At 36.4% G+C, this 288,358-nt stretch overlaps 4 protein-coding genes across 15 annotated transcripts in view; 3 read left to right on the top strand and 1 right to left on the bottom strand.

The window, feature by feature from the left end:
• The window catches only part of KRIT1 (KRIT1 ankyrin repeat containing), a 37,341-nt gene extending 36,623 nt beyond the window's left edge, over window positions 1-718 (top strand). For both annotated transcript variants that reach the window (XM_046670105.1, XM_046670106.1), the window contains exon 17: window positions 1-718. This exon is cut by the window's left edge and continues 562 nt beyond it. The gene's annotated coding sequence lies outside the window, so the exon portion shown is untranslated.
• A 26,925-nt stretch (window positions 719-27,643) lies between these two features.
• LRRD1 (leucine rich repeats and death domain containing 1) lies at window positions 27,644-53,294 on the top strand. Its single transcript, XM_046669109.1, has 5 exons — window positions 27,644-29,590; window positions 33,836-34,034; window positions 50,138-50,299; window positions 52,412-52,529; window positions 53,108-53,294. Exons 1-5 carry the CDS (start codon window positions 27,644-27,646, stop codon window positions 53,292-53,294), a joined length of 2,613 nt encoding a protein of 870 aa, XP_046525065.1.
• A 33,423-nt stretch (window positions 53,295-86,717) lies between these two features.
• Window positions 86,718-104,523, top strand: LOC124243532 (lanosterol 14-alpha demethylase). Its single transcript, XM_046669149.1, has 10 exons — window positions 86,718-87,258; window positions 89,239-89,337; window positions 90,644-90,820; window positions 92,016-92,142; window positions 93,982-94,156; window positions 96,003-96,122; window positions 96,535-96,730; window positions 98,477-98,572; window positions 99,148-99,316; window positions 104,251-104,523. The coding sequence occupies exons 1-10, from the start codon at window positions 87,085-87,087 to the stop codon at window positions 104,427-104,429; spliced, it is 1,512 nt and encodes a 503-aa protein (XP_046525105.1). The 5' UTR covers window positions 86,718-87,084; the 3' UTR covers window positions 104,430-104,523.
• Window positions 104,524-107,411: 2,888 nt separating this feature from the next.
• On the bottom strand, window positions 107,412-267,229 carry AKAP9 (A-kinase anchoring protein 9). Of its 11 annotated transcripts, XM_046669144.1 has the most exons (52): window positions 266,974-267,228; window positions 239,258-239,515; window positions 236,445-236,489; window positions 230,627-230,680; window positions 230,134-230,301; window positions 228,992-229,147; window positions 227,939-228,136; window positions 219,542-221,929; window positions 215,978-216,191; window positions 214,001-214,080; window positions 211,612-211,750; window positions 210,792-210,877; window positions 203,857-203,971; window positions 203,198-203,396; window positions 197,918-198,014; window positions 196,587-196,679; window positions 183,909-184,268; window positions 181,826-182,050; window positions 180,551-180,691; window positions 179,958-180,061; window positions 177,295-177,500; window positions 165,297-165,529; window positions 150,816-150,978; window positions 149,784-149,996; window positions 148,535-148,573; window positions 146,894-147,126; window positions 145,267-145,386; window positions 142,258-142,434; window positions 141,509-141,613; window positions 136,986-137,138; window positions 136,443-136,622; window positions 134,742-135,815; window positions 133,452-133,592; window positions 132,771-132,941; window positions 132,444-132,662; window positions 131,953-132,016; window positions 131,742-131,863; window positions 130,987-131,178; window positions 130,534-130,722; window positions 122,755-122,887; window positions 121,763-121,982; window positions 120,635-120,785; window positions 118,854-119,522; window positions 118,415-118,623; window positions 117,993-118,098; window positions 115,698-115,880; window positions 114,515-114,712; window positions 113,371-113,603; window positions 111,343-111,428; window positions 110,004-110,154; window positions 109,309-109,448; window positions 107,412-107,955 (listed from the first exon to the last, which is right to left on the bottom strand). In XM_046669144.1, the coding sequence occupies exons 1-52, from the start codon at window positions 267,019-267,021 to the stop codon at window positions 107,921-107,923; spliced, it is 11,676 nt and encodes a 3,891-aa protein (XP_046525100.1). In that variant the 5' UTR covers window positions 267,022-267,228; the 3' UTR covers window positions 107,412-107,920. The 11 variants fall into 11 exon arrangements, with proteins under 11 accessions (XP_046525100.1, XP_046525093.1, XP_046525095.1 ...); XM_046669137.1 differs by having other exon boundaries at window positions 132,444-132,941; XM_046669139.1 differs by having other exon boundaries at window positions 110,028-110,154; window positions 132,444-132,941.
• Window positions 267,230-288,358: the final 21,129 nt, after the last annotated feature.

Here is a 288,358-nt window from a genome sequence, read left to right as displayed (position 1 = left end):
TTAGTTAAAATGTATATCTGGTATAAGCCAGTATTTCTCAAAGTGTAGTTTTTGAACCCCCTGTATCATAATTACCTGGGTGCTTCTTAAAAACAAGGATTTCAGAGACTCATTCTAGACAAGTTCATTCACTCTCTGAAAGTAGCAAGGCCTGGGAATCTTCTAAAGTTTTGTTTTGTTTTCTGTTGAAATAATTCCAGACCCAATAGTGAATTTGGATTCTTAAAATTAAGTAAATTACACAAAACTGTGTGGCACACAAACGCGTACATACATAGACACACAGATTAAGTGACAATCTCTGGATATTAGTAGTTGCATTTATTAAGTTTTTATGAGTTGGCTTAATAATTTATTTATATTACCTTTACATTGTAGGAAGTAGATCACTAAATATTTGGTGGTTTCATTTAGGGGAGTACTGGTAGCATATATGAGGAGCTAACCTGCTTAATCTGCTATTTAATAAACTTAGAAATTAATCTTTCCAAGCTGATAGATTGATGTGTTCTAAGTAAATTCAGAGATACAATAGTCATATTTAAAGTTATCCTACAGATTGCAGGTAATTTTTATATATCATCATCTACACGTTAACTTCTGCTTATTTTTAATGGTGCTCTGCCTGAGCCTTATTAAAATTAAGATTATGTGATTAAGTAAGTTTGATGAGAAAGCCTGATTTATCTTTAATTCTGTGCTAAACGCTTTTTTTTTTTTTTTTTGCTGAGGAAGATTCGCCCTGAGCTAACATCTGTGCCAGTCTCCCTCTGTTTTGTATGTGGGTCACCACGACAGCATGGCTGCCAACAAACAGTGTACGTCCATGCCCGGGATCTGAACCTGGGCCACTGAAATGGAGCACACTGAACTTAACCACTAGACCATGGGGCCAGCCCCCTGTGCTAGACACTTTTGGTTCTATGTAGAGAATGTACTGTTCAGTTTCATCCATTCCAATGGCCTCAGCTGTTTCCAAATACCCTGTTGACTTCCAAACCTAAAACTTCATCTTCAACCTCTCTTCTGAAGTCTAGATCTCACTTTCCAATTTCCTGCTATTTCAGCTCCACAGTGGCCTACACAAGGAACTTCAGTTTCATTATAGCTGGAAACAGAATTTGTTTTGTCTCCTTGTTTTGTTCTTCCCTTATACTTGTGTTCTCTGTTTGGTTAATAACATCATCAAATTGCATCCAGTTGCTTGGCCCGGGATTCTTGGAGTGGTCTTTAACTTCTCCCTCTTTAATCACCCTACTCATGCCATTCGTGGAGTTCTGGCAAATGTCTGTGAGTCCTGTCCCATTCCCTTCCTCCCTGTTTGCACTGTAGCCACCCTAGTTCAAGTCCTCACCATCGATTCCCGGTCTTGTTGGAGCTGCTTCCCCTGGCCTCCCTGACTCAGGCTCTGCTCCCTGCCCACCTACCTGCCACACTGGTGCCACGTTAGCCTTTCTCATAGATCTCATTATTTTGTTACCTCGGAAAACCTCCTCGCTACATGTAGAATTTAATTCCAGTTCCTTAGTATTGAATACAGGGCCCTTAATACTCTTTCACTAACCTGCCTACCCCGATCAATGTCTAACCACTTCTCTCACCCTGATCCTGTGCTCCAAGCCCATGTTTCCTAACCCTAGCTCTGCAGTCACACAGGGAATTTTAATACTACATGACTCAATAATTTTAGGGTGGGGCCCAAATGTTCCTGTTTTTAAAGTATCTCATGATTTTCTTGTACAGCTTAGGGTTAGAACTGCTGTTATAACCACATGTAACTAGGAGATAGCTGAATGCTTTTCCTTTCACAGAGGGAGGTGAGGATGCAGTGCCACTACATTGGCCAACTCCCTGCTCTGTGGAATACAGTGTACCCACTTGGAGTTGTGCAGTATGGCAGCCCTGTAGACAAGAGAAGAGGAGACTGTTAGAGTAGTGTGCCTATTAAAAGCTTAAAAATGTAGGGCATTAAAACGTCAATTTTCAAAATTAGTATTAAAAGAATAGTTTATCATCATCTGTCATACCATAACAAACCAGAAATAAACAATAGGGGGGAAATGCAAACAGCTTTTACTGAGTGCCTAGGATTAGTCAGGCATTATATGGGCACTGGGGATAAAAGAATGTAATCATTTTCTTTTTCATCATTTCAATAAATTTGAGTGATTTTTATGTGCCAGGTATCCAGTGGTAAGAAAAACAAAGTCAGGGAGCAGAGTTTAATGAGGGAGATAATAAAACTCATGGAAATATATAAGCTCTTTAATAAGTGTGATGAAAGAAAAATAAAATGTACTATCTAAGCATAAAGAGGAAAACTTGATGGAGAGGCTTCTCAGAGCAATTGCTGCTTGAGCTGGCATCAGGGATAAGCAGAATGAATGACGTGAAGATAGCTGAGGGCGAAATGAGGTGAGATATTTTGACCTCTAGGATAGTCCTGGGAAGTTACAATTTTCTCATTTTTAGCTAAGAAGTGAATGCAAACAATTTTTTATCCAAATCACAACAAAGGAATTTCCATTGTATAAATAAAACTAGAACAGCTAACACTGCACATGATAATGGTATTAGAGAAAAACGTACTGAAGAACCACATCTTGTAAGATTGAAAGTTGCCAAAATTGACCCTAGAAAAATTAGACTCGATAGAAATATTTAACAAAGTAAAACTGCGCACAGTTCTAACCCGGAGTTAATAGAATTGCATCAATAAAACTTAGATTTTAATTTGATCCTGAGAAACTCAGCGGTAAGAACAGTAATTGGAAGAATTTGATATATGCAAAGGACTGATTGATGAATCCATTCCTTGCTTTATAATTATATAGAAAAAACTTCCAATGAAAATAATTTCAGTAAAATGAAAGTGGAAAAAATATCAATTGTTTTTGCTATGCTGTGTAGAAAACTAATCAAGAAACTAAATTGGTTTGAGTACATGCAAAAAATATTTTCTCAACAGAAATCCATCTGTGGTGCTATGACTCTTATTTAACATTTGTATTCCTGAGTTCAGAATGCCTCTAGGGTCATATCTGGCACCCTAAAGCAAAAGAGGGGTAAGCGCTCGGGGTTTCTTAGAGGCCAGAGTGCTTGAGACGAGTATCTTTCAGACATCTTAGGGTGGAGATGAGAAAAGTAATTTCAACACATTGTGCTGATTTCTATGCTAGAAGGAAGCGCTGTTCAGGATTCATTGGAAGGGCACCAAGGATGGGTGGGAAATTAGGGACTTACTTCCCCAATAGTTAATACTTAAAATGGTGCTTACTATATGCTTGGCGTTGTTTGAAGCACTTTTGGATAGATTAGTTCCTTTAATTCTCACAACAATCACTCTGAAGCAGATACTATTATTCCTATTTTGCAGACGAAGAAACAGAGTTAAGTAGCTGGCCAAAGAGAACACTAGCTAATAAGTGGTGGAACTCAGATTCATATCCAGGCAGTCTGGCTCCAGAGTATAAGTGACTCAGAAACCTGATGTATGGTTGTAATAAAACATAACAAGATACTTGTTTTCTATCTTTTAAAAAGCTTAGAAGTCAGACTTCCTAACAGTGATGTAAATGTTTTTATTTCCCTATTTTGTATAACTTTGAATGCAATTGTATGTGGAGAGGTGGTGTTACTTGTCTAAGGTCAAAAAGCAGTAAGTGGTCGAGTCAGAATTCAAAATCTGGCAGTCCAGCTTCTGAATTCAGTCAGTCAGGTAAAGAAGAGGTAGCTGGAGAGGGTTTTTTTCTTTAAAAGAAGGACCAAATCTTGAAGGATGTTCCAATGTTGTGTTCCCTGCTAGTGAGGAGCCATTGGAGCCTTTGGGACTTGACTAGCTCAGATTTGTGTGTTGAGAGATCACCCTGGGTCAGGGTACAGAAGGGCTCAAAGGAGTCTGAGCGAGAAGATACAAGGCCATGGGAAGAAATGGATTACTGTTTTGACAGAACCCAGTGACCTTTTGAATATGAGAAATAGGAAGAGATATGTGTCACAAATAATTCCCCTCTCTCTGTCATGGGCAATGGGAAAATGGTACCATATACTGCCTAGGATAGGGAATGGAGGAGGAGGATTTGAAGAAATGTGTTGAGTTACTGGTTCCTAAGGGACATGCAGGTGGAAACGTCCCAGCCCTGAAACTCAGAAAGCTCTGCAGGAGATAGCAATTAAAACTCCAGGAACAGATTGACAGCCACTCAGGAAGATAGCAGAGTGAGAAGCAAGCCAAAGAATGCCAACATTTGAGAAATGGGTAAAGGTAGACCAATCCACAAATCATCTTGTTAGGCCAGCGGATGTCAGTATGGGAAAGAAATGGCTTGGTACTATCGTGCATACCGTGTATTCAGTAAATTTCATATGGTAAATATGAATTAGTAAAAGAATCCTTAATAGTAGTAAATAGTAAAAGAATCCTTAATATCACTAGAGAAAACCACTATTTTAGTGGCAGAGATCACATTCATTTATGGCTATTTTTAAAATAGATATCATGAGAGATAGATATTTAAAATGCTTTAAATGTACACAATAAAAAGGAAAGAAAAGAATCAGGGAATTTAGAGCAACTGTAATTCATACATGGCTAATAGGAATGCAAAATGGCACAACCATTTTGGAAAACAGTTTGGTAGTTTCTTGTAAGTTAAGTATACACCTACTGTGGGATCCAGTCATTCCATTCCTAGGTATTTATCCAAGAAGCAAAAACAAGTTTACACAAAAATCTGTATGCAAATGTTTATAGGATGCATTTTCGATTTTTTCATAATTCATAATGAAATGTAACTACTCATAACTGCCTGAAACTGTAAGTACCCCAAATATCCTTCACTGGGTGAGTGAATAAACAAACTCAGATACATCTATACAATGGAATACTACTTGGTGACAAAAAAGAATAAACTATTGATGAGCAATGTGGATGAATTTCAAATGCATTATGTTAACTGAAAGAAGCCAGACTCAAAAAATCACACACTATAGCATTCCATTTAGATGACATTCCGGAAAAGGCAAAACTATAGGGTCAGAAAGCAAATAGTGGTTAGCAGAGGTTAAGGATGGGGGTATGGAATGTGGGGATGTAAAGGGCAACATGAAGGAATTTGAGGAAGTAAAAACTGTTCTGTATCCTGATGGTGATTTGTAAGTATTCCATGTATTTGTCAAATCTCACAAAAGTACATCAAAAAGATTTTAGGGCCAGCCCTGGTGGCCTATTTGTTAAGTTCAGCACACTATGTTTTGGCAGCCTGGGTTTGGTTCCTAGGTGTGGACCTACAGCACTCTGTTAGCAGCCATGCTGTGCTGACGGCCCACATACTAAAAAATAGAGGAAGATTGGCATGGATGTTAGCTCAGGACAAATCTTCCTCAACAAAATAAAGAGAGAGACCTTACTGTACCTAAGTTTTTAAAATATAAGAATCACAACTTGCTATTCCTGTTGAAACTTTGCCAAAAATAAAGATTTAATAGAAATATGTCAGTACCCAAATTCCAGTGGTGGGTGGTCAAAGAAGATTAATAGATTTTGTGTTTGGAAATGTAGACAACTTTAAAAAATAGGGAAACGTATCTTTGCTGACAAAAATGCAAAACAACCTTATTAGTTAAGATTATATGAAATAATAAACCTCAATTAGATTAATAAAAATCAATGATGGCAAAGGACTGAGACAACATCTGGGAATATATTTTGGGTGGTACTGAAAATTGGTTTAATCTTCTGGTAAAGCAGTCTGGAAAACGGTTACTCCCCTTGATCTGATGATCCCACATTGAGAACAGTACAGGAATGAGCACACTGCCCCCACTTTCTCATTTGCATTGCTTTACTGGTGCCATTTCCCCTACTTGCTTAGGGAGTAAACTGTGTGTGCTGCAATTCAACAGGGGGAAAATTAATAGTTTTTTAACATTACTATAAAAATGGAACAAAATTGTACAGTTAAAAAATAATTTATACCCAAGGCAATTGTTCTTAAAACAAGTCTGCCCCAGAGCATACCACATGCTTTAGTTGTTACAGAATCGTGTGATGATGCCGTCACCTCAATCACATAAGCAAATAACACAAGTATAATCCCAAACCAGTAATCAGCAAGTCATTTGTTGATTATGTGACGTTTTAATAATGTGCCTTCCCGGTTATATTTTACAGATGCTGATAATACCTGATAATACTTTTTGTTTGTATTTACTGAATATCTGCCAGTAGGGCAATGAAAAGGAAAGAACCTAAATGATGTTATCTACAGACAGAAAAATGGATAATTTTCACTTAAGTCAAATGTGTGCCATTTTTCCTTTCTGGATAGTTTGCTTTCAGTTAATATTGAATTTAATTTTATAAACATAATGACTAGGAAGAAGAAAAGCCAGTCTGGATTTTTAATTTAGTTCAGCCATTTCACTCACAAATAACTATATGTAGTTAAAAGTTGGATTTTAATTAATTTTGCCTGAACTTTGGCTTATTTGTCATTTACTATTTTAAAATATATGGATGTTCACACAGCACATATTATTTTATGTTGTATAAAGTTTAAAAGCAAGATTTTACTAAGCATTATAAAGTTAACAGTTTCCCCTGTTTCTTAGTCATAATGGGTCATTGAAATGAATAGTAAAATATATCATTTCACATTTGCATTATTGTATAAATGATGCAGAAATAGAAAATTTCCAAGGTGGATTAAATAAACACTATTATCTATTATAGAGTTACCATGACAAAATGTCTTTGAAACTTATTTTCAAGTTATGAATAAAATTTGAGACAATTCTTAGGTAAAGATAATCCCAATCTCCTTTCTAATGTGGAATTTAAATCACAATTCAGAAACTTAGTATTTAAAATCCCTAAAAGAAGGGGGGGGGGGGGACAAGAAAACTACTTGTATTCTGAAGACCAAAGGTACTATAAATTGCCATATTAAAATTAACAAGCTTTGTTCACCTCTATTTTATGCTGAGTAGAGAAAGTAAGTATATAAAGCAGCAGCTTTTAATGGCTTTGGTTAAGAAAACAAAAAACAAAACAGAAAAACAGACTTCTGGAACACCAGCAAATTATGTTTATTGCCAACAATATGATATTGACATAAAAACAGATACATAGATCAATGGAATAGAACATACAGCCCCAGAAATAAACCCATGCATATATGGTCAATTAATTTATGACAAAGGATCCAAGAATATACAATCAGGAAAGAATAGTCTCTTCAATAAATGGTGTTGGGAAAACTGGACAGCTACATGCAAAAGAATGAAACTGGACCACTATCTAACACCATACTCAAAAATCAACTCAACATGGATTAAACACTTGAGCATAAGACTTGAAACCATAAAACTACTAGATGAAAACATAGGGGTGAGCTCCCTGACATCAGCCTTGGTGATGATTTTGTGGGGAGGGGCAGCTCTCTGCAGGAATACCTTCTCTCTCCAAGTTACCCCACAGCCCATGGAAAAGCTCTACAAAGAGGAGGCTAAGCTATTACAGGGGTGTCTGCATCAAGCCAGCACCTCAGGAGAGCATATAGTGAGGGCAGAGTGAAAATGCCCCTGGGATTGGGCACGTGAAGAAAGTACCCCTACCCCCATAGGTACTCCAGCTCAGCCAGTTGGCCAGAGCACCCAAGCATACGTTAGAAAAACAGCAGCTGGCAATAGCAGATGGGCTGTGCCAGCATGAATTCCCAAGCCCAGGCACAGATGCCAGGGATCACAGTGGGCTCAGAATACACAGCTCCTGACCCCTTTCCCCCAGTGGTAGGTGGAATCTATGACCAGATACTATCACTATGCAAAAGCACAAATCCATGTCATCAAACAGTATGAAGAAATATATTAATACTCTAGACTAGAAGGAAAATAAGCACCCAGAAATCAATCCTGAAGGCACATAAATTTACATTTTAAATGACAGAGCATTCACAATAGCTATCATAAAATAACAAGTTAAAAGAAAATTCAGACAGTTCAATGAAATCAGGAACAAAATTAATGAACAGAAGGAATTCTTCACAAAAGAGATTGAAACTATAAAGAAAAACCAATCAGAAATGTTGGAGATGAAAAACACAATAGTTGAGATAAAGAAAAATCTGGACTCCCTGAATAACACAGCTGATATTATGGAGGAATGAATCAGCAGTCTGGAGGACAGAAATATAGAAATGCTTCAGATGGAGGAGGAGAGAGAACTAAGACTGAAAAGAAATGAAGAAATTCTCTGAGAAATATCTGACTCAATTCGGAAATGCAATGTAAGCATTATAGGTATTCCAGAGGGAGAAGAATGGGAGAATGGAGCAGAAAGCTTGTTCAAAGAAATAATAGCTGAGAACTTCCCAAACCTGGGAAGGAGCTAGAAATACAAGAAAGAAGCTGATAGAACTCCTATTCATATCAATGTAAAAAAGACCTTCTCCAACGCATATATAGTAGTAAAACTGGCAAAAGTCAATGACAAAGAAAAAATATTAAGAGCAGCAAGGCAGAAGAAAATAACTTACAGAGGAACCCCTATCAGGCTTTCAGGAGATTTCTCAGCAGAAACCTTACAGGCTAGGAGAGATTGGAATGATATATTCAAAATTCTGAGAGACAAAAACTTTCATCCAAAAATACTCTATCCAGCGAAAACATCCTTCAGATATGATGGGAAAATAAAAGGTTTCCCAGATACACAAAAGCCCAGGGAGTTCACTGCCGCAAAACTCCTCTACAAGATATGATCAAGAAGGCCCTCATACCTGAAAAAAAAGAAAGAGTTTACAAAGCCTTGAGCAAGGAGATAAATAGGCAGACAAAATCAGAAAATTGCAGTTCTCTATCAGAACAGCTTAGCAAACAATTATAACATTAAAGATAAAGGGAAGGGAAACATCAAAAATAGCTATAATCTTATTTTAACTACAAACTCACAACACAAGATGGAATAAGTTGTGACAACAATACCTAAGAAGGGGAAGAGGAAAGGGATGGAATCAGGTTTAGATAAGGAAATAAGAGGCTATCAGAAAACGGACTATCTCATCTCTGAGATTTTTTTATACAAACCTCATGATAACCACAAAACAAATAATTAGAACAGAGACACAAATGATGAACAAAGAGAAAATTGAGAAAACCATCATAGAGATATACCAAATTGAACTGGTAGTTCAAAATACATGGGAAAAGAAACAAGGGAAATACAGAACAGCCAAAAATGAGTGATGAAATGGCAGCATTAATCCCTCATATATCAATAATCACCCTAAATGTAAATGAATTTTCCAATCAAAAGATACAGAGTGGCAGGATAGATTTAAAAATAAGACACAATAATTACTGCCTCTAAGAAACAGATCTCAGCTCTAAAGACAAATACAAACTCAGAATGAAGGGATGGAAGACAATACTTCAAGCTAATGGCAAACAAAAGAAAGCAAGTGTTGCCATGCTTATATCAGAAAAAGTAGACTTCAAGATAAAACAAGCAATGAGGGGCCAGCCTGGTGGCGCAGCGGTTAAGTTCGCACGTTCCGCTTCTCAGCGGACCGGGGTTCACCAGTTCGGATCCCGGGTACGGACATGGCACCACTTGGCAAAAGCCATGCTGTGGTAGGCATCCCAAGTATAAAGTAGAGGAAGATGGGCATGGATGTTAGCTCAGGGCCAGTCTTCCTCAGCAAAAAGAGGAGGATTGGCAGTAGTTAGCTCAGGGCTAATCTTCCTCAAAACAAAAAGAAAAACAAAACAGGCAATGAGAGACAAAGAGGGGCAGTATGTAATGATAAAACGGACATGCCACCAAGAAGACATAACACATAAATATATACGCACCCAACACAGGAGCACCAAAGTACATAAAGCAACTACTAACAAACCTAAAAAGAGCTATTACAACAACACAATAATAGTAGGGGACCTTAACATCCCACTTACATCAATGGGTAGATCATCCAGACAGAAAGTCAACAAGGAAAAGTAGATTTAAATGAAAACCTAGACCACATGGACTTAATAGATATATAAAGAACACTCCATCCAGAAACAACAGAATATACATTCTTCAAAGTGCACGTGGAACGTTCTCAAGGATAGACCATATGTTGGGAAACAAGGCAAGCCTCAGTAAATTTAAGAAGATTGAAATCATATCAAGCATCTTTTCTGACCATAATGCTATGAAACTAAAAATCAACTACAACAAAAAAGCTGAGAAAGTGACAAATATGTGGCAACTAAACAGCATGCTACTGAACAACCAATGGATCATTGAAGAAATTAAAGGAGAAAAAAAAAAATCTGGAGACAAATGAAAATGCAAATACACCATACCAACTCATGGGATGCAGCAAAAGCGATCCTAAGAGAGAAATTCATAGCAATACAGGCCCAACTTAACAAACAAGAAAAATCTCAAATAAGCAATCTTAAACTCCACCTAACAGAATTACAAAAAGAACAAATAAAGCCCAAAGTCTGTAGAAGGAGGGAAATAATAAAAATTAGAGCAGAAACAAATGAAATTGAAAACAAACAAAACAGTAGAAAGGATAAGTGAAACTAAGAGCTGGTTCATTGAGACGATAAACAAAATTGACAAGTTCTTATCCAGGCTCACTAAGATAAAAAGAGAGAAGGGTCACATAAATGAAATCAGAAATGAAAGAGGAGAAATTACAACAGATACCAAAAAAGTGCAAAAGATTATAAGAGAATACTATGAAAAACTATATGGCAACAAATTGGACAATCTAGCAGAAATGGATAAATTCTCAGACTCATACAACCTCCCAAAACTGAATCAAGAAGAAATAGAGAATCTGGATAACTCTCCAGAAAAATAAAAGTCCAGGACCAGATGGCTTCTCTGGAGAATTCTACCAAATATTCAAAGAAGATTTAATACCTATCCTTCTCAAACTATTCTAAAAAGTTGAAGAAGAAACATTTCCTGACACATTTTATGTGGCCAAAATTACTCTGACCCCAAAGCCAGACAAGGACAACACAAAGAAGGAAAATTACAGGCCTTGCTGTAATTAAATATCACTGATGAAAATAGATGCAAAAGTCCTCAAGAAAATATTGGGAAACCAAATACAGCAATACATTAAAAGGATCATTCACCATGATCAAGTGGGATTTATACCAGGGACCAGTGATGGTTCAACATCCATAAATCAATCAATTTTATACACCATGTTAACAAAATGAGGGATAAAAACATGATCCTCTCAATAGATGCAGAGAAAGCATTTGACAAGATCCAACATCCATTTATGATAAAAACTCTCAATAAAATGGGTATAGAAGGAAAGTACCTCAACATAAGAAAAGCCATATATGACAAACCCACATCATACTCAATAGGGAAAAAGTGAAAGCCATCCCTCTGAGAAGAGGAAGAAGACAAAGGTGCCCCCTCTTGCCTCTCTTACTCAACATAGTACTGGAGGTTTTGGTTAGAGCAGTTAGGCAAGAAAAAGAATTTAAATGAATCCAAATAAGCAATGAAGAAGTGAGACTCTCACTGTTTGCAGATGATATCATTTTATATACAGAAAATTCTAAAGAATCCATCAGAAAACTATTAGAAATAATCAACAACTACAGCAAAGTTGCAGAGTACAAAATCAGCTTACAAAAATCAGTTGCATTTAAATACTCTAATAACGAACTGACAGAGAACTCAAGAATACAATCCCATTTACAACCGCAACAAAAAGAATAAAACATCTAGGAATAAACTTAACTAAGGAGGTGAAAGACCTATGCAATGAAAACTATAAGACAATATTGAAAGAAATTGATGATGACATAAAGAAATGGAAAGACATTCCATGTACACAGATTGGAAGAATAAATATAGTTAAAATGTCCTCCCTAAAGCAATCTGTAGATTCAACGCCATCCCAATCAGAATCCCAATGACGTTCTTTATGGAAATAGAACAAAGAATCCTAAAATTCATAGGGGGCAACAAAAGACCCCGAATAGCTAAAGGAATCCTGAGAAAAAAGAATGAAGCTAGAAGCAACACAATCCGGACTTCAAAACATACTACAAAGCTATAGTAATCAAAACGGCATGGTACTGGTACAAAAACAAGCACAGATCAATGGAACAGAATTGAAAGCCCAGAAATCTAACCACACATATACGGACAGCTAATCTTTGACAAAGGAGCTGAGAACATACAATGGAGAAAGCAAAGTCTCTTCAGTAAGTGATGTTGGGAAAACTGGACAGCCACATGCAAAAGAATGAAAGTAGACCATTATCTTACACCATGCACAAAAATTACCTCAAAATGGCTTAAAGACTTGAAGTTAAGACCTGAAACCATAAAACTCCTAGAAGAAAATAGAGGCAGTACACTCTTTGAAATCAGTCTTAGAAGGAGCTTTTCGAATACCATGTCTACTCAGACAAGGGAAACAAAAAAGAAAATATAAACAAATGGGACGTCATCAGACTAAAGAGCTTCTGCAGGGCAAAGGAAACCAGGAACAAAACAAAAAGACAACCCACCAACTGGGAGAAGATATTTGCAAATCATATATCCGACAGGGGTTAACCTCCAAAATATATAAAGAACTCACACAACTCAACAACAAAAAGCCAAACAACCCAATCAAGATTGGGCAGAGGATATGAACAGACATTTTTCCAAAGAAGATACGCAGATGGCCCATAGGCACATGAAAAGATGTTCAACATCACTAATCATCAGAGAAATGCAAATCAAAACTAACCTAAGATACCACCTTACTTTGCTTTGAACGGCTATAATCACCAAGACAAAAAATAGCAATTGTCAGAGAGGATGTGGAGAAAAGGGAACCCTCATACACTGCTGGTGGGAATGCAAACTGGTGCAGCCACTATGGAAAACAGTATGGAGATTTCTCAAAAAATTAAAAATAGAAATACCATATGAGCCAGCTGGTAGAAGCAACTGAACGCGACTATCTGGGAAGTCAACTTGGGTTGATTAGCGTGGTGGGAACCCCCCACGACCAGGGCGCAGGCCAGTGGCGCTCCATCCGGGCTGCTCCTTAGAATCAGACGCCCCGGCGCCCCAGACGACTCAAATCATAATCCCGATTTCCCTGGGAGATGCCAATGCGCAAGCCAAGGACCCAGAGGCGCGTTCTCTACCCCGGACGGCGGGGACGTGAATGGAGGCCCCAGCATCCCCCAAGGGGTTCCTGTGTGACGGGCCGCCAGCTCACAAACGCGAGGGGGCGCTGCCGAGCCGAGGCGAACAGCCATTCTGGCGCCGAACGGGGGTCGCGTCAGTGCCGGGCCCAGGCCCCCGCCGCCGCCGCCGCCAGCGCCGCTGGATGTTCCGCTGCGCGCGACCCCTACCCCGCATGTGACAGGAGTCATAGGCGCTGCGGGAGGCTCCAGGTGACTGGAAGAGCTGTGACTTACTTCCGCGACCCTCTAAGCCAAATCCAGGTTTTCTCCTCCCGTTTCCCCTCGACACCTGCAGCTCTGCATGTCTTCGGTCGTCTCCATGCCCCAGGGATGCCCACCTTTCCCAAGTGTGCATCCTGTCCCACTTTGCTTTAGCCTCTGTTCAGTGGCCTTTATTCCACACTCTAGAAAACAATTTGTTGATGCTGCACCGTATAAAAACCTCCTGTGGCTCCCTCAACGTCCACGTTTTTCAGATATGTAACGAATTACATTGGGTTGTTCAATTTTGCTAATATTTATGAAAACGAATTTGGGATCTATTTTTGCCTATCAAATTGGCGATGTTCGTTTTTAAATGAGACTCAGTGCTTGTGAGAATAAGAGAAGGAAGACTTTCTCCTATATATTTTTAAAATGTTATTTAGCTGTGTGTATCAGCCTTAAAAATGTTCACATGGGTGGCCAGGCGGGTGGCACAGCAGGTGAGTTCCCACATTCCGCTTCCGATTGGGGTTCACTGGTTCAGATCCCAGGTGCCCACATGGCACCGCTCAGAAAACCATGCTGTGGCAGGCGTCCTACATATAAAGTAGAGGTAGATGGGCACACATGTTAGCTCAGGGCCAGTCTTTCTCAGCAAAAAGAGGAGGACTGGCAGCAGGTGTTAGCTCAGGGCTGATCTTCCTCAAAAAAAAAAAATGTTCACATGGGAGTGTTAAATAATTGATGGCACATTTGTCAATGGAATATTTTGCAGGTATGAAAGAGAAACGTTTCAAATATTTTATTTCAAATCGCAACGTGTTAACCCCAATGTATATTCTGTGATGATGGAAATGTTCACTATCTGCACTGTTCTATAAGGTGTTTACCAGCCACGTGTGGTTATTGAGCACTTGAAATGTGGCTAGTGTCACTGAAGAGCTAAACTGTAATTTAATTTAATTTATATTGGAATAACCACATGTGGCTAGTAGCTACTGTATTGGACAATGATGCTACATAGTAAGGTCTTAATTTTGTAAAAAATCATATTCACCACTGGTTATCTCTAAGTGGTTATAGAGAACATCATAGTTGCTTTTCCAGCATCTGTTCTTACTTTGGGTTGCTCTGTCTTCTGAGATATATATATGTCCTCTGTGAGTTGCAGAAGGCAAATGCTACCCCTGGCTTTAGGGGTGAGTCATGTGGCTTCTAAAACAACAGCATAACTCTGGCTCCTGGCCACAGTCATTGGCTCAGAATTGGGCATGTGACCTAAGTTGGGCCAATGGAACAGGAGAGCTCATCTCTGACTCAGTTTCTCCTCCAATACCAGTCCAAGTTGGGTGCAGCATTCATGGTCAATCTGTAGATATCCACATACGGAGACCACAGCAGCCTTTGTTTAATAAGTTCTGCATCTTTTAAAAACAGCCCTTTTGAACCTCATACATTGCTGGTGAGTATGCGAAGTGGTGCAGCCACTATGGAAAACAGTATGGAGATTCCTCAAAAAACTAAAAATAGAACTACCATTCTACCCAGCTATCCTACTACTGGTATCTACCCAAACAACTCAAAATCAACAATCCAAAGTAACATATGCACCCCTATGTTCACTGCAGCACTGTTCACAATAGCCAAGGCATGGAAGCAATCCAAGCGCCCATCGACTGATGATTGGGTAAAGAAGATGTGATGTATATATAGACAGTGGAATACTGCTCAGCCGTAAAAAAAAAAAAAAAAAAAAGGCAAAATCATCCCATTTGCAACACATGGATGGACCTGGAGGGAATTATGCTAAGTGAAATAAGTCAGACTGAGAAAGACAAACACCAGATCATTTCACGTGTATGTGGAATATAAAGAAACACATGGACAAACACAACAGTTCAGTGGTTACAAGGGGAAAGGGGGTGGGGGGCGGGGGGTGGACACGGGGTGAAGGGGAGCACTTATGTGGTGACAGACAAGAAATAATGTACAACTGAAATCTCACAATGATGTAAACTATTATGAACTCAAAAAACCAGCCCTTCTTTTTACACAATGTAAATGTACCTAATGCTACTAACTGTACACTTAAAAATGGTTAAAATGATAATAAAAAAATAAAACAAAAGCAACTCTTTTGTAGAAAAACAACCAAACACCTGGGGACAAAACTACTATAAATTGTGGTGACCCATCGAGATCACAATCTTATATATGTCATGCTTACTAAAGTGCAAGGGCAAAAGCCACCTGAACAAGCTGTCCCCACAAAAGCCAGCTGCACAACCTGGGCTACTACAAAATGCCAAACTCTAAACTCTAAGACCATAAACCGTGAACCCTTGCCACCCCAGTCTTCATTTCTCCAGCTGTATTTATTTTTCACTGCTCAGCCAATGCACCAGATGTTGCAATTTGAGGAGTGGCCAAAGAATAACCCTTCTTTCCCCTTGTGAGTTCTTTATCATCAAATATAATCAGGCAGAAGGGGGTCAAAATGTCACATTTATTACTGACAGAGAAGTTTAGAGAAAGTGGCTTTCATCTGCAGCTAAGTGGACTTGTAATACTTCCCACTTGAATTCGACATTTTTACACTGTCGTCACACAGATGGACAACCTTGGCCCCGTCAACAGGCATGCGGCCCTCTGATTCTAGGGAAGACAGTTGACTAGAACACAAATCTTGCAGGCAGAAGGACCTAAAGGAGGCAGCTCAGAAGGAGCTGAGCTCATTGGTTGTCCAAGTCCTCTATCCTCTGTAGAGGAGATATTGCGGAGATGAGGCTCCAGGCCAAGGGCGTTAGACGAGTAGAGGTTCCTCCACACAGAAACATGAAGCCAGGAGAAGCATTACTTCCCCACGTGTTTCAGGAAGAAAAAGGAAACTTGGATAAACAAGTAACCATTAAATCAAATTAATATGAGATCAAAAAGCAAATTTTACAGAGCCTTCAGAGACTAGATTATCCCCGTAATGTATAAAACGCCTCAACAAATAGATAATTAGGATAAGTTACCCAGCTCATTTTATAAGGGTAGAATAACCTTGACAACAAAACTGGACAAGAACAGCACAGAAAAGGAAAATTATTAGAAAAAATTACTAATAACCTAGACACAAAAATTCTGAGTAAATGTTACATTTAATTCAGAAGTAAATTAAATATATATATATCATGAACAAATTTGATTTATCTAAGAAATGCCACATGTTCAATAAAGAAAATCTGTTAATGTAATATACCACACTAGCAGATTAAGGAAATAAGACAAAGATAGCTGCTATCATGCCTCGTATATCAATTGTACTGAAGGCCTTACCAAATGCAATAAGACAATAAAAATTAACAGGAGTCAGAGAGTTGGCTAAGAAGAAACAAAAAGTGCCAATATTTATAATATTGTCCTTATAGAAAATCTAGGAGAATGTATAAAGTTATTAGAACTAGTAAGAGAGCTCAGTCAGATTGCTGAATACAAGATCAACGTACAAAAATTAGTAGCGTTCCTAAATACCAGTATTTTTAAAACGCAAAAAAGACATAGAAAATAGAAAACAGATGTTCCCAATAGCAACAGAGATGTACCAAGTTATTAAATAGAAAGACTCAGTATCATAAATATATCACTGCTTTTCCAAAGTAATTTACAAATTTAATTCTTATTAAAATACCTTCAAGATATTTTATGGAATTTGATATACTGATCCTAAGATTGATCTGACTATGTAAAGAACTGAGAATAACTGCCACAGTTTTTTTTGTTTGTTTGTTTTAAAGATTTTATTTTTCCTTCTTCTCCCAAAGCCCCCCGGTTCATAGTTGTGTATTTTTAGCTGTGGGTCCTTCTAGTTGTGGCATGTGGGACGCCGCCTCAGCGTGGCCTGACGAGCGGTGCCATGTCCCTGCCGAAGATTCGAACCAGTGAAACCCTGGGCCGCCGCAGCAGAGCATGCGAACTTAACTACTTGGCCACGGGGCCGGCCCCACCGCCACAGTTTTAAAGACAAAGGATAAGACTTTCTCTACCGGATATCAAGATTTATTATACAGTCATAATCATTAACATATGGTATTGATGAAACTTAGATAAAAAGATAAAAGGAATACAATTTAAAGTCCAGAAACATTTCCACACATAAATGATGTATGATTGAGGCAGCATTAAAAATCAATGAAGAAAGGATTTTACCATTCAATAAATTGTTGGAGAAAATTGACTAGAAATAGAAGAAAAAATTAAATGACTTACAGCAAACGCAAAATAATTCCCATATGGATTAAAGAACTAATTTTGAAAGGCAAAGCATAGGATTTTTTAGAATTTGTGCTAGATATCTTCCATTTGTCCCTTTATATCAGTTAGTCTTTGCAACATAACAAACAATTAAGCTCACAATTCTGTGGGTTAGCCATTTGAGGTTGGCTCAGCTGGACAGTTCTTTTTTTTTAAGATTATGATAGTTTACAACCTTGTGAAATTTCAGTTGTACATTATTGTTAGTCATGTTGTAGGTACACCGCTTCACCCTTTGTGCCTCCCCCCACCCCGCTTTTCCCCACTGTAACCACTGATCAGTTCTCCTTGTCTATATGTTAACTTCCACCTATGAGTGGAGTCATACAGAGTTCGTCTTTCTCTGTCTGGCTTATTTCACTTAACATAATACCCTCAAGGTCCATCCATGTTGTTGTGAATGGGACAATTTTGTCCTTTTTTATGGCTGAGTAGTATTCCGTTGTATATATATACCATATCTTCTTTATCCAATCATCAGTTGCTGGGCACTTAGGTTGGTTCCACGACTTGGCTATTGTAAATAAAGCTTTGATGAACATAGGGGTGCCTGGGACTTTTGGAATTGTTGATTTCATGTTCTTAGGATAGACAGCCAGTAGTGGGATGGCTGGGTCATAAGGCATTTCTATTTTTAACTTTTTGAGAAATCTCCATACTGTTTTCCATAGTGGCTGCACCAGTTTGCATTCCCACCAACAGTGTATGAGGGTTCCTTTTTCTCCACAACCTCTCCAACATTTGCCACTCTTGGTTTTGGATATTTTTGTCATTCTAACAGGTGTAATGTGATATCTTAGTGTAGTTTTGATTTGCATTTCCCTGATGATTATGATGATGAGCATCTTTTCATGTGTCTATTGGCCATCCTTAAATCTTCTTTGGAGATATGTCTGTTCATGTCCCCTGCCCGTTTTTTGATCGGGTTGTTTGATTTTTTGTTGTTGAGCTGTGTGAATTCTTTATATATTATGGAGATTAACCCTTTGTCGGATAAATAACTTGTAAATATTTTTTCCCAATTAGTGGGCTGTTTTTTTGTTTCAATTCTCTTTTCCCTTGCCTTGAGGAAGCTCTTTAGTCTGATGAAGTCCCATTTGTTTATTCTTTCTATTGTTTCCCTCATCTGAGGAGTTATGGTGTCCGAAAAGATTCTTATGAAACTGATGTCAAAGAGTGTACTGCCTATATTCTCTTCTAGAAGACTTATTGTTTCAGGCCTAATCTTTAGGTCTTTGATCCATTTTGAGTTTATTTTTGTGAATGGTGAAAAAGAATGGTCAATTTTCGTTCTTTTACATGTGGCTGTCCAGCTTTCCCAGCACCACTTGTTGAAGAGACTTTCTTTTCTCCATTGTAGGCCCTCAGCTCCTCTGTCAAAGATTAGCTGTCCATAGATGTGTGGTTTTATTTCTGGGCTTTCAATTCTGTTCCATTGATCTGTGCACCTGTTTTTGTACCAGTACCATGCTGTTTTGATTACTGTAGCTTTGTAAGTATGTTTTGAAGTCAGGATTGTGATGCCTCCAGCTGTGTTCTTCTTTCTCAGGATTGCTTTAGCAATTTGGGGGGTTTGGTTGCCCTATATGAATTTTAGGATTCTTCGTTCAATTTCTGTAAAGAATGTCATTGGGATTCTGATTGGGATAGTGGTGAATCTGTAGATTGCTTTAGGTAGTATGGACATTTTAACTATGTTTATTCTTCCAATCCATGTGCAAGGAATGTCTTTCCATCTCTTTATGTCGTCATCAATTTCTTTCAAGAAAGTCTTGTAGTTTTTGTTGTATAGATCTTTCACTTCCTTGGTTAAATTTATCCCAAGGTATTTTATTCTTTTTGTTGCGATTGTGAATGGGATTGAGTTCTTGAGTTCTTTTTCTGTTAGTTCATTGTTACCATATAGAAATGCTACTGATTTATGTATGTTGATTTTATACCCTGCAACTTTGCTGTAGCTGTTGATTCTTTCTAATAGTTTTTCTATGGATTCTTTGGGGTTTTCTATATATAAGATCATGTCATCTGCAAACAGTGAGAGTTTTACTTCTTCATTGCCTATTTGGATTCCTTTTATTTCTTTTTCCTGCCAAATTGCTCTGGCCAACACCTCCAGTACTATGTTGAATAAGAGTGGTGAAAGTGGGCACCCTTGTCTTGTTCCTGTTCTCAGAGGGATGGCTTTCAGTTTTTGTCCATTGAGTATGATGTTGGCTGTGGGTTTGTCATATATGGCCTTTATTATGTTGAGGTACTTTCCTTCTATACCCATTTTATTGAGGGTTTTTATCATAAATGGATGTTGGATCTTGTCAAATGCTTTCTCTGCATCTATTGAGATGATCATGTGGTTTTTGTTTCTCATTTTGTTAATGTAGTGTATCACGTTGATTGACTTGCAGATGTTGAACCATCCCTGTGTCCCTGGTATAAATCCCACTTGATCATGGTGTATAATCTTTTTTGATATATTGCTGTATTTGGTTTGCCAGAATTTTGTTGAGGATTTTTGCATCCATGTTCATCAGTGATATTGGCCTGTAGTTTTCCTTGTTTGTGTTGTCCTTGTCAGGTTTGGGGATCAGGGTAATGTTGGCTTCATAGAATGTGTTAGGGAGTTCTTTTTTTTAAAAAAGATTTTTTTTGTTTGTCCTTTTTGTCCCAAAGTCCCCCAGTACATAGTTGTGTATTTTTTTAGTCGTGGGTCCTTCTAGTTGTGGCTTATAGGACGCAGCTTCAGCATGGCCTGACAAGTGGTGCCATGTCTGTGCCTAGGATCCGAAGTAGCGAAACCCTGGGCCGCCGAAGTGGAGCGGCTGAACTTAACCACTTGGCCACGGGGCGGCCCCTGGGCAATTCTTCCAATAGTCGTGGCTGGGCTCACCCATGCATCTGTGGTCAACTGCCAGTCAGCTAGGTCACTCTGCTTCTGAGTGTTGGCTGGCTGAAGGCTGGAGTAACTAGCCAAATGTCTGTCACCATCCATAGGCTAGCCCAGGCTTCTTCACATAGCATAGATGGTAGGAGTCTCAAAAACTGAGAAGACGGTTCTGTAAGCTCCAATGTCTAAGTGCCTTTCAAACCTCTGCTTGTGTCATGTTTGCTAGTGCCCCACTGGCCAAACGAAGTCACATGGCCAAGCTGGGATCAAGAGGTGAGGAAATAGACTATTTCTTGGAGCACATACAGAGATGGGAAAAATTTGTGGCCAGTTTTGTAATCTCCACCCTCTGATTCTGCTTTTTGCCCCAGGGGGCTGAACTGTATGGACTGCATCAAGTGTCTCTAATGCTTTCTGGCTTCCATGTGGGTTCAGGCAATGAGGAGCTGCAGCACAAGATGAGAGGAATGGAGGAGAGTGAGATTGGGAATTCATCCCCTTGGCTCTCTTGCTGCAGCACTGCAGTCTGCACTGACTGTTCCTCCATCCAAAGGTCCAGCTCCAGTCAGGTGGCCTTTGTCCACAGTACACTGTCTGGGTTCTCTCTCTCTCCTCTTCAGGTTTAGGAGTAACAATGAAGTTCACTATCACTAGCCGTAGGATACAACACTATCCTCTCTGGTTTCCTACACTCTACCCACACCTCTGTAAATAAGCTCCCTGTCCAACTCTCCTCAAATTACTCAATTGGACTGGATCATGACTTTCCTATGGGACCCTGACTGATACAGAAGTAAATACAGAAGAATTTCTTTAAAAAGGTACAGAAAGCAAAAACCATAAAATTAAAATAGGACAAAACATTGTAGAAAGAGAAAATTATAGACCCAAATACTGTGACTTAACCATAGTTAAAATTATAGTTAAAGCCATGAGCCATACATTTTGAGAAGCCTCAAGTGGAGATCATTTGGACACAGATTCTTTTAATTACCTTTAACACTAAGTTAAAGCAAAAGCCAAAGTGCATTGATCAAACCTCAGTCCAGACTGGTGTGGTAAAGTTTCTGTTGAAGTTAGATCTACGTGTGGATATAATATAATTTATTTAACGTCTCCTATTATAGACACTTATGTTATCTCCAACCTGTTACTATTACAAACAATGCCTTTTGTGTCCACTTAAGAATTCATTCTTTATCCTAATGCCATGAAAACATCCTCCTACATCATCTACTTGAAGCCTTACTGTTTTACTTTTCACATTTAAATCTATAGTCCACCTAAAATTGATTTTGTTTAAAGATTGGCACCTGAGCTAACAACTGTTGTCAATCTTCTTCTCTTTTTTTTTTTTGCTTTTTCTCCCCAAATCCCCCCAGTACATCATTGTATATTTTAGTTGTGGGTCCTTCTGGTTGTGCTATGTGGGATGCTGCCTCAGCATGGCCTGATGAGCAGTGCCATGTCCGCGCCCAGGATCTGAACCGGTGAAACCCTGGGCCGCCGAAGCGGAGCGTGTGAACTTAACCACTTGGCCACGGGGCTGGCCCCTAAAATTGATTTTTGTGGATGGCAAGATAGGGGTCAAATATCTTTTTCTTTCTATCAAAAGCCATCCTTTCCCCAATGCTCTTAGTGCTATGTTTGTTACAAATGATGTTCCATATATGCATAGGTTCCATCCTTTCAATTCCAACCTTTCTGTGATCTTTTGCTTTAGATTTATCTTTCATAAACGGCACTTAGGTTTTGTTTGTTTTTTCACAAATCTGACTTTTAATTGATTATTTAGTCCATTCACATTTATTTTAATTAGCAATATATTTGGACTTGTTTCTACTTCTTTAAAATTTTTCTCTGTCCAATCTCTCCTTTTTCTTTCTTTTATTGCTCTTTAAAAATCTGACTGAATTTTATTGTTCTTCTTTTTCTTTTGGGTTTTTACCCTAATATTAAGTTTTTCTCTCTATGATTCTGAGATTTGTTCCCTCTATTTTTCTTTTTTGAAGATTACACACTACATTTTATTTTACTTTATTATTATTAATTTTTTTTGGTGAGGAAGATTGGCCCTGAGCTAACATCTGTGCCAATCTTCCTCTACTTTTTGTATGTGGGATGCTGCCACAGCATGGCTTGATGAGTGGTGTGTGGGTCCATGCCCGGTATCCAAACCTGTGAACCCTGGACTGTTGAAGTGGAGCATGCGAACTTAACCACTACACCACAAGGCTGGCCCCCTATTCCCTCTATTTTTATTCTTTTAATAATAACTCTTAAACATTTATCAAATTTTATCAAGCATGCCTAAGACAGTCTCAAAGCTGAACAACTCATTTACCTCAGATAAAAAAGACTTTAGGACATTTTAGTTCAGGGTTTGTTTTTATTTTATTCTGCAATAATTTTAGATTTACAGTAAAGTTGCAATAATTGTAAAGAGTTCCCTTCTATTTTCATCCTGCTTCCTCAAATATCAACATTTTTTGTAATCATAGTATAATTAAAACAAAAATATTTACATTGGTGTAGCACCACTAACTGAACTACAGGCTGTTTGGAATTTACATTTTTACACTAACATCTTTTCTCTGCTCCAGGGTCTGTCAACTGAAACGAGCAGCTTCATGAGGCAAAGATAAAGTTTTAAAGAAAAGAGAGGCTTTATTAAAGGTTTGCAAACCAGGGAGGTACGCCTCAACTCGTAAGTTGGTAGATGAGTGGCCCTCCGTCTAGGGTGGCTGTGTTTATAAAGGCAGGAAACTGCAGGGTGTGTGAGGCAGGGGCTGAGTCCAGTTCTGATTGGTCCCCCTTTCCAGTCACAGTTTATCTAGTGCCCAGGGCTTTCCAAATGTTCCAACCATAGGGAAAAACTGCCACATTGTTCTCTGGCTGGCTGGTGACAGTCAAGGTTAAAATGCAATTTTCTATTTCTGTCCATAGTTCAGCCTTGAGTTGGTCATGGTACCTGTCACCTCGACTCTCACCTCGTTTCTCTTTCTTTCTGTCATTCTAGTCCAGGATCGCATATTAAATTTTGCTGTCATGTCTTCTTTTTTTTTTTTTTTTTTGAGGAAGATTAGCCCTGAGCTACCATGTGCCAATCGTCCTCTTTTTGCTGAGGAAGACTGGCCCTGAGCTAACATCTGTGCCCATCTTCCTCTACTTTATATGTGGGACGCCTACCACAGCATGGTGTGCCAAGCGGTGCCGTGTCCACACCCGGGATTCGAACTGGCAAACCCCGGGCCGGTGAGAAGCAGAACGTGGGAACTTAACCGCTGCGCAACCAGGCCGGCCCCTGTCATGTCTTCTTAATCTCCTTCAATCTGTGATGGTTTCTGAGTCTTTCCTCATCTTTTATGCCCTCAACCCTTTTGAAGAGTACTGGTCAGTTATTTTGCAGAATGTTGCTCAGTTTGGATTTGTCTGATGTTTTTTCCTGATTAGACTGAGGTTATGCATTTTTGGCAAGAATACCGCAGAAGTGATGTGCCCTTCTCAGTCCCCCGTATCTGGGCTACGTGATGTGCTGGTGATGTAGACGTCAATCACGTGGCAAAGCTGGAGTCCACTGGGCCTCTACTCTGCAGAGTTCCCATAAACCCCTGTCATTAATAAATATATTCGGGGAGATTCCTGACTCACATACTACTGCATAATATTCCAGTTCTGTCTTTTTTAATGCCATACATGAGACACTCTTATTGTTTTATACAGATCTACGTTTCTTTGAATTTGCATATGTCTACCATTTTACTTGCTGTCTGTTCCCTCTTGAATTTCAGGCCATCCTCTGGTATCTTTCTCCACTTCCTTAAAGTACATCTTTTAGAAGTTCCTTTAGAGCAAGTCTCTTGTTAGTAGAAGTTCTTAGTTTTGTTTACCTGTGTTTTTATTTTCCTTTTATTTTTGAATGATAATTTGGTTGGATATCCAATTCTAGGTTGATAGTGACCTTCTCTCAACGTTTTGAATAAGTTTTCCCACTAGCTTTCACTGTAGTTGCTAGGAAGTCCGTTCTTATCTTGTCATTCCTTTATAGGTGTTCCCTCCCTTCTCTCTGACAGCTTTCATGATATTTTCATTGTTTTTATTGTGCCGTAGTTTCAGGATGAAATTTCTTTGTATTTATTCTGCTTTGAATATGCTGTACATCATGATCTGTGGGTTCATATTTTTCATCAGTTCTGGAACATTCATAGTCATTATTTCTTTAAATATTGCCTTTGCTTCATTATCTCCACTTTCTCCTTCTGGAACTCTAATTAGATATATGATTCTCATTATATTTTTCATGTGTTCTTTATTTTTCCATCTCTTTATTAAATTTCTATATATCTTTCAGACATATTTTCCAGTTCACTAATTGTCTGCCTGTCCTAGCATCATTATTGAAAAGACCATCTTTTTTCCAATGCTCCAAAGTCCCATCTTTTTCACAAGTCAAGTATCCGTAAGTCATAATCAAATGTCTGTTTCTGGGTTTTCTATATATTCCACTGATGTATTTGTATATTTTTGTCCCAATACCATATCACCTTAATTACTGTAGCTTAATAATGTCTTGATATTTAACAAGCAAGTCCTCTCACCTGATTTTCCTTCTTTAAGAGTATCATGACTATTCTTGACCCTTTCTTTGTCCAAATACTTTTAAGAATCAGCTTGTCAAGTTCCATAAAAATAAAGTTAGGATTTTGATTAGAATTATATTGAATTTATAGACCGATCTGAAAAGAATACCACTTCATGCATTCAGGTCTTCTCCAATTTCTCTCATTACATTTTCTTCTTACACTAATTAGTATTTTTTCTGTAGAAGTCTTGCATATTTTTTGTTATATTTATTCATAGGTAGTTAATATTTCTTGATTGTAAATGATATCTCTTTGAACTTTCATTTTCTAACTCCTTTTTTTAAAATAAAAAAGGAAATTGACTTGTACGTTGACTTTGTATTTAGCAACATTACTTAATATTATTATTGATTCTAATAACTTATCTGTAGATGATCTTGGGTTTTTTACATACATAATTATATTATCTGTGACTAATGATAGTTTTATTTCTTCTTTTATAGTCTTTATGCCTTTTTTCTTGCCTTATGCCACTGGCTAAGATCTCCAGTACAATGTTGAACAGAAGTGATGATAGAAGGCAAGATTTTCTTGCTTCTAATATCAAAGGAAAGCTTTCACTGTTTCACCACTAGGTATGATATTTATTGTAGATATTTTATGAACATCTTTTAGCAGATTAAGGAAATTTCCATCTATTCATAATTTGCTAAAAGTTTTTTTTAAAATCATGAAAAATCTTGCAATTTATCAAGTGCTTCTGCATATACTGAAATGATGATATAGTTTTTTTCCCTTTAATCTCTTAATGTAGCAAATTACATTAATTTTCTTTTTTTAATTTTTCTTTTTTTTTTTAAAGATTGGCACCTGAGCTAACATCTGTTACCAATCTTCTTTGTGTTTTTCTTCTTCTTTTCCCCAAAGCCCCCAGTACATGGTTGTATATTTTAGTTGTAGGTCCTTCTGGTTGTGCTATGTGGAATGCCACCTCAGCATGACCTGATGAGCAGTGCCGTGTCTGCACCCAGGATCCAAACTGGCGAAATGCTGGGCTGTTGAAGCAGTGTGTGTGAACTTAATCACTTGGCCACAGGGCCAGCCCCTAATTTTCTAATGTTAAAATTCAACTTTGCATTTCTAGGACAAATGCAACTTAGCCACAAAATATTCTCCTTTTTTAATATTGCTGCATTTTATAATATTTAGAACAGTTTTATAATGTTTAGAATTTTTGCTTTTTTTTTTGATGAGGAAGATTGTCCCTGAGATAACATCTGTGCCAATCTTCCTCTATTTTGTATGTGGGACACCCCCACAGCATGACTTGATGAGTGGTGTGTAGGTCCATGCCCCGGATCCGAACCAGCAAACCCTGGGCCACTGAAACAGAGCACGTGAACTTAACTGCTATGCCACTGGGCCGGCGCCAGAATCTTTGCATTTTTGCCTTGAATAAAATTGGCTTGTAATTTTCTTTTTCATATTGTCCTCATTAGATGTTGACGTCAAAGTTAGTGCTAGGTCTCAAAAAACAAGTTAGAAAATGTTTCCTCTTTTTCTGTTGTCGTGGAGAGTTTGTGACATATTGAAATCATACCCACTTAATAGAAAGGATTTAATAGAGGCACTTATGTAGGCAAGTATTGGAGAACTGAAAAGGTAAAGAAGGAACTGCATTAACACAGAGATAGAAAATATAGGAAGTAGCCACCACCCCTGGGGATGAGAGGACAAAGGGAGGAGGTTGGATTATTGAAGGACTACAAACTTGGAGGAGGGACGTATGGAGTGGGGACCCAGACCTATGAGGAGGGGTGCTGTGCAATGGTGCAGGTACCCCAGGAGTCACAAGAAAGACTTAAGGTCAGGCTCTAGTCCTTGAAAAGGTTGTTTTACTTACAGGTTACTCTCACAGAAAGCATCCTCTTCTTTAAAATATTTTACTTCCACTTCTTAGAAAATTGTCATAATGTACTGAATTTATTGGGATAAGACACTTCAGTACCATGTGTAAATCTACAATGCCCACGATGCAAAAGGCACTCTCTGCATGTGGCATGGGAGGGCCGTTGGCTCTTCCCTTTCTGTCTTCCAAAAATTTGCTGAGTTCTTTCATTGCCTTATGTCTCATTTTTTTGATCTTCTTTATTCCTTTCTAAAATTCTAATGTGGTTTCAAAAATATTTTGTGATAAGTACATGCAATCAATAAACTATCCTTAATCACAATCATTTATAAAATTAGTTTATTAGTTATAAATGTATTGTTTTTATGTTTATTAAATTATTCATTATAGAATAAAAATTGTATTAAAATTCATTTGTAATTTTTACATTTTTATTACATCTCTGCTTTTAATATCAATATTTGTTTTGTAGATTCAAAGGAAAAAATTGTGTGAAAATTAAAATCAAGTTACAATCTTGTATTGGTATAAAACATATCAGCAAAGATGTCTGAAAAGGAGGATACTTCAGAAGAGCTGGAGGATATCACGAGTCAGTTTAGCAAAGAATCTAGATCCTGGTCAGTGGAGGAGCCTGGATTTACTAAAGAAACATCAAATTCGTTAACGGAAGCTTCTGACGGGAAACCTTCCAACCAGATTTGTGAAACACCTCCTAGGAAGGAAGCGCTGAGTATACATGATGATACATCAACGTCCTCCTCTGGAAGTAAGTCTAAGAGAAATGAAGAACAAAGGAAAACTCGTCAATTTTCTGAAACAATCCCTAGATATGACAGCTCACAGTCAAAAACTGAAATTTCACAAAGTCCATCATTATCAGTAACTGAGATGACTGCTGAATATCAGGCTTTCATTGACTCCCTATCTGATGAAACGTTAGGAAAAATTAGTCCACAAGTCTTTGAAGAAAATCAAAAAGGACTTGGCTCAGAGTCAGGTAATTTTACAGTTAACCTCAAGGCCAAGGGTTTACAAGAATTTCCTAAGGACATTTTAAAAACCAAATATGTAAAATATCTATATTTAGACAAGAACCAAATCAAAAGTTTTAAAGGGGCAGACTCAAATGATCTGCTAGGACTTGAAATTTTATCCTTGCAAGAAAATGGGATATCATCACTTCCATCTGAAATCCAATTGCTTCATAATTTAAGGATATTAAATGTCAGTCACAACCAAATATCTCATATACCTAAAGAAATATTACAGCTTGGGAATATCAGGCAACTCTTTTTAAATAATAATTATATTGAGAATTTTCCTTCTGACTTGGAAAGTCTTGGAAACGTGGAAATTTTAAGTTTGGCTAAAAATAAGTTAAGACATATACCAGATTCTCTGTCTAGTTTGAAAAACTTGAGTGTTCTCAATCTGGGGTACAATCAGTTAACGATATTTCCTAAAGCTCTGTGCTTCCTCCCAAAGTTAATTTCACTAAATCTTACTGGAAACCTGATAAGTAGCTTGCCAAAAGAAATTAGGGAGCTTAAAAATTTAGAAAAACTTTTACTGGATCACAATAAACTAACCTTTTTGGCTGTGGAAATATTTCAATTGCTCAAAATGAAAGAACTTCAATTGACTGACAATAAATTGGAAGTTATTTCACACAAAATTGAGAATTTTAGGGAACTTAGGATTCTAATACTTGATAAAAATGTATTGAAAGAATTACCAGAGAAAATTTCCCACTGTGTCATGTTGGAATGCCTTAGTCTTAGCGATAATAACTTAACAGAACTTCCTAAGAACATCCACAAGCTTAAAAATTTAAGAAAACTCCATGTAAACAGAAATAATAGAGTGAGAATACCTGATGACATCTCACATCTTAATAATATGGTCAGTCTAGAATTTTCAGGAAATATACTCACAGATGTTCCCATTGAAATAAAAAACTGCAGGAAAATAACTAAAGTTGAATTGAGTTATAATAAAATGATGTATTTTCCGGTAGGTTTGTGTGCTTTAGATTCTCTTCATTATTTAAGTTTTAATGGAAATTATATTTCAGAAATACCTGTGGATATATCTTTCAGTAAACAACTGCTTCATTTAGAGTTTAATGAAAACAAACTCCTCATATTTTCTGAACACTTGTGTTCTCTTATTAATCTTAAATACCTGGATCTTGGTAAAAACCATATAAGGAAAATTCCACCATCTATTTCCAATATGGTGTCACTCTGTGTTCTTATTTTATGCTGTAATAAGTTTGAAACTTTCCCTGTAGAAGCATGTACTTTAGAAAATTTGCAAGTACTTGATCTTTCAGAAAACCAAATACAGAAAATACCTTCAGAGATCTGTAACTTAAAAGGAATCCAGAAATTAAACATCTCAAGCAATCAGTTTATATATTTTCCTATTGAACTATGCCAACTTAAATCCCTGGAGGAGCTGAATATAAGTCAGACTAATGGGAGAAAGGTAAGAGGCTGATATTTTGGGCTTTGGGGGGAAAATGGGACTGGAGGGGATCAAAATCTAAGCTGCATTGTATATGTGTGGGTGTTTTAAATTTAGCTGAAATATTTTATTTTTTAGAGCATTGTCTTTTTTTTAATTGCAAATATTGCTTACAAATACACTTCTAAATACAAAAGATTTATAGGAAACTATTTCATTAAAATGAAATGCCAAGTAATTAAAGCTGACAATTTTATAGTTTTATTTTTATTTCAATTTAATTGTAAAAGGAGTTTTAAATTAGGGATGTATATAAACACATTATTGAAAATTTGGAAAATTGAGAAAAAAAGTTTAAAAAAATCATTCCACAAGAATACTATTGTAATATAACTACTGATATTATGTTGATACAACTTACTTTTAGTCTCTTTTTTCAATGTGTATATTTTATAAGTAATTATAAAAAGACTGTACAATTTTATTTCTTCTATTTTCATTTAATGTATCATAAGCATTTCCCCACGATAATCTTCCCAATAACTGTTGTAATCAATGCATGATTTATGTAACTAATCCTGTGATGTTAAGCATTTAAGAATGTTGTAATTTTTCATCATCATAAATAATGCTGTGACGAACTTCTTCATAAATACAGCCTTTTTCATATTTTACTAATTCCTTTGGGAATTTTCCCTAAAGAATTGCTGTATCAATGGCAGTAAACATTCTTCTAGGTTAGCCTTTCATTTTACCCAAATTCTAAGGGTGAATTTTATGAAAATGCTTTTAAAAAATCAAAACATTTCTATTAATAAAAAGTACACAGCTATTATCTGGCTATCTATAATTTGACCATCACAGTCAAATTAAAGTCCTTTGATAGAGGCTGGACTATTATCTAGAGCAAGATTTCCCAAAATCTGTATCTAAAAACACTAGTTCCGTGCGCTGCTCCTCAATAAGTAAATAAATGAATAAAGGGGAGGGGGGTTCCTGTGATCAAACAGCTTTGAGAAGCACTAATGTTATTATATTAAAAGCTCTGAAGAGTCCTGCACTAAAGAAACTCATTTGTCTCTATTTAACCCAAATTTCCCAAACTTATTTGACCTTTTTTAACCTAACACCTGCTATACAATACATTTCCAGAAAGGCTACTCCAGGGAATACTTGCTTAAGTAGATGCAATGAATAATGATGCTTGTGTTTTAAAAGTTATTCTTGTACTAAAAGAATATAGTACAAGTAAAGTACGATACACTTTTTAGTTCTGCCTTATAATCAACTAATTTCTTGGCTGATTTATAATCCTCCCACTTTCTCATCCTGTATCTAACTGTGGAAGTCTACAAAATTGTGTCCTTAATTTTCTCTTTTCTATTAATTCCTTCCTAGACCTCCCCACACCATGCACATGACCCTCAAATCTATACAACTGGAGCTGATTTCTCACCAGTGCTCTAGTCCCATAGTTCCCAATTTCCCTGGAAATTCCCTGTTCTTCTGCTCTGTTGTTTCAAACTCAACATAACTTCAAAATCAAATTCATCTTTCTTTCTAGTGTAACTCCCTTCAAAACTTCTCCATTTCTTTTCATCATGCCACTTTCTTCAGAACTGCAAATTTAGAAATCATGGAATCGTCTTTGATTGTTCCTTTCCGCTCACTACTTATATTGACTCTTATGCCAAAATTATCTCATTTTTCCTCTGACAAAGTTCTTGGCTCATCTCCCTGATTTTCCAGTGTCACTGTCTCCATCCCGGTCCATGATCATTGCTCACTTCATGCCTAGCCTACTCAAGGAGCCTCCTGACTACTCTCTCGGAGTCAGTCTCCTCCCTCTTATGAGAACTTGTCGAAACTGTCAGACTTCATCCCAGAGGACTGTTCTAAGCAATACAGATTGCATATTTATTGCCTCCTCACGGTGGGGGGTCGCCGAAGGCACCAGTGCACATCATTACCACCTTACATCATTTTCCATATGGAAACTTACAAGAACTCCTGTCAAAAAGAATATCCTATATGATTTGATAACCCCTTTGAGGTGGAGGTGAGATGCCCAAAGGATTAATTTATAGAACAGCAGATGGCCAGTAGACAGTCATCTGAAGAGGATGAGTCAGGTTAATCACAGGGCTTTTACTTTGCTACGTGAAGGATGCTCAACGGGAATCTCCCTCCATAGTAGCTTTATCATCACACAGTTTCTCAGGCACTTCTTCTAATAAATTTGAGCAAGTAGTTAAAGAATATTTATTTCAAAGAATGTCAAATTACGGACCTGCCCACCTGTCTTGATCTGACTCCTACTTCACAGGCCCAGCTCTGAAGTCTTGCCATAGGCCTGATTCCATGATCCTTCTTCAAACACATCTCTCTTTGCTTCCTATCCCCTCTCTTTACTGGTCAGCTTCTCACTGGCCACTTTTATGCGTATTTGTCTTGCCTTAAGTGTTCTGTAACTTCTATCCAATCCTATTCATTCTTAACAGGCCGTTTGAGTCTCACCTGCTACACGAAGCTTTCCTTTAGTTCTCTGATTTGTACTGATATACAGTCTCTAAACTTCCATATATCATTATTGTACTCTTTATTTTGGTACTGGATTGCCGATTGCTTAATGCTGTTTCCTGATTATTATGTGTGCATTTTGTTCCTTGAACTAAGTTTTAATTTCCTTGAAGTTAGAGACTATCTCTTATGCTTCTTTTATATCTGGAAGATCACTGAGCACAATATCCAGTATTCACCTTGTTGTTTGGTTATTTCTGAGGAGCCCATATTCACAATTCTTTCGTTCAGGGCTGGCCCAGTGGCACAGCAGTTAGGTTTGCATGTTCTGCTTCGGTTCGCCAGTTCGGATCCCAGGTGCGGACATGGCACCTCTTGGCAAGCCATGCTGTGGTAGGCGTCCCACATATAAACGAGAGGAAGATGGGCACGGATGTTAGCTCAGGGCCAGTCTTCCTCAGCGAAAAAAGGAGGATTGGCAGCAGATGTTAGCTCAGGGCTAATCTTCCTCAAAAAAGATATACATATAAAGTAAGAGCAAAAAAAAATTCTTTTGTTCACTCACAGAACTTCTTTTACTTCAAAAGCCACGCGTAATGGCCTTATTTTCTTTGAATATGCATTTCTTCTTCCCTTAGTAGAGTATCTTAATTCCTGTTATTTTGGAATATTTTTTATACAGGAATTTTTATTTGAGGCTACATTGCTAAACTGAGTGAGTCTACTCTAAAGGGTTTTACTGAGCATTTACTCAAAATGCATTATGCTTTCAATGTATACTCAAAAAGTACAAACATATATCATATCATTTAAAAATCCAAGGAAGGGGCTGGCCAGCAGTATAGTGGTTAAGTTCGCATGCTCCACTTCAGTGGCCTGGGGTTCACAGGTTTGGATCGTGGGCACGACCTACACACCACTCATCAAGGCATGCTGTGGAGGCGTCCCACAGACAAAATAGAGAAAGATTGGCACAAATGTTAGCTCAGTGACAATTTTCCTCAAGCAAAAAGAGGAAGATTGGCAACAGATGTTAGCCCAGGGACACACTTCCTTACTAAAAAAAATAAATAAAAATCTAAGGAAAACACACAAAGGACTAATAAAAAGCAATGTTGATAAGAATAGGAATAAAGAGATCAAATGTGGGACAGAATAGTGGGGAAAGACTTCAGGGAGGAGAAGAAACCAAAGCAGGTCAGATTCAGGGAGGGAAGAAAGAAATAAGGTGGCAATAAACACGGAGTGTTGGGAGAGTGAGGAAAATGGGTTAGCAAGCCACAGGATTGAGTTGTAGCATTGATCAGACTGGGGAGGTAGTTGGATGCTGCACAATATGTTGTGGGTTTTAGCAAGGAAGGGAGTCACAAAGAATTCGTGACATAGTGAAAATATCTCCTTTTTAAGACAAAAAAAAATCCCTCCTTCCATTTGGTTTTAGAAAAAGTTTTAGTCCCATAGAAATATTTATTAAAAATATAATTATTTAGGGGCTGGCCCGGTGGCCGAGTGGTTAAGTTCGCGCGCTCCGCTGCAGGCGGCCCAGTGTTTCGTTGGTTCGAATCCTGGGCGCGGACATGGCACTGCTCATCAGACCACGCTGAGGCAGCGTCCCACATGCCACAACTAGAAGGACCCACAACGAAGAATATACAACTATGTACTGGGGGGCTTTGGGGAGAAAAAGTAAAAAATAAAAAAAATCTTAAAAAATATATATATATAATTATTTAATCTTTTTCACAGCTAACAAGACTTCCAGAAGAGCTGTCTAATATGACTCAACTTAAAGGACTTGATATCTCAAATAATGCAGTCAGAGAGATTCCAAGAAATATAGGAGAATTGAGAAGTTTGGTTAGTTTAAATGCGTGCAACAATCAAATAAGTTATCTGCCGCCATCTTTTCTATATTTAAGTGATCTCCAGCAACTAGACTTGAGTGGTGAGTGTCAAGCATAATCAATAAGCATAATCAATAAGTAGAGTATTAGTGTCTATGTTGCAAATTTTGCTGAAAGGACAGAAAGGCAAACAGTCAGCATAATGTGTCAAGTGCCCATTGGCAGGAAATGGCCAGTGTAGGTACAGAAAGTGAGTGTGGAGCGTAAGGTCCAGCGCCTCCTCTGAAAGAGGTTATAATCCAGCTGGGGAACCTGAACATATTTTCATTTCTTTTCCACCTTCTCTGCTTATACCAAGTCATTCAGTATTTCTTCGCTTTCTGAACCCGACCTCATTCCTCCCTCTACACACACCTACCTACGCAACCTTAGTTAGCATTTTCTCTCTTTTCCCTTCTCTGCTGGCTTCCCTGACCCCACTCCTATGCTCTACAATACTCTAACACCTTACGGTCTTTTACAAAGCAAATCACTACAACAACAACAAAAGAAGTAGATCACTCATTCTAAAGATATCAGAAAAGATTTCCCAAAGCACAACAAACACTACAGTGGTATTTTTCTTAATAATTTTCATTATGAAATATTTCAAATTTACAGGATACAATTAACACCTATTTACCTACTCCCAGATATAAGGAATGTTAACATTTTGTGATATTTACTTGAGATATTTTTGACTGTTAAGAAATAAAATAATAGATGGGCCAGCCCCAGTGGCCTAGTGGTTAAGTTTGGTGTGCTCCACTTTGGCGGCAGAATTTGGTTTCTGGACGTGGACCCACACTGCTCGTTAGTGGGAATGCTGTGCTGGCAGCCCACATACTAAAAAAAATAGAGGAAGACTGGCATGGATGTTAGCTTAGGGTGAATCTTCCTCAGCAAAAAAAAAAAAAAAAAGAAAAGAAAAAAGAAAGAAAATAACAGAGCTGAAATTTCTTTTATACTTCTCCCCAAACTAGAAGTAACTACTGTACTGAAATTGGTGTATATCTTTTTTCCATCCATGTTTTCATACATATATACATATACTCACACGTACATACACATACATAACTCCCCATAAAGATGTAGTACTATTTTGAGTTTTTTAATTTTGTTAAATCTTATACTACATGGCATATAATTCACCATTCTGTAATTTGCTTTTTTCATTTGTCATATTTCTAAAATTAATCCATGCTAACTTATACATAGACCTCTTTCATTCATTTTAAATGCTGTATAATATTCACCGTTATAGTTAAACAATTAATCCAGTATCCTATTGATAGATAATTAGGTTGTTTCCAATTTGTTTACTACTATAAACGTCCTTATACAAGTTCCTGGTATATATCTGCTTGCTTCTTTAGTACATATAGCTATAAGTAGAATTGCTGGATCAGAAGGTATGTAGATCTTCAACATTACCAGATTTGGGCAAATTGATCTCCATAGTGGTTACACCAGCTAACCACAAGAACAGTTGAGTTTATGAAATTATATCTTTCAGCTGGAAGTAGCATTTATAACCAGAGCCCAGCACCTTCTTAAATTTAGAGAATTTCTAGGTTAAAAACAAAGTTCATCTTTCTCGTACAATGGTACCAGTAATATAATAAAACATACAGTAATGTGTCAATACTTAGATACCATGCAACTGGCATTTGTCTCCTAAATCCCCAGAACCCCCAGTAAGTTGTCTGTGCAGGCACACATCAGTCATTTCATTAATTTTGCAAAAAGTTGCAATAACTCAGCCCTGCAATTGAATTTTTTGGCCCCACTTTTGTGTTATTGCAATGTTTTACTATATTTTAGGCAGGTTATCTATTTTGTCCAAGTGTTGGACATACTCCACTCACTTACTATTTGTGCATGAAAGAAATGAAGGCTGGGTGCCGGGCCAGTGGCCCAGTGGTTAAGTCCACATGCTTGGTTTCAGTGGCCCAGGGTTTTGCCTTTTCGGATCCTGGGTGCAGACATGGCACCACTCATCAAGCCATGATGAGGTGGCGTCCCACATGCCACAACTAGAAGGACCCACAACTAAAAATACACAACTATGCACTGGGGGGCTTTGGGGAGAAAAAGGAAAAATAAAAACTTTAAAAAAAAAAAAAGGAAAAGAAATGAAGGCTGACCAGAGCCTCCTGCTCCACTGGAGAACACAACTACCAGTTGGAAGAATTGTTCTCTGGAACATGGCCTTCTAGTACAGAATCCAGACAGAATGGGAAGATCATAGACTTTTCTGCAAGCTTAGCCAGTACTCTGTTAGTCCTCATCAGAATTAGAAAAACATATCAGTCAGGATCCAATCAGGAAACAGAAACCACACCTTAGTTAAAGACGAAATATAATATTCTTAACTACATCACTGAAAGGGTAAAAAGAGAATTTTAAGGTTATCACAAAGGTAGCAATTGCAGGAAGCAATAAAATGAAGAACTTGGAATTATTAAAACCTAGAAACTTGGAGGGGAGGACATGCAGGGGTGAGACTTTAGAGTCTGAGGGTGGAGCACCGCTTGGCTGGTGCTGGTTGCTCTGAGCGTGGGGTTGGGGTGCGTTGTGAGATTAAGCTACTCCTGCAAGTGTTGGGAAAACTGCAAACTGCATTCAGCGGTTGCTGCGGGAAGGCACTGCTGCTGGTGGGGTAAAAGAGTGTTGCAGGGCGACACTCAAGGAAAAACAGTCAAGAAGCCCACAGAGACGGGTTCAGAGCTAAGAGACAATTGCTAAACAATAGGCATGCCCACAGTCACCAGCTTCACTGCCAGATTTGAAGTTAGAAGAGCTAATTCGAGTCTCGTCATTTAATCTGTTTCCTCCATTCATAAAATGAAGCTAACAGAGTTGAATATGCATGTCATAGATTTGGATTGTGGACTGAATGAGACTTTGAAAGCTGGTAGCACACTGTGATAGCATTATTCAAACAAAAGACGTTTATATGGTCTTGTGAATTAACCCCCTCTGGCACTAACTGTAGTGAATTTAGGAAGATAACTCCTCTAAACCTGTTTTTTTATCAGCAAGATAAGAAAGCTATAACTTCTGCTTGTTCATAGAGTTGTTGTGGGAATATAATTAGATAAAACTTATGAAAATATTTTGACAAATGTGAAGGATTATACCAGTGAAAGAGAGTTAGAGATTAATTCCTTTCTTTCCTCATGGCGTGGGCTTTGGAGTAGGACAGACCTTAGAACTCGCGCTCCATCATTCACTAGGAAGTTTTTTTTTATTAGTGTTAAGCTTCTGTTTCCTAATCTATAAGTGGAAATAATATCTCCTCTTTGGATTGTGAGGATTAAATGGTCAATCAGTAAGCAGAGAAACTGAAGTGGTGTAGGTTTTTAACAGCTGTTAGCACCTCTCCTCCATGGAACCAAAATACCAAATGAAAGGAAGGTAGGTTGACACGTAAGCTGCTTGTGGTTGTCCTCCGGGAGCAGGACAGTGCTCTTGCCTCTCAGTTCTCTGTACAGATCTGCATTGATAATGCCACTGTGCAGGATTTCATCATCTTTTACCTGTAAGACAACCAGTTATGCTGGTATAGTGGTATCTGCTGTTTACACCTGGCATCTGTTCCGATGGTCAGTGCCTGTGCTAAACCAGTTTTTAAATATGTTCATTATTACCACTGATTACATGGACTAATGTAACAGCCTCTGAAAGCATTCCCACCTATAGCCTTTCTCTCTTCCCTTTGTTATTGCCAGTATTTTAAAACATTTTTTGTTGAAGTATGGTAAACATACCAAAAAAGTACATATTGGGGCCAGCACAGTGGCACAGTTCTTAAGTTCTTGCACTCTGCTTCGGTAGCCCCGGGGTTTGCTGGTTCAGATTCCCAGCATGGACCTATGCACCACTTATCAAGCCACGCTGTGGCAGGCGTCCCACATATAAAGTAGAGGAAGATGAGCACAGATGTTAACTCAGGGCTAATCTTCCTCAAAAAAAAAGTACATATTGCCTCAAAAAAATTAAAATTAAAAATAGAACTACCAAATTTTCCAGTAATTCTGGGTATTTATCCAAAGGAAACGAAAATAGTAACTATAAAAGATACATGCACCCCCATCGCAGTATTATTTATCTGTGTCCATCCATTGATATTTGGTATATCACCTCCATAGAAATGTGGTATATATAGACAATGAAATATAACTCAGCGATAAAAAAGAAGGAAATCTTGTCATTTTCAACAACATGAATGGACCTTGAGGGCATTATGTCAAGTGAAATAAGTCAGAGAGAGAAAGGCAATATCATATTATCTCATTTATATGTGGAATCTAAAAAAAAACCCTGAACCCATAGATACACAGAACAGATTAGTGGTTGCCAGAGATGAGGGGTGGGGCGCTTGTGAAATAAGTGAAGGGGATCAAAAGATACAAACTTCCACTTACAAAATAAATAAGTGCAGGGCCAGCCCCGTGGCCAAGCGGTTAAGTTTGCATGCTCCGTTTTGGCAGCCCAGGGTTTCCCTGGTTTGGATCCTGGGCGCAGATGTGGCACCACTCATCAGGCCACGCTGAGATGGCATCTCACATAGCAGAGCCAGAAGGACCTGCAACTAGAATATACAACTATGTACTGGGGAGCTTTGGGGAGAAGAAGAGAAATAAATAAATAAGTAAATAAAAATAAAATAAAATAAATAAGTCCTGGGGATGTAATGTATAGCATGGTGACTATAGTTAATGACACTTTATTGTGTACTTGAAAGTTGCTAAGAGGATAGATCTTAAAAGTTCTCGTCACAAGAAAAAAAATTTGTAACTATATATGAGGATAGATGTTAAGATTTATTGTGATGATCATTTCACAATGTATACAAATATCAAATGATTACATTGTACACCTGAAACTAATATACGTTAATTATATCTCAATTTTTTAAAGACTACATATTGTAGGTATACATGTCAATAAATTTTCACACACTCAACAAACCCATATTTCAGCACCTGAATCAAGAAAAAAGACATTCCCAGAAACCCCTTCTTGCTCTCTTCCAGTCACTTCTCTCTTCTCTCAACTAAGGGTAACCACTATCATGATTTCCAATAGTGTGCCTCAAATGAAATCATAAAGTATACGCTCTTTTGTGTCTGGCTTCTTTCGGCATTGTGTTTGTGAAATTCATTCATACTCTCCTGTGCAGTTGTAGACCACTCCCTTTCAACGCTGTGTGTAGTCCATTCTGTGAATGTCCCGTCTTTATTTATTTTGCTGTTGTTGGACATTTGGTAGGAAAGCAATTGTTCTCTTGTGGTCAGATAACAAACTGTGTGTGATTTCAATCCTTTTAAATTTATTGGGACTAGCTTTATGGCTCAGCATATAGGCTGCCTTGAAAAATATACAATATACTCTTTAAAAAACTATTCTGCAAGTGTGGATACAGTGTTTTATGAGTATCATATCAGTCCAGGTGGTTGATAGTCTTGTTGGAATCTTCTGTCGTTACTGAGATATTGTTTTGTTATGTTAATTGCTTAGAGGGAAGTGTTTAAATCTACAACTAAAGTTGTGGAATTTTATATTTTTTGCTTTAATTGTCAAGTTTTTTCATGTTTTTTTAAGGGCTGTTATCAGAAAAACACATATATGATTATTATGACTTTCAATTCTAGTGAATTGATTTTTTTATCATATGAAATGCCCAAATGTTCCTCTTTATCTCTAGTAATAATCTTTATCTTGAAGGGTATTTTATCTAATATTAATATAGACTCCCCAGACTTCTTATGTTTACTGTTTGCATGGTATATCTTTAATATCAATTTGCTTTCAACATATCTGCTTCTTTATATTTATTTATTTATTTATTTTTTTGAGGAAGATTAGCCCTGAACTAACTACTGCCAATCCTCCTCTTTTTGCTGAGGAAAACTGGCCCTGAGCTAACAGCCATGCCCTTCTTCCTCTACTTTATACGTGGGACGTCTACCACAGCATGGCTTTTGCCAAGCTGTGCCATATCCTCACCCGGGATCCAAACCAGTGAACTCCGGTCCCTGAGAAGCACAATGTGCGAACTTAACTGCTGCGCCACCCAGACTGGGTCCCCTGGTTCTTTATATTTAAAGTACATCCCTCGTAGACAGCACCTATCTGTGTCTTTGTATTTAAAGCGCACCTCTTTTAGACAGCATACAGATGGGACTTGCTTTTTCATCCTTTATGACAATCTCTGCTTTTGAATTGGAGTGTTTAGTCAGTTAAAATTTAATGTAATTATTGGTATGCTTGAATTTAGATCAGCCACTTAACCCCTTATTTTCTGTTTCTACCCTCTGTTACTCCTTTTCTGTCTTCTTGTTGAATTGATTTTCTTTGGTTGCTTTCAAGATTTTCACTTTATGTTTAGTTTTCAGCAGTTTGACTATGCTGTACCTAGGTGTGTTTTTTTATTATAATTAAGGTGAAATTCACCACAACAAAGAATTAACAACTTTAATGTGAACAATTTGGTGACATTTAGCAGTTTAACAATGTAACACAATGTACCACTACTTTTGTCTAGTTCCAAACATTTCATCAACCCCAAGGGAAACCCTGTACCCATTAAACAGTTGCTCTCTGTTCTTCCTTTCCCTGGCAACCGCCAATCTGCATTGCATCTCTAAGGGAACTTGCCTGATTTTACGAATATTCCATGTAAATGGAATCATACAATATATGACTTTTTTGACTGGCTTCTTTCACTTATCAAAACGTTTTCAAGGTTCATCCACATTGTAGCTTGTATCAGTAGTTCATTCCTTTTATGACTGAATAATATACCATTGTATGTATATACTAAATTTGATTACCCATTCATCCTCTGTTGGACATTTGGACTGTTTTAACCTTTTGGGTATTGTGAATATTACTGCGATGAACATGTGTAAACATGTATTTATTTCAATACGTGTTTTCAATTCTTTTGGGTATATTCCTAGAGATGGAATTCCTGTCATATGATAATTCTATGTTTAACTTTTTAAGGAACTATCAAACCGCTTTCCAAAGAGGCAAAATCATTTTACACTTCCACCAGCAATGTACAAGGATTGCAATTTCTCCATCTTCGTCAATATCTGTTTACATTTTTTTGGATTATAGTTATGGTAGTGGATGTGAAGTGGTATCTCATTGTGGTTTTGATTTGCATTTCCCTAATGGCTAATGATATTGAGAACCTTTTTAGCTGCTTCTTGGCCATTTGTGTATCTTTCTTTGGAGGAATACCTATTCAAGTCTTTTGCCAATTTTTAAATTGTTTTTTTTATTGAATTGAAAGAATTCTTTATATATTCTGAATACTAGACCCTTATTAGATACGCTATTTACAATTATTTACTCCCATTCTATAGGTTGTCTTTTCATTTTCTTGATAATGTCCTTTGACATACAAAAGTTTTAAATTTTGAAGAAGTGCAATTATCTATTTTTCTCTTTTGTGGCTTGTGTTTTTGGTGTGTTGATGCAAATAATCCATAACCAATCTATAAATGAAAATTTGGGTGAGTTTATTCTGAGCCAAAACGTGAAGACCATAGCCCAGGGCCTTCCTTCCCAAAAGAAGGAAGGGCACCAAAGAAGTGGGGTGTACAGAGTGGTTATATACCCTCAAAGAGTATGTTTCACACATGATTGAAATGTCCTGTTTATAGTAGTCACGAGACTGCTCTGTCGGCACAGTGATTGATGGACACAGCAGGTAGTAGGTCTGCTGTCTTGGTGGACACAGCAGGGTGGCAGGTCTGTTGTCTCCAGCTGGGTGATCACAGGTGAGCGCAAAAATCAGTTCCCAGCCTAGGGAAAGATGCTTATCCTTAGGGAAATGCCAATGTTGGGGGAAGTTGCACCTTTATCTTAAGGGCATTTGTTCTTGCCATAGGAAATGCTTAAAGTGGATATATAATGCATGTTCAAGGGCCATGTCAGGCCCTTTTGGAAAAACAAAGTCAGGCTGAATTAGGTTTACATCAAATGGCTTCCTCGCATACTGCAATATATCCTATTGTTTGCCATTTCTATTTGTCAGTTGTCATATTTAAGGATCCGTTACCAAATCCAAGATCATTCAAATTTATGCCTATGTCTTCTTTTAAGAGATTTTGTAGTTTTATCTCATATTTAAATTGGTGACCCATTTTAAGTTAATTTTTATATATGATGTGAGGTAGGGGTCTACTTTCACTCTTTTGCATGTGAATTTCCAGTTGTTCTAGCATCATTTGTTGAAAAGATTATTATTTTCCCCTTTGAACGGTCTGAGCACCCTTGTTGAAAATTAATTGACCATAGGTATATGGATTTATTTCTGGAATCTCAATTCTATTCCACTGGTCTATGCTGTATATCAAACCTATGCCAGTCTCACCATTTTGATCATTGTAGCTTTGTAGTAATTTTTGAAACAAGAAAATATGAGTCTTCCAACTTTGTTTTTCTTTTTCAATATTGTTTTGGAAGTCTGGGCCCCCTTGCAATTCTATAAGAATTTAAGGATCTGGTTTTCCATTTCTGCAAAAACAGCCATTAGAATTATGATAAAGATTACATTGAATCTCTAAATTGTTTTGGGTAGTATTGCCAGAACAATATTGTTTTCCAATCCATGAACACAAGATGTCTTTCCATTTATTTATGTCTTTTAAATTTTTTTCAGGAGTGATTTATAGTTTTCAGTGTACAAGTCTTGAACTTCCTTGGTTAAGTTTATTCCTATATATTTTTTGATGCTATTGTAAATGGAATTGTTTTCTTAATTTCATTTTCAGATTGTTCATTGATGGTATATAGAAACACAAATAATTTTTGTGTGTTGGTCTTGTATCCTACAACTTTGCTGGATTTGATTATTAGCTCTACTAGTTTTTTGTTGATTCTTTGGGGTTTTCTATGTATAGGATTATGTCATCGGTGAATAGAGATAGTTTTACATCTTCTTTTCCACTCTGGATGCCTTTTATTTCTTTTTCTTATCTAATGGGATGGCCAGAACTACTAGCCTAATTTTGAATAGCAGTGGTAAAAGTGGGCATCTTTGTCTTAGGGGAGTATTAGGGAGAATTTTAGGGGGAAAGCTTTCAGTCTTTCACCTTTGAGTATGATGTTACCTGTGGGTTACTCATAAATGCCCTTTACCATGTTGAGGAAATTCCCTTCTATTTCTAGTTTGTTGAGTTTGGTTTTTTTTAATCATGAAAAGGTGTTGAATTTTGTCACATAGCTTTTCTGCATCAATTGAGATAATCAAAGTTCCCCTCCCCCTTTTTTTTCCTCTTAATGTCATATATTATATTAATTGATTTTCTTATACTAAACCACTCTTGCATTCCAACATAAATCCCACCTGGTCATGGTGTATAATCCTCTTAATATTTTGTTGGATTCGTTTTGCTAGTATTTTGCTGAGGATTTGTTCATAGAGGATATTGGTCTGTAGTTTTCTCTTGTAGTGTTTTTTTCTGGCTTTGGTATCAGGATAATGCTGGCCTCATAAAATGAGTTAAGAAGTGTTCCATCCTCTTCAATTTTTTGGAAAAGTTTGAGAAAGATTGGTATTAGTTCTTCTTTAAATGTTTAGTAGATATCACCAGTGAAGCCATCAGGTCCAGGGCTTTTCTTTGTGGGAGATATTTGATCACTGATTCAATCTCCTTACTAGTTATAGGTCTATTCAGGTTTTCTATTTCTCTGTGATTTAGTTTGGTAGGTTTTGTGTTTCTAGAAATTTGTCTGTTTCATCTAAGTTATCCACTATATGGGCATATTATCTTTTTATTTCTGTAGAATCAGTGGTAATGTTCCCATTTTCATTTTTGATTTTAGCAATTTGAGTCTTGTCTCTTTTTTTCATAGTCCATTTAGCTAGAGTCTTATCAGTTTTGTTGATCTTTTCAAAGAACCAACTTTTGGTTTTGTTATTCTATTGTTTTTCTATTCTCAATTTCATTTATATCTGCCCTATTCTTTATTATTTCCTCCTTCTGATAGCTTTAGCTTTAGTTTTCTTATCTTTTTCTAGTTCATTTATGTGTAAAGTTATTGATTTATTTCTTCTTTTTTAGTGTTGGTATTTCCGGCTATAAATTTCTTTCTAAGCACTGCTTTTGCTGCATCCATAATTGTGGTATATTGTGTTTTCCTTTTCATTCATCTCTTCACATTTTCTAATTTCCCTTTTAATTCCAAATTTGACATACTGGTTGTTTAGAAGTGTGTTGTTTAAATTTGTAAAGTTTCCAGTTTTCCTTCAGTTATTTTTGCTAGTTTTATTCCATTGTGGTCAGAGAAGACATATTGTATGATTTCAATCAATTTTACTATATTGAGACTTGTTTTGTGTCCTGATATATGGTCTATCCTGGAGAATGTTCCATGTGCACTTGAGAAGGATGCGTATTCTGCTATTGTTGGTTGAAATGTTCTATGTATGACTGTTAGGTCTAGTTGCTTTACAGTGTTGTTCAAATCCTCTATTTCCTTACTGACCTTTTGTCTGAATGTTCCATCCATTATTGAAAGTGAGGTATTGAAGTTCCCAACTATTATTGTAGAACTGCCTATTACTCCTTTTAGTTCTGTCAATATTTGCCTCATATGTTTTGGGGCTCTGTTGTTTGTTGTGTATGTTTATAATTGTTATATCTTCTTAATGTATGGATCCTTTTATCAATATATACTGTCCTCCTTGTTCTTTGTAACAGTTTTTGACTTAAAGACTATGTTGTCTGATATTAGTATAACCAACCCAGCTCCCTTTTGGTTAGTATTTGCATGGATATCTTTTTCCATCCTCCAATTCCTAGAGCCATTAAAGAAAAGAAAATACTACTTTCCCAGTCTTTCCAGCTCAGCTCTAAGCTGGGGCATTTCAATACTGAGCCAGGCCACCTACAGCTCTGCCTTAGTCTTCCTCTGCTGCTTGTGTGGAGCCCAGAGATCCACCACAGGTGCAAGCCTAGGATTCTCTCAGTTCTCTTCTGAGCATGCATCTAATCCTGGGCATGCCTGCTGTATTCCATTTTCCCCAGAATACACCCTGGCTCTTCTCAGCTCTTATTCTCCCAAGAAACTTACTCCTCAACTGCCTCCTTCCTGGGCTTTTGGATCTGTTTGCTGCTTGCCCTGTCTGCTGTCCCTTGCTCCAGCTGGGTATGAACAGTCTATGTCTTTAAATGTTATAACAACTGCCACTGGGAAAGCAGCTTCAACCTGAATGGGGGGAACAAAACAAAGGTCAGCATCTGTGTCAGTCCCTCAGGAAAACACCAGACAGGTCAAAATGCAAAACCACAGTATTTTAAGGACAAGCTTCATATTAGCTCTCTGGCACCAGCAAGTTGTACCAGAAATGTGGGCTGCCATGCCAGGAAATGGAGGATGGAAAAGAGATGAGTGGAAAAGCCACCATGCTCTCTTACCAAATTTCTGCTGCCTTTTTCTTCCAGTGAGCAGTATTCTGGTTATTGTAAGATTTGGATTGAATTCCAAAATTCTGAAAAAGCTGATTCTATCAGTCTTTTCTATCTTATGATTGTTTCAGTGGAGGGGCTGATTCTTCGAAAGCCCTACTGTGAATTTTCTGTGACATCCATCCTATGTGTGGTCTTTTGTGTATTTATACTGCTTGGATTTCACTGAGCTTCTTGTCTGTGTATTCATGTATTTTACCACTTTGGGAGATTTTTCAACCATTACTTCTTCAAATATGTTTTTCTGCCTTGTATTCTCTCTCTTCTCGGGAGACTTCAATTACCTTTTCATATTGTCCTACAAATCCCTAAAGGGGTGTGTGTGTGTGTGTGTGTGTGTGTGTGTGTGTGTGTATAAAGCTTTAGGGATCTTGTATTGATCTGTCTTCAAGTTCACTGACTTGTCTATCACCTCTATTCTGCTGTTAAGTTCATACAATTAATTTTTTATTTCAGTTATTGTATTTTTCAGTTCTAGAATTCCCATTTATTTCTTTTTTTTTTCCTAAGATTTTATTTTTTCCTTTTTCTCCCCAAAGCCCCCCGGTACATAGTTGTGTATTCTTCGTTGTGGGTTCTTCTAGTTGTGGCACGTGGGATGCCGCCTCAGCATGGCTTGATGAGCAGTGCCATGTCCGCGCCCAGGATGCGAACTAACGAAACACTGGGCCGCCTGCAGCGGAGCGCGCGAACTTAACTACTCGACCACGGGGCCAGCCCCATATTTCTTTTTATATAGTTTATATTTCTCCCCAAGATTTCCTATTTCTTCATCCGTTATGAGCATATCTTTCTTCATGTTCTTGAGCATAGTTATATTAGCTGCTTTAAAATTCTAGTATGTTACCTATAACATTTGAGTAATTTTTCTCTTGGCAGTGAGCAACATTTTGTTTTTTCTGTTTTGACTCCTGGATGTTTTGAATCTTTTATAATCTATTCTATTTCCCTCCAAAGAATGTTGATATTTGTTGTTGCTTCATCAGGCACTTAAATTGGCTAGACTAAAAATACAAACTCTTTTCTTGCGGTTGGCACCTCCTTATAGCACAGTTCAGTACTTTTAGCCATTAGCTGTTATATTAGTTACCTATCGTGTGATTAATTTCCACAAAATTTAGCTTCTTAAATAAACAAACATTTATTTCACACAGTTTCTGAGGGTCGGGAACCCAGGAGGGGTTTAGCTGATTTGTTCTATCTCAGAGTCTTGTATGAGCTGAAAGCCAACCTGTCAGCTGGGGCTGCAGTTAGGTTTGACTGCATCTGGAGGATTTACTTCAAAGCTCACTTATATGGCTGTTAGCAGCAGGCTATTGCCATATGAACCTGTTCATGACGTGGCAACTTGTTTTCCCCAGAGTTAGTGATGCCAGAGAGTGAGAGAGAGAATATACCCAAGACAGAGGCAGCAGTGTCTTTAAACTTAATCTTGTGATAATGAGGGAAGCTATATCTAGGGGCTGTGGGTATACGTGGAATCTTTGTACCTTCCACTAATTTTGCTGTGAACCTAAAAAACTTAAAAAAATCCAAAGCTACTAAAACAAAACAAATCTTAGAAGTGACATACCATCACTTCTCCTTTATTCTATTGATTATACAGACCAATCCTGGTATAATGTGGGAGAGGACTACACAAGGTGGTGAGTAACAGGAGGTGGGCATCATTGGGGACTGATAGATAGAGGAAATCTATTAAAGGAACTGAATTTGTAGTTAATGGCTTCCACACAAAGGAAACTGCAGGCCCAGATGACTTCATTGGTGAATAATATCAAGTATTTAAAGAAGAAACAATGCCAATTTAAAAAGTCCTCTTTCATAAGACTGAGGATAAAACACTTCTGGACTCATTCTATGAGGTCAGCATTACCTTGATAGTCTAATGAGACATAGACATTACTAGAAAAGACACAAATCAATATCCTGCATGAACATTGATGCAAAATTCCTTAACAAATTGAACCAAATCAAATCCAGCAATATAAAAAATGATAATATATCATGACCAACTGGGATTTATCCTGGAAATGCAAGTTTGGGTTAACATTAAAAAACTAACCAATGTAATTCACCATATGAATAGTTGGGAAAAAACCCATATGAACATCTTACTAGATGTATAAAAAGCAAAAAGCCTGTGACAAAGTACAGTGTCCATTCATAATTTTTAAAAAAAAACAACAACAACAAAAAGAAACCTGTCAGCAAACAAGGAATAGAGGGAACTTTCTCAACCTGATAAAAGGCATCTGCAAAACCCTACAGCTAATATCACGCTCAATGGTAAAGGATTAAAGTCTTTCCCACTGTGATCAGGAATAAAGCAAGGCTGTCCTTTCTCACTCTTTCTCTTCAAGATTGTACTGGAAGTCCTAAGTAGTACAACAAGGAAAGAAAAAGAAATTAAAAGTATTCAGATTGGAAAAGAAGAAGAAAAAAATTGTCTCTGATCACAGAGACAGATCGTCTAGGTAGAAAATCCCAGAGAACCTACTGGAACTAATAAGTGAGTTTAGCAAGGTTGCCATTTATGTGGTTAATATTGTATTTCTAGTAATTGTGTACTAGTAATGAATGATTGAGAATTGAATATTTTTAAAAGTAACACTTAAAGTAACACCAAAACCCAAAACAGGTATAAATCTAGCAAAGTATATGTAAGCTCTATATGCTGAAAATTACAAACATGGATAAAATGACGCAAATAAGACCTAAATAAGTGGAGAGATATATTGTGTTCATAAACTGGAAGACTGAATATTGTTAATATACCACTTCTCCCCAACTTATCTCTAAATTCAACTCAATTCAAATTTCAACTCAAGGTTCCTTTATTTATGGCTATAAATAATATAACTATAAATATATAAATATAAAGCGAATATATATATAAATATATAAAGGCAAACTTCAGGTCAGTTCCTCTCTAAATGATTACAAATTCTTACTTTGTCAGTTACCATGGTTTTACTTTTTATGTCAGGTTTTTAGTGGATTAAAGTAGTTTTGAAAAAATTATGTTTAGGGAAGTGGAGCTTAATCCCCACTCCTTGGGGGTAGACTAGACTTAGTAACTCAGTTCCAAATAGAAAGTATGGAAAGGAAAAAATCAAAGCATTATACTGGAGAAACCTGGCAGATACTATTTTAGCCAAGGGATCAAGTTTAACATCACTAGTGATGTGGGTATCGGTTACCCCTGATGTGAGGTGATAAGAACACTTCACCTCTGTGGTTTTCTTCCCAAAACCCCATAACCCTTGTCTAATCATGAAAAACGATATCAGATAAACTCAAATCAAGGAATATTCTACAAAATACTTAACCAGTACTACTCAAAACCATCAAGATCTTGGAGAGGATGTGGAGAGAAGGGAACCCTCATACACTGCTGGTGGGAGTGCAAACTGGTGCAGCCACTGTAGAAAACAGTGTGGAGTTTCCTCAGAAAATTAAGAATAGATCTACCATATAATCCGGATATTCCACTGCTGGGTATTTATCCAAAGAACTTGAAGACACAAATGCATAAAGATACAAGCATCCCTGTGTTCATCACAGCATTATTCACAATAACCAAGACTTGGAAGCAACCTAGATGCCCATCAAGGGACCAATGGATAAAGAACATGTGGTATATAGACACAATGGAATACTACTCAGCCATAAGAAATGATGAAATCTGGCCATTTGTGACAACATGGATGGCCCTTGAGGGTATTATGCTAAGTGAAATAAGTCAGAGAGAGAAAGTCACATGCTATATGATCTCACTCATAAGTAGAAGATAAAAACAACAAACAAACACGTAGCAACAGAGATTGGATTAGTGGTTACCAGAGGGGAAGGGGGAAGGGAGGAAGTGGAAAGGGGTGATTAGGCACAGTTTGTGGTGATGGATTGCAATTAGTCTTTGGGTGGTGAACATGATGTAATCTACACAGAATTCAAAATATATTACAATGTACACCTGAAAGTTATACAGTGTTATAAACCAGTGTTACTACAATTAAAAAATTCATTCATTAAAAAAAGTCAAGATCATGAAAAACAAGGAAAGACTAAGAAACTGTCATAGACCAGGGGAGACTAAGAAGACATAACTGGATGCAGTATGCTATCCTGGAATGAACTCTGGAACAGAGAAAGGACACATCGAAAAACTAACGAAATCCAAAAATGTCCAAAGTTTATTTAATAATAATGTACCGATGTTAGTTTCTCAGATTTGACAAATGTAATATGATAACCTGAGAGATAACATTAGGGGAAACTAAAACTGGATGAGGAGTATACAGGGACTCTCTACAGTTTCTGCAACTTTTCTGTAAATCTGAGATTATTCCAAATAAAAAGTTTATTTTAAAAATTGCCATCACACCTACTCTGTAAAAGTCCTTTCCTGTATTACAAGAGGAAGGCCTCCTATCTCATTTGCCATCCTCTATGAGAGAAAGGAACCACCACTCTGTTTCTGTACTTCTTCCTTTTCACTCCTAGCAAGTGGACAACAGTAAAAACTTATGATTTGCCTGCACTGTGAGGATCCTCTAGTACTTTGCCAGTGAGACACAGTAGATGCCCCGTACATAGTTGTCATTTGTCTCCATCGTTTTCTTTTACAGAAAGGTATAATTCAATTATACTTTTTTTTCTACTAGGAAATAATCTGACAGCTCTGCCTACTGGTATCTACAACCTTTTTTCACTAAAGGAGATAAATTTTGATGGTAACCCTTTGCTGAGACCTCCAATGGAAATCTGTAAAGGAAGACAATTGTACACTATTGCACGCTATCTACAGAGAGCAGATGAAAGAGATGGTAGGTGATGAGTGACTGATTGACTAGCTAGTGATTTACAACTACATGACAGACTATCACCTGTACATTAAATGATAGTTTGCTTTAATTAGAGGCTTTCAATCTGGGAGAGACATTAAAATATTTATCATCTTCCCTTTTCTGAAGGTTAGGAGTTTATTTCGTTGATTCAGATTATTTAATCTGTGTCCATACAAATTGAACCTTTGAAAACAGGCAAATCCAACTGGAGGGATGAATTGCTGCATACCTATTGTCCTCAATGCTCTTCATTAGGCTTTTCATCATGGTTATGGCCAGACTCAGAGAATCCACACACAGATGTTTTCATCAGTTTTGATATGTATCACCATATGTAGTTGTTCCAGAAGTCATATTTGGCTTTGAAGGAAGTCATGGATCCTTTCCATTGATGCCAGTCAGTTTTTGGCTCACTCTGATCACCTGTCTGCATCCTTGGACAGTCTTCATTCCTTCTGTCCTTAAGCACTCCGTTGGTTGTCCCTGATTATTTCAGAGAGCAGGTCCATTTTCTCCAAATGTCCTTCCACTGGACCAGATGGAGACTGGTTTCTCCAAGCCTGTGGGAGGGAAATTTCACTACCCAATTTTTTCCCCGGGACTGGGTTCTCAATAAGCTTTTTCCTGGGATTCTGATTTTGCCATTTGTTGTCAATCCTCAGAGTGGATCCAGATTTTGGTCCTCCAGTTTAATGCAGTATTTAAGAAGTATTAAATCAATTTAATAAGTATTTATCCAAATTTGGGGAAAAGGAATGCACAAATATGTCCCCTAAAATCTTTCTGTCATGTACCCTGTCCATGTAATAGAACTTACATCATTATAATCTCATAATCTAGGGAGATGGTCACTAATACAGCCCTCTGTAATCCATAATATTATACATCCATATGTGTGGCTACCATTCAGAATCTTTTGCAAGACTCGGGTCTCTTTGATGGAAGGAACCTGAGAGATAAAATTAAAAGTCACAGTAGCTGTTTTCTCTAACTTGCTATGCAAGTTGGTTCTGCTAATTATTATCATAAAAAAGAGATACTTTGTGATAATTTTGCTTCTATAAAATGAAGTTTTTAGGGGTTTCCAAGGATCCAGAAAGTATTCCTATTAGGTAACAGTACTTTAGAGAAAGCTGTAAAGTTACATGAGTGAACCTCCTTGCTAAAATTCAAGTTCCTCAGGAAGGAGGATTCATGTGGTTCTAGCCTCTATGGGGAAAGTATAATGAGCAATGGCAACAGATCAAAGTCAGCAAAAACAAGAGAACCCTAGCCATTTATCTCTTTGTGCAAAAGGGGTCTTCATACTGCAGGCTTGGCAACCAGAGAGAATAAAGAGGAAGTCATCATGGAAGATATATTTATTCTGCAATTAATGAAGAACATGGGGTCACTTTCTTAAAATTTTACTTAGGAGGTTGGATTTTTAGTTATGTCATCAGCATACAATCTAGCCTGAGGGATTAATGGTATGAATAAGGTAAAAAAAAAAAAAAAAAAAAAGAGAGAGAGAGAGAAAGCATAGAACACATTTGAGATGATTACAAAGGGGTGGGAGATCGCTAGTTCTTGGAAATTCCCAAAGTACCCTGGTCAACAAAAAAATGGATCTAGTTCAAATTAGCTAGAAGCTTTTATTTTAAACTAAAAACTTTCTACTTATATCTAAGCCAACAATCATTAAAGAGATTTGAACATAAAATATGCATATATTCACCATATTTATTGTAGGTATGAACTTGGTTTCTCAAGTTAAGGAAGCATATTGAAAAGCCAGAATTGACGGAAGGAGTTAAATTCGTTTCAAATCCTGAAAGAATTAAAGAAAGGGCTTAAAAATCACTTCAAAGTTGCTTATATAATGTCCTTAAATAGCCATTTTATGTTTTAGGGTTATTCAGATTTTAGAAGAACAGAACAAATGGCTCAAATTTCAGTTTGTATATTAGGTCTGCATTTTACTTTTCAATTTTACTTGACATATACATTTGATAGGAGCACAGAAGTAAGAAACCTAGATATAATATTAACTCAAAATAGAGAATGTTTTCAAAAGAGATGGCCTAAATTTTCATTTATGTTCAAATGTAGAGAAAATCTTAGAGAAGATCTTCAAGATAGTTGCCAAGAACATCACTGAAACAAATTTTGAATTTTTGTGTCAAAAATTAAATCTGGCAATCTCAGAAACTGATATGTCTACAAAGAGGTATGTATGAATGACAATATATGGTATAAGCTTGTTCTCATGTTCTGATTTATATCATATTGATATGTCGTTTGGAAACATTCACATTAACATAAACTCTAATTTGTTTTGAGGACAGACTGGTTGGCTTTAAATCCCAATTAGTTTTGTGACCTTGGATAAGTCCCTTAACTTTTTTGTGCCTCAGTTTCTTCACAGGTAAAATGGATATACTTACCTACGAGAGTTGTCATGAGATCAAGTTCTAAAGCATGCAGTACTATAGCAGTAATGTACTGGTTCATAGTAAATACTCTGCAATTGTTGTTTTGAGGTCTTGAGTAAATCTCTCTTAGAATTGAATAGTAAATGAATTGTTGATTTTCTACAAGGAAACAAGGGATGGCATGGTGCTAACATTCACTTTCTATGTGCCAAGCTCTGTGCTAAATTTTCACATGGATGATCTTCACCGATTAATTTAATCCTCACTTCAATCTGGTAAATAGGTTTGAAAACATTGATATACAATATTTAAGTAGTTTAAAACAATGTTCTTAACTGGTAACTAAAATTATTATTATTTTTCAATTTTTCAGCACTGTTTCATTAAGTGAGAGAGTCCACCAAGCACTCGATAGGTGGAAAATGGAAAGTAACGACTTGTCACTAACGACTGCTGCTTTAAGAGATCAACTAACTCGGGCGCTAACGATAATAGGAGCATATGAGATTATAGACAAAATAACAGCTTTAAAACTTTTTACATGTGCAATTAAATTCTGAACAGTGTATCCATAATAAAAACTGAAAACTTATGGTGCACTTACATAATTGAAACTGAAGATAAGAGAATTGCATGTCATGTCTCTTTTCATGTGTTCCTAAGAGTTGGTGACAATTCATGGCTACTACTCTATTGTTATCATAGTAAAATATTACAGACACTGTTTTGTGTATTTGTTCTCTTGCCTTGGAAATATGATAATGAGTTTTAAAAAGAAATAATTCCATTAAAAATTCTTTTTTATATAATGCTTTTATATAGCCCATATTTATAAGTAATAAGGTCATTAGTAACTTTCATTGGAGTTAGACAGCAGAGCAGTTTCTTTTTAGATGCTGGGTACTGTTTCTGCATTAGGAGTAGGACAGCTCTGTTAAACATAAACCAGGGCTGGGGTTAATAATCCTCTAGATGAGTGTCCAGACAGGACAAGTGGACTGGCCATCTATTGTCTTGCCTGTCATTTATGCCTCTTCCCTTCTTCTACTATCAGAAACCACCTTTCATATGGGGAACCTATTTCATGTATTTCAGATGGAGTTGGCGTCATATACAACCCTTCCCTGCAGCCACTAACACCAAGGTCTTCTACCCATGTAACAACAGTGATTGATTCAGGGAAAGCCATTTGACTCAAGCCAGGCTATTAAGAGTTTCTCTTGGACCTTTCTGCACAGCTGTCAGGGAAGATGCACTCTTTCTATTGGTAGGTTATGAGTCTTGGAGTCTTGGTCCATCATGCACAGCTTATGATAGTCTGTTTGAAAGCTGGATGGACAGAGATGGAATCCAGCTGTATTAGTCAGGATTCTCCAGAGGAACAGAACCAACAGGGTATATACAGATATATACGTAAGAGGAAATGTATTATAGTTACTGGCTCACATGGTTAAGGAGGCTGAGAAGTCCCATAATCTACCGTCTGCGAGCCAGAGAACCAGGAAAGCTGGTGGAATAATTCAGTCTGCAAGTCTTGAGAACCAGGCCCTCCGATGTCCAAAGACAGCAAAGATGAACGTCCTAGCTCAAGAAGAGAGAGAGAGAATTTGCTCTTTTTGTGCCTTTCTGGGCCACTTGGCCCCCAACAGACTGAGTGATGTCTGCTCAGATTGGTGAAGGTGAATCTCCTTACCCAGTCTACTGAATCAAATGCTAATCTCTTCCAGGAACACCCTCTCAGACACTACACATAGAAATAATGTTTTACCAGCTATCTGGGGCATCCCTTAGCCCAGTCAAGTTGACAGATAAAAGTAATCATCACAACAGCCATGTCTGAAACTAACAATCCTTCTGGACTCTTCACTTTTCACTTGCTTAACCTAGAGTGACCTGGGTTGCTATAACTTTGAATGTAGGTAGACCTAACACAAGTGGCTAAGAATATTCTAGACACAGTGTAGTTTTTGTTATTTTTAAGAATAATTTTCTGAGGCCAGCTCCAAGGCCGAGTGGTTAAGTTTGCACACTCTGCTTTGGCGGCCCAGGGTTTGACCAGTTCGGATCCTGGGCACAGACCTAGCACCGCTCATCAGGCCATGCTGAGGTGGCATCCCACATGCCACAACTAGAAGGACTCACAACTAAAAAATATACAACTATGTACTGGAGGGCTTTGGGGAGAAGAAGGAAAAATAAAATCTTTAAAAATAATAATAATAATTTTCTACCTGAAAGATACAGAAAACTTTGTGATGTGAGACCAAATTAAACAAAGGAATTGATTTTGCAGGTTGGATTTAAGTAGTGTATATTTTATTTGTTGTTGTTTTGAAAGTGCAGCGTAAAATATTGGTTCACAACTATAACACCTACATCTCAAATCCTTCTCTGTTCTTACACTTTTTCCAGTAGGGATAATAATACCTAAGGATTTATCTTGGCTTTATAACAGATATTGTTAATGTTCTCCACTGGAGGCAAGATACTTCCACAGAACATTAAACTGGAAAGGATCTTGGAAATTGTCTATCATTTTACGAATGAGAAAATTAAGACCTAGAACAATTAAGTGATATGAGTCAGCTTCTTTACTCTTCCTTCAGAGATAAAGATATAAAGACCAGAAAATTTTGTAGGTGAAACCTTGGTCTAAAGTCACAGAGAGAGAGAGAAAAAAAAAGAAGAAAGCTGAATCACATCAGAACAGTGAAAGAACTTTCATCATGCCCAGTCCTCAACATCTTTGCCAAATTGCTACAACAGCCTTTTAAACAAGTGTTTAAACAGATGGCAACAGATGTCAGCCAATCTTCTTCTTCTTTTTTTTTTTTACTTGAGGAAGATTAGTCCTGAGCTAACATCTGTGCCAATCTTCCTCTATTTTATATGTGGGCTGCCACCACAGCATGGCTGACAAGTGGTGTAGGTCCATGCCCAGAATCTGAACCCGTGAACCTGGGCCACCAAAATGGAGCATGCTGAACTCAACCACTAGGCCACAGGGCTGGCCCTACAAGAAATTTTTGATGGGAATTTTTCAAGATCTAGGCATCAATCTCTAAGATACTGATATGAACTACTAACTCAAGCTCATCAAAAATAGGAGAGGCAGAAGTCCAATTGCAAAGCAGGCAGATTCTGTTACGTATCAATGTAAACACAATTAGCTACAATGTTTAATATTGCTGCTATATTAGAGATTTAAATTTCAGCTGTCATAGCTTTTATATACTTGGTCTTGAATTATGTTTTGCTCTAACATATGCTTAATTTTTTCAAACCACTTTTATTCTTTCATTACTAATTTTATAAATATTATATAATATATGCATGGCATGATAATTAAAGAAATAACCATTATTTTCTAGATATTTTTGTAATTACATTGCAAATTTTACCTTTGCTCCAAGAATTGATTCTCAGGGAGAGGGAAGTGGATAGGATCTGATCTAAGTCTTACAGGAGATGTATGAAAATTAGCCAGGGGAGATAGGTACTCAGAGAAAAGGAAAATATGTTCCATGCAGAAAGAACAGTAAATGCAAAAGAGAGAGGTCAGAGTTCATAATATATATGAGGAGTTTTGAATAGCTTAGTTTGACTGGGAGAATACCAGGGGAAAGTATGTAATAACCTAGGCTATAAAAGAAATAATTAAAAAATTTTTATAAGGAGTTTGATATGGTTAGATCTGTGTTTTTAAGATAAATCTAGCAACAATGTACAGTGTGGTTTTGGTGAGTCTATAGAACAGGACACTTAACTGAACTTAAGCGCTATGCCATGGGGCTGGCTCCATAATTCCAGAATATTTTCATCTCTCCAAGAAGAAACCCCATATCCATTAGTGAAACCCCATACCCACTAGCAGTCACTCTCCATTTTCCCTTCCCCCACAGCCCCTGGCAACCACTAATCTGCTTTCTGCCTCTATGGATTTGCCTGCTCTGGATACTTCATATAAATGGAATCACACAATATGTGGCCCCTTGTTGGAGAATGTATCAGTATTCACTTCATTTTATGGCTGAATAATAGTCCAATGTATAGGTATACCACATTTTGTTTATCTATTTGTCAGTTGGAAATTTGGGTTGTTTCCACCTTTTAGTTGCTATGAACGTTCATGTACAAGTTTCTGTTTAAACATCTTTTAAAAAAGATTCTTTTGGGTATATAACTAGGAATGAAATTTCTGGGTCATATGGTAAGTCTATGTTTCACTTTTTGAGGAATCGTCAAACTGTTCTCCATAGTGGCTGAACAAATTTCTATTCCCATCAGTAATATATGAGGGTTTCAATCTCTCCAAATCCCCCCAACACTTGTTATTTTCACGAAAAACAATTAATTATATACATCCTAGTGTGAAGTGGTATCTCATTGTGGTTTTGATTTGCATTTGCCTCATAGCTAATGATGTTGAGCATCTTTTCATATGCTTACTGGACATTTGTATACCTTCTTTAGAGAATTATCTACTTAAATACTTTGCCTATTTTTTAACTGGGTTATTTGTCTTTTTTATTGAGCTGTAATAGCTCTTTTTATAGTCTTGGTACAAGTCCTTTATCAGATATATGATTTGCAGAAATTGTCTCCCATTCTGGAGGTTGCTTTTTCACTTCTTGATAGTGTCCTTTGAAGGAGAAAAGTTTTGAACTCCAGTTTATCTACTTTTTTGTTGCTTGTGCTTTAAGTGTTAGAAGAAAACATTTTCTAATCCAAGTTTATGAAGATTTACACCTATGTAAATCTATATTCATAGGATTTACATTTATGTAAATCTTTCTGCTCCCTCCAGTGGCTGTAAAGTTGCTGGTTCACTGTGAATGCTTGCAGTTAGTTTTCAGAGCTACTGCAGAGCGAGGCTGGGAGTAGAGTAAATTAAAACACTACTAAGCTAGCTGTTTTTATCAAGATAAGCTGTTTTTCTTGAATAAATGCTCCCTGGATTGCTGCAAGGCTTTGCTTAATTTTCAGAGTTCTGAAAAAGTTGATTCTGACAATTTTGGGGGGGGTCAGTTTTCGAGGGGAGAGTTGTAGGAACTCCTGACTGCCATTTCACTGACCTCACCCATTATGTTTAGTTTTATATCTACTATCTTGCTATATGTTTTCTATTTGTCTCACCTATTTTGTGTTCATTCTCATCTGCCTTCATTTGATTTAATCAATAACTTTAATCTCTTTTTCTTTCTACTAACTTGTTAGTTATATATTCTTTTGCTATTCTTTTGTAGGTTACTTTAGAGATTACAACATATATATAATATATTGTTACTTTTACCAATTTCCTTACAATGCCAGAATCTGAAACTCTTTAACGCACTTTCCTCCCCCTTCACCTGTTGTGTTATCATGAATTTTAATTCTATATTTAAAATTGACTAATTTTATTGTTTTGTATTATTGTTGTTTTTAAAATCAATATTTTTATATATACACCCCCCACCTTATTTCTCCTAGTGTTCTTCATTCCTTCCTGCATTTCTATCCTTCTGTCTAGAATAAGTTTCCTCCTGCCTAAAGAACTCTCTTTAATATTTATTTTAATCCAAGTTTTCTCATGATTAACTTTTTCAGTTATATTTGACTAAAAATAGCTTGGCCTTCATGAATTCATCTTAATAATGTTAGCACATTACTTCTTACATGCTTCTATGGAGACCACCTTGTTTTTCTCGGCTCTCCCAAAACTGAAACAGTTCAAGTCCCATCTCTCCTGAGAGGGATTTGTCAATATTTACAGCTCAGTTTGCTTGGTTATCTTGCAACCACAGCTCTCTGATGGGTTCAAAGGAAAGCTATAATTTTATAGATTTTTTTTCTTGGTGTTTAGATTTAAGATGGGGACAATGTTCTCATGTGGTTTTCCTCATGTTAAATAAAAGCAGAATTCCTAGTTTCTTTATGTATCATTCCTAGAATGCTTTTCCATCTTTTTGCTTAAAAAATTCTAATTACATTGGCTTTGGGCCAGTGCTTCCTGCAAATATCAAAAGGCAGGATGATTTAGCTGAAGTTTTCTCCCTTGGTTTTGAGGCCCTTAGTTTCATTTAAGTTACTTCTCAGTTTCCCATATAGTAGTGACTGCTTAATGTTCTAAATATATGCTATTAACAGAAAAATGTCTCCCACTTTAGGTGTATTCTGAGTAACTAAACCAATCCTACTTTGCCTTGTCTTGAGCAAATTATTTTTCTATAGTTTGTAACTGGAGCTTTGTCCACACCTTGCAACTTTGTGTCTCCTGTCAAATTTTTAATCTTTATTAATTTCTTTATTCTTGCTGGTAGTCTCTCAGAAAAGAATCTCGTCATGAAATTATGCTACACATTCTTGTCTCAACTATGGCAACATTCTTTCATGGTCCTTCATTTAACCTTTAACCCTAACCTAAACAACACAGAAGAGGTAATTAGGCCTCCTCAAAGTCAGTCCGGGACAATGCTTTCACCACAGTTACTACAACTTTTGACAGTAAGGCATGTATGTTTATTTCTAAGTATCCCCTTTTATAGAACACATATCCAAAAGCATAGTGGCTAGCGTGCATGTATCACCTTCCCAATTTCAAAGCTTTGCCTCTTACAGAAGTTAGAGTTTTCACTTCTTTTGAAATTTACCTGAACATTATCTTGCTCAGCGTGCTAATATTTTCAGGAACATTAGGGTTTTTCGTTTTTGTTTTTGGTAGACAACGGTAGCCATCATTAGTTGCAGGTGAGGGAGGGTTAGTTGCATTCCTCCACAATCTCACTCTACCAATGAAGCGAGTCTTGGACAATCCTTCCACAAATTTATGGAAACAAGCAGGTAAAAAAACAGTCAAGTTATCTATTCCCTAAGTGCAGTGAAGTCCCAGCTCTATCCTTTTTGATGTTCTAACCACACTTTCCAGGAAAGATACATTGGAGGCAAAGGTGACAATACTAAAGGCAAGACCCAGTTAACCTTATTGTCTATCTCAAACAACCAGAATCTTCCAAGTTCTTAGCTGGCCATGGGACAATTGAGAGATTGAGCCTGGAGAGTCATCACTAACAGAAGAGGCTACAAAGATGGATAGAATTTTTTTTATTGTGGTCAAATACACCTAACATGAAATTTACCATCTTAATCATTTCTAAGCGGCATTAAGTACTTTCACACTGTTGTGCAACCATCACCACCATCCATCTCCAGAACTTTTTCATCATCCCAAACTGAAACTCCAAACCCAGTAAACAGTAACTCTTCATTCTCCCTTCTCCTCAGCCCCTGGTAACCACCATTCTACCTTCTGTCTCTATGAATTTAACTATTCTAGGTACCACATAGAAGTGGAATCATGCAATATTTGTCCTTTTCTGTCTGGTTTATTTCACTTAGTGTAACGTCTTAATGTTCATCTATATTGTAGCATGTGTCAGACTTGCATTTATTTTTAAGCCTGGATAATATTCCACTGTGTGTATATACCACATTTGTTTATCCATTTGTTGATGGACACTTGGGTTGTTTCCAGTTTTGGGCAATTGTGAATAATGCTGCTATAAACATGGGCGTACAAATACCTGTTCAAGTCCCTACTTTCAGTTCCTTTGGATATATACCCAGAAGCGGAATTGCCAGATCATATGGCAGTTCTATTTTTAATTTTTTGAGGAGTCACCATACTGTTTTCCACAACGATTGCACCATTTTACATTCTCACGAGCAGTGCACAAGTTTTCTGATTTCTCCATGTCCTTGCAAGACTTATTATTTTTTGTATTTTTGATAATTGCTGTTCTAATGGATATGAAGTGGTCTTGATTTGAGGTCAAAGAGGTCTTGATTTGCATTCACCTAACGATTAGTGATGTTGAGCATCTTTTCATGTGCTTATTGGCTATTTGTAAATTTTCTTTGAAGAAGTGTCTGTTTAAGTCCTTTGCCTTTTTTTTGAGGAAAATTAGCCCTGAGCTAACATCCACCATCAATCCTCCTCTTTTTGCTGTGGAAAATTGGCCCTGAGCTAACATCTGTGCCCATCTTCCTCTATTATATGTGGGACACCTACCACAGCATGGCTTGATAAGTGGTGCGTAGGTCTGCACCCAGGATCCAAACCTGCCAACCCTGGACCGCCAAAGCAGAGCACGTGAACTTAACCTCTGCACCACTGGACCACTTTACCTATTTTTTAAATTAGGCTTTTGGACAGAATTTGTATATTCAAGACTATCTCTAAAATATTTTAGCCAGTCCATGTATATTGAATGCCGCTAATTTCTATAATTAAAAACCCATTTCCAACATATATTTTATTGCATTATATTTAAATGCTATAATTTTACCAATGAAAACACATTTCTAACATTCACTATGCAAATTAGCAAAGCCTCTGGTACCTAGTTTTTAGTAGCTGCCTCTGGCATATGGCCTTCCTGATTAAAATTCTAGCTCACCATCCTGAGAATTTAATTCTAGATTGTAGAAATTGCCCACACATATACTAACACATGATATCACACTGCTATGTTGAAATATTTTAAATTTAAATTACACACACCATAACAAAAGAATCTTTATCTGGTTCTGTATCTACGTCGCTGACCCTTCTCTTTCTCCCCTTCATCCACCATGCACAGTCACATTTGCTGTCTATTCTGTTTCTTGAACCAGCTAACTTGCCCCTTCCTAATCCAGGGTCTTTGGACCTGCTGTTCTTTCTGCCTAGAACACTCTTCCTTTTGATTTTCTCATGGATTTTTCCTTCTCACCATCCAGGTCTCAGCTTATATGTTACCTCCTTAAAGAAGCCTTCCCAGACTCCGAAATATAAAGTAGTTTCTTTCCCCCCAGTCTCTCTCAGTCATACTGCCCTGCTTATCTTAAACTTGTTTATGTGTTTATTAGCTCCATGAGAAGAGACTTTTTTATTCACAACTTTGTACCCATATGTAGGTGAATGCTTGACCTATGGTAGTTCAATAAATCTTTTTTTGATGATTCAAATGAATGAATGAATGAATGAATGAATGAATAACTAGAGTGTGATGTGTTAGGATAAGATAAAAAGAAAGCACCATGAGAACACAGAGCTGGAATACTTAAATCCTAATGCCAGGACAGGCTCCCTGGGGTAGGTGAGAATTGTTCTGTACAATTGTCCTGATAAGAAGTATGTTAGTCATCATGGGCTACCATGAAATGCCACAGATCGAGTGACTTAAATAACACAAATTTACTTCTTACAGTTCTGGAGGGTGGGAAGTCCAAGATCAAGGTGCCAGCTGATTTCATTCCGGGTGAGAGTGCTCTTCCTGCTTACAGACAGCCACCTCCCACTGTGTCCTCACATGACAGAGACAGCAAGCTCTACTTGTCTCTGTCCTCTTATAAGGACATCAGTCCTATTGTATTAGGGCCCCACCCTTGTGAACGCATTTAACCATTATCACATCCTCACAGGCCCTATCTCCAAATACAGTCCCATTAAGGTTAGAGTTTCAACATATGAATTTTGGGGGGATGTAAGCATTCAGTCCCTAACAACAAGCTATATAAAGAAGCGTGGGCATTGCTCGGAGACACTCCTCCACGGCTCTCTTATGTTCCTAAGAATTTCGCTAGGCATGCCAAGAATGAAGGCCCTGACTACCCTTTACCAGGGCCATTTCTCAGGGCTTTGTTTGCAGTAAACAATCTTGAGGGATAAGCTAATGCCTCTCAAGGACAGAGCAGGCTTGCTTACTACTGTAAAATGCTCAATGCTCCTCAGCCGTGACAAAAACCCACTGCATGTGAGGTATCCATTTGGGTTCATACTGCATTGCCTCACGAGACTTTGAGGGCAAAGAGAATCAATACAAACATACTAATGCTTATGCTGCTCACTGTACTGCTGTAAAATGCTTTGTCTCTGTTTTACGAGTCTCATCTTCTGCCAGTATCCATGAAAGAGATAGTAATGAGGTAACTTTTTAGCTTATGAATAGAGTAAAATCAAAGCCCAGATCCACCACATGTTTGAGGCTGGAGAAGAACTGCGAAAGTACAGAAATATGAAACAGTAAGATGAAAGAGGTTTATGAGGCAATGATAGGAGATGAGGTGGTAAGATAAGCATAGATCTGATCATGAATAGGGCCTTTTTGTGCTGAGCCAGAAATTTAAATCTTTGAATGTCAGTTGTATTTTATTTGGTAATAGATTATCTAATGCGAATAATGCTTCTATTTTAGAAACCATGTGCCAAAGTGGCAACAAGTGTGTCCTGGATCCAGGAAAACCTGGGTTTGAATCCCAGATCCTACATCTAATACAGGTGTGATGTTGACAAGTTACTTAACCTCTCTGAATCTCTGTTTCCCATCTCGTAATATGGGATATTTGAGGTTGAGTTCCCCTAGCAGCAGACCTTGAGAAAAGATTTTGGTGCATATGGTTTAATTGGTAGGTGATCCCAGGAATTACCAGTGGAGCAGCAGGGAAGTGAGACAAGAAAGGGAAGGAAGTTAAATCAGGGTGCACTAACGAGTGGCTTATAATTGTGGCCAACTACGGCTCAATCCCCAGGGGACCTCAGGTAGAGGGTGTGGAACATGTCTCAGAGTTGTTCAATCCAATGAGTGAGGAAGCTAGGGTATTTGTTCTTCAACTCCCTTTCCTCATGGCTGAGGGCTTCTTCTAAGGGTTCCATAGCACTTCTGGCCTGCCCCAGGCTAGCCAAGAGAAAGCTGTAAGGTACAGAGTTACAGGTATATACATTAGGACACCTCGACATGTACAGAAACATGTCTAGGAGATTTGAACGAGGCATCAAGAGCTACCTGTGGTAAGAATATTTTGTGGGGTTGTTGTGGGGATTAAAAAGAAAAAGGTTGTAGTCATTTTTAAATGGGGTCATGGTGTTTGTCTGAGACCCAAGATCTAGAATCCTGTTCTGTTACAGCCATCCTCTGATGAAGCAGAAAAGGCCCTATGTATGGAGGATGAGACTGACAAATAGAAATGGCAAGCAATAGGATATATTGCAGTATGCGAGGAAGCCATTTGATGTAAACCTAATTCGGCCTGACTTTGTTTTTCCAAAAGGGCCTGACATGGCCCTTGAACATGCATTATATATCCACTTTAAGCATTTCCTATGGCAAGAACAAATGCCCTTAAAATAAAGGTGCAACTTCCCCCAACATTGGCATTTCCTTAAGGATAAGCATCTTTCCCTAGGCTGGAAACTGATTTTTGCGCTCAACTGTGACCACCCAGCTGGAGACAACAGACCTGCCACCCTGCTGCCTCCACCAAGACAGCAGACCTACTACCTGCTGTGTCCATCAATCACTGTGCCGACAGAGCAGTCTCGTGACTATTATAAAAGGAATATTTCAATCATATGTGAAACATGCTCTTTGAGGGTATATAGCCACTCTGTACGCCCCACTTCTTTGGTGCCCTTCCTTCCTTCAGGAAGGAAGGCCCTGGGCTATGGTCCTCACATTTTGGCTCAGAATAAACTCACCCAAATTTTCATTTATAGATTGATTATGGATTATTTGCATCGACAAGACTAAAACTCTTGCTATTTCGTCAAAACTCTTTCAGTTGCAAAAGATAGAAGCCCTATCTAGTTAAGATAAAAGGACACTCTACTCATATAACTAAGGCCAGAGAAGACCTAGGTGAAACTAGCTTTAGAGTCAGCTGCGAAGAAGAAAATTTTAATAAAACAAAAAGCACGGCGTTGTGTTTGGGTTTTAGGGGCAAAACTGTTAGAAATCATTTTATTAAAATTTTACTATGGTAGGAAGAGAACAGTAGGATAGATAAAACTGCAGTTTTTAGTCTTTAAATCCACAATGTGCCTTTAAGAAAAGCCTAGGAAGCTGTCGAATAATTTACGTAAACAGATACAATTTAAAACCATCTCTAACTTTTACAGTAATTATTATTTTATGACATCTAATTTAGCTAAACAATTTTTCACAAACATTTGAAGCAATGAAATCAATTAAAGGTTTCACTTGTGTAACAGAAAAGTAAACTAGTAAACTAGTTTATTTGCACTAAGAAAATTTTTACCTTTCTTGATTGCAAGGAGCTTATGAAAAGTAAGTTATCATAACAAAAATGAATTTTCTTTGAGATTTTTTTTCTTTTGGTTTTCTATCTAGCTAACAAATTTCACTGTTAAGAAGCTAACTTCCATTCTTTGTTGTTTTTCTTTTTAAAGAAAGGATACTTTTTATTTTTATTTTTTTAAAGATTGGCCCTGAGCTAATATCTGTTACCAATCTTCTCCTCCTCCTCCTCCTCCTCCTCCTCCTCCTCCTCCTCCTCCAAGTCCCCCAGTATGTAGTTGTGTATTCTAGTTGCAGGTCCTTCTAGTTCTGCTATGTGGGACGCCGCCTCAGCATGGCTTGATGAGCAGTGCTAGGTCCACGCCCAGGATCTGAAACCCTGGGCCACCAAAGCAGAGTGCGTGAACTTAACCACTCAGCCACGGAGCTGGTCCCTAATTTCCATCCTTAAAGAGGAAGTTAATATTTTTAAAAATATTATTTTCCTAAAGAATGAGGGCTTTTCTGCTTTTATTTCACAACCACAGTCAGAAACTGAGCAGTATCAGGATTCTTTGCTTTTCTCTTGTCTCTGCTTTTGTCTGTTTTAGCCTCATTTTCTCTGGCTCTTTTACATGAGATGCCTGTTAGTAGCTCATAATAAATGAATAAAAAAAGAATTAATTTATTTCTCTGTATCTAGAAAAGGAGTCTGATTGTCTTGGTTTGTACTGTGAGCCCACATCTTGGACTGGTATATTTTAGTGGCTTACAACCAGAATAGGTAAGTAGCATCCTTTATCTCTAGCCTTATTTTCACAACTCTGATGATGAAGAAAGGCAAATTTAGGGAAAGCATATGAGCAAAAGGAAACAGTTCATCCTAAAGCCTAGAACATAGCATAGTCCATGCACTGACCTGAGGCAACATTAGGGCATATGTGGTAACTGCTACTGCTACCTCTTCAATAAACCTCATTTTCTTTTCCTTCTTGGCATCCTGCCAGACTACATTTCCCAGCTTCCTTTGTGGTTACATGAGACTCGTGTGATTGATTTCTCACCAGTGGAAAGCAGGCAAAAATGATGTAAGTTGCTTCCAGATCTAGCTCCTAAATAGACATTCCATGCCCCATCTGACTGGAGGTCCTGGGCAAGGCAGACCCACAGGATTAGGGAGCCTAGGGAAGACAGCCCCTCAAGTAGGCATTGCCACTTTGTTCTTGGAATAAGTGAGAAATAAACTCTTCTTAAGAGTCTGAGGTCTTGGTGGTGTTTGTTTATAGCAGTTACCCTACTCTAACCCATAGAAATGACATCTCCTAAGCAAGAGCAGATGCAGGAGCATCCTTGTGCCAAACTTATAGAAGAGAAACAGATTCATCAGGGTTCTGTGATTCAGTTATTGCCCTTACCCTTCCTTCATATTAGCATTCCTCCTTACTGGTGGAATAAAGGAAAAATTGGAATAACTGAGAGGAGGCTGGAAGTTTCTATAGAAGTCACCAACAGAAGAGTATTTGGTATATAGAATATGCTTAATAAATAGTGCTATTAATAAAGTTCCATTTAACATTTAAAACTTGTAAGCCTTGTTAATCTTTATGACTTTTATGACCCTCTAGTAGATCTCAACTGAATTTTCTAGAGTTTATCTTGGATTATTGTATGTATTATACATTCACTCTATTACATTTTAATTTGAAAATACAGTGAGACAACAGTAAACTACCCAACAGTGGTTAAATCTAGGGAGAATGAGATGATAGTTAATTTTTATTTTCTTTTTTTCTATTTTTTTCCCATGAGTATGTTTTACAAAAAAGAGCAAAGATGAAGTTACATAATCTTATTCTCCTGACACAGCCAATTTAATGTTTGCATGTTATCTTTATCTTGGAGTTCATAACTGTATGCATATAGTTTGTGTTATATACCAGCAGTGCAGTAAATATACTGGGCTTTGGAACCAAACAATTTTGCATCCCTACTTTGCCCCTAATTAGCTACTTGGTCTAGTGAAAGTTGTTTAATCTGTGTGTTGATTTCCCTTCTGATAAGAGAAAAATCCCTAACGCACCGTGCTGTGGTCAAGATATAATGTATATAATATATCTAATAATTGTTAAAAACCCAAATCAAAACAGAGACTAACACATAATATGTTTTTATAATTAGCAATTATTAATATCTATTAACAGTATTTTATCATATTTTATCCATTTTTCTATATGGTTTTCATAATTATATTTTGATGGCTATCTCATCTGTTGTTTATTATTCCATTGGGAACTTATAGTGATAAAGTAATCTGAAAATCTTGGGCATTTGGCATTTAGGTTGTTTCTAATACTTGGCTTTCACAGACATTGCTGCATTAAACATTTTTTCCCCCAAAGTTTTGTGGTAAAATACACATAAAAAAATTTACCATCTTAATTATTTTTAAGTATATAGTTCAGTGGTATTAAATATATTCATAATGTTGTGCAACCATCACTACCATCCATCTTCATAATTTTCATCTTGTAAAATTGAAACGCTATGCCTATTAAATAATAACTCCCCATGCCTCCTTCCCCCCAAGGCCCTGGCAACCACTATTCTACTTTCTGTCTCTACGATTTTGACTATTTTAAGTACTTCATATAAATGGAATCAAACAGTATTTGTCTTTTTGTGACTGGCTTACCTCACTTAGTATAATGCCTCAGGGTTCATCCATATTGTAGCATATATCAGCAATTCCTTCCTTTTTAAGACTGAATAATACTGCATTGTATGTATATACCACATTTGCCTTATCCGTTAATCCATTGATGGACATTTGGGTTGCTTCCATGTATTAGCTATTGCAAATAATGCCGGCATGAACATGGGTGTACAAATATCTCTTCAAGATCCTGCTTTCAATTCTTTTGAATATATATCCAGAAGCGGAATTGCTGGATGATATGGTAATTCTGTTTTTAATTTTTTGATGACCCATGCTACTGTTTTCCATATTGTCTGTAACATTTTACGTTGCCATGAACAGTGCGCAAGGGTTACAATTTCTCCACATCCTCACCAACACTTGCATTTTCTATTTTTTTTGATAGAAGCCATCCTAAAACTACTTGCAAGTGTATCTCCTCCTTATCCCTCCCTCACCAACTCCCCTCTGTGGATAGCCATACTTACTTGGTAATGATAGCCATGGTTAATGATAATGCTGGAAGCTTTGGTAGTGTATTGGTACAGAGTACAGTTATTTTATTTTCTTTCTTTTTCTTGCCTGATAGCTCTAGCTAGAACTTTCGGTTCTATGTTGAAGAGAAGTAACAAAAGTCGGCTTCCTTGTATTGTTCCTGATCTTAGAGGATAGGCTTTCATCTTCCACCATTGAGTGCAATGTTTACTGTGGGTTATTTCATATATGCTTTTTATAGTGTTGAGGTAGTTTCTTCCTATTTCTAGTTTGTTGATGCTTTTACTGTGAAAGCGTGTTGAATTTTGTCAAATGCTTTTTCCACAATAAGTGACATGACCATGTGGTTTTTTTCTTCATTTTGTTGATGAGGTCTATTATATTGATCTATTTTCATGTGCTGAACCATTCTTGCATTCCAGGGTAAAAACCACCTGGTCATTGTGTATAATCCTTTCAATATTTTGTTAGATTTGGTTTGCTAATATTTTGTTGAGGATTTTTGCATCAGTTTTCATAAGGGATATTGGTGTATTATTTTCTTGAATTATCTTTGTCTGGTTTTGGTATCACTGTAATGCTGGACTCATGAAGTGAGTTAGGAAGTGTTCCATCCTCTTCAATTTTTTTGGAAAACTTTAAGAAGGACTGGTATTAATTATTCTTTAAATATTTGGTAGAATCCACCAATGAAGTCAGCAGGTCCAGGGCTTTTATTTGTGGGAGATTTTTGACTATTGAACCAATCTCCTTACAAGTATTGTTCTGTTCGCACTTTCTATTTCTTTATGATTTAGTTTTATAGGATTTGTGTTTCTAGGATTTTGTTTATTTCATCTAGGTTATCCAATTTGTTGGCATAAAAATTGGTCATAATACTCTCTTATAATCCTTTTTTTTTTTTTTTTGCTGAGAAAGATTTTCCCTGAGCTAACATCTGTTGCCAATCTTCCTCTTTTTTTTTTTTTTGTTTGAGGTAGATTAGCCCTGAGCTAACATCTATGCCAATCTTCCTCTACTTTGTATAGGGGTCACTGCCATCATATGGCTGACAAATGGTGTAGGTCTGTGCCCAGGATCTGAACCTGTGAACCCAAGCCGCTGAAGTGGAATGTGCCGAACTTAACCACTATGCAACGAGGCTGGCCTCTCTTACAATCTTTTTTATTTCCATAGAATTGGTACTAACGTCCCATTTTCATTTCTTTTTTTGTGTTTGTGTGAGGAAGATTAGCCCTGAGCTAACTACTGCCAATCCTCCTCTTTTTGCTGAGGAAGACTGGCCCTGAGCTAACATCCATGCCCATCCTCCTCCATCTTATACGTGGGATGCCTACCACAGCATGGCTTTTGCCAGGCGGTGCCATGTCCACACCTGGGATCTGAACCTGTGAACCCTGGGCAGCGGAGGAGCAGAACGTGTGAACTTAACGGCTGAGCCACCAGGCCGGCCCCCCCCCCCCCCATTTTCATTTCTGATTTTGGTATGAGTCTTGTATCTTTTTGTCTTAGTCCAACTAACTAAAGGTTTGGCAATTTTGTTGATCTTTTCAAAGAACTAACTTTTGGTTTCATTAATTTTCTTTATTGTTTTCCTTTGTCTATTTCATCACCTCTGCTCTAATCTTTATTATTTCCTTCTTTGTGTCAGCTTTGGTTCTAGTTTGTTCTTTTTCTAGTTCCTAAGGTTGTAAAGTGAAATTGTTGATTTAAGTTCTTTCTTTTTTTTTTTTTGGTGTTTTTTGTTTTTTTTTCATAAGGAAGATTCACCCTGAGCTAAGACCCATGCCAATCTTCCTCTATGTTTTAGTATGTGGGCTGCCAGCACAGTATGACCACTAACAGAGCAGTGTGGGTCTGTGCCCAGGAATCGAACACAGGCCGCTAAAGCAGAGCGCACTGAACTTAACCTCTAGGCCACTGGAACTGGCCGTTTTCTTGTTGTTTAATATAAGCATTTACAGCTATAAATTTCCCCCTTAGCACTGCTTTTACTTAAGCAGTGCTGAGCACTGCTGTGTCCCTAAGTTTTGATATGTTATGTCTTCTTTTTTTTCTTCTTCTTCTCCTCAAAGCCCCACAGTGCATAGTTGTATATTCTAGTTGTAGGTCCTTCAGGTCGTGCCATGTGGGACGCTGCCTCAACATGGCTTGATGAATGGTGCCATGTCCGCGCCCAGGATCCGAAGTGGTGAAACCTGGGGCCACTGAAGCAGAGCATGCAAACTCAACCACTTGATTACAGGCCTGGTCCCTGATATGTCATGTCTTCATTTTCATTTTTCTCACTTGCCTTGTGATTTCTTCTTTGATCTGTTGGTTGTTCAAGAGTGTGTGGTTTAATTTCCACGAATTTGTGAATTTTCAGGATTTACTTTTGTTATTGATTTCTAACTTCACCCTGGTGTGGTTGGAGTGGATACTTTGTATGATCTCTTTTAAAATCTGCTGAGATTTAATCTGTAGCCTAACGTATGGCCTATCCTGGAAAATGTCCTATGTGCTTTTTAGAAGAGTGCATATGATGTTGTTGTTTGGTAGAGTTCTGTATATGTCTGTCAGATCTAGTTGATTTATTATGTTGTTTAAGTCCTCTCTTTCCTTACTTAGGTTCTTCTTTGTCTCATTACGTTTTTTAATTTAAAGTTTATTTTCTCTGATGTTAGTGTAGTCACCCCTGCTCTCTTTCGGGTACTATTTGCAAAGAATATCTTTCCCTAGCCTTTCACTTTCAATGTTTTTTTGAATCTAAAGTGAGTCTCTTATAGACAGCCTATGGTTGGATCATGTGTTTCTATCCATTCTGCCAAATTATGTCTTTTGATTAGATAGTATAATTCATTTACATTAAAGTAATTATTGATAAGGAGCTTACTTGTCTCATTTTGCAATTTGTCTTCTTTACATCTTACAGTGTTTTTCTCCCTCATTTCCTGTATTACAGTCTACTTTTGTGTTTAGCTGATTTTTTTGCAGCAAAATGTTTAAATTCCCTTCTTATTTCCTTTAGTGTATATTCCATAGCTATTTTCTTTGTGGTCACCATGGGGATTACATTTAACAAGCTAAAGTTACAACACTCTAATTTGAATTTATACCAGTCTAACTTCAATAACATACAAACCCTCTGCTCCTTTAGAGTTCTATTCTTACCTCTTTTGGTTGTCATGTCATAAAATTACATCTTTATAAAATTTGTGCTCCAGAATATAAATTAATAATTCTTTTAAATGCATTAGTCTCAAAAAAAGACAAAATCATCCCATTTGCAACAATATGGACCTTGAGGGCATCATGTTAAGCAAAATAAGCCAGACCAAGAGAGACAAACACCGAATGATTTCACTTATGTGTGGAAGATCGACAAAGAGAATAGGCTAGTGACTACCAGAGGGGAAGGGGGTTGGGGGTGGGCAAAAGGGGTTAAGGGGCACATATATATGGTGACTAATAAATAAAAAGGTACAACTGAAATTTCACAATGTTATAAACTATTATGACCTTAAGAAAATAATAATACTTTAAAAAATCAAAGTCGTGAAAAAAATAGGATCATATGCCATGATGAAGTGGGATTTATACCAGGGACACAGGGAAGGTTCAACATCTGCCAATTAATCAATGTGACACACCACATTAACAAAATGAGGAATAAAAATCACATGATTATCTCAATAGATGCAGAGAAAGCATTCAACAAGATCCAACATCCATTTATGATAAAAACTCTCAGTAAAATGGGTATAGAGGTAAAGTTCCTCAACATAATAAAGACCATATATAACAAACCCACAGCCAACATCATACTTAACAGTGAAAAACTGAAAGCCATCCCTCTGAGAACAGGAAAAAGACAAGGGTGCCCACTCTCATCACTCTTATTCAACACAGTACTGGAGGTTTTGGCCAGAGCAATTAGGCAAGAAAAGGAAATAAAAGATATCCAAATTGGAAAGGAAGAAGTGAAACTTTCTGTTTGCGGATAATGTGGTTCTATATATAGAAAACCCTAAAGAATCCATCAAAAAACTACTAGAAATAATCAACAACTACAGCCAAGTGGCAGGGTACAAAATCAGCTTACAAAAGTCAGTCGCATTTCTATACACTAATAACAAACTAGAAGAAAGAGAACTCAAGAATACAACCCAATTTACAATCACAACAAAAAGAATAAAATACCTAGGAATAAATTTAACCTAAGAGGTGAAAGACCTTGACAGTAAAACTATAAGACATTATTGAAAAAAATTGAAGAAGACATAAATAAATGGAAAGATATTCTGTGCTCATGGATTGGAAGAATAAACATAGTTAAAATGTCCTACTCCCTAAAGCAATCTACAGATTCAATGCAATCCCAATCAGAATCCCAATGGCATTCTTCATGGAAATACAACAAAGAATCCTAAAATTCATATGGAACAAGAAAAGACCACAAATAGCCAAAGCAATCCTGAGAAAAAAGAATGAAGCTGGAGGCATACAATCCCTGACTTCAATATATACTACAAAGGTATAGTAATCAAAACAGCATGGCACTGGTACAAAAGCAGAAACACACATTGATGGAACAAAATTGAAAGTCCAGAAATAAAACTCCACATTGATGGACAGCTAAACTTTGACAAAGGAGTCAAGAACATACAATGGAGACAAGAAAATCTCTTCAATAAATGGCTTGGGGAAAATTGGACAGTCACATGTAAAAGAATGAAAATAGGCCATTATCTTACACAATCCACAAAAACTAACTCAAAATAGATTAAAGACTTGAATGTAAGACCTGAAACCATAAAACTCCTAGAAGAAAATTTAGGCAAGACACTCTTTTACATGGGTCTTAGCAGCATCTTTTTGAATACCATGTCTAAGGCAAGGGAAACAAAAGAAAAAATAAACAAATGTGACTACATCAGACTAAAAAGCTTCTGCAAAGCAAAGGAAACCATGAACAAAATGAAAAGACAACCCAGCAATTGGGAGAAAACATTTGCAAATCACATGACAAGGGGTTAATTTCCAAAATATATAAAGAACTCATACAACTCAACAACAACAACAAAAAACAGAAACAACCCAATCAAAAAATGGGCAGAAGACACGAACAGACATTTTCCAAAGAAGATAAACAGATGTCCAACAGGCACATGAAAAGATGCTCAACATCATTAGCTATCAGGGAAATGCAAATCAAAACTACAATAAGATATCACCTTACACCTGTCAGAATGGCTATAATTAACAAGACCAAAAATAATAAATATTGGAGACGATGTGGAGAAAAGTGAACCCTCGAACACTGCTGGTAGGAATGCAAACTGGTGCAGCCACTATGGAAACAGTATGGAGATTTCTCAAAAAATTAAAAATAAGAATACCATATAATCCAGCTATCCCACTACTGGGTATTTATCCAAAGAACCTGAAAGCAACAATTCAAAGAGATTTATGCACCCCTATGTTCATTGCAGCATTATTCACAATAGCCAAGATGTAGAAGCAATTCAAGTGCCCATTAACTGATGAATAAATAAAGAAGATGTGGTATACATATACAATGGAATACTACCCAGCCATAAAAAAAGACAAAATAGTCCCATTTGCAACAACATGGGTGGACCTTGAGGGTATGATGTTAAGTGAAATAAGCCAGATGGATAAAGTCAAACACTGCATGTTTTCAGTCATATGTAGCAGATAAACACATGGATAAAGAGAACAAATTAGTGGTTACCAGAGAGGAAGGGGGCTGGGAGGTGGGTGAAAGGGGTAAAGGGGCATATATGCACAGTTACAGATAAAAGTTAGAGTATGCTGTTGAGCATGAAGCAGTCTATACGGAAACTGACAAATAATAATATCAACCTGAAATTACACAATGTTATAAACCATTATGACCTCAATAAAATAATTAAAAATAAATAAATAAATGCATTAGTCTCTTAAACTATGTAGAAAACAAAATGTGGAGTTATAAACCAAAGTTACCAAACTATTAGCCTTTAGACTAATAATTGTTTTCTAAAATGTATTAATCTCTTAAATCATGTAGAAAACAAAAAACGGAGTTACAAACTGTTGTTACAATAATACTAGCCTTTAAAATTGGCCATGAAGTTACCTTTATTGAGATCTTTATTTCTTCATATGGCTTCACATTTCTGTCTACGTCCTTTCATTTCACCCTGCAGGACTCCCTTGAGCATTTTTTTGCAGGGCAGGCCTAATGGTAATGAGCTCCTTTAGCTTTTGTTCATCTGGGAATTTTAATTTCTCTCTCATTTTTGAAGGATAATTTTGCCAGGATTCTTGTCTGACAGTTTTTTTTTTCTTTTAGCATCATGTATATGCAGGTTTTTTTCTTTTAGCACTTTGAATATGTCAGTCCACTGCCTTCTGGCCTCCAACCTTTCTCATGAGAAATCTTATAATCTTATTGAGGATCCCTTGTATGTGATGAGTCACTTCTCCCTTGTTGCCTTCAAGATTCTTTATGTTGGGCTTTCGAAAGTTTAACTATAATGTGTCTTGGTGTGGGTCTCTTTGGAGTTCATTGAGCTTCTTGGATGTTTATAATCATGTCTTTCATCAAATTTGGGAAGTTTTCAGCCATTATTTCTTCAAATATTCTTTCTGCCTTTTTCTCTCTCTCTTCTCCTTTTAACACTCCCATAATACTTACCTAATGTTTGTTCATTGATTGCTTCTTCTGCCTGCTCAGATTTGCCTTTGAATCTGTCTAGTGAATTTTTCATTTCAGTTATTGTACTTTTCAGCTCCAGAATTTCTTTTTGGTTTTCTTTTAGCTTTTCTATCTCTTTATTGATATTTCCATTTTGTTCATCCATCATTTCTTGACTATCTCCACATCTTCCTTCAGTTGAGGATTTTTAAGAGAGTTGTTTTAAAGTCTTTGTCTAGTAGATCTATTATCAAGCCTCTTTCAGAAACAGATTCTCTTGACTTATTTTTCCCTTTGAATGGGCCATACTTTCCTATTTCTTTATATGTCTTGTGATGTTTTTGTGGATAAATGGACATTTGGATCTAATAATGAGATAACTCTGGAAATCAGGTTTTCTGTTTTCTGTGTTTTGTTTCGATTGTTGTAGGCTGTCTCTGTGCTGAGGATCAGCCCGAGGTATAAACTTAAGGTCTTCTCAGGTCTTTTCTGAGTCTTTCTGTGGGAATGCATGCTTTCTAATTTTCCTCATATAAGCAGCTGTTTTTGAATGTCCTAGTCTTTAATGTTTAGCTCTCCAAAGAGGAAAATGAGAAAAATGAAGGGGGTTGGGGTGGTGGGGAAGGGCGCTAGCCCTTTAAATTCCCTGTAAGTCTTTTCAGTGAGACGGGGAGGGGCTTGCAACAATTGGGGGAGGTGCAACAACAATGGCCACCCAGCTTTTGCTTGCACGTCTGGGTTCAGAAGCAGCAGTCAGCAAGAGGAGCCCAGACCCTCCATATCTGGAGGATATGGTCTTTGTTGCCCACTCTGGCTGCTGCAGTTTGTGTGCAGGCTGCTTTAGGAACACATGCACAGCTGCCTGCCAGGGGGTTGGGGTGGGGGGATGGGTAGCTGCTACTGTGGTAAGAGCTGAAATGGACCGAAATCAACTGCAGTTTGCCACTGAAGCCTTCCCCTGGAAGTTGAATGCCTTTAGTAGACTCCACAGTTCCAAAATAGTTACATCAAACAGATTCTGCTAGTACAATTGTTGTTTGGATAGGGAGACAGATTCCTGGTGCTTCCTACTGCACCATCTAAATCCTCCTGCATTAAACATTTTTGTTTTCATTCATAATCACTTCCTAGCTAAAATGCAAGTAGTGAAATCAGTATGTATGAATAACTTAACTACCCTGCCTTCTACTGCTAGTCGTTTTATGTAAGGGTTGTACTCTTAGTGCTCCTGCATGACCACTCCTATCACCTTTGCTGCCTGGGCATGTATTTCTTGTGTGTGTATCTGGGTCCTCCTTCATGAAGTGGGAATGGAACTTTGGTTATAACTATAGTGAAACAAATCCTCAGAAAGGAGTTAAAATTGACACACTACCATCATGTCAATTTGAAGGTGGCAAGTTAAAACTGTTGTGTGGTAAAGTTTGATATTAAGAGGCAATAATGATAAAAGGATCAATCCATTAGGAAGACAATTATAAACATATAAGCATGACAGACCTCCAAAATTTATGAAGCAAAAACTCGCAGAATTGAAGGGACAATTTTAACAATCCAACAATAACAGGCTAATACTTCAATACCCCACTTTCAATAATTGATAGAACTAGACAGAATGCCAACAAAGAAAGAGCACTTGAACAACACTATAAACCAAACTAGACCTAACAAATTGCATAGAAGACTCCAACACACAACAGCAGAATATACATTCTTCTCAAGCACACACTGAACATTCATTCTCCAGGAGAGATCACCTAGATGCTAGGTCATAAAACAAGCATCAATTAATTGAAATGTGTTGAAATCATACAAAGTATGTTCTATAATCAAAATAGAGTGACATTAGAAATTAATAACAAAAAGAAATTTGAGAAATTCAACAAATATGTGGAAATTAAACAACACACTCTTAAATAATCAATGGCCAGAGAAGAAATCAAAAGGGAAATTGGAAATTATGTTGAGAAGAATGAAAATGAAGACACAACGTAGCAAAATCACTTAATTATGGGATGCAGTAAAACTTAGACAGAAATTTATAGCTGTAAATGTCTATATTAAAAAATAAAAGGGGTTGGCCCAGTGGCATAGTAGTTAAGTTTATGTGCTCCGCTTCAGCGGCCTGGGGTTTATGTGTTTGGATCCTGGGTGTGGACCTACACACTGCTCATTAAGCCATGCTGTGGCAGCTTCCCACATACAAAATGGAGGAAGATTGGCACAGTTGTCAGCTCAGGGACAATCTTCCTCAAGCAAAAAGAGGAAGATTGGCAATAGATGTTAGCTCAGGGACAATCTTCCTCACAAAAAAAGAAACAAAATAAAAAAATTAAAATAAAAAAATAGAAAGAGTTCTCAAATAAATAACCTAACATTCTACTTTGATGGAAAAAAAGACAAACAACACTGGGAAACAACAACACTGGAAAAAGAAGGGTAAACAAAATTGAAAGCATGGAAAAGGAAGGAAATGATAATGATTATGATGGAAATAAATAGATAATAAAGACACAATCAAGAAATTCAACAAAACCAATGACTGATCTTTGGAAAGATCAACAAAACGGGCAAACCCTTAGCTACACTATCTAAGACAAAAGAAGATCCAAATTGCTAAAATAAAGAACAAAAGAGAGGAAATTATTGACCTTACAGAAATAAAAGGATTATAAGAGAATACTATGAATAACTGTATAACAATAAATTTTATAACTTAGATATATGCTAGATTCCTAGGAAGACAACTGACTAAGAAAGAAATAGAACACCTGAATAGACCTATAAGAAGATATTGAAATAGTAATTAAAAATTACATACCCCCCAAAAAAATCCCAGACCCAGATGGCTTCACTGGTGAATTCTACATAAAATTTAAATAAGAATTAACACCAATTCTTCACAAACTCTTCCAAAATGCAGAAGATGGAATACTTCCCAATTCACTCTATGAGGCCAGTATTATCCCAATACCCAAACCAGGCCAAGAGATCACAAGAAAAGAAAACTGTAGATCAGTATCCCTTATGAACATTAATGCAAAATTCTCATTAAAATCCTAGCAAAGCAAATCCAGCAACATATAAAAAGGATTATATACCATGACCAGGTGTGATTTATTCCAGGAATGCAAGGTTGGTTCAACAAATGAAAATCAATCAATGTAATACGACATATTAATGACAAAAAGCACATGATCATCTCAATAGACACAGAAAAGGCATCTGACAAAACGTAATGCCTCTACAAGATAAAAACTCTCAACAAACTAGGACTAGAAAGGAACTAATTCAATCTGATAAAGGGCATCTACAAAAAACTCACAGCTAGCATCATACTTAGTGGTGAAATGTTTTCCTCCTAGGATCAGGAACAAGACAAAGATGTCTGCTCTCACAACTTCTATTTAACATTGTGCTGGAGCTTCAAGCCATGGTAATTAGGCAAGAAAAAGAAATAAAGGCATCATATTGGAAAGGAAGAAATAAAACTATATTTGCAGATGACATAATCTTGTATATAGAAAATCCTAATGAACCTATGAAAAAACTATTAGAACAAATAAATGAGTTCAGCAAGATAGCAGGATACAAGATCAATTTACAAAAATCAATTGTATTTCCATACAATTACAATGAACAATCTGAAAATGAAATTAAGAAAAGAATTCCATGCATAATAACATCAAAAAGAATAAAATACTTATGAATACATTTAACAAAAGAAGTAAAAGGCTTGGAAACAGAAGATTTTACATCATTGAAAGAAATTAAAGAAGGCTTAAATAAATGGAAAGACATGGAAAGTTCATGGATGTAAGACTTAATGTTGTTAAGATGGCCATACTCTCCAAACTGATCTATAGATCCAACGCAATCCCTACCAAAAGCCCAGCTGGCTTTTTGCAGAAATTGACAAGCTGATCCTAAAATTCATATAAAAATTCAAGGGACCCAGAATAGCCAAAACAATCTTCAAAATGAACAACCAAGTTGGAAGACTCATACTTCCCAATTTCAAACTTACTATAAAGGAACAGTAATCAGACAAAATTCACATGTTGAAGCCCTAACCCCTAATGTGACGGGATTGGAGATAGGGCCTGTGAGGAGGTGATAAAAGTTAAACAAGGTTGTAAGGAGGGGCCCTAATCCAATAGTGCCGGTGAACTTATAAGAAGATGAAGGGACACCAGAGCTCTCTCCACCGTGTGTGGACACAGTGAGAAGGCCACCATCTACCAGCCAGGAAGAGAGCTCTCACCAGGAAATGAATCAGCCAGCACCTTCATCTGGGAATTCCAGGCTCCAGAACTGTGAGAAAATTAATTTCTGTTGTTTAAGCTAAAAAAAGTTCTCATATTTTGAATTATTAGGTGGTTTAGAAAGAAACTGTTCCTGCTGCTGTATTTGTGCATTTCTAATGACAATCTTAGACCTGGTGTGATGCATTTTGGTAATATGGTCCTGGGGAGGTAAGCTGAATTCTGATGTGCTATTCCTGTGGGTGAGGGAAGGGCTCTTCTTAACACTAGGGAATAAACCGAAAAGTTTATTGTCAAATCACACAGAAAAGAAATTACAAGTCCATGACCTCTACCTGAAACCCTCAGAATAGATTATTTTTGCCAGCAGAGTTTTTTCACATCTTAAAAAGGAAAAACCTGCAGATTCTGCACATTTTTAACACCTTGAGCAGAATCTAGGATACCACTGCATTATCAAACAATATTTACAAAAACAAAAACAAAAACAAACAGTATTTCCAAAGTGAAACACGTGAGTACCCACATGAAGGGCCTGGGCCGTGCTTGCTCAGCAAAAGCCCTCAGGCCTATTGCAAACACGTATCCTTCTGACTCCCTTCTGGGCAGGCAGCCCAGCTACCAGAATTTGTAACCATCTGGGCCTGGCCAGCCCGGATCCTTGCCTATTCCACGAGAAGAACATCACGTCTTACAGGAACACAGAGCCCCTCCACGTGATCTACTGTTTCTGGGAACACTGGTCATACCAAGGACAGCCCTTTGGCAAGCATGCAGCCTTTGTTCCTCTGCCTACTTAAGCAAGCTTCTCTTAGGGGGCGGTTGCGGGTGCACACTTCTGACCAGCCAGTGGCCACTGGACACTCTCCCTGTAAGTAAATCCCAATAAACCTGTATGTCTCGTTTGCAGTCTCCAGGTCATTTCTTTGGTCTCTCGGCACGAAATCCTGCCGTCCTAGCCCAGGTGGGCTTTCAGCCTTACACTGCACTATGTGGGACAAAGAAGATTATAAATGTCCTCTAATTAGTACAGGTCAGGTTTTGACCCCAAATAAGTTTGCACCAAATTTCCAGATAAAAACTTTCAGTTTCAAGAGCTTTTTAAGTTTTCCTCTTTGTGGTTAAAGGGACTATAGATCTGTGGGACTGAAAGGCGGTTTAGAATAGAGGATGTCAACTCTTGTCTCTTAATAGAATTTTTTCTCTTGAATCTAACTTGCAAAGAAGACAGAGTACTAGTTTATTTTTTGGCAGAGAGGCAGAGCACAGAGGAGAAAAGAGTGGAGTCTGTGAGGCCTGAATCTCAAGTCAGGCCTCGTCTCCTGTTATTCTCACATGTAATTTCCTTTTGTTAATCTCTAACCCTATTAGATTAAGAAGATTAAAGGGAAATCTTAGGAAACCTATGTGTAGGTGCACTGTGATACGACATTAAAGCCCACTAATTCTAGCATTTGATTATATATTAATGACTAATTCGATGAATCTCAGGGCAAGATTTGAGATAAGAGGATGAACTATAACGTCCTTCCTGATGATTCTTCTTTCATTTCCACCTTGGAGAATTTTGGTTTGACTACATTAAACTGGGCGATGGTCTTTTTATATTACCATCACAATATACTTTAAACTGATGAGCACTAATGCAAAACCACTTGTCAAGTGTCGTGAGAACACAGATTTGATACTTGTTACTGACAGTGGCAGATGGTATCCTGTTAACCTAGAAACGTAAATGGAATTGTTAGAGTCATCCACATTTTACCTAATACAGAAAAGTCTAAAAGTCATTTAGTCAAATCCTCAGGCTTTGTATCGTATGTACATGTAAAGGAATTTATCACACGTTGATTAGAAGTCAATCATCAAAAGCAATTACTCTAAGTTTATATAAATAAACATCTACGTATGCATGTGTGTATACATTACTAAAAAAAAGATGGTGTGGAACTAGAATAAGGACAGACATACAGATCAATGGAATAGAATTGAGTCCAGAAATAAAGCCTAATATAGACAGTCAATTGATTTTTGACAAGAGTTCCCAGATGATTCAATGGGGAAAGAACAGTCTTTTCCATAAATGGTGCTGAGACAACTGAATATCTATACACAAGAGAATGAATTTGGACCCCTATCTCACATTATATATAAAAATTAAGTCAAAATGCGTCAAAGTCCTAAATATAAGAGGTAGAACTATAAAACTCTTAGAAGAAAACATAGGCATAAATCTTCATGACCTTGGGTTAGGCAATAATTTCTTAGATATGACACCAAAGTACCAGCAACAACGAAAAAATATAGTGATAGCCTGCTGTGACTCATTATTGCAAAGATATAATTTCAAGCTATTGCCAGATCTTTCGTGTCACTGCAAAATACTTATCAGCAATAAGTAGTCCTATTGTTTCGAATGCTCTAGTTGGCATCACTCAAACCCACAGGATGCACAATGGGAAACTACTATTCTCTGCATAATCACGTACGGTATCGTCTCTGTTAAAAGCACAGAAATCTGGGGCTGGCCCCGTGGCCGAGTGGTTAAGTTCACGCGCTCTGCTGCAGGCGGCCCAGTGTTTCGTTGGTTCGAATCCTGGGCGTGGACATGGCACTGCTCATCAAACCATGCTGAGGCAGCGTCCCACATGCCACAACTAGAAGGACCCACAACGAAGAATATACAACTATGTACCAGGGGGCTTTGGGGAGAAAAAGGGGAAAAAATAAAATCTTTAAAAAAAAATGCAGAGAAATCTGAGAATTTAGCTGTTTTGGAGTATGTGTGTGTGTACGTGTTTGGTCCAATATATTACCAGAAAACAGGAAAAATGAAAATATACACTTCATTTCACACTGGTGTAGAGGCTTGAGGGGCCTAAACTTGGTGTCAAATGGGACAGTTTTTTCTTTTTTGAGGAAGATTAGCCCTGAGCTAACATCTCCCACCAATCCTCCTCATTTTTCTGAGGAAGACTGGCCCTGAGCTAACATCTGTGCCCATCTTCCTCTACTTTATAGGTGGGGCACCTGCTACAGCATGGCTTGACAAGTGGTGCGTAGGTCCGCACCCGGGGTCCTAACTGGCAAACCCTGGGCCGCCACAGTGGAACGTGCGAACTTAACCTCTGTGCACCACCAGGCCAATCAAATGGGATAGTTTTGCTTAACTGCCTCTTACCTAAAAACTCAGATTCAGGGAAATGTTTTGTATAATTGTGTCCTGTGAACTGCCCTGCTGGGAGGAGTGGGGCTGCGGTTTGAGTCTGGGTGGGCTGTGAATCCTAGGATGAAATCAATCACTCTGGGTAGGGGTCAGAGTTCTCCTAAATGGAGACTTTTTACAGTAGGGATTAAAGAAAGTCCCTTCACTAAGGAGCAGCAGAGAAGCAAATTTTAGATGAGACAACCAGATACTGTTCTGTGTCCATGAAGGAAACTCCTAGTCCCCACGAAATGTTTAATGTTCTGTTCTTTTCCTTTGACTTTAGAAATAGTCATATTTAGCATCTGGTTTAAGTTTTTCTCTTGGGTTCTAAAATTTTATTTTCTTGTGTACAATCCTTCAGTAGAGTTGTAAAGATAACGTCATATGTTGATAGCGTGGCTTTGGGGATTTTAAGAGAATCACCATCCCTGTCAGAGAGCATCTTCCTGAGGAATTATGGGAATGTGAGTAGAGCCTCAAGGCCAAGCTGAGAGGGAAAAACTCTTTGGAGGAATGGCTGCAATTTGTACTGATTCAGAAGTCAATTTAATATAATCCTCCTTCTCCCAAATAGATTATAGAAAGGAAAAAAATTTATAAAGAAATTACCCTAGTTAATTTTCAGTCAAGCATCTTATAGTTTAAATAAACATTAAAAACTATTTAAACAAAGAAACTTTGGCTTTGATCACAGATGATTTGTTGGCAATCATCCAGCATTTCAGCGCATTCTTAGTTCACAATAAGGAATTAAGTTTAATTTCAATAATGTTAAAATAATGGGCAGTGCAGAAAAAGTTGAATTACCATACTCAAATAATAAGGTAATAGTTGGGCCCAATCCATGGTGAATCAATAATCTCCTTGTTTTTTTCCTCTTCACCCTGTGCCCACCCCCCAGCCCCTTCCCCTGGTAACCACTGAACTGTTTTCTTTGTCCATGTATTTGTTTATATTCTACATATGAGTGAAATCATCTGGTGTTTGTCTTTCTCAGTCTGGCTTATTTGATAAGCGTAATTCCTTCCAGGTCCTTCCATGTTACTGCAAATGGGATGAATTTATCTTTTTTTTTTTCTTAATGGCTGAGTAGTATTTCATTGTATATATATACTACATCTTCTTTATCCAATCATCAGTTGATGGGCACTTGGATTGCTTCCATGTCTTGGCTATTGTGAATAGTGCTGCAGCGAACACAGGGGTGTATAAGCTACTTTGGATTGTTGATTTCAAGTTGTTTGGGTAGATACCCAGTAGTGGGATTGCTGGGTCATATGGCATTTCTGTTCTTAGTTTTTTGAGGAATCTCCATATTGTTTTCCATAGTGGCTGCACCAGTTTGCATTCCCACCAGCAGTGTATGAGGGTTCCCTTTTCTCCACACCCTCTCCAACATTTGCTGTTTTTAGTCTTAGTGATCAATAATCTCCCTTTTCATTTTATGATGTACTTCTGAAACATCATTTTGGAAAACATATTAAAATAACAAAAGCTATGATTACATAATAATGGGAACTACCTTGAAGTTTTAATGAATCAAAGGTCTTGCTTTAAAACAATTTTACAGGAAGGCAGTACTGGTGGCACGGAATGTGGTTGTACAGAGAACAAAAGTTGAAACCCCCACAAATCATATTCTAGCTCAGAGTTTCCAAATTTTTTGGTCTCAGGACTCTTTCATAATCTTATAAATTATTAACAACCCTAAAGAACTTTTTTAAAAAGTGGGTTATATCTATAAATATTTACAGTAATACAAATTATATTTGAGAAATGAAAATGTTTATTACTTTGTAAAAATAATCCGGTTAACATAAGTTACTCATTTTTATGAACATAATTATATTTTCAAAAACAAAAAAATTAGTGAGAAAGTTGGCATTATTTTAGATTTTTGGCAAATCTCTTTAATCCCTGGCTTAATGGAAGACGATTGAATTCTCATATGTGCTTCTACATTCAATTTATTAAGCTATCTATATTATTTTGGTTGAAGCATATTAAGAAAACCTGGCTTCACACAGATGTATGGTTTGAAAAGGGAGGAATATTTTAACAACTTTTTCAGATAATTATAGATATTCTTCTTCACAGTGGTAGTATCAAAAGTTAGTTGCAATATAGAATCTGACACTGTATCAATGAACTTTTTGTACTCTGTTACATGAAAATCTACTGGTCTAACTTGGACTTTGAATGGATGTTTTACCCATGCATCTGATTTCATTTTCAAGAAAATATCTCTCAAATACAGTCATGCATTGCTTAAAGATAGGGATACATTTTGAGAAATGAATTGCTAAGCAATTTCATCATCGTGCGAACATTATAGAGTATACTGAAAGGGAACAAAATTTGCCATCCCAAAATGTGTCTCTGAAGATTATTTTAGGCTGACTATTTTTAAGAAACAAAAGACTCAAAAAGTTTTTCCTGTTACCTCCCCCATAACTGCCTAAAAGAAATTCAGATTAAAAAATGTGTCTCAGGAATTGAGCAATCACCTTATCATAACACAACGTAGGTGGAAGACAGGGAGAAACCTAGAAAAGCCTGTTTGTTGGGCTCCCCTTTGTGTTCTTCTGTTCTCTGTGGAAAACACTTGTTTTCCAAAGGTTTGCTCCTTTTCACCTACCTGTGAATTGCCTTCCTTTCCTTTGAAGTAAGTCCTTGACTCTCCCCACCCCAACATCTTCTTTTGTCTTTAGCTGAGGATGATATTTAAGGTGAGGACTTGGGCCATTTTGGTGAGTTACTCGGTTTTCCCGGTTTCTCTCATGTATACGTTACTAAACTTTTGTTTGTTTTTCTCCTGTTACTCTGTCTCATGTCAATTTAATCCTTAGACCAGCCAGAAGAACCTAGAAGGACAGAGGAAAACTTCTTCCTCCCCAACAGTACTTACACAAACCCAGACAGTATAGCCTACTACACACCTAGGTGATCCAGGACTAATCTCATGGGACCACCATTGTATACGTGGTTCATTGTTGACCGAAACATCATTATGCGGCACATGACTGTACCCAAATCTGAATGACCAAAATTTGTTACTTGTTCTTTCAAGCAAACATGCTATTCTGTGAAAAAGCAGCTAGTTAAAAATACATGTATGCAAGGTTGAACTTTAATAAAATTAATGTTCGCAATTTCATCAAAGACATTCTTAAGTGAAACGGAATTTTTTTCTACTGCAAGTGCATGGCAGTGAAGAATAATGACTACTGGAGTTTGGTGCCGCTGCCTTTGATTTGTTCTAAGGCACCACAAGTTTAATTTACTATTGATTTTTACACCATCAGTGCAAATTCTAGCAGTAAAAAGCAAATGCCAGTATTATTACAAACAGCTTTGACGTTGCAGACACCCTGAAAGAGTTCTGGGGATCCTCACAGGGCGATGGACCATACTTTGAGAACTGCTGTGTAGCTATCAGGATAAACACAGATTATAAAAACAATTAAGACATGATCCCTATTCTCAAGCGCACTTTAATAGAAGAAACCTATGGAGGTGATTACAACACAGCTTTATTGATGCAAGAAAAGGCAGCAGTGTGGAGGGGACATGAAGACAAGCAAGGAAGCAGAGATCAGGTAGGATACCGCTGCGGCAATGATGAGGGCCTGCACCAAGGTACTGGCAATAAGAATGGAGAAACTTTTAAGGTGGTGGGATTAGAGGATTTGGTGACTGATTAGACGTGAGGCAGGAAGGAGGAGGGCAATGGGGTGGATAGTGGTGCCCTTCCTACTCAGGCATGACAGGAGCGGCAGGGTGGCAGAGGGGTGGGAGGAGATAACGAGTTTAGTCTTCGACTTACTGACCGTGAGATGAACGTCACAGCTCTAGGGAGGGGAGTCAGCAGCAGTTGGATATTCCTGCTCTTTCCCCGGGGCCTTGCGGGTTTCTCAGGCGTGCTGTACCCCCACGCCTAGCCCAATACCTAGCTCTTAATGTTGGTTGAACAAATGAATGCATGTGGTCAGGAGCTCGCGACAGCGATCTAGGAGAGGATTAAATTTGGTAGTCAGTTTATCTACATGCTTATTTGAAACCACAGGCGTGGATGAGCTCAGGCTGACTGCAGCTGTAGGACTGAACCCCCACTTTAAAATCTTTCGGGCCGCTAATGGGCCAGAATACGTGGCCTTCTTGGGGAATGTTGCCTCAAATAGGTCTCCATGGCCTATAACATGTAAATTTATTTCGGAAAACCTGTTTCCTGTAATCCAGCATACCTAACAACTAAGATTTGTTACCTTTATGGCCGTATATTAATACTTGTCCAACTGGTTTTAATTGGGGTGGGATGGGACTGACCTCACCCTTCCACCCTTCAGGGTGCAGAGGGCGACTTTCACCATCCCCCTTCCCGCGACTCTGGGGCTAGAGCAAGGTCCGGCGCAGCGGGGCGCGCGCCGTGGCAGGGGCGGCGCTCCAACCACCACTCGCCTGACGCGCTATAAGCCGACATCACCTCACGCGCGCGGTGCAATCAGAGCGCGCCGCCGCCGCCGCCAGTCGCGCCGCAACCCTGCCCCTGAGATCCCTCCGCTCTGCCCCTCCCGATGCCGCGGCGGGGTTCCCCGCCCCCGGGGCACACAGGCCCGGGGTTCCCGCGACTCTCAGGGCGTGATCTCCTCAGCCACGTTCTCTTCAATCTCTGGACCACCCGGGCCACAGCTGCAGCTGCTGCTTCTCTCTCCTCGGCGAAAGGAGACCTCGGCGTTAGCATGTCCCGGAAGGGGGCGTGGCCAGCGGCAGGCCCCACCCCTTCTGTGACGCACTGGGTGGAGCGCGAGGGAGCAGGGAGCAGGGGGTGGGGCTGGGTTTAGTAGAAGACCTGGAGGCCTGGGTCGCCTCCCGACGCCCATCAGCCGGTTTCTCTAGCTTCGTCGGTTCGGAGGAGCGGCGGCCACCTCGACCTCCAGTGTCTCCGGCGAACTGAAGTGGCGGCTAGGATGGTGTTGCTGGGCTTACTGCAGGCGAGCGGGTCGGTGCTGGTGCAGGCGATGGAGCAGGTGACTGGCGGCAGCCTCCTGTCCTTGCTGCTGATCGCCTGCGCCTTCACGCTCTGCCTGGTCTACCTGTTCCGCCTCGCCGTCGGCCACTTGGCCCCGCTGCCCGCCGATACGGTACGTGCACCCCTGGGGCTCCCGGCGGAGGACGCGGCGAACTAGGCGGCCGGAGGGCTAGCGAGGACCGCTACTGCGGAGGCGGCGGGTGCACCGGGGACTGGGGTGAGGGGTGAGCGCGACACAGCTACTGGTGGCGCTGGCGGTTACGATTGCCTTGGTCTTGCTGGCGTTGGTGCAGGGGCCTCTGATGGCGATCTCGATTCTGATGGTGGCCGCGTGTCTGGTCCTGGCCGGGTCGTGCATGCCGGTGGTCGTAGTGATGGCTGAGTTGGCCGCGGCACTGGTGGCCCTAATGGCCGTGGCCGGACTGGCAACTTTGGCCCTGGCTGTGGCCCTAAACGCACTGGTGGCGTACTCGTAGCCATAGGGGTGTTTCCGGCGTGGTGGGGCCCCTGGTGGCGATGCTGTTGGCAGCTGCAGCCCTCGTGGCCGTCATCCTAGTGGCCATTGTGTGGTTCAGTGTCCTGTGGGCTGTGGCATTGTCCCTCATGGCTATTTAGATCAGTATGAAGGGGGATGTATTCAGTTTGGTGGAGTGGGAGAGAACTGGAGTGTTGTAGGGACCTTCCTATGGTGCTAATAAAATATCAGTTTCTCTAGTTTAGTGTCTTTATTGAGCACTAGCTTCATATTTCCCTAGTATATTTGGTGAATGCATCCTTAACCATCCACACCAAGTAGCTTCTAAAACTATGCACTATCCTTTCACTGACCATGGAATGTACAAACTATTGACCAAGTAGTTTTAAAAATTATTTTTGTTTGAACCATAACAGGCACGAGGCAGTTATTTTTCCTACACACGGGATTTTTGAGGAAGTGATATTTGTCTTTGGAAAGACGCAGGTAGCTTTAGTATTTATTATTGTACTTAACTATTATCTGAAGAGTGAGTTTGTAATGGTTCTTACTATTTGAGACCGCCAAGATTAGAGGAGTGTTATCCTTTTTCATCATTGCAGTTTGATTTCCAGGAGACTAAATGTTGCAATCTGCCAGTCTCATTTTGGGGCATCTAAAGTACTTTTTATGGCGTGCTAGAGTTTCTGCTAGAGCAGATCTACTCTCTTTAAAATCAGTGAATCTCATTCATTTGCAGCTAGCCCTGATGGTCTAGTGGTAAAGATTCAGTGCTCTCGTTGCTGCGCCCACGGTGCGCCCGGCTTCCTTTCCCTGTCAGGGAACACACCACTCGTGCCCTCTGTCGGTTGTTATATATACTGTGGTGGCTGTGGTGCTGAAAGCTATGCCACTGGTATTTCAAACACCAGCGGGGTCACCCATGGTGGACAGGTTTCAGCAGAGCTTCCAGACTAAGACAGATTAGGAAGAAGGATCTGGTCAACCACTTCTGAAAAATTGGCCGTGAAAAGCCTCAGAATAGCAGCAGAGCATTGTCTGATACAGCGCCGGAAGGTGAGAGGATGGCGCAACAAGACCGGGCAGGGCTCCACTCCACTGTGCACAGGGTCACTAGGAGTCATAAAGCACTCAAGGGTACTGACAACAATAACGTTCATTTGCAGTGAAGAAGCATGGGATGTGTTCTGTTTACTGATGAATTGTAGCTTCTTAAACATTTCCTGTCTTTCTATACTTCAAGTTACTTTTTGTCTTTTTTCTGTACCTTCTTTAGGTAAGATTCTGGGGCTAAAATTGTGGGTGGTAGTAGAAGTAAGTGGTGAAGAAACTATAGTTTGACTTTCCTCTGTTTTTTGGCTACTCTTGGTTAGGAAAGTTGTCTAGAGCCATCAAAAATCCTGGACGTATTCTGGACAGTGTTCCCATTAAAAATGTCTTTGTGTTTGTCTAATCATTTATCTTATGATGTTTTGAGTTTCTATTCTTTTTACTATGGTAACTTTTTAGTTACCAAAATGGCAAATGGCAAATTTCATTTGTTTGGTTATGAAACCAAACTGGTTTTCTTTCATAAAATGAAATGCGAACTGAAAGTTATTTTGTTTTCTCTTGCAGAAAAGTCCGCCATATATTTCCTCTCCAGTTCCATTCCTTGGACATGCCATAGCATTTGGGAAAAGTCCAGTTGAATTCCTCGAAAATGCATATGACAAGGTAAGTCTTCCAAATGATTGGAGGAAAAGAAATCAGTGCTTTTCAGACTTCTTTTAAATGGCAGAACATTAAAAACAATTGTAATCTTATGCTTATCCCAGTATAGGAAACATAACATTAGAGCTGCTCAGGTTTAAGAGCTGGAGAGGCCTTGGAGGCCCTCTTAAATCTTCTTCCATGCCATGGTGTGATCTCTGAGATACCACTGAGGAAACCTGTAGTTCTGGCAAGTGTGGTTTAAAAACCACTGGCCTGGGCTGGCCCCGTGGCCGAGTAGTTAAGTTGGCGTGCTCCGCTTCGGTGGCCCAGGGTTTTGCTGGTTCAGATCCTGGGTGCAGACCTGGCACCGCTCATCAGGCCATGTTGAGGCTGCGTCCCACATGCCACGACTAGAAGGACCCATATCTAAAAATATACAACTATGTAGTGGGGGGCCTTGGGGAGAAAAAAGAAAAATAAAATCTTTAAAAGAAAAAAACAAAAAAACCAAAAACCACTGGCCTAAATTTTGTATTCACTGATCGTAGTTAAAATTGATACTAATTGACCCTTCTTTTTCTTAACCTTTTATCTGTGGAATTTTCTAACTTGCTGTACACATTTGACTTCACTTCCACTTGGATGATCTACCTGACCCTGTGGCCACTCAGATCTTTGCCCCTCTCCTCTCCAATGAGCTTTCCCATGCAATTCAGCCATTTACTCCACAGTCCCACTTTGGACTTGTCACCCTTAACTGTTTCACCTCTTTATTAATTTAGACACTGTATTTTTTGACCGCAACTACTTCTCCTGGTTTGCCTATGTGCCTCCTTCCATTATAGCCATTCTTTGACCTCATTAGATGTTCTAGTCTACTATCCATTTACTTTCTCCTGATCTATCAGCCTTCTTTCTTTACTTTCCTTCCTTTTCCACTTTGGGATCATGGTCTATCATTTCAGTTACACTCTTGCCAATACCTTAAATTTCCTTGCCCCCTGATCTTCATCATTCTTACCTGGTGAAACCCCAGCCTTGGAGGGAGCATGTTAGTCATTTTCTCCTTCCTTATACCACATTGGTTCCTTCCTAATTTCCTAGTCAGAAATTTCCTAATTTCCTACCTTAAATGAACTTTAAACCACTGTTTAACAATCCTTTCATGTTCCTGTGGTTGGCTTACTTTCCCACTCACAATGACTAAGAATTGCATTGAAGCTTATGAATGTTTTAATTTTCAATAATGTTTTGTGATTTAATAAATTAGTGTCTTAATGCTACATATTTTTTGGTAACAAAACTATGGGTCCTTTTTTCTCTTTAGTATGGACCTGTGTTTAGTTTTACCATGGTGGGCAAGACATTTACTTACCTTCTGGGGAGTGATGCAGCTGCACTGCTTTTTAATAGTAAAAATGAAGACCTGAATGCAGAAGATGTCTACAGTCGTCTGACAACACCTGTGTTTGGGAAGGGAGTTGCATATGATGTACCTAATCCGGTAGGTGACACTGTTATCTTGAAGAAAGACAAATCTATGCTATAATAGTTATAGCTAGTTGTGTAATATTATACATTTAAAATGTGGAAATAATTTATTCCTTGGTTCAAAAATCTGAAGAATCATGACACATTTAAAAGAAGAAAAGCCATTGGTGAAGGACAAAGAATGGGTATTTTGTTTCATAAGTTGCTGGCATGGGCTTAGCAACTTTAAAGGGCTTCCTGTACAAAAATAGAACCAATGATACCTTAACTTACTGGAATTTGATTTGCATGGGTAACAAGAAAAATTATTTTATTGGAATGGCCTCCTGCCTTCCCCCTTCTGCCTAAAATTCTAGCATAACAGCTCTTTTGAGCTAGAGATTGCCGGCTTTAGAAGTTTATGTGATCTCTTTTTCTCTGAAGTCAAATATTGAAGTGCTGCAAGTTGATGTAAAACACAAATCAGATAATTGGCCAAACTGCTTGGCATGGGCTCTGGCTGTGCATGTACATACAGTACCTGGTGTCCTAGTATAGCAGTTAAAGAGTTGACATTGTGTTGTTTCTGGGGATGGGGGAGCTGTGTGGGAATGAACGGCTCTCCTCAAGGCCAAAAACAAGAGTCCTGGGAAATTCTTTTAATGAGATAGATGTTTTTTTCACACAGCTTATCAGATTCTTAAAATAGAAATGCCTTAAAGGGTTAAAACTATCAGTTGTCTTAGTGTGAATTTATTTTATTCAGATTATATTATATTCTAATTAAACTTCTGGAAGATAGTGTCACTGAGGAATGATACTTGTTTTGAGAATAGGAGCATATGTGGAGGAGGATAATATCATCAAAGCATAGTGGACCTTTGGAGATTGTACTGGCCTCTGGGTTGGGTTGGAAGACTAGGAGATAACCAAAATAGGAAAAGGGAGCCCTGAAGTCAGGAGTGGGAAAAGGGTGTATAGGAAGGAAGGCAGGAGGTACGATTTCTAATTTCTCATTTGTCTAGGGCCAGCAGAGCAGGTGTCTTCTACACATATACATAAATGCTCTGTTTCTATATATGGTATAGTTTAAAAAAACGCTTTTACTATTTTTATTTTCAATTTTTCAGAAGTTGTTTTCTTTGAGTATTAGAGTTATATTAACCCGAGTGGATCTTGTGATAAAACAAAATTGTGTTTTAATGCTGTATACCCTTAATTTTTTGAAGGTTTTCTTGGAGCAGAAGAAAATATTAAAAAGTGGCCTTAACATAGCCAACTTTAGACAGCATGTTTCTATAATTGAAAAAGAAACAAAGGAGTACTTTCAAAGTTGGGGAGAAGGTGGAGAAAAAAGTAAGCAAAATGTTTTGGGTTTGCATTTGTCCTAATATTTCTACTTTTCTAAGACTTGAAATCTAAGAATATGTGTGAGTGTATATAAAAAACTACAGCATATATAAGAACATCTTGGGTTAATGGAAGGAACATATTATGATTACAGGGAGTTAAAAAGACCTGAGAGGAAGTGATTATTTCTGCTCACTTAGCAAAACTTTAAAGTGGGTTAATTAACATGCATAATATTTAGCTCATTTGTACAAATAATGTAAAAATGATTCATGATTAAATTTTGAAATAAACTGAATGTAAAACTTTTGCAAGGTCATTTTAAGATAATAAAATAGGAGCCGGCCCCGTGGCTGAGTGGTTGAGTTTGCATGCTCTGCTTCAGTGGCCCGGGGTTTCACTGGTTTGGGTCCTGGGCACAGACACGGCACCGCTCAAGCCATGCTGAGGCGGCGTCCCACATGACACAACCCGAGGCACTCACAACTAGAATATACAACTATGTACTGGGGGGCTTTGGGGAGAAGAAGAAGAAAAAAAAGAGATTGGCAACAGATGTTAGCTCAGGTGCCAATCTTAAAAAAAAAACAAGAATAAAAGATAATAAATAATTTATTTTTTTACCCCCAATGGGCAAGTAAGAGTCTAAACAATATAATTTTATATGTAATACCTTATTTATCTAATATTGTATGGGAATGATTTATTCCATGAACAAAGTAAATTTAAATAGATAAGCTTACTCCACCACCAAAAGTTTGATTTTAGCTATTTCCAATAGAAATCTCTTAAAACATATTATATGCTTTCTTGCATTATATAGAGAGTATATTGAATGTAATTTGATCTTCTTGGATATTGCTGTGAATCCAGTCTTTCTCTTGGACTGTAGTATGTGTTGTCTTGAGAGGCACTTGCCCTACCACTAGCAGGAAGCAACATCTACCTCCAGGGCAGGAAGACCTCTGTAGGTCACCATGTTCTGCGTCTGGTCTTTAGCTTCTATAAAAGGTCCAGAAACTTGACTTTATTTTTAATACAGCTAAAGTTGATGTGATATGTTTCTAACCATACAAGAAGCTGATGTATAAACTAGATTGCCAACTTAATAAATACAAGTGAGACATAATTATAGCACCAAGAACACCAGAATATTTGCTGAACTTCTTTTTATTGGTAAATCTCATTGGAAAGCCAATGATAATTGGAAGTTCATTTGGTAAACATGGAATTAAAGAACAGGGCATTGATTGGATAATTTTTATGACTTTTACGTGTGATACAAATGTGCTTGCCTGATGCTTCTGTCTCCAGTGTTGAGGTATAGCAATTGGTGATTAGTTACAGTTTTCTTTTATATATGGTCAAGACTTCAGTTTTAGTCCTGACCTTCCCACTTTGACCTGGGCAATAATCCATCCTTCAGTCTCTGGACCGCTGTTCCTTGGGAAGCACCTCATTGTTGTCCTCATATACACTAAATAACCTTTTTGCTGCTTTTGTTATACTGTGACCTGGACCTCAGACAACCACATCCATTTTATCTTCATTTTATCTTTTCAAGATGAAGGGCTCGTGCATGAGCTTTAGAGATGCTTTTATGGCATCTATTTTGGCTGTCCGGAGGGGTGGGGTGCTTCCCGTCATTTGGTTTCTTGCTTCTCTCTGTTCTAGCCACATGTCTGTCTATAGGCTTTTTTTTGGATGGTATGGATAGGATCTTGTTGGTTCTTGAGTTAAATTTTTATTCTCAGTTTTCCATCACAATACTTTTATATCTCTAAGAAAACAACATTTCAAAAGAAGTTTTGGCAATAGTAATGGGAATGAACTTTTTCCTTCTAGATTTGTTTGAAGCTCTTTCTGGGCTCATAATTTTAACAGCTAGCCATTGTTTACATGGAAAGGAAATCAGAAGTCAACTCAATGAGAAGGTGGCACAACTGTATGCAGACTTGGATGGAGGTTTTAGCCACGCAGCCTGGCTGTTGCCAGGTTGGCTCCCTTTGCCTAGTTTCAGGTATGCATAAAGAAACTACACTTGGTTATTTAACTCAGTCAAATTTCGAGTGTTGGTTGGTAGAGTTGGTATGCTTTATGTTAACAAAGATAAAAGTTAAACATATAACAAACAAATTTGGGGAGATTATGAGCTGCCATTCTTCTCTAAGAATTCAAGACAGGTTTTCTTTATATAGTGAAGTCATTTAAGGTAAGTTTCAGTCTATTAAAAATGTAATTTGTTGTCTATCTGCTCTAATAGTTTAAAACCTATTTATTTCCTATTCTTTGTACTCAGGAAAGTCTCTGAACTCTACCTAAAAGTTATAGAGCCCTCTCAGCACTTGTTTGAAAGTATTTGACTGCTTTGTAGTATATTGTGGAATTTCTGTTTTGAAGTATTAGTGCCTTTCTTCAGTTTTTTCTTTTGTCTCCTTGACAACTGTACTGTGATTTCCTTACAGACAGGGACTTATCTGTGATACAAGGAAATATTGCCTAAAGGACTTGACGTATAGCATGTCAGTAGGCTTTCTGTACCTTTGTTGATTCATTTCTGTTCAGGTGAGAGATGGGGAGGAGTGAAATTGGTACTCCTTTTTCCTTCCATTTCTGCCACTTCTGTCTAGTTAGAGAATAAAGAGGGGTGGGAGTAAAAGCAAAAGGCAAGAGAGGTTCTCTGGAGTCTTTGGAACTCATAGTACCTTATATTTGTAAGGAGCTTTGCAGTTTTCAGAATGCTTTCCATCATAACATTAGAGCATCCAGTACAGCCCTTGGCCTATAGTGGATTCTCTGTAAATTGGCATTGGGCCTATTTCCACCTTCCCTTTCTCCTGGATGAAGTCAGAAATTTCTGAGCTTGGTATGATAGGCCTTTCACACTCTTGCCCAGTCTTTCTCTGTCTTACCTGAATCAACTGATTTAATCAAATTATTCCATTCACTTTCTTAAACAGGGCTTATGTTTTCCTGGCTCTGTGGTGTTCATACTGTTAGACTTCAACATCTTCCTTTCTGCCCACACTATCTAGGTTGATCCTAAGTAACAGTCTTAAAAATGAAGCAGGGCAGCAGTTTTTATTAGAAGTCTTGATTAAGAGGGGGCTAGGTAATCAGATTGCTTGGTTTTAAATTTCAGCTCCACTGCTCACTGGCTATGTGATCTCACAGTTACCTGTAAATTGAGGATAACAGTATCGACCTGTAAGCGGGTAATTCATGTAAAACACTTATGGTCCCTGTTACCTGGTGATCACACTACTTTTAAAGGTGAAATTTTGAGAGTTGAAATTCGTTTGCTGACTCTACTAATATTTTTACCCCCTATAAAATTATGTTGTCTTAGAAAATGATAAGTAGAATCAAATTCTATATGCCATAGTCATATTCTAAATCCTAGATTTAGATAATCCTAAATAAATCCTAGGTTTATTCAAATCCTAAATCCTGTAGAAGAACCAGAGTAACTTTTTGTCTGCTTCAAGAATTAATTTGGTTAAAATCGGAATTTCATGTTAATTTAAAACAGTATTCTACTTTCTGTTAAACTGGAAAATGATTCTAAAGGAATAATCATTTGAGTCTTGTTTTAGACCCTTAGTTAGAACACAGGTAGTGTGTTAAGAATAAGGGATATATATGTTAGAACACTTTTCTTGCCCTTAAGGATCCTAGAAATTCCTAACAATATAAGATTTATGTGGCTTTTTTTCTCTTGGTTCTGAGTTTTGTCAGTTATTTTAGAGTCATTAAAGTTCGTTAAATAAGGTTGCTTTAAGCTATGTTCTGGTTATTTTCAAAATTAATTTGATGCCAGAAAGTACTGCTTTATTTTTTCAAGTTATTTTCACCTTGGATTACAGACGCAGAGACAGGGCTCATCGAGAAATCAAGAATATTTTCTATAAGGCAATCCAGAAACGCCGACAGTCAGAAGAAAAAATGAATGACATTCTTCAAACTTTACTAGAGTCCACTTACAAGTAAGAGCTGTTCAGATCTGTATTAAGCTGGAGCAGGAAATCACACATTAAAACATAGTTAAGAAATATGTCCAGTTAAAAAGTAATGATGCTGGCAAAATTAGTAGCTATGACCTTTGGACTTTTTAAATGGATGAGACATAAATTATTGGGATCCTCTGCCTTACTAGAATCCCAGAGACTGCGCCTGGTGAAAAGTTTGATAATAAACTGCAGTGAAGTCTTTTGTAATCAAAATCATATTTTCTCTTGGTCCCTTTTCCCTAATGGAGAAAAAATTTCTGACTTGTGATGGGCAAATGCAAGAGACTGTTATACCTGAAAAATTTATTCAGCGTGACCCTTTATTTAAAAATTGAGGCATGAAATGTGTCTGCCGAATGTTACATTTGTGTGTGTGGTTCATTCGTAGGGATGGGCGTCCTTTGACAGATGATGAAGTAGCAGGCATGCTTATTGGGCTGCTTTTGGCAGGGCAGCACACATCCTCCACTACCAGTGCCTGGATGGGCTTCTTTTTGGCCAGAGACAAAACACTTCAAGAAAAATGTTATTTAGAACAGAAAACAGTCTGTGGAGAGGATCTGCCTCCTTTAACTTATGATCAGGTTTGTTGGATTTTCGGTTTCATTGCTGCCTTATGACTTTGAGTATCTGTGGCTAATTTTTAAAGGGGACAATTTGAGATTTTCTGTATACTACAGATTAAATTGATTAGCTTCTTTATTTTTAGAAAATTCCCTATAGCCCTCCCTGAAATGTCTTTAATGCTGGATTTGTTTTGCTAGTATTTTCTTGAGGATTTTTGCATCTATATTCATAAAGGGTAATGGTCTGTAGTTTTATTGTGATGTATTTGACAGGTTTTGGTATCCAAGTAAAGTTACACATTGCTTAACAATGGAGGTATGTTCTGAGAAATACATTGTTAGGTGGTTTCATCTTTGTGCGAACATCATAGAGTGTAGTTAACAAACCAGATGGTATAGCTTACTACACACTTAGGCTGTATGGTACTCCTCTTAGGGAACCATCCTTGACCAGAACATAATTATGTGTTACATGACTGTAATGCTGATCTCATGGAATGAGTTTGGAAATGTTCTCTCCTCTTATTTTTTTGGAAGAGCTTTTAAAGGATTGGTGTTAATTCTTTCTTACATGTGTGGTAGAATTCACTAGTAAAGACAGGTCTGTGCTTTTTTTTTTTCCTTCACTTATTTATTTTCGGATGTACATCATAATATATTTTGAATTCTGTGTAGATTACATCATGTTCACCACCTGAAAACTAATTATAGTTCAGGTCTGTGCTTTTCTATGTGGGAAGTTTTTTTGATTACTAATTCAGGCTCTTTACTTGTTAATAGGTCTATTCATGGTTCTATTTCTTCTTGAGTCAGTTTTGGTAGTACCTTTCTAGGAATTTGTCCATTTCATCCAGGCTTCCTAATTTGTTGGCATACAATTGTTATAGTATTCTCTTAATAATCCTTTTTACTTTTGTAAGGTCAGTAGTGATGTCTCTCCATTCTTGATTTTAGAAACTTTTTACGTAATAGCTTAATTGATGTATAATTCACATACTATAAAATCCATCCATTTAAAGTGTATAATTTACTGGTTTTTTAACATATTCAGAGTTGTGAAACCATCATTACAGTTTAATTTTAGAACATTTATATCACTTTCAAAAGAGAGCCAGTACCCATTAGCAGTCACGATCCACTTCACCTGCCCCTTGCCCCTGGCAACCACTGATCTACTTTTTGTCTTTATGGATTTGTCTATTCTGGACATTTCATATGAATGGAATCATACAATATGTGGTCTTTTGTGACTGGCTTCTTTCACTTAGCATGCTTTCAAGGTTAGTCCATGCTGTGGCATGTATCAGTACTTCAGTCTTTTTTTATTGCCAAGTAATATTCCATGATATGGATATACCACATTTGTTTATCCATTCATCAGTTCATGGATGTTTGGGTTCACTCTCTCTTTTGGCTATTATGAATAATGCTGCTCTAAACATTTGTGTAAAGGTTTTGAAAAAATTGACATTGATGATTTTTGCTAATGTTTTCATTTTTTAGATGAGTGAATTTTTTGCAGGTCTTTACCAAACCATTCTTCAGGGTGGTTGCCAGTATGACTGTTATCTTGCCCTCTTTTCCTTTGTTCACCATGGACAGTAATAAAACAAGATAATCCCAGCTACCCTGAACCAGTTACCCCTGTACTTCTACCCAGAATATAAGCTATTTTGTAATAACCCAGAAGTTAAAATAATTTTGTATACTGTTGAAGTATGTTAAATATTTGTAAAAACTCAGGAAATGTTTTCTCTTATTTAGCTCAAGGATCTAAGTTTACTTGATCGCTGTATAAAAGAAACATTAAGACTTCGACCTCCTATAATGACCATGATGAGACTGGCCAAAACGCCTCAAGTAAGTCTCTTGGCTAGATCTCCACTTTTATGCCCCCAGTTTTTATTAATCAAAAATAAATATTATAACATCAAAGAGAATTTTTTAAATTAAAAAAGCAGAATAGTCGTCACTTCTACATAATTTTCAATTTTACATATTCAAAATATGTAAATATTTTTACATGATTGCAGACAGTATACATACTAATCTGTTCCCTGCATTTTTATTTAACAATTAGGGCTTTTTAAATGAAAGTATGTTTTTTTCTTGGTTTTAAAAATACATATGTTTTGTTCTAAAAAATTCTACCAGTATGGAAGTGTATAAATTGGATTCTGAAAGGTTCCTTGGAATCCCATCCCTATTTCTGAGGCATTGAGACTTTTTTTTAATGTGTGTATATACTTCCATGCCAATATTAGGTCACTTGAAAATCATCTTGAGTTAAAATAATTTTTAGTTGGCCTAGCATCTAGCTATTTTATAAATGTATGTATACCTCATGTATATTAATGCTTTATTACACAATGAACTGACGATTTGGTAGAATATTTTTTGTATTATGTCATGAAATGTGTTGCTTTCATTTGTAGACTGTGGCTGGGTATACCATTCCTCCAGGACATCAGGTGTGTGTTTCTCCCACTGTCAATCAAAGACTTAGAGACTCCTGGGTAGGACGTCTGGACTTTAATCCTGATCGCTACTTACAGGACAATCCAGCATCAGGAGAGAAGTTTGCCTATGTGCCATTTGGAGCTGGTGAGATTAGATCTTACATTTGAAATGTTTGTTCTGATAACATGGTTGTGCCTGTCAAAATAATCCACGTGAATTTTATTTTCAAATATCTTTTCCTTGCTTCAGAGGGATATTCCTGCAAACATTTGTAGGAGTATAATCTTTGCAAGTTGGAAAAAATACTTCATTTGTACTAAAGGAAGTAGTTCTGTAAATCCTTTTGTAATCCTGTTACCTTTTAACCTATCTAGTTTTATCAGATCTAATTTTTATAGTCTACCCTGTTTTCCCTTATAATATTATTTAAAGCTCTCTGAATTCTGTTTTAAAGAACCACTGGAGTTAGTACACCATTCAGGTAATTATTTCAGGCTAAATATAACAGATTATCAACAGATTATCAGCATTTCAGAAAAGAACAGAGGCATGCTTTTTAAAATGAAGCTTTTCTGGATTATAGTCAACTTTTTGGTTCTCTATATCCTTATTATAAAATAGTGTTTAAATTTGGGCAGTTTGTGCATAGGTTTGTAAATCTATGCATTTCAATTAAGATCCTAAAGTAATGTTGGCAGACCCTTGTTCCTTTATTTATTTTTTCTAAAGATTGGCACCTGAGCTAACAACTGTTGCCAATCTTCTTCTCTCGTCCACCGCCCCCCGCCCCCGAATCCTCCCAGTACATAGTTGTATATATCTTTTTTTAGTTGTGGGTCCTTCTAGTTGTGACATGTGGGATGCCACCTCAGCATGACCTAATGAGGGGTGCCATGTCCGAGCAGTGCCATGTCCGTGCCCAGGATCCAAACCGGCAAAGCCCTGGGCTGCGGAAGTGGAGCGTGCCAACTTAACCACTGAGCCACGGGGCCGGCCCCCCTTGTTCCTTGAATAATTTCTCTATTCATTGGTATTCTGTACAGATTAAACTATATTCTGTAACTTCTTATTTAGTCTTTCCCAAGAGATCATTTAAGTGACCTGACTTTTTTGTCATTGGTCACTCTTTTCCACATATAAAGGAAAGTGTAAAGTCCTTTGGGAACTTCTGATCTTAATAACTTATTTAATAAACAAATTTAGTAATATTTTATATGATATAACGTAACATGTAAAAGTCCTGGATTGTTCAAACAGTTGGTGGGGACTGTAGCCCAGATTCTGCCCAAAAGAGGAATCTTTTCTAAATTGGTCATTATCTGGCTTCCACTTGAACTTTTCAGGTAATGAGGTGCTCAGTTAGCTTCTGTGGCAGCTTATTTCATTTTTGGACAGCTCTCACTTTTAGAAACATTAAAGCTTCAATCTATTGCCTTTTAACATCCCATTTACAGTTAGCCCTAATTGCGGTCTCTGAGCTATATTATATACCTCTGAGCCATTTGAATGTAAATGTTCCCTCAAATCTTTCTTTTGTTGTTGTGTTAGTTTCCTAGGGCGGCTGTAACTACCACAGCCCGGGTGACTTAAAACAATAGACATTTATTCTCAGTTCTGGAGGCTGGAAGTCTGAAGAATCAAGGTTTTGGCAGGGTCTTCTTCCCTCTTCCTAGCTTCCGGTGACTCTTGGCAATCTTTGGCATTCCGGGCCCGTAGCTGCCTCACTCCAGTCACTGCCTCCATCTTCGCATGGCCTTCTTCCTTCTTCCCTGTGGGTGTCTCTGGGTCTTCACATGGCTTTCTTTTAAGCATACCAGTCACTGGATTTAGGGCTCACCCCAACCCAGTATGACCTTATTTTAATTAATTATATCTGCAAAGACTTATTTCCAAATAAGGTTACATTCTGAAATTCTAGGTGGACATGAATTTTGGGGGGATATTCTTCTACCCTATACAAACATACTAAATAACTCCAATTTCTTCAATCATTCTTTTACTTTGTAATTGTGCTGTTTCTGTGTTGGTGCATACAGCACGTAGTTTATTCATTTTCATAATATTATATTTTGTGAACCATCAGAATTTATCCATTCTTCTGTTGATTCATAGTTAGGATCCTTCTAGTTTGTTGCTATTAAAAATAACCTTTTGACAAATCTTCCTGTAAGTAAACCAAGCCTCTCCTTAGTTGTTGTAGTAGAATATGGAACAGTGTGTAAATGCCCCTCTTAAATGTGGCTTCCAGAAGTAAGTGCAGTTATGGGCGATGCAAGCACTGTGCTAAGCATTTTATGTTAATTTTTTCTCCATTTAATCCCCACAGCCACACTATGAGGAAGGGGCCGTTTTATTCACTTTTCAGAAATGAAAACCAAGGCTTAGTGGGGTTTTTTTCAATTCCAATAATTTGGCCTGTTCTTTTTCTGTTCCCTGAAAAGTCATCTTTTGTTATTGAGCTTACTACTCAGTGGGCTTTCAGTAGGCAGGAGAGGTTGGATGGTGTTAGTTCTGGCTTAAATATTTTTGATACCATTTTTTATGAAGTTTGTCTCTCTTTCTAGGTTTTATATATGACCTTTTAAAAAAACAATTATGTTTTCTATATTCTCTATTACTAAATTTCTCCCATTTAATAAGGAAAATTTCAAAGCAAAGTCAAAAGAATTTTACTCATATACCCATTTTGAGATTCTGCCATTAACATTTACTTTACTTGTTTTATCACGTATCCATCCATCCATCAATCCATTTACTTTTTAGATGCATTTCAAAGTAAATTGCACACATCAGAATACTTCTAAATTTTTCACAAGCATATAATTAAGTTCAGTATTTGTTTAGTTTTCATGCAAAATTTTATAAAGAAATGCTCAAATCTTAAGTCAACATTGAGTTTTGACAAATCAATAACCTGTCATATCTAATTTATCAGTTTTTTAAATGGTTATTGCTTTCTGATCCTGTCTGAAACCCTTTGCCTACCCCTAAGTCGTGAAGATATTCTCCTGTTCTTCTCTGTTAAAATTTGATGATTTTAGCATTTATGTTTAGGTCTACGATCTATCTTCAATTAGTTTTTGAGTATAGTGTGAGCTAGAAATTGAATTTTGTTTTTTTCCCAAAAAGATATCCAGTTATTCCGTCACCATGTGTTGAAAAGACTTTCTTTTCTTCATTGGCTTATTTTATTTAGCGCCTTTGTTGATAACTAACCATAAAAGTATGTTTGAAGAGCCCTGTTCCATTGATCTATTTGTTGATCCTTATGCAGTACCACACCGTCTTGGCTGCTGTGAAAGGAACAAACTTTCTTCTCTACTCTATACCCTCACTCAGAACAGTTTTGACATTTCCGATCACCAGATGTGGGGTTATTTTTCCCATACCAATTCTCTGCAACCACCAACTGAATTCTGACATCTGGGTTAGTGCAGACCCCATTTATTGGTTAAAGGTTTAGTCCCATGAGACTGTTCCCCTGCCACTTCTGACACCAACTGCCAAGTCCTGGTTGTCGCCTGTTACAACGGGCTATAAATTGGAAGTTCTCTTGATCCCATTTTTGGGGTTCTCAGATTCGTTAGAATGGCTCACACAACTCCAAAACCAGATTACTACTTACTGGATTACTGCTTTATTATAAAAGGATACAATTTAGGAAAAGCTTGATTGAAGAGAGATGCATATGGGGGAATGGATGCAGCTGTCTCTGGGTATGCCACTGTCCGAGCTCCTCCACGTGTGCACCAGCCTGGAAGCTCTCTGATCACTGGCCCTCCCTTTCCCAGTACTTTAGGGATTTTTGTGGAGGCTTCATTACATAGTCATGATTGACTAAATCATTGGTCGTTGGTGGTTAATTCAACCTCCAGCCCCTCTCCCTGATGGAGGTCAGGGGGTGGGGCTGAAAGTTTCAACCTCCTAATCATAAGGTTGGTTACCTTGGTAACCAGCTCCCATTATGAGGGGGCTTTCCAAAAGTCACCTCATTAACAACCTCAAGTGTGGTTGAAAGGAGCTTGTTATGAATAACAAAAGGCTCCTTGCTTCTTTCACCTTTATTGCTCTTTTCACTTAAGAAATACCAAGGGTTAAGGATTAAGAAATACCACAGGTTGAGCTCTGTGCCAAGAGTGGGAGGAAGACCAAATATATATTTCTTACTACAAATCACACTACCACAAATTTGCTGTTCCGTTAGTACTAAAGTCAGATTTGAAGTCGGTTTAAGTCCTACAACTTAGTTCTTTTTCAAGATTGCTTTCCATATCCTAGGTCCTTTGTATTTCTATATGCATGTTAGAATCAGCTTGTGTATATGACCTTTTAAATTTTGATCTCAGTATGTGTTGCTATTTTAGGTTTATTAAATCCCTTTTTATTATCTTTGTAATGGCATTAAAGTTTTGATTGGAAGTTTCATATTGATTTTTAACTAGGGTTCTCTTGGCATGGAGGCTAAAAATAGTGTATTTCTAAACTAGATTACTCTCATTTGTTTTGAACCTTACATATATTTAAGGTAGGTAGATACCAAATTCAAAAAAAGTAATTGGAGGGGGCTGGCCCAGTGGCTAAGTGGTTAAGTTTGTGTGCTCCACTTTGGCTGCCTGGGGTTCGCCAGTTCAGATCCTGGGTGTGGACCTACACACTGCTCATCAAGCCGTGCCGTGGCAGCGTCCCACATAGAGGAGCTAGAATGACTTACAACTAGGATGTACAACCATGCACTGGGGGCTTTGGGGAGAAAAAAGGAAAAAAAAAGAGGAAGATTGGCAACAGATGTTAGCTCAGGGCCAAGCTTAAAAAAAGAAAGAAAAAAGTAATTAGAAAAGTCATTACAGAATTACCCAAGTGCTCTTTCCCCTAAAAACAGACATTGAAAATCTCCTGGGATTTTTATTAACTATTTACATTCTTCTTCTATGTGAAAAGAATGTCATCTTTTTACTACAAATATCTGTATATCTGCTGTTCACCTAAACTGTAGATAAACAAGTTTTATTACTCCAGGCTAAAAGAAGTGAGAAAGAATTTCAATTGATTCTTATGAAAACTTCTTTCTTTTTTAACAGGGCGTCATCGTTGTATTGGGGAGAATTTTGCGTATGTTCAAATTAAGACAATTTGGTCCACTATGCTTCGTTTATATGAATTTGATCTCATTGATGGATATTTTCCCACTGTGAATTATACAACCATGATTCACACCCCTGAAAACCCCATCATTCGATACAAACGAAGATCAAAATGAAGAAGGCTGCAAGGAACTAATACAACATCAACAGTCAAACATCACTGTAAACTACAAAAGTATTTGGAGAGAATGAAATTTACAAAACGGTTCATTCCCAGTGTACTTTTTTTTTGAGTGTGTAATTTTAAGACAGCCCGCTTAATTTATGTTTTTTTATTTTCTTAACTGAATGGTTCCATCGAATCTAACAGCATTTCAGACATTTCCTAATAGTTTTATGATGGATATTTACTCCATATGCTTTATTTAAGGAAATCAAGCTGATTAGTAAAAAATTACTTAGGGGGATCTTGGTAATTGGCAGATCCTAAGTAACACAATTTCCAGGTATTAATTTTAAGAGCATACATAGCTCTGGGCAAGTAAGGTCAGAGTATTCAAATCTTGGATTAGATCTGCAAGTATAAAAGCCCAATGAGATACTTGGAAGCCTTAGGTTATTTATCCATTTATTGGGTAATGTTTGTGTAAGTGAGGGTGGGTGGGCAGGGAATGAACTCACATTTAAAAAGCCTTAGATAAAAGAGAATCCTATTAATTGTTTTAGTATGATGACACTTGGCAATGATGGAGCTATACTGTCGAAAAATACGTTTTTTGAAATTTTAATTGGAAGCACTACCTATAGGAAATTGAGAGAGAGCTATGACAATGACACTTATATTTCCTAAAAAGTAGTGTAATTATTAATACTAAAGACTGCTCATGTAACTTGATCAAATTACTAAATATTACATATTTATCTACTTCTTCCACATGATCACATCTGTATGAGAAGTCCAAAATAAAGTCCTTAAGGGATAATTTTTGTTCTCTGGCTCAAGGTGGTTCCCTACTTCCTCTCCAGAATCTAATTAGGGATGTTTCTGTTACTAGTTCTGTTTTATTAAAACTAGGTTAAAGGGCTTTTTAAAAAAAAACCAAAATGATCTTTGATCAGGGAACTCTGGCTTTAAGATAAGGGTAATATGAAGCAGGATCTTGGGAGTACTGTCATTGGTCAAATTCTGTGAAGCCTGTCTTGAAGAATCAACTTAAATTATAACTGGAGACCTGACTCTCATGATATCTCTAATTTGAGCACACAGTTTGTTATTACTAGATGAGGCCAACATATTTTCCCTTATATTACAGTTCTGTTTAAGAGGCTGGAGGACTCATGTTAAACTCATATTTGTGAAGGCAAAATCTCTGCTGTTATTCACATTAAAATTATCTTTGAGAATAATACAATCTGTATTCACAAATTATAAAGTGTGTGTGCTTCAGTGAGCAAAATTCAGGAATTGAGGAACCTGGATGGGGGAAAAAATTCCATCTTTATTTGTACTAATTTCAAAGTGTAATTGAATATTTTCTTTATGAATTTATGCAACAAACCACACTAGTATTAGCAGTACCCAAAATATTGTGAACAGAAATCACAGATAGTTTCATATCACATTATAGATGTTATAGATCTCTTGAAATACCTTTTACTCTCATCACTACTTTGAAATTATGGTAGTTATTAGATCTACTGATAGATCTTATTTCTTTAATCTTTATATTATATCACAAAAATTTTTAAAAGTTTGACTGTTTCTATGGAACTGGGTTCATTTGCATCCCTATATATTTTATCTCTTCAAAAGTATTCTGAGAAGGGAGCCATAGTTTCACAAGACTGCTAGAGAGGTTCAAAACCCCAAGGTTAAGGCTAGTCTTTGTTTAGTGAATAGTTTGTTTTAGACTTAATAGATGTAGTTTTTAATCACAGACTAATTATTGAGAAGCACTAACAAATCTGACTGCAGAGACCCAATGTCATGAGGAGGGCTGATGGTCAGACATTGGGGGTCAAACGAGATTGATCGGAGCACTTGTCCATTGCTCCTTTCTCCACTCTCTCTCACAGCAGACTGGCTATGCTAGCTAAAAATGGTTTTATCCACAATCCTCCCCTTCAACTAATTGCTTTAGAATACATTTGTTATTTCTAGAACTATTCTTACTGGAATGTAGCTACGAATATGGAAAATTCAGGTAATTTGAAATCTCTAAGAATGTAGAACTTGCTACCATAGCTTTTTTGTGTTGGTATAAATCATAGGACTAACCCAATGGCAAGACAATATCCTCTAGATATAAGCATCAAATACTACTCTTGCTGTTTTAGTGAGCTGCCATGTTATCAGGGAGGACTCGAGTTAAGAGAGAGCACTGAGATTTATATTTGTGAGAGCTTCCCAATCTGAATTTGGCTTGGACAGCAGGAACACTGCTTAATTCTGCTGCATTGTGGTTAATAAAATTTAAGATTCTTTGAATTAAATGATTTCTGCATCATCTTAGTGGGCATGGCTTTGTGAGGACACATCTGTGAACAAAGTAACACTAAATATAATAGGGCAAATATGGATCAATCATGAAAATGGCAATGCAGCTTTCAGAAAGCACTGTGTAGATGTAAAGTTGATAAAAGGGATATGGAAAAGTTCCTCAATGGAGCGAAAGAAAAATCCCAATAGTATCTAATTCTAAGATTAGGACAAGTTTCTGAATCTCTAAATCCTACATATTTGAGATAAGTAATGAGATGGCATGCACTGCTGTAGACTCTAGCCCCCTCAAATTTGTATATTGAAGCCTAACCCTCAATTTGTTGGTAGTTGGAAGTGGGGACCTTTGGGAGGTGACTGAGTCTCAGGGGCAGAGCTCTCATGAATTAGTGCCCTTAGAGACCTCACGGACCTCATATGAAGAGACAGCAAGAAGGCGGCAGTCTATGAACCAGCAAGCAGGACCTCACCAGACACCAGTTCTGCTGGTACCTTGATCTTGGACTACTTCCTCGCCTCCAGAACTGTGAGAAATAAATTTCTGTTTTGTATAAGCTACACAGTCTTAGGTATTTTGTTATAGCAGCCTGAACAGATTGAGACATACACCAAGAATTATGGCTCAGGTAAAAATGAAGAAGGTTCAAATACAGTGTGGTTAAAATGGTGAAGTCATTTTTATTTCAGTACTTGACAAAATACCCCATAAAATTCAAAACTTCTACCATTATACAAAAATAGGTCTCTACAAGTGATATCTGTCTTCATCACCAGTAGCAAATATATTAGGCAGAAACATGTAACTTCAGTAGCCTTATAAGAAAAGTGCTGGACATCTCAAGCTACACATTCAGCAGTATCATAATACGCAAAAGTTTAATCTTTTCACCCATCCGATAAATACACAAAGTTTATAATTTAATCATTTAAATTAGCATTCCACAAATATACATGTAATTTAATGATTACTGTGCATGAATACATACACAATGCTTATATGTACAAATTCCAGTTTGTTTTAATGTGCTGGCAAGGGATTGGTATACAATCATAAGCTGTGTTTGTACTGGTCCCATTGAATATTCACAATACAAAAGCACAAAAGAACCACTGATTTATAAAAGGGAATTTGTTTAAAATCACTCCGATTCATGATGTTTCAAAGGATTATCTTCTCATGCCAGCATGAAACTGAGTTGAACCTATGAGAAAAATACAGGATATTGAAATTATTTCAAATTACATTGCCATTTATACCAGACTAACTAGTTCATGAAGGGCAGAAGATTATTACCCTCCATTTTAAAAAAATGCTTTTTATTTTTCTAAAATCTTATTCATACTTGAAGTGATTTTTAAAGATTTTGAATATAAATTTAGAGTCACTATAGCTGGCTCTCTAGCAATGTAAGTGAAACTAATGTTAAGATTCTCTTTAAAGTGCCCTGCAGGTTAAAGGTTCTATACCTTCTGCTTCTTCAGAAATCTTTTGGTCTTCAAAATCTAGGTCTTGTGAAATCTGGATGCTCAAAACAAAACACAAACCAAACCAATTCCAGCTGAGATCATTAAGTTTCCTATGACTGCAAGTTGCTTACGTTAGGTGATTTCTTACAGGAAGAGAGATACTACTAACTTAACCTGCTATTAGCCATATCTAGTTTGTGGGAATAGCAGAAAAAAGGGTCTTTAAAAAAGTAAAAGCAAGGGCTGGCCCCGTGGCCGAGTGGTTAAGTTCGCGCACTCCGCTGCAGGCGGCCCAGTGTTTCGTTGGTTCGAATCCTGGGCGCGGACATGGCACTGCTCATCAGGCCACGCTGAGGCAGCGTCACACATGCCACAACTAGAAGAACCCACAACGAAGAATACACAACTATGTACTGGGAGGCTTTGGGGAGAAAAAGGAAAAAAATAAAATCTTAAAAAAAAAAAAAAAAAAGTAAAAGCAAAATATAAAACTTGACTTAAAGCACATTAAATTAAAATGATTCAAAACCTTTGAATGAGGAGTGAATTGAAGGGAGACAGGGAAAAGGGGTTTTCCACAATGAACAGGGAATCCACTTAAGTATTACAGTGTTTTTGAGCGGAGAAAAAAGATCATTCTTATAAAGTCTTTAGAATGGGATGGGTTTCTTGGGTCATCCATGAAAGCACAAGGTTCTAGCAGGGATAATGGCTGCATTAAGTGCAGAAAGTACTTGCTTCCTCCTCTCATCTCCCCACCCTTATTTGCAGGCCTCAACATGTATTACTTAGGAACATGTTCTCCATGTAACCCTCCGAGTACTTTGCACATTGATGCTCATTGCACATTTTGTCTAATCAATCTGCTGAATGAAGACGGCAAAGAATCTTTTTTTGGGGGAGTGGGATTCAGGGTGATAAATCACATCTTGACTGAAATTCCTGAGTCCTGGTAACTCATGCACTGAACTGTAAGATTTGATTATCCTGATGAGGAAGGTCAAGGAGTTTCAGAAAGAGAAAGGAGAGCTCTGGGTCTATCCAACCCTCTGCATGGTGCTGCCAATACTTGGTTAAGCTGAGAGTACCTGACTGTACGGTTCCAAGTCGTCTTTGCAGTGCCTCTAGCCGAGTGATATAATCTGTCAGGGCTCTGTCAGGATCATAATTCTGAAGCTGAGAACATGCTAAGGAACCAGGATTTAAATCAGCTAGAGGGCCTGGGTACCTATGAGATTAAAAACATGAACATGAATCTAAATTAGCCAGAAACAGTGCAAGTAACTTACCAACCTGTCTCCACCCTGCCCTCAAAAGGTAGACCACTTGTACACTGCCAGTCTATATCCCCTGTACTTCTGAGTGGGCAATGTATAAGGGAAAACAAATTCAAAGCTGCTACTAAGTGATCATAAGAATGTCCAGTACAATGCCTGTTGCAGAGGTGCTCAATAAATGTTGCATATGTATAAATGCATCTTGTCACGCAGACTCTAGTTTTTTCATACTGTCCAGTCTCTATCAATTTTAGTTAATACTTTTCCCCAATGTTTAACCACAGCATAGATACTAAGTAAGACTTGATCAACTGCTTCCTGTACTCTTGGAAACCTGATACAAATTCAAAAACTATTTGATTCTGAGCCTTAGGTATGTAAATCCTATATAACTAAAGATACATCTAGCTATTTCAGTGCAAAGAAGTCAAAGCCCTAACACTGTCCCTTCTCTGTTAAGTATTAGGACACTTAACTACTCTAGGCAGAGTTTATCAAATTCTTGCCTATTGTGAAAAGGCAGAGGCGACCTGGGACAGTCCAGGTCTGATCCTGAGCGATAGGTAGAGTGTCGCGGTTCTCCGTACAGCTCCAGCCCACCGGAAGGACGATAAAACGGCTCAGTCCTTTCAGCACCTAAAGTAATCCAAAATGCACCTTGTAAAGAAAAAAAATACCAAGCCCTTGAAAAATTTCTACAAAACAGAAAAGGGCTCACAAGACTGCTATGCTGTACTATGTTACACTCTCTCCTCTATATAGTCATCTTCAATTATTCTTGCTACAGGAGAGAAACAGCAGCACCATGTTGTTTACTTTTGAAAATGAGTATTTCCGATAATTTGGAACTATACTTCACAGAAAATAAACTGTTTAATTAGAGTATTTTCTTTTTAAAAGACCTCTTTTTAGTTATAACTAGTGGTGAGGTGAGGGGTGTCTGTGTGTGTGGTTTGGGAGGAAAATATGGGGGTAAAAAATATCAGACTAATGTAAACAAGTTCTTTTATCACTCCATTCTACTGACGTTTATTAGCAAAAACCTGAAATCAAGATTTGCTAACTTACAAAACAGAACTTGTCATGGTACACATTTCAGATGTGGCAGTGTAAGGGTGCAGCTTTCAAAACACTTTGTTTAGGATACTAAATATATTCACTCTTCCTCTGCTGCTCAGCTACTGGTAGAATATGTAAAGGTGGTTTAACACCAATACACAGTATGGTTATGCTGTGTGTCTGTAACTGTGTGTCCCCAGCTTCTGAGCTCATCCTATGTCTGAAATGTTGAAGCCCTTATGTCTGTTTCCACTTCCAGGTGTAGAGAGAAGGAATTTTAACTGTTACCATTATTATACAACCTATTGGTATACTCAGAAGCTTGTCTGAATATTGCTAAATTGTGAAAACTTCAAGCCATAATTTTCACAAGATTAACAGCCATCCTGTCGTGACCCAGAGCCTTAAATGTAGATGTAAGGGGAGTGTGCTCTGGAGCCAGAATGCCAGGGTTCAATGCTGGCTCCATCTCTTCTTACTGGGTAATCCAGGGCAAATGACAAATGCTTTCCATGCCTCAGTTTTTCATCTGTAAAGTGATAATAACAGTAAAACATATCATAGAACTTGGAAAATAAATGGAAAAAGCAGGGCTTAGTGCAGACTCAGTGCTCTATAAAAAACAATTCTTATTAATTTTAAAACAGCAAGGTCCCCAGCTTTGTTAGCTATAAGGGCTCTGTCTTTGGACAACACAGGTTCTAGAACACATTATTTGGAAGGTATTACACATGCAGTAATTTTAGAGAATCATAAACACAAGAAAAAATTCTATTTTGACTTCACCTGGACTCAGTCCAAAGCCATCCCTGTTAATGTTGATGGAACCAGAACTTGTGACTCGATGCCATCGTCGAACCAAAAATTTCATTCTAAAAAAGATCCAAAGAAAAAATTTCACAGCACACCTATAATGTAATGAGTATAAATATACACTTCCTCTAAAAATCAAGTCATACATTTAAATATGAACACAGAACAAATTTCAATATAACGACGATTACCTCATCTAAAACTATGCAAATGTCCCCTGGTTTGTGGTAAAATTAACTAGAACAGGGCTTCCCTAGAGGCACCAGAGGTCTCTTCTTTTGCCAGCACCAGGTTCTGGCTTTAGAGGTACATGGTACACAAAGAAATGGAGAGCAGAAGTAGAAAAGAGGAAAGGGGATGGGCAAAGAAAGGGTGAGGAGTAATGAAAACAGGAGAAAAGAACGGAGACTAAAAGGGCAGATGAAATGGAAAGAGAATGAAAAGATCCTTCAATTGGCACTAAGAGTGAGCTGGGAAAGCTGGAAGAGGAGTGAGGTCACATAATCAGGAATGAAAGCAACACTGGCTTCAAGAGGAACAGGGGCAGCAGTGTCACAAACCAGCTGTAGTGAGTTGCTGCCTGCCCTGTCCTGGCTCAGAGCTTTTTGGAGCATCAGTTTGGGTTTCTTAATTCCAATCAGTTTTCAAGGTTGTTTGAAGGTCAAAATATAACGAACATATAACAGGACAAGAAAAAGAGGAAGGCAGAGACAGAGACAAATGGCTGTCATGGAGCCTTCCCAAATTCCTCCAATGAACATGAACAGCTCACTCCTGTGGCCTCTCATCTAGTGTCTTCTAAGTTACATGCATATTGGTCTTCCCTACCAGAAAGTGAGCCACCCTTAGGGATTGGGCAGCGATTACCTGTGGCAGGATATGTCTTTTTCTTCATTAATGCATCTCCTAGCACTTAACCCTGTAGAAGGTGTACTAGGTGATGCAGGGAATGAAAGATGAGGGAAGAGGACCTGGAACCAGGAGACGACAATGTGGAGCAGTAGAGGTGAGGAGGGTCTGAGACCATCAATAAGATAAAATGTGAGCTCCCTTAGAAAGCCAGCATGGATGAGACTGGGAACCCTGGCTGGTTGTCTTAGCTCTGTCATTACTGGTTTTGCAACCTCTCTCTGCCTCAGTTTCCTCATCTGTGAAGTGACATTTTGGACTATTAGTAATTCTGGTTATTTTAGTAATAAAGTAAATGAAAGTATGTCAGACTAAGTAATTTTTCAAAAACACTTTTTTCCTCTCTTACGATTTCTTTTATTTATATATCTCAGCTAGTTCACGGGCTTATTCATATTGGAAAAAAAAAAAAAAGATAGAGACAATGCAGAATGTATGTACCAGCTCTGAGTCATCACTAGCTGCCTGCACCTGGGAAGGCCCCTTTCCTAGGTGCTATAGTACAACATCAGGTATCCCTGCCAAAAGGATGAAGACCTAGGAAGCAGCAGGCATGTTTTGGTAATGGCAGATGTCACCTACTATAGGAATACAGAGTACAACAGGCAGAGAAAAGAGAGAGGATTAAAAATAACTAATCCCTTTAGCTGTCAGTGCTGTTGAGTTGCTTCTGACCCTAGTAACCCCGTGTACAGCAGAGCAAAACCCTGCCAGGTCTTTTTGCCCCGTCCTCTCACCTTCCAGCACTATATCAGACAATGCTCTGCTGTTCTTCTTACGGTTTTCATGGCCAAATTGTTTGGAAGTGGGTGGCCAGGTCCTTCTTCCTCGTCTGTCTCAGCCTGGAAGCTCCGCTGAGACCTGTCCACCATAGGTGACCCTGCTGGTATTTGAAATACTGGTGGCATAGCTTTCAGCATCACAGCAACACACAGCCGCAGCATGACAACTGACAGACGAGTGGTGTGGTTCCCTGACCGGAAAATAAATCCTGGCTGTGGTGGTGAGAGTGCCAAATTTTACCACTAGACCACCAGGGCTGGCTAATCCTTTTAGAGTCTATTAAAATGCATTTTCTTTCAAGCACTTTACCTCGAAATTGCCATGGACACTCTGACAGCAGACCGAAACCTGGTGAAGCCCTTTGGACGGTTGGTGATCACCTCTAGATCCGTGAAGGCTGGCTGGCCCCCCATCCGGGCAAGCAGAGCCAGGGTGGCATCCTCACACTCCTGGAATCCACCCAGTAACAGCAGCAGGTATTTCTTCTGATAAATGAGAGCTTTCCGAAAACTTTCTGCCCTCAGGTATTTACCATAAATTCTCTAAGTTTAAAAAGAGGAAACATATAAAGACATTAAGACGCTATTCAAATTGTTCTCTATGGGAAGACAATCTAGATTTTGTTTAAAAAAAGTAGTAGCAGTAGTAGAAAAATGGCAGGTACCTTATCACTGGTTTCTACTTTATTAGCAAAGTTGAAAGTAAAGATAATTAACCTTAACCTTTATACTTCTGCCTCTTTTGAGTCAATGGAATCTGTATACTAACCTTATAGTTATGCTTTTTGTTTATGGTGGATTTTAGCCCTTAAATCATATTTATTGCAAATATTTTGTCATTCCATTATCATCTGAGTTTTTTTAAATTGTATAGAGCTACTTTTATTATTATGGTCACTAATCTATTTAACTTTTTCAATGTTAATGTTTTCTGTCACCTTAAGAGTCATAAATTTATGTTTACTCCATAGCTGGAATGAACATTTCAGCCATTTCTCTTTCTTTTTTTGTTTTATGTTAACTGATTAAGGTAGTTTTACTACAGTATTCATCATTAGTCATCAGAGAGGCTATTCAGAGGGCTCACCATCTTAGAGAGCACGATGCTCTAATATTGACAACAGTAGAGCTTTTGTTGGGGTTGAAAAGATAACTTTCTGTTGGTCTACTAAGAATGAGGCTGTGGGATGTGGGACCATGAGTTCAGGGTGCTGCCACTGTGACCATTAATAGGGCTTAATCTGGTCCAAGACCTGGGGTATGCCTTGCCACAAATTTTTGTGACCAGCTTAGAGACCTTCATTCATGACGTGGACTGAATAGAGAGACCTAGAGACACGGCCTGAGCACCACCTAAATTTCTTTAGCCTGTTCTATTACGGTTAGTGAGGGATGAACCAAGGCAAAAGCAAGGACCAGCTTCAGTTTATATTTAGATGGAAGATGTCTCCTACCTTTATAGTGGCTTCAGAATCAGGGCTCAGATTCTGAAGTAAAGCTTCATTTCTTAGTTCAGCTTTCAGTTTGTAGACTTCAGCTTCTGCCCTTTTCAAGGATTTTTGGAGAGTTAACTTTTCTCTGTTCCAGACTTCTTTTTCAGAAGCAATGATGGCTCCAATGTTGGCGCCACCACTGAATGAAAACCTAGAAGACTGCAGAGACCAGAGCCTACTTGAAAGATTTTTAAGAATAAGTCTTCGGAAAAAAATCTGAATTAAACAAATTAAAAGTTCCCTATGGGAGATATAGAAGTCTCAGCTTTCCAAACTCAGACAGGGAAAGTGCTAAGCCAATGTCAACTGACATTAAAGAACATACACTAACTTTAAGTATATGGTCCTTTGCTGAGTAGATTAACTTTACAACTAAAAAGCCTTGTGAAAGCCTGGCCCCAGAGAAGGTGTTTAGATTTAGTGGAGCTTTGAACTAAAAAAATCTAGACTTAATAGATGGACCCTCTGGGTCTAAATGCTGAGCCCGTCCCTGAAAGACTGCACTGGAGAAGCAGGGAAAAAGCCACCCAGCATGTACATAGGGTAGTGGATCCCTACAGAAGCTGTCTGGATGTGTTGTCATGTATTTGACTGCACAGTTGTCTTATAGGTCTTCCCTATCTTCATATAGGGTGATTATAGAAGCTAGCAATTTATTTTGTAGTTTTTACGTGAAAAAATTTTAAATAAATTCCCAGAGTAGTTTATTAGACTGAAAGACATAGTTTAATGGCATCTTTCACTTAAGTTATGAATACAATAACTGATAAATAACTGATGGGAATAGTCAGAATTTACATTTGCACATTTCTTTACACATGTCTGATGTTGGTCCATAGAGAGCAAAGTAACTGGCTTTGGACATAAGTAGATCTTGGTTTGACTACGAACTTCAGTTTTCTCCTGTGCAAGGCTGGGTGTGGATTAGAGATTCTGAAGGTATATAACTCAGAATATGGCACAGAGAAGGCTCCCAATAAATAATAGCTATTATTATTATTGCCATCCCTATAAAATTTTCCAATGATCTAAGAATCAGCTACCTAATATTTTTACATTATCAAGATTAAAAATTGAAACTAAATAGCAGAAATTATAACTCTGCACTACTTATAATATGTGGCCATGCTAAAAATAGACGTACGTAATCTCTGCCGGCTCCTGTCTGTTGATACCACTTGATCTGCTCTTCCAGCTTCATAACCGTATTTCTTAAATCATTCTTTTCTTCGGTCAGTTGGCTGATATGTCTTGTTAGCTCAGCATTTTGTCTCAGTAGTCTTTCAGTCAATGAGCCACAAGAAGTACTTGGGGACACTAAGCTAGACTAGAAAGACAAAATGGCATAAGGTCACATACACATAAATGTTTGTGAATAATGCATATAAAAATGTGGACAGGCACTGAGAACAACAGATTTCATGAAGAAGTGATGCTTGAGTTGAGTCTTAAACAATAAGTACAAATTTACCAGGCAGGAAAGAAGACAGGGAAGGGTACCTTAAGCAGAAGGAACAGCATGTATAAAGGCACAGAGGCTTGAGCAAGAGTGTGTTGCTTTTAGGGAACTATAAGTTGCTTGGTTAAGGCTAGAAAGTAAAGGTTGCCTTCACTTTATGGATAGTAGACCTAAATGTAAGCAGTGGAGAGCCACGATAAGGCTTTAGGCTGGAGCACGCCACAAACAAAATTTACATGTTAGAAAGATTCCTTTGGTAGCAGTGTACAAAGTAGAGTAAATCAGGGAAGATAAATCCTGGAGTCAGGCAGACATGTTAGGACGTTACTGCAACAGTCCAAATGAGAAATGCTGAAGGCCTGAACGAAGGCAGTCACTATGGGCACATGGGATAGGTATTCAGGTAGAAGGCACATGACTTAGTGACTGCTTGGACGTGCACGTAAGAGTGAAGGACAGAGGACTATGGTGACTTTCAGCTTTCTAAACTTGGTTATATGATGACCAGAAATGTGGGTTTTGGACAGAAAGGAGAAAAGGCAGATGATGCTCAGTTTGGAATGTGCCTGCGAGGTTCCTGAGGGGTCACCATGGGGTGCATCTCCCCAAGGACAGATGTCTAGTAACTAACTGAAAATAACCCGGACTACAGGACAGAAGTCTAGACTAGAAGCACAGTCCACTAGGAGATGAGCTCCAAAAGGTGAGATTTTTATCAGATTTGTTCACTGTATCCCCAGAACCCAGTACAGCACCTGGAACATAGTAGGTGCCCGATATAAGTACTTGTTCAATGAATAAGTCTACTGAGGACTCAGGCTGTGGGAATGAATGAGCTTTCATACCTACAGTTGGGGAAACAAATGGATGAAGATACAGGAGGAAGAGGAACTCATAAAGGTGAATGATGAACGAAATGGAAGAAATGAGAGACTGCTGACACAAAAGATAAGGAAAAAGAGGGTTCTTAAGATAGAAAAGGTCAAAAGTGTCAAATGCTACAAAAAAAAAAGACAGGGACTGAAAAGATTCACCAAGTTAGATAATTGTGAAGACACTAGTAGCATTCTGAAGGTAGTTTCACGGAGTGGTGAGGGTAGACAGCCAGACAACTCTTTCAAGAAACTTGGTTATCATTATACAATAAGAGGATAACGTAACTATTCAATAATGATAATGCAAGTTAATTTTCCCTCAAACTTTCACTACCTTTTATTGGGAGAAGGCAAACATTATCACTAATGTTTAAAATAAATGAGAAGATAAAATTCTTTAGTAGTCTCCCCTTATATGTGGTTTCACTTTCCACAGTTTCAGTTACTTGCAGTCAACTGCGGTCTGAAAATATTAAATGGAAAATTCCAGAAATAAACAACTCATAAGTTTTAAATCACATGCCATTCTGAGATGATGATGATCTCATGCCTTCCTGCTCTGTCCCACCTACGACGTGAATCATCCCTTTGTTGGCTCCCCAACCACCCACACCATCTGCTCCTAACATCCAACCACAGACATCATCATAGATCGATGATCCTCCTTCTGACCTACTGTCAGTAGTTCAGTAGTAGCCTAATACTATGTCACAATGCCTACGTCATTCATCTCACTTCATCTCATCATGCAGGCAGTGCATTATCTCACATCACCACAAGAAGAAGGATGAGTACACTAAGATATTTTGAAATCACTTTTATTATAGTATATTGTTATAATTATTCTATTTTATTGTTATTGTTGTTAATCTCTTATTGTGCCTAATTTATAAATTAAACTTTATCACAGGTATGTATGTATAGGAAAAAACATAGTATATATAGGGTTTGGTACTATCTGCAGTTTCAGGCATCCCCTTGGGGGTCTTGGAACGTATCCCCCGCAGAAAAGGGGAGACTAGAGTATGGTGCCAGTTTCAAATGATTCATATAGTTTCCATTAAATCTTTGCTTTTTGATACTTTACAAAGTCTTACAGTCTTACCTCTTCGCCTGGCTGGCCAGTTAATTTCTGTACTTGTAAAATAATCCCATCAATATTTTCCTGAACCCAAATGAAATCTTCATCATCTGCTGTTTCAAACTGTAGTCTTCAAGAAAAAGACAAAAAGTCAAAACCTATCTTCTCAATTAGTGATGCTGCGTGGCACAAACATTAAGGATCAGGCGACACTCTGCTTCACCTATCACTTTTCTCTTACATAAAGTGCTCTATTTCCCTGGGTTAAGGTGTTAAGATATTTGTTTTTAGGTGCATGAATTTTGTCACAAATATCATCTCCTAATGGAAACATGCATTAACTTTAAAATTTCAATTCCCCACCCTTAGCTACCTATTAGTGAGTGACAGATTCTGTCCAGCTTGTCTAAGAATGCATTTCCAAAGGTCAGGCAGAAAAGTCTAACCTGTCGGAGGCTTTCTGGGCTAGATGCTGTAGTTTTGAAGCCACATATTGAAGCTTTTGTCTGATCATTTCTAATTCCTGATTACAGACAGTTCCTCTTCCCTTCATTTCAATCAGTTTAGGAAAGCCTGATTCCTTTGTCTCTCCTTCTATTTTCTGTTGAAGAACCCAATTTCTAGTTCGATCACTGGTTAAACTCCATGTGGTTGGCTGGCAATTTTGGACAGAAAAAGGAAAAGCAATAATTAAATGAACAGCAAATCATGATCTTTATTAAGGGAATACAATTATTGTTTGTATTTCAAATAAACTTCTATAGATTTCATTTTTAAATGACTTTTACACAGTTATTTAAATAATTTAATCCAATGTCAAAATCATATGATCAAAGAGCTGCAGTATTCTTTTAAAAAATATTTTAAAACAAAGTGTCAATTTACCTCATTAAGATTCTGACACAGAATTCTTTTACTTTCTCGTTTTTCTTCCCGTTCTAGTTCTTGCTTCTGGAATTCCTGCATAATTCCTTGCAGTCGCTTTCCTTCAAGGTCTAACTTATAAACTTGTTGCCTTTTCTCTTCCAGCTGACGCTGAAGATCTTCCACTTTGGACTGGAGCTCGTGCATTTTTTTCTGGCCCTCAGTGTTGGCCTCTTGTTCTGTCTGCAGTGTCTTCCTGTGAACCTGCCTATCCTTTTCCATTTGCTGTCTTGTTTGCAAAGAATCCAGTTTATATTTCTCAGTCTCATTTAACAATTCTACTATTCGACTGTGTTTCTCCTCTAGCTGTTTCTGTAGCTCCTTAAGGAGGTCCTCAGAGGATAAGGAGGGACGAGGCTGCCCACTATCATCCTTGCTCTGCAGCTGTGCACGCAATTCCCGCTCCCTATCCAGGGTACTGCTCATTTCCTGAATTCGAACTTTTTCGGATTCAAGAAGGACTTGAAGCTCTAAGTTTCGACCTCGTTCTTCTGATAACTGGGCATCATGTAGCACTCTTTGTGATTCTATTTTCTGCTGTGATTCGTTTAGTAGTTGTTTCTGTTGTTCCAAAAGTAGATTTAGCTGAATATTTCTTTGTTTCTGACCCTCAAGTGAAAATTTCAGATCCTTGTAGGAGAAAGTTGAGTTTAAGAACTTGTTATTTTAATATTACTAAAAACACTTTATAAGTATACAATTGTGCCTTTATTAATACTAAGTAGGTAGTATTTGGTAATAGAATTAATTATCCAGTTTATTAAATTTTCAGTGGTTAGAAAATAATTATTTGGACAGCCAGTTGGTTTTCATCAAAGAATATAAACAAAAGATTGCTAAGCTTAATAATACTTTCTCCCCAAACATTAATCATAACTGGTTAGAGAATATGAAACAGGGTACATTTCTCCTAGGAATAATAATTTTTAAAAATATAAGTATTTCTGATATAATGTAATTTGAATTTCTGAAAAACCTCAAGTTCTACAATATCACACTAAAAATAATAGGGCTCAGGGACAAACTATGCAAACTTATAAAATTTGCAATGATAAAAAACAGTAGTTAGTATCTGAGGAGATAACATGTTTCTGCCGAGTAGAGAGCTTACTATGCCTGGAAGCTGCCATGGTGGATATTAAAAAAAACACACAAAAACGCCAAAGTAATAGGGAAGAGATGCTGGCTACACAATTTTTTAGCATAGAGGTAGCAGGTACCGAGATTATGTGGATTAACAACAGAGCTCTGAGCCAGTGAGGCTACAGTTAAAGTGGGCACTACTCTCTTGAGCTGAGAGCTGTGCAAGGCTGGGTGTGCCTCTCTGGGAGAGAGCCTAGAGTGGAGGGACTCATCTTAAATTTTCTTAAAATAGAGCATCAAGGAGCCCTGCTGCCAGAGAAGTATCACCCTCCCCCAGGAGAAAACAGGAACCAGAACTACTTCTGCATTAAACTGACCCGACTGCCCTATTTATCAAATTGTATGTGCACTAATCTGAATTCCAAAAACACATGCTGTAGCAGAACAGTCTGTACATATCCTTGGATGTAGTAAAACAAAAAATAAATCATCACAACATTAGCATTTCCTGATAATACAGTTTAGATAACATAATACTATTCAACACACAGTTAACAACTTACAGTTACCTCAGCTTTAGAAAGAGCAAAGTCTCCAGACTCTCTCTCTTCTATTGTTTTGGGTTTTCCACAGACACTTAAAGACAAAGTTAACAATACCTCAAGTTCTTCTTTATCCCGCTCTTCACTGCGTCCCAGTTTGGCTTTCTCTTTCTCCAAAGCCCACTGGAGCTCTCGCGACTTTTTCTGTTCACTTGCTAATGTGTCATTAAGCAAATGGACTTCATCTGTTTTATCTTTAACTTCCAACCTAAATCAGACAGACAAATGAACTTTCATAAAACTATTTTGCCCAAGTACATATTGAGAGAGAAAGAGAAAAGAACAATTTCCACTGAAAACCAGAGGCATATTATAAATTAGCTGATAGGGAAATATAAACGATGTAAAGATTAAAGATTCTTGACTGTGGCTCATTTCAAACTGTTTCTAGTAGTACAACTATTAGTCTTTATTTACCATTGCAAACAATTTACTGCTACAAAAGAATATTAATACTAAACATTTTCTTTTCTCTTTTACTGAACATGGGAATTGCCATGTATGTTTGTGTGTGTGAAACCAATATTCAAAATAAAGAATGACTGTATCTATAATGTGTTCTTGGCAAGCAGAGTATCTCTGTATTTACACTAACAAATTTATTGTGTTTACAAGCATTATCTTTTAAAACATTTTGCATATTTTAGCTAACTTAACCATGAATCCTGTTGAGATCATAAAAATCACTTCAAATTACTTGGTGGTAAAATAAAGGTCAAAATTATGTATCTTTTTTTTTTTTCTGTGAGGAAGAGTCACCCCGAGCTAACATCTGTGCCAATCTTCCTCTACTTTGTACGTGAGATGCCCCCACAGCATGGCTGATGAGTGGAATAGGTCCTCACCTGGGATCTCAACCTGTGAACCCCAGGCCCCAGGCCACCAATGTGGAATGTGGAACTTCAACCACTTGGCCATGGGGCCAGCCCCTCAAAATTATATATCTCATACAACAAGAAGCCTGAAGTAGAACTGAAGTTACAGTAAAGAATATGGCAATACCTACTCATGAGTTTATCATTTGGCATTTTTTCTATCCACTGTAGTTTTCCCCATAAATAACAGTTTCATGCTATTTAAACATCATGTACAATGTTATGTTTTTGTAGGATCTGTGCAATGTCTATGACATAATTACTTGAATTTCTTTACTAATACAGGTTTATATAAGAAAGCCTGGCACACCTAAATGCCTCTAATTCCTTTAGGTGCTTATGCTGTGCTTTGAGTGTTGTTTCTAGTTCCAATTTTGTTTGTGCAAGTTCACTCTTCAGTTCGGCAACCACCATTTTCTCAGAACTCAGCTGTTCTTGTAATTCTGTTGCTTTGTCTTTCACACTACTCAGCTCCACTTGCATCTCCAGGATCTGAGACTGCTTCTGCTGCATATTATATTCCAAGAGTTCTAAATGGAAAAGTAATAATATTTAAAGTATGATCTAGCCACTCATATTGGGTTTATATTTTGTTGATAAGTACTGATTTGTAATTTAGGAGATACTACAAAGCAAATGTGAAAAGATTATAGTCCTAAAAAGCTAGCAATTTATATAAATATACTTTTCCTCACAGTGATAATGGTCAATATATCAGAACTGTAAATATATTAGGATGAGAAAAGTTTAACAGAACATATTAATGGATACAAGATTTGAAATTAAAAAAAAACCTTTAAATGTTCACACAATACTATAAATAGGAGAAGCATGTGTTTGGGAAGGGAGCTTCTGGGATACTTGGTATAGGTGATGTTTCCAGATATGCACTTAATAATTTGTTATACTGTGTATTTTTGTGTTTGGCACTTTTCTGTATGTATGCTACAATTCACAATAAAAAAAGGATTAAAAAAGAAAGTTACTCTCATTATGGATTTCTTTTTCTTTTAGGTGAGTATTCTCATATAGAGCTTAAAAACAAAGATAATGAACTTAATGGTCTAAACAACCAGATCAAGGCAAGGATCCTTTTACATTAAACACAGGAGTTGAATACCAATCAGATAATCCCTTAATCCCTAGAGTAATTAATGTAGATTATCTCCTTGATGTTATAAGAACGAGAAGAAGGTGTGACTAAGAGGAAATGTGTTTCAACTGAATAATAACAGGAAGAAATGAAACAGTGAAATATTATTCATGTATTGTGTCACCATATAAGCTCGTCATAAAACACACCTTGGCTTGGTTGATCATTCTCTTGTTCTCTTTTCCTACCATTCATTTGAGCACGCAGTGCTTGAATTTCAGATAATAAACTCCTTCTGTCTGCTTTCTGGAGACATTCCATAGCTGCGCGATACTCAACACCCTGTAACAATCAAGGTAAAAATCCAAGTGAAAGAGTTGTAAAGACAATAAAATTAAGAACTAGGAAGTCTGAAGAAGAATGAATGGAACACACATGGTAAAATTTTGAAAGATATTAATTTTCTCTTCCTGCTCATTAGGATTTACTTTTTAGTTATTAATCTTTACATTTATTTTTGAAGAATTCAAAATATTTTAAAAGTTTATATAAATAGCACCATATTGTATTTATCTTAGTGTCATATGCCTTTTTCACTTAACATGTTGGTGAACCACCCAAGTTGACACACGTCGCTCTATTTCACTTATTTTCAATGTTCTATAGTACTCCACAGTATGAATAATACATTACATTTTGAGCATCTTATATTTATTGGATCCTCTTTATTGTCCTTCGTTTGTATCATTTGTCCATTTTTTCATTGGTTGTTTTATTCTCATTGGCTATTTGGGGTTTGTAGGTTTCTTTTCTTGTGATGTCTGTCTAGTTTTGGAATCACAGCAATACTGGCCTCAGAGAATGGGTTGGGAAGTGTTCCCTTCTCTTCTTTTTTTGGGAAGAGTCTGTGAAGGATTGGTATTAATTCTTCTTTAAACATTTGGTAGAATTTGCCAGTGAAGCCACTTGATCCTTAGCTTTTCTTTGAGAAGTTTTAAAATTACTAATTTAACTCTTTATTAAAAGCCTGTTCAGATTTTCTATTTTTCATGAGTTACTTTTGGTAGTCTGTGTACTTTTAGGAATTTTTCCATTTAATGCTATTGCAAATATTTATTTTTAAAATTACATTTTGTTTGTTGTTGAGAAATCAGATTTTTACTTACCTCTTGATCTTACTTCCAGCAGCATTACCAAACTTTCTTATAAATTCTACGTCTCTGTGTAGATTCTTTTTGGTTTTCTATGTAAGTACATGGGGTGTCTCCCCCAGCCCCAATCCTTATTTATTTCATTTATTTTTCTTGCTTTGCTGTGCTAGCTAGATCTTTAGGATAAGGCTGAACAGATTACTGAATCCTTTATTAAGAAATGTTTTTATTGGGGCCAGCCCTGTGGCCGAGTGGTTAAGTTCGTGCACTTTGCTTTGGCAGCCCAGGGTTTCACTGGTTTGGATCCTGGGGTGGACCTGGCACCACTAGGTAGGCCACACTGAGGTGGCGTCCCACATGCCACAACCAGAAGGACCTACAACTAGAATATACAACTATGTACTGAGGGGCTTTGGGGAGAAGAAGAAGAAAAAAAAGAGACTGGCAACAGATGTTAGCTCAGGTGTCAATCTTTAAAAAAAAAAAAGAAATGTTTCTATCATTTAACTATCAGGTATCATGCTTGTCGTAGGTTTGTGTTAGATAAACCTTTTATTTAGTTTAAGAAATTCCTTTTTATTTTTCGTTTATTTCTTTTAAAGTATTTTCAAGTATGAATTTCTTCATTTTGCTTATTTGTTGTCTCTCTTGAGATGATTTTTCTTTTCCCTTTCCCCTTTAACTTGTTAAAGTAATGAATTACATGAATTATTTTTAATTGTATGTATGCTACCTTGGTATCCCTGGCTAAATGTAAGGTGGTCGTGTCTTTAAAGAATATACATTGGTGGATTTGGTTTGTTAGTATTTTGTTTAGGATTTCTGCATCTATGTTCATGAATAGAATAGGCCTATTATTATTCTTTCTTGTATTATCTTTGTCTGATTTTGGTAACAGGGTTATACTAACTTCCTGACAAAAAGATAGGGCATTTCCCCACTCATCCAAAAATGGAGAGCATGTATATAAAACTGGAATTTGCTATTCTTTGAATATTTGGTAGATTTTACCTGTAAAACCATTTGGGCTTGGTGTAATTCTTATGGAGAGATTTTTTAAAAATTGTTTTTAATTTTATATTTTGACACTTTCAGACTTACAGAAAAGCTCCAAAAATTGCGCAAGGATTCCCGCATACCCTCATCCAAATTCCCTAAATGTTAACCATTTTTATCATTCTCTCTCTCACACACTCTCTCTCTTTATATACCTGTGTGTGTATATATCTACACAAATACACGCACATATGATTATTTTTCTTTCCCAAAATGTGTGAAGACATGTTGCAGACAGATGCCCCTTTACCTCTAAAAACCACAGTGTATATTTCCTAAAAACAAGAACATTCTTTTACAAACCACAGTACCATTATCAAATGCGGAAATTAACATGAAAACAATACTGCCATCTAATGAACAAAGTTCATTCAAATTTTGCCAAATGTCCTTAATAGCAAAAGGGGGAAAAAAGTGATGACCCTAAGTATTTCTTCATCTTTTGTGACCTAGTTATTTTGTAGCATGTCCCTCAATTTTTAAAAACTTTTTATTTTGAAATAATGTGAGACAAAGTCCCTGTGTACCCTTTTAGCCAGCTTTCCTGATAACATCTTACATAACTATAGTACATTACCAAACCCAGGAAACTGAAATTGGTGCAATACTACTTAAATTATAGGGTTTATTCAGATTTCATTAGTTTTTACATGCATTCATTCTTTTTCTTGGTATACAGTACCAGGAAATTTTATCATATGTATATATGTATATAGGTTCATGTAACCACCACCACAATCAAGATATAGAACTGTTTCATCCTCTCCCCACTCCTAAGCCCTCATAATCACTGATCCGTTCTCTATCACTATAATTTTGTCATTTCAAGAGGGTTATATAACACACAAAAGTCTAGCAACAGTTTGTTCCTTTTTAATTGCCAAGTAGTATTTCATTGTATGGATGTCCTAGTTTACTCATCCATTCACCTATCAAAGGACATTTGGGTTGTTTCCAGTTTCTGGCTATTATAAATAAGACTGCTATGAATACTGACACATAGTTTTTATGGAGACATAAGTATTCCTATCTGATTAAATGCCTATGAGTGTGACTTCCAGGTTGTATGGTAAATATATATTTAACTTTATAAGAAACTGCCAGGTCATTTTGCAGAGTGGCTCTCCCATTTTACATTCCTTTCAGCAATGTATGAGATGCAATTTCTCTGTATCCTCATCAGCACTTTGTGCTGTCACTAATTTTTATTTTGGCCATTTTGAGAGATGTGTAGTGCCCTCAATTTGTTTATGTCCAATATTTCCCTATGAGTAGATTTTGGTTATGCATTTAACAGAAGTACCACAAAAGTGATGTTACAACCTTTATATCAGGAAGTACTCAATGTCAGCATGTTCCCTTACTGGTGATATCAACTCTGATCACTTGGTTAAGCAGGGTTTCTCTACTATAAAGTTATTACTTTTCCTTTTGTAATTAAAAAGGATTTTCTGGAGACTTACTTTGAGACTATGTAAATACACTTTCCTGATCAAACTTTTTCATACTAACTTTAGCACCCATTGCTGATTATTGCTTGGGTCGATTATTACCATAGTGTTTAATGAATTAGTGATTTACTAATTCTATCATTTCTTCTACACACTGGTTGGCATTCTACTGTAAGAAAGAATTTTTATTCATTTATTTATATTAGTATGAATTTATGAATTCTTATTTTACTCTTTGGTTTATAATCTGTCACTATCTTACTTAATTTGATGTTCAAATTGTCCTAAATTTGGCTAGTTGGAATTCCTTCAGGCTGTGTTCTGTGACCTTTTGACATGTCTTCTTCGTTCTTTGAACAATTCCTTATTTGTCAGCAAAACAAGATATTCCAGGTTCATCTTGTACTTCCTTGTTCCAGCCCCGGAATGTGCCATTTCTCCAAGGAGTCTTATTTACTTTTAATGGAGAATGTAGTGAAAAGTCAAGATCTTGGTGCTAAGTGCTACAAGAAGATTTTTAACTACTGATTTGATTCCTTTACTAGTTATAGGTCTTTTCAGGGTATTTCTTCCTGAATGAATTTTGATAAATAATATTTTTCCAGAAAGTCTATCCATTTCACCCAAGTTTTTAATTTACATAAAATTATTCATAATATTCTATTTTTATATCTCAACTATATATTTAGTTATGATCCCACTTTCATTCCCTTTTTTTTTTTTTTTTTGCTGAGGAAGATTCACCCTGAGCTAACATCTGTTGTCAATCTTCCTCTTTTTGCTTGAGGAAGATTGTCCTTGAGCCAACATCTGTGCTAACCTTCCTCTATTTTGTATGTGGGATGCTGCCACAGCATGGCTTGATGAATGGTGTGTAGGTCCACGCCTAGGATCTGAATCTGTGAACCTCAGGCCACTGAAGTGGAGCATGCGAACCCAACCACTATGCCTTTGGGCCAGCACCAGCTGTCATGTTTTTTATGGAGAAAATACAGGTGTTAGATGAGCACTGCTTAGGCATGAGTTAGAGAGCTATTGGCCATGAGTTCAAGATTAATGAATCAACAATATTTAATAAATAAGGTGTCAATCAGAAACACACATAAAACAAGGTCATCTATTGATTGGTTGACAAAAATGTTGTGACTAGGGGCTCACAGGAACCTACCCATGTATTGCCCCTAGTAGCAATGACTCAGCATTTAAAGCAACTTTAGAGACTCTAACTATTACATATAATGAGAATTGACTTTTATCTTATTCCTTCTAGTTTCTTTGGGATTATTCCATTGCTCTTTTAACTTCCTAAATGGGATGATTAGCTCATTAATATTCAGTCTTTTTAATTTTCTAATACAAGATAAAACATTTAAGGTAATAAATTTTTATGCAAGTTTTTATGCAAGTATCCAAGAAAAAATGACCATACATCAAAACAAGACATGCTGAGAGTTATAAGTGACTAGAATGCAAAAGTGGAAAATAAAGAAGAATCAAACATCATCGGAAAATTTGGACTAGGGGTCGGAAACGAAGCATGGTAGTTGCTCGAGAATTTCTGCGAAGCCAACAATCTGTCTGTCATAAATACACGCTTCAAGCAACGAAACAGACGACTGTATACATGAACATCACCAGATGGCCAATATAAAAGTCAAATAGACTATGTAATTGGAAGTAGGAGATGGAGAAGCTGTATTCTCCCTGCCAAAACAAGACCAGGTGCGGAATGTGGTACTGATATCACAGTAAAGTTGAAGAAGGGCACTAAAAGAATTGCAGTGCCAAAATATAACATAAACAACATTCCCGATGAATTTAAAGTCCATATGAAAAACAGATTTGCACTGTTAAACCTAATTGACCAAGAAGCAGAAGAACCATGGACTGAAACTAAAAATATTAAGAAGGAAGGCAAAAAGACAATGCCTGAAGTAAAAAGAAAAGCAAAATCGAGATGGATGACAGAAGAAACACCAAAACTTGTTAAGGACAGGTGAGAAGCAAAAGTAAAAGGTGACAAAAGCAGGATTAGAATCCTGAATGCAGCTTTTCAGCGACTGTCACCTAGAGATAAAGAGAACTCCTAAAATGGCCAATGCAAAGAGACAGAAGAGAACAACAGAAAAGGAAGAAGGGGTCTCTTCCATAAGATCCAAGAAATCAAAGGGAAATTTAAACCTAGATTAGGAATGCTGAACGACCAACAGGGAAGCCAACTATCTGTTCAGGAGAAAACGAACGGAAAGTGGAAACAGTAAACTGAAGATCTAGACAGAAGAGATGAAAGGATGACAGATTCCTTTGAAGCAGATTCCTATGAGGAAGAACCAGTAATCCTAGAAAGTGAAGTGGATGCTGCCCTGAAAGCAGTGGGAAGAAATAGGTCACCAGGGGTAGATGGAATATCAATAGAATTAATTCAAGCCACAGAGACTGAATCTGTCAAAATCCTAACACGAATATACCAACAAAAATGGAAAACAAAACAAAGGCCTATAGACTGGAAACGCTCACTATATATCCCAATCCCCAAGAAAGGAAATGCCAGGGAGTGCAGTGACTATAGGACCATTGCTCTAACTTCCCATGCAAGAAAAGTGATGCTCAGGGTGCTGCAACAAAGGTTCTTGCCTTATATGGAGCAAGAAATGCCTAATGTTCAAGCTGAATTTCGAAAACGGAAAAATACGTGAGATCTAATTGTGATGATTCATTGGCTACTGGAGTGCTCCTAAGAATTTCAGAAGGTTAATCTATGTTTTATAGACTACAGTAAAGCCTTTGACTGCGTGGATCATGAAAAGCTATGGGCTGCTCTATAAGAAATGGGCATGCCTCAGCACTTGATTGTCCTGATGAGTAACCTGTATTGAGAAGCCACTGTCAGGACAGAATGTGGAGAGAAAGAATGGTTTCCTATAGGCTAAGGTGTCAGACAAGGGTACATTTTATCTCCCTATCTATCTAAGCTGTATGCAGAAGATGTCATATGAAAAACAGGGCTGGGGGCCAGCCCAGTGATGTAGTGGTTAAGTTCACATGCTCTGTTTTGGCGGCCCGAGGTTCACTCGTTTGGATTCTGGGTGCGGACCTACACACTGCTCATCAAGCCATGCCGTGGTGGCATCCCACATAGAAAAACTAGAAGGACATACAACTAGGATATACAACTATGTACTGGGACTTTGGGGAGAGGAAAAAAAAAAAAAGATTGGCAATAGATGTTAGCTCAGGGCCAATATTCTTCACCAAAAAGCATACCTTTAAAAAAACGGAATACCAACAGGAAATTCTAGATCTGCTAGAAGGATGTGGCAGGTCTAAGACTGGTCTTGGATAGTCTTTAAAAACAAAACGAAAAAAGAAAAACTGGGCTAGACTCAGATGAAGGAGTGAAAATTGGTAGAAGAAATATCAACAATCTAAGATATGCAGATGACACCATACTATTGCCAGAAAGTAGCAAGGACTTGAAACAACTTCTGACAAAAACAAAGTACCAAAGTAGGACTGCATTTGAACATAAAAAAGACAAAAATTATGACTAAGAAGAATTACAAAACTTTAAAGTAGACAATGAAGACACCGAAATTCTTAAAGATTTTGTTTACCTTGGTTCAGTTATCAATTTAAATGGAGACTGTAGTCAAGAAATCAAGAGAAGACAGAAACTTGGAGAGGCAGCACTGAAAGAACTAGGAAAGATCATCAAGTGTAAGGAAGAGACTAAGGCCAAGAGCATCCACATCCTTGTATTCCCAATTACTATGCACAGGTGCGAAGGCTGGACAGGGAAGAAGGCTGATAGGAAAAAAATCTGACTCATTTGAAACATGGTGTTGGAGGAGGGCTCTACAGATACACTGGACTGCCAGAAAGACGAACGAGTGGGTCCTAGAGCAAATCAAGCCTGAACTATTGCTTGAGGCAAAAATGGTAAAACTGAGGCTGTCCTACTTTGGGCACATCGTGAGAAGGCAGGATTCAAGGGAAAAGACAATAATTCTGGGAAAAGTAGAAGGCAGCAGGAAAAGAGGAAGAGCAAATGCGAGATGGACTGGCTGCATAAAGGAATCCATAGGCACGAGTCTATGGAAGCTGAGTAGGGCTGCTGAGGACAGGACGTTGTGAACATCATTCATTCATAGGGTCACCAGGAGTTGGAGCCGACTTGACAGCACTTAAGAACAAATAATTTTTCTTCTAAATATTCTTGGTGGCTGTGTTAAAATTTTAACCTTCAGACTTACTCTAGTCAATAACTCTCTAATTATTATTAAAAAGCATTCTTTGTTCTAGTGTATTGTTTAAAATTTCATTTTTATACCTGTTCTTGTATTCTCTTTTCCAAACAGTTTAATAATCCAACTGCATCTCTGGTACCTAGAGCTGTTAGCTCAGTCTGAAATGCGGCTATTAAAACACTGCGCTCCTTTAAGAAAACTTGCTGAAGGGCAAGCAGAAGTTCACCTCGCCAGTCTGAGAAGCTCTTGTGAGGTTGAGAACTATCAAACACCTAGCAGAGTATAAAAAACAAAAGTTAGTTTTCAAATAAGCATGTTTTAAAAACATTCTAAAAAGGATATTAATCCACTAACCAAAATAAATACTAAAAGTTTAAGAGCATATAAATTTATTTTCAAGTGTGTTTTGGGGTATTCAAACAACATATAGTAATTCACGTAAAAAAGCACCATAAAAGATAATTTAAGTTGTTGAGTGCCTTATTATCGATAAAAATAATATAAAACTATTTAGATGCATAATATTCTTTGAGTACCTCGGCTTCTCTTTGTTCTTGCATTTTGGTAATTAAATCCTTAAGAGATGAGATCGTACTGAGGTAAGCTCTTCTCTCTTCTAGCCAAAATTCTGAAACTTGCTGAACAGAATGGTCCTCTCCATCACTGTAGGGAGACTCAGTGAGAGAGAGTACCTGCATGCCTTCATTATGGACAGCTCTCAGTAATCCCTAGAAACCAAAACCCCAAAGCCAGAATTATAACAACTTCTTCAGAGATTGCAAAGTCTTGCTTCAGACTACATTTGAAGCAAGACAATTTATCTAGTTAGATCTATTCAGAAAAGCCACTGCAGACAGGAAACACAGCTCACCAATACTGAATGCCTTCTTCCTATGCTCTGTGACTTTGTGTGGCTCTTATCTCTAAGTTCCTTCTATTTATTTAATGTGTTGTTCTTGGATTTATCGATTAGCCACTAATTTGACCAAAAGAAATATGTAGGAGATAACTAACTTCTAGTCCTTGAGACTGCTTTAATAATTTTGGCAAATGAAAACATCAGGCATAAAAATTATTCTCAAAAGACCTTTATACAAATAACTATTAAATATATTGTAGTTTATCATCTGCAAAATATGGAAATACAAGTAAACAGCTTCCCAAAGTTCATTTTAGCTATACAATTCTCTCTTCAGAGTGGATCTTCCTATATAACTACTAATAAACTACTGTGTTCAATATAGAAACCACATTGGCTAAGTTTTACTAAAAGCTACCTGTATTTTAGTACCTTTATTTTCTTTGGAAATAAATCCGTTGAATTTTCACCTTCTTCTCCTTGGCCTTCTGATGCTGTGTCAAATCCCTGACTTTGTGTAAGATAAATTCCCTGACCCCAGTCTGATCCAGAATCTAAAATAAAGAAAACCAATGACTACTAAAAAGAAACAAACACTTTTTAAACAAGCACAATGAAAATTCCAGAAATTTATATAACTTACCACTGGAACATATTTCTCTAGTTTGGTAAGCATCAGAATGTATTAATTCAGGAACTGAGGATCCCTAATTAGAGAAAACAAAAAAACACATATCGTTTTTTGACTTAATAAAAATAGGGTCCAATGAATAGTAGTGTTCTTTTGCAACGCTGTCAAAAAAACAAAAACAAAAAAACCCTCAATCAAATCTATCACACCTTTCATAATAAATGAAACTATCCATGGTTTACAAGAAGTCTTTAATGTTTTTCTTCATGGATATTACTATAATAATAAGAGACATTCATGAATTAAGGAACGATAACATCAGGTTCCAAATCTGCACAGGAACTTTGTGCTAAGTTATTATCTGACTCTACATAATGGAAAGATTTAAAATTGTAATTTTACCATAAGGAAGAGATTGCCTCAAATTTCTTTTTCTTAAAAGCTGAGGATTTTGGAAAAAAAATCATAGAATGTTGAAAAAACATTATTAGGAAAACCAATACCTCTTTAGATCTCAGACATTGTATCACTGCCTTCAGGGCACCACATTCCTCTGTCAGTAACTGAACAGTAACATAGTGTTCCCTCTTCAAGGTTTCCGTTTCTGAAATATGTCTGGATTCCATATCCAAAATTTCAGCAGCATGTAGTTCCTGCATCTGCTCGATTTTTTCAGTAAACTGACTGATTATTTCAGTGACTTCTTCTGATGAACATTCATTCTGTAAATCAATTTGGATTCCTGCGTTTCTAACAAGAATTTGTGGAGTCTGATTGCTATTATTAACTTTGACAGTCCCCTCAGTCTGGGATGCAGAGCTTTTACCCACTTTAATAGGAAGTGGCTCTAATATGCGGACCTTTCTGTTTTCATGTTCATGTAAGACTGAGGTCTTATCTTCTTTTTCTGAGAAGTAGGATAATTTCTCTTCTGCCTCTGTCAGTTGATCTCTAACTTGGAGTAAATCTTTCTGGAGAAATGCTATATTTGTTTCTTTTACCTAAAACATAATGAATAGAACAGTAGAATATGCAGGTTTAAAATACTGAATGTAGAACTTAGGTAGAGGGAAAGTATAATTCATGGTAATGTGTTTATTTTTCTCAGAATAGTAATAATAAAAAAAATTTCAGAAACACCCAGTTTCCATATATATTTGTATATAGATTACCATATTGTCATAGATCACCACAGAAACGAAATCATTTCATCAGTCTGTACTTTGGGTTCTCATGGGATATACAGTTCTCATCTTTCTTTCTCCTCCTTTATTAACAGTCTGGACATTAAAGGCATCCTCCTAACAAAGATTCCAAGGAAAACCAAGCAAGAAGATGCTAGTAGACAAATTTATAATAATGGAACTTTCCATCAAGTTCACGAAAGACTTGATTTTTCTCTAGCTTTTAAGTTATGGATATGGGTTTGTTTTTACAGAAGAGAATATACTTGGAAATGAAATTAAGATTAGTAGAAATAAGTCCATTAGGAGTCATGTTACTTATCTTACCAAAAGCTCTTCTTGAAGCTTTTCTGCCTTCTCTCTGTACGTGGCAAGTTCTTCTTTGGTAGCTGCTGACTCAGCTCTAAGAGCCTCAAGTTGACCAAAAAATCCACTTTCTTCATTGGTATGAGTTAGCTTAGTAGTTGTCTGAATGGCAGTGGAAAACATAAGAAACACGTAATTTTCAAAAATTATGGCTGATTTCAAGGCACTTACATAGTCTAACGATGCTTTCTAGGAACGACTGCCTATAAGATAAAAGGAGTTGAAATGATACGTGTTTTTTCAACAAATAGGAAAACTTCTTCAGAACTATTATTTTATATTCTTGAGATAGTAAAAAAAAAAAAAGAATGGTTTTCTGGGAATAAAAGGTAAATCAGGTCATTAGTTTATATCCTAAAAATTTATGAATTATTAGTAAAAATATTTTTTGTAACCTTCAAAAAACTTTCATGTTTATATCACTTTCCTCAAAAGATAACCAGGTGTGCTAAGATATTTCTTAGAAGTTTTATATATATGGAAAGTCATATTACTATTTTAACATTACTACCATTTATGGGTCCAGTGAGCTAGGAGGAAAAAGCCTAGGTAAATGGAAAGAATTATTATCCTTTGTGAAATATATTAAATATTTATGGAATCCTGATATATCAGTTAATCTCCTGGTATTGAGATAAGACTGCACATTTACTATTCAAAATTGTAAATACATAAAGTGAGAATATGAAAATTAAAGTCCTCTCATATTTGTTCCATGCAAAGAAATACCTGCAATTTCAGATCCTTACACAACCGGACTTACAAAGGTGAAATACAAATTTTTTCCTAGAAAAGGATGAAATCTACCAAGTATAAAATTTGCAAAAGCTAATGACTCATCACTCATGCCTTCATTCAGCAGAATACTAATATATTTTGATATTTTCATTACTTAAAAGGGATGATCACATGACATGCATATTAGGGGGAAAGGAAAAAAAACCTACACAAGTTCTAGAGGACATCTGCTAAACTTCATCTTTCTAAGTTGCTTCTGACTGCACTACTTAATGAGTATGCTAGTGAAATAAATATCATGATTTGAAGACCACAAAATACAGTTTACATTGTTCTAGTAATAATAATAAGACTGAACAGAATAGAAGTATTTTTATAAAAACGTTTTATATATTAATCATGCGATGTAAGAACACTGTGTTTAATTCAGTAAATTAGCAATCAGCTTAAGCAACAAAGGAAACGAGAGTTTTTTAGGGTATTCAAATGAAAAAAAATCAAATACAAACTAACCCTGAGAACTTCAAAATCTCCTTGAGGGCTTCTTCTCCTTTCTTTCCCTCCCTGTTTTTTCTCATTGTCCTCCAATAACTTCTGTAATTCTAGTAGCTTCTTTTCTTTCTCCAAAGCATTGTTCTCTGCAATTTCTACTTGTTCTTTTTCTAAAATCAAACTAGCCTGCATTTCAACCACCTGGCTTTCTAATTCTGATATTCTCAAGGTTAATGCTAACACATTTGACTCCATCTCATTTTCTGCGAGTTGATTCAAATTCTGTATATGTGCTCTTTCGGGTTCTAATGAAATTGCTTGTTCGTCTTGACAGTATTTTGCATATTCCTTAACTGCTTCAAGTTGGACCTGACTCACAATAGCAGCAGCAACTTGTTCCTCAAGTAGATTCTGCAGGGTTACAATCTTCTTTTTAAGTATTTCTGTTTCAGACTGGCCTTTTTCTTGTACATCCTTTATTTGTTTATAACACTGGGTAAGTTCCAAGTCCTTTGCGCTAATAATGCTCTCAAGCTGTAGCACCTTTGTTTCCAAACTGCTTATGGAAACTTTGCTGTTTTCTTCAAAAGATTTGACGTAAGTCTGATTTACCAGGGGTTTAAGAGCATCATCAGGAAGGACTACTTCTAGCTCAGGTTTGTGTTTGCTCAGATCTATAGCCATGTCAATATTTTTTTCTGGTACAGTCTGGATTTTTTCCATATTTTCACGTTCTCTCTTTAAGCTGCATAATTCTTGTGTTAGCTGGTTCATTTTAAAATTGGTTTCTTTAAGTACATTTTTCGTAAAGGCCATTTCTTTATTAGTGGTTTCTACTCGCTGTTCCAAAGCCAGTTTTTCAGCTATTACCATATCCAACTGATGTTTTAAACTATCCGCTTCTTCTGGGAGAGAACTGGCATCCACTGATGTCTTCTGTTCAATATGTGCCAATTCCTGTTGAAGCTTCTCAATCACTTCATTGAGCTGCTCTATTTCTTCTTCTTTATTTTTCTTCCCACGCTCTTGATCACTCATTAAACATTCTATCTGGGTTTCAAGATTCCTTATTAGTTCATTTTTTTCTTCAATAACCTATTAGTTAACAAAAAAAGGTAACATACACAATAAATACACCGTTACATTTTAGGAATTTCATTTTATTTTAGGGCAGGATCTTAAAGTGCTGATCACACACACAAAAACAATACACTTCTCAGACATGCTACATTACTTTAACATAGACCAACAGCCCCATCATATCAAACAAGGACCTCATTCAGAACTGTGTTCGGAAAGTTTTGTTAAATATAAAATGATTTACACTTTTAGTAGCCGATTTCCTAGAAGTAAAACAGTCAATATGTTCCAATTGAAAAGGATGAAGTATTGAAATAAAAAGTCTATAGAAGATGATGTCCAAAGGTCATTATCTTACTTAACTCATACTAAATAGAAGAATTTGTAATAGATTTGGTTAAAATGACATGATGAAATCTGAGTCACCAGAAACTTCCTGAAAAACATCATAATTCTTTGATGATATTAGAAGGGGACAAAGATTAGCTTGTTAAGTCAATGTGTCTTAACAAATTAAAATTAATGGCTAAGAGAGAATTAAGGTTTGTTTTTTAAATTCAAAGAGAAACTGAAAAAATTACCATTTTGCCCTTTAAAATTCTAGCTTAATTTCATGTAACAATCAATTTTGAATTAGTGTACCTTGTTATCTGTTGCAATTTTAAGTTGATGCTGAAGTTTTGTAATTTGCTCATTCAATCGGTTAATTTCTACCTCTTTTTCCTGCATTATTTGAGCAAATTTCCCAAACAGTACATGTTGGTCCTGAGTAGAGACAGCATCAAATTCCTTTATGGCAAATCCCAGTTTCTTCATTTCATCCTAGGGACAAAAACAACCATCTCAGTTGTACAGATCATTACATGTGATTTTCCAAACATTCTTTCGATTAACTCTTACAAAAGATATAGTGCCAAAAACGTACAAATGAAAAAATTAGAGATATCATATAGTTATTGTATATCAATAATTCTTAAAATATTTTGATAAAAATTCTCAAAAAATTTTCATTTATGATGAATTCAAATGTTTATGTTGAGTTGAAAATACCATGCAAATCCATTTGCAGCTAACGTTCCCATGTTAAGTATTGTTTAGCAGCTGGATTTAGCAAATGATTAACAATGCTAAGGCTACACAGGATGAAAACTATGAATTATTTAAAAGTTTTTCTTAACTAATTACCTTAAATAATTTGTTTTCTTGTTCAAGTTCTTGTAGGCGGGTAGTAGATTCCTTTTTCTGTATTTCTAATTGCATATGTAGTTGCTGAACTTCTTCATTCTTATTTTCCAGTTCTTCTCTGAACTGCTCTAACTGCTCTTCTAAGTTTGTGATCTTTAGTACCAAAATTATCAAAAGGAAAGAGAAAAAAATTTATACAAATGTTTATTTGTTCAGAGAGAATGAAGAGTGCTGTGTTAGCTCTATGAAGCATGTATGCTTAAAACATGTGAGCCATGAGAATAACGGAAAGGGGTTTCTCTAAGCCAGGTGACCCTGTGTGGTTTCTAGACATGTTCAAACTGAACAGCCTTAAACCACTGTGCCCAAAGCAAAGAGGAGATCTTCAGAGAAAGGATATAAGCAGCCGTTTCCTACCTAAAATATCTTCTGATAAAGCAGAGAAGAGTCATGGGAAGAAGGGAAAGAATCCACATTTTAAATCTTAGTTTAGTTATTATCAAAAGGCTCAAAAAAGCTAGAGAATTAAATCAGTTATTTTAGCCACCAAGTGAGACTAGTTCAATTTAATCTATATATTAAGACTGAGTTAACCCAATGAAAGGTCTGGCTGCCATGTGCCTTGTTTAAGCAGAAGGATGGCGAGGCAGACACTAAAACCGTGAGATTCTTAGGTCTGAAATACAGAAGCTTAAGAGTTTACTAATACAATTTTAGGAGAAAATTACAGACTTCCTATATGCAGGACAATAGAAATTTAGCTCATTTCTATGCACAGATCATTAATGGTAAAGTAATTGTTCTTTGATGGTTAGAGACTGAAACCAATGACAAATATTAAAGGCTAGTTAGTATTTTAAAATTTAACTGGAACTTTGAGGACAGGAACAGCTCCCTGCTTTGTAGCTACTTAATAAACATTTAATGAACAGATTTCCAAATCTGTATTTACCACATGATCAAAATTGCTACATTAAAAGCAACCTAAGATGGAGGACCAGCATTTAGTGGCAGCTGGCTCAGACAGCAGCAGAGAAATCATTATTGTTCCTTAGAACTTGAAAGGGACCATATGCTGATTACATGCTGACATGTAATCAGAACCATGAGTCAGCACTGGTAAGGCAAAGACCTTAAAAACCATTTAGCCTAGTATTTCCTTAACAGAAAAAGTATCAATATGAGTAATAATAGCCATCGATTATAGACAATTTACTGCTAGGCACTGCATAAGGTGCTTTATATATATATAATTTTAAAACCCTGTAACAACCTTGTGAGATCGGGACTAGGATAATCCTCATTTCAGAGATGAGGAAGAGCATCACTGAGAGGGGAGTATCTTACCTTGCCCTGAGGTCACACGGCTAGTATGCGGTGAAGCCAGCTTTTGACTCTGGGGAGTTTACCTCTGGAGCCTTACCACTCCTAACTATCATTTATCCTGCTTCTAATAACTAATGTCTGAGACTTACATTTAAATTTCTTTTCTGTAACAGTGGTATTAAATTCAGAAGACAAACCTTAAGTACATTTAGTAGTTGTGCATATATAATTATCAGGGAAAATTGTTATGATTATATCTTCTTCAAAGTTATCTAATATAATAGTATTTACACCTATCCCTATCTTCTACAACTACTACTTTTGATGACAAGGTATTATTTTAAAATCAACACATACAGAGATATTTAAGTTCAAAATTGCTGCCCTACTTCATACGATATTTACTTTCTTTTTTGATACAACAGTTTACAGTCAAATTCCTAGCTTTGTGATCTAAAGCCCTGTTATTCAAAGTGTGGTCCCTGGAGCAGGAGAACAGGTGGGAAGGAGTTAGATGTGCAGATTCTCAAGCCCCAACCCGGACCTACTGAATCACAATCTACATTTTAACAAGATCCCCAGGGGCTTCATATGCACATTAAAGTTTGAGAAGCACTGATCTAATGCACTAACATTCCTATTATAAGTAGCTGACTTGAGGCATCACAACAGAGCCTTCAATGTCCAAAAAAGACACTATAGGGCATTCTTTCCTCTTATTCAGCCAGACTCCAGTTTCAGTCCCAGGCTGTCTTATTACTGAGTCTGTAACAACCAAAAATCAGAAGAGTATTAGTAAGGTGTAAAAATAGACTGGTAGCTATTTGTTTTAACCTTGTTTAATTTAGCTACCAAATGATATCTAAACTGTTTGGATTACGTTAACTTGTACCTATTTGTGTTTTCTTTTTAAGTGCTTTTATCTCTTTTAAATGTGTATGTCTCCTTAGTTACACAGCAGATTCCTTGACGTCCAGTGCTGATTTTACGATGGAACAGTGGTGGTCTACATTTGGCAAGAGCTCAATAAATGCTGAATGACAGTCTTTAATACTTCTCACCAAGGCAAAACACACCTCAAGGCTTTGGCAGTACAGCACAGAGAGACTCCAGAATCAGAGAAATCTGGGAGGAACTCTTGCTCAACCACTTACTATGTGACCATGAGCAAGTTACTTAACTTGTCTTAAGACTTGGCCTACTCATTTGTAAAACGGAGATAACAATAGACCCTTTCCTGAGGGAGAGTGTAAGGATTAATAACATAAGGCATTTACAATACTTAGCACTTTGTAGTACAGACCTCAACAAAGTTAACTATTATTACTTACTATTGCCATCTGTAAACTAGATCTCATTGGTGAAGGTTTTTTTTTTTTTAAGGAAATTCCTCCTTCATTTCTCTCCACAATATTTTCCTTCTCTTATCATCCTGAAACTCCTACCTCTTAAAGTTTTCTTCTCTTTCTACTCATTCTGCATTTCTAAACATTATAATAAACTTTAAGAAAATGTTTTACACAAATTTAAGCAATGAGAGTAGTAGGAAGTATCTCAAATATAATGACACATACACATCTTGTGTTTATACTCCATCAGATATTTGAAAACATTTGCCTAGTGTAGGAGAGAATGCTTAAGAAGTTATTTTCATAAAAGATATGTTTCAACTCTCCATTCTTGTCTTTCAGTCTCCAGTTACAGGTGAGAGGGTTCTGACAGGGTACTTGTCACTATTATTAAACACTACAAGTAGATCAGAGTCAGCTGTGATTGAACTCGTTACTCATTCAACATCTGGCTCCGTCTCATTTGTAAAAACTGGGAGTTGGTTCACAGATGCTCTCTAAGGCCTCCTGTAGTTTGGAAGCTTTTGGGTCCAGTTTTGAAGGTCCATCTCTTCAGGGAGCAGACAATTTCTTTGATTATTTAGTGTAAGGTAAATCTCTAAATGTTAATTCTTTTCAAAACACAAAGAACTGGTTACCTATCAACAAAAGTGTTTCCCCCCTCTCTTGGAAGAACCAAAAAACAAAATAAACAAGAGCCTCTTAGATGAACATTAGTTGGTATTATGTGACAGTGAGAAAATAACCCTTCTTGTGGAAATGATCATTATTATAGTCATTTATATAGATGGCTCTTTTCTTCTCTAAACTCCAAGTTCTCTGAGCTGCAGTTTTAGCTGACGTCTAAATCATTCCTGTATTTTTCAAAGCACTTATTAGCAATTCTATGCTATTTAAGTCCAACAAATATGTGTTAACATATATTAAATGTCCTATAAAAGTTTTATGGAAAGACATAAAAACGTAATTTAAAAAACTTTAAGGGCCAACCCCATGACCGAGTGGTTAAGTTCACACCCTCTGCTTCAGCGGCCCAGGGTTTCACCAGTTTGAATCCTGGGCACGGACATGGCACCACTCGTCGAGCCATGCTGAGGTGGCGTCCCACATGCCACAACTAGAAGGACCCACAACTAAAACTACACAACTATGTACCTGGGGGCTTTGGGAGAAAAAGGAAAAATAAAAAATCTTTAAAAAACAAATAAACAAAAAACTTTAAACATTTTAAATGATGTGATAGAGCTAGACAATGTAGAGTATGATATGTTTTAGAAAAACTTAGTAGACAAAAGTTTAAATAAGTTATAATTACATTAGGAATTGAAAATTACTACCGTTTTAAAGGTGGAGTTTTTTTGGGGGGGGAGGGGAGGGAGTAGAAAAACATAGGAGAATTTTACATAATTACTTTATTACTAACCTTTTAAGAATATGTTCACTATACTGTAGAACAGCACTGTAACCTCCCCGGGCAATAAAACTTAAACCACGCACAGTAAAGCAGCAACAATTCAAAGCCCAGGGTAAGGTCAGGCCTTTTGACCTAACACTGCTATCTCTCTGCACTCTCCTCTTCAGTCAACTATTACCTTATCTTCTTTTTGTCATCAAAACTTCCCACATCAAGGCCTTTACACTTGTCCCCTTTAAGCAGAACACGCTTTTTCACACCAGCTTATTTGTTCACATGTTTATTGTCTTCAAGGTCAAATTAGGCAATGAGCTAAGAAACAGACTAAACTTTGGGTTTAGACCATAAACTCCATTCTCTTCAAACGATATTTGCAAGGTGGCTTATTTAAAACAATTCAAATCACATTTTATCAGTAAAAATAAACTCCTTACCTCTTTTTCCTTTCTGTCTATAGCATCTCGCTCAGCCTGCAACTGTACTTCCAGAGACAATTCTGCTTTAGCGTCTATAGTTCCAAACTGTTTTTGGTCCTCTACCTTAAAATACATAAGAATTTTCTCAAAATTTCAGACTTTAATCCTGATTATCTATTTTAATTGGAGAAGTACCAAATCTCTTTTTCCAATCTAGAAGTAAATAATCTACACTGGTGAATAATCAAAAGTTACAGATATTCAGTCTTGAATATATTTTATATAAATTCAAACAGCAGTGTTTGACACTTGTATAATTCATTTCTCAGATAAAATGAAGATTATCTTTTCCTCTGCCACCCCCCTTCCTTATCCCGCTCTTCTTTTATTCATTTTTGCTTTCTGCAGTATAATGGCAATAGATTTCATTACTTCTAAGTCTGGGAAAAGCATCAGCCTAAACTGGTGTCCAGAGCTTTTTCACTTGGCTATTATTTTAGAATCATGATTTTATTGATGGTTAAAAGGGTAATTAATTTTTTTGGTTTAACTAATCTTCCCTTTTGCAGGACTAAGGTATGCAAGCAGCATTTGGAAATAAGTATAAACAGAAATGGTTATGATGTCAATGAAAACAAAAGATATATACATTACGTAATAAGATCAACAAAAAATCAACAGCAATTTTTTGTTTAAAAGAACTGATGTTCGAGTAATTAATCTGCATTAAAACACTTGATAAAATTAACCCAAAGAAAATGTCACACCTTTTGAAAAGTGTCTGCACTAACAAGTAAGGCTTGCTCCAGTTCCCTTACTCTGAACTCCAGTTTCTCAATTTCTTCATTCCGTTCTTGTACATCCCTCTGAAGCTGCTCTTTAGAGAGCAAAAGCTCACTGCACTTGTCTGTTTTTTCTTTCAGATGATTTGTTAACTGTTCAACCTGGAAATATATATTAAGTAAAAACAGTAATTTAAAAAAATTTCGGCAAGCTAATAACATCATATCTATCCTCATTTCAAAAAGTGCTAATTTTTGTTAAGGATAGTAACTACTATCTCCAACTAAGGTGATATTTTCTGAATTGATAAAACTAAGTAGCACTAGCAAAAGAGAAATAATATTGCTTTCACCAAGCCTTTAGAAAAAGTTCTTTCTCTTAAGACTAAGACTTTCTTTAGCTAGGAGGAGAAAAAAATTATACATGAATAATGCTGAATTGCAAGCACTAATGGTACAATCGCACTAAAGCCTTATTAATAAAGAGGATGAGTTTGCTGAGTACTGACTTCTACTTTTATGTGAGATAAGATGACCTAAAAAAAATCTTTCATGGATTATACTTTTCTTTCCAGAAATAATCATAATTGATACATGTAATAACAATGACTGTAAATACCACAGGGATGGGAGGGCCGGGGAGCTTTAATACAGTCACTTGGAAAGCTTTTCCAGCCTACACACTCCACCAGCCCAGAATAGAGACGAGAATGCGGGGTGGTGAAAGGGATCTGTGCACCTTGAAAGTTTCCCTAAGTGATTCTGATAGGCAGGTCCATTCACGTGAATGGCTTTGTGAGGGAAGAATTCAGGAAGGACTAATAAGATAGCTTATGAAATGAGTTCTGATCAAGCGAAGAGAGAAAGCCTACTAAGAAAAGAAATGTGACGGTAGAAAACAAAAAGGAATTCTATCTTATTTCAGTGAGACAGTTTGATGAAATTATCTAAAAAAAAAGTGATACTTATTTCGAAAAATAGTAAAAGAAATGTAAGCTTACCTATAATTACAGGTTGAAGGATGACAGTAACAAAGCCAAAGGGGAGACATTTTAACTATAATGGCTGGACTAAGATTTGGAGTAAGGTCAAGGGAAAAAGACAACAAAGCAGGTATAGTAAAGTTACACAATATACTTTTACAGTTAGGGTTTTTTGATCGTGAGAAAATCAGAAGCTGGGGAATCAGATCTGGAAAGGTTAGGGGAGAACAAATGGATCACAGTGTTCTGGGAGAAAGTCAAATATAAACATCCTTGTTAGTTTCTTGCAGTTTCATGAATGAGGCAGGTCACACTTTTCAAATATAAGAAAACAAATAACAGGAAATGACAAATTCTAGAGCTTAAATATTCTTTTGAGTATCAAAAAACATGGCTAGTTTTCAAAAGCTGAAAATACGTTCGTTAGCAGTAAGGTCAATAACTACAAACTCTGGGGACTGAAAACTTTTCTACTGCTCTAGTAGATAAGGCTGTTCCGCAACAGATCACTTCTATTCAAAGAGAATGTAGATAACATTTTACTATAATAAGTTTACAGGCATTTTATACTTTGGAATTCTTTTAAGAGAAATGAAATCCAGTAAACTGCATAGAAATTATATACTACAAAAATTTTTAAAAATAAAAAGCATTTTCAGAAATAATAATAGTTAAATTTAAGTATTCACTATGTACCAGGCCAATACTCTCATGAGGTGGGTTCTATTATAATCTATTTTAGAAATTAGTAAACAAGTTTTAGAAAGTGACTTAGCCATTGTCACACACCTAATATATATAAACACGATTTAAACTGGAATGGTTTAACCTCTAGCATGATCTCTTTGCAACCATGACAAGCCACCTTCAGGAATTTATACAATGAATCTTCCCTTATTCACATAGCATTCATTTGGTAAACAGGCAGTTCTGACTAGGTCTACATGAGGACAATGGACAGGTTGGGTGAAAAAGTAGAAGCAGGGAGAGTGGGAAGGAGGCTACCATAATCATCCTGGCAAATAATGACGACAGCTAGGATTTGGGGAGTGAATGAAAGTAGAAAGAATAGGAAGATGCGGTGCAACCTGACTCACCAAGGGGTTGAAGTAGAAGTTGAGAAAGAGTGGAATCAAGGACAAATTCTACGTCTTAGCAACGAGGAAGGTGGAAATGGTATAGAATTTACTGAAATAAAGAAGGGACACATTTTATTCTTGTCTTTCTTTGGTGGGGGCTAGCTCTCCTTTGAACATGTTAATTTTGAGACATCTACATGGAAATACAGAGTGGGCAGCTGAATACTCAAGTCTGGAGGTCAACCAGAGATGCCAGAGCTGGAGACACAAGTGTGAGTCATTTATATATAACTGCCTGGAAAGAGAATATAAATAGGGAAGACAAGAGGGCCCGAGACTAAGTCTTGGGGTACTCCATCATTTATTTTGGGTAGAGGAGAAAGACACCGAAGAAGTATGAGTGTCACAGAAGCTGAGAGAAGGAAGTGTTTCAGGAAGAAGGCTGTAAACGAATCCTATGAATGGTCAAGTATGATGAAGACAGAGAGGCTATTACTGGACATAGCCATGAGGGTGTAGATAACTTGCACAAGAATAGCTTCAACAGAGTAGAGGATATGAAACCCCATCGACACAGGGGGTTAGAAACGTCACTGGAGCGGACTGAGAAGAGAATGGGAGATGAGGAAGTAAAGAGTGAATACAGATAACCCTTTTGATCAATTTTGTTAGGAAAAGAAAAATGAGCAGTAAAGTTTATTTAATTGGGCAATACAAGAATATAAATGCAAGTGGGAATGACTCCAAATTTCAATAGAAACAATTTTTAGGGTTTTAAGAACCTTCTCATGTTGAAGTAATATTTAACTTTATGATTTTGAAGATTTTTATGCAATAGAAAGAATTCCTTTACAACTTTTTACAATATGTATCTTATTTTACACACAATATACACATTACTGTCAGGCAGACAATATCAGTAAAGTTCTTACCTCTCTGGTTTGGTGTTCATTGATAGGCTGGAATCGAGGTACAACCTTAAGCTGCTGTTCTAGTTTCTGTATTTCCTGTTGGAATACATCTCTCTCATGTTCTCTATCAATGGCTTGCTCCTGAAGTTTAATAATAATAATACAAGTAACTGAAGAAACAATATACCTGAAGTTATTATTTTCCTTACTTTCCTTTAGTTATAGGTATAATTTTGTTTGAAGAAAAGCAGCTGATGACCACAGAAGATCCCAAACCAAAAAGGAATAAAAAGATAACATTTTTTGTATAGCACATAGCTTATTTGAGCTCTTTGACAAAAATTTAAGAATTTAAATACTACTTGAAGCATTTCTTTTTTTTCTTTAAGTGATGTTTAACACAAAATGAAATAAAAATATTCTCCTTAACATGAATTTACTTTTTTGGAACAAAGGAGGAATTCCACCATTAATTTAGTCATTAAACTAAGTAGAACAAATTGTTTGGTAAATCCATTTCTTTCATCCTAAGCTAGGTTTTATACCTAAAATTATAAAATATATACGAATCTGACTCTTTGATCTGTGAAGAAAACATGAGGCTTAAGTGAAACCCCAAAGAAAAACAAATCCATGTGAAATTCAAGATTTAACATCTTTATGGAGGAGAGAAAAGACAACTGCTCCAGTCCTGTGTTTCCAAGGGCACACTGTTACCTGCTTATCTTTAGCAGGTGAAACAGTGGTGGCGAATTAGCTCTCAGTATCCTCACGTGCTTTGGTTGTTGGTTACAGGCAAGACTAGGACAAGCTTCTTAACTCTGAATTTGGAAAGGCTAACTGATAGGACTTATTCATTATCTGCCTATACTGCCTTTAATTCCAAGAGCTGCACAATAAAAATTATTGGAATCTTTAACTGGAATAGCACTTTTTTTTTTAAAGACTGGCACCTAGGCTAACAACTGTTGCCAATCTTCCTTTTTTTTTTTAAGGATTGACACCTGGGCTAACAACTGTTGCCTATTTTTTTTTTTTTCTGCTTTACCTCCCCAAACCCCCCCCCCGTACATAGTTGTATATCTTAGTTGCAGGTCCTTCTAGTTGTGGGATGTGGGACGCTGCCTCAACGTGGCCTGACAAGTGGTGCCATGTCCGCGCCCAGGATCCGAACCCTGGGCTGCCGCAGCGGATTGTGAGAACTTAACCACTCGGCCACGGAGCCGGCCCCGAGTACTTTTTTTTTCCCCTTAGACTGGCACCTGAGCTAACAACTGTTGCCAATCGTCTTTTCTTTCTTTTTTTTTTCTGCTTTTTCTCCCCAAATCACCCCCGTATATAGTTGTGTATATATATATATATTTTTTTTTTTAGTTGTGGGTCCTTCTAGTTGTGGCATGTGGCACACCACCTTAGCCCGGCCTGATGAACCAGCAGAACCCTGGGCCACAGAAGCAGAGTGCATGAACTTAACCACTTGGCCATCGGGCCAGCCCCTGGCACAGTATTTTTTAATTAACTGGTAGACTACACATATAGATGAAATATTAGAATTTGACAGTTTCTTCATAATTTAAAATTCATAAATTAGAATAGCAGCAAGTAGCACTCCACTGAGAAAATCAATATTCCAGTTGAGAATACTTACATCTAAAAATTTTCTCATTTTTTCTAACTGCTTTTCCAGTGCTTGGTTTTGCTGTCTTAAATCCATTAGTTCAGCATTTTTTTCTTGTTCCAGCTCTATAAACCTACTGACTTGTTCCTCAACATCAATTTCCAGAGCTTTCACTTGTTTTTGAAGGTCATCACGTACTTTTTCAGCTTGACACTGTACTTCTAGCTTTTCCTTCATTAGTTTTTCTGTTTCCTGTAATAATTCTGTGTATAAATGCAAAAATATACTTGGTTAAATCATAATTAATGATGTTATAATAGTGAAATCACCTATATGTTCAAATTTTACCTTCATGAAATAAATGATCTGAGATTAAATACAGATAAAAAAGGGAAAATATTCTTATGAAAATATCAAAATAACATATTCTTATATAAGGAAGCAGATTAATATCAATAAAATTATACAGAATTAACAAAAAGAATATGTCCTGTCACTAAAAACTATATTTTTGTGAAAACAGAATAGCAAATGACAAAAAAAAAAAAATCCATTTCACTATAAGGAAAAGAACAAAATCTAATTAAATTCAAACATTGAAAATTCACCTCAGGCAAAAATCAATTCATTCCAAACCCATAAAGTCACTTTTACGCACATACACAATACACATGAAGATCAAATACTGTAAATCTTTAACCAAGGTAAGTAAGAGTTACAGAAAAAGACTACAACTGCAATCAGAATTTCCTGTTAGTCTTACTCCTTATCAGACCCATGTTCCTGAGTTAGTCTTGCATGCTCACATGTACACGTACTGAGGGAACACTGACAAGTAAGAGAGGCAGTGTGCTGCGTTGTGTAAGATCAGAGACTGTGGGTTTAAATCCTAGCTCTTACATCCTATGTGACACTAAATGTGATGTCCTTCAGTTTCCTTGTATGTGAACTGGGATAGGAATACCACAGATCTCTGACAGTCATTGTGGGCTCAAGTGAGTCAATACATGTAAAGACTAGGGTGTAGGACACGGCGAGCACTATGTGAGTAGTGGCAATTATTATCAATATTAATAATACAATAATAAAGTACATACAGTAAAGTAAAACAATCCTCCAATGAGGAAAATGGAAGGAACATACCCTAGAGTCTTTATACAAATTGGTTTGACAACACAGTACTCAGAACTAGGAATTTACAGAAAATAGCTTTCCTTTTAAAACAATACTGATTTAGATGTTAATATAAATCCATCAGAAAGTCTCTTTATCTTACTAAATTTCATTGATCCTATTGATACCATCATCTTACATACTTCCTGATTTAGAAAAAGCACTCTGAAAAGTCATAGGCTGTAAGAGCTTAACATATTTGTTAAAGAAAAAATGCTTTAATAAACCAATGTTTCCTTAAAAAAATCAAAATGGTCTTAAGCTCTGTAGAATAGGAAGATGATGGTCACTATGAATCTCATTTGTTAATTTCAAATATAAATATGCATTTTTATTGTAAGAAAAGTTTTTTCTTGTTAAAGAGAAAAACTGTAAGTAGAAACACAACAGCAAAACTGTAAAACTAGAGCTATGTTAGTTGGTTGAAAATCCAAGAGTCACCCAACTTTGGGAGTTGTAAGTTTGCCAAAGATTGGCCATGCAACTGCATAAACACACCTGCTCCAGGTGCTGCATCGACTGCAGCATCTACTAGTCCTATAAGAATAGAAAAAAGAAACATACACAGAACAAAAATATGATAATTCACATTTTCTATTTTGTAAAATAGGATAACACATACACACACACAAAAGAATTAGAAGTGAAAGTTGAAACTATCGATTATTATCACTGGTAACATTTTGAGATGTTCCAGTACTTCTTGAATATTTTACATGTATAATATACTTTCCACAATAAAAATTTCTCAACTGCAGCCGGCCCTATGGCCAAGTGGTTAAGTTCGCACGCTCCGCTTCTGCGGCCCAGGGTTTCCCGGGTTTGGATCCTGGGTGCGGACATGGCACCACTCATCAGGCCATGCTGAGGTGGCGTCCTGCATAGCATAACCAGAATATACAGCTATGTAGTGGGTGGCTTTGGGGAGGAGAAGAAGAAGAAAAAAGAAAGATTGGCAACATATGTTAGGTCAGGTGCCAATCTTTAAAGAAAGAAAAGAAAAATTCCTAAACCTGTGTTAAACAAATCTGACCACCCAGAAAGAACTTTACCATATTACAAAAATGTATGTTGTACTTCTAAATTGATCAAATTAAATTAGTAAAATTATATATTTTTAATTCTAACTGCATGTGTAACATAAGTGAAAAGAGAAGATAAAAAGTATTCAAAGTTTCATCATTACGAAGACTGTTTTTTACCACTAAACAAACTTTACTTCAAGATGTTACCTAATTTCTTATTTAAGGAATTATTAAAGATGATTTGTAAATTTATATATTCTTTGAACTATTACTTAGATTAAACTAGATGTCAGCCTGCTTCTAACAGTCACTGACCTTTTCAATCTATTCTCTCACAGGCCAAAATCCACCCCCTCCTGCTCACTACTAGTGCCAGATCAGTGGACTTAGTTATTTAACCCAAGTATACATTTTTGTTGCCCCTCTGGTATTAAAAGAACTAAGCCTTACATAATTTAAAAAATATCCTGCCTCATTATATTCAGCTTTCTCTTGAGCCAGAGGCTTGAGGATAAATGAAGAATTATCTTTTCTTGTTAACATCTGCCAAAGGGAAAAAACTCTTTATTCCACATGGTTAGATGATAAGATATTTACTAGTAAGGTAGATTTTCTTATAATTTTTCAAACCCTATATAAAATACATGAATAGTGGCACTGAAAGGGGAAAAAACACCTTGAACTTTTAAGGAATGTTTCACACAAAGTCCAAAAATACATACGCTGTTCAACGGGGCCTGCCTCTGCTTTCATAGCCTCCTTCTGCCTGGACAATAACTCTCTTTCTTCTTGGATCTGCTGTTGCTCTGCTTCCAATTCTTGTAATCTACTACCTGCACATAACAATTCCTGCTCAAGACGATCTATTATTTCAGTTTTTTCCTGAATTTGCCTTTCAAAAAGAGTTTTTTCATCTGCGTAGCCATCAATGACACCTATAAAAATCAACAAGGAATGGGATTATTACTTATTTCAAATTTTACCATAAGGTTTTAATACAAGCAACAAAAGGTGTACTGTTAGCAAAATCTTTAATCATTCCAACCCATTAAGTCTTAAATGAATTTGCTGTTGATGATAGTAGCAATTATGGTATGTTCAAAATAGCCTTTTTCTTGTTAACCATTGTGTGTAAACATGAAATTCCTCTGAACTTTCTATTATTTTGCTACACTAATATATCACATCATATAGGGGTAACCCACTTTATTAAACAGACATAAATAGATAGGTTCCTGGACAGCTTAATACAAATCAGATGCCTGTGAACTGAATCACATTTTAAATACACTAGAGAAAGTTTATATATTAAGTGATTCTAGGAGGCTAACATCCTCTACAACAGCATGGTAGAATATAAAGAGCCCGGGGCTTTAGAAGCTTTAACCCTGGCATCACCATTCAATGGTGACCTTGAACAATTTATCAACATCTCTTAGCTTCGGTTTCCTCATCTTTAAATTACAAGAGTTGTTTGAGGATGGTGGGATTATGGTAATAGCTCACCATCATCCATTTCTGTATTTTCAAAATTTTTAAACATTTACCGTAATTCTATTAAGTACTTTTATAATTAAAAGTATATGTAGTTTAAAAAATTGCTCGGAGGAACCTGGAAGACAAACTACAACTACTTTTCAACGGTCACTCTAAATTAGAGTAGACTGGTGGTTTCCAAATCTAGCTTGTGTCAAAATCTCTACTTTTAGACTTGAAATTTCTCCATCATCAGTTGCCAACGGCAAGGTGCTCACCCTCAGCCTTACTAAGCTCCACTGCCAGTTGTTCTCTGGCCCTGGACTCCTCATGAAGGCGCTCTCGCAGTTCTTCTTGGCACTTAAGGGACTCTGTCGCTTCTTGTTTCTGTCTAAATGACTCACGCATCAACTCTGTCTGTGTAACTTTAGCATGTTCAAGCTGGACAAGGAAGGAAAGTATACAAGAAGGAAGATAATTAAAGTGTTGGGAAAACCAGGTCATTCCCCACTAAAGCTCAAAAGAAATGGATTTGAAATAGATATACTATTGAATTGTAGTCATTTAATATTTCTAGTGCATACTAACATTAGTAGGCAGAATAAGTTACAGTAGACAGGTACATTAGCTGTGTACAATTTTCCACAGGAGATGTATTCTCATTTTATTAAAGAAAAAAAATGCTTCTTTTGGAAACAAACCACTTTACATCACTAGATCTGTATTCTATTGTATAATGGGAGATACCAAGCTAACGATGGCATAAGCTCTTTCTATATTTGCTAAAGAATTTTATGTAACCAAGTACTCTATGGTAAACTTTATTTCTTTTATATTTAACATGTATTGATTGTGACTCCTGCTGTACACTGTGGGGAACCAATAATATAAGATTAATAAAATAGTACATTTCAACTAAAAGCTTTATATTTCTGTCCATTTGTGAAACATCTACAAGACTATATGAATATTCAGTTTATTTTCAAAACCTTAGAATACAGAGATATTAACCATAATAAACACAGCCTCCTGAAAATGCTGTCACTGGCACACTGACTACATTCTTAAACAATTTTTAAGATGATAGTCAAGTGCAGACTCGAGGCCAAAGCTCTCAAGAAACAGTGATCATTGATTGTTACCAGCTGCATGAAACTGCAGAAAAGCACCGTCTCTGCCTTATTTTCCGAGTTTCTGATAGTCAGCACCTGCTTATTTATTTTTACTGAAACAACTACATGGGAAAAAAATTAAGCTCAAATGTTTCTAGTACTTAGTCCTAGATCATTAACACTATTAAAAATTTTTTTTAAAGCAACGATCATATACATTACTAACAGGCTCACAACAATGTGGTAAAAATTTGTAAATTTATACACAAAGTACTTAGTATGTTAGAAAAATACTATTGCTGTGTTTTAAGCTTAAAATAGGAATCAAATGTAGTGGTTTCTAATTTATAGTCATATATTAGTAATGTGTTATAAAATTATGATAATATTTAAGAAGCTTTTATTCTTAAAGATGTCTGCTCTTCACATCTGAGTGGTATTTATCGTAGCAAATAGATTTTAGAGTTACTAAGGTTTTTTATGGTCACTTTAAATCAATTTCCAAAGTATCTCGTATGCAATTATTCTTGTTTTAATAGGATGTTTTAAATATCACTCACAACTTATTATTTGAAAATATGAATACACATTTTAGACTAATAGAAAGTTAAGCATACATTTTAAATCAAACAGTTCATAAAATATCTGTAATAATATGCTGTTACATCAAAAAAGATAAAATTTTATACATACTTTTTACTTCCGACTGGCAAAAAGAGTATTTTCCTTTAAATGTGGATAACTAACATACATTAATTTTTATTATAAAGAAACATGACCACAAAGTAGAAACTAATTCATACACATCTACTCTCCTGAATTTACAGAGTCTGTATTTTAAAAATATGTCGATTGCTTCTACATGTATGTAGGTAATTTTTTTCTGGACATTATAAAACAGTTGCTTAGTAAATACATGAAATCTCTAAACAAGTTCAAAGCTCTAACTAAAAAGGATATGAGTTATTTTTCCTTTTCCAAATTTAGTGTACAAATACAACAAAACAAATACTTGCTTTAGCTAAGAAAATTAAGTAAGTCTTTGTTTCTAGATTCTACTTCTTTACAAGATCTAAACCAGCCTTAAAGCGTATTTAAATATTTACCATAAGAAATATCTCACTTTTATAAAACATAACAAAAAGTTGGAAAAATCAAATACAATAAATCTAGCAAACATATTTCATTTATTATAGTAGACGGCATCCACACTTTATTGATATGAGACTCCTTTCAAATGCTCATCTAAATACTCTAAACTTAAAAAATCTCTCCCATCCAGTAAAGGTATGATTTATTTCTAATACCCACATCTAATACCTAATAATATGAAATATATAAAAATTTAATATTTAATATTTTCAAATAATTTAAGAAACATCCTTAAAGTATGTGTAACGCATCAGTAAAATATCCTATCACTTTAATATAAAAGTTCCAGGGCAGGTAACAAAACTATTCTGAAAACCATCTGGCTTGTTAAATATTAGCTAGCATATTATAGTTAAAGCTATAAAAGTCATAAAAAATGCTGAATAACTTGTAGTGAATCATTCACAACATACTTAAGTGTCAGATGAACCTGAAATACTAACTATGCAGCATACTTAACCCTTAACAACGTTTTAAAAATACATTCCAAATAAAAAGCAGAAAAAGGTATTTCCTCACAGGAGTAGTAGGCATATTAAAAACACTGAGAATAAGTTCTTTAGGGAGTCAGTAAGAAAATTAAAATTAGAATACAAGTTTCTTATTTCCTTGTCTGGAACTACAACCAATACGCCATATGATTGTAAACATTTCCTAAATGGCTCAATGACAATTCATTTAGCTGTTTTAGGTATCACAGTGCCTAGTCTCTTAAATATAATCATTCCATGCTTACTCAGGATTGGCATCATAAACATACAAAAGCAAGATTCTTAAGAATAAGCAGGATCTTGTAATACAGTTGCCTGGCATGGAAGAACTGCAATATCATCTCACTCTGCTTTCTGCAATTAAAAACAGCCAAGCTCGGGCTTAGACCAAATTTAGTCCTTCAATATATCCAGGATGAATGAGTAGTAACACAACAACAAAACAAGGTTCTATTCCATTTACCCTTACTAAAGACATTTAAAGTTGATTTCTCATCAAACATAGTTTAACTAAATGTATAAAAAACTACAAGTATAAAAAACCATATTTTTTATACTTACTGAATAAGGAGGGGTAGGCAGTGAAATTTTAGAAATAAGCTTTAATATGTGCCCATTTCTTTTATGAATAAAATGAAAAATAGAAGTATTAATAATTACTGAGTTATTTTCATCCAAATGTTCACAGAGAGGAAAAGGATGTGGTAAAGGCACGCGAGATTCAACCTCATAAATGTCTTCATCTTGTTCTTCCAACCATGGGCCACTGAGTTTGAGAGTTGACAAATAGGTCCTATAAGAATCCATTCTAGAAGATGCAGCTGCCAATTTTCCTCATTTGCTTTATCAGTTTTCCACTACATTAAAAAGTTCTTTTTAGTTTATCAAGATATACCATAGCAGTAGCAAATTTTCTTTTTAGCACTATCAAGTCAACATTATAGAATTAATTCACACAACTGAACAACAGAAAAAAATCCCACAAATCTAAAAAAAACGATTTCCCTTAGGCTTCATCAACAAAACAGAACAAAAACAAAAACCCAAAAATACAAGCAAGCAAACACCTTTTAAACTAGAATAATTAAATCCTTGAAGAATGGAAGAATGAAAATATAAATATCTAATTAGCTGAGCAATAAAACTGCTTTCAATAGGTATCAAACACGTCTGTGGAAATAAGTAAGCCTTCCAAGCACAATCTGGCAGGGAAGGTCAAGTTTTAAATCACCATAGTAGCAGTCTTGAGAAATGTAGCTGCAACATTATTCCCCTTGTTCTTGCTGCTTCACGCAAGTGAAAAGCAAAAGCTCTTCTGAACTGAGTTATTCAAATAGCCTCTTGTGCTGAGCCAAAGGATTCCAGTCTGTCGCCGAAGCACAGGTCAGAACAGAGGGTGTGGTTTAATGTCTTAACCTATAGGTACAGTGACAGGTGGACTGTGAATTAATACGCCCACAAAAAAGCCTGCCTAACAGGATCCAAGTTCCACGTCAGAGCTTTGAAAAGAGTATTTAGAGAAGTTTATAATGCTTCTAAGACAAGCTAGTGTTTTTCCATTCCATTATAAAAATGTTTTAATTTAAAAATATGAAATCAAGTAGGTTTGAGTCCACATTACCAATTAGTTCTTCCAGTATATCAAATAATCATAATTATTTCTGGAAAACTAAATTAGCACTCCCTTTTGATATCTCCTTAGAAATAATACTTATTCTTTTGAGCAATCACTAGAACTAAATACAGATAGTTCTAACCTATTTCCACACTGAATTAATTGTTTATAGACTGAATGTGAAGGAAAAATAACCTCTCTCTTTAAAGCTGCATTGTATATAATAGCTGGTAATTAGACAACTTAAGGTATCCTATGAACTCTGACTAAAATTTAAAAGCTCAAGTTGCATATAATAGTTAGCCTTTTGGTAGCTCCAGAAACCTGGGTAATAGTGAATAAACCAGTCATTCAGAATTTTAAAAGATGAACAACTTACTCTTTAATATTAAAAGATCCTCAAAAGTGAAACTTGTTTTAAATAAATGAAAAAGCTTTCATTTTGGTGCGTTTTCTCTATCCAGTAACTGAATATCCTAAACCCACAAAACCTTTTTACTATGGAAAAACCCATACTAAAGCAAGCAGGTAATATCAACAAAAATGTATTTTATAGCCACTTTCACTACACAAAGTTGTTCAGAGAAGCCAATACTCAAACCCTGCAAAGTAGGCTAATAATTATGGCAAAGAAAATGAGACTTTCTGCAGAAGATCCAGAATCTACAGGGAAATGGCTTGAGGCAGGAGACGGGCAGCTGCCTCTTACAATGCTGGACAGGGCAATGACAAATTTCTGTTTATTATGGTTTCTTATGTGAGCCCTCCAGTTAGTCTGTGAAGATGTCTTAACATCTGTACAAGACAGAGGCCTAGCCCTATTACTGGTGCAGGTAAATTTAACTTTACTGGGGCTTCAGCAGATATAAGACTATCAATATCCCAGATGCTTAGCTTTATGAACTAGGGGGACTGATGCTTAACTGCGGGGACTGATGCTTAGCATACCAAATATCTCTCAAAGTACTCTCTCCCTGCCCTCTCTGAAAATTACAGTTTATTTCGATAATCTAGTGTCCAATTTTTCTTATTTGAAGCAAAAACAAAATCCTGTTAAGAAGTATTCCTTTAATAGAAATCTTTAGGTCAAGGTAAGAACTAACTGCAAAGAAAAGAGAGAAAAGCCAGGGAGAAAAAAAAGACTCAAAAAGCAATAGATTAACATGATTTGGAATGGGGCAAATAGCCCTCATAACAACAATAATTAATGGGTGGCATATTAATTCATGTTCAGAAAGGTGACCTTGAATTAAAATAATTCAAATTATATTCCATTTTTGAAAGCATGTAAAACTTGTTTCCATCCACGTAAAACAAAAATCTCTAAGTAAGGGGATACTCCTCTTATAACCAGGAATATAGGTCAAGGTTAAGAAACTAACCACAAAGAAAAATAGAGTAAAATTAGGTGGTGTCGGGGAGACACTCAAAACAGCAGTAAAGATGCTTTAGGATAGGGGCAAACAGCTCTCCTAACAAAAGTATATTAACGAACGGTATACTACATTAACTGATGTTCAGACTGATTACTCTGAATTAGAATAACTCAAATTACGCATGTCTTTAAATTTTAGAAAGCATATAAATCTTTTTGCAATCAAAAAGTTAAAATAAAATGACTTCAATTTTTAGGAAGACACCCTTTTAATTATCCAGACTAGTTCACTATCTCCAGGTTTCATAGAATCAAGATTTTAATATATATTTGAAGGTTATTAAATTGTGGTATAGCATCATGTTTCCCAAACTAAATGGCTTTACTTTAATTGTACAATGTCAAGCTATTTAACCTTTTTTCCATTAATATTTCCTTCAAATTGTAAAACACTTATGTTGCTCTCTTTCAGATTTTTTTACTTATTTCTCTAAGTTATTTAATACAGGGACTGAATCCTGGGTACAAATCCCTGACAGAGTCCTGACCAATGCTAATAAAAGCACAATGGGGGCAACACCTAACGGCAAAATGCATTTTAACAATTTGATTACAGCTGTATTTAAAACACAACAATGATAAACAAAATCTTAACTTATACCACTGTTTCATCTTCAGGAAAAGTCTCCTTTTTTGAGAAAGTATAGAAACAAGTAGCTTAGCTTCCATTATTCTGAAAAATGATAATTAATAAACTCATGAGAATTGATTATAATAAAAATCATTCCGTGGGAGTAAATTCCTTATTCATTAATTTCTTCCAACGCCTAAAGGAATCCATTGGTAAATAATCTCCTATGGCTCTAAATAGTACCTCTGGATTCTGGAAAACTTTAGTTGCTGAAAGACTATTCTCACAGAACAGATTAATTTCTATTTCTACCTGATCCAAGAATCAAGAACCTGAAACCATACTCTCAAAGATAACTTTTAAACAGAGCCACAAAGAGACTACTGAATAAAGATTATGTTACAGAGACGACCATTCTAAGGGCCTGAGGGTAGTCTCTAGGCACTTTTCCTCATATTATAATGAAAGCTATCCCAACCAATAGGAAACTGCAATAGGCCGAATATAAGCCTGATTTTATGGCAGTCTGGGCAAAAGAGAAGTAAAATCCACCATAATACATGTATTATTATATGGATGTGGACATATCATTAGGCAAATCACTTGTAAATCAAATACAATATAAAGTAAAATATTCCAATAACAGATATTATGAAATCAGTCTATAAGGCAGACACCTTGATACTTTAGTAAAGAAAATGCTTAATAGCTCTTTTGTTAAAGCAGGATATACCTATGGAACCTAAAGCACCTAAAAACTTTAAAACTAATCATGTATCCTCCACTAAAACTACACAACATATAAAAACCAAACCATTAAAAAAGAAAAAAAATTTTGAATATGTGACAATATTTACTTACGGGACCTTTCAATGCAACTCCTCCTCCACCCCAAACATAAGCCCATAATCACTTGCAAAAATTCCTTTCTCCAAAACTGATGCTTGCCAAAAGAGTGGTGTTGGGGGAAGGGGAGGGGGGGATGAAAAACAGGTGAAGGGCATAAAGAGGTACAAACTTCCAGATATAAAATAAATAAGTCATGGGGATGTGTACAGCATGGAGAATATAGACAATAATATTGTATCAACTTTGTATGGTGACAGACGGTAACTAGACTTATTGTGGTGATCATTTCATAATGTATATAAACGTCAAATCACTATGCTGTTCACCTGAAATCAATATAATATTGTATGTCAATTATACTTCAGTTAAAAAAATAATCCCTCTCTCCAATCTTAGCAGAGGCAAAGGTCTGTCTGATCCAAAGGCCAGAACTTCTACTGGTGCTCTGGATTCCATCCTCATCTACCCCAAAGACCTGGCTCCACAAAGTCCATCCCCGTGTTCTGCTTCTTCAACTTCTCCACTGCCACTCAACATTAAGTATTCCTACCTTAGAAAAAGCACTTTCTCCTTCTCAAGCTAGTGCTCTCTTGTTTTCTTCACAGCTAGGTGTCATGAAACTGCTATCTCTATTTCTCCAACTGTATTTCTTTTAACTCTGAGTTTTGGATTCCTCCTCTACCAAGGTCATCGATGACACCCATAATGAAATATCCAATGGACACTAAATCCTCAGCATCCATAACCGCTCTCTGGTATGACATTTTTGGAAAATCACTACTCATCTGGCTTTCATGACACTCTTCTCTTGATTTTCCTCTTACTCTCATTCTCCATCTCCTTTGTAGACTTACCTACATTTATTCTCTTTTAAATGTCAGCATTCTACCAGCACAAAAAATCAGCTCTGTATACTCTCTAAAACCATGGCTTCAAATGTCTTTAAGTGATGACAACTTCCAATCTAGCTATCCCCAAACTCTAGACTCTAGTGAATGTCTTTACTTGATGCCTCCTCATCTAAAACTGAAATCACTATTCACTTCTTTTGCATCCCCTATCTCAGCAAATGAAATATACCAACAACCTGGTTGGTCAAGGATTTATGCCTGGTTTCCTCCCCTCTTCCTTATCCCCTACATATAATCAGTCATATCAACTTCTATCAAATTCAACTTCCTGCAAGTTTTAAAATCACTTCCCTGGTGCCTTAACTTGATCTCTATCACTTTTCACTTGGAATGTTCTAAGAATCTCCTGTCTCTCTGCATTCTGCGTCTCTCCTTACCATCTTCCTGCCCATCCACCCATTACACTATTACCTGAAGAATCTCTCTAAAACACAAATTCGATATTATTTTCTTGCCAAAAATATTTCAACAACCCAAAGCTGGAAACAATCTATGTGTCCTCTAAATAGTAAATGTATAAACCAACTGTGTGCATCCATACAATGGAAGACTCCTCAGCTGTAAGAAGGAACAAACTATTAATACACATAACAACATACATAAATTTTATATGCACTTTGGGAAGACAATGAAACCAGACCCAAAAGAATATACAATGTATGATTTTATTTATGACACTAGTGCAAAGACAAAACTACAGGGATGAAAAGTAACCAGTGGCTGCCAAGAGCAGGGGATGGAGAAGGGGCTGACTAAAAAAGAGAAGTACCAGGGAATTTTGGGGTAATGGAACTATTTTGTATCATGCTTGTGATGGTAGATACACAACTTTATGCATCTGTCACAACTGAAAGGATGGTCCACACAGTGAAAATTTACCACAAGTAAATAAAAAAAATTAACCAGAATGTGGCAGAGCCCAAAATGGAATAAAAACTAGAACAAATCATTCTGTTTTAAAAATGAATAACAAAACCACAGTGAAGGGGTGGGAGAGAAAGAGTTAACCTAAGATACTTTGAAATACAGTATTTTGACTGCATACTATAAGGCTATAGACAAAAAGTACTGTACATAAATATTGTACTCTAGTTAATAAATTTGTTTTTCACAAAGGTGTAGATTAGCAATCATGAAATTACTTTATGGGTATATACGGCTGAACAAATAAGTAAAAATACTGTAGATAATGAGAGTCTGGTTTCTCACTGTTGGAGAACAAAGCTACACAGGAAAGCAGGCAAGGGTAGAATGAATGCTTTGGTAGTAGATGGGAACTGGAGGTATCAGTATGAACTTATGTTTTTTACTATTTATACAGACATATAAGAAATAAATACAGATTCACAGGTTTATACGGTACATATATTTTCAAACTGTCTACTGAGAGGACCTAGAAGTCATGACACCTTAGTAACAATGAGCACATCTAGCACACAGATCTTGGTTTCTAAATATCATTCTTCAGTAAAAGGAATCTGAATTCCTTGGAGAAGTGGTTGATTCTGGGGTTGGGGTAGAGAAAATACAAGATGGGCCTGCAGACTCTGATAGCGTGAATGCTTGAAAAAGCAAGCACTTAGAAAAGGCACAAGAACCAATTTGAAAGAGTTCTCAATGCCAAAGCTGGAGTAAAAAAAACTATTACAGTATTAGATTATAACCCACTGGAAAAAACAGCCATGAGTCCATATGGATCCTAATTAATTAATTAAATAAATGTGAGTGAAGAGACAACTCTTACAGAATAATTCCAAATAATAAATGAAGGAATGAGGAAAATAGAAAATCACCATTAGAACACCACAGTAGTAATTGTGGAGACAAGATTTACCAATGGACACTAAAATCTGTGGGTGGAAGTTTAAGAAGTAGTAGGATATTTGCATAGTCTCAGTCTCTCCCCCATGATATTTATTAATTAAAAGGAAAAAACAGTAACAGCACAGTGGAGAAACCCAGAAGATACTACAAGCAGTCAAGATTAACATCATCAGTAATAAGACATATTGACATCATGTACCCTCTGATATGACACACTGAGAAGGGCACCTCACTTCTTTGGTATTCTGGTAAAAACGTATAAGCTTCATGTCATCAGGAGAAAACATCTGAAAAATCCAAATTGAGGGACGTTCTACAAAATTACTTGCCAGTCCTTTTCAAGTGTCAAGGTTATGAAAGACAAAGAAAGACTCTGGAACTAACTGCCAGAGACTGGAGAAGACGAAGACACGACAACTAAATGCACGTGAGATCCTGGAACAGATCCTAAACCAAAAAAGGACACTAGTGGAAAAACTGGTAAAAGCCAAATGGTCTGTAGTCTAGTTAATAGAATTGTACTAGTTTTAATTAATAAGTTTAGATAATTATAGTATGATTATGCAAGATGTTAATATTAGCAGAAGTTGAGTGAAGGGGGTTATAGGAGTTCTGTACCATTTTTGCAACTTTTCTGTAAGTCTAGAATTATTTCAAATTTAAAAAGCTAAAAAGTTGTACCCAATGACTCCATGTCCCATTAAGAATTAAATCCCAAGCTCCATGTGATCTTGTTCCCAGGTACGGCTCTCACCTCATCTCTCACACTTTCCCCACTCTCCTTGCCCCAGTCATACTGGCTTCTTTGTCAGCCACAAAAGGTGCAAGCCCATGACTACCTTCCTACTTGCTATTCCTTTGCTTGAAACATTCTTCCTCTACTTACTTACATGGCTGTCTCCCACACTTCCTTAAGGAATATGCTTGAATATCACTTTATCAGAGAAGCTTTCCTTAATTTTCCTATATAAAATGTTCCCTTCCCCCATCCTGCTCTATCTCCCTCTATTTTATTTTTCTTCACAGCAGATATCACCATCTGACATACTATATGTTTGTTTATTGTTGGCCTCCACCATTAAATTCTAAGTTCTATGAGAAGAGGGACTTTGCCCATTTTGTTCTTTGCTGTAGGTCCAGTATCTAAAGAGCAACAGTTATATTGTAGGCGTTGAATAAATTTGATGGATGAATGACTCATCTCAAGCATCAAGTCCTCCAATAAGCTTTACTTGGTCCCACCTTAGCAAAACTGTCAGATACTGATCTTTTCTAGTCTCAAGGTATCCTGTACAGAGCTATTTACTCAAATTTCTCTTTCACTGTAAGCACAAAGATATTACAGCAGTCTCTCTCAGTTCTGTTTTAGATTTTTTCATAACGAGTAAAAAATAAGGCAAAAGGGAAATACTCCATTGTGAAGATGAACCAAATAATGACACATTAAAAGGAAAACAGAATTACACAAAGATGATTACACATAATTTTGCATCAATCTAAGTGACTATGAAAAATATTCAAGTGCAAAATAATTTTAGTGATTAGTGAGAATATTCTGAAGACGTCAATGGCTTTAAACAACTATCCATGGAAGAGTAGTAACTGAACTAAATTTAGTTTAAAATAAAGTTTTTAAAAGCTCCTATTCCTATTGCCTTAAAAATATAATACACTAAGAAATATCTGATTTTTATACCAAATGTCAACAACTATTTCAACCTTTTATATACTAAATACTGGAAGAACACTCCAAAATTCAGCTAAAGTAATGTAAACATTGTACTATTAATGTCTAGATCAGTGGTTCTCAAACTTTGGTGTGTATCAGAATCACCCAAAGGACTTGTTCAAACACAAGTTGCTGGGCCTCATCATTCAGTGGGTCTGGGGTAGGGACTGAGAATTTACATTTGTAACAAGGCCTTACTGATGCTGATGTTGCTGGTTTAGAGACTACACTTTGAGAACTACTTACTACTCTAGGCAAAGTTTTTCCGATCTGTTCAGTGATATTTAAACTAAGGCAATACAGTAAAAGTTAAATAACATACTGTTGCTTTAATATTTAACAAATTGAGAATAACCTGGAAAATGCCACGGTGAGGCTCCTACTGTACCTCACTATCTGGTCACATAAGCAGATGTGATGAGCTGTGACTTGGCATGGGAAACTGAGTGTGTCAGGTTAATCCCAAACACTTGTCTATTGGCAGTATTAATGGATCATAATCCAGGGAAGGTTTCTCTTTAGTAGCTTGTAGGAACGAGTCCAACACTGATTACTTTTGATTTATTTACCATTTTCCATGGTGCTTGTCAAAAGACAAATATTATATTGCATTAACTAGACTGTCTATAATTTACATTGGTATCAAGTAGTAGCAACAGTATTAACAGTGCTCAAGATCCAGGTCAAAGTATTTAATAGTGGTCAAGAAAGGAAAAGTATTAACAGTTGTTTTCATGGTATGAAAGAGTACAAATCATAGAAATTAAAATTAAATTCAGCCATTAATACGGCTGAAATAAGAAAAAAAAGCAGGATCATGTAGAAATTCAGTATAGAATCATCTATATCATTCAACATAAAAAGGGATACTTTGATGCGTATGCACTCAAGCTTTAAAAATGCTAAAAAGCAACAACGGAAAATGCCTGAATTGGCTCAGCTGAGTAGCTTATTTTTAGCGGCTTATGCATTAAGCATTCTAAAAGCCAATCCAGGGCTTATGTTAATTAGAAAAGTAAAGACTGTAAAAAATAGTAAATCTTAGTAGAAAATATCTATTTTCTTATAGTAGCTACAGAATTTCATGTTATGACATAACATTCATAATTTCAATCTTTGAGCTTAAGTAAAGTCTACTGAACCAGAGGCTAAAGAAAAATACAGTGAATATTAAAATTCTTTGATCCAAGGGTACAATTTAATGTCTTATTAAAATAATAACAAACGAAGGTTTTTACTGGTGCCATTTCCTTACTAGCACTTAGGATGTTGGCAATAAAAAATACCTCATGGTGGTTTTAGTGAAAGATGGGACCACTATTGTTGTTTGTGTAAACAGACATCCTTTCTATTGTGTATTAGCAAATACACAAAGATTTTAGTTACCAAGAATACTACACTTCTTTTAATTCTTTGTGACGCTCAACGAAGTTTCTGAGTTACTGAAGCAAAAGCTTTTCGACCGTTTTGTACCTGCTGTGAAAGACAGCTTCCAAAAACCAAGAATTGCCCAAAGATAGCAATTTCTTCTATTATATAACTATATATTACATTACACCTTCAGAATTTATCTATGGAAACATTCCTGAGACCTACTTAAACTGCATATGAACACCTTAGTTTGGCCAGTCAATCCAGAAGTTTAAGAGTAGATATATTACGATATATTTCCCTGGCCAATTAGAGAATTCTCACTGCAATGTGTGGTAATTTCAGGGTTCTTTTGCTTTTTAAAGATACAGTCCATATTCTAAGAGAATTTAGACTGTCTCCCAACAATGAAGAATGAACCTGGGGAAAAATCTGATTAAGTGTCATATCTGAAGGCTATTCAGAGGACAAATATTTCACTGAATATATGTTATTTTGATAATGCCTTCTTCATTGAAAGCCAACAGCAAGTTAACATGAGAAAAAAAAAAAATAATGGCTTGATGCTAAGTTAACCAAATAGTAGGTGGTTAACAAATTATCCCAAGGGTCACTAACTAAGAGATGACTCAAGAAATGGTCTATAATCACTAACTTACCCTAAGTGTAAGTGAACCAGGTATTAAAACACAAAATAGGTCAAAATACTTGTCAGATTTGCTACATCCAATATTCACTGCTATTGGAGAAATATACTATACAGAATAATTTCTTAGAGGAAAAAAGAGGCTCCAGTGAAAGCCAGACATCAGAAACAACAAGAGATCAACAGCACTCTTTCAACTTCGGTTTGAAATATCCATGGATCTAGGATACTCTGAACAAAGACATCAATGAAAATGTTAATAACACTGGCCCTATAGCTTATGGCAATGAAGCACTCATTTCATTAACACAACAGTTATGAGTCTCTAGTTTTAAGTTAAACATTTTTTAAATAAATAATTTACTTCATTTTAAAGCAGAAAACACTTTTAAAAATTCTGCATATAGTAACTTAACAGACAATTAACAAACACGGTGCAAAAATTTTATAGACAAAGAAAATAGCAATTTAAGTTATAAAGACAATGGTTATATCCCTTTAAAATTTGCATAAAAATAGTACTCAAATGTAGAAACTGTCCCTCACTCTAATTTCATACAGAGATAGTAAAGTGAGGTAATCTATTCATATTTGTGAAAAAGATGTAAAAGTCACATGAAGGAACTGTAGCTTTGATCTATAGTATTGTAATAGCAATGTATCATGACATACTAGAGCCTATGGTTTTAGAAATCCCTTATACTATTCCTTCAAATAATTATATATTATAATGGCATATTTCATACAATGGTGAAGTTAAAATCTTTTCTGGTATCAAAAAAAGTTACGTGTGAGAGTCTATAAAATCTGAAAATTAAAACAACATTGAATTTAAGAACTTGAAGAGTCCACTAGCACATTACATTAACCCTTACCACCTGAAAAAAAGACTACTGATAACAGTATTGGCTGTCACAAAGGCAAACAATTATTAAAGGGGAGCCTCACTAAATTTCTGTGGGAGAGTAGGGAGAAAACATTTAGTTGTTCCCCAGCTTAAAAGAAAATCTACCTCCAACACAGTGCAGTATATGAGCAATATAAGGAGGTTACCTGACTACTAGTTTCACTTATGGCTTCTAGGAGTTTTTCAACTGCTGCTTGTAGTCGAGAGCTAATATTCAGCATAAGTTCTTCATTTTCAGGGTCTATTTCAGTTCCAGCAAAACCACTCCTCACAAGCCGTTGTGACAGCTCCGTTCCTTCCTCAGTTACTTTTGACCACATGCTACTGTCATTTCTGGGCATATCACTTCCAGAATAGGAGGGTATAGATTCGTCTGTAACTAGAACAATAGTATTTTAAAGGCATAAATCAATTATAATTAATAATTATAGTAAAAAGAGGTTATAAAATAATATCAAATTAAAACTTCAAATCATTGAAACTACAAGATCTTTTAATAACAACACTGCAACAAAACAAATGAAATAAGCAAATACAGAATGTAATATTATTTGATAACCAAGCAGGTGTAAGAATAAGAATGATGCTACGTTAACAAAGCTTTGCAGAAAATATTTCGGTTATTTACTATTTTTTCTTTGATAAAATTTTTAAAAACAACTTCCAAGAGAAACTTACCAAGTGCCCACTATGTAGGGTTTAAGTAATGGAGACATACAGGTGGCAAGATCTGTTTCCTATCCTCAAGGATTTTACATACAGCATAATGAGAAAACACATACATAAACAACAACAGGAAAAAAACACTTCGCAGTGGGATGTTCCAGGTGTATGGAAGAACAGAAGTACACTGAAAACTATAAAACGTTGTTGAAAGAAATTGAAGAAGACACAAAGAAATGGAAAGCTATTCCATGCTCTTGGATTGGAAGAATTAACATTGTTAAAAAGTCCATACTTTCTAAAGCAATCTACAGATTCAATGAAATCCTTATCAAAGTTCCCAGGGCATTTTTCACAGAAATACAACAAAGAATCTTAAAATTTTTATGGAACAACAAAAGACCCTGAATAGCCAAAAGAATCCTGAGAAAAAAGACAAAGCTGGAGGTATCACATTCCCTGAGATCAAAATAAACTACAAAGCGATGCCAATCAAAACAGCATGGTACTGGCACAGAAACAGACATACAGATAAATGGAACAGAACCAAGAGCCCAGAAATAAACCCATACATCTATGGACAGCTAATTTTTGACAAGGGAGCCAGGAATAAACAATGGAGAAAGGAGAGAGTCTCTTCAATAAATGGTGTTGGGAAAACTGGACAGCCACATGCAAAAGAATAAAAGTTGACCATCATCTTATACCATACACAAAAATTAACTCAAAATGGGTTAAAGACTTGAATGTAAGACCTGAAACCATGAAACTTCTAGAAGAAAACACAGGCAGTACACTCTTTGAGACTGGTCTTAGCAGCATATTTTCAAGTACCATGTCTGACTGGGGAAGGGAAACAGAAAAAATAAATGGGACTACATCAAACTAAAAAGCTTCTGCACAGCAAAGGAAACCATCAACAAAACAAAAAAAAACCTAAGAATTGGGAGAAGATATTTTCAAACCTGATAAGGGCTTAATATCCAAAATACAAAAAGAATTCATACATATCAACAACAAAAACACTAACAACCCAATTAAAAAATGGGCAAAAGATCTGAAGAGATATTTCTCCAAAGAGCTAACAGGCACATGAAAAGATGTTCAACATCACTAATTATCAGGGAAATAAAATCAAAACTACAATGAGATATCACCTCATGCCCATCAGAATGGCTATAATTAAAGGGACAGGAAATAACAAGTGTTGGAGAAGATGTGGAGAAAAGGGAACTGCCATACATGGCTAGTGGGAATGTAAACTGGTGCAGCCATTATGGAAAACACTATGGAGATTCCTCAAAAGATTAAGAATAGAACTACCATAAGATCCAGCTATTCCACTGCTGCATATTTATCCAAAGAACATGAAAACACAAATGCATAAAGACAGATGCACCCCTATGTCCACTGCAGCATAAGTCACAATAGTCAAGACTTGGAAGCAACCTAGTGCCCATCAAGGGACAAATGGATAAAGAAGATATGGTATATATACACAATGGAATACTACTCAGTCATAAAAAAAACAATGAAATCTGACCATTTGTGACAACATGGATGGATCTTGAGGGTATTATGCTAAGTGAAATAAGTCAGAAGGAGAAAGTCAAATACCACCTATTTATGATCTCACTCATAAATAGAAGATAAACAACAACAACAAACAATCACACAGAGACAGAGATTGGATTGGTGGTTACCAGAGGGGAAGGGGGCAGGGAGGAGAGTGAAAGGGGTGATTAGGCACATGTGTGTGGTGACGGATTGTAATTAGTCTTTGGGTGGAGAACATGGTGTAATCTACACAGAAATCAAAATATAATGACGTACACTTGAAATTTATACTGTTATAAACCAATGTTACTGCAATAAAAAATAAAATTAATGAAAAAAATAAGAATAGAAGTGCTTAATTTTGTCTGACACAGATCTTTTGATTTCTGAGCACTACACTGGGCAACATCACCTACTCTGGCTAGAAAGTACAAGGGACTAAGGTCATTTTGCGGCTTGCTACTTTTGTAAGAGGTATACTGGAAAGAAGTTAGACTGATGAGGAGTTCTAATTTAACTACAGAGTCATGTATCCACAGTGTTCTTATTTCTTATGTAAAGAAAACTGAGTTTACATGGGCAGAAGATAAAACTTTGGAAGTGTTTTCTCGAAACTGGAATGAGTTTAGGTTATTCATTACAGGTTATTCATCACTGCCACGGAATACAGTATTCATCTGTGGCAGCATGCTACGACCCAACAATGAAATTTCCTGAAGAGGAATTACCTATTCCTTTAATACATGTAATACATATCTCCTATCAGTAACTGTATAAAGTTAACAAAAGCAGAAGAAACTTTAATTTCCAAAGTACTTTGAATAAACATTCAGTGTGATACAGTCACCTGGGAGAATAGAGCTACTGATTAAAACGTCTGGCTAAAGTAGCTGGTGCCACGTGGAGTTCTCTCAATCTAACGTAGTAATGATATCAGATGCAGTTTCAGATACAGGATTTGAATTTAGCAGAATTCAATATTCACTAAGCATCTCCTCTGTATAAGTCACTGGCTGAAGAATCCAAAACTACATTCTAGGAAATGATTTTAAATGTTTGCTATTACATAGGTTTATCTAATTCTTAGTGTAGTAGCTAAGAGAATTTTCACTGCGTATTTTTATTCTCAAAATTAAAAACAGACAACTCGACTGGTATTTACTTATATTAGTACATATATTCAAAACAATGTCTTGATAACAGGTATTAATACATTATAAATATTCATGAGTTCAAAACGATGTCAGAACTCAAAATGAATTCAGATAAAGTACAGTACAATGTATATTATAGTTACCAAATAAAATTAATGTAGTCTAGAAAATAAATGGTATTTTTAAAGACTGCTACGGAAGCAGGATATAGCAATACTTTATAATTGGTGTTTAAAAAGACTAAAAATATCTGCTACATAGCATTTTTATCTGAGGAATTACGTGCATTCTAGTGACATTTCTTTACAATGGAGACAGAGAGTTCGACAAATCTGAGAAAAGAGAATAGTCTGATATGACGGGAAGTGAAGGCTTTATGGAGTCAAAGAATGTGGAGAAGTGAGGATGAGGTAGGGCAGAGAGCTGAAGGAAGGCAGCTGGAAAGTAGGCTGGAACCGAGTTGTGAATGATCTTAAATTTTATAGGAAACATGGAGTTTTTGCTATAAAAATGGGCAAGTAAATCATTTTGTTAGCAGGAAGATAGTATCCAATCTATGGATCAGGAAGCAAATTGAAGCAATGCAGAAGAATGGCTGGAGAAGAAGAGACTGGCTAGAAGGCTACTTCCAACTGTCCAGTTGAGAAGTGCTGAAGACATGAAATCAGATACAAGGGGGTTGGGCACAGGTTGGAGAAGACAATGTAAGATAAGGGAGAAAAAAAGCAGTAAAAGATGACTCTGGGTTTCCAGCTTAGATAATTCTAGATGACAGAAGAGTCATTAAGAGAATCTACTAAAAAATTAGGAGAAAACATACACAGCAGGCATGTAAATGATGAGTCTAAAATGTTAATGGGCTATGTGGAGGAAATGAGTCAACTTTTGGAAGTTTGGGCCTGCAGAAACTTAGGAGGCATTTGTAGAAAGATGAGAGTCAAAACCTTGAAAATGGATACATTTGTTTTAGGAGTAGTATTTAATGAGAGAAGGAGGACAAAGCTGGAGTCTCTGTACATAATGAGCTCACAAAAGAACCTGTATAAGAAAAAAAAATCAGAGAAAGACGAGAAAACGTTTCAAAAAGGTAAACTTCAATAATCTTAGCTGTCTAGAAAGTCAAATAGGACAAGGACTGAGAAGATTCTATTGAATTTGACAACTGGGACGTCACTGTTGTCCTTTGAGAGAGTAGCTTGGTACTGTAGGAACAGAAACCAAAGCTGGTAGAAGGAAGTAGGAGGCAGTCTCATCTCTAGAGCTTATCAAGGTTACCCTGAGGGGAAGAAAAGTTGAGAAAAACCAACACACTATTTTTTTGTTGTTATTATGAAGCTATTGGCATATTTTGGAGTACAGAGAAGGAATCAATTGTGACAAAAAGATTGAAGATGGTGTGTAACTACATGGGAGCAAATCGCAAGCACAAAATACAGAGGATATTATAAAACAAAATAGCTTAAAAAAGCTACTGACAAGTGGCTTGGCTGGCTTGGTCAATGAAAACAATCAAAGGAGAAATCACAAATACCTTGAGACAAATGAAAATGAAAATTCAACATAGCAAAATCTATGGGATAGAGCAAAAGCAGTACTAAGAGGGAAATTTATAGCAATACAAGCCTACTTTAAGAAACAAAAAAAATCTCAAATAAACAATCTAACATTACACCTAAAGGAACTAGAAAAAGAAAAACAAATGAAGTCCAAAGTCAGTAGAAGGAAAGAAAGAATAAAAGAGCAGAAATGAATGAAATAGACAGAAAAAAAACAATAGAAAAGAGCAATGAAACTAAGAGTTGGTTCTTTGAAAAGAGAAACAAAATTGACAAATCTTTAGCTAGGTTTCACTAAGAAAAAAGAGAAGGCTAGGGGCTGGCCCAGCGACACAGCAGTTAGTGCACATGTTCTGCTTTGGTGGCCCAGGGTCCGCTGGTTTGGATCCCAGGTGTGGACATGGCACTGCTTGGCAAGCCATGCTGTGGCAGGCGTCCCACATATAAAGTAGAGGAAGATGGGCACAGATGTTAGCTCAGGGCCAGCCTTCCTCAGCAAAAAGAGGAGGACTGGTGGCAGATGTTAGCTCAGGGCTAACCTTCCTCAAAAAAAAAAGAGAAGGCCGAAATAAATAAAATCAGAAACAAAAGAGGACACATTACAACTGATCCCACAGAAATATAAAGGATTATAAGAGAATATTTGAAAAGCAATACACCAACAAATTGGATGATCTAGAAGAAATGGATAAATTCTCAGAATCATACAACATTCCAAAACTGAATCAAGAAGAATTAGAGAATCTGAACAGACCAATCCCTAGTAAGGAGATGGGAAAACAGTAATCAAAAGCCTTTGAAAGAACAGAAGTCCAGGACAAGATGGCTTCCCTGTTGAATTCTGTCAAACATTCAAAGAAGATTTAATACCTATCCTTCTCAAACTTTTCCAAAAATTGAAGAGGAGGGGATGCTTCCTAACTCATTCTACAAGGTCAACATTATCCTGATACCAAAACTAGACAAAGACAACAAAAAAAAAAGAAAATTATAGGCCAACATCACTGATGAATATAGATGGAAAAATCCTCAAAAAAATATTAGCAAATCAAATGCAATACTTTAAAAATATCATACACTATGATCAAGTTGGATTTACTCCAGGGATACAGGGATGGTTCAACACACACAAATCAATCAGTGATACATCACATTAACAAAATGAAGAATAAAAATCACATGATCATCTCAATAGATGCAGAGAAAGCATTCAATCATAATAAAAATTCTCAATAAAATGGGTATAGAAGGAAAGTACCTTAACATAATAAAGACCATGTAAGACAAACCCACAGCTAACATCATACTCAACAGTGAAAAACTGAAAGATATCCCTCCGAGAAAAGGAATAAAATGAGGATGCTCACTTTTGCCACTCTTACTCAACTGCGTGCTAAAAATCCTAGCCAGAGCAATTAGGCAAGAAAAAGAAATAAAAAGTATCCAAATTGGAAAGAAAGAAGTGAAACTGTCACTATTTGCAGATGATATGAGTTTATATACAGAAAACCCTAAAAATCCACCAAAAAAAAAAACTATTAAAAATAATAAATGAATACAGTCAAGTTGCAAGGTATAAAATCAACATAGAAAACATCAGTTGTTTCTATACACTAACAACAAAACAGCAGAAAGAGAAATCAAAAATACATTCCCATTTACAATCAAAACAAAATAATACTTAGGAATAAATTTAACCAAGGAGGTGAAAGACCTTTACACTGAAAATTATAAAACAGTGAAAGAAATCGAAGATGACACAGAGAAATGGAAAAATATTCTGTGCTCATGGACTAGAAGAATTAACAGTTAAAATGTCCATATTACCTAAAGCAATCTACAGAATCAATGCAATCCCAATGAGAATCCCAATGACATTCTTCACGGAAATACAACAAAGAATCCTAAAATTTGTATAGAACAAAAAATCCTGAATAGCCAAAGCGATCCTGAGAAAAAAGAACAAAGCTGAAGGTATCACACTCCTAATTTCAAAGTATACTACAAAGTGGCAGTAATCAAAACAGCATGGTACTGGCAGAAAAACAGACACACAGATTAATGGAACAGAACTGAGAGCCCAGAAATAAATCCACACATTTGTGGACAGCTAATTTTTGACAAAGGAGCCAAGAACATATAATAGAGAAAGGAAAGTCTCTTCAATAAATGGTGTTGGGAAAACTGGACAGCCCCAAGCAAAAAAAGTGAAACTAGACCACTATCTTACACTATACACAAAAATTAACTCAAAATGGATTAAAGACTTGAATAAAAGACATGAAACCATAAAACTTCTGGAAGAAAACATTGGCAGGACACTCTGACATCTTAGCAGTATCTTTTTGAATATGTCTCCTCAGGTGAGGGAAACAAAAGAAAAAATAAACAATTGGGACTACATCAAATTAAAAAGTTTCTGCATGGCAAAAGAAACCATCAACAAAATGAAAAGACAACCTACCAAGTTGGAGAAGATATTTGCAAATCATACATCTGATAAGGGGTTAATATCCAAAATATATAAAGAATTCATACAACTCAACAACAAGAAAATGAACAACCTCATCAAAAACTGAGTAGAAGATATACAGATGGCCAAGAAGCACATGAAAAGATGTTCAATATCACTAATTATTAGGGAAATACAAATCAAAATCACAATGAGATGTCATCTCACACCCATCAGAATGGCTATTATTAAAATGGCAAGAAATAACGAGTGTTGGAAAGGATGTGGAGAAAAGGGAACCCTCACACACTGCTGGTGGGAATGTAAACTGGTGCAGTCACCATGGAAAACAGTATAGAGATTCCTCAAAAAATAAAAATAGGGGGGCTGGCCCCGTGGCTGAGTGGTTAAGTTCGCGCACTCCGCTGTAGGTGGCCCAGTATTATGTCTGTTCGAATCCTGGGCGTGTACATGGCACTGCTCATCGAGCCACGCTGAGGCAGCATTCCACACGCCACAACTAGAAGGACCCACAATTAAGAATATACAACTATGTACCAGGGGGCTTTGGGGAGAAAAAGGAAAAAAACAAAATCTTAAAAAATAAAAAATAAAAAAATAAAATAAAAATAGAACTACTATATGATCTAGCTATTCCACTTCTGGGTATTTATCCAAAGAACAGGAAAACACTAACTCAAAAAGATTTCTGCACCCCTATGTTCACTGTAGCATTATTTACAATAGCCACAACTTGGACACAATCTAAGTATCCACTGACAGATGAACAGATAAAGATGTGGTATATATAAACAATGGAATATTACTTAGTCATAAAAAAAAAGATGAAATCTTGCCATTTGCAACAACACGGATGAACCTTGAAGGTACTATGCAAAGCAAAATTAAGTCAGACGGAGAAAGACAAATACCATATGATTTCACTCATATGTGGAAGATACAAAAACACAACAACAAACACACACACAGAATAGATTGGTGGTGACCAGAGGGGAAGGGGGGAGGAGGAAGGGCCAAGAGGTAAAAGGGCACATTTGTACGGTGACAGAAGTCAACTACACTTTGGGTGGTGACCATGATGTAGTCTACCCAGAAAGGCAATATATAATGATGTACATCTGAAATTTATATAATGTTATAAACTGCTACCTCAATAAAAAATTAATTATAAAAAGTGCCCCTATTAATTTTTTTAGATAGCTAATGAAAAAAACAGACATTAAAGTATCTAGAAAAGAAGATGTCAACTAGCTTAATGTATTTTGTTAATAACATTTTAAAGATATAACCAGACAAACAAAAACAAATTTGAATATGCTCCAATGAAGAAACAGAACTTTTTTTATTTCAGTGAAATAAAGGAATGAGAAAGACATCAAGCTTACACTGTATTTAGGATAACCAGTCTTTAGGGGGTACCAGAGAAAAACCTAAGTTGGCAGGGCAATTTCATAACATGCCAATAGAAATTTCAGAATGGCCAGTTTGGTGAACAGAATTATGATTTCAGATTGGTAAACCACTCAGATCTATGTCTTAAACACAGCAGATGATGTTTATTCAAAGTTCTTTGTCATTTGCTTTGGATTATTCCATGTTCATTCCATATAGACAGCAATATGTTTCTCAGGTTAAAGCAGGTGATATACAGCAGTGCATTCCCTTACCCCAATGGCCTTCTGAAAATCTCTACGGCTCCAACTAGAAACCACAGACTCTAGTCCCTGACAGATACGTAAACTGAACTGAAGCTCTGGGAGACTGAGAGATCTGCCCAAGGTCACAGTGAGCTGGAACAAGAATCAAGGGCCTCCTCATTACTAATCCAGCATTCTGTCTATAACATCACACTGCTCCAAAAGGAAGCTGCACCAAATGAGATTCAGTCTCTCGCCTCCTAAGAGACAGGTAAGTATTCTACTGCGAAACCATCACAGTACATGCCTCAAGGAAATTTTCTTTCAACACCTCCTGGGGGAACTCATTTTTATGAACCAGTCTAATATTGACTCAAGTTCAAGTGATTTCACATTGACTCAAAATTTCTCTTCAATTTCGCAAACTAGGTTACTTTTATGAGGAAGCAAACATTAGCAAATCAATTATTTATCTTTTTTAGAGTTAACAAGTCCATACATGTTTAAAATCTAAACAAGTTCAGGCTTGAGGGCTGAAAATAGATCACAAGTGCTACCTACAACAAAAAGTCATATACAAAAACTGAAAAGCAAAAGTTGCTTCAAATCAGATTAAAGAGTATGAACATTTTAAAGTATTTTCTTCAAAGTTTATGAGAAAATTCAAAGTTTTAAATTATAAATTCTATTAATTCAACATTTTCTTCAACATGCAAAATGGATCTGATAAGTGTCCCCAAATGATACTGGTAAGACCAGCATATCATTGCCAAACACAAAAACGTAGACTGAGCAATCAAATGGAAAAGTGCACATTATAACCAATGATGCTAATACCAGCAAAATTCTTATCTCTGCTATAATATTCTGTACACTATATTTCTTAACTGTGGATTTTTCTTCTTGTATCTTAATATTCTTTCAGAATCAGCTAACAGTTGAATAGTTAAATTTTTAAAAGGCCTAACTGATTCAAATACATATAAAGTGGGTTCAAGTAAAATATTAAATACTATGACTTTATCTTGCCTTGAATAGGATTCTCAGTGCCTCTTTCATTAGACTGAATAGCTATAAATTAGCAAAGAGCATAGAGAAATTGCTCAATAAATGTTTGTAGAAGTGAACTGACAAAATTGCTTATAACTGAAAAACTACTCATTATCGGATATCTTAAAAGAAGACATAGACAGGGCCGGCCCGATGGAGCAGAGGTTTAGTGCGCATGTTCTGCTTCGGTGGCCCAGGGTTCACTGGTTCGGATCCCAGGTACAGACATGGCACCACTTGTCAAGCCATGCTTTGGTAGGCGTCCCACATATAAAGCAGAGGAAGATAGGCACGGATGTTAGCTCAGGGCCAGCCTTACTCAGCAAAAAGAGGAGGATTGGCGGCAGATGTTAGCTCAGGGCTAATCTTCCTCAAAAAAAAAAAAAAGGAAAAGAAGCAGACAACATAGACATATTTAATCCATACTGAGATTAGATGTAGACATAACCTTGCAAGAAAGCAGGCTAGTAGATCAGATGTCCTTTTAAGTCTGCTTTCTCATAGAAAAGGAAGATAAATATAATCCTGTGTGCTTGAGTTAAATTACCAATTTATTCCTTTTTATAACTACAGGAACCCTGCTTTAGAAGCAAGTTTGCTGTCTTTTAAGATATGTTGTTTGCTGAACACTTTAGCAAACACTTTGAGAAATGTCTAAGAGAACTGCTAACAAAAAGAGCACAAAATATTTTTGTAATCTACAGAACATGGCTCCGAGTGTCTTTTGAATATGGTTTAGGTCTTAACAGTACAACAGCACAATCCCTCCCTGAAACCAGGGAAATAATTTATGAAATAATTGTTTTTAAAAAAGCATCATTTGATAAATACTTTTACAAGACCAAGAAAACATTACCTAATTCTTTTCTACACATCAAGATTCACATACTGAAATAAAATCACTCTTAAGAGCTTAACCAAGAGCGAAATTAATTTGAAAAATACTTCTACTAAGTTTGAAAAGAATGAATTTGAAAGGAAGTTTAAAAATACAGTATTATTTCAGCTCTTATTTTACTAAAAGCAGTTTTTAAAATTATCTTTGAACTCGACTGAGGAGTTTTAAAATAAATTTTACTTAAAATTTCAAATCAGTGCTTTCCTCTGCACTCAGAAACATGCTAGCAGCCAACCTGTAATTAGTAAACCTTCTGTAAGTGGGATTATTTCTTCTCATTCTCCACATGAAACAAACAGAATGCTCCCCAAAATTGCATAAACAGGCATTTTTAGAACATTGGCCTCTAACTGAGGAGAAGTGCTTGGGTGTGGAATGGTAGTGAAGTACAGGCTTGATCTTCTGATCCAAGAGTCCAGACCCTATCTTTCTCCATCTGACAAAGACTTTCCCCCCTTTTGATTTTCTGATTCCTTCTCCAGCAAGGAGTTGAAAAAAACAGGAGAGACTGGAGGTCAGCAATGTGAAAGTAAGAAATTCAAAGAGCCCAGCCCCTATAGCTGGAAGAAGGCAGAGTTAGGAAGATGGCTACATCCTGTCAGGACCTAACCTCTGGATCCACACACATTCTCTCTTACTTCAAACCACTTTTCCAAAAGGAAAAAAGGACTCAGAAGAGGATAAGTCCAAAGATAAGATTAAGCCTTGAGTTTCTTATACACTTTCTTCTAACCATCTCAACAGGTAAGATATTTGGTTCTCAAAAGCTCTTTATTTCTAACCTTTCTTTAATTTATAGGGTGGTTTCAGGATATCACCCACACCTCATAGATATTGCTAAGAGTCCTGAGTGGTGATGTGGAATGTTTCTTTTATTTGTGGAGAAATTAAACAGCCTCTAGCTTATGTAGCACAGTAGTCACCCTGAGTACGCATAATGACAACTCTATGACACACTCTTGCAAATGCTATACAATAATGGTGTTTTGAGAGTATTTGACAAATACTCTAATGTATTTGTGTTTGGAGGTCTTTTTTTGGGGAAATATTTTAATATTTTCTCTTCTGTATTTTCAACACATAGCAAAGTGTCTTGAACTGAGCAAAATTTATTGAAGGTAATGATGACGGTTTCAACAGCATATAAAACTAGTACCTCCTGTGTGTTCCTCATGGACACAAGACTTTAGAGGTGTCTCTGCTTCCGACCTCCAAATCAAGCTGGCAGATAACTGGCCTTTACTAGATCTATCTAGAATACCAAGGACATGGCGACCAATTGTTTCTTCAACAGCTGCTGTTGTCTTTACAACTTCCAAGAGGATCTTTAGAAGTCTGTTATTAGCTTTCTGGAGTGCATACCTGTATAAAGAAACATTTGTTAAAATTTAATATTTTTAAAGCAAACACTTTGCTTATGTCCCACAAAAAACGCACTATACTTGGCTTGAACAATAACATATCACATGATCCTCTCTACTCAAACAATATGCAATAGCACCTAAATTAAGTAATTTTTGTTTTTGATTTATTTCATAAGTATAATATAAAAGTTGTTTTCTTCGGGATAATTTTGGTCAGTCAGTGAACTATAACACTTTTTAAAACGTGCAGCATTTTATTGACCTGAAAGAAATCAAATCACTAAAGTTTTAAGCTAGCAGAACTTCCAGATTAGAAGAAAATTGTAAGAAGATGCAACAGTGAAGTTTTAAAAAGTGTGGTGGTACCCATGTATATGCAAGTTATTAACCATTTATGGTTATTCACATGTTTTGCATTTAATCTTTTTTGTGTCAAATTCCAATAGAAAAAATGTGTTAGTATTTCTGTAACTTCATGGTGATGATCTAGATGATTAAATTACAAAAACAGGCAGACTTGTTTTTAAAAAGGTCTATTGTACAATTCTACAGTCTGCCAACATCAGAGGAAATATCAGAGATCGTTTTTCATTGTATCTATTCCAGAGACAGAAACTTCTCAAGTTACATACATCCCACTTCAGCCAGCAGAAGGTACCTATTTTCAACCAAATGGAATTAATGGTGTGTCTCTCTTTTTTAAAATACAAGTCATACATTCTTATTCTCCAAAAATCAGAAAATACTGCTATCCACCTACCAAAATATCTGAGCACTCAGAGATAATCACTGTTATTTCAATGCCTGTCGTTCTAGACGTTTTTCCCTGTCTCTCATAAATATATAGACATTGTAGAAACAAAAATGTGATTATCCTGGACAAAGTGTTTTTGTAAGCTTTCTTTTTTGCTTAACATAAACCTCTTTCCAAGTCAAGAAATATATTTCCATAAATGGTGATTCAGAAGATTATCTGATTAATCTGAATAACTAAACAACTTTTTTGTTTAGTTCAGCTTAATTCAACAAAGGTACTACAGCAGCAAACTTTTTATTTAATACATGGAGACAAAATAAGAGACTTTCATGGTAAAGGACCTCTGCCTCAAGACAGTTTTTTCTCTCAACTTTACTTGGCGGGAGATCATCAACAATCAGGTTAGAAGATATCTGTTTTCACAGGCACATGACATAACTATTTTAAGACAAGGTAATAAATGGAAAAGTTTCCCTTTAGTATCTGCCAAGTGAAAGAGTTCTATTTTTGAACCTAGATCAAGTTCTCTGCTTACAAGACCACAAATATTAAAAATAAAACTGTAAATAATTTAATTAGTAGAAAGTCAGTCAAGAGTTTTCTTTAACTTTTTCTGAGGTTTTGTTCAGTCCCAAACACCCTAGGACTAGGATAATTGGAAATTATTTCTAAGTAAGAGCAATTATCAAAATTAATATGATGGTAAAAATAAATAAATATGAATACTCATTTTATCAGCACTCACTACAAAAATTCCTAAAAATTAAACACTGCATAATTTAAAGAATATACCAATTAGAGGTAAATAATATAAAATAAACAAAATGTTTATTTTATATTGCTATGGTAACTCTAATTTTCATACACTGTCTTTCTTGTTTGAGTTCCATACTGACTGTGCTCCATACTGATGATCCAATGGGGAAGCCAAAATCTTAGGGGCCAAATTCCTCCATGCAAGCTGAGGAAGGAGGTTAGGAGGACACAGAGGGTGGACAGTCACAGAGATTGAAAAGGAGGAAATTAAGTTAGTAGATATTAGTTTTAATTTAAAACTAAAGAAATTATTTTCATTTGAACAAACATTTTAAAATACTCTGCTTACAGTCTTTAATATTAATGTGGGGTAACTATTCTTATTTAATATTTTACATTTTTATATTAACCTCTACACAATCAAAGTTAAAGGAAAGTTTTGTTAACAGTGGATCATTAATTAATTCCTCTATAAAACTGGGATACGGATTAAAAGTTCTCATCTGGTTAGCAGAAAATGAAAGAAACTAAATGTAGACTATCACACAATATTTTTTCTCATCATAAACAAACGAGGGCATAGCTTATACTGACTGCATGTCCACGCAGTGAAAGAATAAACTCACAAGTATGATTGTGTTTTTTAGGATAAAAAATGGCACATGAGCAGAATCAAATTAATTGAGAAAGGTTCAATAACCACATAATACTTTAACATTTACTGAGTTAGGTATATGATGAACATCCAGTAAAAAAATTACTTTACATACAAAAGATTTTTAAAGTTTTGTCTATTTAATGATGAAAAATTGGTAATTCTTTACATATAGAGTACAACGTACAAACAAATGTACAAGATGAAAACAAGGACAAATAATGTTTATAACATTGAAAAAACTATTTCAATTCACTTAGTATTGAAAAAATACACATTCTCTATACCTTTCATTAGACAGAATATCAGGAGGCACATCTTCAGGTTTTCTGTCTAATTCCTTTTCTTTAAAGGTCTGCTCCTCAACTTCCCCTTGGTTTTCATTCCCATTCTGTTTAAGTTTGTGTAAAGGTAGAGAGGACAAGACAGAAAGAAAACCAGTCATCTTGGAAAAAGCATATCATTCTTCTATATTGTTATGAGATGAAACAGAAACCTCTGCTCGCAAAATAGACACTGTTTGAAATAATATTTAACTATATTTTATCAAGAGATTAGCATTATCACAAAAGATAAAACACTCTAGTGAACAAAGAGACAACTTTTTAATGGGTTTAAGCTAAGGCATGCTACAGTACTACAATAAAGTTTGTTAGGTTGCTCCTTGGCGAAACAGCAGTTGCTGCTATAGCAATGTCAGATTCAAATTACCTTAAATGGTATGTAAGGCATCTTGACTCCACCTACCTTACATGTAAGCAATTACAAATAAGTTAAGCTCAATACCTATAAAAAATACATTTCACACCAAGAACAAAGACAAACAGATCCTACTGCATTGTTGATCCACGGCTCCTAGGTGGGCCAAAGTCCATACTACCTGTGTTTGAGTACTGCTGTTGCGCAGCTCACAACACAGCTTCTCTCTTCCAGCTAGAGACAGCTGCTTTAGTGCTTCCAGCTCCTCTAAAAGCACCCTCTCTCTCTCTGAAACCAGGTTTTCATTATCTATTGAGGATCTCTAAATAAGAAAAAAAGGTCATGAGAGAATATTGTTTGCGATAGAAGAAAAAAGCAGAAATATTAAGCAGATTTCTTTTAACCCCCTAGGACCAGCAGGCCCTGGTTCTATCTATGGTTCATATTCCACGATAAAGGGTTAAAAGCATATATCAAGTTCAATGCAAAATTTGAAACTTAAAAAAAGCTAATTAAGGAAACTGTGCAGCTCAATTAATATTATTTTTGTATGCCAATTTTGCATTGAAAATTCAGAAGTTTAAATTCACAAAATGCGATGAAGAAAAGCAAAATTAATTTTTCCAAATGATATGCTTTCTTTTCCTATTATTCTAAATTTCTATGTTTTATATTCCTAATATTTCTGTATTTCCTAGCATTCTATATTTGAAAGAACATATTTCAACAATTCTCTATTTCTTCTCTCTAGTTTTACCTTAAGTTTCCAAAATTAAATTGAATAAATTTGTTTTTATAAGAACTTTTACATTAATATCTCTTGCTTTTCTACAATGATTTTGTGAGTATATTATATACAGCAATTGATAAGAATCCAGCTCCCAAATACCAAGGAGTACGTAAATTTAGTCAAGAAAGGGATGAGAATGTTATATAAATTTGCATTTCTCAAATCAAGAAGAGATGTTTCCCTGGAGAAAGTTCCAGAAACATACTACTTCAGATTTCCATTCACGATTAAAAAGATAGATTAAAGACAGATAAAGGTAAATCTTGGAGATGCTAATTGTTGGACTCACAAAACTATAAATGAATATGATAAAAATGAATATCAACCGCACCTCAGCAGAAAGAATTTCCAAAATTGTCAAAGTGCTTTTGCCATGTGTGGTCAATGGGATGATTAAAAAAAACAAAAAACAAAACCAATCTTGTAGCCACTTTTTCAGCGCCAGCAAAGGCAGATAAATAAAATGCACTCCAAAGTGATAATGCACTCCAAAGTTGAGTTAGGTGTCCCTAACAAGATGTAAGCTGTCATGCTGGTGGAGTCTGTTCCTGATGTTAAATATTCGTATTTATTCAGACCTTGGCAATAATTTTGACTTTTTAAAAAAGGCTGTATAAAGAATACTGCTATTTTAATTGGGGAGAAAAGGGACTCTAGGTCCCATACCTGGGCTAACTGTTTATTCAGTCTCTTAATCTCTTCTTGTAGTTGTTCCTGGTCTTCCCGTTGTCTCTCCATCTGGCGCATGTGTGCCTGCCTTAACAGTTCTGTTGCCTGTTGATGTTCTTGGTATTGTCGTACAAGTTCCTGCCTCATATCTTCCAACTGTTCTTCATTTAACATTAGCTGTCTAGAAGCATCCATGCTTGATACCAAAATCTCCTCATGGATCTATAACAGTTAAAAAAAAAAAAAACATAAAACATTTTGTGGAAATCTGTCAGCATCAGTGTTTTAAACAAATATGAAAGTAATTATACTATTAACCCCATAAAGCATCTAATTTTTAGTTTTCTTTTGTTTTGAGGAAATTAGCCCTGAGCTAACATCTGCCGCCAATCCTCCTCTTTTTGCTGAGTAAGATTGGCTCTGAGAAAACATCTGTGCCCATCTTCCTCTATTTTATAGGTGGGACACCTATCACAGCATGGCTTGATAAGTGGTGTGTAGGTCTGCGCCCGAGATCTGAACCAGTGAGCCCCAGGAAGCCGAAGCAGAGCACACAAACTGAACTGCTATGCCACTGGGCCAGCCCCTAAAGAATCTGATTTTTAATTCTCATTATTAAACTAAAACATAAGTAATTTGAAAAGATATTTGTTGTAATTATAATTCCAAATCAACATGAAGTTAATTACCATTATATATGTTATTCTCCAAAAGCAAAAATAGCTTTTTATCGGTTAGTTTAGAGGTAATCTAATTCTAAGAGAGAAGAATAAAGAAAGATACTCAAGATTTCTTCCACTCTTAATGAAGCTCTAACTCCACTATTCCTCTTAACATTTATGATGGGGAAATAATATAAATGGAATACTTATATTTTAAAATCAAACATAAAACAATAAATTTTACCTATTTTATCTATATTATGCAGTGGTCATCAAGGTAATACAGAGAACTGCTTGATAAGAGACAATCTTCAATAATTTTTATTTGGAAATAAGAGCTCATATTCATAAGGAGTCAACTCCTTAATGGATTTCTACGACTTCAATTCCTGAAGAGCTACTACTCAAATGAATCATCCTGCCTTGAACAGTTGTTGGTAAATCAAAAAGGTTTTCATGAATATCTCACAAGTTCTGCACTTCATAAAGAGATGACAACTTTTTGAACATGCCTCTAAACAAGACATAACCTATCCTGAACATAATCAGAAATTTGCATTTAGATAAATTTAAAAGAAGTAGGATTTATTACTTTCTGTTAAAAGCACAAAGAGTTGCGGTACAGACACAGATCCTCCATTAATGAATAAGTAAAGAGACAGAGAATTAGCATACAGAGTAGAATGCTTTAAATTGTCTTCCTAAATAGTTAGGTATTTTCTTGTGTTGTTATCATATTAAATTAAACAAATCCTTTATTTATACATATTGCCAAATTGTAGTATAATTAATCTTGAATTGACTGAAATAAAATTAATGTCAATATAACTTACAATGATATTTTACCATGCACAATGTGTATAAGACAATCGAGAATACTATGAACCAGACTTGTTTTATTTAATAATATTAAATTATTTATTCACATACCTTTACAAGTAATAAAATACATTCGTAATATGAAACTTAAGTCAAGACTAGATTTGATACAGCTGGCCTTCCATATCTGCAGGTTTCACATCCACAGATTCAACAACCACAGATGGAAAAGTCTGTGATGACTGTGTCTCTACTGAAAATGTACAGACTTTTTTTCTTGTCATTATTCCCTAACCAATATACTGTAACAACTATCTACATAGCATTTATATTGTATTAGGCATTATAAGTAATCTGAAGATGACAAAGTATACAGAAGGATGTGAATAGATTATATGCAAATACTACATCATTTTATATACGGAACTTGAGCATCTGTGGATTTTGGTATCCACAGGGGGTCCTGGAACCAATGCCCTGCAGATGCTGAGGGAGGACTGCACTTTCCTTCTCCATCAAGCAACATTACTGCTAATATTTTTATAATGAAGGAAGTCACAATTTTTTATAAGTCTTTCTATTCAAGGAAGCATACTTACAGATTCTCTGGCTATAAATGTTTTATCTTTGGAGAATATTTCTTCTGAAATAGTCAGTTCATGGTCCTTCAATTCTAGTATATCGTCCAGATTATCATTATTTGATAAGAGAACTTCCTTTCCATCTTCTCCTAACTCTTTACTAAGTGGTTTAAATTCTTCTTTAAATTTCATGTCTGCTGCCTTGAAAGTCTGAAAACCAAGCTGACCCTGTGATAATTTCATTTCATTTAAACAACGTTCTTCTTCTTGCTGACAGAGAGCCTGTGCTTGTTTTGATGATGTAGTATCTTCCTTTTCCCCAGATATTCTAGTTAGTTCAGTTTGTTGGGCAAATGCTATGCTCATTGACACAATGACCTATGGAAATAAACAAAAAAGGATTAGATTTATAAACACCAGCAGGAATTAAAAAAGCAAGCTACCACTCAAAATTATATGAATTAGAAAAAAAGTATGGCCTTATGGTTTTAAACTAAGAAATTCTATGCAAAAATGATACAGAGATAAAGATTCTCTCTTTTATAGTGAATCAAATGCCAAAGTATTTTACAGCTCGCCTCTTTAAATTAAAAAAAACTAAAAAACTTTTCTTACTACAACAACAATTAATCTTCAGTACATAAATTAGAAAGAAGGACATAACAGCCCTTATATTTCTCTTTTCCAAGAAAAATCACTAGTAACACTTTAGTAAATACAGTCCAAATCTTCTTCCTCTTCTTCTTTATACACAGATGCGGATATGAATAGATACAGATATGCATTTTTCTCATAAAAAAGTAGTCATATTCGAATACTGTAATACGTTTTTATAGCTTAACTATAGTAAATATCTTTACAAGTCAAGAAATACATTTCTCTGTAATTTTCAATGGGTTTAAAGTTTCATATTATATAGATGTATTACAGATTTTTTTAATTAATTCTCTGTGTTTGACATTTAAATTCATTCCATTCTACTAACACTATGTTAAACACCACTGTGATGAAATCTTTGTAAGTCTATCATTCTGATTTCCTTATAGTAAATTCTCAGAAATGGAACACTAGGTTTGTGTGATTGGTAAGTAAGATTATACAATTCAATCTAATCCAATGTGACTTTCCACTACAACTATGATCCTGAATATGCTTATTTCAGTCCCACCCAGTACTTAGAAATTCTCACCAGCAGCCTTGGCTCTGACAAGTGCAAGTCTTTGAGAACCAACTGCATCAATAACTTTATTCCAAGTCTCATCTCCAAAGATAATTTGCAATGGGGGAAGCTTTGGCATAAACTAAGAAAGCATGCCTGGGATTCAAAACTTTTGTGCCCATTGACCTTCAACTTTCTCTGTTTTCCCTGTTGGTCCAGGCTGTATAATTGGACTATCGCTTTAATGTCATTTCTGGAACCTGATTTGCCTATCTTGGGTCCTGCTAGCCTCCTTCTTCCCTGATGTTATGTCCTCTAGCTGTTGAATGAAGTCCTGCTTCAATAATACTGATGATAAGTAGTACAAAACAATAAAAGCAGCAGCAATCATTATTAAACCTTGTATTATTTTCATTTAATCTTACAATCTAGGTACTGTTATTACCCCAATGTAATAAATAAGGAAATGAAGAAGAGATATTAAGTAATTTGACCCCAAAGCAAATAAATGGTGGAAGCTGGGGTTTGAAATCTTGCAGTCTTACCTAAGCTTATTTTCTAAAGTGTAACATTATACTATTACTTCCACATCTGAAAAATCTACCTAGAAGTACAATGCTAAAACTGACTTTGGAGGAATAATTATCATAGCAAGAGTCAATGCTGAGAGACTTAGTGTAGCAAGATTAGGAGCCATGTCAAAGATCATACATCAAATAAATGTTAGAGCAGAGATTTGAATCAAAATGTGGCTAACTATAGAACTCAAGTATCTTAAACACTACATATATTATACTGTTTCTGCCCAGACAACCTCACTATAACATCTCACCTAACAAACTGGACCTCCTGAATGCCCATGCTAGCTCAGACAGATCCAGGGTTTGGTAATGATGTTCCAGACAATGTCATCTGGAAAATATGCCCATTATAGCAAAGAGAAAGATGAAAGAATTAGTGGGCCAGGCAATAGAGCTTAGCAAAACATACTTCAGTCTTCTCTAACTAGTGATCAAGACTCTAAGACTGGCTTTTACTTTATTTTATTTTATTTTTTGAGGAAGATTAGCCCTGAGCTAACATCTTCCGCCAATATTCCTCTTTTTGCTGAGGAAGACTGACCCTGAGGTAACATCAGTGCCCATCTTCCTCTACTTTATATGTGGGACGTCTACCACAGTATGGCTTGCCAAGTGGTGCCGTGTCCACACCCAGGATCTGAACTGGCAAACCCCGGGCCGCTGAAGTGGAACATGAGCACTTAACTGCTGCACCACTGCGCTGGCTGTGGCTTTTACTTTAATATCCTGTCTTGAATCAGATCTGCTTGTCCCTTTGTCTCTCAATACTAAGAATGCAATGTGGAAAGACAAAAAGAGTAATAATACAAAAGAGAGGCAAAGAGATATGAAGGACAGAGTGAGAAGATCAACCAACATCTAATCAGAGTTCCAGGAGGAAACAGTGGAAAGGAAATATTGCATGAGCTATTTCATGAAAATATTTCATGAGCTCAGCTAATGGGTGAGAATATAGAAAATACCACTCCTAAAAGTCAAGAAGACCAATGAATCATAGAAGGACAAATAGAAAGATCTTAAAGTTTCCAGAGAACAGAGAACAGAGATGTATTACCTATGAGGAAACAACAACGAAAATGAAAAGGACTTTCTCAGCACAAACAAGGGAAGTCAGAAAACAATGAATGTTATCTTTAAAGTTCTGACATAAAAATAACTGTCAATTCCAATGGTTAAAATAACCATCTCTCATGAATAAAAGCAAAATAAAGACATAAAATAGACAAATAAAAACAGAGTTTATGCCCAATAGATCACCAGTAAAAGAACTTCTAAAGGATGTCTCTCAAAAAGCAGAAAAATGATCCTGGAAGAACGGCTTAAGATGCAAAAAGGATTAGAGCATTAAAATTTTTTTGTAAATATGTGGATAAATCTAAACAGTGATGGGTATAAAGCAATAATAATTGTATCTAAATTGTAGAATAAAAATACACAAGACAGAGACTTGTAACTGTGGTGAGCATAAAGTCAGCCCACTACAGCCTCTCTCTTCCACTGATTACAACTAAAATCTCTGAACAAAATACAAAAACAACTACCTGAGAACTCTGAAAATTAAACAAAAGCAAGCAAACAGCAGAGGGAATCAAAACTTGGAGAAGAGATCTGTATGGGGAAAGTGAAACACAACTTGTGGTCTGAAACTAACCTGGCTGTCTATTTAAAAAAAAAAGAAATTAACATTCTCCAGAGGATTATAAGAGTCTACACAAGACAATATTCAAAATGTTCAATATATAATTCAAAATTAGACGACATACAATTTGTTGTATGTCAAATTTATTGTCAGCAGGTCTTCTCTAACAGAAATGTTAATGTTAAGGTTTTTAAGCTGAAAGGAAATAACATCAGAGGGAAACCTAAAGTTCGAACAGCAGAATACACATTCAAGTATGGAGCATTCAACCAGACAGAACATATTTTGGACAACAAATTTAACTGAAGTGAAATCACAAAAGGTATGTCTGACCACAAAGAAATTAAACATTATTATATTAATTAAGTTAATCAACTGGAAGATATGTGAAAATCCCAAAAATGTAGATAACAGCAAGTTTCTAAATAACCCATGAATCAAAGAGGAGGTCATAAGAGAAATAAAATACTTGAATGAAAATTTGTGGAATGCTCCATAAAGGAGTGCTTAAAGGGAAACTTTTAGCATTAAATGCATATATTAGAAAAGAAGAAAGGTCTTTCATGAAACTAGAAAAGAACAGCAAATTAAAACCAAAGCAAGCAGAAACAAGTAAATAATATAAGAACAGGAATCAATGAAAATAAATAAGAAAACCCAAAAGCTGGATCCTTGAAAATATCAACACAATTGATAAACTTCTGGCGAGACTGACAAAGGATCCCACAGAAAGGCACAAATATGTGGAGATTAAACAACATGCTATTGAACAACCAGTGATCAATGAGGAAATCAAAGGAGGAATCAAAAAATACCTGGAGACAAAGGAAAATGAAAACACAACACATCAACTCTTATGGGATGAAGTAAAAGCAGTACTAAGAGGGAAATTTTCAGCAATACAGGCCCACCTCAACAAACAAAAAAATCTCAAATAAGTAATCTCAAACTACAGCTAACAGAACTAGAAAATGAAGAACAAAGACCAAAGTCAGAGGAAGGAAATAATAAAAATTAGAGCAGAAACACATGTAATAAAGAAAAAAAAACAACAGAAAGGATCAATGAAACTAAGAGCTGATTCTTCGAGAAGATAAACGAAAGTGACAAACCGTTAGCCAGACTCACTAAGGAAAAAAGAGACAAGGTGCAACTAAATAAAATTAAAAATGAAAAAGGAGAAATTACAATGGATACCACAAAAATAAAAGGATTATAAGAGAATACTATGAAAAACTATATGCCCACAAATGGGATAATCTAGAAGAAATGAACAAATTCTTAGACTCATACAACCTCCCCAAACTGAATCAATCAGCAAGAAATAGAGAATTTGAATAGACCAATCACAAGTAATGAGACAGAAATGGCAATCAAAAACCTTCCAAAAAACAAAAGTCCAGAACCAGATGGCTTCTCTGGAGAATTCTACCAAACATTCAAAGAAGATTTAATATCTATTCTCAAACTATCCCAAAAAATTGAAGAAGACAGAATGCATCCTAGCTCATTCTACGAGGGCAACATTACTCTGATACCAAGACCAGACAACGACAACACAAAGAAGGAAAATTACAGGCCAATATCACTGATGAACATAGATGCAAAAGACCTCAACAATATATTGGCAAACCAAACACAGCAACACATTAAAAGGATCATACACCATGACCAAGTGGGATTTATAGCAGGGACAAATGGATGGTTCAGCATCCACAAATCAATCGATGTGACACACCACACTGACAAAATGAGGAATAAAAATCACACAATCATTTCAATAGATGCAGAGAAAGCATCTGACAAGATCCAACATCCATTTATCATTAAAACTCTCAACAAAATAGGTACAGAAGGAAAGTACCTCAATATAATAAAGGCCATACATATCAAACTCACAGCCAACATCATACTTAGTGGTGAAAAACTGAAAGCCATCCCTCTGAGAACAGGAACAAGACAGAGTACTCACTCTCACCACTCCTATTCAACATAGTACTGGAGGTTGTGGCCAGAGCAATTAGGCAAGAAAAAGAAATAAAAGGTATCCAAATTGGAAATTAAGAAGTAAAATTCTCACTGTTTGCTGATGATATGATATATATGGAAAACCCTAAAGAATCCACTAGAAAACTTAGAAATAATCAACAACTACAGCAATATTGCAAGGTACAAAATCAACTTAAGAATATTGGTTGCATTTCTACACATTAATAAGGAACTAACAGAAAGAGAACTCAAGAATACAATCCCATTTACAACTGCAACAAAAAGAATAAACTATCTAGGAATAAAATTAACGAAGGAGGTGAAAGAGTTATACAGTGAAAACTATAAGACATTACTGAAAGAAATCCAGGAAGACATAAAGAAATGGAAAGATATTCTCATGGATTGAAAGAATAAACAGTTAAAATGTCCATACTACCCAAAGCAATCTACAGATTCAATGCCTTTCCAATTATAATCCCAATAACATTCTTCATGGAAATACAACAAAGAATCCTAAAATTCATATAGAAAAACAAAAGACCCCAAATAGCTAAAGCAATCCTGAGAAAAAAGAACAGATGTAGGCATCACAGTTCCTGACTTCAAAATATACCACAAAGATATAGTAATCAAAACAGCATGGTACGGGTACAAAAACAGACACACAAATCAATGGAACAGAACTGAAAACCCAGAAATAAAACTACACACCTATGGAGAGCTAATCTTCAGCAAAGGAGGCAAGAACATAAAATGGAGAAAGCAAAGTTTCTTCAATAAACGGTGTTTGGAAAACTGGACAGCTACACACAAAAGAATGAAAATAGATGATTATCTTACACGACGCACAAAAAATTAACTCAAAATGGATTAAAGACTTGAAGGTAAGACCTGAAACCATGAAACTCCTAGAAGAAAATATAGGCAGTACACTCTTTGACATCAGTCTCAGAAGCATCTTTTTGAATAGCATGTCTATTCCGGAAAGGGAAACACAAGAAAAAATTAACAAGTGGAACTAAATCAGACTAAAGGGCTTCTGCAAGGCAAAGAAAACCATGAACAAAATGAAAAGACAATCCACCAACAGGGAGAAAATATTTGCAAATCATATATCCAACAAGGGGTTAATCTCCAAAATGTATAAAGAACTCACACAACAACAACAAAAATCCCGACTAAAAAACGGGCAGAGGCTATGAACAGACATTTTTCCAAAGAAGATGGCCAATAGGAACATGAAAAGATGTTCAACATCACTAATCATCAGGGAAACGGAACTCAAAACTACACTAAGATATCACCTTACACCCATTAGAATGGCTAGAATAACCAAGACAAAAAATAACAAATGTTGGAGAGGATGTGGAGAAAAGGGAACCCTCATACACTGCTGGTGGGAATGCAAACTGGTGCAGCCACAATGGAAAATAGGAGATTTCTCAAAAAATTAAAAATAGAAATACCATATGACCCAGTTATCCCACTACCGAGTATTTATCCAAAGAACATGAAATCAACAATATAAATAGACCTAGGCACCCCTATGTTCACTGCAGCATTATTAATAATAGCCAAGACATGGAAGCAACCCAAGAGCCCATCAACTGATGAATGGATAAGGAAGATGCAGTATGTATATATACAATGGAATACTACTTAGCCATAAGAAAAGACAAAATCATCCCATTGGCAACAACATGGATGGAACTTGAGGGTATTATGTTAAGCAAAATAAGCCAGACAAAGACAAACACTGCATGATTTCACTCTTATTGGAAGATAAACACATGGCTAGGAGAACAGATTAGTGGGCACCAGAAGGGAAGGGAGTTGGGGGGAGGGAAAAAGGGGTAACAGGGCACATAGTACAGTGATGGATAACAACTAGTGTCTTGGTGGTGTGCACGATGCAGTCTATATAGTAACTGATACATAATAATATAACTTCAAATTACACAATGTTACAAACCAATATGACCTCAATAAAATAATTTTTAAAAATATATAGATCCCACAGACATTAAATGAAAAGGGATATTATGAACAATATTACCAATATAAATTCAGCAGCTTAGAAAAAATGGACCAAATCCTTGAGAGACACAAACTACCAAAGCTCAGTCTAAAAGAAATAACTGAATAAAACAAAGCTATTAAGGAAATTGGATTCATAGTTTAAAAAAAACTTTCCGGGGCTGGCCCTGTGGCTGAGTGAAGTTCGCTAGTTCCGCTTTGGCGGCCCAGGGTTTTGCTGGTTCGGATCCTGGGCGTGGACATGGCATGTGGACTTGTCAGGCCATGCTGAGGCGGTATCCCACACGCCACAACTAGTAGGACTAATAACTAAAATATACAATGATGAACTTGGGGGATTTGGAGAGGGGAAAAAAAAAGCAGAAAAAAAAACTTTCCAACAAGTAAAATTTCAGGCTCAGCTTGATTCACTAGCAAATTCTTCAAAATATTTAAGGATAAAATAACGCCAATTTTACATAAATTCTTCCAGAAAATAGAAGGAATATATTTCAACATTTTATGAGGCCCGCATTATGCTGATATCAAACAAGGACATTACAAGAAAATAAAACTACAGATAATTTTATAGACATAAATATCCTTGACAAAATGTAAGCAAATAGAATCCAGCAATATAAAAAGGAAGAGACTGTCTCCAAAAGGTTATGAAGAAACTTTGCAGGTGATAGAAATGTTTTATATTTCAATTGTGGTGTTGGTGTCATAACTGTAAACATTGGTTAAAACTCACCAAGTTTTGTGCTTATAATTGGTGAATTTCATTGTATGTAAATTATACCTCAATAAAGATGATTACCAACAACAAAAATCTGACCATATGTTAAGTTAGAAAGGAAGCTTTTGAAACAGAAAAATTGGTATAAAAATCACCTTCTTTTGTATATGCATTTAGATTAGAAATGAGTAACAACAAGAATTAAAAGAACTGTGTAGTTTGGAAACTAAAAAAACAGACTTAGCTACCCTGTATTCCCTCCTTTACCATTTACTATATCATCTAACCAACTCCACCTGTGGTTACGATGAACTCTGCCCACTCCGTGCCTATGGAGCTGAACTTAACTGAGGAGAAAAACAGAAATCCAAACAAGCTGACTGGTTTCATTTTAAATTCACCACCACCACCACCCTTGAAATGGGCCCTTAATGATATAGAGAGATTCTAGTCAATTTCCCTTGTCTTTTCCATTTCTTATTCCTTCTCCTAGACAGCCCTTTCCTCTCTCCTTAATGCTCTCATGTCTTCTCTTCCCTTCTCATTCTCAACTGCTGACCTAGCTTCTTATTTTAATAATAGAAGCCATCAGCAGAGGAACTTCCACAGGCTTCAAATAACAGATCTGAAAACGTACCTGAATCATGAACCAAATATTCTCTGCCTTCCTTCCTATTATCATGGATTAAACTGCAACGCTCCTATCTAATGGTAACCCTCCAGGGGGTCACACCTTCTCTGATCTACTCAAGGACACTATTCCAGCAACTGTTCCTCCCTCATCAATCACTTCTATTAGTGTAGAAATACGATGTGACATCTCTCATCTTAAACAAAAGCAAAACAGCAACAACAAAAATTCACCACTTGACTCCCTACATCAACCTGTTAGCTACCCTTTAGCTATCACTATTTCTTTGCTCCTCTTTCAAGTAAAATCTCAAAACAGTTTCTCTTCATTCTTCTCCTTCACGCGTTCTCAAATCCAATCTAATCATAGTTTGTCTTCACTACCCCAGCAAATATGTCCTTGTGAAAGTCAGCAATGATTTCACATTGTAAAATTCAATAATTGATTTGCAGTTCTAATCTTTCTTATCAGAAACATATCACACAGTTTAATAAATTTTCTTCGTGATACACTTTTATTACTTAGCTTCTGTAAGGCAATTTTTTTCTTCCCATATTTAATTTACTGCTTTCTCCATCTCTTGTTCTTCCTCATTTCTCTGACCTCTAAACACTGGCATTCTCCAGACCTGTACTCTACCTGCTCACTGTATCAGTTTTCTTCAATTTGTTTCACAGCAACCATGGTAAACACACACATAACAATAAAAAACATTTTATATTGTGACCCAAAGCATACCTAGGTACCTGTGTGTCTTTATATAATTAAAAATTTCCACTAATATTAAAATCCTGGTCCCAAACCAATAAATTGATTTCATGTCTTAAAAATGAGTTACAATCTACAGTTTGAAAAACACTGCCCTACATAGTAACTACCATATTTTCATATCTAGTTTTATCCTATTTCCTGAACTCTAGATTTATATATCCAACCACTTCTTCAACATTTATATTTAGACATTTAATAAGAGCTTTACATTTCATGGGTCAAAAGCTGAATTCTTAAGTTTCCCATTCCTCTTCAAAAACTACTCCTTTGCAGTCTTTTCCCTCCTATATCTGACACTTAAGTAAATAGCAAACTCCAATTTTCTAGTTGCTTAGGTCAAAAAACCTGGAGTAATATTTTTTCCTGAAGGGCAGGTCATTGGCTTCTTTTCTCTGTATTTCTTCCTCCTGTAACCAGTTACATCTGCTGAGGGGATAAATATGTGCCAGGATTTCACAATATTTCACCAAACAGGTCCCACGAATATGCGGGTGGCAGGACTGAATCAAACCGTCCTCGAACTCAGCAGAGCTGGCGGTTGGGCAAGTGACCTTCACACTCTTGCCAATTTTCTTTGACTACCTCTCCGAGACGTCTTGTTGGAATACGTTAAATCTTGACTTTTCTCTTTCTCTTGCATCACACTTTCTTAAAAGGTGTTCAATCTGTCATCTTCATGATTTACTCGCTCACTTCCTTCAAAGTTCTCCTCTAATATCACTTCAAAAGTGAGGCCTTCTGTGATATCCTTATATAAAATAACACCATCTCACTCCTCATGGAATTTTCCCAGTGCTATTACCCAGGTTTGCTTTTTCTTCAAAGTACTTATCACCATCTGTATATTGTCTATCTGCACCAACTAGAATGTAAGGTCTATGGGAACAAAGATTTCATCTCTTTCTCACTTTGCTATACTCCAGCATTTGGAACAATGCCTGGCAGTGAAATGTAAATGAATGTCTAATTTTCAGTAGTACGTACACAAATCACAGGCTGAATCTAATGTGATCTATACTGGGAATCACCATCCCTATTGGGCTTCTTCTATATACCTTGTGGTTTTAAAAGAATGGTTCTCTGCTGTAGTGGCATCCAATATACAAAACAGAGGAAGATTGGCAGAGATGTTGGCTCACGGACAATCTTCTTCAAGCAAAAAGAGGCAGATTGAGGGCTGGACCCATGGCTGAGTGGTTGGGTTCATGTGCTTCACTTTGGCGGCCCAGGGTTTTGCTGGTCCAGATCCTGGATGCGGACCTAGCACCACTCATTAAGCTATGCTGAAGTGGCATCCCACACAGCACAACCAGAAGGACCTACAACTAGAATATACAACTACATCCTGGGTCCACTTTGGGGAGAAGAAGAAAAAAAAATAGATTGGCAACAGATGTTAGCTCAGGTGCCAAAAAAAAAAAAAAGAGGCAATGGGCAACCGATGTTCACTCAGGGCCAATCCTCCTCACAAAAAACAAAACAAAACAAAACCAGGGGCCAGCCCAGTGGTGTACTGGTTAACTTCACGTGCTCCACTTCAGCGGCCTGGGGTTTGCAGGTTCAGATCCCCAGCACAGACCTAGCACCACTTGTCAAGCCATGCTGTGGCAGCATCCCACATAAAATAGAGGAAGATTGGCAACAGATGTTAGCTTAGGGCCAATCTTCCTCACAAAAACAAAACAAAACAACAATCACAAAAAACGAATGGTGCTCAATGTTTTAAAACAACAGTTCTCAATCTTTTTCCAAGATGAGAGATATCACATCGTATTTCTATGCTAATAGATTCAATGTGAGGAGTATAGGAAAGAGCATAATCCCATCAGTACTGGTAACTAATGTCAACAATCTATATATTCTAGGATCAAGCTAGGCCATCAAATGTCTCTTAGACCACAGTACCTTGGCTGCCTTTGGAACAGTTTTCATTGATCTGCACTTTGGTGCTTTGCTACTGGCTTCGATGAATGATGCTTTACAAAACATATTTATATCATCACCATTATCACAGTAAAAAGAGTAGTTTAAAAATATCATTTATCATCTACTAGGTGCTTTATATGTATCAGTTCACTGAATCCTTGTAAGCATTACTATTATTCCTATTATACTCCTCTTTTAACAATGAGGGAGCTGAGACTCAGAAGGTAAGTAACTTTCCTAAGATCATAAACGTGGTAAACCAGAAGAATTAAGTATTTAGAGCATAGTATATCCTATACCAAACCTCATGCTCTTAATTGCTATACTATGATGCCCTGCTATAACATTCTACCTGAGAAATTCATGTAAGAACTAAGTTCCAGAGAAAGTCTGCATTTCTCTAAAGAACTAGACAATGATAGCTATATAAAAGTGTCAGTGCCTCACTGTTTACTTTACTCTCCAAGAACTAAACACTCAATTCACGTATATAAGTGAATAAGTCTTTATGGCCCATATAGTTCCTTGGGTCTTGACCTCTTCATCTAATTTACATTTAACCTAATTCTTTATACATTTCCTGTATATCCTATCATCCATCTTTAAAATGCATATACTCCACTGGGATTGTTATATTAGAACACTTGAAACATTATAAAATAAGCAGGCAAACTCAGCTGTTCCAATATAAGAACCCAATCAGGTACACATGTTTTAAAAGAGAATATAAGGCAAAAGAAATGGAATCGCAATGGTAGACTGGGTGATATGTTTGGTATTCAAGAGTTTAAAAGAATGGCTCTGGGCATAGCAGCTAAGAGTATCTATAGTCACTCAGATTACAGTAACTTCTCTGGGAGGAGGTAAGCAAAGGTAATATATAAAAGACCAACCACTTTCTTTCTCATTTCCTACCATATAGCCCAACTTTAAGGAAGGCCAAACTCCTTCGTAAGGTACTACTCATAAGGTAACAACTTAATAAAGACTTATTTTGGCATCCTGAGAAGTTTCTAATTACTATTCTACATCAACACAAGAATCTTTTCTCAAAGAAAAATTCACAGAACATTGTACTTAAAGGCAATTGTTGTTGATAACAGTATCGACAACTTAAAGATGAGCTATGTATAAAATTTCTAACAAAAAATAAAGTGCATTACTATCAGTAAAATCTATGTTTTTTGAATGCTCAAAGAGAATATAAACCACAATAATCTTTTGGACAAACTATAAACTTACCTTAGCTACTTCTTCTTCTAATCGTTCTTGGTATTGCCTTTCCAGCAATGTAACCATATTTGTTTCCTGTTTCACTCCAAATTCACCAGAAAACTAAAAAGCAAAATATGACATACTTATTTACACTAATTATACACTACTTATTTTTAAACTACTACTCTAAAATATCCTCAGATCATCACTATTTCTTAGAAAACTTCTGAGAAATTTCAGTAAATAATTTTCAGTTCTGTTCTCTTAATTAAAAACAGTAATTCTGGTGAATAATTCTAGTCTATAATTCTACTAAATAATTGTACTTACTACTGTGAACTTAACAAAGACAGAAAGTGAGAAATATATTTACAACTATTAACATATAGTTCTAGGATGGGATAAAGATACTTCTTCAATATAATTAATAAGATGTGTGTGTATTTGATTTTAAGTAATGTTAACAGCATCTTTCTTTGCTTATTAATTATAAGCAAATTTTCTTTTCTTCTTGGTACTTATTAATAGTACCCAATTTTCTACAAAGACAAATTACTTTTATAAATAGAAAAAACCATAAATGGTTTTTTAGAATGCAAACGTTCTCAGTATGGAAGTATTTCTTTATTTACCAATTATCTGAATGTCATCTGAACAGCAGTCCATATAGGAGTGTGAAAGAGTTAAGAATGTGGCCAACATCTCTCCTCTGTATCCTGAGTAAGAGAGGGCATTCTTTATTTTCTGCAGGACTTAAGAACGAAAAATCTACTAAGTAAAGACCAGGGTTCGCAGTTATAAGTTTGAGAAAAGTGGCCACAAATTGGCAATATATACAATGTTGAGGAAAGGCAGAAGGTGATTTAGCTAGATGGCATATACTGTAAAAGATGAAGAGCTTTTCTATATCATATAAATGATGCTTTTATATATCATATAAATGTGCTGAAAGAAACGTCATCCACTGTCCCAGCCCTAGCATCTTGAATTTTGGGGATTCCTAAATGCTATTCTAAAGATGGTCTGGTCCAGCCTCCCCTGGTGGGAAGACAAGCTGTTGGCCAGGGCACTGAAACTAATTTGTTACACAGTCCATGTTATACAAAACAGCACAAATTTTAAACCAGAATATGTTTAGGAGGAAAACCCCTCAATTTTAACTTTCTCTGTGTTTCTCCTATGCTATGAAAATACATTAAATTACTTATATACTCTTCTGGTTCTTTTATATAAGGTATTATCTTCATATTTTTTATGCTTACTTCTCAGCAACTATTTATTGGATAATTACTAAACCACAGACATCAAATGATAGTAAGAAAAAAATCAGTGTACGTAACAGTTTAAAGATATAATACCTCTATTGTACCATCAATGTTCTGTTTTAGACAACTTCCAGGGTATACTGTTTTCTGTATGTCAGATTCAGTAATTATCATTGAGTCAACAGGGAAACTAAAATATAAATAAAAGAGAATGAAAGAATTAGAGTTGTGTGTGAGTTTTACTGTTAGACCAAATTTATAGCATGCATAAAATGTGTTTTAGGTCGGGGGAAATAAAAAGGATAGGTCAAGAGTTATAGGTATTGTAACTTAAATGATATTTTTAACTAATTTTTGACTAATTTTGACTAATCATCATTGTGACACTTAAAAGTAAAGTAACACAATTGAATAATAGAGTATTTTAACAGATCACCATTCAATTTCACGCCATTTTATAGTCTACTACAAATGTATGACATGGAGCTATTTATAGGTACATTTTTAAAAAGTTATCTGATATTATTGAGTAAAAAAGTTTGTAAAATCTCATTTTTATTAAAAAATTATTTTCACACACACATATATACACATAGAAAAAAGTCTGGAAGAATATATATCAAAAGTAACAATGATTACCTCTCGTGGAAATGGGGAGCAGTGACAGTGAAGGGAAGATTCTTAATTTATACCTAGTCACTTCTGGATTTCTTTGTTTTTAATCTATTCCCCTGTATCTTTTGGTATTCATGACTTTATTCTGTATTGCTTTATAAGCATTCACTATTTTGCAAAAGAAATTTCTTAAAATACTTAATTGGGGTCATAAAAACAAGATTAATATTTAGGAACCGAGGGAAAAAGATTAAAGGGGTAAATTATAATTTTCTTTTTAGCTAATACAATTTCTCACGCCCATTTTCACGTGCGCCCATGTTGCCTTCTTATTTCCACTCTCCTCTTGCCCAGTTCTTCCTGTGCTCTTCTAACTTTCATTTTGCCCCAAATTGGCCAGATACAAGTTGTCATTGTCCCAGTTCATAAATTACATAACTAACCCCCTAGTGATAAACATTTGGTTGTTTCTACATGTTCACTATTCAAATAATGCTACAGTATAAATGCTCATAAATATATCTTTGCACACATCTGTGGATGTTTTTATATGATAAAATCTTATAAATGTTAGGCTTCATATTTAAAATTTTAATATAATGCCATATTCCAAAAAGTTACATTATAATTTTATTCCCATAACAGTATCATTTAAGCATTTTCTCAAAACTTCAGCAATATAGTGTTGTAAGCAGTCTTAAAACTTCGTTAGAACGTGTACGTCTATATTTTTGAGATTACACATTCTTTCAAATATTACTGGCCATGTAAGTTTGCTCTGCTGTGAAATGACTATTCATGTGTTCTAAGTTCATGTTAAACAACTGTAAAAACTTGTTTTCCTTGTCTTTCTTCTCTGCTCTTTCCTGGTTCTTCTCTCTCACCATTTTGTCTGTTTCCTCATTGCTTCTTGCATATACTATTCTGATCTTTGGCTTCATGTCTTGATTCTTATTTTCATTGCCTAGAAATTCCTCCTGATTATTTTTCCTCCTATTAAGACCTAAACTCCAAAAATTGCTACTTAGTCCACAATGATGTCATTCTGTAGCTTTATTACATTTGAAAGTGTTCATCTCAAATTCACAAAAACAGTCTGGCTAAAACTGAGTTCACTGCTCCCCTCTTACATTGAGGTCCTACTCCCCACTTGCCTGCTTTCTCTACTTGTATGAATGCACTGTTATTCTCCATATTCTCTAGGTCAAACACCAAGGGGTCATCTTTGATTTTCCCCTCTGCTTTGCTCCCAACATTCCTTCCATCTCAATATCTCATATTTATTCCTTCATTTCCATTTCCCCTGGAGCCACTCCAAAAGGCACTATTACAGAAATGTGCAGCAATGGGCAGTGAAAAATGCCACACAAACATGGGTTTAAATTCCAGCATTTTGACTGTACCACCATGTTGTATTTCCCAACCACTGGTTTTTAAAAGTTATTATTTTGTGAATAAGTATTATTTCAGTGATTACACTGAAGTTGCTTGAAGGAAAGGGCCACTTTATATATAGTCATGCAGCTCATAACGACGTTTCAGTCAAGGATGGACCATATATAAGAGAGTGGACCCATAAGATTAATACCATATAGATTAGGTGTGTAGTAGGATATATCATCTAGGTTTATGCAAGTAAACTCTCTAATGTGAGCACAATGACGAAATCACCTAACAACGAATTTCTCAGAACGTATCCCTGTCGTTAAGTGACACGTGACTGTGTATCTAAAGCTTCCTCCATGGCATCTAGCCAAGGCTCTTCCCAGTCACTATTTCATTTAATCCTCACGGTCTTAAGGGTAGTTTTTATTGCCCCTAATGTGACTTAGACATGTTTAAATAATCTGCTCAAGATCATAAAACATGTAAAAGGTTAAATCAGGAGTCAAATGCAGGTCTGTCTGACTCTAAAATCTGTGGTTGTTCTAATGCCATACTATATCCCTAAGAGGCTTCTAGTATGACATCAGCAAATATTTGTTAAATGAATGACTCTATTATTTTTCTTAAACTAGTTCATGTCTATTTAGGAGAACAGTATACTATTTATCTGAAAATGTTACAGTTGTGTCCAAATATGTGATGACGTTTATAAGAAGTAACTGACGAATTACTGTTAGTAAGAGTGAACGTGGCAGCCAGTAAACCTCTTTTTTGGGGGGGGGGGGGGGGGTGGCAAGAAAACTAATGGTTTTCATTGAGGTATTACCAACACATTTCCATTTAGTATTACAGAACTCTGAGAAAGGGTGCTAAGTTGGCAAAAATACAAATGCAGTAACAGTAAAGTAAGTCTACACTTCCAGAAAACTCCCTTTTCTTCATGCTTTGGAGAGAAAGCATCATTAATTAAAGGAATGCTACTTGAAATACTATAGCTGGTTATAAGAGAGTTTTGCTATCTACCTATTTTCTTTTATATCAGAAAACCTAGAGTAGTGGTTTCCAAATGTCAATCTATGGACTGTCTGCATCAAAATTATCTTTTACAAATACAAATGTCCAGGGTCCAACTCAAAGCTATTGAGTCTGATTCTCCAAACGTATAATCTAGTAATCTGTAATTTTAAGTATTCAAAAAATAATATTAAATTTCAAAAACCTCCAGTGTTTCTGACGCATGGTCAAGTTTGGGAACCAGTGATCTCAAATAAAATGGAAGACTTATAAGGTTGTGCCAATGCTGGGTGAACAATTCTAAAGCCTTCACACAGATCTTGAATAAAACAAAGAGAAAGAGACCACTTCCAAAGAAGTGTGGACATTCAGTATTCTGTCTCCAAAAATAAAAACTGTCTTGAGGTTCCATTAAAAAGTGCCTATGGAGACATCAATCCTAGAATAGCAGAGCCAGCCAAAATTAGATTAAATCTCTGAGGGTTTTATAGAGCTAAATACTATACACACTTCCCAACTACATTAGAAACTGTTCATTCATTTAACAAATATTTATTGAACAACTACTATGCATAGGGAATTATTACAGGGTTTGGAAGACATCAGTGACTTAAACAGACAAAAATCTCTACTCTTACAAAGCTTGAAGTCCACAGGAGACAGACAATAAACAAAACAAACAAAAATAAACTCCCTTCTAAATATACAGACTTGTTTTTTATTTTATATATATGTTTATATATATATATATAAAACAGATAACAGCAAGTAAAATAGAAAAAATGAAGCAGGAAATTAGTACACAGAGTTCTCACCCATGATTTTAATTTAAATAGGATGATCAGGATAAGTCTCATGAGAACATGACATTTAAGTAAAGATCCAAAGGAGATGAGTGTGTCAGGCATACAAACATCTGGAGAAAGATCATTCTAAGAAGAAATGGCAGTGAGAAGTCTCTAAGGAAGCAGCATGCTGACAGTGTGAGGATCTCAAGGAGGTCACGTGGCTTGAGAATAGTTAGTGACAGGCAAGTTAGCAGGAGATAAAGTCAGAGAAGTAACAGGGACCCATCATGGTGGACCTAGTAAGGCACTGTAAGGACAGAAGAGCACTGGCATAACACGATCTGTCTTGAATTTTAAAAGCAAAGCTGGAACTGTGTTGAGAACAGACTTTAGGAAAGAGTTAGGGTGGAAGCAGGGAAATCAGGTGTTGCAGTAACCCAGGTGAGATATGATGATGGCAGGGAACAGGGGGCTGGTGAGAAGTGGGCCAGTTTGGATGTATTTTCGAGGTGGAGATAACAGGATTTCTTGATAGAGTGGAAGTGAGATATGAGAGAAAGAGGAGCCACCACAGATACAGATGGCTGCAGAAGGAGCCAATTTTGAGGGGAAGATTCAGAGCTCTATTTTGGACATGGTGAATCTAAGAATTAGACAACCAACTGGAGGAAGTCTAGCCATAACTGGAATGAATATATCTTACATTCCTGTGTATTCCCCACATCACAGTAGCAAAGACTAGGCATACAATAAACAACAAACACATGCACATTGCCTGATTTGATCCAGCAGCTTAATAATAACCAGTATCTTTATAAAATAAGGGTGTACGTAAAATTCCTATAATAAAATGTCTTTGGTTTACACCAACTTTTATTTCACACATTTCAAAGACAAAGAATTATCTCTCGCTCTTATTTCTTTATAATGCTACATCCCATCTATTTCAAGCAACTCTGCCTTAGTTACACTTGTTTCTTAAAACAACCATACTATGATTGTTACTAAGCTACAAATACAGTAGTCTCCTCTTATCTGCAGTTTCAGCTTCTGTGGTTTCAGTTACCCAGTGTCAATCATGATCTAAAAATATTAAATGGAAAATTCCAGAAAGAAATAATCCATAAGTTTTAAACTGTGCACCACTCTGAATAGCATGATGAAATCTGGTGCTGTCTCACTCCCTCCGGCCCGGGACACCACCTCACAACGCCTATGTCATTCACTTCACTTCATCTCATCATGCAGGCATTGTATCACCTCACATCATCACAAGAAGGGTGAGCACACTAAAATAAGATATTTCTACAGAGACCACATTCACAGAACTTTTACTATAGTATATTGTTATAAGTGTTCTATTTTATTATTGTTGTTGTTAATCTCTTACTGTGCCTAATTTATAAATTAAACTTAATCATAGGTATGTATCTATAGGAAAAAATATAGTATATATATGTGGTCTGGTACTATCCACAGTTTCAGGAATCCACTGGGGGTCTTGGAATGCATCCCCCATGGATAAGGGGGACTACCGTACTACTGAATGAAATTATACGTAGGTAGATACCTTGGCTGAATTGTGGACTCACTCATAGCTTGAAGCCTTTCCTGCAAACCATGGATCTCTGCCTCATAGTTTTCCTCAGTCTCTTTCAATTTCTGCTGCAAAGAGGATATGAGGTTTTCTAATTCTTGAACTTGTCCTTCAAGTTGTTTAATTTTTTCCATATCTTGCAGAGTAGATAACTTGCTTTTATGACTGACATCTAAGTTATACGAATAGAGAAAAACATATATTTCAATACAAGTTTCTTAGTGAAATAACACAATCATTTTTTTGTGTGTGCAGAGAATATTCATTCTTCTTTGAAACAACGTTTTTTAGTACTAATAACCCAGGTTTCAATTTAAACTCATTTGACTGATGAAAACATGATTACAGGAATTCAAGATCCTTTCTTCTATCTTCATGGCTGTAGTACCCCTAAATTTACCCATTTTGTGTTTTTAAATTGAAAACAATTTAGAATCATAGAATGTAAGAAGTGGGAAAGGATCAAAGAGATAAGTGGTCCAAACGTTTCATTTTAAGGATGAGAAAACTGAGACCAGAGAGGTTATAGTGAAATGCCCTAAGTGACCAGGTTGTCCCAAATTTTAAAGGAAAAGATCAAATTACTGAATATTTGGTATAGAAACACATTACAGTATATAATCAAAATTTACCAATGTCTTGCAAATTGGTCATCTGAGAGTGGGTTGATAAAAACTCTGTTTCCTCATTTGGTAGGTTTTCTTCTGCAAATTCAAGTTTCACATCATCTGTCTGCTGTCCCTGAAGCTATTGAAAATAACAGAAGAAAAGCAGTGACGTAGATACATGACCTCAAATTTTTAAAACTAGCAACTTTACATTTAAAATGTTTTTTTCAAAATCACCTAAAATTGTGACACTCTGATACAAATATTTTCCCTTCCAAGTTACTCCAGGCTTTGACATAGTAATTCACATCCCATTCCTTTTAAACAACTGAAATCATATTAGAAAGTATAATGTTCTTTCATATCCACAAGAAAGTTCATTGTACTACAAAAACAGAAGCTGCACAGAATTTTGGTACAAAGCTCACAACATTTATAATATTACTTGGTCTTTGAAATTTCAACTCATACATAGTAAATTTTATATTATCAACCTTTGATAACATAACTGTTATTAATCTCTGGATATAAATTATGTACAACCAAGTAACTGACATATGGTATGCTGCTCTTCATACAAAAAGAAAGAAAATAACAAAAACAGATAAATTTCATCTTATTTCCTTAACTATTAAAACTAGGCAGCAATACATCAGATCCATATGTGTTTTAATTTAGTCATTCGTCAAATATTCAGTCATCATCTACTATGTGGTCAGCATTGTGACAAGGGAGTAAGAATATAAAAATCAGTAAAAATATGGTATATCTGTCCTCATAGAATTTATCAACTAGTTGAGGGAATAAAATTAAACAATTAGAGAAGGGCTAACCTATAAAGTTTGACCATAAGGGCAATAACAGAACACTGATGTGGGTCTGAGTAATTACGGAGGAAGTCAAATTTGACTTGGGCCTCAAACATTTTGGGCAATGATGAGGAAAGGCTATAAGAAGAAACAGTAAGAGCATTTGTGAAAAAATGACCAATGCTAGGATTAGTGAAGACAATGGTCTTGTTGAGAGGGGTTTAATTTGGATAAGGATGGGGGAAATAATGCTAGATAAATAAGACAAATGTAGATTACACAGCAACTTAAAAGCAAGAGGAAAGAGTTTGGACTTGCTAGACTAGATGAACAAAGGGTCCTGCAGAAGCAGGCAAGCGACAGGATAAAAGCTATTTCCCGTGAAAGCCATTTCACTTGGTTACTCCTCTTATCAAGTCCTCTACATCACTCCTATCCCCTGAGCACACTTCAACAGAGGACCTTGCCTCCCACTTCCTAAAGAAAATAAAGCTCATCAGGTAAACTCTGCAGTTGCCAGCTCAACCTTTCTATATCTTCACTTCATTCATTCAGCAAACATTTGTTAAGCCTTTACTATGTGCTAAACAAAACACTGTGCTAAGAAGAGGAAACAAAAATAAAGACTGATTCTGAAGGGTTTGGAATCTAGTGGAAAAGGCAGAAGGGTAGACAAATAATTATAACAGCATGAAAAATAATGCGATACAAACGCAAGTTTGTACAAGGAGCTATGGGAACAGAAAGAGAAACAGGAGGGTAATCAAATATCAAAAATAACAGAATAAGATAAATGCAATAAGCAAAGGCTTGTACAGATGCTAAGAGCATAGAGGAAGAAATGTTCAAGTCTTCCTTAGAAAGACAGGTAAAGATGACACAAAAGTAGTAACATTTGAACCAACTGAAAGAACAAGTAGGAACACATCGGGCAGACTGAAGGGGGATGGGCAGTGTTAGACAGACAGAACAGCAAGCAAAAAGACCCAGGGGTGTGAAAGATCAGGGTGTATTTGGGAAACAAAATATTTTAGTACGGCTAAAAGGAAGAGGATTCGAAGATGAGGCTAACAGGTTAGGCAGTGATGCACTGTAGTGCTGACTCTGACCCCAACCAACGTTTGGGATGCCACTGTAGTTGTAGCTAACTTACCAGATTAAAACGTGAAATTCACTTTTTTACACATTGTGCAGAGAAGAGTTAGAGCAGTTGTGCGACTGCCTATCTCTTTAGAAAGGCCGACTTCGAAGTTTGGCCCTTGGCCAGCATCTGGGAATTTACCTGGTAAACAGTTCCCGACACTAATACAAAACTTCCCCTAAATGGTAAGAGTGTCTCATGTCTAGACTATGCAAACGATATGGTTAATACTGAACATATGCTTTCCTTCTGGAAGTCTGGATTTTGGTATGTTCTAGGCAGAGGATGCCTATGTGACTAATACCTGATTAAAAAAAAAACGAATTCCTGGGCTTGGGTGAGCTTCCTTGTAGACAATACTTAGCACATACTGTTAGAACTTACTGCTATAGGAAATGAGTGAGTCCTATGACTCCATTAGGAGAGGATTTTAGAAGTTTGTGCCTCCTTTCCTCCAGACTTCATCCCATGCATCTTTTCAAACCTTTTCAAGGCTGATTTTGCTTTGTATCCTTTTGTTGTTATAAGTCCTAGCCTTGAGTACAACTATATGTTGAATCCTATGAGTCCTTCTAGGTAATCACCAAACCTTGGGGTGGTCTTGAGGACTCTCAACATGCCTATACTCTGTGTCCAATTATATAGACATCTAAGGTACAAGTTTCACTGATACAGGGAATGAAAAAAATAAGTTATCTTGGCCTTGTTTCTCTCCTTTTTCATCCACATCAACTGACTAACAAATTCTTTAGATTCTTCCTTAAAATATCTTACAAATTGTCCCTTCTTCTTTCCTGTCTCCCTTTGCCACCTCCCTAATCAATCTTCCTAAAAGTTCAACTTTACGATATCTAGCCGATGATGACAAATTTCCAACAGCTTTTTAAAGTCTACAAGAGTCTAGCCTACCATTCAAAGTGTGAAACAGTCTATCCTTTGTAATCTGAGAGTCCATTATTCTCTCAGTAATATTTCCCAAATATATCACACTCACACCTCCAAGACTTTGACCACATCACCTCTCCCATCTGGAATGCTATTCTCCCTTCTCTTCCTTATCTAAACTTATACATCTTTCATGGTCCAATTCGAGCCCCAGTTCTTCCAGGAAATCTTAATTATTTGCACCTACACTTATCTACCTGTTTGCTTAATTCCAAAAGTACTTCTCTTTTAAACACGTAATAAAATGTTGCCTTGGAGACTTATTTTATATATGTAGATCATACTCCCTGAATTAGTTTATTAAGTTAATTGATTTATAAATTCCTTCAGTCTAGTGACTTTATCTTGTATACTGCTTTATTATCAGTACATAGAACAACCTAGTATATAATTAGCAAATAAAAAATACTGGCTGGATAACTGAATGAAAACAAGGGGTGTGTGTGTGTGTGGGTGTGTATCTTACATTTCTTTTGTACTCCCTTCAGAGTATATTGCAGTATGATGGAAGATCAAGAGTTAGGGGAGAGAATTGTCTAGGATGATCCCCAAGTTACTGGTTGAATGTCATTCTTCAAAACTGAGAAGAGAGGAGAAGCTGGTTTAAGGGGAAAAAATTAATAAATGCAAATTTCATTATGATTGAGACATACGTAAAGGATATTTGAGTCCAGAGATCCAATTAGATATATCAGTGCAGCTCAGGAGTAAGAACTGACCTAGACAAGGAGCTCTGGAAGCCATGAAAGTACATGTGAGCAGCATACAGCATAAGAAAAGGATCAAGTACAGATCCTTGGTGACTATAAACAGATTGGGCAAAGCCCAAAATGAAGGCTTAAAAAGCCAAAGAATTGAAATCACAGAAGCTAAAAGATGGAAATATTCTAAGAACGCAGCAAATACTACAATGTCAAAAAATAATAGAATTAAAAAGCAAACTAGCTCGAGATACACTGAGCAGGCTATACCTAAGGTTGCAAAGTAGAGGCTTGACTTTATAATTCAGGCTACAGAAGTGCTCTTTTGGGGACCAGTTTTCCTTGTTTGTTTCTTTCTAATTGTTTCCCAATTAAAAAGAATCTTTTTATTTTTAACACTTCTCAACATTTTTAAAAGCAAAAGACTTGACATAAAATTGATAAAGTGAAAGAATGAGTAACACTGAGTTCCCATTCCTACAGGTGGCAACAACAGGGTGAAGCTGAGCAGATTCTGCCCTCCTTTAGATAAGGTATGCTTTCTCCAGGTTTCATTTTTCCAGCTTTCACTTGGCCGTCTTCATTTATTTTATGAGCTAAGCTCATGTAGGCATTACATTGAGATCTCTGACACACACCTCTTCCTTCCCCATGACTCAATTAAGATGATAGTGAAGAATCTCTAAAAGGTTTTAATCCATAATAAACAAGAAAACAAGAGCCCAAGAGAGATTTCATGCAATTGCTGGAAAACAGAAAGGCATGGAGTAGTAGTGATGTCTCAAGGTGAATAAAGCAGCAGCCTAAAGCATACATGAAGGGCGCCGCAGTTACAGGACACAGTTTACTTGCCTAGCAGAGCCTTAGAAAGGCCCCAGAATCAGAGAGAGATTCACGACAGGCAGGAAGCAGATCAGAAAACAAATATATTGACCTTTAATTAATCACAGTACAGACCTTCATCCAGACTCAGCCAGCTAAAAGTCCGGTGGCAGGCAAAAGTTCTTCTCAAAACAAACAGAGAAAAGTGTGTGGGGGAGAACTAAAGAGGCTAGTGTGGGTGTCTGTGTTCCATTAAAAACTCTCCCACATTCTGGTATTGGGGAAGGGAGGTGTGTCTCTCATCAAAGCAAACTGTTCCTGCCTCACTGTGCTCAAAGGAAACAGGCAAAATGACAAACATCACTGTGGATTACTTCTACACTAGGTAAGCCCTCCTACACTATGCAATAGTTTCAATTATGTATTGTCATATGGAAAAGTAACATTTTTAAAAGAAAGAAAATGAAGAAGGAAGGTAAGAAAGCAGAAAGTAAATATGATAATTAAGAATTCACTGGTGACCTCTGCCAAAGAAAGTTCAATGAAGTGTATGCTGGGAGCTTGTTTACAGTGGGTAAAAGAGGGAGGGGGAGAGGAGATGGGAAATTCTGGCTATAGTCTATTCTTACTTTCAAAGAATGTGACAGCGAAGAAAAAAGAGAAACAGAGACAAAGATGTTGGATTGAGGGAGGATTGGTTATATTCTAAATAGGAGATTTGTAAGGGAAGTACAAGGGGAAGGAAGGACATAAATAGAGAAGAATAAAGGCAAAGAAGCTGAAAACACAAAAGGGAGGGAAGTAACAGGTTTTCAATCCTAGAGAAGGTATAAGGGGATATTAACAAAAGCACAGGAAATAAAATAACCTTGGTTATGAAAAGTGATAACTTCTAGGACAGAAGGAAAATAAATTAGGGCTTTTGCAGATTTAAAGAAATACAAATGGTCTAGAGATAGCAAATAAACAATTTATAATTGATAGCTCTGATACTTGCAAAGAAATAGGAGATAAGACCAACTGCAAAGAAAAAAGGGGAGGAAAAGTAGACTACGTGACTCAAGGAAAGTTGTAAAATTGAGGACTATCTACTGAGGGAACTGTGAGAGGAGGAGTGACCACATCAAAGAACTGCCAAGTGGAGCTGGCCCTGGGCTACGTCGTTAAGTTTGCATGCCCTGCTTCAGCGGCCCAGGGTTTCGTCTCAGATCCTGGGCACGGACACCACACTGCCCGTCAAGCCATGCTGAGGTGATGTCCCACATAGCACAACCAGAAGGACCTACAACTAGAATACACAACTATGTACTGAGGGGTTTTGGGGAGGAGAAGAAGAAGAAGAACAAGAAAAAAAAAAGATGTTAGCTCAGGTGCCAATGTTTAAAAAAAAAAGAAAGAAAGAAATGTCAAGTGATCTTGAGGGTCCAGCTGAGGCCAGAGACCATAATGTGTAGTGTCACCAAACCACATTGCCATCTGATTTTCTTAGCAGCCCTCAGAAACACCAGTATGAGTAGAGAAGAAGGGTTCTTGGAGGCAAGATGAAGGCAGCAGAAAAACAAGAAATCTAGGCTGCTAAGGGTATTGGTAAGAAAATGGTACAATGATTCTGAATATGGTTCAACATTATGGCTATGAAGGGAAGTAGAAAGAAAAGTAATAATTGCAGGAAAATGTAGAATTAAAGGAGGGTTTTTATCTATCCACCTGCCCTATTACAGAGGTACCTATAAGATACTGGGGTAGGTTTACAGGTTTTAGGAAAGGCTGGATAAAGCTGTGCTACACTACACAGAAAGTGAAAGAGAAAGCTAGAGAGGGAGAGGGGAAAGCAGAAAGGGGGAAAATGAAGAGCAGAAAGGAGGAGGAGAAGAGAAACAGGAAGAACGAGAATTTCAGCCAAAGCATCCATGCCTCATACTCCATATAACTTTCACTGCCTGTCAATTAAATCTTTCACATCTGTCCAAGCATTTTTATAACATCCAAAAAAGAGACATAGAACTCTTGTTGGATTTTTTTCCTAAAACATGAAGATTACAACACTTATCTTTGCAAATATATACTGTTTGTTATCTTTCTGATATAGTGAATAAACTATACTATGCCATCTACACTCTTACCCAGTTTTCTATGCACACATTTCTAAAACAACTGCTTTAAAGGAATCTGACATATATAACACTGTGTGAAACTAATCAGCTATGTTCTAAACAACTAATTACTGTTTTTCTCTAAAACAGACCCATTGCTTTAAAAACTGTTGCACGTAAAATTCAATGTAACTGTTTCACAAAGTTTACAATTTGACATTTTATATATATCTTTTACTTTACCATGACTTCAAAAACTCTCTAAAGGGGTAAATAGTATTCAACTTGCAAAGATTCCTTCAGCTCACTATACTATAAATATACGTCACTTTTCCTTAATCTCGTTTTTCATGTCCACTTATTTTAGAAATTCTTGATCAAGCAGCTTACAAAACAACAGGTAATACAATAAATGCAAACATTATAATACATTTTCCATTTCACACACCTTACTTAATTGTGTCTGAAGTACCAAGAGTTTGTTGTATTCCTCTGTTACTTTGTTGAGAAGAGTTTGCATATTTTCTTGAAAGTCTAGATGATAAACAAACAATTATAATAATTTCACGCCACAGCAAAAGTCTGCTTCTTTCAATAAGCATTACTCATCTACTCATCACTTCAGAAAATTGCCTGCTAGAAGTAAACTTCACACACTTAGTAACCAAAAATTTAAATCTCATTAATGTGAAATATCTGCTACAAAGATAGACAATTTCATGTTAAAATGTTAATTTCTTTTAGAATTCATTAATTTGCACACATTTTGTTCATTATTCATACAAGTGGACAGGGGTAGGAAACACTTTATCTGTGAAGGAACACAGAAAAATTAATTGAGGTTGCAATTTAGAAAAATAAACTAATATGGGAATCCTATTAAGAAAGATAATTGTACGTCTTCTTATTCTTTTTTAAAAAATAAACCACTGATATAAACTTATTCAACAAATACAATAACCTTTAAAGGTTTGTATCTATGGTATGAAATTAAGGAAAGAGTTATGAGGAAAAAGATGAGAGTATAGGGATAAAGAGGGTAAAGAGACAAAGACACTTGTTGATGGCTTTGGTTCTCTTTACATCACAATTATTGCATTATAAAAATAAAAATGTATATTAAATATAAGATTTCATGAATCTGAAACAAAGACAAGATAGTAAGATGATAAACTCAAACTGGCTGAGTGATTAAATCATGAATAAATGTAAAAGTTTATCATCAATTAAGAAAATCACTGTTCAATAACGTGGTAAGCTTTTATTACCTTGAACTTCATATCTATAATCTTGCAATTCTAGTTCTTGATTTTCAGAAGTGTGAACATCACAATTCTCTCTCTCTTCTCCATCTACCTCACATTTTAAAACAGGAGTATAACGTTCACCAAGTACGTTGCAAAAAGTCTGTTAACAACAAAATTAGGTATTTTATAGAACCAAAATTTTGATTTCTCCCTCTACAGATCATTAAACATTATTTTCCTATATGCAAAAGCCAGTCAAAATGGCACAGAAAAATCAATAAGAAAACACTCTTCCATACACCAAATCAATCTGCAAAATGAATAATCAAGTCTAAATCTTTTTTTCTATATATAGGACATGAAATTCTTCTTATATCAGGAAAATATTAGTCATCTTCATTGCACAAAACTATAATTTTTTCTGCTTTCTAATAATGAAAAGTAGAATATCTTGTACTTTAATCTACCATTTTCTAGCTTGGATCCTATTCTAATGTAATCTCTGTAATGTCAACTACCCTTGAAAAAATACCAGAAGACAAGGACAGAAGTCCAAAAACGATGACTAGAAAGCAGTCTATAAAGTTCTAGAGAAATTATAATATATGAAATAGGAGATCACACTCATCTACTTTTCTATAACATATGAGAGTAGTATTCTGTGGTTTATATACACAAGAAGTTAAAAATATTTGACACATTATTCTGGTTTTTCTCCTGAGAAAAAGACAATTCTGTCATCATTTAAAAACAATATGTCTCCTAACTGTTTGATAAGCCCTCTAAATTAGTTTCACCTTTGCCCCTCACACTTAAAACTTAAAAACTAAATAGTTTATTGCTGCTGTTTCTTAAGATATGCTTAAAAGTTAACTATACTGTCAATTAACAGTTGAGTAACTAAATTTTCAGCACTGTCCCTAAGACAGAATTTTAACATAGAGTTGGTAGAAACCTGAAGGATCACCCAATCTACAGATGAAGAAACAGACTCAGAACGATGAAGTAACCAGTCCTAGGCAACATCAATGATTAACGACAAAACCAGGTTTCATAATGAATTCCAAAGGACCCCTCCATTACAACAAGTTGCTTCATATTTCAACTTGAGATTAGGGCTCAAGTAAAAACAATAGTGGAAGAAAAGAAAGTATAAAGTCAGCTTACAAATGAACTTTTGTGACTTGGGCCCTCTTTCCGTATTTACTGTCAACAATGGATATGAAAGGACAATGCCTGAACCCTTCAGCAGAAGTAGAGGCTGACGAATGCCAAATGAATAAAGGCCTTCAATGTGGTTATTTCTGACTTTTCTTGGATTTTTTTGCAATATGTTTTTGAACCATTTTATCGGTAATCAGAATTGGTAAAGCAGCTTTATCTGTACCAACTAATACCACCCTCCTCCTCCTTCAATTTATAAATACACAGACTGTGATGGAGATCAGGGACAAGCCTAGGCATATATTTTATTGTGAACTATTTCAAATATGCAGAATAAATAGTTTATTACCTAGCTTTAACAAATACTAATATTTTGTCAAATTCTCTATATTTTTTAAAAAATTAAACATTACATATAGATTAGAAACTGTCTGTATTAAGTACTGCTTACCCATTTCATTCGCCTCTCTCTCTACCCAGGTGACTACTCTAGCATGCATGTTTTTATACTTTTTTCTTTTGAGATTTACTGGTATTAGTACAGATATCAACACTGCTATAGGGTGTTCCATTGTATGGATATACCACAATTTGTTTATTCATTTGCCTGCAGATGGAAATCTGAGTTGTTTCCAATTTTTAACTTAATATAGACACTCTTGCAATGAACATATCTGGTTGTACACATATGTAAGCCTCTCTAGAAGTAAATGCATGGGCTGTGAGACGTACATATCTTCAACAATATACCTTGCCAATCTGCTTCTCAAGGTAGTGCTGTCCCGCCAGCAGTGTATAAGAGCTATTTCATTCCATTTTCACAAATACAATTATATTTGGTATAATTACAGTTTTTAGTTTTTGGCAATCTTCAGTCTGAAATCACATCTCAGCAGTCTTGTGCAAGCTCCCCACATAAGTCATCAGATTCACTCAACCACCAAAGTGGGCAGGGGCAGGAAACAGACCTGCTTGAGGCTCTATTGGTCCGTTGTTTTTTAATTAGGTATAACTTTTGTCTGTTCTACTGCTGAGACAATTTACCTGACTTTTTTTTTGTTTCAAACTGATTATCAGGAAAAATTTAAATGCTCATTTTAGACTTAAAAACTCAGAAATATTTTCTGATGTAGCTTTGAAGTAAGATAGTAGGAAAAACCAAGTTGGATGATTCTGCTTATCAAATTAGCAGTAACTTAAAATTTAGCATTTCTTGTCTAAAAGTACTTTTTAACTAATATCTTACCTGTGTAAAATAAGAACATTCTTCAGACACTGCCTTGCGAAGTTTCCCAACAAGCACTTGCAAAGACTTCACTTCATCACCTAATAGAACAGATACTGCTTTAAAACATTCAATTTACATACTGAAGTACTATATCATATTAAACCTACGTCAACTGGAAGCTTCCCTGCAATAAGATGAGTCTTAAATTCTTTCTTTCTTCCAAAGTTATTTTCCACTGCTCAATATAACTGTCTCAGATAATTTGTAGGATTTTCTATTTATATCCTATGGAATGGTATAAAGCAGTAACTTACAAATTTTTTAATTACAACCCAAAACAAGAAATACATCACAAATCATAACCTATTATATACATCCATGTAAAACTGAAACAAAAATTTCACAAATCAGTATTTATTCACGCTATGCACTGCAAGGTTTTCTGTTCTATTCTTTTATTTATTAAAAAAAAAAGTGCTGGGCATTACTCACCAAACTGATCATCACCCATTAGCGGACCCATTAATTTATTTGTAGTTTGAAAAACACTGGACAGATTCTATCTGAGGAGGATAGCCATAAAAACACTTCATACTTAAAACCTTATTATATTCCAAAAACAGAACTCCTGAAGTGAAAAAGTATGGTATTCTTATTCAAGCTACTCTTTAAATTCTACTCTGTTCAACAGAGCAATTCCATGGGACAAACTTATGAACCACCTCATTCCCAAAGGCAGATGTGTCATGAGTGGAGGCCTGGAGATGTCTTAAACAGAAGTTGTCTAGTTAATCAAGTGGTTAAATAATTATTAAAGATAAAAGTTAACTGCAACGAGTCTTCCCTTTATGATTCCTTACACGCTGTCGCTCCCTATAAGTGCCATGTTAGTCTTGTGGCTCACTCTACAGTCTCCCAAGACATCTCATTCTTGTTCTTGGCCTCAAATGATCTTTTTATTTCCAAATCTTTATCTCGAGCCTGAATTTCCCTCTTGCCTTTCAGACTTCTACTTTCAACTGCCTATTAGACACCTCTTTTCCAAAGTCAACAGGTATTTTTAAATCAATATGTTCCAAACTGAATTAATTATTTTCCTCACAAATCTGCTCCTCATCCTCTTCATGACTGGAGTCACCCTCAATGCAGTGTACCCAAGCTAGAAACTTAAGGCTCATTCTCAGTTCCTCTCCCTTTTACTGCTAATGTTAACTGAAGACTACAGCCTACCTCTTTAACTCTTAAACTTTTCTTTCCTTTCCACCCTCAGTGACATTTTAGTTCAACATCTTATTGTTAACAGAACTCCTGTCAAAGTTGTTTAATCGGTCATCCTATCACTAATCACCTCCCCCAACTTGCCCCAATGGTGTCATCTTAAAATAAAAATCTTACTGTTACTCCCACTATTTAAAATCCTGCAGAAGGTCTTATCACCAACACCATAAAACTTAAACAGGTTTCAGTCAAGATATATAAGCTTTTTCTGATCAAGCTCGTTCCAATCTTTCAAGCTTTATCCTCCACTACTTTTTCACATACCTTGAACTCTCAATTCTCCAAAATGGATGCAGTCTTTCATACCTCTGTGTTTAAGACTCAAGAGACTTCCCTAAAAATTCCAACCTCCCTACGCCTGCCTGCAGTCTTACTCTCCTCATCCTCTATGAAGTATGAGTACCTTCCTCCTCTCTCTGTCCATTCTTTCTATTCATTCTTTCATTATAGAAATTGACCTATTGTTTTCTAAGAGTTTATTTTATATTGCTTTCCCACCAGATTGTCACTTCCTGGGTGAAAATGATTCAGTGATTTTACATTTCTCAAGCGCTTAAATGAATGTTCAATGGTTATATGAAGAAATCAATCCAGGACTGGGATATATAGTCATCTTCCTCTATGGGTTCTAAGACAAGGACAGAATCATGGAATGGTGGGCTCTAAGTGATACTTATTTGCTTCACAGTACTTAGAATTTTCTTAGAAACCAATTACCTGTTTCTTGTGTTTTTATATTCTGTAGCTCTAGCTGGTGCCTTTTCTCAAGTTCCTTGATCTTTTCCTCTTGGGCAGAAATAAGCTCCTCTTTAAGACTGCAAAGAGCTTTATCTTTTTCATTTTCCATAAATTCACGAATCTGATCCACATGAGTTGAATAAACCAGAGAGAGGCATATACGTTGAGCTTCCATCTGCAGCCTTAAATCATTCTTAAAGTGAATGTACATACACATTAGAAAGTTTTAAAACGACAAATCAAATAATTCAACTTCCATTTTTTTGCATATACTAACTACAAGAGGGTATAGACATGAAATTATAGTTCAAAACTTCAAATAAGAGAAGTGAAGTCTAATTTTTTTCTCACTTTTCTTTCTGTTGCATTGATCTAATTGTCTCTTTCAAGGAAAGTAGCACAATATTTTCATTATCTCAAGTTTATGGTAAATTTTGAGATTTGGTATAGCTAGTATGGCCTCATCTTTGATTTTTGTTCAAAAAGAGTATTTTAAATATAGAGAAGATAACAATGTAATAAACACTGATATACTCACACCCCAAATTAGCAAACACAAATATTTTCGTTTTTTTTTTCATTTCTCTCCTCCCTACCCACTTCTTTCGTTTAAAAACAAAACTCAGGGGGGCTGGCCCCATGGCCAAGTGGTTAAGTTCACGCGCTCTGCTGCAGGTGGCCCAGTGTTTCGTCCATTCGAATCCTAGGCGAGGACATGGCACCACTCATCGAGCTATGCTGAGGCGGCGTCCCACATGCCACAACTAGAAGGACCCACAACTAAGAATATACAGCTATGTAGTGGGGGGCTTTGGAGAGAAAAAGGAAAAAGAAAAAGAAAAAAGAAAATCTTTAAAAAAAAAAAAAGGAAAGAATACTCAGGGGCCGGCCGCGTGGCCAAGTGGTTAAATTTGCACGTTCTGCTTCAGTGGCCCAGTGTTTTGCTGGTTTGAATCCTGGGCGCGGACGTGGCACCGTTCACAAGCCATGCTGAGGCGGCATCCCACATGCCACAACTAGAAGGGCCCACAACTAAGAATATACAACTACGTACCGGGGGACTTTGGGGAGAAAAAGGAAAAAATAAAATCTTGAAAAAAAAAAAAGAAAACTCAGATAAAATTTAATCCACTATGTTCCCATTCTTCCTTCCCCAGAGGCAATCATTATTTGCAAATTTGTGGCAAGTCCAGTCCATTTCTTATACTATCACTTCTCAACATATCTATAAACAATGCACTATATTTTGTGTTAAGAATTTACATAAATGGTGCAGAATGGTAGTTCTTTTGCAAATTGCTCTTCTCATTCAATGTGCTTCTGAGATCTATCCATGTAGATACAGATTAATTTATCTTAAATGTGGTATAGTATATAAGAATAGGCCATAATTTGTCCATTTCCTTTCTGGAGTTTTACTGCATTATCTCTAATTTTTTGATATTTCAAAAAATGCTGCAATAAATTCTTATACATATGCCCTTGTACAAGTATGTTAGTGTTTCTCTAGTGTAGTGTAGTGGTTCTCAAACTTAAGCATGCATCAGAATCACCTGAAGTGCTGACTAAAACAGATTGCTGGGCCTCTCCCCCAGAGTTTCTAGCTCAGAAGGTTGGGTGTGGGGCCTGAGAATTTGAATTTTAACCTGTTTCCAAGTGCTGCTGATGCTGCTGGCTAGGGACCACATGGAAAACTATCCAGATATATAATTGCTGGGTCACAGATAATGAACATTAACTGTATTAGATTTTACCAAATTATTATAATTATTATTATTGTTTTCATTTTTTGGTGAGGAAGATTGGCCCTGAACTAACATCCGTTGCCAATCTTCCTCTGTTTGCTTGAGGAAGATTGGCCCTGAGCTAAAATTTGTGCCCATCTTCCTCTATTTTATATGTGGGACACCTACCTACCACAGCATGGCTTATAAGTGGTGCATAGGTCCACACCCATGATCCAAACCAGTGAACCCTGGGCTGGCAAAGCAGAATGTGTGAACTTAACTGCTGTGCCACCAGGCTGGCCCCCCACATTATGATTTTGAAAACAATTCCAGATATTTAACAAAACATTAACAGCTATGCAATTTTAATTTCTTCACTCTATTTAGCTTATTAAAATGTAAGATATCTTTACATTTAATATATCATAAATGTGAATATATTAGAAGTAAAAAAAAAAACTTTCCTTTTTTTTGTTTTTTTTTAAGACTGGCAACAGTTGTTAGCTCAGGTGTCAATCTTTCATTTTTTTTTTTCTTTTTCTCCCCAAATCTCCCCAGTACATAGATGTATATTTTCAGTTGTGGGTCCTTGTTGTGGCATGTGGGATGTGGGATGCCACCTCAGCAATGGCCTGGTGAGCAGTGCCATGTCCGTGCCCAGGATCCGAATTGGTGAAACCCTGGGCTGCTGAAGCAGAATGTGCAAACTTAACCACTCGGCCATGGGGCAAGCCCAAACTTTCCTTCTTCTTCAAACTCTTTTTCTTCCACTCTCCCTCTCTCAAACTCAACTAAACACACTTTATTTTGTTCCTCAAACTCATCTATGTCTTCTAATTGCTCTAATTTGCATGTGGTAAGCTCCTCCCTGTCATTCAGACCTCAGTTCAAATATCAATTCCTCCAAGAGACCTTTCCTGACCCCCCTATTTAATACTGTCACCACCAATACCCATCAGTCTCTATCACATTATCTATTTTATTTTCCTTATAGGACTTATCACTATTTTTAACTACTCATTTCCTTGTTTACTGCCTTCCTCCCTCACTAGAATAACATGCTCATCGAGAGCAGGAATCTTCTTTCTCTTGTTCACTACTATACTTCTATATTTGGCAAGAGATTCGATAAATACATGTATAAATGAAGAAACATAAAGCTTTAGTTAGCATAATTATGCAAGATACCCAGTGGAATGTTCCTGTTATTTCTAATATCAGTATCTGGCAAATATGAAACATCAGGAGTGATCTATTTTTACTCATTACATGCATTCTTTAACTGAATTTAGAATAACACTTTCTTCCCTCCTTTAGGTAAAACAATACTCTGAGAAAACTCTAGGACTTAAATCAAGATTTTTTTTCAGGAAAATAGTTTCCTAACTACTGAACAACTATATAAAGTACTAAAAAGTTTAAGAGTGAATTTTCAGTTGTGGAACCTTGAAAATACCAGTATGAAATGAAACTCTGAAACCAATCTTTTTGATTGCAACAAAATATCTTTTCTAAAGCTCAGATGCTCAACAAAGTTACTTAAACTCTTGCTTTTCCAGGAAAATGTGAAATCATTACTACATTTTGTTGACTGAGTAGAATGTATAACACAGATTAACCAAAAGAAAGGCAACAATGTTTTAAAAAAAACAGACAAAAGAAATGATAAATGATAGGCTCAAATAAGAATTACATCACAGGGTTCACCTTTATCCTCTTGCAACGAGGTTAATTATGTTTCATGAACATGAAAACTTTTTTAGTATGAAATGTACATTTTCATTGTGCTTTAGCATATATAAATAAATAAACATACCTGTTCGGACTTAAGTACACTGAGTTCCTGCTGAAGTTTATCCTTCTCACTCGGTTCCATTGTCTCAGGCAATGATTCGTTCGTCGCTGATGGCAAGTGACTCAAAACTAACTGTTCTTGCTTGCTTTCTGTTCCAATAGTCATATTTTCAAAAGAAATTTTATCTTCCTTCATCATTTTTGATTCTTCACCAAAATCTTTATTTATTTTAGAAATTGGCCCTCCAGACTCCCCGCTTGTCATAGTCACAACTCTCTCTCTTAAAGACTTTAACTGAACATCACAGACGTTTACATTTTCTGTCTTATTATGGTTAATTATGATTTCTAGTTCCCTACATCTCAATAAAACTTGCTCTTTCTCTTGCTTTAAAGATTTAACTTCTTCACTTAGAAAACTAATCTCACCATGTTTCTGTTTTAATTGTTCAGAAAGATCAGAGAGTCTCTCTGACAGTTCTAATTTTTCTCTCTTGGTTACTTCAAGTTTTTCCATAAGTTCTGTTGTATCTTTCTCAACAACCTCACCGATTTCCAATGGTTCTGCTATAAAAGCTTTGTCATCATCAATGACTGAACTTTTCATTTTCACTATAGTTGGATTTATTCTTTGCAAATGATGAAGCTCTTCACTAAGTGCTTTAAGCTTACTTTTATACTCTACTTCTTGTTTATTTTTACTCTCTTCTAAATCCATTTTTACTTTCAGAAGGCAAGCATAATCCTCCTGTAACTCCTGATAGTTAACTTCAAAATTTTTTTCAGCAAATGAAAAAGTGTTCCTTTGCTTTTCAATCTCTTCAGTTAGTTGAATACATTGTTTTCTGAGGTCCTCATTTTCCTCTGTAAGTATTTCTATTTCTTTTTGACAGCTACAGTCTTTGGGTTTGGACTTAATGGAATCTATGAAAATTAATCTTTCTTCTTGGTTAACAGGAGTATATTTTTTCAACATGTCTTCAAGGGCTTTCTTTTCATCTTTAAGAATGCTATTCTCTGCTTCAAGTTGTGCAAATTTTTCTTGAAGGTCATCTTCTTTTTCTTTCATTTGTTTCTCCAATAATTCAGTTTTAAGTTGTAATTCTTGAACTTCTTGTTCAAGTGTACCCTTTTCCTTTTCTTCTTGTCTGAGTACTTCAATTTCTTTTTGAAGTTCATTGATTTGAAGAGTCATTTCTTCTGATTTTGAATTCACAAGGGACTGCTGTAAATCTTTTAGCCTTGAAATTTCCAAAATTAATTGATTCTGCTTAGTTATCAAATTGTCTTTTTCAAACTGCATGGTTTCTATCTTTTGACTCATTTCATTCTGTAAGCCATCTATCTGCTGTTTATAGTGAATACCTAAGTTATCTTTAAGTTTTTCAATATTTATTCGATGCTCAATTTCTAAATCTTCCTTCAGTTTGGAAAGTTCTTCTTCATGACTAAACAGAAGCTGTGTCCTCAGCCTCTCTAATTCAGCTTCTTGTGATTCAGCCATTCTGTCTAACACAGCATTCTTTTCTCTTTCTAACATTTCAAGTTTTATCTTATAATTTGTAACTTCTGCTTCATGTTTTAATTCTAGTTCCTTCCTGGATTCACATGCAGAAACAATCTCAGCTTTCAAATCTTCAACTGTACTAAGGGACTTATATGCTTCATTGAGTTTACTTTCTTGTTCAGCTATTGTCTGTCTAGCTCTCTGAATTTGGTCCCTTGAAAAGCTCAATTCTTCAAAAAGGTCTTTAAGTTGTCTCTGTAGAGCAGACTTTTCTCCTGAAATTACTCCTAGTTCTTCCTTGAGTTTTTCCTTTTGAGAGTTAGTATCTTGCAATTTTATATTCAGTTCATTTATTGCCATATTCATTAACTTTATTTGCTCTTCATTAACTGTAATATTTGGATACGATCTTAAAGCATTCTCCATTTCTCCCTTGTGTCGTGTTTTCAGTTCTTCTATCTGTAACATGTGTTGTTTTATTAACTCTTGTTTCATCTGCACTATCTGCTGCCCATACATCTCATCCAGCTCCGCCCGGAGTTGTTCTAACTTTCTTTGTGTTTCTTGTTCCATTCGTTGTAGAATATCAGTTTCAAATTGGCTATCTTTATGATTTTTCTTCTGAAGTTCTTCAACTGTTCCCATTAATTGTTTTACTTCCTCAGAACACTGTCTTTCTTTTTGCTTGGAATTAGTCAGCTCTAATTTCACATTTTTTAACTCTTGGTTCTTTTGTAGAACATGTTCTTGTAATTCTTCTAGTAATTTATCAGCAGCTGTTACTTTATCCTTTAGCTCAAGAGTTTTCTTTTCTTCTTCTATTATTTTTGTACTTAATTCTTCAATGATTGCCTCCTTTTCCTGTATTTCTTTATTTGAGCTTTCTACCTTTTTATCTTGTTCCTTTAGGAAGAAAAAATGAAAATGGCATTTTTAGTTCCTGGCAACTTACACTGCTTAACCCCATTACCAAAAGACTGACAGAAGCCTCCTTTTTACATAATTCTACAAGATGCAAAGCCAGCCCTAGCGCTTTAGTGGTTAAGAGTCAGTGCTCTGACTACCACAGCCCAGGTTCGTATCCCGGTCAAGGAACCAGACCACCTATTCGTCGTTTGTCATAACGTGGCAGCTGCATGTTGCTATGATGCTGAAAACTGTGCCACTGGTATTTCAAATCCCAGCAGAGTCACCTATGGTGGACAGGTTTCAGGAGAGCTTCCAGACTAAACAGACCAGGAAGAAGGACTTGGCCACCCACTTTTGAAAAGACTGGCCATGAAAATCCCATGAGTAGCAGCAGAACACTGGAAAAAGACCAGGCAGGGCTTCATTCTGCTGTATACAGGGTCACCAGGAGTTGGAATTGACTCAAAGGCATTAACAACAAATAAAAAGTAACGGCTGGGCCTGCCCCTCAATTTTTCCCAAGTCAATGAGACATAGGACTTGTGTATCCAACACTATTTGTGAGCAAATACTATAGCAGTGTTGGCCTTCTCAGGAAGAAGAAATTTTTTAAATTTTAATTAAAAAATTCAGTCAGATTAAATGTGTCTAAACCATTATATTTTTCTTATTAACTGCTCAACATTCTAAGTCATCAGTATTTTCTATAGCTAGTTAGAGTATTATGTCCTTTATAGTTCTAGAAGAGAGTCCCAAAATTAAATCAAGGTTCCTCCTATGTGTTCTAGTGACTTGAAGGTGTCTGATGAGCGAGTGCTATGAAAAGAGAAAAGCAGTAACAAAAAGAGGTTCCTATAGGTGTGCCTTAACTTCATTCCTGGGCTAAGTGAATCAGAACTTTAGGGATATGCAATGCTTAAGTAGTTGAATCTCAAGTGACATACAAGACAACTACATCATTTATGGCATATCAGCTTGGTCCTGGACTTTTGGTTTAAATAGAAATTTGAAATACTTTTTCTCAGTTCTGATTTGGGACTCTGTTTTGGAATTGTAGATAAGCCTAACTCAGAACACATGCCAAAGCATATCCATAATCACATTCATTCACAGGAGTGTTATAGTACCAGAGAGTCAAGCAGAAGCTGCCCAATAGTTAAGGGCAGTAATCCCAAGGACAAAGAAAGAAGTTAAAATCCATAGAATGGAACGAATATACCTCAGTAAAATCACCTTCAGGAGACAGTAGTCCTTCTAGCCTAGAGGACTTAAATGCACCTTGTATTAACATATCTAAAGAAAGAATGTCAAAGCCTAGACAAAGAAAAGCCTCAGAGGCAAGTGTTGGCAGTGCCCATTCAAGTATAGTGAAGGGAAGAGAAGCAAGGTGCCAAGAAACTGAGAATTCTTATCTCTCTGGGAAAACCATACCTAATGTAGAAAGCAATGTTCGGGGTTGTAGCAAACAGAATTTAAGAATTTCAGTCCACAGGTGTGACCATTCCTACTGTGAGATGGATATATCAGGTTATCACAGCCTAATGCTAGTGAACATTTTATTCCTCTAACATCCCTTGATCTCATGCTCACTAAACAACTTTCTATCGTTATAATTTGGCTTTTCAAATTCATTTGCCCATGGAAAGAAAGTAAAACCCAATGAATTTGAAGTATACAGGTCCCTGTGATAATTATTTCTCATTGCAAATTAATAATCTTATATTCAAGGTTTAAACATTAGCCTCTTGAACTTGGAAAATCTGAATTCACCTCTGAGATAGCCCAAGTCTCAGCTGAGAGAAAATAAAAACTAAACCAGATTGTTGACCCTATAAGTCAAAGGCCAGATTCTGCACTACATAAATTAACAAGGTAATGAATACTATTCTGTGTAGCCTCTTGAGCAAAATTCTGTCAGTTTTGTCTTGGTATCACATATCCCACCCAATGTCACTGTAAGTAATTATCAAGTGTTGAGTCCTCTTACTTTAACTTCTGTACTAAAATATGACATTTAAATCAATTAAACTCTTTAAATCTTGGTGTTTTCACCTGTAAAACAAAGATAATATTATTTCCTCTATCTCATAGAATATGCTTGAAGTTAAAATAAATATATTAAGGTATTTTATTTTCACTGTGCTACATACAAATATATTTATGTACTAGTAAAAAGTCTAAAAGGTGTGTGAAACCTATAAGAAAGTAAAATCATTCATAGTGGTCAACTTCAGTTAAATTGTTAAGTAATTAGTCTTGAAAATGTTCATGCTGTTATAAAATCTATAACATTTCTATTTCCTGATTTTCTATGGGGGAAAAACCCTCATAAAACAGCCTCAATTAAGAATTGTCCAACACTGATATAATTGCAAACAAACAACAATAATTCTTCATTTACACAACACAAATTCATGGTTCATTTTTCTTACTACCATTTATTTCAAAGTATATGGTTTTAAGCCACTTATTTTGTGTTGCAAAAAAAGACAGCCCTGTGCTTAAGGATACAATCCCTCTATTTTTTGGAAACAGAACTGAGAGAGTGGGGAATAATATACTTCCTGCCTGGGACTACTGCATGATGGGAAGTTCAGAAGATTAGGACAATAAGAATGAGCCCAGAACTGTCAAGCAGTTCGGGAGGGACCAAGACAGTTTCAACTATCACCCTAATGCCCTAGTCCCTCAGCTTCTCTGATGGAATTACTACTCAGGGGGATTCATTCAAAGAAAAAAAAAAGGAGAAATTAAAAGATACATGTAATGAGGGGCCGGCCCGGTGGCACAGCGGTTAACTTCTCGGCAGCCCAGGGTTCGCAGGTTCAGATCCCAGGTGCGGACATCGCACCGCTTGGCACACCATGCTGTGGTAGGCATCCCACATATAAAGTAGAGGGAGATGGGCACAGATGTTAGCTCAGGACCAGTCTTCCTCAGCAAAAAGAGGAGGACTGGCAGTAGTTAGCTCAGGGCTAATCTTCCTCAAAAAAAAAAAAACATACATGTAATGAAAGAGACTGATAATAAAAGTATTCTTATTAATATTCAAATAAATGTTATTCCTCTTATGAAAATGAATTAGTTGAATTTCAATACTCTCAAATTACATGGCCTACTGAATATAATAGAGTAACTATAATAAAATCCAGTTTCCAGGCTCTTCTAACCTAGGCCTAGACTGTCTTTCCACTCTTACCTCCCAGAAAGACTCCCTTTCAAAGATCACTGTTTTCTAGTAAATTATTTCTCGCTTCCTATATACATTATCAACATGTTTTAGCCTGAGTCTTTAAGCACACTCCACCCTCAGTCTAAAATGTCCTCCCCATCTGTCAGTTCAGATTCATAATTTATTCATAATTATTCTAAAATGTCCTCCCCATCTGTCAGTTCAGATTCATAATTTATTCATAATTATTCTAAAATGTCCTCCCCATCTCTGTCAGTTCAGATTCATAATTTATTCACTTATTTACCAAGTAAGTATGGGTAGCTGCTGTGTGCCGTGCATTATGCCAATCGCTAAGCGAACAAAATACAATAAAAAAGGAATTGTTCCATAATATATAAAGAACTCACACAACTCAACAACAAAATAATACACAACCTGGTCAAAAAATGAGCAGAGGATATAAACAGACATTTTTCCAAAGACATACAGATGGCCAATAGCCACATGAAAAAATGTTCCACACCACTAATCAACAGGAAAATGCAAATCAAAACTACAGCAAGATATCATCTTACACCTGTTAAAATGGCTGTAATCACTAAGACAAAAAAATAACAAATGTTGGAGAGGTTGTGGACAAAAGGGAACCCTCATACACTACTGGTGGGAATGCAAGCAGGTGCAGCCACTATGGAAAACAGTATGGAGATTTCTCAAAAAACTAAAAATAAAAATACCACATGACCCAGCTATCCCACTACTGGGTATCTATCCAAAGAACTTAAAATCAATGATTCAAAGTGATTTATGTACCCCTATGTTCATTGCAGCACTGTTCACAATAGCCAAGACATGGAAGCAATCCAAGTGCCCATTCACCAATGACTGGATAAAGAAGATGTGGTATATACATACAATGGAATACCGCTCAGTCATAAAAAAAGACAAAATCATCCCATTGGCAACAACATGGATGGACCTGGAGGGTATTACGTTAAGCAAAATAAGCCAGACGGAGAAAGACAAACACCAGATGATTTCACTCATATGTGGAAGATAAACACACAAAGAGAATAGGTCAGTGGTTACCATGGGAAGGGGGTTAGGGGGTGAGCAGGGGGTGAAGGGGAGCACTTATATGGTGATGGACAAGTAATAATGTACAACTGAAATCTCACAATGTCATAAACTATTATGAACTCAATAAAAACACATACAAAACAAACAAACAAACAGGAATTGTTCCAACTTACAGACCTACCTCCAGTCTAAAGCCTACCCTGAATCACTTCCCTTATGAAACTGGACCTGCTCAGAATTTTCCAAACACTTTTTACTACACTTGTCCTTGTTTTGTGGTGTCTTGTGCACGTGCCCTACTAAACCATGAGTTCCAGTGAAGAAAAAGCCCCATTTTAAGCGTCACTACCTCTTGCAAGGGCCTGGTACACCACAGGTGTTCTGTAAACATCCACGTGATGATTTTTAAATTACCTGGGTTGTAAGGCATGTCCATTTCATAATTTCCATATCTTACATTTGTACATTTCCTATTTTCCTAAGAGACAGTCTTTAGAGTTGAAATCTGTGTCTACCACCAACTTATTACCTATATACTTGGCTAATTTACTTCATCTTGCTTTGCCTTGGTGTCCTCATCTATAAAATAAGGGTGATAATGATAACCTCATAAGGCTGTTGTGATGATTCAATGAGTTAATGTGTGTAAGATGCTTTGAATATTGCCTGGTATCAAGTAAACAAAAATAAATACTAGCTAATATTTTTATTATTACCCAAACAATATTCTTGTTTTGGTAATTTCTCAACCTCTTGCAGAAGAACTTTCTAGGTTTATAAAAAGTACTGTATTATATGTATAGCCTATCCTCATTATTCACAGTTCCATATTTGCAAATTCAACTACTTGCTAAAATTTATTTGTAACCCCTAAATCAATACTCACAGTCACTTGCAGAAGTGCACAGAGTGATAAAAAATTTGAGTTGCTCGACACACATTTCCAGCTGATGTCAAACAAGTCAACCACACCCTGCCTTCTTGTTTGGGTTCTCATGTGGAGAAGATGGATGGAAAGGAAGAGGATGGAGAGGGTAGGGAGCAGAGCAGTGCAAGAAATTCTGGCTCTGAGCCAGCTGGATAGAGACTGAATTCCAACTGCAGCAACTGTTAGCAGGGCAGCCTCAAGCAAGTCACTTAACATTTATGAACCTCATTTTCTCTTTTGAAAAATAAACAAAATACAATCTACTAGGATAAGTTGTTTTTAGAATTTAAGATTATAATCTACGTGAGATATGTATATGTGTGTATGTATGTATATATATATATTATATACCCCTTAGGACACTTATTTGCTAAATAAGTGTTCCAGGCAACTTTATAAAACTTAACTAACATGAATAAAGAGAATCAACTGGTTTTTTTCCTAATTAAAAGCCATAAAACTTCATCTTGTTGTGAAAATATTTTCAGAATTTCATAACCATGGCTAAAATGAGAAGAAATACCTTTAGATGAAAAGAAAAAAAGATAGAAATTCTGGTTATAAATTTAGATTCTTCTGAGAACTCAGTTTAACAGAGGCTGATCATTTTCAAGGAACTCAGTAATAAGTATTATCTTAAAAACTATTACCGTGAGACTCCCAACTGCTTTTGAAATAAATTAGTTTACATACTTACAGAGCTCTTCTTAATTCTGAAATTTTATGATTCATGTGCATAATAAAAACATAAACACTTCCATAAAAATCTTTAAATTGTAAAGCTGCTGCACGTTGGCTGACTTCCTTAAAATAAACATACCATTTCATATGTCCTAATTTTCTCTTGTAGGAAACTAATTTGCATTTTGAAGTCTTCTTTCTTTTTTTGATAATCTTCTAGTAGATGGTCTTGTTGCTCCAGTTGCTGCTGATGAGTGAGGATCTGTTGTTTGGCTTGTAGTAAATCTGCAGCTGTGTTACTATGAGTGCTGTTTCTCAGAGTTTCACTAGCCTGTAACTTGAAAATAGAAATCCCAAAGTATTAAATTCCGAAGTGACTGCACTAAGGAACAGACATCTTTTGAGGTATTACTCAGCCCACAATTGCTCTCTGGGAACTGTGCTGGATTCACGGGCTTGAGACCTCAACAAACATGCTGCCATGGCTGATCAGACAAGTATGAGCATATTATCCAAGCTGAACCAGTAAGATTATCTTTCCCATGACAAAGCAGAAAAAGTAGTCTAGTGAGAGGTAAGACTGAGGCAGACACCCAGAAGGAAATGGGTCCTGAAAGACAGTACTTTCTGAATTCCTGATGACTTTCTAGTTTCTGGTTCCAATCCCTCTCAGAGGCGTGGTTGTAAGATAAGCTTGTATCCTCACATTAAATTCCTCCTTTTTGCTTAAACCATCTCAAATTATTTTCTGTTACTTGCCATCAGAAACCTTGATTAATATAATTAGATTCCTATGGCTCTAATTAAAGTTAAGGGGAATATATTTAGTCTAGTTACCACTTTAGAATTTAACTAAAATATAATCAAAACAGGGTTGGCAAAGGTAGGACGTGACTACAAGTTAATTTCTGCAAAAATCCACCCAATCAGACTTATGAGTTTTTGTAGGATTTCAAAACACAGACAAGGAAGAAGTAGAAAGCAAATAAGAGCAAGAAGCCACTCAAGAAGTCTGAATTAAATTCTTGATTAACAATAGGTATTTACTAGTGTTTCCAACATGATACATAATAAGCTTTTAAATACATAATGTCTTTTAAGAAAATTTACATTCATTCTTGAAAGTACGAAAAATTTTTAAAAATTCATTACTAAATAGCTAATAAATTTTGTTCTATTAGTTAATACTTACATGCTGGAATTGAATCTGTAATTTTTGACTTTGTTCTGTCAACTCTAAAAATTCTCTCATTGTCTCATCCTTTTCTCTTCTTGCTTGTTGTAAATTAGCAGTGAGCTGGGTTATGATGCCATCTCTTTGTTTAATGGCAGCTTCAAATTCTTGTAACTAAAAGACATAAGTGAAAATAGTAAGTGCTAGACATTTTCTTAACAAAATTGAATATTATTATAAGCAGCTGTTCTTCAAAAACATGATATTCAAAATGCATTGGCAGAATTATTACAATTTGTAAGCAATCTTTTCCATATTTGAAAGCTATGAGCTTTCAGGAATTAGTTTTACTTCCACATCAATTTTTTTTTTTTTAATAAAGATTGGCACCTGAGCTCACAACTGTTGCCAATCTTTTTTTTTCCTGCTTTATCTCCCCAAATCCCCCCGGCCATGTCCACACCCAGGATCTGAACTGGCGAAACCCTGGGCCGCCAAAGCAGAGTATGCAAATTTAACCACTCGGCCACGGGGCCAGCCCCGACTTCCACATCTATTTTTTAAAAAATTACCTAACTGAGGAACAAAATACATTAGGTCTGACTTATCCATATAGCTATTTCTAGAAGGAAGGCTGCCTTTATATTTAGGGATGCCACAATCTGTTCATAGGTATACAGACACATTCAAGCCTCAATTGTTGCTGGACAAGATGAAACTGGAATGTCTGTCACCCTCATCAATGTTCTATTTCACCTTATTTTCATAAGTGGCTACCACAAACAACAGATGTCATTTTCACCACAAGAGGTTATTCAGAAGGACTTGCTGACATTTTTAATGAGTTTAAGTCAAAACATTTTATGTAGTTTGCAACATAATTTTCTCTCAGGCTGATTACAAAAACATCTATCCTACTGAAGTGATTTCAGCCTTAGCTACCTCATAAAGTTAAACAAAAGAGTTAGCATAAGTCCTATTAATGGAATCCTAGTTTTACGTGAGGTTGTTCATGATATATATAAGGATATACATTATAAGATGACTTTAACTTACCATTTAAAAACTCCATCTTTAAAGAATGTATACATACGATCATACAAATTTCCTATTTTTGTTTTTGTGAGTAACAACCCAAAAGCCACAATAGGTAAGCCTACCTGCTGCAGTCCTTCAGTCCCATAGGTGGCCCTCATTTCTTCTAGTTCCCTGTTTAGCTCTTCAATCTCATGCTGTTTCCCAGCCAATTCATGTTCCATCTCCATGTGGGTGTGACTGAACTGTGCTCCATGTTCAGAAGAAGAATCATCAACACAAAATTCTTCTTCCTAAATCAATCCCAGGTTTTTAGTAATTCAGTACTAGCAACATTCCTCAGGAAGAGGGATTCAAAAATTGAATTCCATAGCAAAGTCTACTTTAAAACATCACTCATCACCTGGGAGTTTACTAATATGGCAACCTAGGTATCTGCAAATTCTGTTACAATTGAGTTTTATAAGAAAAGATGGATAATTGTGTTTTGTTATACGTTAAAAGTATTTAGAAATCACACACAGAAAGAAGTACATGCAGGAAAAAGCTCTGTTAGTAAGCCAGATGATTTTAAATAGTATAAAACATTAGTATCATGAGTAGTTTTAAATACTGTACCCTTAATAAATTTGTAGGTTTTTCTGCTCTCACCACAAAGCTGCAACCATTTACCTGTATAAAAACAATTTCCTGATTTATTATGATTTTAGATAGAATTTTATTTAAAGCTAACCATGATATTTCTGCTAACTGTATTCACGTATCTTTTATCCCTAGGGAAAATGCCTCATTGGCAAAAACAGATACAGTGATCAAATTTAATCTAAGCATCTAAAAGACATTATGACCATTTCAAATGCCAATGATTCCTCAAACATTTGAGTACTTACAATGCAAAAGACACTGTACTATACATTTTCATTTAAATGAATTAAAGTTCTAAGTTCAGTTTCTACTTTGACTTCAGGAGGATAACTAAAAACCTCAAGTTACCAGATCCTCTTCTACAAAACGCTGCCTTAAAAGCATTCAAATAATTTTTTTGATTAAGCCTTATTCATTTTAAAGTAAAACTGTTTACTGGTGCAAATTCATTGAAGGTTGGTAGGCAGGTCAAGAGTAGAAGGAGATGAAGAGGTGAGAAAAGCTTCCCCAAGAACTTATCCCTGGAGGTAGTACTATGATAGCCATGCCAACCCTGATCGATGTGGAGATTTTCCATAACATATTACTGCCTGTCTCTATCACAGACATTTTGTGGTAGGAGGAAGGAGGATGACAGACTATGTCTCCAGGGTCAATCTAGTGGGAGATTAATTTCAGATCAATTATCTATTTAACAGTCCCGCCTTTCCCCCTAACAGTGCACAAATGAACTTTATTCCTGACCACATCTTAATTATTCACAATTCCATGTTAATAGAATCCAAGATGAAGTTTTTACCGTTGAAATACATAGGATAAAATATCCTAGAATTAGGCTTAGATCCATATGAACCAAAATACTTTAAAAAGTGAAGATTCTAATTAAGAATTGTTTAGAGTTTGAATCCTTTGTTTTTTCCTAAGGATAATTTCTGAAAAACAAAGCTAAAGAAAAAAAAATTTTCACTTTACGGCAACACAATATTGCAATTTCTGAAAACTATCAAAGACAGGAGTGCTAACTCTATTATTAATATCAAGTCATTTGTAATAAAATTTGTAATTAAATTCGTCCAAATTTCAATTACTTTCTTGATTCTGAAATGAAGTATTTTGATAAGCATCTATTAAAATTTTTACTTTAGAGTAACAGTGTAATGGAATGGATTTTATGAATATCTTCAAACATTATAATAAGCAATATATCCTTTAAGTGGTGATGATATCACTATTACATGCTGGTTATCTATTTATAATAATTAATTGTATTTAACATATTATGTAGCCAACAGTCAACTTAATTTTTCTCTAAATTAAGCAAATTTAACACCTGAACAACTCATATGTATTGGCTTCTTAAAATACTATATGACTGTTTTCAAAACTTAATCATATGTTACTATAATAGATATAAAAACCTTATTAATATTAATAAATTTTTAAAATACAGTATCATGTAAATAGGTAATAAAAGATTATTCATCAGAACTAAACTAAAACAAACTATATTCCAAAGATATAATAGAAATACTGAATGGGAATATTAGGGTCATTAATACTTAGCAATAAATTACTCTATTTTTTAATGTAGATAATTATTTTATTGATACCTAAAGGGTAAAGTATTTATCTCTTCTTCTTACCTTAGCCTTCTAACACTATACTTGGTAAACCATAATATGAAAGATAAATTAATAACTTGAAACATGATGATTAGATTACTATAGACTCCTTCAAGTGAAAAAAAGTTCAACTTTTCTTCATGTCCATTTTTACTGTGACATTTGTCAAAATTATTTAACCTTCAGGCTGTACTAATATATTCTTTCTGCATTCACAGATTTACTCAACCTGTACAGACAAATTGAAGATTTGGGAAAGTACAAGTAAGGTACATTTTAAACTTTAAAATGTTCTGTAGAGGTAAGTATCATCTCATAAAAATAATGCTATGCAGAAAGAATGAGAGGAAAGATCATTCTTATTTTATAATCATAAAATGGCCTTAATACAAAAACTTTTCCTTATAGTGGACATTAGTTTAAAAACATTAAAAAAAACCCTTACTATTTATGATTAATACCTTATCCTTATTACACTTAATTTCACAGCATGTATATTAAAAAATATTAATAATGAATGTTTTAATAAAAATAAGAAGAATCTGACGGTTCATAAAAGTTCATGAAAATTACAGGAGTTCAATGTGCCTAGCTGACTCACAGAAGTGGAGCCAAGTAACTAACAAGGTTAAAATCATTCATTCAAAGTTAAAGTTGAACACCAAGCACCATACTGTATACCTTAAATATATATAATTTTTAATCATCAATTATACCTCAATAAAGCTGAAGCAGGGGAGGAGAAAAAGAAAATGAAGTGAAATTAAAAACAAAAAAACAAAAAAAATAAGTCAAAGTTGAATGGCTACACTTATATTACTTTATGGCTTATAGGCTATGTCTCCAACTCCAGTCAGTCATGTCATAAATGTCATGAATCATACAAGTGACTTGGTTAAGAAGTACCGAATAATAAGATAAAAGCCAATACGGGAGTATGTGCCCTACTCTCATTTCATCTTTCTATACATAGCAAAGTACATTTATTTATCTGTCTTGTCTCTATATTGCCTGTAGCATTCTCAACTTTCTCCAAGTAGCTCTTCTCAAGGGTAGCAATAAAAATTATTTCATGTATATGGCATTCTGGATATGAAATGTCCCTTCATCAAGGACTGAACAGATTATGTATAATTTAATTCTTAAGAGGGGTATTTTTTATTTAGTCTGATTTCTCTAGTATATGTAATTGGACATATATTTATACAGAACAGATCTTAGGTAGGGCAGAGAATAAAATTATCTGACTAATTCCTTTTAGACCTGAATCCATTTTTCAATCCAATGAGTATACTAGCCATAGAAGTCAAGAACATTAAGCACACACCATATCTATACACATAAAATTTCCAAACTAGGTTCTAATTAAATATATAATCAGAATCTAAAACTCCTCTGAGAATAATTTGTTAAAAGAATGTTCGTCACTTGTTTCATATAAACTTAGTGTGAAGAAAAGCATATTTCTACTGAGGCGTAGGAAAGAACCAGGATTTGCTGATTATCTTTTATATACCAAACACCATACTACATATTATGAAATAATCCTCAAAACCACCCTGTGAGGTAATTATCTTTTATATATCAAACGCCATACTAAATATTATGAAATAATCCTCAAAACTGCCCTGTGAGGTAACTCCCCCATTTTACAGGTAAGGAAACTGTATTTCAGAGTTTAAGTGATGTGTCCAAGTTCATACAACTTGGAGGTGACGAAGTTGAAATTTGAACACAGAACTTTCTGGCTCCAGAGCTCGTGCTCTTTTATATCACCTTATTTCCCTACATACCAGAAAAATAACAGTAATGTTTAGACAAAATACAAGATCATTACGTGGCCTATGATTAAAAAGATGTAATTTTGAAATTTTACAATCTTGGCTACAAACCAGAGCAGCCAAGATTACTAAACTTTGCAAATCTGGCATTTGTAGTGAAGTTATAATGTATGTGTTGCCTAGAAAGGAATTTCACTTCTGGGGGTGTTACTGAGAAATAATTTCTTAAGAGTTTCAATATAAAGAGTATCACCATGTGAGATTTATACTTAGTTTATAAATTTGCCCTACTGATGATTCCTCTGCCTCCTGCCAGGGTGATAATGGCTTATAAGTCCCCTGTAATTCTAGCTCAGTCAAACCAGTCCAACATCATTAAATGGAGTAGGGAAAGTCTTCAAACTAGCCCAGGGCAACATAGATTCAAGCAGTATCACTCTTAGCAATCTTGATGAGATGACATCAAACATTTCACAAACTGTCAACTTTTCTATGGTTTTCTATAGACACAGTGAGTATGTATGTTCCTCAAAGTATAATCCATTGTGAAACCAGGCTCAACGAGTACAATATTACAAGGGTTGATTGAAATCAGGTCAAAAATCATTTCATAATTATCTCTTTTCAATGTAATCTTCTAAATCATTGTTTTTTCAAACGGTAAGTCAGTTAATCAATTTAGTTTTGTGATCAGCATTAAAGAGAAAAAGTATCAGAGGACATATCACACAGTAAAGGGAAATATCTTTCCTCAAATTTTTGTTTGAAAAAACTACATATGTATATGTGTATATAAACATTTATTCATGTACACAATTATTCACATATATAACTATATACGTATGTAACTATATATGTAAATCTATAAAATTACAGATACTCATACATATACATAAAAAGTATTTCTTATTGTTGAACCATAGTCAACATGCCCTTTTATCTGTAGAAGTTATATTTTTAAGCTACTTGTACTTCACCTTGAAAGACAATATATTTAACTAGGTATCATAGGTAAGTAGTTTTAATACACTTTTTTGGACCTCATAATTCCTACCACTTTTTTTTGCGCTGAGGAGGATTCACCCTGAGCTGAGATCTGTGCCAATCTTCTTCTATTTTGTATGTGGGTCACCACCACAGCATGACTGCTGACAAGTGGTGTAGGTCCACACCCAGGAACCAAACCTGGGCCGCCGATGTGGAGCACGCCAAACTACTAGGCCACAGGGCTGGCCCGCCACCAGTTTTTTAATTTAAAAAATTGAGGCAAGAAATGTCTCAGTGTAACACAAATTTCTATTATTAACACTTTCACTAAAAAACTTGCAAATCACAATATTTTGATGTCTTTAGCTTTCAAATCTATCTTAATAAAAATTAAATTTTACTCTCTTATCCCAATGTGAGAAAATGGCTATATAAAATTTTAAACAAATTTCATAGGTATGTATGAGCTAGTCTGACCTGTAACCACCTGGCTTATAAAAAAAATTGCAAGCTGTGATTTTAAATCAAGATACTTCCTGTAGAGGCAACTTTATGTAGCCAAAATCAGGCACAAATTTATTTACTTAATGCCAGTTAATTATTTTCCTGACCAGATTACTAACAAGTAAGCTCCCAGCTTTTATACACATTAAACTTGTGAAGTGTCAAACTTTTTAACTTCCATTAGCAATCAAGAACAGTAATATGTTTATTCAAGAACATGAAGTTACTTCTTTTCTATTAGAAACCTACAATAAATCAAAACATAAGGAATACACTGAGTTGAACCATTCAGAATAAGGAATAACTTTCTATTTCTATTTCTATTTCTGGGCCAAAGAAATAAGAATCATATCTAAAAAAATAAGAAAAAAATAACAAAAATAACATTTATTACTGACAATAAAGATTATTTCCTAAAGTGGCCAACGCTACATCAGCTTTTACCTCCTAAATTAAAAATCACTATTGCCACATTAACTTCAATAAATAAATTTATATAATTAGAATTCAAGCATTTATAAAAAGTATTATTCAAAATGAAACAGCCCATATTATGAAATGTTTGGTATGTTAAATATGAATACCTTACAACAACCATGTATTCTAGAAACCCAATATCAAACACTTTCCCAGAAACTAAAACAAGGCCTCTACCTAATGAAGCATCAGGCTATTCAAAGAGATTTAAGACCCTAGTTAATAATCTGACAAAAAGACATATCAGAAAAACATAATCTTCAGGTTTCCTAGGTCATTTACATTATAGTATGTTATGCCATGTTTTATTACATTTAGAAAAATATAGAAGCATGTGAGTTGCAAGAAATAAAGCACCAATAATCAATAATAGTTTCAAGAACAATATAAAATGTCAATCATAATATTATTTATTCTTACCTCTGAACTATAATCATCTGCTGTGGTTGAAATTTCACTTTCCGGCTAAAACAAAAGTAAAAACTAATTATATTAAGGTCCTTTCCCCTCTAAATATTACACTTTTTTATTAACCCATTACTAACAGTAACGTGATAGAAAACTCACATATAAATATCACTAAAAAAATAGTAAAAATTATTCAAATCTTGAAAAATTTCACTCTGATTATGAATCACAATGGCTAAATAACATATCTAAAATTTATCACTAGGCATTTTTCTAAATATAAAAGTATCAAGAGGTACTTTCACACAGGGTCTTGTATACACTACAAATCATTTATAAGACAAAAGCACCAAATAAGATATCATCCCTTTAACTCTTGTATCTCTTTTAAATACAAGAGAGTCCTAAAATGTTAGTCAAAAAAGTTTAATTTCTTCAAAAAGAAGAATCATCAAATCTTGATGCTAGAAAAGTAGTAACAACATGAAGAAAAATAACAACCTTTGTTGTTATTAACTCCTTCACACCTTACAAAGCACTTTCAAAGACATTCTTGTTTCATCCTTACATCCCTGGGATTTGGGACCCCACTGCTTAGAAGTACTAGGAAGAGTCCGGGAGGAAATCTAAAATCTCACTGTTCACCCTCTCATTTACTCTAAGAATCTCATTTTACAAGTGAGGAAACAGACTCAGATTTCACCTTTTCACTCAACAAATATGAACCATCACTGTTCTCATTTCTACTTATGGAAATTTTATTTATCACACAAGACCAAGTTCTAAGTCCACCTCCTCTATGATGCAGTAACTGATGCCAGTAACGAAAATAAGCTTTACCCCTATTCTAAAAGTCTGTAGCAGTGGTTCCTAACTTATGTGGTCCTCTTTTAAATCTAAAATATTTTCATGACACAGGCCCTCAGAATTGATTCACTTATGCCTTTTAAACAGCTATTGATTAAATGCATACTGTGAACTAAAACTGTGGTACTGAGGATAAAATGGTGAACAGGATACTCTTTGCCCTCAAAATACTAAAACTCTAGTAAAGAGCCTAGACATTGATTTGCTATGCAGAAAAAGATAACGAATAAATCTTCAAACCAAATCAAGCATCAGAGTTGCCATATTATATTATTCAAAAGGTCCCAATTTAAAAATTGCAAAATACACAAAGAAAAAGGAAAGTATGGCAAATACACAAGAAAAATATCAGTCAGCAGAAACTGTCCCTGAGGTAACACAGATATTGGACTTTAATAGACAAAGACTTTAAACTAGCTATTTCAAAGATTTTATTTTTCCTTTTTCTCCCCAAAGCCCCCTGGTACATAGTTATATATATATATATATATACACATTTTTTCAGTTGTGGGTCCTTCTAGTTGAGGCTTGTGGGACGCCCCCTCAGCATGGCTTGATGAGCTGTGCCATGTCTGCGCCCAGGATCCGAACCGGTGCAACCCTGGGCTGCCGAAGCAGAGCGCGTGAACTTAACCACTCGGCTACGGGGCTGGCCCCAAAACTAGCTATTTTAAATATAATCAAATAAGTGAAGAAAACAATATCTAAAAAACTAAAGAAAATTATAATACTCCCTCATCAAATAGAAAATAATAACAACAAAAAGAACTTATAAAAGAACCAAAGAGAAATTCTGGAGTTAAGGTAGAATAATTGAAATGAAAAATTCAATAGAGGGGCTTAGCAGATCTGAGGAGGAAAAAGAAAGAATCAGCAAACTTCAATATAGTTCAGTTGAAATTATCCAGTCTGAGGAAGGTAATGAAGAAAAATGAACAGAGCATCAATACCAACATATGCATAATGAGAGACCCAAAAGGAGAGAAAGGGACAGAAAAAATACTTGAAGATATTCAAAAACCTCTCAAATTTGATGAAAAACATTAATCTACATATCCAAGATGCTCAACAAATTCAAGTAGGAAAAACTCAAAAAAGATCTATTCTTATGATGAGTAGCAAAATCTCTACTAACATCTCTGACCTCTTGAATAAAGCTTAAATCCCTATATATCTAAAGCTTTCTGTTTCCACATAAATATGCCAGGGCACAATCCAAATTACAACAATCATCTGCCTTGTCCAACACTCTTACTCCTAAACATCTCATCATTCTCTACTCCTGGTATTAGTTGTTGGCTCCACTATCCCACCTACCACCCAATCCACTCTTAACTTCTCCCTCATTTCCTTCTTCTGGAAAATTACATCCTTAAGGGAAGAAAATTAGCACTTCTTGAGAACTTTCTATGGGCCAGGTGCAATCTCCTGCCCCTCACCATTACCACCATCCCATCCTCATCACTTTGTGATCCATTTAAACCTAAACTACTTATGGTTTCTAAATCACATCATGTCTTTTCAAATGCTGTTTCTTCTGCACAGAGGTTGCCTCTCCTACTTCTTTGCCTCTAAGCTAACTATAACTTACACTTCAAGGCTCAGTTCTATTTTCTCTTCCAGGAAACTTTCCCAAATGACACACACAAGGCTGATTTGGGCATTCCTCCAAATCATGGTAATCTAGTGTACCATGTACATTGTTGCTAGCATAGCTCTAATCAGAGTACATGACCTATCTTACACCTGCCTTTCCCACTAGACTCACTTTATGAAACGGCAGAGACTGTCATATTAACCGTTGTACCCTTTGTGTTCAATCCTTGGTGCACTATAATTGCTCAATAAATCCTTGTTGAAACAAGCTCATAAAAATTGAACAGGGTGCTAATAAGTGTTGTCATACAACAACTTTCCACTTAGAATTCTAATGTTTAAAAATCTGGATGAATACTTACTTCAACAGTGAAAACCTGGTCATGTTTGATTATTTCTCCACCATGTAGAGTTCTCATTATTGTGGATTCAGGAGTCACAGCTGATCCTACTTTCTGAGAACTATTTATGTACATCTCATCATTCTGTGCTTGCTCAATATTCAAAGCATGGTATGCTGACACATCATGTTTACCGCTTGAAGTTTTCCTCTTTTTTTTCTGCTTCTTAGAAGGATTCTGCCCATCAGATTGAGCTTTCCTTTGTCGAAACTGGGCAAGCTACAGAAAAATAGAAATTGTCATTATCATCAAAGATCATTTTTCTTTATAATCACTAAAAAAAAAAACCATTTTCAGAGTCACTTTCTTTAAAAGAACAAACCATCACTGAAATGAGGACAAAATAAAGGACAATTGTTACATTCTTATATTCTTTACTATAAGAATAACTGTTGAGGGGCCCGCCTGGTGGCACAGTGGTTAAGTGCGCACGTTTCGCTTCGGGGGCCTGGGGTTCACCGGTTTGGATCCCGGGTGTGGACATGGCACCACTTGTCAGGCCATGCTGTGGTAGGCATCCCACATATAAAGTAGAGGAAGATGGGCATGGAGGTTAGCTCAGGGCCAGTCTTCCTCAGCAAAAAGAGGAGGACTGGCAGCAGTTAGCTCAGGGCTAGTCTTCCTCAAAAATAAAAAAGCAGAACAGCTGCTGAATTGCAAAGAAATTAGGTATTTCTGAATGCATGCTATTCAAATATTGAGATGTTAAGACCTGAAAATGTCATGTCTAAAGACAAAAACTTAGCCCAGAGTTGGATAGCATAAGGAAAACAAGTACTCTCATTCACTGAGAGTGTAATTGATGAGAGTGTAATCTCTGGATGTGAGATTATATGAAAATATAGGAGTTCTAAATACATTTGCTTTGTGGAATTTCTGGGACTTCTACTAGTTTATACTAAATGTAATTAATCCATGAAAAAAGACTTAGCTATACAAATGGTCACTGAAGCCTTTTTATTATGGTAAAAAATTAGAAATAATTTAAATATCAAACAATAGTGCTTCTCATCCCTTAATCATTTATATATCATCATCAAGATCGTTCCATTCCTAGTGCCACCTAGACTAAATCATTTACTTAGTATGTTTTAACTAGTGTACTTTTCTTATTTAAATTTATTTTAAAAGGAGACATTCTAACCCTGGTACATTTTCTTTTTAAAAAATAGTAAACAAAAATGAATACAATGAACCCCGAACAGCCAAAGCAATCCTGAGAAACAAGAATGAAGTTGGAAGCTTCAAAATCCTTGACTTCAAAATATACTACGAAGCTACAGTAATCAAAATAGCATAGTACTGGTACAAAAACAGGCACACAGATCAATGGAACAGAATTGAAAGCCCAGAAATAAAACTACACATCTACAGACAGCTAATCTTCAACAAAGGAGCCAAGAAATACAATGGAGAAAGAAAAGCCTCTTCAATCAATGGTGCTGGGAAAACTGGACAGCCACATGCAAAAAAAAAAAAAGAAAGTAGACCATTACTTTCTCCATACACACAAATAGACTCAAAATGGACCAAAGACTTGAAGGTAAGACCTGAAACCATAAAACTCCTGGAAGAAAATATAGGCAGTACACTCTCTGACATCAGTCTTAAAAGGGTCTTTTTGAATGCCAGGTCTACTTGGACAAGAGATACAAAAGAAAAAATAAACAAGCGGGACTTCATCACACTAAAGAGTTTCTGGAAGGCAAAGGACAGCAGGATCAAAACGAAAAGACAACCCACCAATTAAGAAAATATTTGCAAATCATATATTCAACAAGGGATTAATCTCCAAAATATATAAAGAACTCACACAACTCAACAACAAAAAAATAAACAATCCAATCAAAAAGTGGGCAGAGGATATGAAGAGACATTTTCCCAAAGAAGATATACAGACAGCCAATAGGCACATGAAAAGATGCTCAACATCACTAATCATCAGGGAAACGCAAATCAAAACTACACTTAGATACCATCTTATGCCCATTAGAATGGCTATAATCAGCAAGACAAAAAAATAAATGTTGGAGAGGTTGTAGAGAAAAGAGAAACCACATACACTGCTGATGGGAATGCAAACAGGTGCAGCCACTATGGAAAACAGCATGGAGAGTTCTCAAAAAATTAAAAATAGAAATACCACACGACCCAGCTACCCTACTACCGGCTGTCTATCCAGAGAACTTGAAATCAACAATACTAAGAGACTTATGCCCACTATGTTCACTGCACCATTATTCACAATAGCCAAGATGTGGAAGCAACCTAAGTGCCCATCAACTGATGAATGGATAAGGATGATGTGGTATATACAATGGAATATATACAATGAAATACTACATTAAAAAAAAAGACAAAATCATCCCATTTGCAACAACATAGATGATCTTGAGGGTATTACGTTAAGCAAAATGAGCCAGACAGAGAAAGACAAACACCAGATGATTTCACTCATTTGTGGAAAATAAACAAACTTACGGACAAAGAGACAGTTTAGTAGTTACCAGGGGAATGGGCTTTGGGGGGTGGGTACAAGGGGTGAAGGGGCACATTTATATGGTGACTGACAAATAACACTATACAACAGATATTTCAGGTTATAAACTATTATGACCTCAATAAAAGTAAAAAATGAATACAATGAAAAATAAAACTACATTATTACTATTTTAGTTATATATTATTGCTGAAGGTTATAAGACAAACAGGCAAGTGTTGGAGGGATATTAAGGACATATGAGCATCACAGACTTTTGGTTTGTCATAAGCAGGTGGACGTAAAAGAAACCTGGAAAGGTAATAACTTTCTTACAATACTATCCAATGTTATTTAATACTGGATCAAGGATATCATCTAAAATATCTTGTCACCACCTAAAATCAGAAGAATGCATTACATACTTTGGGCAATAATAGATTAGCTCAATTAAAATAATATTAAAGCAAACCATTGTTAATAAGAAAGATATTTATGACACAGTAGTAGGTATAAAATAATATTGCAACATAATCTTTTTTAATAAAAGGAAAATTAGGTGCACCTCTTTTAACAAAGGCAAGGCAGGCCTCAGGCTCACAGTCTTCAACAATTCTAACTAGCTTAGATTTTAATAACATTATACACATAGGCATGGACAAATTCTGGAAGAATATAACCATAATAACTTCAGTCTACCTCTGGATTTGAGGTTACAGGTATTTTTCCTTATGCTGATTTGAAATTGCCTTTTTTATGGAATAAATTTTCTAAATTTTTTTATGAAGCAACTACTAACCACTGATTCCTAAATTTAATTTGAGTGCTCTGACCATTTGGAGAGGAGAGCTACAAAAGCATAAGAACAGGGGTAAGCCCCTTGTGTCCTAAAAAGAGAAAATATACTACCAATATATTAATTATATAACCATTAATTAGACCAATTACAAAGCTAGCCAATAATTTCTTATGATACAAAGTATTAAAGCAATCAATAATATTAACATCATTAACTATCAAAATATGTGACAAACATCAGAACCTAGAATAACATACAACATATTTACACTTACTTAGTTTGCTGTAGATAAAGAGAAATATATACATATGTAGTGTTTACTTAATAAGATGTCTAATTCATTTGTAAGAAATAGCTAGTCACAGCCCTTGTAGAATATAAAAATATATCACATTTAAATTTTTTTCTCAGTTATCTAGTTACTCTACCCCATGGTCTGCTTACGGAACAGATGCAAGACCAGTTGCTTCTATTTGTTCATTATTAAGCTGCTGGAATGGAGTTAAACTACTTTGGAGGATAGCAAATTCATTCTTAAAAATAAACCAAATAAACACTATTATATATATCATCTGTAAACAAAATCAAAAGTCTAGGCACATTATTTTTAAGATTCCTCAGAGAGAATAGAAAACCAAGAAAAATATTAACAATGACATTCTTGGTATTTATGCTCAATTTCAGAAATTTTTTAAATTGCATGTTATTATGTATTAGAAAATATATTCAGACAGAAGAAAATACCAGGATAAAGATGAAGATTTTGCTTAAAATTCTAACTGTTGGGTTATACATAATTTATATTTAGTATTTACTTATATATACAAATACATAACACAAAGGAGAAAACTAAAACTGCATTATAAAAAGTTTGACTTTTTAAAAACACTTCTGTCTGAGATAACAGTATCCATTACTAAACAAACCAAAATGAAAAAGTTAATAATAGATAAATATGGAATAAAAAGTAGAACGGTCCTATTACAGTGTTTAGAACAAACCACTTCTAAGGACATAAAATTACCAAGAGAATGCTTTAGGCCTGTTACTGATTATAGGAAGTTATATTATTTTTTCAGAACAATTAACCAGAAGGTAAACCCCATGAGGGTAAGGACTTCTGTTTTGTTCACTGCTATATATTCAAAGTCTAGGACAGTACTCAATAAATACATGTTGAGTGGAAAAAAAGATAATTTATCTTTTACACAAAAGTCACCATTCAGTAATCATTTTAAGCATGGTTCCATAGAACCTGAGAATTAAGATGATATAACAGGCATATCTAACTCTATATAAACAAGTTCCAACATCTCAGAATTAAAATTAGCAATTAAATATCTTAAAACACAAAATAATCCTTCTCACCATAATCCTCTCCTCCACCAGACCAAAAAAAAAACCAAAATTTAATTCTCAAAAATAATACCCACAATGGCTTTTTAGCAAGAGTTCTGTTTTATAAAAATGTGAGAGAGGTAACAAGATCATCACATAAATCTAACTTCTTATAGCTATCAAAGGTATTTTTATTTTAAATCTTAAAAAATGGCAAGCTAGCAGATAAGCAAAAATCAGAAACTCTACTAAATTAGCTAATCATCTGATACTGAAATGCTACACTTTAAATTACTAGGAAAACATTTATTCCAAAATATGCTGGAAATTCATACTACAGCCATCTGTGTTTGCCATTTGGAGGCCAATTATAAAAATGTTAACATATGCAGACACAGAAACAGTTGCAAGATTTACTGGAAAGATATTATGTCCTCAGACACTTGTTTTTCAATACTGATTCAGATCTCAAGCAAATACCTCACCCTGACGAGAACATGAATAAATGACTAAACAGAAATGATTGATAGTTTATTTCTTAAATTCATTATTTATAACTTTATAAACATTAGTCTCAATAAAACAAGGAATTTTTAAAATGCTATATAAAAACATGCCACGCTTTCATGATGTCACTTCAAAAAAACTACCAATTGAAATCTGTTTTTTTCTTGAGTGTTCATTGAGTGTTTACAATATGCCTATCGTGTGTCCAGCCCTGTGCTAAAGGCAGGGCAGGTAGTGATGAATCAGACAGAAACCCTACTCCTATGCAATGGAATCCAGGTAGGAAGAACAAATTAAACAAATGATATATTCCTATGTTTCTCTATATTTGTTTAACTTGTTCTTCCTACCTGGATTCCATTGCATAGGAGTAGGGTTTCTATCTGTTTGATTCATCACTACCTGCCCTGCCTTTAGCACAGGGCTGGACACATGATAGGCAGGCCGTAAATGTTCGTTAAATAAATGAACTACTTAATACCTTGTCATATGCCAAGTTATTTCCTTCATAGATATAAAACTAGGCCAATCGATTACTTCATTGAGTTGTGAGAAATAAATAAGATAAAAGTTAATGTACAATTTTGTAAACCTGACAGTCCTATATATCTCTAAGGAGGTGCTATGGGAACTTCTCCTGTCCTGTATGGGAAAATGCTCTCAACATAAAGTTGGGGTAAAAAGAGGCCAAGACTGCATACAGAGTATGACTCAAGTTGTTTAAAAATATACTGATGCATAGAAACAAAGAATCAACAAACTATTAATAGTGATTACTTGTGAGTTATGAGACTATGGTGATCATTTTCTTCTTTAAAGACCGTCATTGCCTCCCTCTCCCACAGATCTGTAAAGAATATTCACTAATAAATTTATCACAGGTTGATATGTTAATATCACTATTTTTAAAAGGATATAATGCAACTATACATCTAAGAGAAATCACATCCCAAAAAACAGAAATAAGGCAGAAGCCCAGGAACATGCTGTCCTGGGGCCTGGTCTCTTTCATCAGCCTCTCCTGACATCTTCCCACACCCCATAGGCATAGCTGCCAACAGCGACAGTCATCACACCTCCCTCTGCTTCATTTCACTGTCACCTCAGTTATTGCTAACAATGAACAGTGAGAAGAACAGCACTTTGCCCCAATCTTATCTGGTCTCTGCATATTATGAAGCTTAATCTCATTAAAACTAAATAAATAAAAAATAGCAGTGAACAGTTCACATAAAGGAGAATCAGTAAAACAAGGTCTCTGTGTAAGAGATGCTCTCTCTCTCTCAGCAGCATATATACATGACAGTTTATCATCTGAAGTTTATTTATTGATAAGCCACAGGATACAGACTATTATTCTCTCTGATACACATATGTTTTTGCACAAAATATTCACTTAAAAATAAAAGAAATGGAGCCGGCCCCATGGCCGAGTGGTCAAGTTTGTATGCTCGACTTCAGCAGCCTGGGGTTTGCCAGTTAAGATCCTGGGTGTGGACCTACACACCACTCATCCAGCCATGCTGTTGTGGCATCCTACAGAGAAGAACTAGCATGACTTACAACTAAGATATACAACTACGTACTGGGGCTTTGGGGAGGGGAAAAAAAAAAAGACGAAGATTGGCAACAGACGTTAGCTCACGGCCAATCTTCCTCAACAACAACAAAAAAAAACAAACAAAAAATCACTAACAAAACCCCACACACTCTTGAGAGTCTAAAAACTGTCCCTGAGAATGTGTACATTTAAAAAGAGAGAAAGAGAGAAGGAAAGGGGAGGGGGAGGGAAGGAAGGGGCAGGGGAGGGGAGGGGAAGGAAGAGAAGCTACATCTGGTCAGTTCAATGGCCCATCCTATCAAGTATCTAGTGACCATCAACATCTCCAAGGGACATCTGTCAGAGATCATTTATGCAATGAAACCAGATGTATAATAAACATAGAAATATTTGCTTTGGTTCCACTTACTCTTCCTATCCCATTCCCCAACATGGTCACTACTCCCCAAGGACTGAGAAACCATGGAATCACAATCTTTGCACACCTCTAGACCCTTGGCACATGCTATGCATCAGAAGATGGACAAAAGTTAACACAGTAGCAGTTTGTAGTAGTACAAAAAAAAAACAACTGGAAACAACCCAAACGTTCATTGATAATGAGAATGGCTACTGAGGTAAATCCCTATAATGGAATACTATGCAGGTATAAACATCTTATACCTAATCTTGAACAAAAAGCAAATCACTAAAGACTGTTTACAACATGATACTATTAATTCCAAAAACAGGAAAGATAATATGTGGATAATAAGATAATTAGATAAGATAATAATAGGTAAAATAATAATAGATAAGAAGATGATAAGATAATTCAGAATTGCAGTTACCTGAGGTGGTGAGGGGATGGGATTAGACTGGGAAAGGTTTCAAATGTATCTGAACATGTATATCTCTTTTTCGATGTAGGTAACACTGGTTTATAGCATTATATAAAGTTCAGGTGTATATCATTATGATTCAAGTTCTGTATACACTACACTGTGTTCACCACTGAAAGTCTAGTTTCCATCTGTCACGATACAAATTCCCCCTTTCTCTCTTTTGCTTTCACCCCACCCCCTTCCCTTTTGATAACCACCAATCTGTTCTATGTGTTCGTTGTTGTTTATCTTCCATCTATGAGTGAAATCACACAGTATTTGACTTTCTCTAACTTATTTAGCCTAGCATAATACCCTTAAGTCCATCTATGTTGTCACAAACGGCACGATTTCCTTCTTTTCTATGGCTGAGTAGTACTCTACTGTATATACCACATCTTCTTTAACCATTCATCCATTGATGGGCACTTCAGTTGTTTCCAAGTCTTGGCTATACTAAATAATGCTGCAATGAATATAGGGATGCATGTATCTTTTCGAATTAGTGTTTTCATATTCTTTGGATAAATACCCAGAAGTGGAATAGCTGGGTCATATGATTTCTATTTTCAATTTTAATTCTCCATACTGTTTTCCAAAGTGGCTGCACCAATATACATTCCCACCAGCAGTGAATGAGAGTTCCCTTCTCTCCACATCCTCTCCAACACTTGTTATTTCTTGTCTTTTTAATAATAGCCATTCTGATGGGCATGAGATGATAGCTAATTGTGCTTTAGATTTGCATTTCCCTAATAATTAGTGATGCTGAAGATATTTTCATGTGCCTATTGGCCATCTGTATATGTTCTTTGGAAAAATGTCCGTTCAGATCCTCTGCCCATTTTTCAATCCGGTTGTTCCGTTTTTTTTGTTGTTGTTGAGCTGTGTGACTTCTTTATATATTGTGGATATTAATCCCTTATTGGATATACGATTTACAGTGTCTTCTCCCAATTGGTGTGGGTTTTTTCATTTTGTTGATGATTTCCTTTGTGGTGCAGAAGCTTTTTAATTTGATGTAGTCCCATTTATTTATTTTTTTCTTTTGTTTCCCTTGCCTGAGACATATTCAAAAGGATATCGCTAAGATTGATGTCAAGGAGCATACTACCTATGTCTTCTAGTTTTATGGTTTCAGCTCACATTTAAAAATGTAAACCATTTTGAGTTAATGTCTGTGTATGGTGTAAGACAGTGGTCTACTTTTACTCTTCTACATGTGGTTATCCAGTTTTCCCAGCACCATTTATTTAGGAGAATTTTTTTCCTTCATTTTATGTCCTTGGCTCCTTTGTTGACTATTAGCTGACCATAAATGTGTGGATTTATTTCTAGGCTCTCAATTCTGTTCCACTCATCTGTGTGTCTGTTTTTGTGCCAGTACCATGCTGTTTGATTACAATAGCTCTATAGTATACTTTGAAATCAGGGAGTGTGATACCTCCAGCTTTCTTTTTTTTTCTCAGGATTGCTTGGGCTATCTGGGGTCTTTTGTTGTTCCATATAAATTTTAGGATTCTTTGTTCTACTTTCATGAAAAATGTCACTGGGAATTTGACAGGGATTATACTGAATCTGTAGACTGCTTTAGGTAATATGGACATTTTAACTATGTTAATTATTCTAATCCATGAGCATGGAATATCTTTCTGTTTCTTTGTGTTGTCATCGATTTCTTTTAACAACGTCTTATACTTTTCAGTGTACAGGTCTTTCAACTCCCTGGTCAAAATTTATTCGTATTTTATTCTTTTTGTTGTGATTATCATTGGGATTGTATTCTTGATTTCTCCTTCTGTCAGTTCACTGTTAATGTATAGAAATGCAACTGACTTTTCTATGCTGATTTTGTACACTGCAACTTTACTGTATTCATTTATTTTTTTCTAATAGTTCTTTTGTGGAATCTTTAGGGTTTTCTATATATAACATCAGGTCATCCACAAATAGTGACAGTTTTACTTCTTCCTTTCCAATTGGATAACTTTTATTTCTTTTTCTTACCCATTCGCTCTGTCTATGACTTCCAATACTATGCTGAATAAGAGTGGCAAGAGTGGCCATCCTTGTCTTTCAGTTTTCAGTTTTTCACTGTTGAGCATAATGTTAGCTGTGGGTTTGTCAATATATGGCCTTTATTATATTGAGGCACTTTCCTTCTATATCCATTTTATTGAGTCTTTATCATAACTGGATGCTGAATCTTGTCAAATGCTTTCTCTGCAAATATTGAGATGATCATGTGATTTTTATTCTTCATTTTGTTAATGTGGTATATCACAATAACTGTTCCTGGATGCTAAACCATCCTTATATCTCTGGAATAAATCCCACGTGATGGTGGTATATGATCCACTTAATGTATTGCTGTATTTGATTCACTAATATTTTGTTGAGGATTTCTGCATGTACGTTCATCAGCAATGTTGGTCTATAATTTTCTTCTTTTGTGTTGTCCTTATCTGGTTTTGCTATCAGGGTTATGTTTGTCTGACAGACTGAGTTACCAAGTATCCCCTCCTCGTCAATATTTTGGAACTGTTTGAGAAGGAGAGGTATTAAGTCTTCTTTGAACGTTTGACAGAATTCAACAGAGAAGCCATCTGGTCCTGGACTTTTGTTTTTTGAGAGGGTTTTGATTATTGTTTCAATATCCTTACTAGTGATCAGTTTAGTCAGATTCTCTATTTCTTCTTTTTCTTTTTTTTCCGTGTGAGGAAGATGGGCCTTGAGCTAACATCTGTTGCCAATCGTCCTCTTTTTGCTTGAGGAAGATTGGCTCTGAGCTAACATCTGTGCCAATCTTCCTCTATATTGTATGTGGGATGCCTCCACAGTGTGGCTTGATGAGCAGTGTGGAAGTCTGCACCTGGGATCCGAACCTGCAAAGCCCCGGCCGCTGAAGCAGAGCATGTGAACTTAACCACTACACCAATGAGCCGGCCCCCTCTCTATTTCTTCTTGATTCAGTTTTGGAAGGTTGACAATTCTAAGAATTTATCCATTTCTCCCAGTTTATCCAATTTGTTGGTGTATAGCTTTTCACAGTATTCTCTTACAATCCTTTGTATTTCTGTGGTATCCACTGTCATTTCTTCTCTTTCATGTCTAATTTTATTTATCTGAGCCTTTTATCTCTCTTTTTTTAGTAAATCTGTCCAGCTAAAAGTTTGTCAATTTTGCTTATCTTTTCAAAGAGCCAGCTCTCAGCTTCACTGCTCTTTTCTATTGTCTTTTTAGTCTCCATTTCATTTATTTCCACTCTGATTTTTATTATTTCTTTTCTTCTACTGACTTTGGGCTTCTCTGTTCCTTTTCTAGTCCCCTTAGGTGTAATATTAGGTTGTTTATTTGAGATTTTTCTTGTTTCTTGAGGTAGAGCTCTATTGCTATAAACGTCCCTCCGAGTACTGTTTTTGTTGCATCCCATAAATGTTGGCATGTTATGTTTTCATTTCCATTTGTCTCTAGGTATTTTTTTTATTTCTCCATTGATCCAATAGTTGTTCAGTAACATGTTGTTTAGTGTCCACATATTCGTGACTTTGCTTGATTTCTTCTTGTAGTTGATTTCTAGTTTTACACCACTGTGGTCAGAAAACATGGCTGATATGATTTCAATCTTCTTAAATTTATTGAGACTTGTTTTGTTTCCCAAGATACAGTCTTTCTTTGAGAATGTTCTATGTGCACTTGCAGAAGAATATATATTCTGCTGCTTTGAGATGGAATGTTCTGTATATATCTATTAAGTCCATCTGGTCCAATGTTTCATTTAAGGCTGATGTTTCCTTGTTGACTTCTTGTCTGGATAATCTATTCAATGATGTAAGTAGGATATTAAACTCCCCTACTATTATTGTGTTGCTGTCAATTTCTTCCTTTAGGTTTGTTAACAGTTGCTTTGTATACTTTGGTGCTCCTACTTTAGGAGTATATATATTAATAAATGTTATGCCTTCTTGATGGTTTGTTGCCTTTATCACTATTTAATGACCATCTTTGTCTCTTGTCAGTCTTTTTTGGCTTGAGCTCTATTTTGTCTGATATAAGTATGGCTACACCTACTTTCTTTTGGTTGCCATTTACTTCCATCCCTTCACTTTGAGCCTATGTTTGTCTTCAGAGCTGAGATGGGTTTCCTGGAGGGAACATATTGTTGGGTCTTGTTTTTTAATCTATCCAGCCAGTTGGTGTCTTTTGATTGGTGAATTCAATCCATTTACAGTTAGGGTGATTACTTACATAAGGATTTAATAGCACCATTTTTATCTTTTGTTTTCTGGTTGCTCCATATTTCCATAGTTTCTTTTTCCTTGTGTTTCTGTCTGCCATTTTAGTTTGGTGGTTTTCTGCAATGTGTTTCTCCTCTTTTTTTGTTCCATGTCTCTGCTCTAAATTGTTGTTTTGAGGTTACCAGGAGGTTTGTATAAAAGGTCTCATAGATAAGACAGTCGTTTTTCTGCTGATAGCATCTTATCTTCATTTCCCTATGCAAGTTCCATCCTTTTCCTCTTCTCCTTCTGTTTTTGTTCTCACAAATGATCTCTTTTTGCATTCTGAGTTCATTACAAAATTGAAGTAGTTACAGTTTATTTAAGACTTCCTTTCTCTTTAGTCTTTATAATTGTTTACCAATTCTGATAAAGAGCTGTAATTTTCTGATTCTATCTATTTATCACCTTGCTCAAAGCTTTGTATACCTCTGCCTTTGCATTTCAGGAGAGCCCCTTTCAACATTACTTGTAAGTCAGGTCTAGTGATGATGAACCCCTTCAGCTTTTGTTTGCCTGGGAAAGCCTTTCTTTCTCCTTCATATTTGAAAGATAACTTTGCTAGATAAAGTGACAGAGTATTCTTGGCTGAACATTTTTATCTTTCAATATTTTGAATATATCGTTTCACTACTCCTGGCCATTTCTGATGAGAAATCTGCTGATAGCCTAATGAAGTTTCCCTTGTAGGTTACCGGGGTTTTTTCCCCCGGCTGTCTTTAAGATTTTACTTTTATTTTTTTTTCCTTTTTCTCCCCAAAGTCCCCTGGTACATAGTTGTATATTCTTCGTTGTGGGTCCTACTAGTTGTGGCATGTGGGACGCCGCCTCAGTGTGGTTTGATGAGCAGTGCCATATCCGCGCCCAGGATTCGAACCAACGAAACACTGGGCCGCCTGCAGCGGAGCGCGCGAACTTAACCACTCAGCCACAGGGCCAGCCCATCACCTGGCTGTCTTTAATAGTCTTTCTTTGTCATTGACTGGACAGTTTTATTACCAGTGTGTCCTGTAGAAGGTCTTTTTACACTGAGATAATTGGGTGTTCTACTAGCTTCATGGATTTGTATATCCAGTTCTTTCCCCAGTTTGGGAAGCTCTCAGCTACTATTTCTCTAAATAAGCTCTCTGTTCCCTTCTCTCTCTCTCTTCTCATTCTGGGATACTCATTATCTTAAGCTGTCCTTTCTAATGGATTCAGATAATTCTCATAGATTTTCTACATTTTTAAAAAATTTCAGTTCTCTCTCCGCTTCTACATGCATCATTTCTAGGTTTTTATCTTCAAGTTTACAATTAATTCTCTCTTCCATATGGTCTCTCTACCTCTAATGCTTTCTAATGCATTCTTCATCTCCAGAATTTCTGTTTGGTTCTTTTTTAGAGTTTCAGTCTCTTCAATAAAGTAGTCCTTCTGTTCACTGATTTTATTCCTGAGCTCATTGACTTGCCTTTCTGAGTTCACTTGTAGCTCTTTGAGTTTCTTCATGAAAGCTATTTTGAATTCTTTATCAGTTAGATCATAATCTTCCATGACTTTATGTTTGGTTTATAAAGAACTATTTTCTTTTTGTGATGCTGTGTTACCGAGGCTTTCTGAGGTCCTTGTTGAGTTATTCCTCTGTGGTACATTTGTTGTAGCAAACACTTTTCTTATTTTGGTATAGCTTTGTTTGTTTGGGTTTAAAGATTTTATTTTTCCTTTTTCTTCACAAAGCACCCCTGGTACACAGTTGTATATTTTCAGTTGTGGGTCCTTCTAGTTGTGGCATGTGGGATGCCGCCTCAGCATGGCTTGATGAGTGGTGCCATGTCTGCGCTCAGGATCTGAATCACTGAAACCCTGGGCCGCCGAAGCAGAGCACGCGAACTTAACCACTCAGCCATGGGGCCAGCCCCATGGTATAGCTTTGTTTGTTTGGATTTGACCTTTCCAACCATTTGGAGACTAGAGGCTTTTTTTTTTTTTTGAGGAATATTAGCTCTGAGGTAACATCTGCTGCCAATCCTCCTCTTTTTGCTAAGGAAGACTGGCCCTGAGGTAACATCTGTGCCCATCTTCCTCTTCTTTATATGTGGGACAGCTGCCACAGCATGGCTTGACAAGCTGTGTGTAGGTCCGCATCCAGGATCCGAAATGGCAAACCCTGGAGCACTGAAGCACACTGTGTGAACTTAACCGCTGCACCAGCAGGCCGGCCCCTAGAGGCCTTTATTTTGCTTTTCAGTAGGTGGCGCTACAGTCCTAATTTTTGGTTTCTCTTATCTGAGCAGCCTCTCACTATATTTGATGGTTAGCACTTTCTACTCCCCCACTGCCTCTATTTGGGGTGTCACTGGTATCCTTGTTGTTGTTGCCTGTGCCTCTGGGGGTCACTGATGCCTTGCTGTTGCCAGTGTCACTGCAGTCACTGGCTTTGCTGCCAGGGGTATATGAATGGTCAATACCTCCACTGCATCTAGAATCACCTGGGTTGAAAGTGCCACCATGGTGGCAGGGGGAGGGAAAGGAAGGGAGGGAGCCAGGTTTGCGGGGCACTGCCTCTGCTGTTGCCTGTTACCTTGTGGCTGCAGGCATTGCTACAGCTGAGATGTCAGAGTTGCGCGTACAGCTCCGCTGCTGCTACTAGGCTCTGAGCTACAGCCAGGGGCCCAGGATCATGGGGCTCTACCTCCACTGCTGTTCTGCTTCCCATGGTCACAGGTGCTGCCATGGCTGGCTGGACACAGTCACCTGTGAGCCTCTGCTGCTGGCCACTGGGTTCTCTGGGGCTGGGGGTGGCTGGCTCAGCTGCCACAACCAGGGGTCCAGGGTCCTGGGCACTGCCTTCACTGTTCCCTTGTTTCACCTCTTCTATGTGCTCCAATCCATCTACTTTTGTACGTACTGGTGTGTTATCTCTCTGGCATCCTGATGTGTTGGGCAATGTAGCCTTTGTTGGGTTATGGATGTTTTACTTGCTGAATACTGAAGGAGAGAGACAAAGGGATCCTCTCATGCCTCCGTGAAGATCCAAATGTGTATATTTCTTAAGCTGGGTGATAGGTATAAAGGTAGTTTTTAAAATAATTTATCTTACCTATACATTTTATACATATTCTTTTGTAGGTGAAATATAGTTAAGTATTTTTTAAGTATGCAGGACCTCCTTCTAAGGAAATTGGCCAGTGCTCACAGTTCCTATTATCCATGACACCCCATCTCTCCTTCCACCCTAGTTTGACCAAAAAAGAGGCAAGTTATTTAGATTCTTCTCTTGAATTAGAAAACAAGGAGGTAGGGAAGATGTCCAGAAAGATAACAGAGGTGAGATGCATTTTATATGAAGGGTTCTAAAATCAGTACATGACACAATAATCATATAAGCCTACAAATATCCCTAAAGTCACCTATAACGTACAATTTACATGATCAACCTACTAGTCCTGTTGCAGACTGAAATACTTTTCTCTGTATGCAACACAGCCAGTTTTCCTTCTAACATTAAAGCACTCCTACTTATTCAGTTCCACACTAAGTAAAGTAGCTGGCTTATAAGAGTTCATGATGTACACTCACTCAGTGTTGCAGACTCACACAAAATGGCTATGTCAGTGGGTCCCAAACTTTACCATACATTGAAGACCTATAAAAAACAGCGAGTCCTGGATTCCATTCCAGATTTTCTGATTTGGGGATGGAGTGTGACCTAGGCTCTGAAATTGTTTAAAGCTTCCCAGATGTTTCTAATGCGCAGCAAAGTTTAGGAAACCCTAGGGTAGATGCTTACTCTATGAATAGATTTGCTTCCACTATTGAAATAATTTTTCTCTCTCCTTTATTTATTTTTTAAGAGTATATAATGGGAAACAACTCCACTGAATAGAACACATTTGGGGACTGATTCTATAAATTTTGGTCATGTGCAAACTGATGTACAGGCAAAAGAAGCTGATCTGCAAAGAGAGGAGAATCAGATATTGTGAAAGGGAGATAAGAGATGATGGAGAGAACGGCATTGGTTCCAAATGGCTTGTCAGTTTCCCATGAGGCCCAACTATACTTCTCTTACCTTCTTTTGAAATCTATCTTTACGATAACCCTCTATTTTCTCTCCTTCACTTAACTTAATCTCAGTGTTTTGGGAATAAAAAAGCTCTTCTAAAATCAAGATGTTTACATTTAGTTATTTTAATCAAGTCAATATTTTATATTTAAAGAAAAAACAGGATTTTATTGCTTCATCTGTACAGCAATAACGTATAACTGCCACCTGGTGGCAGCATACCTACCTGAATAAAGAATATATTTTGGAAACGAAGACCCTCCTCAGAGGTTAAACATGCCAAATATATATTCTTAAGAGTTTTCTGCTACTTTTAGGATAAAATCCATACTACTTTAAATGACAGACATGGCTCCTCATCATCTGATCCCAGCCTCTTTCTCTAATGTAATTTTCTACTATACAACTTAATTCTCTATGCTCCAGCATGAAGAGGAGGAGGAGGATGGTGGCTAACACTTCTTGAAAACTTTTTATAATCTGACAACGTTCTAAGTGCTTTATACGTATTAGCTGAATCCTCACAACCCCAAGGCAGGTACTAACATTGTTCTCATTTTCCAGATGGGGAATGGGAGGTACAGGGAGGTTAAGTAGCTTGCTTAGAGTCACAAAGCTAATAAGTAAGTGGCAAAACCAAGATTTAATATCACATGGTCTGGTCTAGTCCAAATTCATAACCACTATAGTTACACTGCTTTTCACAACAAAATCTTTGAAAAAGTAGTTAGCATTCACCATCCTTTCCTGAAACCCATTCATTCTTCATTCCATGAGCAATCTGATTCTACATTTGCCTTTCTGACCAACCATTGCTAAAGCTAAAGGTCACTTTTCAAGTCTCCATCACACTTGATTTCTCGTTTTGACAACTCCTCCTCACTTGAAACTCTGTCTCCCCTCAGTTTCTAAGACATCAGCATCTCCTAGCTTTGTGAAGAGTTTGTGTTTCAGTCTCCTCTGCAGATACTTTGCCTGCCTTTTAAACACGGGCGCTTCCACAGGATTCAACTCTCAGTCTGCATTCCACTCAGTCTTCTTCATGAGTGAACTCCCCATTCCCAGAGTGTCGGCTAGTATCTTTAAACCAAATATTTATCTCTAGCATGGGCTTCTGTCTTAAGCTCCAGACTCATAGTCAATTTTACATGGGACTACCCCTCTAGGATGTCCTATAGGTACCTCTGACTCAATGTATCCAAAATAAAACTTATCTTCATCTTAGTCAAATATTTATTTCCCTCTAAATATGCCCACATTTCCTATCTCAAAGACCCATTTCACTCAAACCCTCCTTTTCCCCCAAATTTGTCCATATTCCCTATCTTAGATACTAGCACCTGTATCCTTTCAGTTGCTCAAGTCAGAAAACTGGAGTCATCTGTTAAGTCTGCTTGGGATGTTGCAACAAAATACCACAGACTGGGTGGTGTATAAACAACACAATTTGTTTCTCACAGTTCTGCAAGCTGGAAGTCCAAGATCAGGGTGCCAGCAGATGTGGTGTCTGGTGAGAACCCACTTTCTAGTTCACAGATGGCCATCTTTTCCCTATAAATCCTAACATGGTGGAAGGGGAAAAAGAGCTCTCTTTTATAAGGACACTAATCTCATTCATGAGGGTCCTTCCCTCAAGATCTAATCACCTCCCAAAGGCCCTACCTCCTAATACCATCACCTTGGGGATCAGGATTTCAACATACAAATTTTGGGGGGAGACAAACATTGAGACCATAGCATCTCTCTTACCCTTTACAACCAACTGCCAAGACCTCTCAAACCTACCTCCTAAACACTGATCAAGGATCTACGAGCCAGTGTAGGGTTGACGTTAAGAACACAATCTCTTAGGTCACACAGATTGGGTTTGACTGAATCCTTGGTCTGCCATTATGATTTTGTGCAAATTACTTCACCTCTTCAGTTTTCTCACCTATAAAATAGGGATAGCAACAATATTACAGTTCTCAGAATGGTTATAAGGATTAAAAGAAAAAATAAATGTAAAACCCTTAGCATAATGCCTAGCATTAGAAAGTGCTCAGGGGCTGGCCCCATGGCCAAGTGGTTAAGTTCACATGCTCTGCTTTGGCAGCCCAGGGTTTCGACAGTTCGGATCCTGGGTGTGGACATGGCACCGCTCAGCAAGTCCTGCTGAGGAGGCATCCCACATGCCACAACTAGAAGGACTCACAACTAAAAAATATACAACTATGTACCGGGGGGCTTTGGGGAGAAAAAGGAAAAATAAAATCTTAAAAAAAAAAAAAAGAAAGTGCTGGGGCTGGCCCCGTGGCCGAGTGGTTAAGTTCGCGCGCTCCGCTGCAGGCGGCCCAGTGTTTCGTTGGTTCGAATCCTGGGCACGGACATGGCACTGCTCATCAGACCACGCTGAGGCAGCGTCCCACATGCCACAACGAAATATACAACTATGTACCGGGGGGCTTTGGGGAGAAAAAGGAGAAAAATAAAAAAATTAAAAAAAAAAAAAAAAGAAAGTGCTGAAAAACTGGTAGCTATTATTATTATGGAATTCATACTCTTCTTTCTTCCATTCACTGTCAACCTTCCCATTGTCCAAGTGAGAGACAATGAGGCAGAAAGAGAAGTGGGGATAAATCAAGAAATATTTAGAAGGTACAATCAGCAGAATGTGGTGATTGCTTGGATCAGAAAGGTAAAGGGGAGTGAGGTAATGTGGGCCTCATTTTATTGGGTACTGGTGTTAGAATGGGAAGAAAAGGCTAAGTGTGAGACAAGTTTTGAATTAAAAAAACAATAAGATTGGGTTATAAGTATGCAGGATACAGGCAAATAATCAGAGAATAATCCAAAAGATTTTACTTTTCAACTTAGACAGTTTCTGATTAGGTAGAAACTACCGGGCCTCAAAAATATGATGGCACATGAGATAGAAAAGAGAAAACCAGAATATTAAAAAATTTAAAATCCAAATTCTAGAGGGAAAGACTATAGACTCCTCTGTCATAAGATTAAAACCATGAGACCTATTAAATTTACTTATATTGTATTTCATTCTTTGAATTTTTAAAAAATAATTATTGTTACCAATTTAAACAAAATTCCTAATTATTATCTTCTCTTTTTCTCAAACTCTATTATAAAAACTTGCTATTTATTGAAGTGGAAAAGTGGGAGTTCTCTTGTTAAAAGGAAGTAGAATAGAAATGCTCCAACTTGTATTTTCATTACAAAAGGAACTTATGCAAAATAAAAATTAAACATTAGCTTGGCAAATACAAAAAATTTTACATGAAAATTATTTCAAATATTTTTAAGTTGTCTATGACTAGAAAATAGTTTCTATAACTTTCAGCCAAAACTCATTATTTCATATATAAACTCCCAGGCGATATTTGCTAATGCAGTTTTTACACATTTATAATACCTTTGCCCTTTAGAGCATCTACTTATTTATTTCACTTAAGAAATCGACACATATATATACAGTCAACAGACCATAAATGAGATCACTGTGCCATGCCCATCACAATCTCCTGCATCTCCCTCATACACTTTCATGAATTAAATTTGATTACTGATAAATATGGAGAATATTTTTAGTTGTAACTGATCCCCATCCCTATCTTCTCTGGGGAAACAATAAGGCACTATCAATTTGAATAAAAGTGAGGCACTAGAGGAATACCTATGGCCTAATCACAGAGCTCACAATGAATGATCCTTAGTAAACGAGGAATTTTGTAGTGTGTTCAGTATCAAGAAATAGAAGGAAAGAGATTCTAGACTTTATATACTGTTTGTTTTCAGAGATTTGTAAACCAGAGAACCTACTTAATCAATACAATTTATAAATTCAAATTTTTATGGATTAGGATTTTGAAAAGTAAAATTTAGTGCAGTTCTTATTAATCAAAGTAATAACTTCAGGGACTTTAAGAAAATGATCTCTTAGGGGCTGGCCCAGTGGCATAGTGGTTAAGTGCTCTGCTTCTGTGGCCCGGGGTTCATCTGCTTGGCTCCTAGGAGCAGATCTATGCATCACTTATCAAGCCATACTGTGGCAGGCGTCCCACATATCAAGTAGAGGAAGATGGGCACAGATGTTAGCTCAGGGTAAATCTTCCTCAGCAAAAAGAGGAGGATTGGTGGCGGATGTTAGCTCAGGGATAATCTTCCTCAAAAAAAAAAAAAGAAAAAGAAAAAAAGAAATGATCTCTTAAAAGGAAGAAAATCTCAGACTTATAGAGAAATGTTTAGACCACATAAAAATCTCAGTGAATAGCAAACCACAATAAGAATCATAACCCTGATGGCAACTGAAAACAAACACTACACTGTTCATGAACAAAAAGGATACAGGAATTTTTTATGTTACAAAAGTATCTACAGATTTAAATAAATAACCTAGGCAAAACTACTTCTAGAACAACGATAAGCTTTTGAATAGCATTAAATCCACGTGCAAATCAATCAAAGCTTTATGTAGCATACCTAGATGAGCATTAAGTAGCCTAAGTTATATCTTGCTGACCACTACCACAAAAACACAAAAGTAAAAGGGGAGTCAACATGACAACAAAAATATCTTACACTAGTAAAATACCTGTACAGATCTATTGTGTTCACATGTGAAAATGACAGGCCTTTTAGTTACTGAAGAAGACAAGGTTATTTTCTTCTCACAGTGAAAATGAATTGGTAATGATCAAGCCAAAAACCCAACAGGTGCCTCTCAGACCAACTGCATGTACTTGTAAAACAGTTGGCCATGGAATGGAATGACTCACTGGCCCACACAGAAACCAAACTTTAGCATCATGCTCTAATCAACTTACTAAGAATCTATTATCCAAAGGAAGCAACAGTCTAAATATTGGCAGAAACCTAGAAGGCCTAAAAAAACCAAGAGGAAAGATAATCTCACTGGAGATGTGTGTCTCTCTGTCTGCCCCTTTCTTGCACCTGCCTGAGCGCACATGTTCTCACTCTTTCTGTATACAGAAAATATATATATTATGTAAATATAATAATAAAAATATTGCACAAAGGAAGTTGATAGCAATCCAATTAAAACACGGGCAAAGGACTTGAATAGACATTTCTCCAAAGAAGAGACACAAATGGCGGACAAGTACATGAAAAGATGTTCAACATCCTTAGTCATTAGGAAATTATAAATCAAAACCACAATGAGATACCACTTTCTGCCCACTAGAATGGCTATAATAAAGAAAAGGGAAAACAACAAGTGTTGGTGAGGATATGGGGCAACTGGAACCTCCTACACTGCCAGTGGGAATGTAAAATGGTACAGCCACTATGGAAAACAGTTTGGCAGTTCCTCAAAAAACACAGAATTACTATACGATCCAGTAATTCCCCTTCTAGATATATACTCAAGAGAAATGAAAATAGGTTCTCAAATACTTGGATACAAACGCTCATAGCAGCACAAACAGAAGGACCTACAAGTAGAATATACAACTATGCACTTGGGGACTTTGGGGAGAAGAAGAAGAAGAAAAAATGGAAGATTGGCAACAGATGTTAGCTCAGGTGCCAATCTTAAAAAAAAAAAAAAAAACAAATGTTCATAGCAGTAGCATTCACAACAGCCAAAAGGTGAAAACATCTCAAATCCCCATCAATGAATGAATAAACAAAATGTGGGGTGTGTATATATATATATATATATATATACACAATAGAATATTATTTAGCCATAAAAGGGAAGGGAGTACTGATATATATATACAACAACATGGATGACCCTCATAAACATTATAGTAAGTGAAAAAAATCAGACACTAAGGGTCAAATATTATATGATTCCATTTACATGAAATATCTGGAATAGGTAAACCCATAGAAACAGAAAGCAGATCAGCAGTTGCTAGAAGCTTGGCGGAGGAGGGAATGAAGAGTATCTATCTGCTTAAGGGGTACAGGGTTTTATTCTGGAGTGATAAAAATGTTTTGGAACTAGATAGAAGCAGTAGTAGCACAACAATGTGTATGTACTAGACGCCAGTGAATTGTTCATTTTACGACAGTTAATCTCTGTTACGTGAACTTCTCCTCAATTAAAAAAAATCACAGTTTTACGTCTAGCACCAGAAAAACTTAAAAAGCTCTTAATCATTATCTCACTTATTCTTCAAAACATCTCTTGAGATTCATGTATTGTGACATATTATTTCCACAGACAATAAGGCCTCAGAATTTGTGACAATTTAAATAAATGCTTGCTAAGTAAAAGTCCATAGCTGCAATCGTAGGCAGTCAAAAATGTCAGTTGAACAGATAAGCCAAATGTCTCCAAAGTCCTAGTGCCTTTTCTGGTACACCAAACAGCAGTATTACAAATTCATAGACACACACCAGATATGAAAAACCTTTATATATAAACTTTTAAAAATTCTGAAGCTTTTCCAAATTAAAGTTTTTAAAGAGATGCTAATCAATGAAAAAAGATACCTGGTTTCAATTTTACTGGAATCCTACTGACAAATAAATATAAATAATGTTCCTTATCATTTAATGTCTAACATCTTACGTGGAGAACTTTTCCTAGCTTCCCTATTAGATGAAATCCACTTACATTTCAATAATCAGTAGCCTATAATAGAGAAATATTTCACAGACATAGTTTAGCTCTTAGTAGAAACTTTATAATATATAAAAATGAAGTGTTTTTGTTTGAAAATAACTTTAGCCCCAATCTTGTCATATTCCAGTCACTTGGCTATATCCTGTCTTTTTCACTTCCTTTTTTCCATGTGCTCATTCAACTTTCAGTTTGGGTCACCACAGACCTCCCTGCTCAGACCCCCTTCTTTCACTGGATCTTACGGCTCTTTTATCCTATCACTTCCTATCCCTATTCCTGCCATTCTTTATTCACCTTAGAAACCTTTTAAACTATACACTTCAAGAAGCCTGTTCTGCCCATTCTTTCCTCCACAGTAGCAGTCTTCAAACTCATAATCTAAAAATCATGTTTTGTTTTGCTTTGTTTTTAACAAAGCCTGAAGGTTATGAATTAGTTTTATGTCACAGATAATGCACCACAACTGCAATAAATGTTGATGAAAGCATCAAACTGCTGTAACCACTTGGAAAGCTAAGTTTTGAGACTTATAAGAATAAAAAACTAGAAAGTTTAAAAGAAACAGGGATGGAGAGCAACTGTCTTAGTGGTGAAGCAGTGTATCTGAAATATGCAAAGAACAACTTTACACCATGACCGTCTATCAGAGTGGAAACGGCAATTGAAAAGCTCTGCTATCAATACCCTAATATTCAGCTTGAAGAGAGCACTGTCCTTTTTGCATACCATTGGCACTATTTTTCAAACTGAAAATGCTCATTAAACAATTAAAAATCACATAATTACTATTTACTGAATGCAACAGACAAAAGTATAATAATTATTCAACAAATAATGCCAATTACATAAAATGCTGAATAGTTGGTGGAAAACCTTGGTTTTACTGAATTCTGCTACATTAGTAGAATGTTAAAAAGTATATCTAATGTGAATTTACAGGAGTAATAATTTTATACTAAATACACAACTGTCCTCTAATATTTTTCGGGTGGGGGAGGAGATTAGCCCTGAGCTAACATCTGTGCCAATCTTCCTCTATTTTGCATGTGGGATGCTGCCACAGCACGGCTGATAAGTGGTGTGTAGGTCTACATCCAGGCTCCAAACTGGTGAACCCCAGGCCACTAAAGCAGAGCACACAAACTTAGCCACTACGCGATCAGGCTGGTCCGAAATGTCCTCTAATTTTGTTCACTAATATTACAATACTTTCTTTATATAATATTGTAAATAATTTTACTTGGTAAAAAATGAAGTCATTTAAAGTAGAGTTTGAATAGTTTGGTTCAATACAAGGACAATCTATGTAGTGCCATCCCTGTCAGCACCTTGTAAATGGGGTTAGCCCAGCTCTGAAAATATTTACTTAATAATGCAGTCATGTCTCACATCTTCATGGGTCAAGCTTCTTGTTATATCAACACTGAGAAAGTAGCTGAGCACCCAACAGCAAACCAATAAACCAACAAGTAGCAGAAAAAAAGCCCATTCACCAGGCTCCACGGGCCCTTGATTTTTACAAACCATTCTATCAAACTCAGTAACTGGGTTCTCTTGTCACAGCAAAATCCAAAACAGCAAGTTAGGAGAAGAGGAAGATGAGAAGGAGCAAGGCAAGATGAGCACATCCATGGCAATGAGCGCTGGCAGCAAAGAAAAATGATAAGAACTACAGAAACAGAAAGGATATCTATAAAGGTCTAATAATACAGAATCCCAAGGATATAATACCAGCAGCACTGGAATAAGAATTACAGTTCCAGGACTTCACTAAAGTGAGGGCTCTTAGGAAACCTAGTTACTCTGTGTCTCATTTTCTTGTTCTGGATAATGATTATATAATATAACATGTCGCCTTCAAACTATCTGACAAACTTTTATTGTTTTTAAAAACAGCATTGAAACATTTTTTACTGATCATAAGAGAAGTATATCGTACATAATTTGGAAAATACTGAAAATGTAAAGGAAATTAAAACTACCTATAACCCACCACCCAGAGACAATCTTCATTTACACCTTGGTGCAGTTTTTTTTCAGGTGTCTTCATCTATAAATATGTACGTATATTTTTTGGCAACATTTTTATTAACCTGGCATTATCTGTGGACATTTTCTCAACTCAAAAGTCTTTGTAGAATCATTTTAATGGCTACATATACCAAAATTTATTCTATCAGTCAGCCCTGGGCTAGTCGCAGGTTCGTTTCCTGGTCAGGGAACACAGCACCCATCTGTCGGCTGTTATACTGTGGAGGCTGCGTGTTGTTGCCGTGATGCTGAAATCTAGTGCCATCAGTATTTCAAAAACCAGCACGGTTATCCATAATGGACAGGTTTCAGTGGAGTTTCTAGACTAAGACAGATGAAGAAGAAGGACCTGGCCACCCACTTCCAAAAAAATTGGCCATGAAAACCCTATGAATAGCAGCAGACCATTGTCTGATATAGCACTGGGAGATAAGAGGATGGTGCAAAAAGACTAGGCAGGGTTCCACTCTGCCATACACAGACTTGCTAGGAGGCGGAATCCACTTGAGGGCACTAACAACAACAAATTCTCCTATCATTGCAGTTTGGTTGGTATAAAACATTTTATAAAGCACATTATACTGCATACATGACAAGTCATCAAAAAAGTGATCATTTATAAGGTCTAGATACAGAAAGGAAATTTTTCAATTACCAAACACCAAGAAAAAAATTTTAAAAATTGTAGTTTGTAAAACTAGATTAGCAAATACAATACTTAACTCCAATGAACAAACAAGACATTTAGAGAACCATGTACCTGTATAAGTTTGGAAATGATCATTTTAAGTGATTTCTGATGCCAGCGATAAGAGAATTCCAGTTAAGAGAATTCTGGATTACTGTTATTAAATTCAACATGCTAGTAAAGTAGCAACCATTAATGACGCATAGTCATTCTGCTGATTCATTCCTTAAGCAAATATTTATTGAATTTCTACTACTGAACAGGCATTATACTAGGCTGCATTAATATCAAGAACTTTCTTTGTAAAACAGTCTTAAATATTAGGCAGCAGCATTTAACACATTTTAACAAATGAAAATATTCACCCAAAATCTTACTGTACCTCCTCTCTCAGTGTCTCTCTCTCTCTCACTCAACTGTGAGCATCTAGAGAACAGAGACCGTCACCATCTCTATATTTCCAACTCTTGGCGTAAAACAGGAGTTCAACACAGGTTTGCTGAATGACTTTACATTTACAATCCAAAGTTTTTAAGTCCTAATCTAAAAGCACACGTTTATACAAATGAAATAACGTATACACTATTTTTGCTGATGCTGTTTTCACTCTATTTTCCCTGTTCCTATCAGTCTTCATATTTTTAATGGCTGCATAATATTCCATCACACTTATATGATATAGTTTAGAAAATGATCCTCTTAATATTGTCTTTGAAGGTTGCTTCCAGTGTTTTTATATTGTATAGCTAATGCTCCAGCAAACATGCCTTACCTTACAAGTCTCACAGATTTATTTCTGACTGGAAAAATTGGGTTCAACTCTGAAAGATAATCTTCTACAATAAAAGTGAATGTCAAAAGAAAAAGATTTTTACTCCATAGGCAGAATTTTGAAAGACAAAAAACACTAGGATTCTTTTCTGCCAAATCTAAGCAATTCAAATAAATTCTGTAACTATTATGAAATTTTTTATTCAAAGTAAACTATGTTTTGTAGGACTGTCTTACATATACCTAGAGAAGATGTTTCTGGGGGCAGGCAGTAAAAATCCTGAGGGAACAGACAAACAAAACGTCTAATTAGAACTTCAATGCTTTTGGAAGGAGGCGCACTTTACCTCCACTTTCTTGGATTCACAGAGCTTGCTCAGACCCTCAGCTTGCAGAAATGCAAGCAACTTTGGGGCTCTGAAGATGCCTTGATTTCCCCTTCTCTCCATTTATAGATTCTAAAGTAATAATCTACCTGGTAACATACAAGCACTTAAGCTTTGACCTTAGATAAAAGGAGCTTATGGGAAAGCCAGCTCTATTTTATAAACTTGAAGCTGGTTTACATACGTACTCATTTAAGAAATTTGTGTTGACCATCTACTACTGCATCACTGCAGCATGGCCCTTCAGTGATTACTGAAATCACGAACCTGCTCTCCTTATTTGTTTGTTTGTTTATTTGGAGGGAAGGGAAGGAAAGGAAGACAGAAAAAACAGTTAACTATATTATAATTTAATTGTTGTCTAAGTACGATTGCTAACAACCACCCCTAATAAGACAGATTATAATCTATAAGAGGTAACTTCATTATAGGGAAGAAGGGGCCTTTGAGGCCAGCCAAAAGATATGCTCAAATATGTAATTGTTAAAAGAAATATGCTATTTAATTTATATTTCGTCTATATCAAATTCTTCATGAAGCCCAGTGAATAATACCTAGTGCAGAATTTCCTATCATTTGCTTTACAGGTTTTTTCATACACACACACATAAAATAAAGACTCACGGAGACATATGTAACAATTGAATTACTAAAAGCACGAATTCTATAGGTGTTTCTTGGCAACAGGGAAGCTTTCGCCCCCAGAGGTTCCATTCACAGACTGAACAACATTCCACACAATACAAAAGCGCATGCCATGACAAAGACCTCCGAACACAAACATACAAAACCACACTTCTAAAAATGCCCCTAAAGCGAAGTTCACAGCTGGCACTTGTGGCACACTCAAGCCACAGTGCCACAGCTGAAGCAGCTGTCACAGGCCAATCACACACCCAAGAGTGCCAGCTTGCCACCTAAGAAAGCCAAGCTGATGAGCGTACAAATCCTCTACCGAAGAAAGGAAAGCCCCAAATCCCCACCCTGAAAAGCACAATGCCTGCACTACCCAGAAAACTCTCTTAATAAGTGAAAGGTTGGAGACTTAAAAGCAATAAATACCAGCTTATAGCAAAACAATAAAACAGGGGTTTTGTTTGGGCATTCACGAGAAAGGAACCACACCACCCAATCATCACGGAAGTATCATCTGCTAGATAGTAACACCAGGCTTTTTCAACTGGAAAAGGAAAAAGGAGGGCGACGGGAAAATGCAGCCCTGCAGCTCCTCCCTCCGAGGCAGCGCCCGGGAGTGCTGCGGTCTCCGCTTCCAGGCCCCCTCCCGCCCCTTCCCAGCCACCGCCTCCCGCCGCGGGCCCGCAGCCTCCGGCCCTTACCTTCGCTTTGCCGGCCTCCAGCTTCTTCTGTCTCTCCTCGTCCTCCATGGCCTCTGCGGAGAAGGCTAGGGAAGACAGGGAGGGAGTCGAGGGTAGAAAGGAAAGGTCGATTCAGAAGGAGGTGAGACTGCAAGCTCGGCGGCCCAGGGAGCAGGGCCGAGCCCGGCGCTCCCCCTGCGCGGAGTGGAACCAGTCTCTGCGCTCACTGGCTGACCGTCCTCGGCCACACGGGCAGCGCCGTCACCGCCGCCGCCGCCATCTTCGTCTCCACGTAAACACACGGCGGGGCACGAGTTGGCGGGCGGGGGGACGGGGGCGTCGGTCCGCGCAGGCGCCGCGAGCCCCGCCGCGCCGGGCAGGTGCGTCTGCGGCTCCGCCCGGCCCTGCGCGCCGCGGCGGGGGCGACCCCGGGCAGGCCTCGGAGCCTGCTCCACAGGCGCAAAGCTGGCGGGTAGAGCGCCCTTCCCTGGGGACGAACGCTTCCTAGGTGGCGGCCTGGCTGAGAGGGTGGGAGGGAAAGTCTCTGCCACGGGCGCCCCGTCGGATCCCCGCCCACCGTGCAAAGGATTCAGTGGTCGCTTTTAAAACAATGAGATTTTTCAAATTACCAAAATATCTGTTGCAATTGATGAACGCTAAAAAGCCCCAAAGGAAAAGATTGGCGTGGGGTGGGGGCGGAGGCAGGGAGTGGATGAGGACCTACGGGACGTTAGTCTTTCAACCTAGATTGATTCTTCCACTCGAGGAATTGGGAAAACGTCCAGTTGCTCTTATTATTTCCTTAGCCTGCAGGTCTCTCCCTCTTCCCCTCACTGGCCTGCCCAGTCTCTGGTTCATCCTTCAAGGCCCATCTCACACGCTCCCTTCGAATAGCTTTTCAGATCTCTTTGTTCCCTCCACCGCAGCTGGGAGTATTCTGTCAACTTGTTCCCCTCCCACTCCTCCCTGGAGCTTACCTTTAGCAATGGTGCTCTGAAAGGATCCTGGGCCTGGGAAGCTGGGCTGGGGACAAAGCCAGTATGCACTAACTTTCTAGCCTGAATGACTTTGAACAAGTTATCTGTCCTCCCTGAGCTCATCCGGAAGTTTTGGAAAGATTGTTAACATATGTGTTACTATATGTAACTGCCCCTGGCGTGTGAAAATGTCCTCATTTAATATCAGTTCTATTTATCCTTGTATTTCCTTTATGTCCTCTGCATGATATTTTAATAACTTGTGCACTTCTTAGTTCAGCTTATACTCCCAGCTCCTTGATGGCAGAGACTGTCTTGCTCAAATTGGCATTACTAAAATGACTAGCACAGTGCTTTGCACCCATAAACACGTTGAATTGAATTGAACCATTTTAATAAATTGAGCATTACTCTCCTTTTTTTCATCTTCTCCCTCACATACTTCCTTTCTTCTCCCCACACTCCTACACTCAAATCCATTCCTGGGGTAAGCTACACATTTTAATGTTTCAGGTTGATTACTCAGGTTAATCACGTTTCCCCTTTCTTTTGAGCTAGGTTGGACTGAAAAACTAGCAAGTGTGAACTAAAATAAGCTATGAGTTCAATCGTAGAAGTAGTATTAAGTGAAAATGTGATTAAAAAAGAAAAAGACTAAAGACCTTAGGTCTACCACAAACTGAAGACTAGTTTTAAATAGCCCTGATTTAGAAATTCTTACATTTAAAAAGCAATTTTTTTTCCTCCAGCTCCACAATGCATACGTAAGTGTGCCAGCTTGTAACACCCAAGTATGTATTGTTCTGTTATCTTAACTTGAATTGGGAACTGCGTGAGATTAGACACTTTATCATAGGAATAACAGAACTGAGACAATAAAAGGAGAAGAGATGTATTGTCACCCTTCTAGCTAAGAATAGAGCAAGGACTAGAATCAAGTGTTCTAACAGTGCAGTGACAAATACTGTCTGCATTGAGGGATTATGTTTGTACATTCTGATTACCTAGGAGGAAGAAGCCCTAGAATATCTGACAAGATCTTCCTGTTTTTTAATAGATACTGCTTTCTCAGTGACTAAGAAAGCCACCTATTTGTTTCAGTATGTACTAAAAATGTTCAAGAACACCTTCTAAAACAAAAAGATTACTTCAATGCTTCCCTTCAATAAGAGTAGCCAGTCATACATGTCTGTTTTATATTTAATGGGTGTTCAATAAATGTTTAAACTTAATTATGTATTGACTTCTGTTAGAAGGGCAAGCATGTGCCACTGGTGCTGATGCCTCCTTATGGCAACTATTCATTCATGTCATGTCATGTCATTCATTCATTCAAGTCGTTCCCTGAGAAGATGATAGTTGAACAAAGACTTAAAGAGATGAGAGAGTGAGTCATGGGGATAGTGAAGGTATAGCCAGTCTAAAGGCCCTGAGGGAAAAACAAGACTGTTGTGTTAAAGGAAAAGCAGAAGGTAAGAGTGGCTAGAGTAGAGTGAACAAAGAGGAGAATAATAGGAGATGAGGCCAGAGAGGTAAGAGGAGGCCAGATCCTGTACAGTTCTTAAGGTCATTGTAAGGACTTTAGCTTTTACTCTGAGTGAGATGGGGAGGCTTTGGAGAATTTTGAGCAGGTGAGTAATATGATCTGGCTTATTAAAGAACATCTAACTGCTATGAGGAGAATGAACTGTGGGGGATCACTTTGGATGCCATTGTGATAATCTAGACAAGAGATCATGGGAGTTTGGACCATCATAGTGATAGTGAAGATAATGATGTGAGATCAGATTCTGGATATATCTTGAACATGGAACCAGTAGTGCCATATGAATTATAGATTCAATGTGAGGTTTGAGAGAAAGGGAAGAGCTGGGTTGACGTCAACATTTTTGGCCTGAGCGACTGAAGTGATGGAGTTGTCTATAACTGAGATGGGGAAAAGCAAATTCAGAGGAGACCAAAAGTTCAGTTTGGAACATAATAAACTAGAGATGCATGTTAGGCATCCAAGAAGTGATATCAAGTAGACCCTTAGATATCTGAGTCTGGAGTTCAGGAGAGAGGTTCAAGCAAGAAATATAAATTTGAGAGTAGTCAGCATATAGATGGCATTTTAAGTTAAGGAATTGAATGAGATCATCTAGGACCAGCCTGTCTCATAAAGCAGCCATTAACTACAAATGGCTATTCAGCATGTGAAATATGGCTAGTCTGAATTGAGATATGCTATAAGTTGGGTTTTGAAGAGTTGGTATTAAAAGAACTTAAACTGTCTCATTAATATTTTTATATTAATTATATGTTGAAATGCCAATATTTTGGGTATATTGGTTTAAATAAAATATATGTGAATTTCACCAGCTTCTTTTTACTTTTTTTTTTAATGTAACTCCTAGAAAATTTCAAATTACATAGGTGGCTTGCATTTGTGGCTCACATGATTTTTCTATTGGATCTTGTTGCTCTAAGGAGTAAATTTAGATAGAAAAGTGATGCAATGACTGAGTCTTGGAGAACTCCAACTCTAAGAGGGAGGGAAGGTGAGAGGAATCAGAAAATGAGACTGAGAACAGCAACTGGCTAGGTTACAGGAACCAGTAGCCAGGTGAAGAAAGTAAAGGAAGGGGGCGTGATGGACGGTGGCAACTGCTACTAATAAGTTAAATGAAATGAGGACTGAGAAATAACCGTTGAATTTAACAAGGTGAAAGTTGTTGGAGGCTTCTATGGAAGTCATTGTAAATCAATCATTAACTCTTTCCTACTGAGTGCAAACACTGCCTCAGTATCCTTCTCACAAAGAGACCCTGGAAGTCAGCCCAATGGACCAAAGTTGAAAAGGGAAATGATATCTGTCATTTCTGATTGGAGTTACTTCTAGTGATTCTCTTTTTATAACATCTCTAAAAATCTTAATTAATCTACACTTCTTTTAGTGTTAACTCACTCATCTTCCCAATAGTGAGAATACTGCACTACACTTGTTTCCCCAGAGGAATTAAATTCAAGGTTTCTAAAGGTACTTGTTATATTTTCCATTTAAATAGTGCTAGTTCCTTATTGGCAAGATAGGAAACTAGTATATGAAGGGTACCTAGTGTGATCAGCAAACAAGATTGCTCTAACTGTAGTTAAATCATACCTTGAGAAGTTTTCTCTGTCCTTCCCCTCAGTATATTGTGGTTGCCATTTCCATATTATTGGATCTTTCACAAACTGGTCAGGTCCAACGTATCTGTGATTTTGTTTTAATAGCCAGTATATATCACTAGAACTTGACCCCAAAAAAGCTGCAGCAGCAATTGAGAGAATTCCTTAGATTCAGTGTGGGGAAAAAAAAAAAAAAGAAGATGGTTCTTCTCTTCTATATCGTTTGGGACAAAATACAAAATACACTTCCTAAATTCAGGAGGAGAGACAGTACAGTTTGTCTTTAGCCTTTTCTCTTGTGGATTAAATAATTTTTCTCTAGCCTTTCCTCATATGATCTATGTAAATATATTTGATCATTTTAGTGACCATTCTCTGGACCTTTGCCAAATTCTATATAATGCATTTAAGTTAACCAAGTGATTTTCATTAAATGTTTGAACTATATATCTCACCATAACACAATTATCCTGTGTTTTCCTATGTGCTTAATTCCTATTTATGGGTCACACATATTTTAATGAAAATACTACATGATTGACTTATTAACCTCATTTTCATTTAAATGCAGACCTGTTTTAGCCTTACAAAGCTAGTTTTGTTTTCTCTTTAACATGTGGCTTTCTAGAGTTTTTACTGGAGTAAATTATCAATATGTAATTCAATCATGTCATTGTCCACAAATCTTTAAAATTTACATAGGCATTTTGAATTTTAATCCAGTTCCTTAAGACATCTCACCCACTGGTAAATTCTGTATTTTGTTGTACAAACCATTTAAAAATTAGTCAGGTTTAAACTGAGTCAGATTCACTCAACTATCTCATCAATGATTCTTTACAAACAGGTGTCCATCTTACTAATTTTTCAAAAGTATTTATTGGGGTCATGAGATCAGCATCATGGTGGAGTGAGCTCTTCCTTTAGACTCGATCCACTAAGATACAACAAAAAGGACGTTCATAAGCCAACAGAGGACATTCACACAACATAAAAGACATGTGAGAGATCCATGTAGCCATATGTCTGAAGGTGGAGGTGCTGGAACTCCAGGATGAAGGAGAAGGAGGTAAGGAGATCTCCTCTCCCTCCTAAGTAGCGACCCAGAGCACAGAACCATGGACAGCTCTGAGAAAATAGGGGGAGGGGCAGCTCTTTACAGAACACCTTCTCTTTCCAAGTTCCCTCACAGACCATGGGAAAGCCCCACACAAAGGAGGCAAAGCTATTGCAGAGGTGTCTTCATCAAGCCAGCACCCCAGGGGAGCAGATAGCAAGGGCAGAGTGAGAACGCCCCAGGGATCATGCATTCAAAAGAAAGCACCACTCTCCCTGCCAGGCACTCAAGCTCAGCCAGTCAGCCAGAGTTCCCACTATATGTTAGAAAAGCAGCAGCTGTGAGAGAGCAAGCCAGTAGTCGCAGACGGGCCCTATCGGCATAGATGCCAAAGGACAGGCACAGGCCTCAGGGATCATGGCAGGCTCAGAATACACAGCTCCTGACACCACCCCCCCAGGGGAATTTGTGAGCAGATACTATCACTATGCAAAGGCACAAGTCCACGCCATGAAACAGTATAAAGAAATATATTAATAATCCAGACCAGGAGGAAAATGACAGGTACCCAGAAATCAATCCTGAAGGCACAGAAATTTATAATTGAAATGACAGAGAATTCAAAATAGCTATCATAAAAAAGCTCAACGAGTTACAAGAAAATTAAGATAGTTCAATGAAATCAGGAACAGAATTAATGAACAAGGGAATTCTTCACAAAAGAGATTGAAACTATAAAGAAAAAACAATCAGAAATGTTAGAGATGAAAAAACACAATAGTTGAGATAAAGAAAAATCTAGACTCCCTGAATAACAGACCTGATATTATAGAGGACAGAATTAGCAATCTGGAGGACAGAAATATAGAAATGCTTCAGATGGAGGAGGAGAGGGAAATTAGATAAAAAAGAAATGAAGAAATTATCCGAGAAATATCTGACTCAATTAGGAAATGCAACATAAGGATTATAGGTATTCCAGAGGAAAAAAACAGGGAGAATGGAGCAGAAAGCTTCTTCAAAGAAATAATAGCTGAGAACTTTCCAAACCTGGGGAAGGAGCTGGAAATACAAGTAAAAGAAGCTAATAGAACTCCTAATTATATCAATGTAAAAATTCCTTCTCCAAGGCATATAGTAGTAACACTGGAAAAAATCAATGACAAAGAAAAATATTATGGGCAGCAAGACAGAAGAAAATAACTTACAAAGGGACCCTATCAGGCTTTCAGCAGATTTCTCAGCAGAAACTTTATAGGCTAGGAGAGAATGGAATTATCTATTCAAAATTCTGACAGATAAAAACTTTTAGCCAAGATAGCACTATCAAGCAAAACTATCTTTGAGATGTGATGGAGAAATAAAAACTTCCCCATATAAACCAAAGCTGAGGGAGTTCATTGCCACAAGACTCCCTCTACATGAAATGATCAAGCAGGCTCTCATACCTGGAAAAAAAAGAAAGGGTTTACAAAGCTTTGAGCAAGGAGATAAATAGATGGACAAAATTGGAAAGTTGCAGCTTTGAATCAGAACAGGTTAGCAAACACTTAATTATAACATTAAAGATAAAGGGGAGGAAAACATAAAAAATATCTATAATCTTGTCATTTTAACCACAAACTCACAACACAAGATGGAATAAGTTGTGACAACAATAACTTAGATGGGGAAGAGGAAAGAGATGGAATTGGCTTAGACTAGGGAAATAGGCTATCAGAAAATGGACTATCTCATCTATGAGATTTTTTATACAAACCTCATGGTAACCACTAAACAAATAATCACAACAGAGAAAAAAATTATATATAAGGAGAAAACTGAGAACAACATCATAGAGAACTCCCAAACTGAATTGGTAGTCTGAAATATATGGGATGAGAAATGAGGGAAATACAAAACAACTGGAAAACAAGTGATAAAATCACAGCATTGGGCCTGGCCTGGTGGCGTGGTGGTTAGGTTTGTGTACTCCACTTCAGTGGCCCAGGGTTCGCCAGTTCAGATCCTGGGTGCAAACCTTGGCACCACTTAGCAAGCCATGCTGTGGCAGGCATCCCACATATAAACTGGAGGAATATGGGCACAGATGTCAATGTTCCTCAGCATTTTGAGGAGGATTGCTGGCAGATGTTAGCTTGGGGCTAATCTTCCTCAAAAAAAAAAAAAAAAAAGGCAGCATTAAGCCCTCATATGTCAATAATCACCCTAAATGTAAATGGATTGAATTCTCCAATCAAAAGACACAGAGTGGGGGGATGGATTAAAAAACAAGATCCAACAATATGCTGCCTCCAGGAAACATACATCAGCTCTAAAGACAAATACAGACTCAGAATGAAGGGATGGAAGATAATACTCCAAGCTAATGGCAAACAAAAGAAGCCAGGTGTTGCCATGCTTATATCAGACAAAGTAGACTTCAAGATAAAACAGTCAATGAGAGACAAAGAGGGGCAGTATATCATGATAAAAAGGGACGCTCCACCAAGAAGATATAACACTTATGTATGCACCAACACAGGAGCAGCAAAGTATATAAAGCATTAACACACCTAAAAGGAGACATTAAGAACAACACAGTATTAGTAGGGGACCTTAACACCCCATTTACATCAATGGATAGCTCATCCAGACAGAAAGTAAACAAGAAAATAGGGGAATTAAACAAAAAACTAGAACAGATGGACTTAATGGATATATATATATAGAACATTCGATCCCCAAACAGCAGACTACACATTCTCCTCAAGTGCACATGGAACGTTCTCAAGGACAGACCACATGTTGGGAAACAAGGCAAGCCTCAATAAATTTAAGAAGATTGAAATCATATCAAGCATCTTTTCTGACCATAATGCTATGAAATGAGAAATAAGTTACAAGAAAAAAGCTGGGAAAGTGACAAATATGTGGAGACTAAACAACATGCTACTGAATAACCAATGGATCATTGAAGAAATCAAAAAATATCTGGAGATAAATGAAAATATAGCATACCAACTCATATAGGATGCAATAAAAGCAGTCCTAAGAGGGAAATTCATAACAATAAAGGCCCACCTTAACAAACAAGAAAAGTCTCAAATAAGCAGTCTTAAACTACACCTAACAGAATTGGAAAAAGAAGAACAAACAAAGCCCAACATCAGCAGGAGGAGGGAAATAGTAAAAATTGGAGCAGAAATAAATGAAATTGAAAACAAACAAACAAAAAACAGTAGAGGGGGCCGGCACAGTGGTTAAGTGTGCACATTCCACTTCGATGGTCTGGGGTTCACTAGTTTGGATCCTGGGTGTGGACACGGCACTTCTTGTCAAGCCATTCTGTGGCAGGCGTCCCACATATAAAGTGGAGGAAGATGGGCATGGATGTTAGCTCAGTGCCAGCCTTCCTCAGCAAAAAGAGGAGGATTGGCAGCAGATGTTAGCTCAGGACTAATCTTCCTAAAAAAAAAAAAAGTAGAAAGAATCAATGAAACTAAGAGCTGGTTCTTTGAGAAGATAAACAAAATTGACATGCTCTTAGACATACTTACTAAGAAAAAAGAGAGAAGGCTCAAATAAATAAAATTAGAAGTGAAAAAGGAGAAATTACAATGGATGCCACAGAAATACAAGGGATTATAGGAGAATACTATGAAAAACTACATGCCAACAAATTGAACAATCTGGAAGAAATGGATAAATTCTCAGACTCATACAACCTTCCAAAACTTAATCAAGAAGAAACAGAGAATCTGAATAGACCAATCACAAGTAAAGAGACTGAAACAGTAATCAAAAACCTCCCCAAAAATAAAAGTCCAGGACCAGATGGCTTCTCTGGAGAATTCTACCAAACATTCAAAGAAGATTTAATACCTATCCTTCTCAAACTATTTCAAAAAGTTAAAGAAGACAAAACACTTCCTAACACATTTTATGAGATCAACATCACATGATCCCAAAGCCAGACAAGGACAACATGAAGGAAAATTACAGGCTAATATCACTGATGAACATAGATGCAAAAATCCTTAACAAAATATTGGCAACCCGAATACAGCAATATATTAAAAGGATCATTCACCATGATCAAGTGAGATTTATACCAGGATGCAGGGATGGTTCAACATCCGTAAAGTGGGGCCAGCCCAGTGGTGCAGTGGTTAAGTGTGCATGTTCCACTTCAGCGGCCCAGGGTTCACTGGTTCGGATCCCAGATGTAGACATGGCACCACTTGGCAAGCCATGCTGTGGTAGGCGTCCCACATATAAAATAGAGGAAGATGGGCACGGATGTTAACTCTAGACCAGTTTTCCTCAGCAAAAAGAGGAGGATTGGCGGCAGATGTTAGTTCAGGGCTCATCTTCCTTAAAAAAAATCTGTAAAGCAATCAATATGCTACACCATGTTAACAAAATGAAGAATAAAAACTACATGATCATCTCAATAGATGCAGAGAAAGCATTTGACAAGATCCAACAGCCATTTATGTTAAAAACTCTCAATAAAATGGGTATAGAAAGAAATTACCTCAACATAATAAAGGTCATATATGACAAACCCACAGCCCACATCATAGTCAATGGGGACAAACTGAAAGCCATCCCTCTGAGAACAGGAAAAAGACAAAAAGACAAGGGTGCCCACTCTTATTCAACATAGTACTGGAAGTTTTTTCCCAGGGCAATTAGCCAAAAAAAAGAAAGAAAAGGAATCCAAATAGGCAATGAAGAAGTGAAACTCTTGCTGTTTGCAGAAGATGTGATTTTGTATATATGGAAAACCCTAAAGGATCCATCAGAAAACTATTAGAAATAATCAATAACTACAGCAAAGTTGCAAGGTACAAAATCAACTTACAAAAATAAGTTGCATTTCTATACCCTAATAACGAACTAACAGAAAGAGAACTCAAGAATACAATCCCAGGGCTGGCCCCATGGGCAAGTGGTTAAGTTTGTGCACTCTGCTTTGGTAGCCCAGGGTTCACCAGTTTGGATCCTGGGCACAGACTTAGCACCATTCATCAAGCCATGCTGAGGCAGTGTCCCACACAGAAGAATTAGAAAGACCTATAACTAGATATACAACTATGTACTGGAGGCCTTTGGGAAGAAAAAAAAAGAGGAAGATTGACAACAGATGTTAGCTCAGGGCCAATCTTTCTCACCAAAAAAAAGACTACAATCCCATTTGCAATTACAACAAAAGAATAAAATATCTAGGAATAGATTTAACCAAGGAGCTGAAAGACCTATACAACAAAAACTATAAGACATTATTGAACGAAATAAATGATGACATAAAGAAATGTAAAGATATTCCATGCACATGGATTGGAAGAATAAATATAGTTAAAATGTCCATACTAGCTAAAGCAACCTATGGATTCAATGCAATCCCAATCAGAATCCCAATGCCATTCTTCATGGAAATAAAACAAATAATCCTAAAATTCATATGGGGCAACAAAAGACCCTGAATAGGTAAAGCAATCCTGAGAAAAAAGAACAAACCTGGAGGCATCACAATCACTGACTTCAAAATATACTACGAAGTTATAGTGATCAAATTAGCATGGTACTGGTACAAAAACAGGCACAAAGATCAATGGAACAGAATTGAAAACCCACAAATAAAACCACACATCTATGGACAGCTAATCTTTGACAAAGGAACTAAGAACATACAATGGAGAAAGCAATGTCTCTTCAGTAAATGGTATTGGGAAAACTGTACAGCCACATGCAAAAGAATGAAAGTAGACCATTAGCTTTCGCCATACACAAAAATTAACTCAAAATGGACCAAATACTTGAAGGTAAGACCTGAAACTATAAAACTCCTAGAAGGAAATATAGGCAGTACACTCTTTGACATTGATCTTAGAAGGATCTTTTTGAATACCATGTCTACTTGGGGAAGGGAAACAAAAGAAAAAATAAACAAGTGGGACTTCATCACACTAAAGAGCTTCTGTAAGGCAAAGGAAACCATGAACAAAATGAAAAGACAACCCACCAATCGGGAAAAAATATTTGCAAATCATGTATCTGACAAGGGGTTTATCTCCAAAATATATAAAGAACTTACACAACTCAACAACAAAAAACAAACAAGCTGATCAAAAAATGGGCAGAGGATATGAACAGACATTTTTCCAAAGAAGATATACAGATGGCCAATAGGCACATGAAAAGATGTTCAACATCACTAATCATCAGGGAATTGCAAATCAAAACTACACTAAGATATCACCTTACACCCATTAGAAAGGCTATAATCATCAAGACAAAAAATAAATTTTGGAGAGGGTGTAGAGAAAAGGGAACCCTCTTACACTGCTGGTGGGAATGCAAACTAGTGCAACTACTGTGGACAACAGTATGGATATTTCTCAAAAAATTAAAAATAGAAACACCATAAACCCAGCTATCCCACTACTGGTATTTATCCAAAGAACTTGAAATCAATGATTCAAAGAGACTTATGCACCCCTATGTTCACTGCAGCATTATTCACAATAGCCAAGAAGTGGAAGCAACCCAAGTGCCCATGACTGATGATTGGATAAAGAAGATGTGGTGTATATACAAAATTGTTCCATTTGCATCAATATGGATGGACCCTCAGGGTATCATGTTAAGCAAAATAAGCCAGACAGACAAAGACAGACACTGTATGATTTCAGTCATATGTGGAAGATAAACTAACACATGGAGAAAGAGAACAGATTGTTCGTTACCAGAGGGGAATGGCGTTGGCAGGTGGGCATAAGGGGTAAAGGAGTACATTTATATGATGACTGACACATAATAATGTACAACCGAAATTTTACAATGTTATAAACTATTATGACCTCAATAAAATTTTTTAAAAAATATTTATTGTGAAACTGAAATAACAAGGCTTTTACTGATTGCTTCCTACAGTTTTTCCAACTCTAGAATAATAACTGATAATCCAGATACATGATCCTATGGTAATAAAATTATCTTATTATATCCTGGACCAAAATTATTCAGAGAAAACTTTCATCTATGACTTTTCTGCTAAACCAGATAGAGTAATTATCTAATCAGTTGCTTCACCATTTTGTCCATCTTTATGGCTTTGCTTCCTTTATTAGAAGACATTGCCAGCCACCATTTCCTCTGAACACTTCCCGCTATCACTTGCCATGCACACTGCCCAAAACTATGCTCTTCCCTCCAGTAGCAACACTTCCAAACTTCTCTATTTCAGTTAATGACCTTCTTCCAGTCTTCTCAACTCGAAATCTTGAAGACGTCTTATCATCTCTGCCTCACCCATCATGTCTATCAGGCACATGTCCCGTTATGCTTTCTTTCCTAGAGTCTCTTGAATCTCTCCTAGCTTTTCCTTTTCCACTGCCAACAGGATAGACTAGATCCTCATTATCTCATGTTTTGAAAATTTAGAGACTCCAAGTGGATATTTTGGCTCCATTCCTCCCCATGACATTCCAGTCCTCAAAACTCTGACAGGTTAGCTTTCTAAGATGTAACTTTCACTAAGTCGTTTCATTATAAAATGACTTCCTATTGCCCATAAGACGAACTTCAAATTCCTAAATCTGTCATTTAAAGCCCTCCATAATGTGCTCCAGTTCGACTATGTAGTCCTAAGTCCAAATTCTCCCCCTCGCCCACTCCCCATTCTAGTCAGACAGTCCTCACTGAGCTTTCCATGCTTTGATTGCTGAATCACATTTTACACAATGCCAGAAATCCTGACGTAATGTCATAGTCTTCACAAGAGAAATATTTACGGGACATACAATTGAGCTTATTTTGTAAATTTGACTATTGCCCTTTGTAATTAGGATTAAGCTGAAGAAAAAGGAGATATTAAATGCTAAAACCAAAATGGTTATTTTACTTATTAATAGAGGTGAAAGGTATATAAATTAAAAAAATAGAAGGATGCATAGTAATGAATCTTCCACATTTCATAGAAGAAGAAACTAAAGGCATCTGAGGTTAAATGACTTGTCCAACTTTCCATGGGTGGGTAGGAAAAGTCCTACCTGGTCCTAGTCCCAGACCTCCTGATTGAAGACTTACATTGTTTTGCTAATCTGCTTCTTTAAACTAACTCAGTGCTCAGGTTTAACAGGAACAAATACACGCTTACAGAATGTATTAAATAAAATGACATTTTTTGATTAAAGTTTTAGCTTTCAAAAGGTAATTTATTACTTAGGGAACTATTACTCATTCAAAGTGGCCTAATGAACCTAATGAAGTGTTAGAGAAAACTAAGGTGTTACTATTATTGAGGAGTGGAATTATAAACCTGTAATCCCTGACAGTGCAATTGATTACTGAATAGAATATATACTAACTTGGGATCTCCAAGGATTTTCATACCACCAGTCATAGAATATAAACTAAATGAGTTTCCAAAAGAGATGTATCAAGAGTTTATGTAGTTTTTAGACTCAAGATATATTTAGTTTAAACATGAAAGGAAATTTCATTAATCTTCCAGTGTCTCTTCTGTTTCAGGCAAGAGTCTGTGAAAGGCTAAATACCCACTACACTTACAGTGCCCTTCTTAGGGAAACTTCCCTGAGTTGCTATGGCTTGGGCTGAATTTGAGTGAAACTAGCTTTGTTTATCCTGGACTACAAATGTGTGGATCTCTGTAAAGACTGGACGCAAAGGAGGCTGACCTTCTGCGAGTTAGTGTGGCATAAAATTCTAATTTCAGCACTCCATTTTGAATGGTGATGTATGGACCTAATTACATTCTCTCCTTCTTGGAAAGTAAGATGCCTTGTAAACTAACAGAATTTAGGCATCATTCCAATTTTCCATGAGACCTGGCCTGCTATACTTGCCAGTCCTGGAGGTACCTAGAGTAACTGGTAACTCAGAGGGTAATGTCCTGGGCTCCCTTACATCCCATATGTCCTTGAACAAACACCTCTATTGCGAAAGATGATCTGAGTATAACTTTTCTTTGCATCTTTAAGGAGCCTAACAAATAATCTTACGTAAACTGCATGCCATTTAAAAAATGGGCAAAACAATATATTTGAACTCTTTCTATATCCTCAGAATTAATATATATTTTCACCTTAATTTCTATTCCCCAATCCTTTATTCAAGACACCAGGAGTAGAACTCACCATTGTGAAGGTATGTCAGGTAATTCTGAATGTGTTTATACACTCGTGTGTGTGTGTGTGTGTGTGTGTGTGTGTGTGTGTGTGTAGCAGTATACAAAACCTTACTAGAGAGCCTCTTGGAATAAGTTAGCTAATAATCATCATAAACTTCTTTTTCCAATTCAATGACTGGAGTACCATTTAGAACTCTGCAGCAGTGATTTACTGAAGGCTACCTAAAGGTTTGAAAGAGCTGTGTTCAAAGGAATTGACTCTGACATTTATATTGACGAATAAACTAAGATATGACATAGTACCACTTTTTGAAAGAAAATATCCTAAACTACTATTTTAAAATATAGAATCTCAAAGTCTACAGATAATTATGATTTAGAGTTGTAAAGTTTGCTGGTTTTCTTTTACTTGAGTGATTTTAACTTTTATCTTTAAACATTTCCATAGTAGCTTTAAAAAAACCCCGATATTTTGTTAATCTCCATATTATGCTTGTTGATTTTTTGATTTCATACCTTCTACTACAGTGGTTCTCAAACTTTAATGTGCATATGAATTACATGGAGTGTTTATTAGAAATGCAAATTTCCTAGGTCAGAAGGTGTGAGCAGCACATAAGGGACCAAGGAAACTGCATATATAACAAGCAGCCTGTGTGACAGTGATGCAGGTGGTCTGAGAAAAGGCTAGTGTAATATACTGTATGTTTGTGTCCCCCTAGATTCACATGTGGGAATCTTAACCTCTGTTGTGATGGTATTAGAAGGTAGGGCCTTTTGTAGGTGATTAGGTCTTGAGGGTGGAGCCCTTGTGAATGGAATTAGTGCCATTATAAAAGAGATTTCAGCAGCTCCCTTGCTGTTTCTGGCCATGTGAGGATACAGTGAGAAATTGGCAGTCTGCAACCCCTTAGAGAGTTCTCACCAGAACCCAGCTGGCACCCTGATCTCAGACTTCAAGCCTCCAGTACTCTGAGAAATAAATTTTTATAAATAAAATTTATAAACCACCCAGTTTATGGTATTCTGTTATAGCAGTCCAAACAGACTGACAGCGTCTATTCTATGAGTAATGATTTGCCAAATATGTACCAAAATGGATATGAAATTATCATTTCTTTTTTACCAGTTTAATTATAGTTTTGCTGTAGAATTTAAATTCTGGGAAATGTCTATGTAATATTATTCTTATGGGGAAGCTCATCTTTAAGTGATCTACGTTTGAAAAACAGGCAAAAGATATTAACAGTTCACAGAAAAAGAAATGTAAATAGTACTTTAATGTGTGAAAAAATGCTGGACCTAGCTCATAATAAGACAAATGCAAATTAAAACCATACTCAGAAACTATTTCAAACATATTAGATTGGCAAAACACGTGTCCTTATCAGTGAAAAACTAATAAAGGTGGTGGTATTCATAGAATACATTTTATAACTCAGAAGGCATTTATTTCGTCTGTTAGAGGAGATCACCATCAAACATTTCCAGTTCCTAACCCTCATATGTAAAAATAGTATTTCTTTAGAATGATATTTGTTGGTTGTAAAGTCTTTGGTTGAGCATGTTGCCAATCAACATTTCATTTCCATTTTACTATAAGATACTCATGACCTGAATAGCTCTAAAAAAACCTAGTAATATAAAATATACAATTCATTTGTATAAATGTATTTTTTAAGCATGTTACACTCCGTGTATTGGTATGAGTAATGATTTCACAAAACTTTGTCCTTGTTTCTGATATATACATCTGATTATTTTTGTAGTCTTATACAACAGGGAATGTGGCTTTGCATATCAGTAAAGTTCAATGCTACATAAACTGACCAAGGGATTCATTAAAAAAAAAAAGAGGCTTAGGTGCGAAGATATAAAATTGGAAACAGATCACACACTCTCTTAGCAGTGTTCTGCACTTTTCATGATTGCTTTTCTTCCACTTACCTGTTCAGTTAAAGAAAAACATGAATTAGTTTTCAATAAATTTTTTGTGATAATTTCTGTTCCAGGTGTTTTAATGCATGTAGCTGTCCCTAGGAGCTGGAGAGGAGAAAGTAGTGGAAACAATGAATCCACAGAATGTGTATATAGTTTTGATTCCTTCTCTTTAATCTCATATGTTTCATCTTCAGTAATTTATGAAAGTTATATCAGCACAATACAACCTAAACAGGACAATTAATGCAACAATCTAGAAAACTTGAGCAGAACAAACAACTGAATCATTCAGCTAACGGCTTCAATTCTCCACTTTCTTTTTTTTTTTTAACTAAAACTCAAGAGAACTTTTCACGTGTTCTGATACAACCCTATCTTTTGCTTCCTCCCTCTGTTTCTCTTTCATATCTTAAGTCAAACCTTTCCAACATGCCTTTTAGAACTCACAAGTGTAGTCCGCAAAATCTCAAATATCTGAAACCTCTTTTCTGATCTTTTCCTTCACATCTTGATCTGCTGAAACTTGCTCTCCCCTAGCACACTGCTTTCTCTGCAGTCCTCTTAGGTGGGAGTTGTTCCTCTCCAAAACCTTTTGTGCCACTGGGGCTAGAGGTGGGGAGCAGGCTTTCATCCTCACAACTCTATCCAAACTGTTCTTGTCAAGGTCACCTATGGCCAACATATTACCAAATCCAATGCTCAGGTCTGGTTCCTTATTTTCTTTGACTTCTAAATGCTGCAGTGCCGAAGGTCGGTCCTCATCTTTTCTCTCTCTTCACTGACTACTTTGGTGATCTCACCTAGTGCCATTGCTTAAAATACCACCTATATACTGCCTACTTAAGTTCCCTTGAACTCCAACTTCATATATCTACTTACTTATTTGACAACTCTCTTTGAATGCACAATACGTACTTAAATATGTCCAAAACCAAACTTTTAAAATATGTCCAAAACCTGCTCTTCCAATAGTTTTCCCTACCCCAGCAAATGGAGTTCCTTGGTCCAATAATCTTGGAGTCACCCTTGTTTCTTCTCTTTCTCTCATAAGCCATATTCAGTCCAATAGTAAATTGTGTTCAGATATATCCACAATCCTGCCACTTGTTCCCACTTCCACAAATACCACCCCACTTCCAAGCCACCATCATCTCTCACCTTGATTTTTGCTAAGGTTCTAACTGGTCTTTCTGCTTCTAACCTTGCCTCCTCATAGTATATTCTCCACACAGTAGTCAGACTGATCCTTGTAAAATATGTCACATCATGCCATCCCTCTACTTAAAACTCTTTAATGCCATTCCTTATTATTCAGAGTAAAACCCAAAATCCTCATAAGGCCTACAAGATCTCGTCTCTATCTCATCTACCCTGTCTGCCTTACTCACTCTGATCAAGTCACACTGGTCTCCTTCGTCTTTCTCCAAAAAGCCAAGCATGTACTTGACTCAGGGTCTTTGCACTTGATATTCCCATTGCCTGGAATGTTCTTTCTCCAGATAGCCATACAACTCATTTCCTTATCCCCTTCATGTCTCTGCACAATTATCATCTTAGCAGAGAAGGTGTTCAGGAAAGCCTGAACAGCCTGTAAAAACGTCCACCTCCATTCCTTGCCTGGCTTTATTTTTTTCACAGCACTTGTCATTACCTAACATCATTCATTTATTTTATGTCACTCCCCCATCTCATGCCAGAAGTGCCCTGAAAACCCTGACTTTGTTTATTTTGTTCATTGCTATACCCCAAAAGTCTGGCACATGGCACGTTCTCAATAAATATTTATTGAAAGAATGAGTGAATATTTTACTTTTCTCTCTCTTTCTCTGTCTCCCTCTCTTGCTTTAATATTAACTAAATCTTGGGGGCTGGCCCCGTGGCCGAGTGGTTAAGTTCACGCGCTCCGTTGCAGGCGGCCCAGTGTTTCGTTGGTTCGAGTCCTGGGCGCGGACATGGCACTGCTCATCAGACCACGCTGAGGCAGCGTCTCACATGCCACAACTAGGACCCACAACGAAGAATATACAACTATGTACCGAGGGGCTTTGGGGAGAAAAAGGAAAAAATAAAATCTTTAAAAAAAAATAATAATAATATTAACTAAATCTTTATGTAGTGAAACTACCCACCACTCTTTGATAGTTCCCCACATCAATTAAAATTCTATTCTAATGATGAAGAATGATCCTTATTTGTTCTTTTCCCCCTCTTTCTTGAGCAGTGCTGTCCTATAGAACTTTCCACGATGACTGAAAAAATACTCTCTATCTGCATTAATATGGTAGCCACTAGCCACATGTCTCTGTGCACTTCAAATGTGGCTAGGGCAACTGAGGGACTGAATTTTTATTTTATTTAATTTTAATTTAAACAGCCACATGTAGCTAGTGGCTATTATACTTTACAGTGCTGTTTTGGACAATATAATTTTTTAGTATTCCAATTACACATTTCATGACTTTACTTTCCTGTTTTTCTTTTTTAAAAATTTCTTTATTGTAATTTAAGATTATTTTCTTAATTGTGAAGCAAATAGCTTCATGATTCCCATTTAAAATTTTGTACTGGTTTCTTTCCAATTTCAACTTACATTTACCTTGAAATATGCAAGTGTACATTTCAAATAGTAACATGTAAATAAGATAACCAGCAGTTTTTAGTAAAAAGAATGAAATGTAAGTTTCATCATAACATTTAAAATTGAGAAATATATTTTCATGGATGTTGTTTGGCTACTCAAAAGCCATTCCTAACCTGATTCTTCTCTGTAATCTCCCATAACAGAAGCAAGAAAGACAAGTAGTTTCCTAGCCTCCTTTGCAGAAAGGAGTGGCCATGTGACCAGATATGACCCATGAGATTCAAGTAGACATTTACTAGGAAGGTTTCTGGGAAAGCTTTTGGTATAGTGACAAAAAAGGAACAAACAATGGAATACTACTTGACAATAGAAAAGTCCAATCTCTTAACATATGTAACATGGGAGAATCTCAAAAGTATTATGTTGAGTGAAAAATTCCAGACAAGTGTACATATTGTGTGGTTTCATTTCTATGAAATTCAAGAAGACAAAACTAAGCTTTACTGACAGAAATCAGAACTACAGTGTCTTCCAGGTTAGATGAGGTGACTGGCTGAAAAGGAGTACAAGAGAACTTTCAGGGGTGATGGTAGTATTCTGTGTTGATTTATGTGATGATCACACTAGTGCATGCATTCATCAACATTCATTGATTAGTATGTTTAAGATATGTTCATTTTCCTACATGTAAATTATACCACAATTTTAAAAAAGAAAATAGGAGGAGAGAAAGAAAGCACCAGAGGTGGCTCATGTGCCCTTTAGCCGTCACCTTTCTTCCTGAACACGCTTCCTGGAGCTGCCACAGTCATTTTGTCTATGCAGAAAGACCAGGAGAATTGCGGGGATACTTGCCCTAACATTGTTAAGTCACTGAACCACCATGATAATTGCTCACCTCCAGACTTCTGTCATAAAAATAAACTCCTATTTGTTTCAGCTACCATAGTTGGCTTAAGCAAATACTTGGACTTTTGAATGAGCCAAATGATGTAATGATTTCATATTATGTGATTTGTTTACATTCCACATCTGATCCAATGAGATTTCACAAGGGCCCCAATGGTTTATCACATAGAAGCATTGACATGGGAAAATACGCATATCAAGGAAATTTACCTGATTATTGATTAAATATTAGTAATGATACACTAGAATGTACTTATAAAACTTTATATTGACTTTTAAAATAAATGAGGACAAACAAGAATAAGGAACAAGATGTTACATAACATTCTTTTGTTTTAGAATTTCAGTCCTTAAAAGGAAATAAAACTACAGTTTGCTAAAATAGGAAGAAATCATGAAGACTGAAAAAGTTCAAATTTCCCACCATAAAAGTAATTGTGACAGCTAATATTTGGGAGTGCCTCCCAAGTATCTATCAGTCATGTACTAAATGCTTTAAGTACGTTGTCTCAACGTAATGCTAACAACTCTATGAAGAATGCATTATCTCATTTTGGTATGTGGAGGTTGAGCTACAGAGAGGTTAAGCAACTTTCCCAAGTTCCAGGGACTGATAAAAGGCGGAGGCAGGCCTTGATCTTTGGTCTTTCAGATGAGAAACGTTAGTACCCTTCACCCATGGCTATGTTTACTTTCTCCCTGCCACCACAGGACAATGCATCACAATTTTATTGGGTTAAAGCAAAATTTTTAATTTTAATTTTTTTGCCTAACAAGTGTATTAAAAAGACCTTAACAATTTCTGGCCCTCATTAAGGTGTTCTTATAACTGTAAATTAAAAAACTGGATTTCCTTGTAAAAATTAAAAGACAATCTTCATTTGGACAAAAGAAAGATATTGTGGCTATTAACAATAGTTCTTGTAGACCACATTGCAATTCTGTAGCTTGACATATTCCACAATCTGTCCTCATTTAACATTTAAATGATGGTAAAACTTTGCATAAGATGGTAGAATAATAATCAATTACAGTCTGCTAAGAAGATAATTACAGAGTCTCAAAGAATTCAAAAGACAATGATGTATAATATCTACAGTGCAACTTTCTAAAGATAACTAGAATATTTTCAGTTTTGCAATTTCATCTTTGTAATCTTTAAAAGACAGTAGTAGCACAATTGCAAAAATATTAATTAAAACTAGTTAGTGATAAAGTGGTTTCAAAAGATTAAATAATCCTTCTTCCAAATAAGAAAAAAATCAAAGGCTTTTTGAGAAAACACTTAGTAAAATCATAGAAATAGAGACTAGCATCTCCCCCTACCCCACCCAATTGCCTAAAGCATCTGGAAAATTCCCATAAAAATATTTTAACATATTCCTTGGTCAAGTCATGAAGCTTTGCTGTTTCATTCTCTTTCATTCTCAGAAAATAGAAACAGCGTTTATAATTTCCTATCCATTTTCTGCAGGGTTAGGGAAATGGGAAGAGACAGGAATAAAGAATTGTTTCTCTATTGAATTATTTTTAATTTCTTATATAAGTCTTATATAGATATATGTTTGGTAGTAAACCTCAATTATCTAGCTCATATAAACATCCAAGTTTCTAAGTGTCATACTTGTCCACACTGAGCCTCCAGCAATTTG

This window comes from Equus quagga, chromosome 8 (assembly GCF_021613505.1).
Source record: "Equus quagga isolate Etosha38 chromosome 8, UCLA_HA_Equagga_1.0, whole genome shotgun sequence".
NCBI lineage: Eukaryota > Metazoa > Chordata > Mammalia > Perissodactyla > Equidae > Equus > Equus quagga.
Note: the sequence above shows the minus strand (reverse complement) of the source record. Positions and strands in the feature narration are given on the sequence as shown.

Bases quoted from the DNA above. Each gene is read 5' to 3' on its own strand.
- LRRD1 (XM_046669109.1), top strand. From the start codon at position 27,644: ATGTCTGAAAAGGAGGATACTTCAGAAGAGCTGGAGGATATCACGAGT. The intron at 34,035-50,137 runs GTGAGTGTCAAG...TTTTTCTACTAG, and splicing joins CCAGCAACTAGACTTGAGTG to GAAATAATCTGACAGCTCTG. The intron at 52,530-53,107 runs GTATGTATGAAT...TCAATTTTTCAG, and splicing joins ACTGATATGTCTACAAAGAG to CACTGTTTCATTAAGTGAGA.
- LOC124243532 (XM_046669149.1), top strand. From the start codon at position 87,085: ATGGTGTTGCTGGGCTTACTGCAGGCGAGCGGGTCGGTGCTGGTGCAG. The intron at 90,821-92,015 runs GTAGGTGACACT...AATTTTTTGAAG, and splicing joins CATATGATGTACCTAATCCG to GTTTTCTTGGAGCAGAAGAA. The intron at 92,143-93,981 runs GTAAGCAAAATG...TTTTCCTTCTAG, and splicing joins GGGAGAAGGTGGAGAAAAAA to ATTTGTTTGAAGCTCTTTCT.
- AKAP9 (XM_046669137.1), bottom strand. From the start codon at position 267,021: ATGGAGGACGAGGAGAGACAGAAGAAGCTGGAGGCCGGCAAAGCGAAG. The intron at 180,692-181,825 runs GTATGGGACCTA...TTTCTTATTTAG, and splicing joins TGAATAAACAGTTAGCCCAG to AGATCCTCAATAGATAATGA. The intron at 107,956-109,308 runs GTACTCTCAGCT...TTTTTCTCATAG, and splicing joins ACTTGGAACCGTACAGTCAG to GTTCAACTCAGTTTCATGCT.